Source organism: Acartia tonsa, chromosome 8 (assembly GCF_053477335.1).
Source record: "Acartia tonsa isolate MP-2025a chromosome 8, ASM5347733v1, whole genome shotgun sequence".
Taxonomy (NCBI): domain Eukaryota; kingdom Metazoa; phylum Arthropoda; class Copepoda; order Calanoida; family Acartiidae; genus Acartia; species Acartia tonsa.
In genome coordinates, this window is record NC_137267.1 from 26,108,265 (window position 1) to 26,396,622 (window position 288,358).

The 288,358-nt window shown below is 32.7% G+C and overlaps 8 protein-coding genes and 1 non-coding gene across 11 annotated transcripts; 2 read left to right on the plus strand and 7 right to left on the minus strand.

The window, feature by feature from the left end:
• Nucleotides 1–27,687: 27,687 nt before the first annotated feature.
• LOC145326388 (uncharacterized) lies at nucleotides 27,688–45,300 on the plus strand. Its single transcript, XM_080169722.1, has 2 exons — nucleotides 27,688–27,769; nucleotides 43,635–45,300. Exons 1-2 carry the CDS (start codon nucleotides 27,764–27,766, stop codon nucleotides 44,538–44,540), a joined length of 912 nt encoding a protein of 303 aa, XP_080025848.1. The 5' UTR covers nucleotides 27,688–27,763; the 3' UTR covers nucleotides 44,541–45,300.
• A 9,460-nt stretch (nucleotides 45,301–54,760) lies between these two features.
• Nucleotides 54,761–68,614, minus strand: LOC145326389 (uncharacterized). The gene is made up of 23 exons (XM_080169723.1): nucleotides 68,420–68,614; nucleotides 67,981–68,106; nucleotides 67,379–67,485; nucleotides 66,282–66,390; nucleotides 65,581–65,757; nucleotides 65,189–65,277; nucleotides 64,600–64,798; nucleotides 64,189–64,252; nucleotides 63,626–63,697; nucleotides 63,003–63,242; nucleotides 62,346–62,497; nucleotides 61,386–61,462; nucleotides 60,816–60,948; nucleotides 60,237–60,315; nucleotides 59,768–59,876; nucleotides 59,143–59,178; nucleotides 58,680–58,755; nucleotides 58,180–58,271; nucleotides 57,591–57,695; nucleotides 57,029–57,239; nucleotides 55,981–56,120; nucleotides 55,563–55,654; nucleotides 54,761–54,943 (listed from the first exon to the last, which is right to left on the minus strand). Exons 1-23 carry the CDS (start codon nucleotides 68,530–68,532, stop codon nucleotides 54,833–54,835), a joined length of 2,709 nt encoding a protein of 902 aa, XP_080025849.1. The 5' UTR covers nucleotides 68,533–68,614; the 3' UTR covers nucleotides 54,761–54,832.
• Nucleotides 68,615–69,041: 427 nt separating this feature from the next.
• Nucleotides 69,042–79,682, minus strand: LOC145326539 (telomerase protein component 1-like). Its single transcript, XM_080169910.1, has 16 exons — nucleotides 79,556–79,682; nucleotides 78,608–78,663; nucleotides 75,615–75,690; nucleotides 75,067–75,135; nucleotides 74,417–74,487; nucleotides 74,095–74,177; nucleotides 73,810–73,911; nucleotides 73,561–73,661; nucleotides 73,224–73,259; nucleotides 73,057–73,148; nucleotides 72,708–72,800; nucleotides 71,516–71,552; nucleotides 71,194–71,298; nucleotides 70,429–70,572; nucleotides 69,543–69,668; nucleotides 69,042–69,132 (listed from the first exon to the last, which is right to left on the minus strand). The coding sequence occupies exons 6-16, from the start codon at nucleotides 74,173–74,175 to the stop codon at nucleotides 69,042–69,044; spliced, it is 1,008 nt and encodes a 335-aa protein (XP_080026036.1). The 5' UTR covers nucleotides 74,176–74,177; nucleotides 74,417–74,487; nucleotides 75,067–75,135; nucleotides 75,615–75,690; nucleotides 78,608–78,663; nucleotides 79,556–79,682.
• Nucleotides 79,683–79,930: 248 nt separating this feature from the next.
• Nucleotides 79,931–155,043, minus strand: LOC145326390 (telomerase protein component 1-like). Of its 2 annotated transcripts, none has more exons than XM_080169725.1 (34): nucleotides 154,911–155,043; nucleotides 153,130–153,553; nucleotides 152,580–152,676; nucleotides 152,099–152,152; nucleotides 151,694–151,831; nucleotides 150,690–150,811; nucleotides 149,901–149,987; nucleotides 142,671–142,740; nucleotides 141,142–141,254; nucleotides 140,828–140,952; nucleotides 140,184–140,259; nucleotides 139,632–139,714; nucleotides 139,186–139,246; nucleotides 138,716–138,794; nucleotides 138,163–138,285; nucleotides 137,582–137,628; nucleotides 136,732–136,861; nucleotides 136,211–136,293; nucleotides 135,471–135,578; nucleotides 119,822–119,855; nucleotides 119,321–119,397; nucleotides 118,853–118,900; nucleotides 118,063–118,148; nucleotides 96,874–96,986; nucleotides 86,536–86,607; nucleotides 86,002–86,104; nucleotides 85,559–85,624; nucleotides 85,168–85,264; nucleotides 84,648–84,710; nucleotides 81,894–81,973; nucleotides 81,530–81,603; nucleotides 81,089–81,201; nucleotides 80,652–80,712; nucleotides 79,931–80,112 (listed from the first exon to the last, which is right to left on the minus strand). In XM_080169725.1, exons 1-34 carry the CDS (start codon nucleotides 154,984–154,986, stop codon nucleotides 79,966–79,968), a joined length of 3,330 nt encoding a protein of 1,109 aa, XP_080025851.1. In that variant the 5' UTR covers nucleotides 154,987–155,043; the 3' UTR covers nucleotides 79,931–79,965. The 2 variants fall into 2 exon arrangements, with proteins under 2 accessions (XP_080025851.1, XP_080025850.1); XM_080169724.1 differs by having other exon boundaries at nucleotides 152,580–152,679.
• Nucleotides 93,927–93,998, minus strand: TRNAT-UGU (transfer RNA threonine (anticodon UGU)). Its single transcript has one exon. It is a non-coding gene; the product is annotated as a tRNA-Thr (tRNA).
• A 5,685-nt stretch (nucleotides 155,044–160,728) lies between the features above and the next one.
• On the plus strand, nucleotides 160,729–193,144 carry LOC145326395 (major vault protein-like). Its single transcript, XM_080169732.1, has 28 exons — nucleotides 160,729–160,856; nucleotides 162,302–162,389; nucleotides 162,659–162,706; nucleotides 163,034–163,107; nucleotides 163,634–163,705; nucleotides 164,119–164,211; nucleotides 165,471–165,541; nucleotides 179,199–179,298; nucleotides 179,952–180,062; nucleotides 180,531–180,579; nucleotides 181,233–181,369; nucleotides 181,776–181,859; nucleotides 185,209–185,248; nucleotides 186,282–186,332; nucleotides 186,619–186,687; nucleotides 187,044–187,154; nucleotides 187,419–187,498; nucleotides 187,748–187,834; nucleotides 187,943–188,018; nucleotides 188,572–188,660; nucleotides 188,897–189,007; nucleotides 189,319–189,579; nucleotides 189,915–190,038; nucleotides 190,471–190,587; nucleotides 190,857–190,940; nucleotides 191,571–191,678; nucleotides 192,216–192,314; nucleotides 192,633–193,144. Coding segments are annotated over exons 1-28 (2,556 nt in total). The 5' UTR covers nucleotides 160,729–160,854; the 3' UTR covers nucleotides 192,753–193,144.
• A 2,242-nt stretch (nucleotides 193,145–195,386) lies between these two features.
• Nucleotides 195,387–255,739, minus strand: LOC145326396 (WSCD family member CG9164-like). The gene is made up of 14 exons (XM_080169733.1): nucleotides 255,675–255,739; nucleotides 216,247–216,294; nucleotides 210,742–210,807; nucleotides 209,569–209,666; nucleotides 209,023–209,091; nucleotides 208,182–208,274; nucleotides 207,524–207,639; nucleotides 206,621–206,673; nucleotides 206,143–206,252; nucleotides 204,388–204,462; nucleotides 203,289–203,361; nucleotides 196,779–196,817; nucleotides 196,320–196,428; nucleotides 195,387–195,932 (listed from the first exon to the last, which is right to left on the minus strand). The coding sequence occupies exons 1-14, from the start codon at nucleotides 255,713–255,715 to the stop codon at nucleotides 195,894–195,896; spliced, it is 1,029 nt and encodes a 342-aa protein (XP_080025859.1). The 5' UTR covers nucleotides 255,716–255,739; the 3' UTR covers nucleotides 195,387–195,893.
• Nucleotides 255,740–257,430: 1,691 nt separating this feature from the next.
• LOC145326391 (uncharacterized) lies at nucleotides 257,431–259,283 on the minus strand. The gene is made up of 3 exons (XM_080169727.1): nucleotides 258,916–259,283; nucleotides 258,615–258,682; nucleotides 257,431–258,224 (listed from the first exon to the last, which is right to left on the minus strand). Exons 1-3 carry the CDS (start codon nucleotides 258,930–258,932, stop codon nucleotides 257,977–257,979), a joined length of 333 nt encoding a protein of 110 aa, XP_080025853.1. The 5' UTR covers nucleotides 258,933–259,283; the 3' UTR covers nucleotides 257,431–257,976.
• Nucleotides 259,284–262,662: 3,379 nt separating this feature from the next.
• LOC145326392 (uncharacterized) lies at nucleotides 262,663–266,243 on the minus strand. 2 transcript variants are annotated; one of them, XM_080169729.1, is made up of 3 exons: nucleotides 264,785–266,243; nucleotides 264,103–264,429; nucleotides 262,663–263,850 (listed from the first exon to the last, which is right to left on the minus strand). In XM_080169729.1, the coding sequence occupies exons 1-2, from the start codon at nucleotides 264,937–264,939 to the stop codon at nucleotides 264,123–264,125; spliced, it is 462 nt and encodes a 153-aa protein (XP_080025855.1). In that variant the 5' UTR covers nucleotides 264,940–266,243; the 3' UTR covers nucleotides 262,663–263,850; nucleotides 264,103–264,122. The 2 variants fall into 2 exon arrangements, with proteins under 2 accessions (XP_080025855.1, XP_080025854.1); XM_080169728.1 differs by having other exon boundaries at nucleotides 262,663–264,429.
• Nucleotides 266,244–288,358: the final 22,115 nt, after the last annotated feature.

Sequence of the window (288,358 nt, forward strand, 5' to 3'; positions counted from 1 at the left end):
AAAGAAAATGAATATGTATACCAAAATCTCAAAATTAAGAACCCGGCCCTTATCCACTGTTTCATATAATTGTAGTGTATAAACATTAAAATGTCACGACTACCAGGGATTTAGGAATAGCACAAAAAATGATACATTTATTCTCCCCCTGCAAGTAATATGTAAATATTTCTATCTGGTAGCTAGTATTATTGGGAGATGAAAATTGTAAATAAATTAAATCTAAGATATGGTACTTTATATTTTTTACAATATTCCCTGGATCCCTGCACTATTATAGCGACTCAGACACGAGAAATATTTAGGTTTCCGTTGACGATGGTAAAATATGGGAAATCTGTGATGTGCATTCATTTAAACATAAAAACAGTTGTAAAAATATAACACCTCGGAAAGTTAGAACTCAAAGAAAAAATTTGTGCAATTAAAGTAGAAATTATTTTTTTTATAGAAAAAAAACTTGCCCTAGACACAAAATTTTATTATTGTTTCAATAAATCTATAAATATAGATGTATAACCAGATAACTGCATGGATCCCCCTGTTAGAGACCTTTTCGTCTGCTAGCAAAATGCTTTCTGCTCATTTGTAACGACTTGGCTGTGTTAATTTTCCCGACGCTAATGGTTGATTTTCAAAGACCCAATTGAAAGTCGGCGCAGGGTCATTGGAGTTGAGACATATAGTTATTTAACCCTTACCCCCTCTATTGTTTTACTCTATCGTGTTTCACTGGTTTATATAAACATCCATATTTCAATGAAAATTAAATTGTGACTAACCTCAAATTTTGAAAAAGTTTGAAGATTAGAAATTTACAGTTAACATTTGTATCTCTTTGTTACAATTTAGATTTCAATTATTATTTAGAACAAATAAAAAAGAAAAAAATGGTATCTCCTTCAGGGGCGTGCAAGCTTTTTTTTAAGGGGGGGTAATTCGGTTTTGGGGAGGTAAAATGGCGCGCGAAGCGCGCAGCAAATTTTTTTTACCCCCCCCAAAATTTTTACCCCGGGGGTAAAATTTGCTTGGGGGGGGGGGTAATTACCCCCCCTGAAATCTGTTGGCAGGGGTAAAATTTGTTTACCCCCCCCAAAATTTACCCCCGGGGTAAAATTTTTGGGGGGGGGGTAATTTAAATTTTATAAAAAATTTAGTATTAAAAAATAAAAATGCGCGCGAAGCGCGCAAAAATATTTTTTGTTAGAGATTTTCTATTTTGGGGGGGGTATTTTCCCCCCCAAAATTGTTTGGGGGGGTAAATACCCCCTCCTAAATGGTTGGGGGTGCCTACGGCACCGCCAGGGTAGGGGTAAATTCTAAATGGGGGGGGGGGGGGGATAATCGCCCCATTACCCCCCCCCCCTTGGACGTCTATGATCTCCTTTACTTTCGACTTTCTAACTTTCGACAATATGCAGCCAAAGCCTAAGTTTACAATCATCTTGCAGTTTGTAATCGCAGCCCACAAAATATAAAACAAGCCACAAGCATGTTACCCTTTTCATATTTTTAGCTGAGCAGGCTTTAAGTTCTGAGATCTAATAGTTCATTATTAAGTCTAACGGCTTACTGAATATTTTAAAACAGCAATTCTTTATTTATGAGTAATCAATCATTTTATATAATTATTTTGTCTTATAAGCCATATCATCGTATGTACAGAAGCAACTCTACACGTTATATTTGTCCTTCTTATGTGTTAAACTAATCTATAGACATATTTTTCTTATCTATTCATTTCACTATTTCGTCCTTTACTAAGGCTTAGCTACTATTAATCAAATGCAAACTTCCTCTTACATATGTGCCATATGTGAAGCTTCTCTTGCGAGTTCTTGGCAGACAAAACCTTGCTACTTTATACAATAGGACTATCGGCTGCGCCCATATAATCTTTATTTAGGGAAGGAGGAGACAGACAATATCAAGACTTGTTCGTATTAGCGAGATCTATCTAGAAAGGCAAAAAACCTAACCATTTATAAATAGGATAGCTGCACAAAAAATGAATATTCAAAAGATTCAAATATGATAAACAGAACCACTAAAAATGATCATATCGAACATAAAAAGATGTTCCCTAAATATTGCTTAGATTGCTCATGGAAGTTTTGAATAGATTTTTAATTTTGTTAGTAAGAGTTGTTGAGTTACACTCCATAGAAAAATTTTTCCCTCTAAGAACCAATTATAACTTTAATTTCTCTAAATAGAATAAGAATAGTTATGTAGACAAGTCATTTCAGGGGTCTTTAATACAAAATTAAATCATTCAAGCCCAAATATACTTTTTCTTTAATACTATACATATATGAACACTCTTATATTTGTTTTTTTTTATGTGTGTAACCCCTTTTTAATTTAAAGTTTTAAAAACCGTTTTTTATTCAAATCATAATTATTCTGATCTATTTTACACTAAAAAGTAAATTTCTTTCAGAGAGATCTTTTTATGTTAAGATTGTAAGCTTTTTTGTGACTATAATCTAAAGTATGCATGATCTCTATCGAACTTAAAAGGGGGCTCTCCTGAGGAGGGGGGGGGGGGGGGGTAAAGGGGTGTAAATGTTTTGAACCCAAATTATCAATATTGTTGACTTTTGATTGTTTTATTATGTAGGAGGTTGACAACGAGAAGAAAATCCAACCCCCATAACAATAAAATAATTTCCTTCTATTTGTCATTTTTACAACCACTGATACCAAAATCAATTTTGGTATTACAGGGGGGTTAAATAACTGTATGTCCCCTTCCCAAGGACCTTTTGACGACTATTAATTGGGTCTTTGAAAATCAACGAATAGCGTCGATACGAACAAGGTTCTTGGAAAAGGGGGGCAGATAGTTGTTTAGTTATACATCTTTACTATAAATTTATTACATGTAGTATAATTTTTGCTCTCTATGATATTGTAATCTATAGACCCCAGACAGCCACATTTAATAACATGATTTAATCAATGCTATTAAAGCATACTAAACTAATTCCCTTTGGGGCAATGCTTGGAAACTTATCTAAAATGATTCAATCAAGTTTAAAATATGCGAGGATAATTAGGTGTTCCATTACTTTCACAAACATATCATTAGTGCACTCAAAATTAAATAAAACGTCAATTTTTATCAAAATAAAGAATTATTATTCTTTTGATAATTTGCATTCATGAACAATTATCAATACGACTTTTTTTACAGATTAATTTGCAAATGTAAGTTTTGCAATTATGATCACAATCGAAAATATAATGTTGTTCCATGGAGTTTTCATGCGTAAATAATGTCACACCGAATATTTACTAATGATGGATGGATGGTTAAGACCCTGCTATTACATACTCCAGATTTTCGTTCAAACCACATAATAATGACATATTCTCAATGATAACTAAACATATTGGTTTTAATGTACGACTATAAAACGAAACAACCATGGCTAAATCCTTATACTAAAGTAACAGGATGTTTGTCTGTTTGTTTGTCTGTGTATCTGTGTGTCTGTACCGAAGGATCTCACTAACCGCTGAACCAATCGGGTTCTCCTTAACAGGGACTTATTGGCACAAATGTCCTCCTTCTTTAACCCATTAGTGACGAACCGGCTTTTAACGCCCGGTTCCAGAAAATGCCGAAAAAAACCGGTTTTCAGTTTCAGGATTGCATCATTCTCAGTATGAATCCCCCCTCTACTACCCTGGTTTTCATTTCCCCCTGGAGCAGGCAGTTTTGCTTACTTCCGTTTGCCGGTATAGCTCAACAAAATTTGAAAACCAAGAAAAACGAGGTGATTTTAAAATACCCCTCCTAACTTTTTTGTTTATGAAGTAAAGTTAGTGATTTTTTTCGTGAAATTTAAAGTTTATTGGCAACTACATTCATTTGTGAAATCGTTTTATTCAAATTATTATTTTTTATATGATTTTTTTATCGTTTAATTATGTTCTATATAACTCCGGTTCGGCGTGAGTAAAGATACCCGCAAGTTTTATTGCCCTGCTCGGCGCGAGTAAAGATACCCGTCCACATATAATATCAAAGTTTTAAAACTTCTAGGAAACGGGCTTTTTTAACTGAAAAGGGTGGCACCTATAGCCAAAACACTAAATGTGATATAAATCGTTTTGTATCTTACTTGAAGCTCTATCAATTACATGAGGTTATGTAGTTTTCAATTGCGGATCGTATCGTAGTATTAGCTACTCTAAAACTCACTTTGGACGTTCAAAAATTACATTTTTAATTTTTTGGGCCAAATAACCGGGTATTTAGGTCGAAAACGGGCTTTAATGCCGGGGGAAAGCACCAAAAAACGCCAAAAACGGTTATCAATGCCGAACGGTTTCTTTACTTGCGCCGAACCGGGTTTTCCTGCAACTTTCCTGTGCATGCCAAAAAATTGGAATTCCGTTTTTACCATTATAAAGCTTCCCTGAGATTTTCAGCTCGATCGGTCCATAAAAGTGGCGCTCGGCACTAATGGGTTAAATTAAGACAGTCAGTTTCCAAGAAGTACATAAAGAGTGTGTAAAAAAAATGCGGACATTTTTAAAATTGAAATTGCGCGTCTTGTGTTAATAGTAGAAAAATGTTACGCATATCGTTAGAACCATTAGGAAGTCTATTTTTTGGAAATATTAAAACGATTCATGTGCTACGTATAGTTTAGGAGTGATGTGGTAAAATGTCCCAACTGCCTTAAAACTTGACTTGCGAATAAATCATTAAAGATTAAAGTATATAAAAAAATATGTACCTTTTTAAAATTCAAATTGCGCGGCTTGTATTAATAGTAGAAAAATGTTACGCATATCGTTAGAACCGTTAGGAAGTCTTATTTTTGGAAATACAAAAACGATTACTGTGCTACTTATAGTTTAGGAGCTACGTAGTAGAATGTCCCAACTGACTTAAAACTTGACTTGCGAGTAAATCATTAAAGATAAAAAAAAGGGTGTGCAAAAATGCGGACATTTTTAAAATTCAAACTGCTCGGCTTGTGTGAATAGCAGAAAAATGCTATGTATATCGTTAGAACCGTCATAAGCTCTATTTTTTGGAAATTTAAGTACAATTTTTGTGATTTTTTTAGTTTAGGAGCTGTATTGATAAATGTGAGAAAAGTGGATTTTTTTTTAGTTTTAAGTCAGTTGGGATGTTTTACCAAATAGCTCATAAATTATACGTAGCACATGAATAATTCTTATATTTCCAAAAAATAGACTTCATAGCGGTTCTAACGATATGCATAACATTTTTCTACCATTAACACAGCCGAGCAATTAGAATTTTAAAAATGTACGTATTTATATTTGCATACCCTTTAATTTAATCTTTAATGATTTACTCGCAAGTCAAGTTTTACATCAGTTGGGACATTTTAACATGTAGCTCCGTAATTATAAGTAGCAGAGGAATCGTTCTTATATTTACAAAAAATAGACTTCCTAGCGGTTCTAACCATATGCGTAACATTTTTCTACTATTAACATAAGCCGCGCAATTTCAATTTTAAAATGTCCGCATTTTTTTTGCACACCCTTTATTAATTAAGCATCATATTAAGAAGACCATTTTTAAAAGACAAGGTCGGTCCGTACGTTCGTTCGTACGTCCGTCCGTAACTGTTAGCTCTTTTCGTTAATTTACAAAGGTTAGAATTGTCCCATCGATTTCAAACTGATTCCTTTAACAGTTAGGTATGACTTGACGAGTGTAGCAGAAAGTCCGAACGTCCATTTAAAACAAGCCGATTTTTTACTTTTTTGACAATAAATTTTTGCATGTTAAAATTATCATATTTGTCTGATTTTTTTAATACTGATTCCTATTACAAGATACAATGTTATAAATTCTTAAACAGTATCATGTACTTAATCAGTTTTGCAACAAATTTACTTGCAATTTTGTATAGACTTATGCATTAATATTCAGTTTTAACACTCTTCAAGTATTAATGTTCATTTGTCCTTCCATTTCAGAACTTCGCTTTTAAGGATATTGTAATCCTTGTTTTGTTAGTACCTTCTTTAACTAATCGACCTATTAAGCTTTTTATTTACATATATTAATCCCGAGCATTATTTTAGAATATAACATTTAAATTATTGAAACTTTTGAAAACGAACCCATACTACAGAACAGTAGTATAATTTAACTAAATGGAAGAATGTAAATGATTATAATTAAACTGAGGGGTCAACGAGTGGGTCAGTGGGTCTACTAGTTAAATGCTTTTTACTGCTACATAATTTATCTTTTAATGTATTTTTTTCTCTCTCATTTTTGTGTGGGAATTTTTAAATATGAAGTAGAGTTGAAATTAATTATACCTTACTATTTCTTACATACAAACTAAAGTTATAGATAAGCTCTGCAAAAGCATGAATAACAAAATGGCTTAACATTTTTCAATATTTATTTTAAGTAAAAAAAAGTAACAAACTTAAATTTGAATATATTAAGTATGCAGTAGCAAGGTTGTTAGTAGCCAAATTGCCTTCTCATCCATGGTGGCCATTTACATCAGTTTAGGAACCTGGCTGCTTTCTTCGGTTCTCATTTATGCTTATCAACCTAAAATAGTAATAGATTGTTTTTCCGGAGGGCTAAATTTCTAAAGGTGGTTCTAGGCTTGGGACGCAGCTAACAATTAATGTAATTAGGTTAGTTCACAAAACTCTATAGCACTCGCATAATAAAAGATATAAATTTTCTGTCAGCTTAAATAGGGATGGAATTTCCTTAATTATCTATTAGGTATACAATCAAGGGATAAAAAAATAAAATTTTACCTGCTTCAGCGAATTAGTTCAGTTTTACAATTATTTATAGCAAAAATAGCCAAAATCAATAAGATGAAGATTATATTTCAGGAAACCTACAAAGCATTGAAAAGTATTACTATATATATTAACCTTTTCAATACCTGTAAACTTCCTGCTTGAGGTTTGCTCGACTGTGCTAGTCGAGTTTTTCTTTGATGGGTTAAATTGATTTTGATTTATTTTCCTATTTATTTGTTTTTCAGGCCTTAGTTTAAATTTTATTATTGTGAAGTGAGCTGAAATAAAATACCCGCCATACATAAATGGCTAATACCACACCACCTACACACACACATGGTCTGTCAGTCAAGGATTAAATAAGAGAATAGTTACAGATGTATAAGAGAGTCCCAAAGAGTCCACAAAGCTAAAAATAATAATATACAGTACAAATATAATCACATTCATGACCAACCTATGGCATGAAAGTGAGATATAAATTCAGTACACTAGTCTAACAAAGTCAAGTCAGTGAGTCTGTGGTGGTGATGATGGTGGTGGTGATGATGGACCAAAGAAGGTGGATTCGTCTATATGAGGGTTATTTCATCCCAGGTGCTGGGATCCAATCTCGAAGCAACAAATTCCTCAATCGGGGTCATCGTCGTGAGTCTGTCAGTCAGTCATTGGCCTAGATTGCCAAAAACTCTTCCCATTGTCCACTTATGGATTGAATGGTCAGAGTGATCTGTCAAACAAGCTATCAAGTAACCACGGCCAGCCAGGGGAGCGGGGGGGGGGGTGGGTTGAAAACTAGAATACCGAGCTTCCCAGGGAGTAAAGGTGGGCAAATTATGCTAAGGAACCGGGCCAGTGGAAGAAACAAGAAACTAGTTTGTACTGGCGGTCAAATCAAGCAGAGCAAGATAAGATTTCAATAAAATCCGCGAAAATATGATATTAGGAAAATTGTAAATTGAGTACAGTTGAGTTTTTTTTTTTATATAAAGTATATTATTTGTTTTTGACATCGAAACTTCTCTACAAGTCATACATGTATGCTATTTGTCCTTTCTTAAGAAAATACCTTACACAAAAGCATCATATTGCAAAAAAGCTTGATGCAAAACTGATTGAGAAGTAGAGAATTTGGAGATTTAGCAATAAATTATCTCTTCCAATCTATTTTTTATTTGTAATATAACAGCAAGAGATTTTGCAGATACGAGTGAAAATTATTTTGTACGAACAGACAACTTACGATGTTATTTCAAACCAACAAAAGATGATGCTGAAGGCAAAACTTTTCTTCATTTTGCATATGTTCGTTTGTTTTTCCTTTGTTAGTGAACAATGATGACACTGTTACTGCTTTAGCTAGATACCAACAAATAATTGTACAATACTTTGAAATAGCGAAAATAACTTTCTTAAAAATCTAAATATACTTTTAGATCAATTATGGTCTAACAGGAATAACAACATCCATAAAAGCAAAGCTCTAAAATCAGAACTTAATTAACTCAACATTAATTTTTAAGTGAAAACAAAATTGTTCATAAAATTGTTGCAAAATTGGAAAATACAGAATACAGTCAAAGAACATACTTACATTTTTAGAATCAAATTAATTCCAAAATCAGATTAATAAAATAACTGACTGACCCCAATTAAGAAAAAATCTTCGGTGTACGTCTGTCTTAACCTCTTTTCAAGGAAGCTTTGTGTTTATCAAGATCAAAATTAATTTCCTTATTCACAATTCCAATTCAGCGAAAATGTCGTCTTTGTTTGACTTTCCTTTCCTAAAGAGACGCGGCATGGAATGTTGTTTTTGTTTGGGGTCTTTGCACGTTACTTTTGAATGATATGTGAGTGGATAAAGATTTCGGAGAATTAAGTCCGGCCTATCATTGGTCTCATAGTACGTGAATAACCCTAGTATGCCAGGTGCTTTAACCATAAAACTTCAGGTAGATTTTTCTTCATTTTAAATTGAATGGCGTATAGGACGGATTTATTAAGTTTAAAGGCTTTAGCCAGCTACACGTGAAACTTTATTATGATTCAATTATTATGTTTTAGTAATTTTTATGTGCCTTTATTTTTGCATTTAACAATGATCTATTAACCCAAATAATTTTCCTTTAAAGCCAAAGTACCCAAAGATTCTTAACCGTAGAAAAAAAAGATTTAAAAAGCAAATAATATTACATGGTTATAAAAACTGGAATTTTGTATTAATTGATTTTGTAATTTCAGGACTTTGAAATAGTTTGTGTCAATAAATCTATATTCAAACCTGCTGTTGAAACTTGATGGTTCCTGGTGTTGGGGGTTTTGTCCGTAAGACTAAGATCTCTAGAACTTCCCGCGAATTCGGAAGTCACACTTAACCAAAGTGTCATGGTTAAGACAATTTCAAAGTATCTGAAGAATAGGCGTTAGCATTCTTCAAGAGATCAATAGCATCCAGTGATTATTGATGCAAATAACTGTGACAATTTTTCTGTGAAATAAGTACCTAGTGAAATAATATGCCACTAACTAAAAAGCAGAAAATTGAGCGAGCTATCGCTATTGGCAGTGAAAGGCTAGAAGTGTTTGATGAACAGTTAAAAGTGTTTTATGAAAATCTAAAAGCCTGCCAAAGTTTTAGTTCATGTGGAAATGTGAATTTAAAATCAATTCGTGACATTTTTAGTGAGGTCAAGGACCAATCTGACCTAATAAAAAGTCTAAAATCTGCCGTGGAGACTAGTGAGATGCGCAAGTTTAAGCGTGATTTTGATGAAGCTAGTGAACAGAAAAATGTTGCCGACTAAGTTCATGCATTGTTGGAGCAGTGTACTAAAATTCTGCACTGGCTTGACAATGATTCGGACGACGCGAGGTTGAGCACTGTTGCCAAGAACCTCGACATCATTGAGAAAGTGAGGATGGACATGGGAGTGCTCAAGATTTCCATGGAGTTGCGCCAAGAAGTACGTGATATGTACCGAAGGCTTAGAGAGATGGAACGTCGTTCATCTAACTTGGATGAGAGTGGGACACCTGCCATACTCTCCAGGAGTATGTCCGCCGTGGATATTCGGAGTCCCAACCCGCAGTATGGGCGCTGGGACAATAGCCTGTTGCCGTCATTTGATGGTACTGACACGGATTACTCCAACTTTAAACAGGTCTTTAAAGATCTGTGCGCTGGTTACGGATTTACTGACCAGAGGCTAAGTCTGATGCTGTGTATGGAGAAAGTGATAACCAATACGGAGCTGCGCAAGCAAGTATCAGCGATTAGAGATCACAAGGAACAATGGTTGTTTTTGGATCAGATGTTTTTGTCAAACACCCGCCGGTTTATGAAAATTTTGACTAAGTTGAATAAAATGAAACCTGTGGACAAACCTGTGGACGTAGTCAGTGCAATTGCTACCTTCAAAAGCACCATGCTAGAGGTAGAGGACATCGTTGGTTCCGCAGCTAAGGATTATTCCCACCTAACTCTGATTCATATTTTTAAAGACAAATGTCCAGATGCCCTGAGAGAGAAAATTATGATGGAGTTAGGCAGCATGAACCTGCCAGACACCAAGAAGATTGTAGAACTTCTGGAGAGGACAAGGGGAGCAATGTTGGCTGGTGATATGTCCTATGACACTGGCGCCGGCAAGAGGAATCGTGACAGAGCTGCCGCCACGCAAGTATCTGGCTGCAGTGACAATAAAAATGGACGGGCTGGAAAGGACAAAACTTCCAAGTGGAACAGTACATGTCCTGTTGAAAGCTGCAAGGAGAAACATCCGATTTTCCGTTGTCTCACGTTTAAGAAGATGGATGTTGTTGACCGTAAAAAAGTTGTCCAGCAGAAGAAGTTGTGTGAACTCTGTCTGTGTGATGGCCATGCTGCTGACAAGTGTACTAAATCGGATAAGCTTGGTGTCTGTGGCACCAATAATTGCGACAGATATCATAGCCGGTTGCTCCATGAGGCTAGTGCTGGTGTGAATACAGTCTACAAGTCAAGTTCTGCACCTAGCCCCTGTACCTTCCTGCTTCAGTTAGTTCCTGTTGTAGCACCTGGCGGCGGCGCCTGCCACGCCACCGTCATGTTTGACTCTGGTGCAAATCTACCACTTGTGTCTGAGAAGTTATCCAACAAGTTGAAGCTGAAATCTACCGGCAGATATACAACCATTTCTGTGGCTGACGGCAGTGAAACATCCTGCCGCAATGTTGTGTTTTATCTGAAGGACAGGGATGGTAATTTGAGGGAGTTTGAGGCAGCTGTTATGCCTACCCTCGGCGGGGCCAACGAGATGCGCTCGGTCCACCCTGAAACAGCCGCCGAAATATTTAAGATGCCGCCAGAGAGATTTACATATGTTAGTGGAGGCTTGGATATCATCATTGGAAATACCCATCCTGACGTGTTTCTGTCAACCTAACAGAAAGTGGGCCAGTCCATGTTGTGGCGAACTATTTTTGGTAGTGGTTTTATCTGTACAAGTGCTGACGGTGGAGCTGGTGACCAGAAATTGGCATATAAAGCTGTCAGTGTTAGTGGAGGCACTTTGCCTGATTTTTTGACTTCAGAATCATTTGGAGTACAGCCGCAGGCACTTTGTCCAGGATGTACTGCGTGCCAAGAGTGCAAGGCTATGGCCGACGGCACTACCTGGGATCAGCGTGAGAGGCAGAGAATAATTGAGGCAGGTTTAACACTAGACTTGCAATCCAACAAGTGGACAGGTCAATATGCTTACATTGAAGATCCTCACACCTTGCCCTATAATGAGAGTTTGGCCCGTAAAATTGCTGAAAAGGATAGGCCAGAATGGTCAAGGAAGGTACCTATGATATGTATGTGCAGGTATTCAATGACGCCATCGCCAGAGGCGTTTTCCAAAGAGCAACACCTGAAGAATTGAAGTATGAAGGGCCCAAGTCTTGTTCGTCAATAGTGGTTGCTTTCAAGGAGGATTCGAGTTCCACACCCATGAGATTATGTGCTAATAGTTCTCTGACGTTCAAGGGTACCAGTTTTAATCACATAATGCTGGGAGGTCCGCCACCAATGCAGAAGATTTTTTATCATCTGTTGCTTTTCCGCGGTTATAAGGTTGGTTTAACCGCGGACATTTCCAAGTTTTATAACTCCATCCTGGCCACAGAGTTCAACAGCCAGATGAAGAGAGTCCTATTTTCCCCAACGCCAGACGGTCCACTTGAAATTTACCTGACTAAAGTGGTGAATTTTGGCGAACTGGCCGCCGGGAATCTGGCAGTTACAGCCCTGAAGTTGACGTCCCGCCTGTTCGGCGGAAAGAGTGAAGCAGAGATCAAGGAGATCCAAAGTTCTTGGGTTGATCTGGAGGCCAGCCACTGATGTTTTATCCATCGCCACGAGAGTTAATCAAGATGGTAAAGTCAAGGGAAAGAAGGTGAAAGAGGATGCTGATTTGTACAACCTCCAGGATGCCTTGGACGAAAATCTGACAAAAAAGATGGTCCACAGGTTCGCCGCCCAGACCTTCGATTTGTTAGGGCTTTGCAGCCCTATTCTGTTGAGAATTAAACTTGTCCTGCGGAAAACATGCTTGCTGAATTTGGGCTGGCAAGATTTCATTCCAAAAAGTCTACGGGATGAACTTGTAAAGTCGCTGGAGGACAGAGCTGAGGTTGCTAAATTGGAGCTTGACCGTTGTGTGATCCCGGAGGAACCAACTGGCCTTCCATCCTTGATGATGTTTTCGGATGGGTCATCAGAGGCCTATGCGTGTATGGGATACTTGAGGTGGCCTACTAGGCAAGGGTATGAAACGTTCCTGCTAGCCACAAAGTCAAGAGTTGCGCCGGTCAAGACTGAATCAATTCCACGCCTTGAGTTGATGGGTTGCCAGATGTCCATCAGGTTGTCAAAGTCCATCATAGATGCCCTGCCTTTTGATGTTGTCAGAGTGATGTACTTTACAGATTCATCGTGCGTATTATCGCAAATTGTTTCCAACAGTGCCATGTTGAACACATTTAATTCTCATCGCATTGGTGAAATCCAATCTGCAACCAACAAGGATGACTGGAGGTGGGTTCCTGGGACTCACAATGTAGCAGATTTGGGCACCAGAAGCACCTGCAAGGTAACAGATTTGGGTCCAGGTTCCAGGTACAGATTGGGTCCAGAATGGTTGCGCCAGGACAAGAGTGCATGGCCGGTGAAAACTGCCGAGCAAGTCAAGCAGGATTTACCACCGGAGGAGTTGAATACCAAGATGGTTAAGTTGTGTTCAATGAAAGTTACTGGAGAAGCCGCTGAAGATGTCTTTAGATTCAAGCACAGGAGATCATTCAGACAGGCCAAGCGTATTATGGCAGCTGTCCTGCAAGTGTCGAACGCCTGGTTGAAGAAGCTAAAGAGCAGACAAGAAGGCCAGACTACAGCAGCTGGTATTCATGTAGCAGCCGCAGATTCTGTGTACAAGCCTTCATTGTGCAATTTTATGGCAGCGGCGGAACTTTTCATTGTGTCATGTAGCCAACAGGAAGAGTGGATAAATGACGCTAAAGGCAATTATTCATCATTAAATCCATTGGCGCATGAAGTATCTTTGACCTGGCCTGTCGTTGGTCCCGGAGGTAAATATGTGACTAGGGAGATGCGTGTCCTAAAAATGGTTGGTCGTGGCGAGCCCGTCATTGACGCCATTACTGGTGGCCGTAAAATGCTATTTGAAGACATGCCAGGTTTGGTGATTCTGGAGCCTGGTAATTGGTTAGCTTCTGTCATTATGAGAGAGGCGCATGTTGAGCTTCATTCTGGTGTCCGTGGAACTTTAGCTGAGAGCTGCCGATGGTGCTGGATTGTGAAGGCAAGGAGGTTGTCCATCATGGAGGTTAAGAAGTGTTGGCCCTGCAGTGTTGAGAGGGCCAAGGAATGTCGTGCTACCATGAAGGATGTCTTACCTGACAAGTTGGTTCCGAGCAGGCCATTTGAAGCTGTGCAAGTTGACCTTATGGGTCCGCTGGTTACAAGGAGAGCTACCGCCAAAACGAGGAGTCAGACAGCATCGAAGAAGGTATGGGTGTTCGTGGTAGTCTGCAGGTTCTCGGGGGCGCTGAAGCTGGATGCCTTGGAGAAGTATGATACCAGCAGTATTCTGTTGTCCCTGCGCAAGTTGGAGGCTGTTCATTGTCTGCCGAAGGTTATAGTAAGCAACATGGGCACACAATTATCCGCTGCTCGCAAGGTTTTAGAGCAGAAGTTGGGCAGCCAGGTAGAGTTCTCGTGGTCCCAGATTCCAGCCCGTGCCCACCATTTTATTGGGCAAGCTGAGAAAATGGTGGGATTAACCATGAGATTGCTGTCCAAGAAGTTGGTGAATAGTACTGTTAATTTTAATGAGCTACTTGTTCTGTTGGCAGAGGTTAGCAAGATAATGAATAGCAGGCTGTTGACGATAGAAGCTGCAAATGATGCGGAAAATTGGCGGTTGATTACCCCTGGCCAGCTGCTGGGGAATGTAGACCGCCAGCCGTTGTGCAATGTGGCGATGAAACCAGAGGACCAAATTTCCTCCAAGTTGAAGTTGTTAGAAGATTTGTCTGCCCAGTTTTGGACTTCCTACCGCCAGGAGATTTTGCCGAAGTTATTGAGGTTGTCCAAGTGGAAAGATGAAATGGCGGAGCCGCTAGCTGACGGAGATGTAGTGCTGGTTACGAGTACAAATCCGCTGATGAGATGTCTGTGGATGGGACGTGTGACAAGGATTGAAGATGGGAGAAAGACCGCAAGAGTCTTGTTCAGGCTGACAGATAAATCTCCCCTGGAAGAACATGCTGTATCAGTCAGGCAGTTATTAAAAATTATGATTAATAATTGATTCTTATTTTATGAAAATTGAGAACATTTTTTTAGTAAAAAAGCCACATTTTCATATGCCTATTTTTATGCCTAAAATAAGAATCAAGCGAAATGCGATTAATTTTTATTCTATTTCATATGCTCAAATTTATTTTTATTGAGTCTAATTTCTTTTCAAAAGTACAATTCATTATAAAACTTACCTGAAAAGTTTACCAAAAAAGAATAAATGTGTCGAGGTTGCGTGATTCGATATTTATTCTAAGAGAAAATCAAGTATTTTTTTTGCAGATTTTTCTTTAAAATTACATATGAATTTCAATCAAGTAAAACATTTTATTCAGATCAAGGAATGATTAAAAAATTCATATTTAAATTCTCAATGTTTTTTTATTGCAAAGATTAAAATTGATATTCTATCATAATTTCGATGAAAATTCTAAAAAAAATATTATTATTTTGCTATTATCTAAGTATTGAAAAGTTTTATTGTTGATTAAGATAATTACAGTTCTTATTCATTAAGTTTGAAAAACTTTCTGCCCGAGGATTTTGAAATTTTTTTTTCTTACTACTCTTTTTGATGCTTAACAAATTTAGTTTTAAGTACCTATAAATCTTAATTTTCTTGTCTAAGATTTATTTCGTTATTTGTTCTTACCATTATTTGTTTACATTTCAACCAGATTTTCGTAGGTACTTATTGATTATTAATAATGATTTATTACCTATTGATTATGAAATGATTATTAACCAGTATAAGTTGTTATATTTATAACATCATGATTAATAGGATTGTCCATTTTAGGATGTTGTGTATGTGATCTTGTGAGTGTCATGTGCCTGGAATATTGTATGGTACGAACCAATCCCCATCCTTCTATCCTAAAATGTGAGGTATTATGAGTCCTAGTGAGGAGTATAATATTGTGTATGCATTTCACGGGGTTTCATTAAGTTAGGAGCAAAAATTGTCATGTTTTTCGGGATGTGGCCATTCTCATGTGATTATGGTGAGTTGAGTTTAGTGAGAAATGTTGCTAGTGCTCAGCGCAAAAAATCTTGAATCTCGTTAAGGAAGTTAATTTGACTTTCAAACGGGGGGTGTGTCTTAACCTCTTTTCAAGGAAGCTTTGTGTTTATCAAGATCGAAATTAATTTCCTTATTCACAATTCCAATTCAGCGAAAATGTCGTCTTTGTTTGACTTTCCTTTCCTAAAGAGACGCGGCATGGAATGTTGTTTTTGTTTGGGGTCTCTGCACGTTACTTTTGAATGATATGTGAGTGGATAAAGATTTCGGAGAATTAAGTCGTGCCTATCATTGGTCTTATAGTACGTGAATAACCCTAGTATGCCAGGTGCTTTAACCATAAGAACTTCAGGTAGATTTTTCTTCATTTTATTTAAATTGAATGGCGTATAGGACGGATTTATTAAGTTTAAAGGCTTTAGCCAGCTACACGTGAAACTTTATTATGATTCAATTATTATGTTTTAGTAATTTTTATGTGCCTTTATTTTTGCATTTAACAATGATCTATTAACCCAAATAATTTTCCTTTAAAGCCAAAGTACCCAAAGATTCTTAACCGTAGAAAAAAAATATTTAAAAAGCAAATAATATTACGTGGTTATAAAAACTGGAATTTTGTATTAATTGATTTTGTAATTTCAGGACTTTGAAATAGTTTGTGTCAATAAATCTATACTCAAACCTGCTGTTGAAACTTGATGGTTCCTGGTGTTGGGGGTTTTGTCCGTAAGACTAAGATCTCTAGAACTTCCCGCGAATTCGGAAGTCACACTTAACCAAAGTGTCATGGTTAAGACAACGTCTGCAACTTGTATGTTAGAATCATACCATAGATTTATCGACAATAATTCTAATTCATAAAAAAGAAAATAATAAAAGATGGCTTTAAAAAATTTAATTACAGACCATATTTAATATGATTTTTCGATTTAATTAGCTTTTTCATGTAGAAAATATCATTCTTGTTTAGTATCTTATAACCCACACGGCCGTTTGGGTAGAAATGATTCACTTGACCTCCGTAATTGCAACATGGTGGGTAATTACATCCTCAAATGTATGCATAAACTCAAAATTTAAACATTGCATTACCAAAGGTATAATAGCATCAAGTAACTTAAGATCGGAAAGGGAAAATTATGATGAGAGGCGTGCAGAAGGGTATAAACTCCCCTGGTAAATTTATGGGTGTGAAAACGCCACCACACAGACAATTAGAGAATCAAATTAAAAAAATACCAAACCCCTTTAAATTTAAAGGGAGTGTGAACGTAAAATTTGTCATCTGATTATAAAATTTTAACATTTTCTTAGCACATTTCACTACACTGATCAACCAAAAACGTCTTATTAACAAAAATATCCAGAAATAATGCCTTGATTTTATGGTATTTTGGGAGGGAAAAAGGAAAAAACAAGGAAAATCTGAACGTTTTTGTTTCTTAAAATGTTTGTAGGGATATTTAACTTGTCATAAATAGTTTAAACAATTTACTTACTGTTAAGGAATTATTTTATGATATAAAATTGCCAATTAGTTTTTTTTATAACGTATTTTGAATTCGTATTATTGACAAAAAAATACCTCACTGTCTACAAAGGGTTGAATCTCAAAGGTTAATTAAAACAATTTCCTATTTTATTGTGTTGGACAATAAATAACCCACTTTGGAGTATTAGTTTACACTTTTAACAGACTGTTTATAAAGAAATATTGCACCTTTATTATTTACAAATTTGTAATTAAAGGTGGGCGAGAGATGGGCTATCTAAAGCTACTTTGATACTAATAAAAAAAACCTGTTTCTAGCTTTGTTATTGTAATTGGTTATCAATAAAAGATATTGCTTATTTTATCAATTTCTAAGTAACTATACATTGCACACTGGTCTGGAGTGGTCAACAATTCAATTTTTCCTACCCATCAATTTAGACAAAAGTTGACCTGCCAGCCTTCAAAGACATCCTGGGCCACCTTTATTTTAAATATCAACCCATGTTGATAATATGTTTTTTGAAATAATTTGGGGCCAAAGCTGCAGAACTCTAAAATCTAAGAACGTATTATTGACATTGTTAAATTGGCTATACTTGCTTAAATCTGATAAAATCAAATATCCGCATGTTGGAAATTGTCCAACTAAAATAAGTCCTATATAAGTTCAAAAATTATTTATAACACAAAAAATGGTACAAAATGCAAAAATGTGGGTTTTTTTCTCAGTTTTTAAGATAAGGGTAAGTTTGGCAAAATTTTCTTATTGAGTATTCTCTGAGTGTCGCGCATGTTTATTAAAGAGAATTTGTTGGTATTGTAATTAGCTTCATATTTCACAATATATATGGCATCCGATTTTGTTCGTTTTTTGCATTATTAAAGAAAATAAAATGTATGCCGTATTTTAACAATATTTTTTAAAAAACTTAATATGAACGTATCTTGCATCTGATTGGTTGAAAGGAAAACTTACGAAGCCCTCATTGGTCAATGGCAAATACTTACGAGCCTCTGATTGGTTATTAGGAAACACTTTTGGGGTCTCTGATTGGTCAATTATTTTCTAGATATTAAACGATTTTTTTCACAAAATATTTACGAGGTAGCTTTCATAATATGTAAATATTTTGTTAAAACTTGCAATTTGGGAAATTTTAAAGTATTAAAATAAATTCATTTTGATAAGTGTGTTAAATTTTTTGAAAGATAGCTTACTAAAAATACAACATAATATTCGGTCTTTGTGTGTGTGTGTGTGTGTCTACGCGTCAGTTTACGCTATGTCGTTCGTTCGTAACGGGGAGACAAGAACACACACACACACACATTTAAACATACAAACAAACGCTTCCTTATTAAAATATGCCATCATTTTATTTAGTAAGATGAAATAACAATGATTTAAAATGATTTTTAAATGGATTAAGTCAAAAAAATTCAGATAAAATAATCAAGATATTAACAAATTAAAAACGCCCAAATATTAAAATTCAGCTGGTGAAAAAACAGTTAGACGTACAAAAATTTTCACTTAACATGAAATTTTGCCAATACAATTGTCTTTAAAAAAGTATTTCATAGTCGTCTTGATTGGACAGCTCCTTCCCCCCCTAAATGTCCAATAAAACTTCGGAAACGGCAAAAATCAGACTTTAAAGGTCATTTTAAAGGTCTTTGACCTTCGAGGTCATGTATTTTTTTTCTCATAAATGGACTCCCTGACCCCTAAAACCCCCAATTTGCCGTATTGGGCATAAAAATCGGCCAAAAGACGGCTGAAAACAAATTGTTGACCCAAAACTGCGTTTTCGGACCAGTGTGCATTGGTTTAAAGCAAGGATTATGTTAAAAGTCAGCTTAACCTTTAGGAAAAATAGAAAACTATGTCAAAAAGTTTAGTTTTAGCTATAGAAGAAAAAAAAAGACAATTAACTGCACATTTATATAGTCCGGAAATTTTTTCCCCAATCTTGGACATAGTAAAAATCGTCGGAAAAAACCGTTTTTTAAGGAAACGAGAGACAGTTTTGCACTATATTTGAGATTATATGAATGAGATGATGTTAAGGTTTGATAATCTGATGAGAAATTTTCTCGTTCACAGTCCCTTTAAGTAAGCGAGAAAAAAAAATTGTGCACTTTGCACATAAATTTATCAGCCAAAATTATAAATTTTAGTATGGAGATTTTGTAGGGGGATGGACACCTAGAGGAGTGTATACACCCGTATGACAATAAAATAATGCCCCCTTCGATTTTAGTTTAATAGGAGTTTAAAAATCGTGTACACCCTGGCAAAACCCTCTGCACGCACCTGTTTGATATTTTGCATGCCTGTTAGATCAAATAATCGAAGACGAAGAAAGTCCCTCAAAATATCAGCATGTTACGTCATAAAAACGAGGGATTATTCATCTATTTTTTAGGGGGTTTCTTTCCCACTCCTCCTCTCCTTATCCCTTATTTTTATGACGTCATTGAAGGACTTTCTTCGTCTTCAAATAATCACATACTTCTCTGATATTATTTTGTTTGGCGTTGTTCATATTGGGGCGGAAATGATAGCACATCTACAAAACATATTTTGGTATTAAAACTACGTGTCACAGGTGGATTTGTACCTATGGTGATTGGTAATTTGTTGTGATAATGGCAGAAGAATTCACTTTGGGATTAACTTTTCTTCCATTTCTTAGAACACATGCTTATGGCAGAGAAAAGGGAAAGAAAAACTTGCTTCAAATTCACTTTTAAAGATTCTTCTTGGTGAAACTACTAATTAAATTTTAACGGAGAAATCAACAACCTCCACTTATGATATAAATTTGCAAGATTTCCATTCACATGTTTCACCTCCTCAGGGTCGACACCGCTTGGCAAAACCCATGCCACTGAACCCATTATTTCAACCCTTCTTTTTTAATTGACGCTAATACCTAAATTTGATGATAATTATTTTGGAGTAATCGTCAACTTACATTTGATTACTTTGATTAATTGATATACATCCAAAATCATGTTTATCAATATTACTTCTTTTATAAATTACATTATTGGTTTAACGGTTACTATCGCTGACCAAGATTGATTATGTAAAATACCTTTTTTCATAAAACTTTGGGTACCAGCAAAAAGTGCCAAATGTTGAATAATTGCCTGTCCTTATCCGTGGTTTATCTATTGTTAGCCAACTATGGCTTTTTGTTGCAAAATCCTCATTCGCAAAAATGTGAGGCATGTACCCAAATTAATAGGCGTACAAGCTCTTCTTTAACCAACTAAAATAAGATATTTCCTCCTTTAAAACAATAACTGAAACTGTAAACATGATGCCGAGAGATTTTTTTATTTAGAAATAAAACAAGACCGAACACTATCGTTATTTGATGCATGGTTGTATATTGAATTTTATATTATTTAACATACAATACATACCATACACTATATTTAAAGAGAAGAGGAGATACGTATTGATTTCCCTAGGAAATTGAAGAATAAAAAATATAAATAAATATTTAAATGTAAAATCTAGTAAAAAGTACGAAAAAGTATTTATATTCTGTCACCAATAAAGATGAAATATTGAAAAATTGAACAACAAAAAAAAGGATTGTTATATAACATATATATACTCTGATAGCTTGTACTCTAAGGGCACTCTAATAGTATATACTTTATTAACGATATACTACATTTCTTAGGGAAGGATTAAGTCAGTCATTGATCTTTTCTGTATCTCTATTGTCCAAAGAAGCGAATAAAATAATAAAAAAAATTTTAAGTGTCATATTCAAAACCCACTCCAAATATAGTTCCAAAAATATACATAAAATCTATTATCTTCATAGGAAGGGCTCAGAAGACGCCTTCAAAAAAAACGCCACAATGAGTTATGGGACACTATTAAACAAGAATGATAACATCCATTTAAACAAAGTTTTGAAACTGTAAGACAAAAGAACATTAACACTTGTATAGAGTCAGAACGGAATAAGCAAAATAAAAATGAATAAATACTTACAAAATTGTAAGTAAATTTGTTTAAAAACCACTTAATTACAGGGAATTATAGAGATGCTTAGCTTATTACATTGTACTTTGAACTCAATATTTCAAAAAAATAGATGAATAGGATAATCAAATCCCATAAAAATATTTAACATCTTTTAAATGGACGTCTGTACATTCTGGTATCGATTATAGAGATACTAAGCATTTCTTTGATATGAACAATTTCTAACTTTCAATTATGAAATCCTAAATAGCAGTTAAAATTGTTATTATTATTTATATACATAAGAGCCACAGATTTTGATAATTTGTTGTACAGATATAGAATACTAGATAGTATCAAAAATATTCTATTTTATGCCTCCTCTGAAGTCATATCGCATAAGAAATATGAAAAAAAAGTTTTAAGGAAAAAAGAGTGCTTTCGTTCAAAATGTCTATTGAGCACTGAAACCCCCTCCTTATGTTTTATTTTAATTAAAAATAGAAGATAGAAGATTTTTTTACTTTCATAACCCTTTCAGGAAACATAACCTATCGGAGCTACCCTGTACCAAATATAACCTACCTTTAAAATATATTAAGGGGGGTAGGTTTAAGTACTCAACATAGAACTTTGAGGGAAATTGCCAAGAAAAGCTTTGAGGGTTGCATAATTAAAACTTTGAATTTCAAATTTTAGAATGATTATTTTATATGTCATCTTCATGTGTTAGGATCAAGTTTCTTTACTTAAACACGACAAACTTCGTGGATCCTCTTATGACAACGATATGAAGGAAGTATTCTTTTGAACAATCTTTTATAAAATGTAAACAAACATTTATATGTATGACTTAGACAAAATTCAATGGGTGCATGTGTATATACATATACACACACATACAAATAAATTATATACACGGTGACTTCCCACAAAGTACCTTATTGATCATTGATAATGACCTCCACCTCATATTTATAAAATATATTAAAAATAAAGTGGGGTATTATTTTTTTATTGTTTGTTTACTATTTTAGGTTATATTAGGTTAATTGGACAAATGAATCTCGCAGGGTTAGGGCACCGCAGGTATAGGCCCCGTATGGTTAAGAATAAGAAAAACGATTTTGTGAGAAAGCAAAACAAATAATAAGAAAATAACTGAAAACTCTTAGAATCTGTTTTTTTTCTGTATTGCAAAATTGTAAGTAAATTAAGTAATTGCAAATACTTTATTGGTTGTAATTGTAAAGTCTTGTTTTTGCACAATAATTATGACATCTACACTTTCATACATCACAAGAATTATTTTATCCATAGTAGGGGTGTCGACATACCAAAAATGTAAACTACAATTGTTAAATTTTTTCTTTAGAATTGGAGGTTATGTTTCCACTCCTATCAACAAAACATTGATAAAGTCAAACCTAAGAGTAAACATATTTACAGCCAGGTGGGCAGCCACGGCCGATTTTCCTTTTTCACCATCCTGGCAGCCAAAAAAACATCTAAAATATCTTTAAATAAACAAAACATGTTTTGAGTTGATAGTTTTGTTTTATACAACTACTTCTTGGTGAACTATGGTTATTAATTTCATATAATTTAAGTTACAGGTAAATTACTGATAGACCAACCGTTACACAATAAGAAAAATTATTGAGTAGCCTTGTTATTAATATAAAAAACGGAGTAGCACAAACAATAAAAAGACAATGACATGAAATTTGTAAACGAATGTAAAAACCTAATCTTCTTTGCGAGTTGTACCTTTTACATCGTAACACGATTAACTATACTTGTTAGTGAGAAACTAAAAATATTAAATATTACTGCAAAAAAAAAACTATTTATAGGAAAAGTAAATTAAATAAACTTTCTTGATTGTTTGTTTATCATGTTAGGCAGGTCTAGGTTTGGTTATATTTGGTACTGTGTAGCCCCGCAGGTATAGGCACCTCAGGTTTTGCCTCCCCCCCCCCCCACACACACTTATTTTCAATTTATTTTCTAAAAAAAATGGGAGGGGGATGTTATTAGAGCACCAATTAGTCATCTTATCTTTAAATGATAGATACAATATTGGTATTATTTTCTCAACTTTTAAGTAAAATAGTTCATTGTTCTTGTAATCCGTTGTACTTTCCAAAACATTTAAATTCTTAATACCTTTTGAAAACAGATAAATATTATAAAAAATAAATATGTATGAATATACATTTCTTGCATAGTTTAATATTGAGCTGTCTCTGGTTATAAAATTGTTACTTAATACTTTTCATCACTTTAATTTACCTTCTGTGGATAATTTTATAAAGAAGATACATGGTTTTCCTTTATTCTAGTAAATCTTATATCATAGGACTAGGATGTCAGTCTCTGCATGTGTGTGTAGCAAAGGATCTTGCTAACCGCTGTTTGTAATGGTTCTTCTTTATAGTGTAGCTTCTCATAGGTCTTGGGAGAGTTCATAACTATTTTGGTGGATGGGACACCAAACCTCCGAAGAGAATTCACCACCATCCCAACCTCAAGTGCACTTAAAGTCGTATATAAATGTAACAGGATTTCTGTCCGTGTCTGTATGTGTGTATCAAAGGATCTCGCAAACCGAATACCGATGTGGTTTTTCTTTGCAGTGAAACATATCATAGGTCCAGACAAGGTTTTTAGCTATTTTTGCTAAATTACACCTACAAAAAATCAACCCCCCTCTAATTGTTTTTACCTTTTCTTTTTGAAACTTAAAAAAGTGGAAACTAATCTTGATATATTAACCAACTAAAAAAATTCATTAAAAATTCCAAAAGTTGACAGGGATTGTTGTAATAGTGTTAACTTCCTGGACATGCATATTCAAATTTTACAGGGATACGGTACAAGAAATAAGGTATAGCCAACAAGTAAATTTTATATAATATTTAAGGGGGGGGGGGGGGGGTAAAAAAGTCGGATTTACTACAAAGCGTTGCCTTACAAAATAACGAAAAAATAAGCTGAAATTACCAAATATTTTTAAAAGCGAAGCTTTTCTATAGTTAGGGTCGGTCAGTCCGTCCGTTATTGTTAGCTCTTTTCGTTAATTCAAATTGTTTAGACTTATGCATTAACATTCTGCTTATCAAGTTCGAAATAATTAGTTGTTGGTTATTAGAGCTGATATGGAACATTCAAATTTTATGAATGCCTTTTCCAAATAAAGGCTCCATCAATTATCAAAGCCAAGGCCAGCAATGACCGTTTTTTTTATTTCTGTGAAATGTCTTGGGTTAAGTACAGTTTCTACGTAATCTATAGTTTCTCCAAGCGTAACACTAATTGTTTAAATAATATTTATGGATTACTAGCATCTAGGGGCTCTGTATTCGAAAGTGTAGGGAAGGGCAGAGAAATAGTCTGAAACCACACTAAGACTCAAATCTTAATATGAATAGCCTAAAACAAAAGATGGCTATTGTTAAGCTGCCTCAAATTGAGAACTTGATCGGTTCAGTAGTTATCAAAATCTTAAGCTATACACAAAAATACTTACAAATTTATAAAATAGAACCTGTTAGGATAAAATTATTGTTTTAAGTTTTTACAACATATAACCTGTAATACTGTTAGCTCTTTATTACTGCGCTATTTACGGATAAAGATTTACTTGTTAATTTATGATTCATAATGTTAGAGCATCCTTTGAAGAGCTCTAATATGAATGATTCTTTGTAAGACATGAAATCATTATTATCTTGCCTTTGACATCTGATTTTTATTATCAACTTAATGAAATATGGATATAGTGTTTTGAATTAATTATCACCAGTGCCTTCACCCCTAGATGTGATAGTGAATACACCCTCCTCCCCCTCCCCCAGTTTATTTGAGAAAAGAATTGGGGTATTCTTGTGGGCTCCGCCTGAAGATGTGAAATGCCCCCCACACATTTATTTTTCTTTTGAAAAAAGACAAATAAAATAAGGCCAAATAGCCTAAATCCTTTCTACGAGAGTTGTTTAATGATATGTCCGGCCGTTTCCGTGATCTTTGTGAACATACAAAAACAGCTTTCCATCTTATACAAAAGGATAGGTATTCATACTTCTCTATGTTTACCTCTTAGGATTTTTAGCATAAAATAAATAAAAAATAAGGCTTCTCAAGCTTTTCTGAAAAGTAGGACCAAACGTAGTCGTTAAAAGATTTTTTCTTGGACAGGATGGCATCATATTCCAATTTATTAGAGTTAATTATCCAGGATTATTATATTCATTGTGCTAACATACTTATATGATAGTGTGTCATCAACAATATTAACAAATTTTACTTTCAAATAATCCTACTTCCACCCGTATTCAAAACCATGGACGTGCATGGCATTTTCAAAATTAGGTGCACGAAGCGCATAAAAAATATGTACAACCACTAAAGAAGGAAAACTTATGATGAATACTTATGGCAATAAAAAAGTGTTATTTAAGGAAATAAAAGAAAATTAAACTTGATAGTGATAGGGAGAGGATCGTATTTAGGGAGGTCAGTACCCTATTGCACGCCCCAGATATAAACTCAATCTTTTCCTTATGAATGTACTCTTAACTGCCTTGCTATGTTTTTAAAAGCAGGATTTTTTTTAAATATTAGATTATGGATGTTTACAAATTGTAAACTTTAGAACCCTGTTTTTTTCAACATCTAAAATACATTAAAAATAAAATACTATCTGAGTATACTAAAATCATCTCACTTATTATGCCTGTCTGTCATAATATTTGTCGGTTGGTCGAGTCGTTATAATATCTTTGTTTGTTTGTCGTTCATACTATACATGACATTTAAGTTAAAGCCCACTCAGCTTTTAGAGGTGGCTAAATCCGCTTTGAAATATTTTGCTGAACGATGAGTCCGTGGGTCTATCTGTAATGTTCTGGAAAAAATCCAATTGTTGTAGAGAAATTGTGTCCTGGCCTAAAAAAATTAATTAATATTCAAATGAAAAAAAAGGTGAAACTTTGAACTTATATGTTTAATCGTAACTAGCGATTGAAGACAATAATTTTGTATGTTAGTCCATTTGATGGTCCGTTAATTCATTTATTAATCAATACAAGATTCTCGCGGCGAAACAATATATGCTTTGAAACTCAAGTTTTCTTCTCCCTTATAGTTATAGTTATTATTTCAGCTTCGCCGCATACAAATATTGTCATCCATTTTTCCTTATGAAGTAGTTATTTTACATTTTTCTCTTTATATTTTATTATTTTGTAACAAACAAAAAAATATGCACATAACTTTAAATTAATATGTGCAGTAAATGTCAAACTATTTGTCTGGTATTTTTTTAGTATATATAGTTGCTCTATCACACGATATAGCATACTTCATCTAGACACAGCTTTTGAGTAGCTATGCGTTCCTGATTATACTTCATCGTTAGAATCTTTTTAGGGTTATAAATCGATAATAAATTAAATAAAAATAACAAATGAATAAAGATGGGCAAAAAAGTAAAAAAAAACTAAGCACGTAAGTGACAGAATTAGGAAATCTAAGCTTTGCAGAACAACTAACTTAAGAAAGAACATAAAGACAACCAAAAAATTTAATTAATATGCAAATGAAAATAAACGGCAATTATTTGTCTAGCTTTTTTGTGCAACCTTTGCCCTTTCAACTTTATTGACTCTTTTTATTAAAAGGGAAGCATCAATTCAACTTACTTTGTGTGTTCGTCTGTCTAAGTAGAAAAATATCCACTTGGCTGCTTAGAAAGATAATCGACCAAATTTTTATATGGTTTTATATTACGCTAGGTATTTAGCATATACTCTAAATCTCAGTTCATACTTTGGTGTGTCTGTAATTATATAGATTATGCAGAAGGAAAATATATCACTTTAATTAAGTAAGAAAATTTGTACAACGCCGTGCTCGGGGTTTTTCCAGGGGGGTGCGATGCGCAGCCGAAAATTTTGACAAACCCCAAAAACTAAATCAACGGGGGGTTTGATTTTGCCAGGGTGCTGGATACACCCCCTTCTGTACGCTTCTGAATATGTATTTAGGGGCTTAGCTACTTAAGGATGTTGTCATGCTGGTTATTTATTCAAATATTTAACAACATCTTCAATTTCTATTTCCTTAACTCCCACCCATAACCCACAAAAACCATAAAGACAAACGAACAGAAAAAAAAATTGCCAACAAATAAAAGCATATGTACACATCAATAGCTTCTAAGAAATAACAACAACCAAAAAAGCTAGAGAGAGAAAAGGAGAAGAGGGGTGGGGGATAAACGGTAAGCAATACATGAGAAGCGGCGACTGTGAGAGATAGAAACTTTTGCGTACATTCAACACATCATACGCATATGTGAGCGTCAAAAAGATGCGTCAAGATTCTAAAGGGATGGTTGCTCAAATAACACATATTCAATCCCCCTCTCTTTTTCTTTGCATAATAACAGGTGCTTAATTTTGGGGGGAAGTGGAACGTAAAAAAGGGCCGGGTCATCTCTGGAGAGTCATCGAAAGGGGCTTTTACGCGCGAAGATGCGGGGCCCGACTATATAAACGCGGGGGAGCGTTGTCATAACCATCAGTCGTGTTTAAACAGCAACACAGGATGAAGGTTAGATAATATTCAGCTCATTATTTTTAAACAAAAAAATTGGCAGACAAATACTCAAAATTAAATGGGCAATCTGTCTTGAATGTATGGTTGTGTGTTGAGTCTACAGTGATATATCAATAATATTTTACGAGGTTTTTATGCAGAGATGTGTTCTGCAGTTAAACAGAAAGCTTAAAGTGATAAATCATTAATTTTCAGTGAAACAAATATGTATCTAGTGATTTGGTATTATTTTTTATTGGTGAAATTACATTGTTTATCTCCAAACAGACTATAGTTCCATAAATGCAACATTTAATTCATTTAATAATTAACTGTTTACATTTTTTAAGCATAAGGTTTAGAATGTATTTTTTAAAATCTTAATGGTTTTTATAAATCATATTTTCTTTCTCATTTATGGTTGATTATTTGAAAAATGCAATTTAAATACCTTTTTAAATAAAATTTTTGGAGATTTTTAAAATTGTTCTCGTGGATTTTCCATATATTCAATCTTTAGACATTACAAGATACCATAACAATACATATTTGTTTCAGTGAAAATTAAAGATATATAAATTGATTTTCTATTGCTATTTGAAATACATATGAAATATGAATTATTTTTTCTAAAGAAGTTGTATCAACTTTTTTTTTTATAGCTAGCCGGTTCTTTTAGTAAGTAGTAGATGTAAAATTTTTCATAGAATTCAGATATGCAATCGGTTTTTTTGTAGACCTCTTATTTTTTAAGTAATTTAAGTTTTTTAAAAAAATAATTAAGTCGGTTTTAAGGTACTAAAACGCAACAAAATAAAAGAAGAAAATGGCCAGTAAGAACAAAAATAGTAAGATCTTTAATTTGACACCTTACTTTTAAAATTCTGTTGAGTAATTATTGAAAAAATCTATTTTTTTAACCTCGGTATAATAAAAACTTTAGACCTAAATATTTTCTCAAACAGACATAAAAAACATGGGTTCATATATACCTTCAGAATCAGAAAAATATTACGAATCCATTGTAAGCAAAATTGAAAAAAATTAAAAAATTAAAAAATTAAAGAAATGGCCAATTATTTTTTTTGTTCAGACAACACTATTGTCTTCCCTTTTTTACCCCCTCTTTACCCCCTCTTTACCCCCTTCCCATTTTTATACTCAATTGAAGAATTAAGACGTTGCCTGTACAATTTAATATGATATTTTCATATAATTCCTTTTATTGTAGTTTATATACTATATTGTAAACTTTTTTTTTCAATTTTGCTTACAATGGATTCGTAATATTTTTCTGATTCTGAAGGTATATATGAACCCATATTTTTTTATTTGTGAAATAATAAAATTAAGTTCAAAGTTTTTATTCTCGTGGGTTAAAAAAAATCGATTTTTTCAATAATTACCTGACAGAATTGAAAAAGTAAGGTGTCAAATTAAAGATCTTACTATTTTTGTTCATAATGACCATTTTCTTTCTTTTTTTTGTTGCATTTTAGTACCTTAAAATCGACTTAATTTTTTTTTTTTAAACTTAAATTACTTAAAAAATAAGAGGTCTACAAAAAAAACCGATTGCATATCTGAATTCTATGAAAAATTTTACATCTACTACTTACTAAAAGAACCGGCTAGCTATAAAAAAAAATAGTTGATACACCTTCAAATTTGAAAACATTTATAGGGCATTAGATTAGTTAAGGATGATTTAAGTGTTAATATGATTTCTAAAAGTTTAGATTTGCTTAATGGTCATATTGTTAGGACAACTTTAGTAAAGATTAAAATAGCTACTAGATTTTAAATTATTATCAACCCCTAAATATATAACTTAAAATGTTAACAAAACAAGCTCTTAAACAAATCGTATAAGGTGTATAAACTTTAATAAATCCAACCTATTTTTCACCCCTTGGAAAACTTTTTTTAAACCTATTCTACTTACTTGAAGATGATTATAGCCCCTCCACAGATTATGACGTTAAACGATAAAATAATCAATGAGAGGCCAGCATAAATTTACCATTGGTCAATTACAGTGTATACTGTCCTCTCATTGGCTATTCTATCGTGTGACGTCATAATCTGTGGAGGGACTTTAATCATCTTCCGTTTTATTCTTAATGTTGGCTTATGGTCCGTTTGGCATTTGGAGGGAAAATGCCAATCCTAGGTTTTCTTGAAGGGAATGACAGAAATGTTTGAGTAAGTAGATGTTAAGTACAGATAAGAACGTCAAATTTGGGTTTTCTTTGTCAAGTCTTTTTTTAACATCTATATTGAGGAAATGTGTTTTGCAAGTCAAGCTGAAAAATACTTCCGAGATGTTTTCATGGTCAAGAACCCATTTTTTACTCCCATACATTACTTTTAGTATATGAATAAAATGGTACACCATTTTAACTCATTATCTTAGAATTTTGCACCTAATTCTTGGTTTAAATTAAGCCAAAATTCCAACAACTAGATATGCAAAAAATAGTGTAAAATTTGCCTAAATGATCAATTTTCTTAAAATATTGCAATATCCAACAAATTGTATATAAAAAATGGGTCCCCATTACCTGCTAAAAAGTGAGCAAATGCATAGCAAATTGAGTTCAATTTTAGGAGTTTAGGTGTTGATTTATCTCACCATTTTGTTTAGTATGCACTTACCTGCAGGGTTAGGGGTCTTAAAATCACAGAAGTATTATTTAAGACGGCGACTTAAAAAGTCTTTAGTAATATTTCATTGGTGATCCAGTAATTGTAATTATTTATTACAAAACCCATTGGATTAATTACATAAATGATGGGGCATTAGAGTTTAAATTACACTGTTATACAAAATTTTATAACCACGTTATCTTATTTGTTGAGTCCATTACTTTCAGTGTATATATTGAATTGTGATTGGTTAGTTTCAAACTAGTATTATGCATACTTTTTAAATTCATATCTTTATTCCTAAGAAAAGGCAATTTTGTTTACCATCATTGGGGATGCACAAAAAATTATCATTCATTGTCCATTAAGATCCCTGAAGATGAACAGAAAAAATTCCATAGGAACGCTTTGATATTTATAATCCAAACTTTGGGGTAAGGATAGCATAAAAGTTTTGATTCTTAAATCCCTGGTTTTAGCAGACATTAGTTCCTTTCAATCAAAACTAATTTTTCTAACTGTACACAACTACAAAAGTGCATACTTTCGAACACATACAAATGTAATGGAAATAAAAAGAATCACAGATTTTTTGTATTAATCCTCCAAAATTCAATAAAAAATCTTCGAAAATTGTAAATTAAATTTCAAAAGTAATCCTTTTATTTTATTCTCTAGTTTAATTATTTTGGATTCTACATACGTCCTAAATTCTGTATTATAAAGATAATTATTTTTTAGGATAAATGTATCCATCTATGTACAGACTAACTACACTTATTAGAGCCCAGGATAAAAACTAGCAATCGTGTTTGTGTAATTACATGCCTTTTTAAAGATTATAGGCTACATACAGCAAGGCCGTTCTTATTCACTTACAACTTTAACTGTTATGTAACTATTAGGGCTTTTTGTTTTTATTTCAATTAGGTCATGTTGCTATAACTATAACTATAGCAAACGTTTATTTCATTTGAGACATAAAAGTATAACATACATAAGATTTTAAGGTCGATTCATTCAATTTATTGATGTCTTTAAATTGTAAAGAAATACCCAAAAATAGAATTGAATTTGGCATGTTGACTGACAGTTAAATAAATTAGGTTTGAATAAGGCCTATACTTTTCGCTTTGACACAAAATCAATAGGAGTATCTAATACATCTCCCCCCCCCCCCCTCCCCCAGTTATATTTTCTTATAGAGTAATATGTTTCTTTAGCCCTCTAAGCTGATGGTTAGGCGCCTCAAAATTGTTATAATGTAGAGGGATTAAAGATTAGACATGGTAGAAAACAAATTAAATGGGTAATTCTAAATCAATTAGGTGTCAATTCATGATGGCAGTGCTTCCGTTAGACTAGATACACACACACACACACACACACACACACACACACAGACACAAACACTCACACACAATTGAGCTTATAAGAGATCAAAGATGACACACACACTAACATACATAAACAATTCAATTTGGCATGTGGGAGAATTGAGAACGGTTGGTCTTTATATCAACAAAGTTTATGTCAAATTTGTCAAAAGTGGAACACCTGTAAATTAACAGATATGAAGCCCTTTTCTTCAGATACTTTCAAGTAAATTAAAACACATAAAAGATACTAAACTAAAATATTGTTTAAAATTTTATATGAACAATGAAGAAACACCCTATTTGAAAATACAGAAATCCCTCCTATTATAAAAGGATGAACGGGTTTTTGAGCTTCTTGACCTTTTTCCCAAAATTATCTGAGATTTACAAAAGTAACTGCATAGCAAACAGATCTTAAAAGATTTAAAAGTATATCAATATAGTTTCGTGTTTGAATATTCTAATCAAAATATTATAATTTTGAATATTTTATAATGTTTTACAGTGTGTACTAGATTAAATGACACTGGTTGTGGGGTTACCCTGTGTGGCCACCCTCTGTGACTGCAGTTCTATTCTTGTATTGTATCTTATTAACACTATCACAATGTCCATACAATACCTAAATTTTATTTTTTTCTAAATTTTAATCTATATTTTAATTAGGTTAGGGAAAATTAAAATATTTGTGTACAATCCCTTTCATGGCAACGCCTCTTAAGGGGCATTTCGTCGTTTTTTCACAGTAGCTTTTCCCCTATTTCTAGCCCCTGCGTGCGGCTCTAACCCTGCTGGGCAATCACCTAACCCAACTTAACCTAACCTAAAATAATCTATAAAAACTAATGTGAAAATCGACGAATCGCCCCTTAAGAAGCGTTGCCACGAAAGAGACTATACCCAAATATTTTTTTGCTTAAATTTTGTTTGTTACTTGGATATCAAATAATTCAAGTTTTTATGGAACAATATTTTTTTAAAAATCTGTTTTGGTTTAACACTTGGCAGTGTTGTGCATAAGGTGTGAATGCATATTAGTACACAATAGCATGCATATGCATATAGCTAGAGCCAGGGAGGAGTATTCATTTCAAATAATTACAGCCGGACATGAACAAATTGTAGAGTTGTTCTTTTTACTATTTCAAAATTTGCATCGATCTAAATATTGATGTTATGCATAATTCTCCTGTTAGATTTTAATAGCTAGAAGTTTTGTTGAAGAATTAAAGGTTGTAGATTTATTTAAGTATTCCCTCTTTTTGTAAATACGATCGAAACTTTTATACATTTTATATATGATACCTTTTCTTCTTCAGCATCTAGGTCTCAATATCTGAAAATGCATACAGGAAAAAAAATGTATAGACAAGCTTCTTTACGCCTTTTTTTATTGTGCACCAATTTGGACCCAAGACATCATATAATTAAAGTTGATCAAATTTAATTTTTATTACTAAAAAATAAATCAAAAACTCTATAACAAAAAATTTCAAATAGATAATTTTACTTTTTTTAATGTTGTGAATTTTTATCATTAATTAAGTTTTGAGACAACTGTGTGTTTGTGTTATATCATCTTCTTGGCTTGATAAGTGTAAAGGATGAGATTTACTTAGTTGCATTATGCCTTAACAAGTCATTGTGCAACTTTTTGCATTTCTATCTATCTATGCCTTTTTATTATAATATCATATGTTGATATTTTGATAGGTTTATCTTTGATCATATAATATCATTGGATTCTTTATAATGTGTTTAATATTATTTATATTATATTCTTTAAAAGAGATCTACGAAAGACTTCTCATATTAATATCAATAATAAAAAATCAGCAATGACTCCTCTAGAAAAAAAATAGTTTAGCTGAATTTTCAATCAATAGCAGATGGGTAGGAGGAGAATTTTTGCACAGCCAATTTTAGCTCGTGTGCTGTTAATCTTCTTAAAATCATGTTTGGACTAATAACAGAGGTAGTTTAGAGTGTTAATAGCCGTATTTAGTTATAATTTACCACCAAAAAGATGAATTTTTAATATCTATATAAACCTAAGTCTAGAGTATTTTAAGTCTATTAAAACTTGGGCATTTTGCTTTTGGAAATATCTATATGATTATTCTAACATTTGATCTATTGTACCAAACTGTAAATCTTTATAGGATCATGCTTGGACAAAAAACACGGCATGATTTTTAAGTCATTAAGATATTAAGATTAAGTGTATCTATAAGTCATTACCAATATCTGATAAATGTGGATAAATTTTAGATTAATTAAAAATATAGATAGGCTTTATTTCTATGTACAAATGCGCATTTTTATTCATTGCCACGCTTTGTAAAAAGCACCTAAATCCATATAAATTGATGTAAAGGTTATTTGTATGTATTGCCCATACGCTATTATCCATTTAGCCATTATCGTTTCACGCCTCTATGGTAATCTATGCTTTTATGTTTGTATGTGTGTATATTTGTGTGTGTTGGTACTATATTGGTACATGCTTAAATTAAGAATATGTTTAAAGTGGCTATAAAAATAGACAGCCTTTTAGCAGTATAGCTTCTTGTATTAAAATTAGCTAAAAAAAACTTTTGAGTTTTATAGAATGTTGCGACAAAGTTTTATCAATCCCTTTGTAATACATTTAGGTGGATTAGAATTGATAAGATAACCAGCATTGTACCCTCCCTCCCTGTTTTTTTTATGTGAGGACAAAAAATTGTAGGAAATAAAGAATAAAAGATTTGTATGAAAATTGCGGAGGCGTGTTTGTATGTGTGTGTGATTGTGTTTAAGCGGATGATTGACATTTCCCCTGGTGGCAAAATATTGACACATAATTGTTGCAAATACTTGCCTTTCCTTCCCTGTTAGTCGTAGTGTGTGGTACTCATTTCAGGGATAGGACAATTAACTAAAAACTTTTTTTTCTTTTAACAATTTGTTTCATTGTTTTCAGAACCCTAAATCAACTATACAATAATATTCTAATGGCGACTTCATGATTACAAAATGACTTTTATTTTCTTGTTACGATCACCTATCCCATTGTCCTTTGAATTGTGTGATTATATGCAAAGGGATGTGACTAACTAGCCATCCTTTCAATATATTTCATCGTGTTTATGTGTTTCATGTTTCATTTCAAACTTTTAAACGTTTTTGAAGTACTTGCTTAACATTTACTTTTATTTTAATAAGCTTTTAGGCTTACGGTATATCTATCTACTAAGATATGGGTAGACGAGCCATACCTAATATTTTAGTGTGATTTTAGCATATGTAAAAAAGAAATACGTACTTGTATTATTTTGTTTTTAAAAATTATCATTTAATTAAATTTCAAAAGTTTATATTACACGAAAAACTGATTAAATTTACAATTGTTATATTGATTATCACTCTAAAAAGCTTTTAAAAATAATTTTAAATAAGTACCTAGGCTTTTATGAAATTTTCAATCTTTTTCATTATTTATAAATTTAGAATATAAAGAGCAAATACGTCTTATAAAAACATAAATATTTCTTTTGTAAATAAACTTTTATAGTATTTGATGATATTTTAAACAATAAGCTAAAATCACACATTAAATTCTTCTTCCTTGGATTGTTTAAATATTTAAATTATACCTTTTGAAAAATTTTTAATTCTTATAGAATTTATTTTGAATTCAATCATAACATACATAATAAATGATTTAAGATAAAATCTAAAAAAACGTAGTTAGGCCTCAACAAAAATTCATAAACAAGGATGATAAGCAAAATTAGAAATATGTGGGTGTACAGTTTTAGCATATCATCTAATATATTTTGTTATAAAACTGTAGTCGTAAAAAAAACATACTATCTTAGTGATATGTTTTTTTTGTTTGAAGAAAATTATTATATAGTATCATTTAGTAGCCTGTATAAAAACAATTTGCAAATTTGTAATAATGTATGGTGGCCAAAAATTTGCAATAATCTTTGCAGAAAATTACATTGTTTTCACAATGTTGCATGGCATAGATTCATTATTTGATTAATTTAGAACATAAAGGATTTATTATAAGTCAAACCTTTTTATTTTTTATAAAACAGTTATTTGCTTCCACTTTAATATGATTTTAATAAACTTTTTGTTTATTTTTGCTGTTTTATAAGTAGCACTTAATATGTGGGCCTTTTTGAAAATAGTGGGGGCCACAATAATTTTAAGTGCATAAATGTTTGTAATCTAAAATAAATTTGAATTGAGCTGGCTGGGCAAGCAACCACTCTTGTAACAATGGATTTAAAGTACATGGGTAATGTGACAATGGTCCTCAGATTGGTCAATGCGCTCCTTCGTTGGTTAGGGGAGGGAAATAGTAAAGTCATAAGGGAATGGTGGGGTATCGTTAGATTAGCCAGTCAGGAGAAACATTTTATTATCAGGTTATACTAGAACCTCTCATAATATCCACGTATTCTATATCCATTGTTGCAACAAGTAACCACACACCATTACCATAATTTTAGGAAAAACAATTCCATTACTTTTTGGGGGTTTGGATAAATTGAAGAGAGATTGATGCTTTCAAAAATTGCATCATGAATTGAAGTAGCAAAAATCATACTACTTTTATACTCAAAATTTAAATTTGATCATATTTTAGTAGGAAATGTTTATGTTTATGTTGTCATACCGAGTCACCAACACATAAACGTGTTTAGTTTATTGATTGTTTTAAAACGTTTATAAAATTGCCTTATTTCATTCTATCAATTAAAAATCAGCTATTTGAAGTAAACTTATTAGTGCATTAATATAAAAAATGTTATCTTGTTAACGCTGCGCCACTTGCGGACATAAATTTTCTAGTTTTAAAAGTAGCACCAAATCACGTAGTTGAATGTATCAATTTAAAATTCGGAAAATGCAGAATTTTGGGAAGTTTTTGATTGGATCTGAGATGGGTTGTCAGATTTTATTACTGATATGTATGTTCTGAAATACACACACACCATTCATAGAGGTGTGCATTCAGTTCCGCACATTTATTTATGTAAAAATCACAATTGCAAATTATCACAACTGTCTGAGAGGGAGTGGACAGTGTGCTGTTTGTTACACTAGTACCCATAGTTTTATAATAGCATTTTCTTATTTGTTGGCTTAACAACATTGGGGACTCTTATTGCTTTTTGATTGGTTAATTCATCAAGTTGAGTGTCCAAACGTTTTTCCTTCTCATTTGATTAAGTCTCATAACTTAACAACAACTCTTGTTTAAAATCTATTTTGCATACTTAAAAAAATTAATATGTTTGCGAATGTGAATCACTTTGCAAATGTGAATCACTTTGCAAATCTGATAAAAGACGGAAATAAATACATACCAATCTTGTAGCAGCTTATTCTCCAACTTTTTTAGGTAAAACATCGAATATATAGGCAAAACTTTTAACTAAAATTTGTATAATATAGTGTTTTGTTAAACATATCATGATTTTATGAAAATTGTCAATAGAAACATAATCGAAATGAGTAGTCTTTTTAAAATTTTAATTTTTAGGATGTTTGTTTTTACTTTATAATAAAACTTAAATATTGCTAATAATCTTTGAAATAAAGAAATTTCCCGTAAGATAATTTTTTCACCATTCCACTGCTAAAACATAATTAATACTAACATTCTGACAGGATAAAAATAAACTATTAACTTTTGTTTGTATCAAGTTAATCAATGATAATTGATGATCCTTTCAATTTCAAAAGTAATTCTAAATTATTGCTAATGTGTTAATCATCAGATTGTTGATCATTGTAACTTTGACCGCATAGATGTTGATTTTTACGATGTCTTTATTTACATCGTTGAAAGTACTAATACCAAAATCCCAATTTCTATATAAATATTTTTATAAGTAAGCCTTGTTGCCTAGAAAAGTAATTATTTATTTATACAATTTTTACCGTTATGTATGTATTTATTTTCCCCCCCAAAATAATGCCACACCTACGGAGATTAAACCATTATCACAAACCAATTTACTCAAACAACAGAAATTATAGGTCAATTTTTTCAGTAGCGAAGCTATTCTATACATGACCCTGTCTGTATGTTTGGTTGTATGTCCGTCTACATATAAATTGTCACTCATTTGTTTTCTTTAAGTTACACAATCTGCCAATTCTTTCTATTCTTCATGGTTGTTATAGCTTTTCAAAAATGTCGCTGTTATTTGACGTAATCGTCTCTGTTGTTTTAATATTCTAAAGAAGCTTTGAAGTTATTAAATTCATACATTTTTTGTGAAGATTGCCTTAACATGACCTAGCCCAAATATTACTCAAATACTATGGTAAACCACTAATTGAAAAATTATGCATATTCCATATAAATATTCAGTGATTGGAAAATTATTTTCATTGTTTTTCCAACGCCTACTTTTGGCAACAAACTTCTGTGTTAACATATTTTTCAATCTTTAGCAGTAAAGCTACTCAATAATTGACTGTGTATTATATCAAGCATATCTTCTGTCTGACTTTTCTTTGTTATCTAAATTTAGTTTAATATTTAAGTATGGTTAAATTCAAGTTCTTAAAGTGATATCTCCTTTTGTTTAACTTACTATTTTACAAGCTTCGCTATTACTAGATGACATCGTTCTTGGTTTTATGTAAAGTTGATCCTAATATTGATTGAATTAATCGTGATTTATCTTGGCCAATAAAACAATTTAATTTGAACCTAAAATTAACCTTTGAAAATGTTTACTTTGTTCTCATTTCCTTGCTATCTATCTAGCCATCCATTATTTTATATCTCGCCATCTATCTAAAGCTAAAATGCATCCAGTTAAATAATTAATTCATTAGCTTATTGTTCTCTTCCGTTTTTTTAGATTTAGATAACTTTTGTTAAGAAAAAAGTTTATGTTTTTTTTTAATGTTGAATTATTAAAAAAAAACATTAATAATATTTAATCTTTAATGTTTAATAATTCCGTTTAGTTAAAGGTTATTGCTACAATCAATTACTAAAACCCAATAACCGTTGTTGAACAAATTAAATCAATTCTTGAAATAACATATAATTACCTAAACTTATAAGTCATGATGATAACATAATACCATGACGAAAATAAATAATGTGTTTTATACAGCGCAAGCTCAAGTTTAAATCCAGAACGGATATACCCCCGTTGGGGACATTTATCAGCCGTAATACCTCTGTATTTATAAGATAAATAAATAATTTAATGAGTTATTCTCAAATAAAAATATCTTACTTCTTAAAATTGTAATTAACTGTCATTTGTATAATAAATAGCAAAAATTATAATTACAGTGCTAAAAAAATATTTTCTGACCTTTTATGTTGAGTAAAAAGTTACGTTCCTTGATATTCTAGAGCCATTAGTAATTTTATTACCGTTAATTATAATCTTAATTACATTCTATTTTTATAATTATATACTTTTAAGCTTTTAAAGTTTATTATATTCATATATTGTGAGTCTATATTTTAGTATTGCACAATAATGGCAGCATCCATAAAAGCAAATCTTTACAAATCGGACAAAATTCCTAATAATATTATTTAAAAACTTCATGAAAAAAATAAAAAATACATTTAAAAAATGACGTAATGATAACATTATAGAGTTGCTACTCTTTACATATTATGTCTTATTGTTTCAAGAATCACCTTGTAGTGTATAAAGTTAATAGAATGATTTTAAAGTAATGAGAGCTATCCGTTACGGGTGTAAGTGCGTGTAAGTGCGGACAAAAACAAAATGTAGAACAGCATATATAGATATATATTTATGTAGAATATAAAATGATAATTCCTAGATGAGCCATGTCGGTAATCTTTTAATTTTACCGCTGAGCTGACCTTTCTTTTTAGTCGAGTCTTGGGTCCGCATTTATCAAAGAGAACGCCGAATCTCAAAAATTGAATACCTTTTTTGCGGGCACTATCTTTCTATCTTGCAATGCTTGCAATTATATTCTGTGTGGTCGTTCTTATAACAAAATAATGTTGGGCATCAAAAATAATCAACATTCTCTGATAGATAGATAGCTAGATATCTAGTTGGATAGCAAGAAAGATATATAAACTAATAGTGGCAGGATGACACCTTGAAATTAGTATGGGATGGATAGGATAGTTTAATTGTTGCATGAGAAAATCAAATCATTCATTTTTCTCAGAGTTTAACATCTCTCATTATTTGTGTTCAAATAATTTAACGAAAAATTTAAATTTTCCCTGTAAAAGCAGAAAAAAATATTTCGATCGATATACCCCAAAATAGGCTCTCAAACATATAACATAGTGAATACAATACTTTAATTTAAAATGTTTTTTGTTTTTGTTTTATTGTAAAAATATCATTTGCAATACTCTATAACGGCATGATGATATATGATAACATCTTTATATGTTTGTGCTTCTAGTGCATTTAGTTTCTTTATATCATAAATAATATACTTCTTCTATGCTTTTTATATATAAGGGTGTACTTTTTGTTTACTTTTCATTACGCAAAATATCTATTTAAATAAAAAAGACATTGGAAAAATCCATAAATTTTCAAAACTCATTTTGGTAGATTTTTTGTTTTTGGTGAATTTTTTGACGTGATATGCTTAAGTGTCTCATGTGACATGTGGGCTGTTCTGTTGTTTTAATATTTGATGTGTCCCTAGCTGTTTTGTATCTCTTGCAAGTGTCAAGATTAGTGTTTTTGCAAAATCATCAAATGAATTGTTTTTCTTTTGTAGCAAAATTTTGGACAGAGTATTATTTTTTGCTTAAGACAATATGTTTATGTTCATTTTGTCTGATTTTGTTATGATTTTATTTCCATTTTTTAATTAATAAAATTTTGTTGGTTTGTAAGTACATCATGTCAAGATTAAGAAGTGTATAGACAAAAGATTCAAGCTCGTGTGAAGATTCAATGCTTTTTTGTCAACCAAAACACACACACACATCTATACACTATACACATAGAAAAACACACGAACACACAGATCCCGTAATTTGATATGTGTGTATTTGTGTGATTTCAAGTGTCTTTTACTTTTATTTGTTTAACAGTGACAAATCTACACTGTACAAATTGCCATCCCTTAATTTTGTGTGTGTTTTAATATATAGCAAAGAGTTTTAAAAGGATAGTTATTTCGGAGCATTTTTTTTTAAATATCCCAAACTAGAATTTTCAAGTAAACGGTTTAGCATTCATAGTTTCCTGATTATAGGTTTAAAAGCAGTATTAGACAAGGATGAAACAATTTATTAGTAGCAAAGTTCATATAACCAGCTAACTGGATTAGTTAGAACAACCAAGCAAAGAAAAAAATTTATGTAAACTTTTGAACTCATTGCTCATGGGAATCTTCATATATATAGATTAATAAATCGAATTTCATCTTATGACAGACTGACAGACATTGAGCTTTAGAGTAGGTGCACTGCTAAGAATGATTGTATACACTTCTGGTGAGCGTGTGTGTCCTCTTGACCTCTGGATGCAAACATCAGAAATGATTAGTCCAAACTTTTTGCCCTCAAATGAATAGAATAGAAGATAGGCTACGCTTATTATTAGCGCAGCTACGCTATGACTTTTCTGTGTACCTACACAACATCATTACATTAGAGTTATTTAAGTCATAGCAGATAGACTCTACAGTATCCACGCAGTCAAAACTTATTGTTTTTGTATTTCCTCTCCCAGAATTTTATAACATTGTTAACTTATATTTACTGCACTGTTAATTTACTTAATGTTCTCAACATTGCAATTGCTTTAATTATTAAATTATTCAAGGTAATCTATCAATATTATCAATCAAAACTAAGAAGAAAGACATACATCCATTTTTATTGATAAAATCTATGAAATATAGAGACCACCTAGAACCTTTATAATAAAACTACTACATCCAGCTACCTATGGCAATATTTTAAACATAATAATTGGTTTGAAATTGATATATTTATCTTTTCCATTGTACAATCACGTGAAGATGAGACACAAGGAAAAGATTTTGCATTCAATTAGGAGTACAAAAAATTTGACATGGCTGACCTGAGTTCGGTTCTTAAAGTAATAAAACATAGGAATTTGGCTATAGGTTCTTAGAATTACTGAAATTTTTTTTTAAACCTTCTTTGATTTAAATGACGTTTGTAAGATATATAATGGTCATTAACGTATTTTGAAATATATTTTGAAGATTTTAAATATCATATTTAGGAAAACTTATTTTCATGTTCTCCGATTTTATTTTTTAAAAACCCAACTCTGAAGATATGTAGCTGGGCAGCATATATGAGCCAACACTGTTAAAAAACATATTAAAAACTATTTAATCATAGATCAGCTAATCTTATTTCTACAAATATTGCATTTTAAGCATTTTTTTCTGCAGTAAACAAGTTACTTCAATTATCATTATTGCTCACATAAAATTATTTTTTTTGCGACAAAACTTGAATATTTTTTATTACAGTGTTTTACAAGACCTAACTGATTCTTTGGCGCTCCTGCCAGACTTTTAACAGTCCTTGTCCATTTCTGTCTACAGGATATTTAAACCATTAGACACATTAGTTTCAAGTTATTTTTAGGATAATTTAAGCATTTTATCAACTACAAGAGACTGTGTAACATTACATGTAAACCAGTATTTTGATACATGTATTTTAGTTAGATGATGGGGCAATTCAAATGGTTAAATATTATAAAAATATTAAATAAAGAAGGAAACAAAGAAAGAAGGAGAAAAAATAGATAACTATTACTCTAAATTATCTCTATTTTAAAACTGTTATGCAAAAATAGTTTAAACAACCATTAGGCCTAAGTGCAAACGTTTAGCTGTAACCCTTCAGATTTTTAAATATTGCAACTTGGTTTGGGGCCATTTATTTGGGATTCACTTTGCATTAAAAAAAATCATATAGTTACAAATTTTGTTTATAATCTTATTTTTTGTTAGATTGGAATAACAATTAAAAGGCCATATAATGAAAAGATAATTTTAACATAAATCTATTGTTCTACTTTTAATTAGGCAGTTAATCACATAGAACTCATTGAACTACGGCAGTAGACATTATATCTTGTTTAATTTACTCTATTAATTATAATTTATTGAGATACTAATTATTTGAACAAACAAGTTATATAAGATTTTAATTAGTTTAGATTTTATTATTACTCTTTTATAATTTATTGAGAAAAAATTGCATAATATTTGATACAGGGTGTTTGAAGTATATATTGTAAATCAAGGAGAAAAAAAAAACAAGAAGGCTAATTGAAATTGGAATAGTTTCTTTTTAAACATATTTTTTTTTAAATGGGTCTTTTGCTTGTTTTAGCAGCTCAGATTGTTTCTAAGTGTTCTTAATATATAAGTTGATTACAATATTTCTACATTTATCTCCCCGATCTTTGATTATAATATCCCTTGTTTACCTAACAAAGCACACGAGATATGAATTCATCTAATGCAATCTGATTTCTTACATGATTACTCATGCATATGTTGAAAAAATGCAAAAAAAATCATGAATTATTTTGCATCTCTTAAGCTAATTCTTAAATTCTCAAGTGAATTTAATAATTTAGAGAGAATAATGACTTTTACAATTTTCTCATAATTGATTTTAATTAATTGTCACTGCATAAAAACCTCAAATATTGATATTCATGTTTTTTATACACGGTGTTCTGCAAAGCTTAGCTTTTCTTACTTTCCTTCTGTATAAAAAAAAATGCTTACCTTCAACCATATTTAAATCTTATTTTATACTGAAAAATAATGTTCTTGTTCTTTTTCAGGGCTTAATACTCCTCGCAGCTTTCGCCGCCGTCGCCAGTGCAGACTTTGTTGGACACAGTGGAAGCCACAGACAAGGCAGACAAGATGATGGCGGTGCCATCCAGGGTGGTATTGACTTCTCAGCTTGTGTCCAGGACGCCGAGACCGGCCTGTGCTGTGTAGAGAAGGAGGAGAGCATCAAGACCCTGGAGAAGGACCCCATCCTTGAGTGCACACACAAGAACACCGAACAGTGCCACTATACCTATGTCACCAAGTTTGTGCCCACCCAGGAAGAGGTCTGCGACGAGAACTTTGAGAAGAACTGTCAGATTACCTTCAAGCAACAGGCCTTCAACGAGACCGTCGAGAAGTGCTACAAGCCTGTGCAGAAGGAATGCAACGGTCAGGGCGAGGAAGTTTGCCAGACCATCTACGAGTCTTCCTGTACCACCAAGTATGTTGAGAAGCAGCCCGGTAAGTTCGTTGCTGACACCAGCTGTGAGAAGCTCCCTGTTGAGATTTGCGGCGCCGGCTGTGTCTTTGCCGAGGGTGATGAGGAGTGCCACGATAAGGTGATCACCAGTGTTGTTGATGTCCCCGAGGAGGTGTGTGACCTGAACCCCCAGAAGATCTGCAAGTTCATCACCAAGCTTGTCCCACGCCTGTCCCCCGAGCACCAGTGCACCATTGTGCCCAAGGAGACCTGTCACCTCAAGTTCACCACCCCCAAGCAGGTCGACCGTCCCCTTGCCACCAAGTGGTGTCTGGACGCCACTGCCGCCGCCCCTGGAGAGAGCTACGACGAGGAGAATGCCCTGGGTGCCCCTCTTGGATCAGAGTCCCGCAAGAGGTCCGTCGCCGTGAGAGCCCCCTACTCCTTCCAGCTGGCCCCTGAAAGATTCGCCCCCTTCTCCAGATATTAAGTCAAGCCAAACCTTTCCTTACCTACCCTTCCTACTCCTCTCCCTATGCCCAAACCATCACTTCCTTATGCCCAAAATCGACACACTCCTTTATCCTCTGCTCCAAACCATCGCCTTTTCCTGCCTCACCCTTACCCTTTCCTACACCCCTTTCCTACGCCTCCTTCCTACTCCATACCTTGACAAGACTTACCTTCCCTTCCTTCCTGCTGACAACAAATACCAAAAATTTGATGGCATTATTTCTCACGAGAGGGCATTACTGTGTCATACAATATTTATTTATTTTTTCTTGTTATAACTTACAACCACATTTCAAATCTAAACCCAAACCTCCCTTAAATTTCTTCTAGAGTTATCTAGTGGAACTTTTTTAAAAACCACTTCCCCACACAACTCAAGCAGAGCCATCTGTGGAGAAAATTTTGTACGAATCTAGTCCAATATTAATAATTGAAAGCTTTGCTTACCTCACCCCTCAGACACCACTCTGTACCACACCACCCCTGAGAGAGGAGAAGATGATTGAAAGCTTGAGCTGTTAGGCGAGTACCCAACCCCCAAAAATGACTCTTGAATGATAAAAATAAAATTTTGGTTCGAATGCTTTAAACTGGGGATGCCGAGCTCAAGTTGAAATCATTCTTCTTTACAAGTCAAAATTTACTGTATTTATTTATTGCTATTTATTTATTTATTCTTATCATGTTGAATTGTTAATGTATTTGATTATGAAATACACTAATAATTTTTATTAAAATAATGTTGTTTTTATTTTTATTTTTTAATTTAGAAAAAAAATCCACAGATTATGCCTGGTTTCAGTCAGGGATTTAAAGGTAATAGACAATGGCCGATAAATTGATGTAAATTTCCAATGATTATACACAAAATTATCCCTTCTTTAGATTAGAATTAATTATTGTAACCTTTAAACACTCAATTTAATGAACCAACCAATCAAAATTCACTAAATTTTCCAAAGTTGTTAAAGCAACGAATAAGAAAGCGTTATTAAAAAACTTTGGGGACTAGTGTAATAAACCATTGTCCCCTCTCTATCTGGGTTTCAGTCGTATTTAAGATCTTAATAAATTAACACTCCTCCAATTAGTTTAAGATGTATTAATAAAAACAAGATTGCAAATTTTAAAATATTGTTGGTCCACAATTTATATACTTTTACCATTTCGGCCATACTAATCTTATTTTTGAGCTAGAAGGATATTTTTACAGAGAAGGTTTGTCTTGTTAATTATATAAAAAAAAACGTAAGACATTTATCTTTGGTGGTATTTCAAACAGCGGCAAAATTTTGCTAAATTTTAAAATGGCTGGCATGTAGAGTATAGGATTACAATATGACGTTAGAATTATGATGTCTTTAAGCCAATAATTGAGGAGCCGTATAAAGCCTGCTGGAAACTTGTAGGACCAAAACCTGCAAGTCCATACCTGGGTGTAAATTATCCAAAAATTAAAGTTTCTTGTTTGTGAAAATTGTAATTATTTTACCTAGTAAGTTTTTACACAAAAAATGAGACAGAAAAATCTAAGGACTTTTAAAAAGTAAATCGATTTAAAATAATAACACAATGTGCATAAAAAAACAGGATTTTCATTTATTTACCATAAAAACTTCCCAGATATTCAACATAAACCATTGAAATTGTATGTTCAAAAATGTCACATGCTATAAGAGGGAAAATATTCGATCCATAATGCTGTCCGTCCTTTCGTTTTTCCAAATAAAGCATAAGGTAACCGCTGGACGCATTTTACAATGCTTTTCAGGAAATATTTGTCATGATCAAATAAAGATATTATACTGTGAAATAGTATTATAGACAGCTTTCCGCGAAAATTAAAATGAAAAATTATTAGATTAAAACCAGTTTACTTTGTTAGACCAAGAGGGACCAAAGTCTCGGGCTAACAACACTGGTATTAAGTTTCTGACTTTTATTTTCATGCTTGTTTGAAAGTGTCTGAAATACGATGCTATACATGATTTTTCAGTATTTATAAGAACCGGTACTAATTCTTTGGATATTAATCGATTTCCAAGCCATACTGGAAAATATATTTTTAATAATGATATTTAGTTTTAATTGATCATTTTAAATTAGGATTTTTTCAATGTGGTTTATGTGGTTGGATTTTCCCTACCGTTTCTTAGAGGCTAGGAGCGAATACATCAGTGGTTTGAGGCAATAAATAAAGATAGAAGAAGCGACTCAAAGTAAATACAAATGACATCAACAGGTTCCATAACCAATCTTACAACAATATTTATTTACATTTACTCAAGAATAAAGGTTGGTATAGTAGCTCTATTAGAAATCATGTTAAGAAATCATTAACTGTTTATAATCTAATAAGCTAAGTAAGACCTTAACAAATATGACAACATCATGGGTTTGAAATTTTCCTTTGGGTCGGGGTGTGGAGGGTTGTTTGAAATTGTAAGATTTAGGTTGTCATACCAATCCCATGTAGCACTAAAGTTTATTAGTCAAGCCACATTTAGTAAAATCTTGGATGTTTTGGCTCAAAGAAGTAGATGCTATTCCCCCCAAGTTTTACAAGAATTTTCGGGTAAAGTCCCTTTCGCAACATCGCACCTTATGGGGCGATTCTTCGTATTACTATTTTCACAGTAGCTTTTCTCCTATTTCTAGCCCCTGCGGGGGGCTCTAACCCTGCGGGGCCAATTACCTAACCCCGTGGGTCAATCACCTAACCCAATATAACCTAACCTAACCTAAAATTTTAAAATACGACGAATCGCCCCTTATGGGGCGATGTTACGAAAGAGACTATTTCCGATTTTTCATATCTTTAATATGTACCTTAAAAAGTTGATACATTTTCACTAATAGGATCTTTTTTTTCATTTCTCATGAGCAATCATCTCATACACTTTTAGGTATAATTAATAGTTATTTATCGCATTATATTATAGATAGCTTACCGTGGTTTAAAAAACATTTTATCACCCCTGAGGGCCGAAGGCAAGGGCTAACAAAACTGTTCTTAATTTTATGATTTTTATTTTAATATTGTTGAAAATTGTCTGCCATACGTTACTATACATGATTCAGTATGGCTGATAACCGGTTCTAATCCAGCGGTTTTTGAGATGGAAAATACATTACAGGTTTTGACAGCTCATATTAATATTTTTTCATACTAACCCTAACCCTGAACACCACACCTATCCATTGATTAAAGTGCATGTTTGAATAAATTTCAAGGATCTTCAGGGACTAGAACATAATGATAAACAAAATTGCCCCTTTTCTGTGTATTATAATTATTTGTTAAAAAGTTTAAACACTGTAATAACGGTACCCAAACTTTTAAGCCAGCAAATGAGAGTGCGTATTACTAAACTATTAGCGCTATAATAATTTACAGGTAATTTTTGCATACCCCCTTTCCTAGTGTATACCAATTTTTGACAGCGCAGATACTCTACGTACAAACTCCTTTATGAGTCCATACCTTTCATATTGTACAATTAAAATTATCCACTGAAAGAACTTAAAATCAAATTGTTAACTTGGACTTCAATGTTTCCTGACTTGTTATAGTTATACCTTAAGATTCTTGTAACATGATAAATTCAAATTGCTGCGCTACTTTTCAACACAACCATTGTTGTTATAATTTCAAAATATTCTCTCATCACATTGATCAATTCAAATATTCAGTAATAAATGGAATGGAAAATTTACTAAAAACGGAAAATCTTGAGAAATGTTACCGTTAGCTACTTTTTAAACTAATCAGCCGTTAAAACCGGAAATAAGTCTTCAGCTTTAGCCAAAAATGCACCAAATGCGATTTACTCTAATGTTTTGAATCAAATACTTGAAAGCAGCATTTTTTGTGCAGTAGGTTTTAAAAATCCTATGACCACAATCTACAAATGAAATAGCCTAAAACCATCCCGGAAAATATGTGAAGTTTCCCTAAAATGGAGAACACAATCGTTTATCATTTAAGATACTACTTTATATTATACTAGCGGCTACGCCCCCTAGAAGCCTCTAGTGGCACTTATATGTTTTTTTTTATATTAAATATGTCTATGTTGCGTTTGACGTTTATGTTTTGTTGAACTCTCTTTGTGGAATCGAGAAATTTTGATTTTTTGTGATTCTCTTGGGAGGGTGGTGGTACCCTCCCCCAAGATAGTTATAAACCTTACCGGGACCTATGAAAATCTACCTTGTTATGGAGAACCCGATCGGTTCAGCGGTTAGCGAGATCCTTCGGTACAAACAAACACACAAACAGACATCATATTACTTAAATATAAGAATGATAACATTGATTTTTACTTTACCATTACCTATGGTCTGTATAATATAGTTAAATTCAAATATACATTAAATCCAAATAACACCAAGAATATTCAAATCTTGAAAGCAAATGAAAAATTCAAATATTAGGAATCTAATTATTCTAAATTTTCAGTATTTAACCCTATTCCGGTGGGGGGTTTTCTCGTTGTAGGGGAGTTATATAGCCCCCCCCCCCTCCCTCTGCTATATTAGACACTAAAAGATATATCAACAATAACTAAAATGCAAAGTTGGTCAAAATTATGAATCATAAGAAAAATTGAAGTAATTTTTGGATTAAAAAAAATATTCCTCAAAAGTTGTTTACTCGTGACTGTAATGTATAACTTTATAACTGTAACTTTCCCGATTATATATAGATATAATATAAACCTTAGGAGGGAAAGGTCTTATTAGCCCCACCCCCACTCAAAATTATCAAAATAGGGTTTAAATTAATCTTTTTAATTGAAATTAACCAGAATGACAAAATCGTATATATTTTTACTTTTATTGAAGACAATAAAAGTCGTCTTACAATGACTCCAAATTTTAAAATTTAACAATAAAACTTTTTCTATAGGATAGATACTTGATCGAATAGAAAGTTGCATACTTACAAAGCATTCCCGATATAAAGCTTTCATAAAAATCAAGGGATAAAATTGAACAAGGAAAGGTTCCGTGATTTTTAAATGTAAAAATTTTAAAAGCTATAAAGCAGATGAAAAACAAAAAATTGTATAATTTTTAGTGTTCTAAAATATACATGAATATGATGACAGAGAATATTGACATAGACGTCCACGGGGAGGGAGAGAGGTTAAGGGATATTTATACCCCTCAAAATTTTAAAATTACATTAGATTGACCCCCTAAAAACTTTGAAACAACTCCTTTCCCCCATCTAATAAATCTTGACGTCCTTGAAGATACTTTTTATAGTTTGCAAGATAGTATTAAAAATGCGCGCGATTCGCGCAAAAAATTTTTTTTGTTAGAGATTTTCTATTTTGGGGGGGGTAAATTTTAAATGGGGGGGGGGTAAAAAGAAAAAAAATTACTACTTAAGAACAGGTTAGGTTAGGTTAAATTGGGTAATAGGTTCCCCGCAGAATTGGGCACAGGGAAAAAACTACCCTATCCTTATTTTCAATTTATTTTAAAAATAGTGGATGGTCGAGGTTTAGTGCTCGTCAGGCATTTTGAGGGAAAGCACCGGACAACCTTGCACCGGGTCCAAGATGGTCAATAGCAATCCCGATATCCCTGGTTGTGTATGGGAAATAAATTTACACAATCCCGATATTCCTGATCGTGTATGGGAAATAAATTTACACAATCCCGATATTCCTGATTGTGTATGGGAAATAAATTTACACAATCCCGATATTCCTGATTGTGTATGGGAAATAAATTTACACAATCCCGATATTCCTGATTGTGTATGGGAAATAAATTTACAACTCTCCCGTTACTTATATCTTTCATAATTCTTCTTCTTAGTAGCTAAGCTACTTAACACTTTCGAATGTCTGTATGTCTGTTTATTATACGCTTGCTTTGTAGATACAGTATGGGGGATAGGTTTTGTTGTTCTAGCTTAAAGAAAGGGTCATCATTTCAATATTCTATTGACTAATATGCAACTACTCTATAACATATTTTGTCTATCCATCCTTTTTAAAGATTTTGTCGGCTGCAGTTTGAGATAGTTGGGCGTATTTGCTATGAAAATAGATATGTACTCTATAACTGATATGTTATGTTTGTGAACTTTTTATCTAAAGTAACTATATGTTGTTTATTATTTTCTCGGCTGATATTCAAGATAGATTTTTTCAAAGCATGTTATGGCGGCAATGAGTTTCATACTAGGAAATTTAGTTTTCTCGAATATTTTAAAATAAAGTCCTTCGAAATGTTTTGTAAAAAATCCATTGAACGATTCACATCTACTTAGTTAGCCTGTTTTTAATACTTAATGTTAAAATTTTAATTTATAAGTTTTGGTACTACTTCTGGATATTGGGTTCCTTGTTACACTTTGATGTTTGTTTCATGAGACAGTAAACAGTACAAACAATGGAGGGATTGCCAACCGACAAGCTTTTAGTATAGTAGTTTCGGTGCCAGAAACCCTGTAGGCCGAAAATGTTTTAAGAGTACAACTAACTAATAGATTCTACTTTTAGATTTTAGATTTCCTTTTTACATTTCAGAACATTAATAGATCTTTCTAGAAATGTTTGTAATAATATTAAAAAACTCAGGTTCAATAAATCTAGATAAAAAAAACAGGAATTTTTATCATAAAGGCATAAAAAATGTAATAAAGTGTTCTTTAAAAATTAAACTTCTTAATAGAATTACGGACATGATACCATATTTTTAATGATTTCAATGGGATGATGTTTAAAAAATTTATGAAGTATCTTATAAATCAATTTTCCACAAGATTATAAAGATTCAATTGTAGGCAATACTTTGATAATTATTTAAATGATTTTGCATCTGAAAATCCCTTTATTCTTCCTACCATTGTTGATCAAATGTACAAAATATTCATATGTAGGATAAATATATTTTATTTTATTTTATAAACGTTTTGATAATCAAATTTATTATTGATATCAAAGCTACTCTATTCAATTAAAGATATTTGTCTGTATGTCTATCCATCATATATCAGGGAAAAACTTATTTACTCGGTTGCTGTTCATTCTGATTTTATGTAATGTTCATGATGGGATCACCTAATGTTTTACGCTACTTATGGAAATGATTGTCTTGTCAAGTCACAGTTGATAGAAAAGCCATAACTTAAATTGCATTTTAAATATGAAATCCTAGCTTTTTCCCTAAAAAAGCCTAGTAGAGCACAGAAACCCCTTTCTTTATTTAATACAACGAAATTTTCATAAATGCAGTTTATTGTAATTTATTGTGATAAAATTGAAACCACAGATACTAAGTGAGTAGTTCCATAAAATCAAAGGATCCAGATATTATCCACAATTTGACCAACAAAGCATTATTGGATCAAGTCAGTCGTTCTTTTCATGGCAAAGCATTTCTACAATTGAGTAGAACAGACCATTGTAACAATTAAAATATTTGCTTTGAAATTAAAATAATAAAAGAAAAGAAAATAGTTATCAAAATTAGTTAGTACATTTACAATTTTCATAGACATAAGACATCCCAACGTACCTGTCTATAGTGCCCTAGCAAAATGGGGATAGATGTCACTTTTTTTTGGTCTACCTATTCTATTGGCGCCAGGAAATACCCTATACCCCATCTCTTTTCTAGGGGGTTTCTTTCCCCTTTCCCTCTAATATGACGTCAATAGAATAGGTAGGCCAAAAGCGGTAATATCTTTCCCTATTTTCCTAGGGCACTAAACACAGCTACCATCCCAACTTTTAATGATTTCTGATTGAAAACAATCAAAAAGAATTTAACATAATCGTCCATGCAATATACAATTTTTCCTTTTTGAAACTAGATATTATGACAGAGTTGGAAGTTGAATTTTAAATGTATGTCTGGCTGCTACTTTCTGTAAGATAGGTACCATTAACTTCAAAGATTCTTTATAAAAGTAACAAAGTTGTGCAGATACTCATCAGTAATGATTAAGTTACTCTCATTCACATACATGTAAATCATAAGGACATATTCCCCCCATTTTTGGGTGGGAGGTGGGAGGGGGGAATTATGCCTTTACCAAATACCCATCTCTTTGCAAGAATCCAACCTACGAAAGTTACTAAATGTATGTTTATTAGAATGTTCAATAAGATATTGAGAACAACCATTTATTTAACAAAGCCTTAGGTTGATGTACGGAAAAAATTAGAGCGAGACATTTTTATTGCAATTTCTACAAAGATTTAAATAATTTTTAAAAATAGCTGTTGAAGGATTAAGAACTGATATTTACAAACAAAACGTCAATTGTCAGGTCCTTAATTTTTTAATAAGAAATTTTTACTTGAAAATTTTTACAACTTTCCTTAACTTAACTTTTGTCTTTTACTTTAAAATTGAATTGGCAAGTTCGGATTGAATTTACTGAGTAAAATTGCATTTAAAAGTTAGGGAGAAAGGTGAGAGAAATTCTTCAACTTTTGTGTCAACAACAAACAGAAAGAATATGGATAAATATTATGAATAGTAAACAGGCAAAGTCAAAAATGAAAGTTTTCTTCAGGGCTCGGCAGCCACGCTTAAGCCTAAAATTTAAACTAGCATGTGTCAAAAAAAAGATTCCGAAAAAAATGGATTAGATTGTCGGTTTAGGAACAGGTTTAGACATCCAACTTAATTTTAAAGTCATAATATTACGATTTTACTGAGGCTTACACGTGGCTGCCGAGACCTGGTTTCATTTATGACTGATTGTTGTACCTGCAACCATTAGGACTTCTATTTATAATCATATGTTTCGACCATTCTAAATAAAATAAAAAAGGTCATATTATTATGTCGACATGTCGTCTATCTAGTAACATTTCATTCGATGGCTTTAAATTGGTTGAGGAAATGCGGATGTTTTCTTCTTGAAAAAAATATTAAATTAGCATTCCTAAGATCTAAATGGACATACATACACAACACACACAATGTATATTTTGTTTTTATGATTTATCAATGATCACGAGACTTTGAAATAATCAACGTTTAAAGATAAGACCTTATAGTGAACAAAAGGAATTTCAAGAAAATGGAAAACCAAATAAAAAATGTAAAAAGTCAGTCATTTTTTAGTAGCGAAAATACTCTATAATTTGAAATGTCCGTATGTCTTAGTTTGGGGGAAACGTAATTTTCTTGGCTCCTATAAAAAATAAAAGGCTTAAATTTTTTGACAACAATTAACTATAAAACATCAATGGCAGTAGGGCCGCTTTTTAGCAGATTTTAGGCTTTTTTTCACATTTTTCTCCATATCTTCAATGTTTATGGTCCGATTTCCAAAAATTTTTCTGTTATAGATATCAAAATTAAATTTCCTGTTGTTTAAAGAAAACAACTATGGCGGTCAGACTACCTTTAAGCAGGTTTTAGGTTATTTTTGTATTTTTCACATTTCTCTCCATACCTTTGGTGTTTATGGTCCGATTTCCAAAATTTTTCAGTTATAGATATCAAGATTAAATTTCCTGTCGTTTCAAGAAAATATCAATGGCGGTCAGGCTGCCTTTTTGCAGGTTTTTGGCTATTTTTATATTTTTAACATTTTTCCTCATATCTTTGGTGTTTATGGTCCGATTATTAAATTTTTTGTATTTAATAATATCAAAATTAAATTTCCCGTTGTTTTGAGCATCCAGCATGTAACTTACTTTGACCGTCAGTCTGTTAGTCATAGTACTGAAATATAAATATTAAGAAATTAAAAACAAATGTTGAAAAGGTTTCGTGATTTTTTTTTCATAATGTACAATACATGCTTTTGACAACTAATTTTTAAATTCTTATACATATTTTTTGTGCTTCGCTACTTATGAATGTTGTCATCCTTGTTTCTTGTCTGTTTTGAAACTGAATTTATACAAATTCATCCCTTTCAAAGGAATACATTTCAAATAGTTTTACTTTATTTGCACATTCTCCTTTTTCAACTACTTTTAAGTAACCCATCCACTCTACACTTCAAAGTGTTCATTAGTCAGGCATTGGTGGTGCTTTCCCTCAAAGTGCCTTCAAAGCATAGAAAGGAAAAAAGGACCCTCTTATTTTTAAAATAATCTAAACTTAACACAAATAAATTAACTGTCCATCTGTATTAACAGCCGAGTAAATCCTGTGAAACACAAATTGAGTTATAGAGTAGCTTCACTGCTATAAAAGCAACCATGAAATCAAATGTGTATTTAAAGAAAACAAGATTAACACAATTTTACACGAAAAAAAATATTTATTACAAATTTAAACAATTTTAAGTTGAAACAAATTTCCCCTATTGTCTAGGGCTACCAGACAGTCTTGCAAAACCTCAACACAAACAAATTCAAATCCATGACCGCTGAATTCTCCAACCTAAAAAAAGTAAAATTTATCTGATATTCAAAGATTATTTTAGTTTGTTTATCTGTAATGCTTTCTATGTTTTCTCTTTCATTGTTCTATCATCTGAAATACTCAAATATCTTAAAGAATCAGACAAAGTACATTCTCAATGATAAAAAAAATTACCCCTTTTGTAGAATAAACATATTTGTTGAGAACTTTGAACACTACTAGTTTAAAACCAACCAATCAAAATAAAATAAAATATCCATAGTTTTAGAGCTAACGAATAAGATAATGTTGTTATATGTACAATTTAAGGTAATTTATCCTCCCTGTAAATACTAAAGTAACCCAACGAATAAGAAAACATTATTATTATAAAATCTTTGGGGACTAGTGAAATAAACAGCCCAATGTCCCCTCATTGCAACATATTACTAAAAAACGACTCAGGCTAATTCTAAGCTTTTAAGAGTTATATTCAACTTTCTTGACATTAAAAGGATAACACATCAACTGCTCAAGGGTAACAGCCCCGGGAAAAAAACAGTACACCCCACTGTATTTTATGTTTTTCACTCTATAATTTAAATTGAAGACTGAAGGGGGAAGGGGGGGGGGGGCAAATTTTTTCTGTTAGAAATACCTTATTCTTTCTTCCATCTAATATTGTTAGTTTCTTGGTATCACCATATTCAATGCACAAACCATCTTTTGTCAAACAATGATCATAGCCTTCTAAAATAGTTGTTTTCATTATTTTTGAGTTTATGAAACAATAATTTTTTTGCATGTCTGTCTTTCTTAATGTCTGCTTACAAAAACAGACCGCTAGACCGATATGCTTCTCCTTCACAGAGAAGGTTTACAACTATTTTAGGGGAGAGTACTTCACTTTCCCAAAAGAAGTCACCCATGGAGAAAATACTTCACAAGTTCACACCCTACAATACTTTTTAAAACTAAAAATGTAAAAATGAGGATTGACCCCACTTTCTTCCCTCCAGCGCCTTAGAGGCATCTAAGGACATACCCGCTAATGTTATAAAAAGACTAATACTTACTTTGTGATGAATTTTTTCCATTTTCAATATTCCGAGGACTATTTTTGTCCATCTCATTGGGTTGGCCATCTTTAGAAAACAGTGCTTCGATTCCATCCATCTCTTTGTACTGATTGTTAAATATTTTGTAATACAAACACTCCTGGTCATATAGGTATAAATAGGATATTTGATAGAAACTTACAAGTAGCTAGTTATAACTTATCATTAAAAAAAATTAAATAATGAAGGGGGAGTTTATTTTTTTTTCCTCTGGTTAACCACTGCAAATATTTTCTTTCTAACCCGGCGGGGCTACCAAATAATTTAACATGAAATAATAAACCCAGTAATAAACAGTAAATAAGGGGGTTATTTTAGATTTATCTTTAAAAATAGGGGGGGGGGGGGGGTTATCAGTAATCAAACAGAAACTTTGTGTGATACCTTCGGATATTTTCTAAAAGCCTATTTTATTTGTTGGTCTGTCAGTAATGCTTAAATCAAACAATCCTTGCAAGATTAGAAAATTAAGGGTTTAAATAAGTAAAGGTAGTTTATGTGTATAATCCCTCATTCACCTCATTTACCCTTTTAAAGGTAAATGAAAAGAAAGAGCAATTGATGATCAGTGATCTACACTCCTTAAATCACGTGGTATCATACACAAAATTTTGGAAGGTTATAGGAGGAAATTTCTTATGGCTCTCACGATACCTATTTACAAAAACTTATTGGGAATAGTCCCTTTCGAAACATCGCCCCATTAGGGGCGATTCGTCGTATTTTTAAAATGGCTTTTTATAGGTTATTTTAGGTTAGGTTAGGTTTTATATGGTTACGTGATTGCCCCACAGGGTTAGGTAATTGGCCCCGCAGGGTTAGAGCCCCCCTCAGGGGCTAGAAATAGGAGAAAAGCTACTGTGAAAACACGAAGAATCGCCCCATAAGGTGCGATGTTACTAAAGGGACTATAACCAACTTATTTTTGTTAACACCCTTCATGTATTACCAAATCATTGCATTTTTTATAAAGCAGTATTTTATTCAATTATCTATATTTATACTTTCCTTTAGATCAATTAGGAACTCCAAATCTTTAGAATGGGTGACAGCCTTCACTTTCAAAATGGTGGTGTTTTCATTATCCTGTGACCAACTGATTATTTTCAGAACATTCTCCTCAGACTTCAAATTGATGGTTTGTTGTAATTTGTATGTGAATTGTTCCAATATGTAAATTTTTGTTGTTGAGATTATGACAATTTTTGTTTCCTCTCCTGAAAACAGATTACAAAATAATGTTTACTAACTTTACTCAATAGGTCATAGCTTTTTTGGGCAGTTTTCTGATCCTCTACAAAGAAAGTTTAAAGGGGAAACATAATGTGGTGATTTGTACTAAAGACTTTTTAGAATACAAAAAATGTTTGGTATTGGTCAAAAAAAATTTCTTCTCACTTCTTTTGGAAAAGAGTTTAATAAAAAATATAGATCAAATATGCATGTTCAATAGGAAAAGAGGCAAATTATCGTTATAAAAGCTGAGAAAATGAGTATAAAAGAGGCTAAAAAGTAGTCAATAAGCGGCCAACTGCTCAATTTTCTAAACATATAGCAAAAAACTTTACCTTTACAAAGAAAACATCCAATATAATCATCTTCAACAGGCAAACATTCAATTTTTACATCAAAATTTAAATTGTTTTCACTGACATTGTATTGCAGTATTTTTCCTAAACAAAAAGGAATAGTTTTTTTACTTTAACCTTTTTATCGAGGGTTGTGTGTGATGATTAAATTATGCTAGGGGGGATTAATAATTAAAAATGTTAAGAAGGAAAAAGTATCAGAAATCTATCCAAAATCAGTATTATGAATGCATTGGGATAATAATTTATATTTCAGCTGCTTTTTTACATAGAACATAGAATATGTTTTAAAATATATAATGTAATAGCAGTGGATAACAAAAATAATAATAGTTATTTATCGCGTCGTATTATATTCAGCGGATATTGAAATAAAAAATATATGATTAAAACCAGTTTTATTAACCCTGAGAGGCCGAAGGCCCGTGCTAACAAAACTGGTATTGATTATATTTTAATATGCCCTAAAATTGTCTGTGATACGATGCTATACATGCTTTTCAGTATGGTTGAGAACCGGTTCCAATCCAGCGGATATTGATCGGTTTCTAAGCCAAAAGTATTTTACCTGACCCTGTGAGAACCATCAAATATTCTTTCTCCATGCTTTTATCTAGATAACTAAACATGTCTACTCCAGGTTCTAATAATTCTGGGTCTCTGAGAATCAAACTTTGTTTATTGCTTACCAGGGACGGAAGAGACAATTATAGTAAGATCAATTTATAACCCTTCATATCTCAAAAATCAAATTATATTAGCCTTATGAGGAAAGATCAATTATCGATCATTTTCTTATCGCTAAAAAAGAATAGAAACTCGAGTTATTTTGTTAATTTAGTTTAGTATAGATTATGATTACTACAACTAGGAGTTTGTAGGGGGTGAACACCTTGGTGGATTTTGCTAAGGGGCTAGACACACCACCCTTCTACACACTTCTGATTGGCAACCTTTCTTAGTGGAACTAAACATTTAATTGAAGTAATTAAATAAATCAAAAATATAAAAATCGCGCAACCTATAATTTTGCCTCTAAAGTTTCTTTAAGCAAAAAATAACAAATTCCTTGGTACTAAGTTGTTGTTAACAACTTTGATAGTTCCATCCTTGGCCCCTGATAGTCTTCCAGGTCCAACTTTTCCTGAAAGTCATAGTTCTTACTTATAAAAAGGAAAATACGGGGGAGTAAAATCACCCTACCAAGAGAAATTGCCCCTAAGAAAAAAATACACCCCCTAAAGTTTTCTATTAAAACTAAAATTGGAGTTTCGACTTCCTCCTTCCTCCCCCCCCTTCCCTTCCCCTTGTATTCCATTTACTTGGCCTAGTTAATTATAATTATATTTTAGATATGTGAAACAAGTTAGGTGACAATATGTGTATTGTGTATTACATAAAAAGTTGAGCTTTGAAAAGAATTAAAGATATTATTTACAAGATGAAAAATGTGATCCGAACTTAAGGTTTTAAACCCCCATCTCCCACCTCTCTCCACTTCTTGGTTTATACTAAGAGAACTAAGACTAGCCTGTATTTAGTAAAGCTGTTGCAGTGCTTGTGTGTCCTAAACAAAATACAATTAAAATTTTAATGAAAAATGTCTATTTTTTTCCTTTAACATTTAATTTGTGTGTCTTGTTCTATATTTACAAGTTTGAATGAAGATAATCTTAATACGTACTTTATCTACAACTTGTTACTGCACCCCTAGCAACTAGGGGCTTTTTTCCAAGAGAAAGAGATCGGAAGAAAATAGATAAAAAAAAAGCATACAATTACTTAAATCTAAAAATAAAACAGCCTAAAACCAACCCAGAACACAGTAATAGTGTCTGACTGATTATGACGTAACAAAAAAAAATTAGCCAATGAGAGGCCACTATAAATTTTACCATTGGTCAATAACGGCCTCTCATTGGCTTTTTTCTTTTTGTTACGTCATAATCAGTCAGACACTATTACTGTGTTCACCAACCCAGAACTAATGTGAAGATTCCCTAAAGTGCAGATCGATATTTTAAGCTACAGTAAAAAAAATCTTACTACTTTTTATAATAGGATAAATGAAATCACCCCTTCTGTCCTTTTCTATTTCACTGCAAAATTTTGGTTCATAAACTTATTTGAATTACATCTATCCAAATTTGTATTACCTAGATAGTTATCCACAACTCCCGCCATTTTAGGATTAAACAGCTGAACATATTCAGCTCCCCCAATGAACAGCTGATCACCGTATAGCCATGCATTACAATTATTTCTCCTGCATGTACATAGTGTTCATTTCAGGAATAAGGTATAACCAACAAGGGAAAATCTAAAATAATATTTGGGTGGCAGATAAAATGGTCGTCTTTACTACGATTTGTTGCCCCACCTAAATCACTAAACCGAATAATTTCTCAACTTAATTCAGTTGTTGGTTACAGCTGATGTGATAAGCATTTTTTGCTTTTACAAAGCAGTCTTCTCTAGTCTGATTTTCTATAATGTAACTGTATTGCCGTTTACTGTTCCTTCTTGACAAAGTTTATTGTAATTGCTGCGCTAATCATGGATAATATTATCAGTGTTATTTCTATTTTATTAATAATTTTATTAATTGTCTTGAATGAGCATCTCCCTGTAAACATTTAACATTTCTCCTTTGATTGACCAAGTACAAATAGTTCCACAGCTCTGCACTAATGCTATTAGATCACTAAATAAAAATAATTTTCGTTAATTTAGACATGTTAGAATTGTATTATCGATTTCAAACTTGTATAATTGTTCTATAAAAAAATATTTTTGGAATACAGATTTATAGGTCAACAAATTACAATATTATAAGCGAAGCATCATTTAAGTCTTAAAAATGTAAGTATGTCCTTTAAACAGTATCCTGTGTTAAACAGTTTTGCAACAATTTTGTCAAAACTTACACATTTATATTTTGCTTATTCAATGCTGACACTCTACAAGGATTTATGTTCGTTTGTCCTACCGTTTCAGAGCTTCGCTTTCATGGCTGTTATCATCCCTGTTTTCTCAAAGAATTCGAACCAAGCCAAATTTATGTATCTTCAACCCCCACCATTTTCTGACTAAACCCCAACATGGACGAACCTATACCAAAAATCTCTTAAATTGTAGGATCTATCTGTACATAAATACAAAATTGTAGCTACTTTAGTACTAAAAATGTAATGATTTGTTCACCTTTCATAATCAGCATGCGCATATTTAATACCATTGCCATTGATGTTGAAAGTTTTCCAGTCCAACTTCCAGCAACGTTGGGTGGATGTTGTGTCTCTAGTTTCTCCACGGACAATATTTCCATTTTCATATACTAAAAGTAAAACATTAATCCTATTTCCAGTATGGGTTCGAAACCGATTTATATCCGCTGGATTAGAACCGATTCTCTGCCATAAAAAAAAATAAAATATAGCATTGTATTTTTTAGGGTTTTTCTGAAGACCAAATTATCTTATCTGAGTTTGATCAAAAACTTTGGGTACTTTTATTGAATTTTGATTGGCTGGTTCCAAAGAAAATAATGTCCAAACTTTTTAACTATAACTACAGAAGAGGTATTTGTTTATTATGATTGGGGATTTATAAAAATTATTGTCCATTGTCTCATCCAGTAAGATCCCTGACTATATATCAAAGTGATTATGGCTGAAAGAATGTCTACATTCTATTTTTGTAAATGATATGTATGTTGCCAATATGCCATGATAATAAAAATTGCCGGGGCTGACAGTAGTAAATATTTGTTACCTATAAATATAGCACAATTATGACTAATATTTTTAGGAATCATTCTTATAACTCTTGTATCTTGGGTGTCAAAAACTCTAAAGTAATGAGATGTATGTTATTACTCGGGCTTCACTGCGTCATACCAGAAACGCTGTAAATATTAGTGACTGCTACTGTATCTTGCGCATGATATCAATAGTAAGAGTAGGGGAACCCCTTGGCGCGTTGACAGGTCCAATTCCCCATAACGCAGATTTGTTAAGTACAGATAACAATTTGGCTCAAGTATAAAGTCTCTCTTAAAAGGCCAGTTACCACCCCCACCCTGGGCCCCATTCCATAATTTAAAAATAAACTGAAAATAATGGTGTTGGGGTAATATTTTCTCCTATGGCTAACCCTGCCGAGTCTAAACCTTTGCGGCTACCCAGTACTATATATAACCTAACCTACCCTAACATAATGTAGAAAACACCATAAACTAGTGCAACTATTTTTATCCTTGGCTGCTCGATCTGTCGTTGCAGTGTCATGTAACATGTTAGTAATATTATCTTACTGTTGATTAGACTATATAAGATGGAAAGAATTTTAATGTTAGAAAATTTGAAATCTGCATCAAATTTTAAGGATTTTGTACAAAATTCGTTTTTTTTTATAATTCTTTGTTTAATAGCGCAAATGCAGTTTTAGGTAATTAACTCTGACATCTGTGATTGGAGAGCTTTAGTGTCATACATAATCCAATCAATCAGAGCGCAGGTGGTTTTCAATCCACCAATCACAGAAGTCAAAATTAATTAACTTAAATTGTATTTGCGCTTTTAAATAAAGAATTATACAAAAGACGAATTTTATAAAAAAAAAAATCCTTAAAATTTGATGCGGATTTCAAATCTACCTCTAACATTAAAATTATTTCCATCTTATATAATCTACTGTTGATATACCAAATAGAAAAATTACATCTCAATATTCCTTGGAATTTTTTTGACAGATTCTCTGAGGGCGTCAAACTGGTACAACTCTCCATTATCTGCCAGTAAAAGATACATTTGGTTGTCAGGTATTTCAGTTACGCTCACCAGATGGTCTATCTCCTTGTTTAACTTCTGTATTGGATGTATTGCCTACAAATAATAATAAGGACGTAAATATTGGTTACAAATATATCAAAAGTTAACATATTAATATAGCTCAATGTGTTTAATTTTCTTTTTTTTTATATTATTTTTGAATAACATTAATAGCTGATTCAATCAAATGAATCAACGGACAAAAAATATAATGGAAAAAAAAATGATTTTTGGCATTGATAATCTTTACAATCTTTTCTTTATAAACCGATAAGGAAATAAAAGTCCGTATATAAGACTGACATACAAAATTCGTTATAGAGTAGACTTGCTACTAAAAAATTAAGCGAGAAAAAAATAATGTGTATCTAACTTGAATATGAAAAATAGACTTTTAATATTTGCCTGTTTTTTTTCCTTTAGAAGACAATTGAGAAATAAAACTTTTTAAAAATATATATTGGCCTGTAAAAAGATGTTAGGTAATTTGATAAAGTAGCTTGGGGTTGAGAAGGATCAACAGTTTTACTAAGTACTAAAAAGTACTAAAAAAGATTACCTCTGGAAGAATTAATTTAGAATCAACATCAATGTTCTCCACATTTTCAAGATTAAAGAACCAAATAGAATTATGAGTTGCAACAAGAACAAGCCTATGTCCATGGCCAGCCAACACACTTGTATAAATTATAATCTCATCATCTAGATCCATATCAGCTAGGTGTTGAATCTTTCCATTATATGCTACTCTCAACACGGTAAGCTTGGTTAAGTAGCTTATCAAAATTAGCTCTTGAACCTAAAATTATATATACTTAATTTCCTATGTAAATATTTAGCTTTTTATGATGTTCATCAATTCTCCATTTTAAAACTTGTCTTGTAATTACAAAAAAATGTTTTTAAGCCCAACCTATACATAGAAATACGATACAGCCGCCAACTTCGAAGGGTAAATAAAATCCTGTTCAAACAATAACATAGCATCTATGTATTAGCATTTGCACCACGTTATCGTTGACTTTGGGTACTTTGCATTGATTGAATTTTGTTTCTTGGATTTGTTTATCCCCTTTGGAATGTATATTAATGTATCCGTCCTCTGTTTTGAATGAATGAAAATTCCTCAATAAACACCGAACTCATTATAATCGACGACAAAGCTGCGTTTTTCCAACCTACCTGATATCCGGTGTGACTCCAGTCCAGCCTGGTAAGTGAGCAGCTGAAATGCTGAATCATTGACACAGGTTCCTTTAACCACAGAATAGTAAATAATAAGAAAATTACGAAGTTCTTTATTTTTTCCGACCAATAAATGTATAGATGTATGATTTAGACAACTACCTGGTCAAGTGAAAGACCCTTTTCGTCTGCTAGCAAATTATTTTCTGTTCTTTTATAGGGACACTGTTGTGTTTATATTTCCGACTCTATTAGCTGATTTTAAAGAACTAATATAATATCGAAACAGGGTCCAGGGTGGGCAAAGTTACATATTGCGCATGCTCCCTCTATTAAAACTTTACTTGTCTTATATTAATGGCTTACCCTTTCTTTGGTGAGAGAAAAATTGCATAGAAAAATAAATATCCTTTCTAAATCGCTTTCTTTTACTCATTTTAAAATTAACAAAATAAGTGGCGGGGAATTCCCATAGTTTAAAATAAGATCTTAAAAAAAAACATAGAATTGATGTATTTAATTTATCCATAATACACATTTTATTATTCATTATTATATGCCTTGTAAGCTTGCCATCCATTAACGTCCTGTCGGCCTTCCAGTTGGTTGTAGACATGAACAGTACCTGTTCAGAGCAGATACTATTTATGTTTAAATTTAAATATAAAATTTTTATAAAACAAATTTTGTAATACTACATCTGTTTGGTTCACCAAAAACAAATTTGACTGTCTATCTGTACATAAAATGTATAGAGATACACTATTTTCTCAGCTGCTTTTAGATATAGACATCTTGATTTTTCCGATTTTTTTAATGATTTCTATTACCAAAGATGATATAAAATATAGCTTTCTAAGCCTGAACATAGATAATGCTAAGAGCTAATTGAATGAATAAATATAATTTATTTGAACTGTTAATTCTGCTGAATATTTTATTAATATATGTTAAAAACTAAAGGTATCTTTCCTGAATCAAATCCCACAAAAACCATCTGACCACTAATACCAACATCGCAATCATCTACATGGTCCCCTGACAGTGTCAGGATGTAGGACACAAATTGAGTGCCGTAAAGTTTTTGACAACAATCTGGATCGTACATGTCTGATAATTTTTGTGATACAGCCACGTTGGATGGATTTACTGGGTCAGCCAGCCTTTTTCCTACATGAGTAAATTTTTGTGTAAAAAACATCAGTTCAATATAAATCAGTAACTTTTAATCTTAGATACAGTTTCAACCTTTGCATTTTGTAGGGGGGGGAGGGAGGGGGGGGGGAGTGATAGAGATACGTTACCCTGAGCAGAATCAATATAAAGTTTCCCTGAAAATGGCAGACCAATTAGTCAGGCGGTATTCGAAAGAGACCTTCATACAAACATCCAGCTACTTTAAAAATTGAAATATTTCTTTCTTGACTTTTAATAAGAGGATATTAATTTTATTAAATATTAGATCTTATAGAATTTCATTAAAGAAATTAACTTTTTAATATTTTTATGAGCAATTTTACAGGTAAAACATTGTAGTTTCAAAAATGCTTTATTTTTTACCTGAAAGATAGTCCAACTTTTTAACAATGCCATTTTCTAGCCCAACATCCAGCATTTCATTTTCTTCATCAAAATCAAGGCAAGTGATTCTAGAGAGAAGTTTAATATAAGAAGAATAAATTAACATAGATAAAATTTCATCTTAGTTCTTCTTTACCTTAAATTATTTGTTTAACTGGGATGGTGACATAAACCCATTTGATTTTAATACCTTTGTGTTAGATTCCAAAGTATGCATGATAACACGTTACCAGGAATCTTTATCAGTGATAGCACAATTGAGATTAAAAACTAAATACTTTTACTATTCATAGCATTTATCTTGTGTAACAGTATATTAGTTGTTTCAATTTTTACAAAACGTCTGATTGATGGCCAAAGAAAGTTATTACCTGGACCCAAAATTAACAGATGAAAGGTTAGCACTTCTCTTACTATCATACACATTAACATCCCCTCTCAGGCACCCAAATGCCAGGAGGTCAGCATTGGCTGACAGCGCCAACATCTGGATACTTTGGGTGCTGTGAATGATGGCTTTCTGGTGCTTCGAGTCAAGATCAAAGATTCTACAAAAGTTTAGGGAAAATTAAATAATTAGATTGTTTACCCTTATATAAGATTAACATGATGTCTATGTGTCTGTCTGTAGATTACGAGCTTAGTAATCGCTGGACCGACATGGTTCTCCTTTAGAGTGAAATTTCTGAGGACCAGAGAATTTTTTTAACTAGGCTCTAAATCTCAGCATTCGCACATGGAAAACTGTTAAATTTATGTTGGATCATGGAGAGAGAAATAATAAAGTTTAAAATGAGCATAGTATGGCAAGTTAGCAGGACGCTTCGGGAAGCAAGTATTTCTGGTGCTAGGTATAACTGTCAATGGCATTTCTAAGGTCAAAAAGAGGCAAACGTAAATGTGATTCAATATTGTTAAGCATTTTTAAAGAATACACATGGATTTACCTAGATTTTAAATGGCTCCTGTGGCCGCCAGAATTAATGGATAAAGAAAAAGAAGTTGCAAATTTGTGTCATTTGAAATTTCAGAAATAAAATTTACTTTATCTTTAACACAATCATCATCCTACCTGACAGTTTTATCCCATGATCCGATGATAACATAATTTTTGCTGGGGTGTAACAAAGCTGTGTTTATAGGAACTTGGTCTCGTGATATACTGCTTAGATTCAGTAAACCTATAAATAATCAACATTGCATGGTCTCAATGTTAAAAATTATCACAATGACACCATAAATTTGTTTTGTAGTTTAAAGTACAGCTAAGATGCTCTAGATGCTTTAAGTGAGACAAACAGCCATATTGTCGCCCTAATACTTCATTTATAGACAAACAAAATAGAACGACTTCAAATTACATCCTAAAAATCACAAACAGTGATAGGTAGAGAGGTCGTAGGAAAAAATTATAAGATACAATTAAAAATTTTATGAAAGGATTAAAAAATACATTAAAGGGAATAGTAGCTTTCGCAATATTCCGAGAGCAATCTTATGCGCTTATTAAGTCTAACTGTTCTTGATGTTGACCAAACTCATAACATAATTAAACGCATATTTAAAAACAGTTTGATCTAATAAGCGTATTTGACTTGGAATTGTACTCAAAACTTTACAGAATTTTGTGAAAGCTACTATTTCCTTATTAAAAATATTTCATTTTAAAAGAATTGGAGTAAACAAAGAATTGTTCACTTTGATCTTTACTAAAAGGATTAGTTTAAAAATATTATTGTTTTGTTTTTCTCAATAATTTTATCTTCTTTATCCGATTGATGATTAAACAGTGTTTGAACACACGTACAATATTATTCAAAAGGTGAATTCAAGTGATGTTTGATTTTTGTATTAATACGTTAAAATCTCTACAGTTTTATTACTAGATCAATCAGATTTAGCTTCTTAGGGAAGCTTTATAATTGTCTTTAGATAAAAGTTTTACATTAAAAAAATGTCATGTCTAAAAGAATTAAGATAGAATGTTCTTAAAAACAAAACCCAAAAATATATTCAAACAAAATATGGATAAAAAATTTCAAATTAAATTATATTTGCAATAAATTGTATTCTAATCGATAAATTAGCAACTGTGCTACATAGACATAATAACAAAAATAATATAAACTAATTCTTTATTGAGACCGTCAATACAGAAAATGTTATTACCATTGTTCCAAGTGTGGATAAAGCCATCCCATCCAACAGAGACAATATTGTGATTAGAAGCACAGACAGCTGTTCCCTTGCTGTAGTGGGCTTGGATACATTTCAACCTATAATATAATAAAATTGATAGCCACATATTGTCATATTAAAAGAGATAGTTTTTATTATGGTTTATAACACAGATGGTTTAATATTTGCTTTAGTTTAGATTAGTAAATATACAAGAAATTTAGAGTCCTAATAATATGGTGAGGTTTATTATTAAAAAGGATTTGGTAATTTAACTCACTTATCCCTGTCACAAATTATTCAACAATGTCTTATTCTCTTCGTTGACAAGGGTAGTTTCATATCAGAAAAAAAATATTCTATGGTTTTCAACAAATTATGCCTTTTAAAACCAGTTTTCTAAAGTGCAAATAGCTTCCAAACATTTTACTGCACTGTTTCAGTACAAATATTAATAGAATCAGAATTGAAAGGTTTATAAAAAAATGTGAAAAAATTAATAAATTTATGAAAGGGGTAAGTGGGTTGAATTAGCCATTACTTTTTATTTATGAAATAAAACACAAAGTATAATAATGATAAAAATAAATTACCTAATTTTAGTTTGCAGGTTCCATGATGAGAGTTTACCATCTGCAGAAATGGAAAGTAAGGTTGAACTTCCAGCTACAGCCAGGCCGGTTATCTCACTGTTCTGTCCAATAAAGGATATTCCTTCCCTAAATATAATTACATAAGGAAGTGTGTCTTTACTACCAAATAAAGTAGGAATGGAAAGATTACATTCTTTTCTAACTTCTTCTAAGAAGGTGGTTCCATTATCACTAAAAGAAATGAGGGCCCTAACCCTAACCCACTCCATCTTTGGGTGAAGCATCTCGCTGTAAGTAATAGAAAGATCTGGGGTCGCAAGTTGCAGCCATCCATTTAAAATGAAAAATTTTTTAACGTTTTTTTCAACAACCCACTGCTACTAAGCTACTATCAAATTTGAGGCTTTCAGCGTTTGTTTTTAGTAAAGTAATAACTAACCTAAAAGTTTCAGTGTTGAAGACAGAAATGAGACCATCATTGAAGCCAACAAAAAGAATATCCTTCTGGATAAGCATAGCAGTAGGATATTTGTCATCCTTCTTGGTAATCATTGTTCCTTGGTCGCCAGTTTCCGGTCGGTTTACCCATTGCACGAGTTTGCCAGTGTCTGTGCAGATAAAGAACAATGTTGTATTTAGTTTTCATCTTTTCAAAACATATAGGGGACCTGTATTTGTTTTCTACTGAATGACTCTCACCAGAAAGTCCTACGGGTGCTTTCCTTCGAAGTGATTTGTCAACAAAATGCAAATATAAAACGGGGTAGTTAATTATTATCATAGGTTAGGTTATGATAGACCGGCAGGGATAGGTTGCCTTAAGTCTATGTTCTGCAGGGGTTAGGCATAAAGAAAACTTTTTTATGTATTTAAGGGAAATCACATTTTTTTATAGGGGGTTAAAATTGTATTATAAGTTGCGAGTATTTTCTACAGGCTAATTGTTACGTTAGCTCAGCAACCTCCAATCTCTTATTGTCGTAATTATCCGGAAAGTTCAGGATTAATAACTTTCAACGCTATTTCCATGTCATACAATAACATTTTCATAGCTAGGTTATCTATAAAAACATTATTATTCTTTTGTTAAAATTGTTCATTCCTGAAAAATCTGCTATTGTTTCCAGATATGTTTTAACAAGTATATTATCCCCTGTAAAATTTAACCATTTAAAAATGTAATTAAGAATTATTTAAGAAATAACAAGAACTATTATGTTTATGACAAGCGAAGATCTAAAACCACTGGGATAATTAAAAGATAAGGATGTGTAGTTTCTTTGTTGTTATTGACAATTGACAGACAGATATAAACTTAAAGACAAACTTTATTTCTACTAATAATTAAATAATTATTGGTTTGAAAATTAAAAGTTTGATTAACCAATATCATTGGGCCATATCCTATAAAAAAAATTAGGTATTAGGGTTTCATAAGCTAAGGAATATGTAAGATAAGGAAAATCCTAACTTCTAGTCTATTGGCTTCTAGTCTATTGGCTAAGCTAGGATTTGGCCAATTATGGGATTGCTCTAGTTTCTTATTATTTTAAATGGTTATTCCTGGTAGGTTGACTATCAACTGATTTATAAGTGCAGGTTGTCTACAAATATCAGAGCCATACTCTCTCAAGAAAGCACTCCAGGCCTGAACTTCTGGTTTCAACAAGAATATATTCTTCTGGTACCTACATTATATATAAAAGTAAAAATGACAACATTTATACATATACATATTTTTGTATGTATAATGAAAAATTCTATTATCATACAAGAATGCTCAATGCTGAACTATCAAAATGTTTTAAAAGGACATATAATTTGGAGATGATTAGATTTCAAGATTATTTTTATCTTAATTTGATAATTCTAACATGTCTAAATTTATAATCAGTTTTAGTTGAGCATATGCAAGGAAAATACTCTTTGCTAATCCTGCTCAGATTTCAACAAGGTATGTAATATCTCTCATTGAACAATTCCATCCAGTAATCCAACACTAATTCAAAATACCTGTAGGGTTGGGCCGGATACCGGATATCCGGCTGATTTCAAATGCCGGATATCCGGTAACCGGCCGGATATCCGGCCAACGCCGGATATCCGGCAAATATCCGGTTATCCGGCCAAATTACCGGATATCCGGCCGGATAACCGGCCAAATTACCAAGTATTAAAGTAGTAAAAAAAATTTATTCATAAATCTTGTATAAATTTACATAAAGTTAAACTTATTCAGAAAAAATGTTCTTCTAGCTTCAATAATAAGAAAATTATAGCCATTTAAGATTTTAAAAAGCAGAGATTTTTGGTGTAAAGTATAAAAAATTATAGAGCCGGATATCCGGCCGGATAGTTTCAATATCCGGTATCCGGCCGGATATTGAAAATGGCCGGATATCCGGCCGGATATCCGGCCACACCGGATATCCGGCCCAACCCTAATACCTGGTATTTAGAAACTGTCCAGCAAGGGTGTCCAACAAGAATCCAAGAAGCCCTGTTTCACAGGCTGCCCGACAATATTTAATGGTACAAACTAACTCCTCCAAGCGTTTAGCATCTTCCATACAGCCAAGCAGGTATACCAAGCTAAATTCAAAGATTATTTTTTAAGAGAAATGTGAATTTGGTAAAGATCTTGTAATCAAGGTATAAAAGGTTACAAAATCAATTTAAATGTAGAGGGCAGGTTTTCTATCTAATAAATTATTCTTATTCTAGACTACAGAAAACTGCTTCACCTTTACGAACAAATTGGTGCCATTGTGCTATTGTAATACCTATTCCCTGAGGCTATATGTAAATTTTAAGCCTTTTTTAATGTGTTTATGTATTTCATTCTTCCCCGCAATTTAACACTCACAAATTTTGTTTAATTTAATGTTGTTATGACTAGAAAAACGTGTTTGATGACTATATCTATAATAGATCATACCATTTAAACATTCTAAATATTATATTTTTTAATTTAAAATAGTTTTTTTTGCATGTCAACAAAGTTAAATCTTACAGCTGTTTCGATTACATTATTATTTACAGATGTTCTAATTGGTACCTTTAGATGGTTTTAGGCTTTTCTTTTTTTAACTTTAGATCGTGGTTTTTAGCTATTGTATCCTAGAATTTAGATCTTGGAATGGTTTTAAGCTGCTTCATCCCTCCCCTTCAAAAATATTAGAGGTACAGCTGCATATTAAAAAAAACTTTTACCTTTTTAAAATTCTTGGTTCACAGTTTGAGAATAAATCATAGGTTTCTTTTAGAACTGTAAATACACTATTCAATACTCTTCTAGTTTCATCAAAAGTTTTTGTCCTAAAAAAACTAGTTTTAAGATATGAGAAATCAAAGTAATAATTTCAGCCTTGTTATAATATCGTTAAAAAAAAATTTGCTCCCTATATCTTTTTTTCTAATTTCTCTTTAATATCTTCAAAATCCTGTGAAAAGGATATTTCAAAACAGTACTAAAAATAAAAAAAAACTTTAGAAAATTTTAAAATTTATTTTTTTATAAAATATTATTAAATACCTGAAATACATTTCTTGAATGATTTCTTCACCATAACCTAAATAAAATTTAAATGTGTTACGTTACAAATGATATGAGTTTCTTTTTTAATTGCAAGGATGATAAAAAACTAAATAATAGCTCCTATTATATAAATTATTTAATTAATTAAAGTTCGTAGGGTTTTTTAATTGGTCCATCAGATTATCCATACCTGTGCTGATCTGATTGAGTTCTGCAGCATGGCATAGCTCCAAAGAAGGTTTTAGGTTATAGAATTTTAAAAGGTATATTGCTATTTTTCTCCCCCCTACCTCCTATCTACTATAGAGCCCTAAATGCAAAACTGTTTTTATGTATGTATAATGTATGTATTGTGTAAATCTAGAAGAATAAAGTGAGTTTATAATTGTCCTTAAATCCATATTAATCCCTAAATTGGTAAACTTGCCAGAACTTTATAATATGTTTAAACGAAACAACAAAGATATCAAAGTATCCAATTAGCATACATTTTTAGCACCAAAGTTATTCTACAGATTTTATTTTCAGTCTGTAAGTTTACACCTGTTTAAAACAAATCTTTTCTTTTTGTATGCTTAGGCTTTTAATTCCATTTTCTGTTCCTTTTATTTATTTTCCTATATCTAGCAATTTTTACTTGCTTTATAATTTTATTTTATGCAATAAAAATTAGCTGTAATGTTTTTACGTCGTATAAGTTTGGTTCAAAGTATGGCAATAATTACTTAACTTTACACAGCATAGACGAGTATAGAATTAATTATATTCAACTAAAAACATTTCTTATTTTATAAAAAAAAACTGTTTTTTATTTAACCATCACATATAATCTTTCTTATGAAAAATGACAGAGAATCTTATTTTGAAAAATTGTCTTTTTAGAGGTATTTTTATTTTTTATATTCTTTCTCTAGTGGCTGTGCCCATAGCATATTGAATCTATAGAGAGGGGCTGGTTTTTACAAATAGATAGTATAAAACATCCTAGAGTCTATGCGGATCTTCCCTAAAATGGAGAACTCAATTGGTCTAGTACTTAGTAGTATTTGAAATCTCAAAATGCGGATAAAAAACCTTGCTACTTTATATTACACAAGATTGCTTTTTGCACACATGGCAAAGAGTTTCCAACATTACTAGATTTAAGTTTTCTTCATGGCTTTTGAGTCATGATGTAAACAAGATTTACCTTGAGTTATAAAGTAAATTCCATCTGCCACATGTACCAGTCCTTCCAGTTTGGTAATTAAACTGACCAACTCCAAAGTAGAATATCTCGTATCTAAGAAAAATAATGTAGCTTTATTATAGCATTACATAAATAACGCCTTGTATTTATGTATTTCTTGGCTTCTTTTTATATCTCAGTGATTCTCTTCATTTTTTCCTCCTTCCCCTATCTCTCTTTATCTTTCTATCTCATTCTCCGTCTGAAGCTTAAGACCTCAATAACTGAACCCTTAGGGAAAAGCCCCTAAAGGCTAGGGGTGAAACCGCTAGTATATTACTAAACCAATGAAATTGTTTATGTTGCCCACCTGAAATTTTGAAAAACTGGTTGATTTTCATAGTCTTTTTGGTTTCTTGGTCATTTGAAAACATCAAATAGGACATAAGAACAGAGAGCTCACTAAAAAAATACCTTTAAATATTTGTTTTAATATTATGAAATATAAAAAAATCAAATTTTGCATTGGAACCTTACCTTAATTGAAGTCCGTATCTGGCCGCTCTCAGAATGCTGAAATATCAAAAATATTGTAAATCGATTATTGTTCCATTATTTAAAAATTTAATGCTGATTCGTTTGAAATGTTAAAATGATATTGGTTTTTGGCTGTATTAAGGAATAAATCCATTATCTCTTCATACCCTCCCTCCCCCCTTACTCTAACTATTTATGTCGCTCACGTGACATAGCAGTAGTAGGTCCAATTTTTAACGTCGGTGCAGGCCAAGATTAGAAACTCTAACCTTCCGACAACAAGCGGTTGCGCTACATCTTAAGCCACAGTCGTCGCGGTTTTTTTTCTACCCCTTACCTGAGAAACTGAAGAACAGCTTGGCGTCCATGACTGTCTTCTGCCCGACTCAGTTGCTTTGATACAATTTCTTTCACAGTGCTTCCAAATTCTTTCATATCCTAAATTTATTTGTGTTAAATAGAAATTTAATTAAGCCCTTCGGGGCTAATAAAACTGGTGATAATCAATATAATTTTCATGTTAATATCTGCAGAAAGTCAACTGTAAAACGATTAAACTATTTTATGATAAATAACTATTTCAAACCTTATTTAGTGTCTGATGAGTAGCCTCTCTTGAAAGTAAATTAACGAGCATCTTCAGAAATCTTGGACTTCCTCCCTCCCTTTGGGTTATAGTCTCTAGAATCTAGAAAAAAATATAAATAACATTGTAAATAAATCACTAAATATGGATGTAAAATACCTACAGAATAACTGTGGTGTTTAAGGGTAGAATGGGAATAATAAAAAGCTACGCTTCCAATATTTCATAGTTACAGGAATCTTCATGCCAAGTTTGAATTCGATATGACAGTTCTAACAATGTTACCTGATTATCCCAAGGACCTTGGCTCATTTGTTTACCCAATCTCTTCAGCTCCTGTTCCAGCAATTGTCGTCTTTGCTTCATATCTTATTAGGAATTAAAGTAAAATTTTTAATCTTCTTTTAATAACAACAATATTTTCATATACAAATAAAGTTAACTTTTTTCTTCTTAAAATCTTCCTTAAAAATTAATCATGAGTCTTTAGTGGAAGCTGAAAAAATCCTATTATTAAAACCTTTCATAGCAGACTAAAAAATAAGTTTTTAAAGCATGAACAACAGACATATAACAATTTTCAGATGAAAGAAAGAAAAAAAATTACCTAAAGGCCCAATCTTAATAAACTGGCATTCTTTGATTCTTTTGAAAAATACTCGAGATTTTTCTGATTCTCTGAAGAATAAAGTAAAAAAATTAGTACAATTTAATTTAATTACCACTAGTATATAAAACATTATTTGAATCAATTGAAACTTATTTACTTTCTGTCTTTAAACTACTATCAATCATTTAGGTTACTTGTTTCTAATATCCAAGACCAATGGTACATTACATTACAGAGATGGATTCTTTAAAAAAAAATTAGGGACGCTGCATCGCTGCCTCACCAAACCTGTTTTTGTGAAAAATCTTCAAAATCACATAAAAATCTGCAAAAATTTAATTAAATCATAGAAGGATTTTTAACCTAAGATTTTATTTAATTTCTGTAGATTTGTTTTGTGATTTTGGAGGATTTTTCACTAAAACAATTTTGATGAGGCAGCGATGCAGCGACTCTATTGTTTATAAAGAATCCAATTCAGATGTGTAACATTAAACAGAGTGGGGAAATACCTTTGCCTTTTCAGCATTTAAAGGGTAGGGGCGGTCAGGGTTCTGTGTTATCTAGACACTTAGAGAGAACCACTGAAATACATCCTTCTACTTTGCATCATCAACAACTTCATTTAATTTAAATACATATAATACCTTGAAATTACAACTACTCCCTTGGGAATATCAGATTCAAGCCAAGTCAATTCACTCAACAGATCCGACCTACAAAATAATATATTTGTGATACATTTATTGACATATTAAATACTTTGCCAAGTGGCCTTAAAACCTTTCCTGAGACTTTATGTAAACTTTCTTGGAAATTATGCAATGATCATTTTAGCCATTTTCGATATCTTGATACATGAAGAGTAAGACATACAACTTACTTTATTTGGAATTCAAATGATTAAATGTTAGCTCTCTCCTAGAAAGTACCTTTATCAGCAATTTTAACCCCCTCTATACTTATTTTTCTTTAGTTTTTTTATTATTTTAGGTCATATTGTGTTCTTTTAGTTACTAGGAAAATCCCCCATCGGAAAAAAAAGGAGAGGGGTAACGGTGCTCAATATGCCCTTTTTGTGAAAGCACCTAAATATTCAAAGAAATATTTGAATCTAGAACAGTTGTAGTTAGTAACTTTATTGTTTGCTTACTTCACTGCTAATGGATAAATATTTCCTTGTTACAAACAATACCTATTTGTAATAATGAGAAGGTTTGTTTTGTTTGATTGAATAGCTCGGTACAAATCTGACTTCAACTCTTCATTTCCTGAAATTATAATATTATTCATGAGTAGAACGGCCATTGTTGTTAGAAGTAGCGAAGCTACTCTATAATTCACTTAGTCTGTCTGTCCGTCAGTCAGTGATGATCCCTTTTGCCTGATCGCTTCTAGTCTATAAATTGTTTTATATGACTGTCGTTCATGCTTTAAAAAAACCCTATTTTATTTTAAAGGTTTTGTGATTATTTTGATTTTTTTCTGACATTCTCTCCTTTCTTTTTTACAACTTCTCTCTAAATTAGAAAATTTTTAGTTTCAATAATCTAAAAATTTGAGAAATTTAAGTTCATGCTTTAAAAAAAACCTATTTTATTATAAAGGTTTTGTGATTATTTTGATTTTTTTCTGACATTCTCTCCTTTCTTTTTTACAACTTCTCTGTAAATTAGAAATTTTTTTGTTTCAATGATCTAAAAATTTGAGAAATTTAAGTTCCAATAGAAAAATTGGGAAAACTTCAAAGATATTAACATTCCCAAGAAAAGTCATAAAACAGGCTAATAAAGAGGGGATTTGTGTAATATGATTATAGAAAAAATATAAACCAATACCACAAGAGGGAGTGCATACATTTCCCGATAATGAACAACATATAATTGTTAAATTTTACACAGAGAATGTTTATTACACTAGTCCCCAAAGTTTTATTATAACGTTTTCTTATTTGCTGGCTTAATAACTTTGGGGACTTTTGTGAATTCTGATAGGTTGGTACAACAAGATGAGTGTTCAAACGTTTAAACCACTAATTTTAATCTACATAAGGGTTATTTGGTGAGTCATCATTTGGGATGTACATCAATTTATCGGCCATTGTCTTATCCCTTTAGATCCCTGTTAATATTCACAAAAAGACAGAAAAGCAAATCACTAATTAAGGATGTTTGCAGTTTAATGATAAAATTGAAGTAAAAAGGAAGAGACAGTTTAATACATTGTAAAGTGATGCTTTTTTGATGATAGGACTTTGTAATACATGTGGGATAATGACTGCACACTACACAAGAGAGAGCGTAGAGTATGTTTGTATTTTAATCATAGAATAATCAAGATTATAATATTTAGGATATTTCAACATAAAAATAATATAAGGGGATGGGAATATAACGAAAAGTATCCCAAGACTTAAAGTTTGAAATGAAAAGCGGTCTGAATTTATTCAGCGGTTATTGAGATTTTGACAGACTAACAAAAAATAACTCACAACTTCATATAATAGAATCATAACAAAATAAAACATAATAATAATAATAAATCGCATTTATGTACATTTATTCTGCTACCAATTCTAAGGATGAAGTGTAATTTTTTTGAGTAATTCTTTAAAGCTGGGCGTTGGGTTGTAGTCAAATGCTCTTAGTAAGTCAAAGTGTTCTTTATTATTTATTTAAAAAAACTGTATGTTTTTGTTTAATTTTATGTATATTTCTACTATTATTTAGTAAAAGTACATTATATATGTTCTATTTATTATTGTCTGTGGCGTGTATCGGAAACTTGGAATATCCAAACATCTAATTCTTAATTATCTCAGAGTATTCTTATATTGTGTATCTACATTTCCACACAAAAAATAAAGAGCGCAATTTTTTATTAATACTTTTTAATCTCTTTTTTACAGAATGATAGACTGACAGACGGACCTCGTCACTGATATACTGAATACTTTTCGGAAATGGGTATCGTTAAAGAAAATATAAGTACTTTATTAAACTACTAGCGCTACGCCCCTAGAGGCCTCTTAGGACACTTGAGGAGGGGAGGTTTGAATTTGATACCACAATTTCTTATCTCAGATTTTGAAAGAAAAAGTAAAAAATATCTTTCTTTTTTTTGGGGGGGGGGTATTTTTTGGCGGGGGGATTTTTTCTAGGAGCGATTTCTCTTGGGAGGGTGGTGGTACCCTGCCTCAAAATAGTCATAAACCTTCCTGGGACCTAGAAGAAGCTACACTGTTAAGGAGAGCCCGATCGGATCTGCGGTTAGCGAGATTCTTCGGTACACGCAACGGTCAAACAGACAGACAGACAAAAAATCTAACATCAAGGCTCTTATGATAATTCAAATTTTGTCAATTATGATTTTAGCAATTCTATTATAGTGTTATTTTCTTTGTGGAAGATTTAGTACACCTTTTTATATTCTCCCCCTCTCCCCCAAGAGTGGGATAAAGAAGGGGTTTATATAGGATTATATAAATATAGTATTAGTAGACAGTCTCGTACAACACAACCAGAAGTAATATTATTAAGTAGCTGTTCCTTTTTATATACTTTGTATCTTTTTATTACAAAAACCTTTCCATTACATTGTAAAGAAGGTACGTGATCTGTTTGTATCAATTATCTCGTTAACTACTGGACCAAATAGGTATTTCTATGGAGGGGATTGTAATTCATTTGTGGAGGTCAACCCTCCCTTTAACATAAATTTAATTTCTAAAATGGAAAAGACAATGTGAAGGAAATTAATACAAAGGCAAATCTCTGAGACTCTACAGGAAAATTTGTTTGTTTTCTATGAAAACTGGCATAAAGTGTTTAGAAGACTTGTATATATTCTGTTATAGATACTGAAGAGGGTATATAAATAGTATCCACACATATTTGGATAGGTTATTGGAAAAATTTTGGAAGAGTCTCAATGTAAATGGAAAAATAAAATTATCTTAAATGAAAACAAAGACGGTTCAATTGGAATATTAATTAATAATATATTTAAAGCTCACCTCAATAATATAGAAAATCTTCAACAACAAAAAATCAGCCATCTATCTTCAACAGTTGCTGTGATATTCCTTATTCTCCATAACGTTTTTTACATTCGTACAGAATTACAAACGTACAGACATTTATAAGTACAAAGGAGCTTTGCTATAAATCTAAAAACAAGCTAGTTCACCTGAAACAGTTTTGTTTTGTCTGCCCAGAGAGAAGAATAAATACTGCAGAAATTCTCTAAACAATATTATCTGGTAGTTTACATAAAATAGCTAAAAATCTTATTTAGCAAATTATTACACGTAACGCAGCTAGAATTGCTCAATCGTCCAATTTAAAATTTAGAAGTACATAAATGAGTTATTTACGCAAACAAAATTTAGGGGTATAGTCCCTTTCATAACATCGCACCTTATGGGGCGATTCTTCGCATTTTTCACAGTAGCTTTTCTTCTATTTCTAGCCCCTGTGGGGGGCTGTAATCCTGCGGGGCCAATTACCTAACCCTGTGGGACAATCACCTAACCCAATATAACCTAACCTAACCTAAAATAACCTATAAAAAGCCATTTTAAAAATACGACGAATCGCCCATTATGGGTCGATGATATGAAAGGGACTATTCCCAAATTTAGCATAAATGGATATTTAAATCCCAAGGTATTAAATAATCGAGCGATAGCGATATCATTTAATGCAAAAAAATGGTTCTCACACTCGAAAAATTTTCCCATGCTTTAAAAATATGAATTAAATGATAATCATATGTATCATTTAAATCACAATGTTTGAAAAAAGCTTAATAAAAGAATATTTAATTAAACCAAATATCGCGTTTTTTTGCAACGGAATGATTTTTGGCTATTTTGATTCTTCATAAATTGTGTTAAATGTATGGACAACTAATACATTATTTATTGTGAGACACAAAACTTCTTTTATTTACAAATATTTATTTGCCAATTTTATCTATTTACATTTATTTTTGCTATCATTTCATACATGGTATTTGAACATATATTTTTTGGAAGAAACTTTTTTTATCAAGTAACGCTGTATTTATTAAAAAAATGTAGGATTATTAACCTAACAAACCATAAAGAAATTTATAAAAACTTAGACAATTTACCTTATTTTGATTTTTTGTCCGTCTTGGCTGAAGAAACTGATTACTTTCACATCTTTTGATGAATTCCTAAGAAGTGTATAGTGTTAAATGCTTGCATTAAGTCATAATTTGATAAGCTGATTTCAGACGCGGACAAAGTCACTCAAAAAATCAGCATGTGACTTCATAAAAATGAGGGATTATCTATCTTCCTTTTCAACTTCTCCTCTCGTCTTCCTTAGTTTTATGACGTTACAGGCTGATTTTTTGAGTGACTTTGTCCCCCACCCTTATTTAAATCCATGACTTGTATTATAGAAATTTAATGTGTGTAAATTATTTATATTTTTGTGTTCATTAAATACCAATAGCGGATATGAATACTATTTCAGGACAGGTGAATGTGGTACCTTTCAAAGTTTAGACTCTTTTTATGAACCCCAAAAAAAAGTGTAACTATGCCTGTAACTATTGGCAAGGTATTGTAGGATTGCTGTACATCCAGATCCACTTGGAGCCGCCAGCTGAATAATTCCTCCCTTCTCACGCCCAGATTCAAACATCTTATCTGCTGTCACCTTGAATTGTAGAAAAGTTTTGCTGTGATTCATCATTAAAAAATGTAGAGGAAAAATATATGATTAGAAAAAAATTTATTTCGGCACATAGCATAATAACATTCAGACAACTATATTTAAAGAATTTTTAGTTAAACTTTAGCATAAACAGTTCAAATATGTAAATGGAAATGAGATTTTAAAGTCATATAAGTTTTTTTCAAATTTTTTTCATTGATTTTCTAAAAAATCTGTATAAATTTGCATTGTAAAGTACAATTTTTGATATTTCTGATTTTATTTCCATAGAATACAATTTTGGTGTATAAGATGTTTTACGACAAACCCCAAACTGTCCCAGTTTTGAGCAAGACGATTCCAGTTACGTCATATACGATTCGGGAAAGAAAAAGGGAAGGGGGGAAGAAAATCTCTTCAAAAGAGATGGGAGAAAAGAGAAGAGATTTTCTTCCCCCCTTCTCTTTTTATATGACGTCACAGGAATCGTCTTGCTCAAAACTGGGACAGTTTGGGGTTTGTCTGTTTTATCCACTGTTTACCTTTATTTTATTGATGTAAGTAGGTCTTGGAATAAAGTTTCTTGAAACTGACTCACATTCACTTCAAAATAAATCATTGTTTATAATCTATTCTACTAAGTAAATATATTTCCAAAAAATGAGTTTACGACGTTTCTAACGGTATGCATATCATTTTTTTTACTATAAACACAAGCCGCGTAATTTGAATTTTAAAATGAACACATTTATTAACACCCTTTGAATAGTTCATGATCCATAAATCTGTAAAAATAAGGCACTTTTTTAAAACCAGTTTTTAATAGCATAATTTTTTGAAAACATAATTTTTTTTTGCTGATACAAAACTCTTTACTTCAATGAAGAAAATGAGATATTGATTTTTAACTTCTGTCAATTACAAGTGGGTTAAATAAGGCAATACTTTTGTCCTGTTAAATAAAAACACCCTATATTACCTAAGTTGATTTAGAAGCATAGCTTCCAAATTGCTTGAAGAGGTAATAGTTTCAACTCCATATTTATTTTCTATTCCATTCCAAATATTTTCAATAATTCTTTCTCCCAATTCCTAAATAAATGCTTTACACTTCATATTCGTGTTCTAGTAAATAATATACTACACTAAAATTTTACAACAAGGATGACAAAATACATAAAAGTGGGGCACAACAAATCAGAAAGTTGGGCAAACGAAAATTAACAGCTATAAATTGATGTGGACTTAATGCCGGAGGCTTAATACAAACATACATTCGTATTGAAACTTAAATATGGAGATGCTATGCTTGCTTATAATATTATTACATCAAATCAAGCGTTCTATCTGGTATTATATTAAGTAATGTAAAAATTACAAGCTAAAGGATATTGGAGAAATACAGTTAAAACTTTTTTACCTGTAGACCGCCAGCATAATGATCTCCAGAAACTGGATGCTTGTTAAAGTCTGCAGGATAATCAACAAACACCTCTGAAAGTTGAGTGGTTCATTTTTTAGCACAGCTATGCTTAATTAAAACTCACTTAGCTGAACGTTTAGGCTTTTTGGCTATTTACTAACTAACCCTACCCCATCTCATTTATTATTTATTTGTTGTTTCAAAATTAATGTAAAGATTTTTCAAATAATTGTAGTCTACAGAAAGAAGAAATTTGTTTATCATCATTGGGGATGTATATAAATCTAACGGTCATTGTTTTATCCCTTAAAATTTCTGCATAACATAAATACAAAGAAACTTGTTTCAAAATTGTGTTTACCTAATCCACTATGAATTAGTGTATTTTTCAGTTCTTCCAATTTTTCTTTTGAATACATGTCTTCATCCACATAATCAGTTCTAAACACAAGGAAAAGTTGACTCAATGACCTTTAAGATTTCTGTATGATTTGAACAAGTAAAATAATGCACATACATGTGCAGAGCAGCAATATAAGCTTGCAACATTTTTATTAAAAAAAAGTTAATATACAGAATAACAGTATTTATGACGGTTTGATTTAAAAAAAGAACAATTGTATTGGCATTAAGTTAGTTAAGTACTAGATTGATATTAGGTGAAATATGTTTTTATATTGTTTATTCCATCAGCTAGGAAATAAGTATTCCACTCCAATTGCAAGACATATAATATACATTTACACTTAAACTATATAACTGCTAAAATGAAAGTTATAATGCAGAAAGGATAGACAGACAGACATGAAAACGTTTAGAGTAGCTTATATCAATCTATATAATTGTTATTTATTTATTTAATATATAAAATTTGAACTTTTACTAATACTTATCAATTTATTATATGTAACCTTTTAATAATTATTTGTAATTTGATTACCATAGGTTACAATATTTCACATGATTTTATCTTTATCAGGGAGTAAGGGGACATTAAACTGTAAATTACATTGGTATTATTTTATATATTTTAAATGGTTGGTTTCAAACTAGTAATGTCTAAACGTTTTACTAATAATTTTAATCTACCGAAGGGGTAATTTTGTTTATTTTGTTGTTTCTATCATATTCTTAAAATTTTCTTGTATTAACAGTAAAAAAAAGAATAATATATACTAGATTATGTAAACAGTAAACATGACTCTGGGGACTTCAAGATGAATGATCTAGATATTAACAAAGATACTTTCATTTTTTGTACAACACCAAAAAAATTTTTGTTTAAATTTCTTTTTTTTACTAGCGTCTGCACCCCTTACATTTAGGAGCTTTGTAGTCCAGGGGGTAGTGAAGGGGAGAAAATAGAGTAAAACCATCCTAAGACTTAAATCTATAACTAAACATCCTAGAACCACCCGGAACTAATATAAAGCTTCCTGAAAATGAAGAACCTATCTAAAATTAAATAAATAGAAGACAATAAAATCGATATTTCTATATTTATCAAAGGCTTTGCTAACATCGAGGTGTATCTAATTCAAACAAATTAGAACAATAAAAGAGGATTTTGTATAAAACAGTTAGGCAAAAAGATAATATTACAATTTGTTTTGATAAAGTTAGTTATAAATTCTGGTGTATAGAATATTGTTTTAAATCTGAATATCTTAAAAAGAAAATGACATAATATTATAATTTTATTTAAGACATCTTGAGTTTATTGAGTCTAATTAAGGTCTAAATATTGAGGACAATTAAAAGAACAGTTTCTAAAACAACGTTGACAAACAAATATTTACAACGACAAACTGAGTAATAGAGTTGGGATCTTTGGTGATTAGAAAATTTCTGACTTGTGTCTTAAATTCAGATTAGAGAATCTGTTTTTTAACTTTTAGAGTAGCTTTGTTATGAATAAATAGTGAAAATGTAAAGGCCTATAGTACCTATATGTTTGTTTATTTGATTACAATGTTTATGTGTACTATGAAATTCCTGTTTACTTGTTTGACTTGTACACTTTGTCTTTTAGAATCGCAGATTCACTAAAACTATGGTACTTAGTCTTACCTAAAAAGACTAAAACACCCATAATACCTAATGCTGTATCATTTATTTTTATGCTGAGGGTAGAGAACTTTAGTTTTGTTTAATTTATGACATAAAATTAATGTATTCAAAAGGTTAGTTGTTATACTTGAAAATATTTTAAGCAGTTTTTAAGCAACACTGAAAACATATTGATAAATTATCTGACAATCTCATGAATACAGAGAAGATTAACTACCCATAATATAGATAGATAGACAGATAGATAGATAGATAGATAGATAGATAGATAGATAGATAGATAGATAGATAGATAGATAGATAGATAGATAGATAGATAGATAGATAGATAGATAGATAGATAGATAGATAGATAGATAGATAGATAGATAGATAGATAGATAGATAGATAGATAGATAGATAGATAGATAGATAGATAGATAGATAGATAGATAGATAGATAGATAGATAGATAGATAGATAGATAGATAGATAGATAGATAGATAGATAGATAGATAGATAGATAGATAGATAGATAGATAGATAGATAGATAGATAGATAGATAGATAGATAGATAGATAGATAGATAGATAGATAGATAGATAGATAGATAGATAGATAGATAGATAGATAGATAGATAGATAGATAGATAGATAGATAGATAGATAGATAGATAGATAGATAGATAGATAGATAGATAGATAGATAGATAGATAGATAGATAGATAGATAGATAGATAGATAGATAGATAGATAGATAGATAGATAGATAGATAGATAGATAGATAGATAGATAGATAGATAGATAGATAGATAGATAGATAGATAGATAGATAGATAGATAGATAGATAGATAGATAGATAGATAGATAGATAGATAGATAGATAGATAGATAGATAGATAGATAGATAGATAGATAGATAGATAGATAGATAGATAGATAGATAGATAGATAGATAGATAGATAGATAGATAGATAGATAGATAGATAGATAGATAGATAGATAGATAGATAGATAGATAGATAGATAGATAGATAGATAGATAGATAGATAAATTACCTGATATTGTCTGGAATAGATGAAATCATCTCATTGGATCGGATATAGAAAAAGGAACTAGATCTAAAATTATAATTTATATTTTTAACATAAAATTACGCATGCTAATATCAATATCAAAGTTTAGTATATACCAATCATGATAAATTAAATTACCCATTCTGAAAACAAAAATTTTTGATTAAAATGTTTGAACTCTACATGTGTGTAACCAATCAATTGTAATTGAATAGTGAATACCTTTAAAAGTTTTGAGCCAAAATATATCCAACGTGGCTATAACCATTTGGTACCATTGGAATTTATCACTGACTATTTCTTAACTTTTCGAAGCAGTTTATAAAGCCTATAAAATACGACGGCATACATTACAAATAATCAAAGATAGGCAAGTATTCATTTATATTGAATATATAGATATACTAGCCATCAATGGTCATTTGTATTGTATGACGTCATTTTTTATAGGCACTATAAACACAAGACTTGAATAGGAGCACTGATAAAATATTATACTTACTCGTCAATATCCATTTTTTCCAAAGCTCCAATTTTAATTTCTAGATGTGTCATGGATATTTCTTCGTGTAGTACTTCTTCTAATAGCTTACCACAAACTAAAAATAAACAAGCATGGCAACATCCATAGGTTGTAAAGCACAAATAAGTGACAGACAGTAGGTCATTTGGTCATATATACATAGGGTTTAAGAAGCTTCACTGTAAAGGAGAACCAAATAGGTTTAGCGGTTAGCGAGATCCTTCGCAACAGACAAAACGCTTACTACTTTATATAATAGGATTGCAGATACATATCCATTGGGTTGGAATTGCCATTAAGATACAGTTAACAGAGCCGACTAACACAGTCTTTTTAATGAGTAGCTACGACACAAGAAAAGTTGACTTACATAATTCTTTGGTGCCGGATTTTTGTTGTTTTGTAGGAATCCATCCATACCTTTCTCCAATCAGCCCTAAAAAAACAAAAAATCAGCAAAGGTAAATAGAAAACTATTTTAAACTTTTTTGATTCAAGTCAGCATGTTGTACCTTCTTAAAACACTCCACAAGATCTTACTGGAAACACATACAAACATCCTTTTACTCTAGTATACATAAGATTACCTATAGGGAAGTCAGTCTGTTGGACCTGCTTCAGACACTCAAACTAGACTATACAATATATTACTGGACACACATTCATACACCCAGATACTTTATAGTATATATAAGATTACCTATAAAGAAGTCAGCCTGTTGGACCTGTTAGACACTTAACAACTAGACTTTACAAGATCTTACTGGACACACATTCATACATCCAGATACTTATTAGTACATATAAGATTACCTATAAAGAAGTCAGCCTGTTGGACCTGCTTCAGACACTCAACAACTTGATTTTGTTGCTGATGATCATCTATTATACCCCAGCGGAGATCAATCAGTCCCACCTAGCAAATAAAGAAGATCAGAGTTCGGCAGGCTCGACTAAGGCTCAAATTTAAACCCATTTGTATGCTTTTTTGGTAAGTTGAATTGCCATATTTGGGTTAGGTTTATATTTCCAGCTGATTATAAAATTTTGTAACCATGGCTAGACAGTTGTCTTTACTCTTTAAGCCCACTAAAAACAACTGGATGATTTTGATTAAACTTTTTGTTCTTAACAGACGCAAGTAAATCTCCTTAGGTCGAATATTCTGCCTTTTGTAGCTAGTATTAATATTAGGAGAAATAAAGGTTTTCAGAATAGTTTGTACGTCCCTGATAACATCAATGAGACCCTGAACCGCTAGTTGAACTACTGACTGTTTAATAACGTCTCCAATTTATTTAATGTTTTATAAATCTTAGGTTTTCTGACTGAATAATTAATATTAACCTTTACAAACAAAGAGTTGCATCTCTGTTGAAGACTGGGCAGAACAAAATTGTGTAGCATAGCTCTTTCCCCCTGAAAAGAAATTACTATTAATCACATAATAAAAGTTTGAAGAAAAAAAAATTGCAAATTTCAACAAAAAAAAAGGGTTTTTAATAAATATGTAGTTGCCTTTTGAAAGTATCGAAATCTGACATAGGGCTAAACAACAAGATGTAAGTTGTTATTTTTATTTTATTTTTATGATTCCTAGTAAGTGTAGGCTTCATGCTTTGAGCTTAGCATATCTAAAATGACATCTTAAAAGGTAAGTACGTCATTATCATCCTTTATCATACATTTCAGTATTGAAAATAAAATTTCTAACAGAAAAATTAATTTTACTTCACAATAAAATTACTCATTTTACGAAACATTTTTTTTAATTCAGTGGAGCTTTTATGGATGTTATAATACATGTTTCATTTATATTTAAGGAAAAGTTTTGTTGAATATAAAATAAATTGTCACTGCATCTATTTGCCAAAAACAAAATTAGAAAAAAGATTGAAAGAAGAAAAGAAAGTGTCCCTACTTTACCGTGAAAAAAAATCAATTAACTTTATACAATGAAGAATCCCAAAAGAAAAACAAAAAAATCAGCGTGTTTTTATATAATAAGGGTAGTTCTGTCCGTCCGTAACGGTTAGCTCTTTTCGTTAATTGAGACATGTTAGAACTGTCCTATCGAATTCAAACATTGCATGATGATTCCTAATTAAAAAACGATCTAGGATGCGTAGCAACTCTATAAACGTTATCAGAAAGTCCGTACGTCCATTTAACATATTTAGTATGATATATTTATCCAATTCTTCTCGTTTTTTGGTCTCTAGGACAACAAAGTACAATATTATAAGCGAGGCATCTATATAAAATAAAAGTATGTTCTTTTACTGTTATTTTCACAATTTCTGATTTTAAAGCTTCGCTTTTGGTCATTTTTAAACGGCGGTGGTGGTTTGTTTATTACCCCTCCCCCATGAACAGTCAACACATTTCTCTATAAACTTTCATCTGTCTGACAGAAAAATATTTTTTTTTCTGTTTTAGTTGAGAGTATGATAGAAAAGAAGTGACCAATATTGGGGAAATAACAGGGTTCGGAAGCCGCGCTATCAGCCGCGCGGCTGCGGCTGCGGCTGAATCCTAATTTGCGGCTGCGGCTGCGGCTGCTTAAAGTTATGGAAGTGGCTGAGGCTGAGAGTGGCTGAGGCTTAGTGCGGCTGAGAGTGGCTGCGGCTGAATGCGGCTGAGGCTTAATAAGAATTGGGGTGGCTGAGGCTTACAGTGGCTGAATTGGAATTTTGTGGCTGAGGCTTCGAGCGGCTGAGGCTTAAAGTGGCTGAGGGTGGCTGAGGCTTACAGTGGCTGAAGGATTTGTGGCTGAGGCTGCGGCTTACTGAAAGCCGCGCGGCTCATAGCGGCTGCGGCTTACAGTGGCTGATTGAAAAATTAAGCCGCGCGGCTGAGTGAGGCTGAGGCTGAGAGTGGCTGATAACATAATTAAGCCTCGCGGCTGATTCTGAGGCTGCAGCTTACTGAAAGCCGTGCGGCTGAGGCTGTGGCTGAATTAAATTCAGCCGCGCAGCTGAATGCGGCTGCGGCTGAATACAATATTAAGCCTTGCGGCTGATCTTATGGCTGATTATAAAATAAGCTTTGCAGCTGAGGCTTCGGCTAAATTGGATTTTTTAAATGCATTCTAGGACATTTTTTGGAGAGTTGAGGGTGGTTAGGGGTTGTGAGAATAAGAGTGGAGGGAAGAGGGGGGAGGACAGCAGGATTTTTTCAAATGTTTGACTCAGAATTAGTACCCAAATTTTATACTGGTACCCAAAGTTTTATACTGGTACCCAAAGTTTATTCTGGTACCCAAAGTTTTATTCTAGTACCCAAAGTTTTATACTGGTACCCAAAATTATATACTAGTACTCAAATTTTATTCTGGTACCCAAAGTTTTATTCTAGTACCCAAAGTTTTATACTGGTACTCAAAGTTTTATACTGGTACCCAAAGTTTTAGTCTGGTACCCAAAGTTTTATAATGGTACCCAAAGTTTTAGACTAGAACCCAAAGTTTTATACTGGTACCCAAATTTTACTGGTAACCAAAGTTTTATACTGGTACACAAAGTTTTATACTGGTACCCAAAGTTTTATACTGGTACCCAAAATTTTATACTGGTACCCAAAGTTTTATTCTGGTACCCAAAGTTTTATACTGGTACCCAAAGTTTTATACTGGTACCCAAAATTTTATACTGGTACCCAAAGTTTTATACTGGTACCCAAAGTTTTATACTAGTACCCAAAATTATATACTAGTACTCAAAGTTTTATACTGGTACCCAAAGTTTTTATACAGGTACCCAAAGTTTTAGACTAGTACTCAAATTTTATTCTGGTACCCAAAGTTTTATACTTGTACCAAAAGTTTTATACTAGAACCCAAAGTTTTATACTGGTACCAAAAGTTTTATACTGGTACCCAAAGTTTTAAACTGGTACCCAAAGTTTTATACTGGTACTAAAAATTTATACTGGTACCCAAAGTTTTTTACTGGTACCCAAAGTTTTATACTAGAACCCAAAGTTTTATACTGGTACCCAAAGTTTTATACTTGTACCCAAAGTTTTAAACTGGTACCAAAAGTTTTATACTGGTACTAAAATTTATACTGGTACCCAAAGTTTTTTACTGGTACCCAAAGTTTTATACAGGTACCCAAATTTTATACTGGTACCCAAAGTTTTATACTGGTACCCAAAGTTTTATACAGTTACCCAAATTTTATACTGGTACCCAAATTTTATACTGGTACCCAAAGTTTTATACTGGTACCCAAAGTTTTATACTGGTACCCAAAATTTTATACTAATACCTAAAATTTTGTTTTAATATTGGTACCCAAAGTTTTATACTGGTACCTTAAGTTTTATACGAGTACCCAAAGTTTTATACTGGTACCCAAATTTTATATTGGTACCCAAAGTTTTATACTGGTACCCAAAGTTTTATACTGGTACCCAAAATTTTATACTAATAGCCAAAAATTATTCTGGTACCCAAAGTTTTATACTGGTACCCAAAGTTTCATACTGGTACCCAAAGTTTTATACTAATAGACAAAAATTTATTCTGATACCCAAAGTTTTATACTGGTACCCAAAGTTTTATACAAGTTTTTTAGCAGTAGGAATTTATTTCAACATCTTTAGTTATGATGCAGTACAAAGCCTATCAACTCCCAGACGACGAGCCGATGCGCTACATGTTGAGCCACGGTCGAGGGTTTCTATGACATTAACTCAAGGTCCAACAACCCTGGATAACTAAGGGGAATTATATCTTTCCTTTGCGCCTGTTCATGTTGCACACCTAGCACCTAGGAACCATTTAATGTCTTCAGTTATAACGCAGTGTCTGCGCGAGATTCGAACCTATTACATCCCTGATGACAAGCAGATGCGCTACTTGTTGAACCTTGGGGAACCAATTCTTTCCTTTTCTGTATTAGTTTAAGTGACATCTATCCAGCAACCAACTTTTTTTTATTGAACTACCTGCCTGAAAGTTTTATGGTAATGAGTTACGCCTGTTTATGAGCCAAGGAAATCCTCCTACTCCAACTTTACATGTTGCACACCTGCCATAGCAGCAGTAGGAACCATTTAATGTCTTCAGTTATAACGCAGTGTCTGGCCGAGATTCGAACCTATTACCTCCCTGATGACAAGCAGATGTTGAACCTTGGATAATTAAGGGGAACCAATTCTTTCCAATTTAAGTGACATCTATCCAGCAACCAACTACCTGCCAGAAAGTCCTATGGTATTGAGTTACGCCTGTTTACGAGCCAAGGAAATCCTCATACTCTAACTTTACATGTTGCATACCTGGCATAGCTGCAGTAGGAACCATTTAACGTCTTCAGTTTTCACGCAGTGTCTGGCCAAGATTCGAACCTATTACCTCCATGATGACAAGCAGATGCGCTACATGTTGAGCCATGATACGCAGGTTAAATTTGTCTTAAAAATAATCGTCTTTAAAATGCTTATCATATGTACACTTGCAATAAATGTATTTGTCATAAAAACTTACCTCTTATGAAAAATGTTTTTTTTACAAAAGTGCTTTTTATTACAATTATTCATGGGTATAATTTTTATGACTAACTTTTTATGTCACATAATTTTAATGACAATGTAATTATGAAGTTATTACAAGAAATACTAAACAATAGGTACTGGAAAAAGAAGAACTGAATTAAAATAATTTTTTTGGGGGTAGGGTGATTTTTATTGGGTGGGGAGGGCCGGGGCGAGTAAATCCCATTTTTAATTTTGGGGTGATGTTTAATTTTTTTTCTAAGGCAATTTTTTTCTCGTAGTGTGATGGTACCCTCCCCCAAAATAGTTGTAAACCTTCCCAGTACCTATAAGAAACTACCCTGAATAGGAGCACCATATCGGTTTAGTAGTTAGCGAGATCCTGTAGTACAAACATATAGACAGACAAACAAACAGACATCATAATACTTAATGATCTATAAATAAGACAAATTTTCATTTTGAAATATTGGAGCTCTGATAGCTTTTTGGTACGGTAACAGCTTTGAACCATCTATCATCCGGGTTCGAATCCCAGAAGAAAAAAAAATTTGGGGGGATGAAGGGTGACTTTTATTATTTTTTTATGGGAAAATAGGGGGGAGTTAGGTTGAGCACCCACCAGTTTTAATTTTAGTTTTTTAAAAAATTCAAAAAACTTGGAAAAGGCAATTTAAAAAGTTTTCATTAGTTCAGTAGTTATCGAATTCTTAATCTACAGACAAAATAACTCTCCATACTTTATACAAGGTTTTAGAAATAATCATATGTAATTCTTGGTGGAATTGAACAGAAAACCTTTCTTACACATTATGGTGCACTAACTCTTAGAACATAGGTGTAAAGCAATTTTATATTAAAAGAAGGTGTATCAACTTTTTTTTTTATAGCTAGCCGGTTCTTTTAGTAAGTAGTAGATGTAAAATTTTTCATAGAATTCAGATATGCAATCGGTTTTTTTGTAGACCTCTTATTTTTTAAGTAATTTAAGTTTTTTAAAAAAATAATTAAGTCGGTTTTAAGGTACTAAAACGCAACAAAATAAAAGAAGAAAATGGCCAGTAAGAACAAAAATAGTAAGATCTTTAATTTGACACCTTACTTTTAAAATTCTGTTGAGTAATTATTGAAAAAATCTATTTTTTTAACCTCGGTTTAATAAAAACTTTAGACCTAAATATTTTCTCAAACAGACATAAAAACATGGGTTCATATATACCTTTAGAATCAGAAAAATATTACGAATCCATTGTAAGCAAAATTGAAAAAAAGTAAAAAAATTAAAAATTAAAAAAATGGCCAATTGTATTTTTTGTTCTGGCAACACTATCGTCTTCCCTTTTTTACCCCCTCTTTACCCCCTCTATACCCCCTTCCCATTTTTATACTCAATTGAAGAGTTAAGACGTTGCCTGTACAATATAATATGATATTTTCATATAATTCCTTTTATTGTAGTTTATATACTATATTGTAAACTTTTTTTTTCAATTTTGCTTACAATGGATTCGTAATATTTTTCTGATTCTAAAGGTATATATGAACCCATATTTTTTTACTTGTGAAATGATAAAATTGAGTTCAAAGTTTTTATTCTCGTGGGTTTAAAATAATCGATTTTTTCAATAATTACCTGACAGAATTGAAAAAGTAAGGTGTCAAATTAAAGATCTTACTATTTTTATTCATAATGGCCATTTTCTTTCTTTTTTTGTTGCATTTTAGTACCTTAAAATCGACTTAATTTTTTTTTTTTTAAACTTAAATTACTTAAAAAATAAGAGGTCTACAAAAAAACCGATTGCATATCTGAATTCTATGAAAAATTTTACATCTACTACTTACTAAAAGGACCGGCTAGCTATAAAAAAAGAAGTTGATACAACTTCTTTAGTTAATAACATTACAAATAAAGTAAGTTTACCTAGAACAAATCTCCTCTAATCTTTTTTTACACATTATATCCACCCTCCTTTTAAAATTTTTTTTCAACTTGAGAGGAAAATAACTAAATATAAATGAGAGGAAACAAAAATTATTGTCCATTGTCCTAATGTCCATAGCAGAATAAAAACTTTAATCACATTCAATTCTTGGTGGAATTGAACCAAGAACCTTTCCAACACACGACTGCCACACTAACCCCTAGACCAAAGGTGACAGAAATTTTGAAGAAAAATTTAGGTCTAAATATTACAATTTAATAAATTATTGGGTGCTAAATTTCATAGGTATAACTCTTATGTACATACTTTTAAAACCTGTTTTAATATGTAATGAGTTAATGGTTAAAGGATACTAGTGGCTGCGCCCCTAAAACCTCTAGGAATACTTAAGGGAAGCAAAAATAATTTATTTTGAGGGTCATCTTTTTTTGGGAGGGAAAAGATACATTTCCCCAAAAAATTATAAACTTTCCCTAAATCAATAAGAAGCTTCACATTACCACTTTATATAATAGAATATGTGGATATATTAAAAAAAAAGAAAATTTGTTAATAAAATTATGGACCTTATTTATTGGCCAGTTCATTTATAATCCCCATAAGAGGGGAGAGATGGATTAAAGGGGGTGTATGGGGGTTAATTGTTATTTTAGCCAGCTGAGATTATTTCTTTATCAGAGTACATGAAAATATGGACAACATCAAAGTAATAATATATCAATTCATGTATTGCTTATAAATTCAGAAATTGTATAACATAATGATAAAGATAATTGCAGTTTCGAAAATAAAATCAATTTTAGTAAGCATCTCTGTAAAATAAACAAAATCGGATGATATATGATAATCATTTAACTATTTCAATCTATCGAGTACATAAAGATTATGTAGATTTTTTTGCATATTATACAGGACAATTTATTGCATTTTACAGACCTTTTTTTAACCAACTTTAAAAAGTAAAATACATTGCTGTTGTTTTTTTGTTAGAAAACATATTAGGATAATTTGTGTTCAAAATAAACACACACACACACCCTCCCCCCTCTCCAAATCTTAATTTAATTATTTTCATTAATTTAAAAATACTATGAAAAATGAAATATGTATAAATCTTTTTTTTTGCATAACTTTTTCAGTGTCTCTCATCAACCACAAAGTATTAAATACATTTAAAATTGAAGAAATATCTAAGTAGGAGAAGCTTAATTATATAGAACAAGTATTGCGTACCTAAACGGAAAAATAATAGAGAAGCTACTATATAACTTGAGTATCACAAAAATTGATTGCCCCCTGTGAGGTTTGAACTCACGGTCCCTAGTTTACAAGACGAGTGCTCTACCATTGAGCTAAATAGGCCACTTGTACAAGAAAAAAAATTTAAGATAATACAAATTCATAGTGAATATTAAGTAAATTCTGAAAAATTTGTATCTTTTAAAAACAATAAAATTAGGCAAACGTCAGTAGGGCAGTTACCCTATAAATAGTATTTAATAATATTCATAAGTATCAACGTTCAAAAACGTATTGCTCCTGGTGAAATTCGAACTTATAACCCCGGTATAACAGTGTAGAAGAACCGTGCGCTAACTGATTGCGCCACTGGAGCTCTTACATTACAGGTTCAAACTTTTTGTAGTTGTTCGAGATGGTAGTTTCTATGTTGTAATTTTAAAAAAAAACTTCAGATAAAATTTTTATAAAAGAATATAAAAAAATTTAAAAGTATAACACTTAAAAAAATTATTTTTGGGCGATGGAAATGTCTGACCCCCACCCCAAAATTAGCTCAAAACCATCCAATGTCAATATATATATAACTAGCGGCTACGCCCCTAGAGGCCTCTAGGGGGCACTTGAGGAAGAGAGAGAGTCAAATTTAATAACCCAATTTCTTATTTTAAATTTTTAAAGAAAAGTAAAAAAAAAATTTTTTTTGGGGGGGGGGATTTTTTTTTTTTTAGGGGGGGGCCTCCCCCCTCATTTTTAATTTTAGTTTAAAAAATTTTTTCTTTTTTTGAGGGGGGGGGATTTTTAATTTTTTGGGGGGGTTGGGGGTGTCCCACCCCCCAAAAAATAGTTATAAACCTTCCCAGGACCTATGAGAAGCTACCCTGTTAAGGAGAACCCGATCGGTTCAGCGGTTAGAGAGATCCTTCGGTACAGACACACAGATACATAGACACACAGACATCCTGTTACTTTAGTAAAAGGATTCCTGAGAAGGACAACATTGTCAGTTCAGTGGTTGCTGAGATCTTAAGCTTCAGACAGACAAAATTAAATGAAAATTAAGCCGCGCGGCTGAATTGACGGCTGAGGCTTGTACTAATTTAGCACCTGCGGCTGCGGCTTACAATATCTCAGCCGCGCGGCTGTGTCAAAGCTGCGGCTGAATTTAAAAAATTAAGCTGCGGCTGAGGCTGCGGCTTACAAATATCAAGCCGCGCGGCTGCGGCTGCGGCATAATCATAACTTTGCAGCTGCGGCTGAGGCTTTCTTGAAGCCGCGCGGCTGAGTGCGGCTGCGGCTTCAAATTATTAACAGCCGCGCGGCTGAGTGTGGCTGAGGCTTCCCCAACTATAAGCCGCGCGGCTGATTGCGGCTGAGGCTTAGAGGGGCGTTGGCTGAATGAGGCTTAGTGCGGCTGAGGCTTAATGTGGCTGAATTGGAGTTTTGTGGCTGAGGCTTACAGTGGCTGAGGCTTACAGTGGCTGAATGCGGCTGAGGCTTACAGTGGCTTATGTTTTCTTTAAGCCGCGCGGCTGCGACTAAGGCTGAGGCTTATTGGGTGGCTGAGGAAGCCGCGCGGCTGATTTTGAGGCTTCTCGTAAGCCGCGCGGCTGATGGTGGCTGAGGCTGAGGCTGCGGCTGCGGCTTCCGAACCCTGGGAAATAATTCTGATAATGGTTTTAGATCTTTCAGTTGATTCTATCAAAAGAAGACTCCTATACGCATTTTTACGCAAACATATGTCCCAAAGCAGTAGAAGGTTTGTTTGTAATGTTCAAAGAAGCTTTGTATTTGACCTTGGTATGTTTTATGCTATTTTTCGTTGATATGGTCCACCAAATAAGAGGAATGGTTCACCATAAATAGATAAATTATATAGAGTATTTATATAATCTGGAATAACTATTAGAGCGTGCAAATCAAGTACAATAGCGTAATAGTCCTATTTCACGGTAATTTTCTCTAGCCCTAATCACACTGTTATTTTTTCTCCAGGCTTTACTCGAAAGCCTAGTTCTGAAGGTTATAATGATAACAAAGTTAGGCTGTGCATTACGCCGTTTAGAGCTTTTAAATTTAGATCATTCGATAGGACAATGGATTTATTATTTTGGATGTTACACCAGATTTGGATGTTTTTTGATAAAGTGAAATTCGCAGCGGGCTAAAATAACGATACCCTCTATGTATCTCCTTTACACCATCCACTCCACTCCTACTGGATGAACGATCTGACCAATAAACGAGTTCCATATTATCAACTTAAATTGACAGCAATATCAACGTATATATTCTATATCTATTGATAAGATCTAGGCTTCTTTTAAACGCATTGACAACGGAATATCTTTTTAGTTTTCAATATCTTTTGTATAATATCGGGACGCGAATTTTGTGGATGAAAGAATATTTCTTAGTGTTTGTTGCTAATATTGAATTAGTTTTTGTCACACGTCTCTGCTTTTTACCCCACAGCTACTTTTCTAAAATTGTGACTAATCGCTCTGATATTCAATATTTCAAAATGCAACTTAATAGAATAGTTCTGACAAGTGAAATTTGGTGACAAACATCTAAAAGATAAAAAAAAATTAAGTGTGGACTTTCAGAAGTTTTGGTAAAAAGTATAAAGCTGATTTTTTTGGTAATTTCTTATTATTACAGGAATTACAAGCGATGATTGAAAATTTTAGGAAAAATAAGATGGCAAACAATCATAAAAGCTAAGCTTAGCAAATCACACTTGATTATAAAGATACTTTACTACAGTAGTAATTACAACTAAACCAAATAAATAAAAGTAAAATATTAACATGTTTAAAATGAACATATGGACTCCCTGGTGAAAAATATAGTTTTAAATTGAATCTATGTAAATGTTTCAGTAATGAACAAACAAAGCTTCAAAGCGATAGGACAATTCTTAAATTAGCGATCAGAGCTATTTGTCATTTTAAAGTATTGCTTTAAAAATGCTTTAAAATGAGGGAAGCTTTACCTGCATGTCTTTGAACGTTGAGGAAACGAAAACTTTGATGCATCTCCATTTTGGAAACTGGATCTCTTTGATCAAATCAGTTCTGGCCATAAACACTCCTTGTCGCCCACAATCTGAATAATGGAACACAGTAATAGTGTCTGACTGATTATGACGTAACAAAAAAAATTTGCCAATGAGAGGCCACTATAAATTTTACCATTGGTCAATAACGGCCTCTCATTGGCTAATTTTTTTGTTACGTCATAATCAGTCAGACACTAGTACTGTGTTCTGAATAATGGGACGGGCTAAAAAATTTGTTTTAATCTTATTATTGTACATTTCTATATTCGTAAAAAAAACTGGATATTGTACGATGCTACACATTATATTTAAGTAAGGCTGAGAACCGGTTCTAATTCACTTACTGGATATCAATTATTTTCGAAGCGATACTGAAAATTTTTTAACCCCAAACTTCTAATAAATCACACTTCTAACTTGCTGAGTGTGTTCTATAAGCTTGCAATCCTACACTATTTATGTATGTATGTAACGCTAGTTTTATTCTAACTGATTGAAGATTTAGATGAAGTTGGTACATTTTGGTTTTTATTTATATTAAACTCAGTCACACCAGCGACAGAGGGGTAACCTGTCGTGTCGGGGAGTTTACAGGTGCCCAAACCGCATCAAATATAAAGACGTTCAAAGTAGTTCCCACTACTGCTTTGACAAAAATAGGCGCAAACAAAGATAAACAAGATCGTTTAATCAAAGGTTTGATGTTAGTTCTTTGGGCCGGGGTCTACGATTAAAATCTAGCTTCAGACCTAACCCCTGATATTCATAAGGTTTACAGTCAGACAATTTCCATCTAATCATTAAAATCCTGTACCTTATCTTTTAAGGTTTGAAAAAAAGCAAACTTGTTAATAAAAATAAATAAGCTTAAAGGAAGAAAAAAGTAAGGCAAATAAATTTAAAGTCAGAAAAATTTACTTTGAAAGTTATGTTATTTGTACTTTTTATTTAAACGAGCGGCTTCGCCCCTAGCCTCTAGGGGCTTTGCCCCATGAGGTGATCCAAAAAAATTTTGGCGAAATTCGTAAAAGGGCCAAGGAAATCTTCAGCAAAAAAATGTTTATTTTTGTTTTTGGGGGAGTTGGGGATAAAAAACCCGCCAAGAAAATAGCCTAAAACCACCACAGGACCAGTAGGTATATTCCCTGAAGAGCAGAATCCGATCGGTTCAGTGGTTACCAAGATCTTAAGGGACGGACAGACAGACGGACAGACAGACGGACGGACAGACAGACGGACGGACAGACATTATTCTACTTTGTATTATAGATTGCTATATCTGGTTATACGAATAAGACTTTGCACATTTTGTCTGTGAATGAATTTGCCAATCCATATACATATATGCATATTACACTAGATACATATATCTTTTCACACAATACAGACAAAAAAAGGATTTATGGATAGGAAAGCAATCATGTATAAGATTTACTTTTTAAAGAGATTATGTTTTGGCCTTCCATAGGTATTAAATGCTTGTGTGTAATCTATCGTACAAAGTTAATTTATGTCGGTCTGTCTGTCCGTCAGGACGAAGCCTAAAATAATAACCGCTGGACTGATTTGACTCTGCCTTTAAGTATACTTACTGTTCATACGACACTATTGAGTTATTTTCATGGGTTACACCTTTACTGAAAAAAATCATTTTTGCCCCACAAATTTCTTAAAAAACATTACTATACACAGAAGAGAGGGGGCTAAAATGGGGAAGCAAGCCATAGGTTACGTCATAAAATAATAATTACACCCAGCTCAGATAAGATACCATCCTGTCAACCATTGGACGTAAAAGATCATTTATAAGCCTAATTATCTTCTAGGCATTGAAAAACCATAAACAAATTTATTAATTAATGAACTTTTCTTTGTCAAAATAAGTTTCTCATAGAACATAATTATCCTTGCTTTCATTACCATCAAACCCTTTATCCCTGAGAAAGCATAAAAGTTAAAAGATGCATCAATATCAGAATACATAGATAGATTCAGAGATACAGGGATAGGATATTAGTTCATAAATTAATCTTCCCTTTATATTCTCATGAGTATGTATAAATTCGTGGGAAGAATAGTTGTTTTTCGCATCTTATTAAAGGCAGATTTCCCGGTCTTACAAAATTGGTATTAATTTTATGATTTTCATTCAAATATTCATGGAAAATTGTCTGAAATACTATGCTATACATGCTTTTTCAGTATGGCTAAGAACCGACTCTAAACCAGCGGATATTATTCGGGTTTGAATCCATACTGGAAAATAAAGTATTCCTGGAAAGAAAGGATTGTTATTTAATTTAAGGGTCAGAATACCCTTCCTCCCTGGCATAGATATTATACATGGATAGATTGATAGTGCATTCACCCTAAACACACATACTAAATGGGAGCAAAACTACTCTTTACGCCTTATCATATGTTTATATCGGTCTGTCTGTCCCAAAGAAAGGGGACAAATGTTCCAACATATGGCCGAACTATGCCTATCACGCCATATTACCTTCTAATATGACGTTAATCGGGCCCTAGTAGTTTTTAAATCTGACAAGTAGTGACAAAACCTTGTCTAATCTGAGTTTTGACAGGTTTTCCTCAGGTTTTAATCTGCCCGCCCCTCATCAATCAACTCTGACATTTGATTACATTTCGTCAGATTGTAATCTGACGAAACCTGTGTTTTTGCGCAAAAAGGTACTAAAATTCAGATTACTCAGGATTTGCCGCCAAATTTTTAATCTGTCAGGGGGGATTTCAGATTATAATCTGACGAATCTGACTCAATGTGAGCAAAGTTCAGGTGATTAAGATCGTAATCTGTGATTAAATTGACCCTCAAAATTTGCCCAGTTAATCCCTTATCTGACATTTGATGACAAACAGTCATACTCTAACCTGACATTTGATGACAAACAGTCATACTCTAATCTGACAATTGATGACAAACAGTCATACTCTACTCTGACAATTGATGACAAACAGTCATACTCCAATCTGACTTTTGATGACAAATGGTCATACTCCTAACTGACTTTTAGTGACAAACAGTCATACTCTAATCTGATATATGATGACAAACAGTCATACTCTAATCTGACATTTGCAGACAAACAGTCATACTCTAATCTGACATTTGCAGACAAACAGTCATACTCTAATCTGACATTTGATGGCAAACAGTCATACTCTTATCTGACATTTGATGACAAACAGTCATACTCTAATCTGACTTTTATTGACAAAAAGTCATACTCTAATCTGACATTTGATGACAAACAGTCATACTGTAATCTGACATTTGATGACAAACAGTCATACTGTAATCTGACATTTGATGACAAAGAGTCATACTCTAATCTGATATTTGATGACAAACAGTCATACTCTAATCTGACATTTGATGACAAACAGTCACACTCTAATCTGACATTTGATGACAAACAATTTATATTCTAATCTGGCATTTGATGACAAATGGTCATACTCCTAACTGACTTTTAGTGACAAACAGTCATACTCTAATCTGACATATGATGACAAACAGTCATACTTTAATCTGACATTTGCAGACAAACAGTCATACTCTAATCTGACATTTGCAGACAAACAGTCATACTCTAATCTGACATTTGATGACAAACAGTCATACTCTAATCTGACATTTGATGACAAACAGTCACACTCTAATCTGACATTTGATGACAAATTGTCATACTCCTATCTGACTTTTAATGACAAACAGTCATACTCTAATCTGACATTTGATGACAAACAGTCATACTCTAATCTGACATTTCATGACAAACAGTCATACTCTAATCTGACATTTGATGACAAACAGTCATACTCTAATCTGACATTTGATGACAAACAGTCATACTCTAATCTGACATTTGAAGACAAACAGTCATACTCTAATCTGACATTTGATGACAAACAGTCATACTCTAATCTGACATTTGATGACAAACAGTCATACTCTAAACTGACTTTAACTATCATAAAAGATTTTTTTATGGGACAATCTTTTAATTAAGTTATTCTATTGAAAATTGTCAAAATTATCTCTTTATTGGTTTCTCATTTCTTTGTTTGTGTGTTGACTGCATCAAAAATGTTTTAATGTAGTTTTATGATTTTCAAAACCACTTCAACATCAGACAAAAAAAATTATCAACAACCCGACATTGAAGTGATTCTAAAATTTTGTGGTTAATTAATTTTTGGCAATAGAAAAACTAATTAGAAATAATTACATATCATCAAATAATATCTAAAGGTATAGTTGCATGAAGTGCATTTAAAAAGTATGATGGCTAGCATAAGTAACAAAAATACCATCTAACATGTATAATTTTGTATTAAAATGAATAACAATCAATTAGGCACCACCCAAATACTGTTTTTGTGAAAGCAGGACAGCCATTTATGTTGCATATTAGACTATAAAAGTTTTTTTAATTTTTAATCAATATAATAGATTTGAAATCTGCATAAAATTTTAAGGATTTTTTATAAAATTAGTTTTTTATATAATTCTTTATTTAAAGGCGCAAATACAAATTAAGTTAAATAATTTTGAGATCTGTGATTGGTAGATTGAAAACTATCTGCGCTCTGATTGGAGAAGCTTAAGTGATGTACATCATTCAACCAATTAGAGCGTAGGTAGTTTCCAATCCAGCTATCCTATTGGTCGAAATTTATTAACTTAAATCGTATTTGCGCCTTTAAATAAAGAATTATATAAAAAACGAATTTTATAAAAAATCCTTAAAATTTTATGCAGATTTCAAATCTATTATATTGATTAAAAATCTTTCCAACTTTTATAGTCTATTGCATATATCCAAAAAATATGATTTTCAAGTCTTGATATTTTTAAAACTACATGGTAGAAAATTGAAATTATTTCAAATATATGTCCTATAAATGACTATTAAACAAAAAAAATAAGCAGTTCATAAAATTCAAGTTTAAATGCAATTAGTGCAACTACACCTTTGATGCAAAAAAATAAGGAAAAATTAAATACTATTAATTAGACATCTATGAATATTAGCTAACATTAACTAAACAATTTATTAAACTAAATAATAATAATATATCTGAAATTAGAAAACTAACCAACAAAGAAAATACACCATTTTTTTGTTTGTTTTTGTAAATGTAGAAAAGATTAAGATTTACATAGTGCTATATTTTGAAGTAGTTTCTATATCTTTTTAATGCTAATCCATATTTATTTATGAAAATTTTTAAAACTTTTAAATTTTTAAATTTTTAAAACTTTCAGTCTGTATGTAAATTTTTTATGTCCCTATGACTGTCTTATGTCTGCCTATATAAGTATGTCTTTATATCTGCCTGTCCATCATATCTGACCCTCTGGCTGTCTTATGTCCGCCTATGTATGTCTGCTTTTCTGTCAGTCTGTACATCTGTCTAAATATATGAATGTCACTCTGTCTGTCCTTCTCTCAATGGTCTGGTTGTCTATCAATCTGTCTTTCCCCTTTCTGTAAATCTGTTAGCTCATCTGGCTGCCAGTCTGTATCTCTGCCTGTTTGTCTGTCAATATGTCTATGTATATGTTTTTCTGTCCATATGTCTGTTTGTCTGTATATCTTTCTGTCCATCTATAACTGTCCTTCTGTCTTGTTTTTTCTGTATTTATAACTTTTACAAATTGAAATTTTTTTTATACCTTCAGTCTGTATGTTCACTTTTTCTGTCCCTTCTGTCTCTTTATTTGTCAGTTTGTTCATATGTCAGTCTGTCTGACCATATGTATGACATTCTGTCTGTCTGTCTTACCAGCTATCTGACCATATGGATGTCAGTCAGTCTGTTTGTCTTACCAGCAATCTGACCACATGCATGTGAGTCAGTCTGTTTATCTTACCATCTGTCAGACCATATATGTAAGTCTGTCTACTTCTTCATATGTCTGACTGTCTGTCTTAAAACCTGTCTGTCTATCCTTTTGTATGGCTGTATGTCTATTTGTGGATCTATCTGTCCATTTGATTATCTGTCTGTCTGTTGAAAGTTCTCTGTCTATCTTTGTGTCTGTCTGTCTGTATTTCTGTAAGTCAGTCTGTCTGTCTGTTTGTCTATAATTATATATGTCTGTCTGTTTGTCTTTCCATCTGTCTATTTTTCATGGTGTCCATCTTTATTGGATTTGTATTCTTGATTCTGTATGAACTAAATTTTAGTTTCACTAGGAACCAGGATCAGACAATAGATGATAAAGGAAGGAATAGGTTGTGCTAAAATCTGTAAAGGTGAGAGTTTTAAGGCTTAAAAATAGTTGTAGAAAACCGATAATATTTATGAAATATATGTATTTCTTATTGGAAAGAACTAAAGACAATTTTCTTTTAAGTTAACATAAATTTTTATCATTCTTCTACTGTTTCTTACTTAAAACTACTCACAACCTTTACAGATTTTTAGCGCAACCTACTCTTCCCTTCATTTAAACACCTCAATTACAACTGAACAATAAGCCCCTTTTATAGGTTAGTATTCTAACAAATAGGTTTTGATACTGTTGGTATTTTAAACCCAATCAATATTTGTAAAGAATATCCAAAGATTTTCAGCCAACAAAGTAAACATAATGTGGACAGAGAAAAAAAACTTAATATTTGGGGAGAGAGAGGATATTTGACTGTAAATTATATTTTTACACTAGGGTAGCGAAGGATCTCAAAAACGGATATGGTTACACTTTGCAGTGAATAGTTTTAGGTCTAGGGAAGAATCTTAAATATTTGGGAGAAGAGTATCTCCTAACTTTAAATAAAAAAAGCCCCACCCCCCCCCCAAAAAAAAAAGAAGAATATTTTAAAGTCTTCTAGGGGCGTAGTTACTAGTTCTAATATTAAAGTAAAAGGATCTCCAATTATGTATCTTTCAGTCTGTTCGTTAAAGTTTAGATTCTCAGAGGTCCTGGAAGTGTTTATAACTAATTTGGGGGAAGGTACCAACACTATACCAAGAGAAATGCCCATCTAAAAAAATAACTCCTCCCCCCCCTCAATTTTTTAAAAAACTATAGCTAAAAATGGTAGGGTTGACTTTCCGCTGGCCTCTAGTAGCGTAGCTGCTAGTATATTGTTATGGCAGAAAGACAGAATAATTTAACTAGTATTGATCCAATACTGTATCCTTTGATTTTAGGAATTTAAATGTATTTTTCAGGGATAAGACAATGGCCGAAAAATTGATGCTCATAAGTCCCAAATGATGATACACAAAATTACCCCTTCTGTAGATTATAATTAGTGGTTAAAACATTAGGACACTCGAACAATAAACCAACCAATTACTAATTAATAAAAGTCCCCAAAGTTGTTGTGCCAATGAATGAGAAAACATTATTAAAAACCTTTGGGGACTAGTTCAATAAACAGTTAAATGTCCCCTCCTACCCTTGTATGCATCTCTTAAAGTTTTAACAGGAATTCAAGGGATAGGTCAATGACAATACATTTGTTCATTTCCCCAATGATTATAAACAAGATATACTACCGTAAAATGAATTTATTTGTTAAAAAGTTTTAAATGTACCAGTTTAGAAAAAAAACATCCAAATTTAAGTGTTTGAGCAAGCGGTAGAATACTTTGGGTACCAGCATAATTTAAAGTCCAATGTCCCCTCCCTCCTTATTACAATAATACCAAAATTTTGTAGTACGCTTTCTTATTCATTCCCTCAACACTTTGAGTACTTTTATTAACTTATGATTAGTCAAATAATATACTAGCAGTTTCCAAACATTTCAACCCTACTTTAGAATAAAATTATTGGTTGAAAAATTTAGACTCTGCTAATTAAGAAAGAAAAAAATTCTTATTTTTGTTGTGTGTGTTTTATAAAACCTATCATTTATGTATGAACATACATACCCCAATTCTATAGAAGCTTCGTTTTTAACGAGAAAACAAGGATGGTAACATACAAAAAGCGAAGCTTCAAAGTGACAGGACAAACGAACATTACCACTTGTAGAGATCTAGAATAAAATTGAATGTAGATCCATAGGATTATACTATGGACGGCTGAACCAACCCCAATTATACAAAAGCTTCGTTTTAAAACAAGGATGACAACATCCGTAAAAGCAAAGCATTGAAACGGTAGGACAAACGGACACTATCACTTGTATAGTGTCAGAACTGAATAATCAGAATATAAATGTATAAGAGTCTAAGAAAAATTGTAAGTAAATTTGTTGAAAAACTGATGTTACAGAATAATATTTATGGAATACTTACATTTTTTGGACTTGATTATAGAGTTGCTTTGCCTTTAATATTGTACTTTGTTGTCCCAGAAATCAGTATACTAAAAATCAGATAAATCGGATAATTAGATCACATAAAAATTTGTTGTTAAAAAAGTAAAAAAAAATCAACATGTTTAAAATGGACGTATGGACATTCTGGTAATGATTATAGAGTTGCTACGCTTTCTAAATCGTACATAACTACTACAGGAATCACCATGCAAAGTTTAAAATCGATAGGACAATTCTAACATGTCTAAATTAATGAAAAAAGCTATCAGTTACGGACGGACGGACGGACCGATCATAGTTATAGAAAAGCTTCGCTTTTAAAAACAGTAATAATAGCCAGGGATCTAAAGGGATAAGACAATGGTAGATAAATTGATGTATATCACCAATGATGATACACAAAATTACCCCTTCTGTAGATTAGAATTACAATTAGATTACAATAAAAATCAATAAAAGTCCCCAAAGCTGTTAAGTTAAGGAATAAAAAAACGTTATTGTAAACTTTTTGGACTAGCACAATGTCCCCTCCCTCACTAAATAGTAGAGTATTTTTGCATTGATAAAAATTTTATAAGGAAAGCTTTTCTATAATTCAGGTCCGTGCGTCCGAACTTCCATAACGGATAGCTCTTTAGGTTAGTTTAGTCATGATATAATTGTCCTACCGATTTAAACTTTTTTCCTTACGATTTAAATGATTAATGTCGTCGACTATATAGCTCTTAAAATGTTACTCTTGGCTGACATATTATCCACAATCTATTTGCCAGGGATATTAGAGTTTCAATTTAAATTCCCTTTCCACAAACTAATTATGTTTATCCAGGGATCATAGGGGATAAGACAATGGACGGTATATTATGATATTAGAGGGAAATTTTAGACTGTCAATTACACAAATACTTAAAGTTTTAAAATCACGTTTATCTATTCGTTGGATTAAAACTTTAGGTACTTTTATTTGATTTTGATTGGTTAGTTCTTTAAAAGCTTCAAATGTTTCAACTTAAAGTTAATCTTCAGAAATGGTAATTTTGTTTATCACTTAGTTGTGTTCGTCTTATCCCTTAAGATCCATGATAAAGTTACCCCTTCTGTGGATTAAAATTATTGATAGAAAATGTTTTTCTTGTTAAATGCGTACTTTGCTCTTAGTTTGATTTGTTTTAATAGAAAATCTAAGTTGGGTAGGGATAGATTAATGAGAAGAAAAAAATAATATTTGCAGTAAATTGTTTGATATCAATAATACAAAGTAGCTTGATTTCTGTCTGTCCGTCCGTCCGTCTGAAGCTTAAGATCTCGGTAACCACAGAACCGATCGGATTCTACTCTTTAGGGTATATACCTATTGGTCCTGTGGTGGTTTTAAGTTATTTTCTAGGGGGGGCGGGACACCCCAACCCCCCCCCCCAAAAAATGAAAGTCCCTAGAGGCTAGGGGCGAAGCCGCTAGTTTATATATATTTGAGGTATATGCATATTAAGAAACAAACTTATTTTCTTCTCTTTTAATTACTTTAAACTTTAAAATATACCAGCGGTTGCAAACCTAACATTTAGGAGCTAGGGAAGGGAAGAAAATAGTATAAAACCATCGCAGGACTAATATAAAGTTTTCCAAAAATAGAGACCTCGATGGGTTAAGTAGCTTTAGAAGTCTTAAGCTACAGATATAACAAGGATGACAACATCCATAAAAGCAAAGCTCTGAAATGGAAGAACAAACGAACATTAACATTTGTAGATTGTCAGAACTAAATTAGCAGAATAATGCATCAGTACAAACAATATTGTAAGTAAATTTGTTGCAAAACTGCACAAATAGATGATACTGTTTAAGGACATACTTACATTTTTGGGACTTGTTTATAGAGATGCTTTGCTTATAACATTATACCGTGTTGAAATAGGAATCAGTTTTCAAAAAATAAGAATAATCGAATAATTTTAACATACAAAAATTTGTTATCAAAAAAGTTAAAAATCGACATGTTTCAAATGGACGTAGGGACATTCTGGTATTGATTATAGAGTTGCTACGCTTTCTAAATTGTACCTAACTAATACATGAATCATCATACAAAGTTTGGAATCGATAGGACAATTCTAACCTGTTTAAATTAACGAAAAGAGCTAACTTTCTGTGACGGACGTACCAACCCTAATTATAGAAAAGCTTCGCTTTTAAAAACATTACTTCTTTATATAATAGGTTACGTCCCCAGAAGGGGGAGGGTGTAGTCCCAAATAGGAATTATGAGAAGCTACACTTTAAAGAAAAATCATATCAGTGAAGTGGTTTAGGAGATCCTTCGTTACACAAAGACAGACACATAGACATCTTGTTACCTTTACATGACATAATCAAACTTGTTAATAATAACATTCTCATTGAAAGTTTAACTTTTAGTTTTTAGAATGTTTGTCTCTGCAGAAATAATTATAATAAATGCATATTGTCAAATGGTCACAAATAATGTGAAAACCTAACCTAATATTAAAACAGCGAAAACAGTAAAAGTGTCTAACTATGACGTCAGAAAAAATTAACAATTAACCAATGAGAGGCCGCTTTATATTTTACCATTGTGATTACTGGCTTCTCATTGGTTAATTGTTAATTTTTTCTGACGTCATAGTTCCGACACTTTTACTGTTTGGTATAAGATCCAAGTAGTAATATATCCATTATGCTACGATAAATTGTTGCAGCAGAACCCTGCCTTTTTCTCCTCACATTGTTACTCCCATTTTTCTAAAACAGCTAATTATACCAAAACATGTTATTAAAACTTAACTTAATTTAACTTAGATTATGGTTATGAATATGGGAACTGACACATTTATTGCAGATAATCTAAACTAACCTTTATACTTTATTTTTTTGGGAGGGTTATAAATCAGGGATACGATTTTAAACAATTTTGCATTAAATGAATATGGTTATTTTAATTTGCCTAAAAATTTATCAGAGTAAAATGTTACAGTTGAACGGGTCTACCTTCAAACTAGAAAAGGTTTGATTTAAATTTTAAGATTTGTGACTTTATCTAATTCACTTATTTATCTAATAGTTTATGCTTAAGGTAGGGGAAAGACAATGGCACATAAAATATTTTCCAGTATGGTTTCATAACCGATTAATATCCAGTGGATTAGAACCGGTTCTCAACCATACTTAAAAATCATGTATCATAGCGTATTATATCCAGTTTTCTATGAAAATAAAAATGTATAATCATAATATTAAAACCAGTTTTGTTAGCCGGCGTCTTTGGCATCTCAGAGCTAGTTTTAATCATTTAATGCGTTCAAATGCATTGTAGAACCAGTTTTATATTTATTTCTTATAATACCAGGTTCTTAACAAGTCCCCCCCCCTCCCCCCAACCCCACTTCTCCATGGTTACGAATTTAATCTGGTAATACTCGTCCCATTTCCTCATAACTATACCCTTCTATATTACTAAATGTTTGGGTTGGTATCATATTATAATATAAAAATCACCGCAAATATAAGTATTAGATAAATAAAATTTCAACAAAGTAATACAATTCTAACCTTAGGATTCTTTCAAAAATTGCACTTTGATTTCTTTTTAGTTTGTTTGTTTATTATTATTTTTGATCTTTGGTGAAATGGTGATTATGATTTAGCATTAAAAACCACGACATTTTTATATTCAAAACTTATTCATTATATTGATCATACAATGTCTAGATTATTATTGCTAAAATATCTTTCATGTAACTGCAAAATAAATCAATTAACAACTTTGTTTTAACATATCTGTTAAAATTAACTTTTACTTTAAACAAAACACATATCACAAGCTTCAAAGTTCACGCTTTACAGGTCAAGCCAATACTAGCCGCTAGCGTCATATACCTCCCTTTTTACATTCCGAATCCCTACCCCCATTTAAGATGAAAGGCAATACATACATCAGAGAGAAATTCAATTATTATCAGGGATCTAAAGGGATAAGACATTAATGTGATTTAGATAACTTAAAATCAAATATTTTTTATCTACTCTTTAATTTCAGGGATCTCAAGGGCTAAGACAATCGCCGATAAATTGATGTTCATCCCCAATGAAGATACACAAAATAACCCCGTCTTTAGATTACGATTAGAGGTTGAAACGTTTGGACACTCAACTAAATGAACCAACCAATCAAAATTTAATAAAAATCCCCAAGTAAGTTAAGTCAAAGAATAAGAAAACGTTATTATTATAAGACTTTGGGGGCCAGTGTAATAAACAGCCCAATGTCCACTCCCTCCCTGAAATATTTGAAATATCTACCCATCCCTCTGGCCGTTTATCGAGTCTTGATTTTAAAAGACTAAAAATGTTAAAAAAGATTTTATCCCCAATTAGAATAAAATTAGCATAATATTTGAATTGTAATCCTAGATATTTAATTACATCCGAGAAAGGTCACAAGGCAAATAAAATAAAGAGTAACTGCACTGTTGATCAACAATTTTTTGGCTGGAAAAACATAGTTTGAAATTTATAGGACAATTCTAACATGCTTAAATTAATAATGAAGAGCTATTAATTACTGACCCGACGGTTTGAAAGTCATACTGGAATAGATATTTATCGCATCATATTATAGACAGACATATTTGCCTGTAATTGTAAATTATTTCAATTTGATGCTATACATGACTTTCTCAGTATGGCTTAGAACCGGTTCTTATCCAGCGGATATAAATCGGTTAAGAAGTCATACTGGAATAGTTATGTAGTGCATCGTATTATAGACAGCTGTCCTCGGATATTAAAATAGAAAATTATAAGATTAAAACTAGTTTTGTGGGCCCTAAAGGGCCTTAGGCCTGTGCTAAAAAACTGACATTATTCTTTATGATTTTTACTTAAGTAATCTTGGGAAAATGTAATAAATGGCTACACATGACTTTTTCAGTATGGCTTAGAACTGGTTCTTATCCAGCGGATATAAATTGGTTTGGAAGCCATATCGTATAGTTATTTATCGCATCGTATTATAGACAGTTGTCCGCGGATATTAAAATGGAAAATTATAAGATTAAAACCAGTTTTGTGGGTCCCGAAGGGCCGAAGACCTGTGCCAAAAAAACTTACATTATTCTTTATGATTTTGATTTTACTAATCATGGGAAAATGTCTGTAATACGCTGCTATACATGACATTTTCAGTTCTTATCCAGCGGATATAAATCAGTTTGAAAGCCATACTGGAATAGTTATTTAGCGCATCGAATTATAGACAACTATCCGCGGATATTAAAATGGAAAATTAAAACCAGTTTTGTGGGCCTAAGGGGGCCTAAGGGGGCCTAAGGCTCATGCTATAAAAACAGAACATTAATTTTATGATTTTTAGTTCAATAATCATGAAAAATTGTCTTTAATATGATACTATATATGATTTTTAAGTATGGCTTAGAACCAGTTCCAATCCATCGGATATTAATCGGTTTGGAAACCATACTGGAATAGTTATTTATAGCATCGTATTATAGTTAAAAAGGGATCGTATTTTAGACAGCTTTCATTTAACCCTTAACGGTTGGGGGGGGGGACGTTGAACGCCCCCCTCCCCTCCAGTTTTTTCTATCTCATTTTCTGTGTGTGAAAGATAAAGAGCCCAAACTGCGTGACTTTTTAAGTATGGGTATGGCTCATAACTGAGATTTTGAAGTTTTTTAATATCTCCATCCTGGCGGGAGCTGAAATTTGTATTTTTATATTTCTAATATAAAATTTACATAAAGATAAACATTTTCTGTAAAAAAATGTTCTCCTAGCTTCAAAAATAAGAATGTACAGTCGTTTGAAATTTTTAAGTAAAAAAGGACCTAAAACAAAGGTTCTTAAATAAAAAAGTGAAGGTAGCGAAAATTGACTTTGACTTATTTAAGGTCGGATATTCATTATCAATCAGCGGACTTGCACAAAATTTTTTAGCCCTCTAGCTCTAATAGGAACTTAGATAATAACTTTTAAGATTTCTCCTGAAAGCGAGTGTTCCTCATTTTCAGGCCATAAAATATTTTCTCTAATAAAATTTTTGGAATGCTAATTCTTAGGACAACAAAGTACAATGTTGTAAGAAATGCATTTCTATAACCAAGTTTTAAAATGGGACTTGTATACATATTAGGGTGGGTTGATTTTGGATATTTTTTTCTGAGGCCAAAGCGGAGATCTGCAAATAATTTGTATAAATATAATACACCTCTGGATGATTTAAAATTTATTTTAAGTCTTAAAACCGCTGACGACCAGACATTCAATTGTATAGCTATTTGTAAATGGGAGTCAACAATTTATTGAATCAGAACTATGGCTTCATGGTGCTCCCAGTAAAGGCATTGAGGAGTGGAACTTTTGACCGTTTCAAAAAATCTCGTTCCTAGCCTGAGAAAATCTAAAAAACCTCTACAAATTGGACAATTCTCAATAAACCTTAAGAATTTGTGGTTTTTTAGTGATTTCTAAGGCTAGGAACAAGATATTTTGAAATGGACAAATGTTCCTGATTCAGCTCCTCAAGGCCTTTCCAGGGAGCACCATGAAGCCATAGTTCTGATTCAAAAAATTTTTGAATGTCGTCTTTGCATATTAATAAGAAATGAAATTTATTTTTATTGGTCGCATTCTAAAACTCAATTTTTTAAAATTCTTTTTCGGTCAGAAATTTTTTAAGGTTAATTTTATCTGTTGCATATCCCCTCATTGTCTAATTCCGATATGAACCCACCCTAATACATATATATTCTGATTATTCCATTCTGACACTGTTAATGTTCATTTGTCCTATTGTTATCAGATGGACAGACAGATGGACAGACAGACAGACAGACGGACAGATAGATGGACATACAGATGGACAGACAGATGGACAGACAGATGGACAGACAACCAGACTGACAGACAGACAGATGGACAGAGAGACGGACAAAGAGACAGACAGACAGACAGACAGACAGATGGACAGGCAGATGGACAGACAGAGGAACAGACAGACGGACAGACAGACGGACAGACAGATGGACAGACAGACGGACAGACAGACAGACAGACAGACAGACAGACGGACAGACAGACGGACAATGCTGACCATGACTATCAGACAGGCGGATAAACAATGTATAGACTAGATGTACATATTGTCATATGAATTATCACTGAAATTTCAGCTTTCTAGCAGCCGAGAAAATCACATTTACTCACTGATCAACTGGTGGATAAAATGTATTATAGAGTAGCTTCTCTATAAATTAATCAATGAGTACCTTCATTGCTATAAATGAAAGACAATAGCTAAATTAAAGACACATAGCTAAAAATCTTGATCAAACAAACTGACAAAATACCCTTTTAAGTAGCGAGGCTTCTGTATGATTTGTTCGTTTGCCTGTCCGTTATTAACCCATTAGTGACGAACCGGGTATTAAAACCTGGTTCCACCCGGTTCCAGAAAATGTTAAAAAAACGGTTTCCAGTCTTCAAATTGCATCATTCTCAGTATGAATCCCCCCTCTACTACCCTGGTTTTCATTTCCCCCTGGAGCAGGCAGTTTTGCTTACTTCCGTTTGCTGGTATAGCTCAACAAAATTTGAAAACTACAAAAATTTTGGTGAATTCAAAATACCCCTTCTAACTTTTTTGTTTTTATAGTAAAATCGCTGATTTTTTTCGTGAAATCTGATGTTTATTGACAAGTACATCTATTTGTGAATTCGTTTTATTCAAATTACTAATTTTTATATGATTTTTTTATCGTTTTTTTACGCCTTATTATGACCCGGTTTGGCATGGCCATAAATGCCCAACAGTTTTAAAACCCTGCTCGGTTTTGGTTTTATTACCCAGTTTTAACTTTTCAACCATTAAATATTTTTTTATGATTTATTATTCTTGAGCCACCCTAATCAGTATACCCTAGTAATCTCTATATGTGTCCTCCAATATTTTTATGCTGGTTTTCTGATATGTATTACCCAATTTTTATATGTTCTTTTTTTGTAGTGTGTGTGTTTTAAAACTTCAAGAAACGGGTTTTTTTTAACTGAAAACGGCGGCACCTATAGCTGAAACACTAAATTGCTTCGTATATTACTTGTAGCTCTATAGATTACATGAGGTTGTGTAGTTTTCAATTACGGATTGTATCAAAGTTCTAAAAAGTGTTCATCTCACTTTGGGCGTTCAAAAATTACATTTTTCATTTTTTTGTTGAAAAAAACGGGTGTTTACTTCAAAACCAGGTTTTAATGCCCAGGGAAACTGCCCAAAACGGGTCAAAATGCCTGTTGTGCATTTATGGCCATGCCGAACCGGGTTTTTTTGCAACTTTCCTGTGCACGCCACTAGAGCAAAACAAAAAAATACGTTTTCCGTTTTTACCATTATAAAGCTTCCCTGAGATTTTCAGCTCGATCGGCCCATAAAAGTGGCGCTCGGCACTAATGGGTTAAGTCATATGTAACAGTCACTATGGGTACAATGTGATTTTTCGGGCTATTATTAAAGATAGACCTGTGCCCCTCTAGTCTAAACATTTCATTTCCATCTGTCTGTAACTCATGCTTTAAAAGTTAAAATTATTTTAAAGGTTTCTTTGATTTTGAAAAATAAGTTATAAAGTGTATGTTTAGTAGTTTAGATGTCATAAAAAAAAAAAAGAAATAGAATATGTAATAGTTATTTGATGCATCATATTATAAACAACTTTCTGATGATAAAAAAATGTACATGGTGTTTCAAGAGAAACATCTTTTTAAAAATATTAATTATGCATTGAAAATAAAACAATTATATGAAATGCCTTATATATTTGGAAAACCTGTTCTGGGACATTTATGTATCAAATATTTAAAAATGATTTTTTCAACAATTTATTTTGTATGCATGATTAAGATTTTTAAAAAATGTTTCTCTTGAAACACCCTGTACATTTTTTTATCAGCAGAAAGTTGTTTATAATATGATGCATCAAATAACTATTACATATTCTATTTCTTTTTTTTGTTATGACATCTAAACTACTAAACATACACTTTATAACTTATTTTTCAATATCAAAGAAACCTTTAAAATAATGTCTCTTGTATTATTACATATTACAAAAAATAAAAACTAGCAAATGCAATACACTTTGTGCTTTAGATGCTGCGGGTTCTAGCTAGACTAATGGATATGGAATATACATGAATATTATGCCAGGGAATAAATTGTTATCAATGTAGGCTATTCATTACTGGTCAGTTCATTTATCAAGTAAAGAAGGGATTGGATAAAGGAGGTGGATGGATGGTATCATTGTTTTAGTCAGCTGGGCTGGGAGTTTCACTTTAATTGAGAATATAAAAATCTTGTTTTATTCAAGAAATTATAAATCCATTGCTAGACTAAAAACCATCTGGAAATTTTATTTTTGTTTAAAATGTGGCATCTGAGGAACAATGCCTCCAACTTAGGTAATTTCCCCAACTCTGACTCTATGTCACTAATGGCATATATGAATTCTGATAACAATGTGTCAGATTAGGTAATTTCCTCAACTCTGACTCTATGTCACTAAATGTCATATATGAATTCTGGTAACAATGTGTCAGATTAGGTAATTTCCCTATCTCTGACTCTATGTCACTAAATGTCATATATGAATTCTGGTTACAATTTGTCAGATTAGGTCATTTTCTCAAATCTGACTCTATGTCACTAAATGTCATATATGATTTTTGGTAACAATGTGTCAGATTAGATAATTTGCACAATTCTGACTCTATGACACTAAATGTCATATATGACATTTGGTAAAAATGTGTCAGATATGGTAATTGCCCTAACTCTGACTCTATGTCAATACATGTCATATATGACTTTTGGTAACAATGTGTCAGATTAGGTAGTTTTCTCAACTCTGACTCTATGTCACTAAATGTCATATATGAATTCTGGAAAAAATGTGTCAGATTGGTAACAATTTGTCAGATTAGATAATTTCCTCAACTCTGACTCTATGTCACTAAATGTCATATATGACGTTTGGTGATATTATGTCAGATTAGGTAATTTCCCCAACTCTGACTCTTTGTCACTAAATGTCAAATATGACTTTTGGTAACAATGTGTCAGATTAGGTAATTTCCTCAACTCTGACTCTATGTCACTAAATGTCATATATGACTTTTGTTTAAAATGTGTCATATTAGGTAATTTCCCCAACTCTGACTCTATGTCACTAAATTTCATATATGAATTCTGGTAACAATGTGTCAGATTAGGCAATTTCCTCAACTCTGACTCTATGTCACTATATGTCATATATGGATTCTGATAACACCCTGTACAATTACAAGATTAAAACCAGTTTGCTACAACAATGTGTCTTATTAGGTAATTTCCTCAACTCTGACTCCATGTCACTAAATGTCATATATATTACTTTTGTTAACAATGTGTCAGATTAGGCAATTTCCTCAACTCTGACTCTATGTCACTAAATGTCATATATGAATTCTGGTAACAATGTGTCAGATTAGGTAATTTCCCCAACTCTGACTATATGTCACTAAATGTCATATATGAATTCTGGTTACAATTTGTCAGATTAGGTCATTTTCTCAAATCTGACTCTATGTTACTAAATGTTATATATGATTTTTGGTAACAATGTGTCAGATTAGATAATTTGCACAATTCTGACTCTATGACACTAAATGTCATATATGACATTTGGTAAAAATGTGTCAGATATGGTAATTGCCCTAACTCTGACTCTATGTCAATACATGTCATATATGACTTTTGGCAACAATGTGTCAGATTAGGTAATTTTCTCAACTCTGACTCTATTTCACTAAATGTCATATATGACTTTTGGTAACAATGTGTCAGATATGGTGATTGCCCTAACTCTGACTCTATGTCACTAAGTGTCATATATGAATTCTGGTAACAATGTGTCAGATTAGGTAATTTCCTCAACTCTGACTCTATCTCACTAAATGTCATATATGACTTTTGGTAACAATATGTCAGATATGGTAATTGCCCCAACTCTGACTCTATGTCACTAAATGTCATATATGAATTCTGAAAACAATGTGTCAGATATTGTAATTGCCCCAACTCTAACTCTTTGTCACTAAATATCATATATGACCTTTGGTGATGTTGTGTCAGATTGGGTAATTTCCTCAACTCTGACTCTATGTCACTAAATGTCATATATGACTTTTAGTAACAATGTGTCAGATTAGGTAATTTCCTCAACTCTGACTCTATGTCACTAAATGTCATATATGACTTTTAGTAACATTGTGTCATATTAGGTAATTGCCCCAACTCTGACTCTTTGTCACTAAATGTCATATATGACTATTGGTAACAATGTGTCAGATTAGGTAATTTCCCCAACTCTGACTCTATCTCACTAAATGTCATATATGACTTTTGGTAACAATGTGTCAGATATGGTAATTTCCCCAACTCTGACTCTATCTCACTAAATGTCATATATGACTTTTGGTAACAATGTGTCAGATATGGTAATTGCCCCAACTCTGACTCTTTGTCACTAAATGTCATATATGACTTTTGGTAACAATGTGTCAGATATGGTGATTGCCCCAACTCTGACTCTATGTCACTAAATGTCATATATGAATTCTGGTAACAATGTGTCAGATTAGGTAATTTCCTCAACTCTGACTCTATGTCACTAAATGTCATATATGACTTTTAGTAACATTGTGTCAGATTAGGTAATTTCCCCAACTCTGACTCTATGTCACTAAATGCTATATATGACTTTTAGTGATATTGTGTCAGATTAGGTAATTTCCCCAACTCTGACTCTATGTCACTAAATGTCATATATGACTTTTAGTGATATTGTGTCAGATTAGGTAATTTTCTCAACTCTGACTCTATTTCACTAAATGTCATATATGAATTTTGGCAATAATGTGTCAGATTAGGCAATTTCCCCAACTCTGACTCTATGTCACTAAATATCATATATGACTTTTGGTGATATTGTGTCAGATTTGTTTGCATTGCCAAAAATGAGAAAATAACCTGACATACTGTCACTAAATTTCAGATTGAAATCTGAACTTTGGTCAAATTTTGTCATATCTGAACTTTGGTAACAAAGAGTCATATTGAGACAGATTTAAATCTGAAATCTAGTGACTGTGGATTTCTAATCTGACCGAAAAGGGGTAAAAACTACTAGGGGGGATGTGTGTTACACCAACAAACGGAAGTAATAAATAAAAGAATTTTTAAAAATAAAAAGAAGATTTAGATAATAAAACGTTTAATTCATTTATTTAATGCTCCCCAACAATTAGTCAGGGCTATCCTTGCGATAGGAACGAATCAGTATAAAATACATAAATTAGGAAACTTTTATAGCTATAAACTTTGGTATAGGTTAAAGACGAAGAAATAGGTTCTATAAATATTTGAATACTAAGGTCTTATAATATAGCAAGAATGACAACATTTATAGGTGTAAAAGAACAATAAAATTAACAGGTCATGTAAAGGGAAATTACAAAGAGAAAAAACTTTTTTATTTTTTTATTTTGCTTTTAAACAATACTTCGATCAAGATTATCCAATAAAGTGATGGATAAAATTGGCTTTAAACCATCACAGGAACATTAGGTATATTCCCCGAGGAGTAAAACCCAATCGGTTCAGCGGTTACCGAGATCTTAAGCTTCAGACAGACGTACAGACAGACAGACTGACTTTGTATTATAGATAATATTGATTTACCTAAATCGAATGTTTTATCAATCGAGTCGATGGCATCCAACTGTCTTGAATTTCCATTCTGTATCACGAATTTCAGTATCGTGTCACTAAAATAAAAATAACAATATCCATTATTAAAATGTCAATGCTACTTGAATCGAAAGTAGACCCTAAGGTTAGGTTAGGCAAAGGGTTAGAGTAGCCCTACTGAAAGCAAAGGAAGCATTTGGCAAATTGGCAATTTAGGGGTTAATATCTTTGGGTATTTTTGTCTAAACAAAATGTTCTTTAAAGAGACAGAAACAATTGTTCTTCTTAAATTACCTTTCATCTAATGATTGTTTTAGGCTATGTTTATATGTAAGGTTAGGATAGAAGGGTGCAAAACATTAAACCAGTATTCATTATTAAAGTTAAAACAGACAAAATGGATCATGGCTTAGCATTCTTCATACCCCTATGCCTTATTGTCTTCACTAATATGTACATTTTTATTTGATACAAAACATATTTACTACAATGTACTACCATGTTCATAAGTAGCGCAGCAATAACAATTTCTAGAAAATAGTAATGTAGATCATCATAGTTAATTATTTGTCAAATTGTCAAAATGACTTCGTCAATTTTGCTAAATTATAGTAAAGTTATGCATAATCACTATTTTATATCAGCTGCACTTATATTATGTAAATTCATAAAACTATTTCCAGTATCGCTTCGAAACTGGAAAGCTGTCTATGATACGATGCAATAAATAACTATTCTAGTATCCTAGTTATAGAGTAGCTACACTACTAAACATATATACCTAAATCCATAAAGAAAAACATTCTGTGGGCTGGAATATTTCTCTGGTCTAATTATTTATAACATTGTTAATATTAAACATTTTTGGTTAATACATTTATTTACTTTTTTCCACTAACATTTTATGCATCATGTATTTGCTGAAGATCTCCAAAATGGCAAGCCAAAAAAATATAATTTTTCATTAAAGGTATTTGTTTAAAAGTAACATGATGTTTGTTTGTCTTTTTTACCGATCTCGCTAACTGATGGACTGATTTGGCTTTCTTTTACATTGAAGCTTATAGGCCAGAGGGGAAGGTTTATAACTCTTTGCGGAACGATAACTTATCCTTACAATAAAAATCATCCCTAGAAAAAAATTGCCTTACTACTCAACTTTTTAAAAACAAACATTAAAATATGATTACAGTTAAATATATTTATTATTATTTTAATAAGAAGCCATTTTTAAAAATATGAACAATGCCTGTTGTTGGTGTCTGCCATTTTAAATCCAGTTTGTGCCACCCCGACACTGGTAAACAACATTCCAGGATTTAACAACTAAATAAACAACAAATGTGACAACGTTATAAATATACATATACTCTCCTCTTATTGGTTATTTCATCGTATGAGGTCATTTTTGTAGTGCCATTTTGCGCTGTCTCTAATAAATTTATTATCAAAATCATCATATCCTATTGTATAAAGAAGAAAGGTTTCTTTTTGTCTGAAGCTAAAGTTCGCGGAACCGAATGGTTTTAGGCTATTTTCCTAACCTCCCCATAGAGACTAGGGCGCGAATAGATAGTTATTTTAATCAGATGTAATCAGGTATGCTCTTTAATTAACGAGTTCGGAGAGACCGTAAAGCAGAAGGAGTTAAAGACATTTTAAATCAAAGAGTTGCCTCGCTACCAAATAAGAATTTTAAAATTTGAATTCGAAGATGGTTTCATATTACTTTACAATTAAATTGATTTACCTCTCTATAAACAGCCAACATATGCAAAAACTCACTGGTTCAATAAAAAAAGTATTTAAAGAAAAATAGATAATGATGATCATAACTAGATACAAGAAGTAATAAACAATTTTACAGTTTGAAATAAACCGAATTGTCTTTAGACCTAACAAAGTCAGTGGTTGAGGGGCTGGCCTTTCAATGTGGCTGGTTGGAAGGGGTTTGCCCCCACAAAATCAATTTAAATAAGAAATTTTAAATTGAAAAGACCATTGCCAATGACCTACAAAATACGCAACTTCTTTACACAAGAGAACTAAATCTGTGCAGTTGTTAGACAGACATACATCCTACTGCTTTAATAATAGGAAAGAGTAAACGACAATATAATGATAAAAAGTATACAGTTGGAGTCTTTTGTGATTTACAAAAAGCTTTTGATTGCTGTTCTCATAGAATCTTGCTGGACAAACTTTCTAAGCTTGGAATCAATGGTACAGAATTGACATGGTTTAAAAATTACTTAGCAAATAGACAACAATTTGTTTACATCAACAATGCAAAGTCTGATATAAAATTTATTAACAAAGGTGTACCACAAGGTTCTATTTTAGGACCCTTACTATTTTTAATTTATATCAATGACTTAGCTAAATGTACTACTCTATTTACATTACTTTTTGCTGATGATACCAGTTTTTTAATTTCGGGTAAAAACCTTCATGATATTATTGATATTCTTAATATTGAATTAAGAAAAATAACTTATTGGTTTAGAACTAATGAGTTAAGCCTACATCCATCAAAAACTAAATTTATGATATTTACAAAAGATGAATCAACAATTGACTTTGATAGCATTAGTATTAATCTTGATCACAATAATGATAACCAAAATGATCCAAATTTGGTACACAAACTTTCATATGTCAACTCAAGAAGTGAAACTCCTGCAATTAAATTTCTAGGTGTTTATTTAGATCCTAAATTAAACTTTAAATATCATATTGATATGATAAATAAAAAGATTTCACGCTCACTATTTGCTATAAATGCTGCAAAACATATTATTGGTGGAAAAGCATTGCAAACTCTATACAATTCACTTGTCCATAGTCATCTTACATATTGTGCCCCAATTTGGGGAAGTGCAGCAGTATCAACTCTTGATAAAATTGTAAAACAGCAAAAAAAAGCACTGAGAATAATCACCAACTCAAAATATAATGCACATACTACAATTTTATTTAAAAATTTAGATATTCTTCCTGTAACTCAACAAATTGTCTATTCTAAATTACAATTTATGTTTGATTACGTTAATCATAGGCTTCCATGTTCTTTTGATAACTTATGGATTAGAAATAGCACAAGAACAACAAGAGATCTTAGAAATAATCAACAGTACAATGTTCCATTTGTTAGACTTGAGACATTTAAAAAATTCCCTTACTCTGATCTACCAAAGTTATGGAATGAAATCATTATTCCTAATACTAATCCTAATCCTGAAAATGATAATAATAATGACGAGGTTATTTATACTTTTAGCACAGTTATGTCAAGAAAACAATTTTGTATGAAACTCAAAGATTTTTTGTTGGAAAAACTTCATTTTATTTGTAATAGAGAAAACTGTTCTGAGTGCATAAACAGATCTTGAAAATTGATTTCATAAAAAACCTAGTGATTTTTTTAAGTAGGGGGGGGGGGGGTTGTCTTTTGGCGGGGAGGGGAGTGTTGTTTTTTTTGTTTTTTTGGCGGGGAGGGGAGGGTTGATTATAGGGCAAAGCTCAAAGTGGCATTCTATAAAAAAATATTATTTTGAATTGAGAATTTTCTGTTTTTTTAAAAATAATACAATGACAAAGGCTTGAAGTATTGCTTTTTTTCCTTTTTATGTTTTTTTTTCTTTCTCCTTTCTTTTTATAAAAACTTTACTTATTAATCTTCGATGATATTTTAAAACTTGAAATATGGTATTAAAATTATATACAACAATGATCTATCTTATTATTTTTCCTTTTTATTCTCTTTAGTTTCATATTAATTTTGTTTTATTTTTCTCTAAATTCCTTCATATATTTTTTTTTTCATTTTTCTTATTATTTACTGATTTCTCTAACATAATATAAATGTTTATTTGTGTTTTTTTTTTACTTTTTTTACCATCCTTACAACTCAATTTAACTAAATTAAAGTTTCAATTTTCCCTTTCACATTTAATTTGTTTTATATTCTTTTTTTTCTTTTCGTCTTCTTTAAAAAGGGGCTTCAGGAATCAAATACACTATCCCCATTTTGGTCAAGATAGTACTCCTGTAGCTCCTGGTGCATATCCTGAAAATTTTACTTTTTTTCCACCAATTTATATTTAGTTAATAATTAATCTCTTAGTATATATTATTTTATTTTGTATGAGACTAAACATCATAATGTAAACTCTAAATTGTCGATAGATAGCAGCAATATAGAGTATTGTATGTGCTATCTCCTAAGCTAGGGGGTACCTGGCAGCACCAAAAAATAAATAAACATTATATTTTCCAATAGAAGTAATTTCGGGTATAGTCCTTTCCATGACATCGCTCCATATGGGGCGATGATTTTCTATAGCTCCTTCAAGGAGCTATAGCATAGCCTCTTATCATATGGAGCGATGTGATAGCCCCTTTTAAGGAGCGTTCATATCGCCTCTTATGATAAGAGGCTATGCTATAGCTCCTTCATGGCCTCTTAATAGCTCCTTTGAAGGGGCGTTAATATCGCCTCTTATGATAAGAGGCTATACTATAGCCCCATGATGGCTCCTTCATAGCCTCTCCATCGCCCCTCCATAGTCCCTTACCTTAATTTATATAACAACCCACTTGATGGCCCCTACATCGCTCCTCCATCGCCCCTTCTCCAAATTTATATTACATTGTACTTTGATGGCCCCTACATCGCTCCTACATCGCCCCTTCATCGCTCCTACATCGCTCCTTCATTGCTCCTTCTCCAAATTTATATTAAATTGTACTGTGATGGCCCCTACATCGCTCCTTCTCCAAATTTATATTAAATTGTACTGTGATGGCCCCTACATCGCTCCTACATCGCTCCTTCATCGCTCCTACATCGCCCCTTCATCGCTCCTTCTCCAAATTTATATTACATTGCAACTTGATGGCCCCTACATCGCTGCTACATCGCTCCTTCATCGCTCCTACATCGCCCCTCCATCGCTCCTTCTCCAAATTTATATTAAATTATACTGTGATGGCCCCTACATCGCTCCTACATCGCTCCTTCATCGCTCCTACATCGCCCCTTCATCGCTCCTTCTCCAAATTTATATTACATTGTACTTTGATGGCCCCTACATCGCCCCTCCATTGCCCCTCCATCGCTCCTACATCGCCCCTCCATTGCTCCTTCATCGCTCCTTCTCCAAATTTATATTACATTGTACTTTGATGGCTCCTACATCGCCCCTCCATCGCTCCTACATCGCCCCTCCATCGCTCCTACATCGCTCCTTCTCCAAATTTATATTAAATTGTACTGTGATGGCCCCTACATCGCTCCTACATCACTCCTACATCGCTCCTACATCGCTCCTTCATCGCTCCTACATCGCCCCTTCATCGCTCCTTCTCCAAATTTATATTACATTGTACTTTGATGGCCCCTACATCGCCCCTCCATTGCTCCTACATCGCTCCTTCATCGCTCCTTCTCCAAATTTATATTAAATTGTACTGTGATGGCCCCTACATCGCTCCTACATCGCTCCTTCATTGCTCCTACATCGCCCCTTCATCGCTCCTTCTCCAAATTTATATTATATTGCAACTTGATGGCCCCTACATCGCTCCTACATAGCTCCTCCATCGCTCCTCCATCGCTCCTTCATCGCTCCTACATCGCCCCTTCATCGCTCCTTCTCCAAATTTATATTACATTGCAACTTGATGGCCCCTACATCGCTCCTCCATCGCCCCTTAATAGCCCCTTACCTTAATTTATATAACAAAGCTCCTATATGGCCTCTCTATCGCCCCTTAATAGCCACTTAATTTAATTATATAACATTGCCCCTACATAGCCTCTCCATCGCCCCTTAATAGCCCCTTACCTAAATTTATATAACAAAGCTCCTATATAGCCTCTCCATCGCCCCTTAATAGCCCCTTACCTTAATTATGTAACATAGCCCCTACATAGCCTCTCAATCGCCCCTTAATAGCCTCTTACCTTAATTTATATAACATAGCCCCTATATAGCCTCTCCATCGCCCCTTAATAGCCCCTTACCCTAATCTATATAACATAGCCCCTACAAAGCCTCTCCATCGCCCCTTAATAGCCCCTTACCTTAATCTATATAACAAAGCTCCTACATAGCCTCTCCATCGCCCCATAATAGCCTCTTACCTTAATTATGTAACATAGCCCCTACATAGCCTCTCCATCGCCCCTTAATATCCCCTTACCTTAATTATATAACATAGCTCCTACATAGCCTCCCCATCGCCCCTTAATAGCCCCTTACCCGATTTTATATAACATAGCCCCTACATAGCCTCTCCATCGCCCCTTAATAGCCCCTTACCTTAATTTATATAACATAGCCCCTACATAGCCTCTCCATCGCCCCTTAATAGTCCTTTACCTTAATTTATATAAAATAGCCCCTATATAGCCTCTCCATCGCCCCTTAATAGCCAATTTATATAACATAGCCGCTACATAGCCTCTCCATCGCCCCTTAATAGCTCCTTACCTTAATTTATATAACATAGCCTCTCCATCGCCCCTTAATAGCCCTCCATCGCCACTTAAAAGCCCCTTACCTTAATTTATATAACATAGCCTCTACATAGCCTCTCCATCGCCCCTTAATAGCCCCTTATATCCTCCTTCAAAACAGTTATACACCTTCCCAGGATCTATTGGAAGCTACCCTATAAAGGAGAACCATATTGGTTCTGCAGTTAGCGATCTTCTTTGATACATACAGACAATGATCCTGTTACTTTTTATAAGGATTAAAAATAAAATGGCCTAAAGCCATCTCATTACCCATAGGAAGCTTCACTGTAAAGGAGAACCATGTCGGTTTAGTGGTTAGCAAGGTACAGACAGACATACATACAGACAAAGATCCTGTTACTTTATTATAAGGATTAAAATAAAATAGTTATTAACCTCCCCAGGACCTATGAGAAGCTACCCTATTAAGGAGAACGATCTCAGGACCTATAGGAATCTTCACTGTAAAGGAGAACCATATTGGTTCAGCGGTTAGCAAGATCCTTCGGTACAGACAGACATTCATACATACAGACAAAGATTCTGTTAATTTATTTTAAGAAATACAGATAAAATTGTTATAAACCTTTCCAGGCCTAAAACCATCTCAGGACCTAATTTCTGCCGTTGACAACTCGAGTTAAGTTACTATATTATTTTTACAATGTTTAACTTATCTGTTATTATTGGCTGACGAAAAGTTTGGGCAAAAAAAAAATTTATTCTTCAATGAAATATCTCTCCAGTATAATTTTGCCAAGTGCTAATTTATTAAGAATAAAGTTTGCCACAAATTTACCAAAAAATCTCATTGTCATTTCGCCAGGGAGGATTAGGATAGTTCCCAAAGTGTTATAAGTTGGCTTATCCAAGAGTGCTGTCTAGTCTCCAAAGTTTTATAATACCGTTTTCTTATTCGTTAGATTAACAACCTTGGGGACTTTTTATTGTTTTGTGATTGTTTAGTTCATTAAGTTGAGTGTCTAAATGTTTCAACCACTAATTCTAAACTAAAGAAGGGGTAATTTTGTGAATCATCAATGGGAATAATTAATATATAAACATACATATATATACAGTGTTTTTTTTTTATGAGAGCATTTTTGAAAGCAATTTTACCCTACTTATAGTTATCAGAATTTAATGATTAATGGCTTATTCTCTTCGTTTTTTATAACCATTAACAGAAAAGCAAAAAAATATTTCAGTTTTTATTTAAAAAGTACAGTAAATTCAAAATTTCAAAACATGGGTGTCAACATCTAAAATAGTTATTTCTCGCATCGTATTATAAACGGCTTTCCGCGGATATAGAAAGTACAATTATGAGATTAAAACTAGTTTTTTTAGCCCCGAGGTGCAGAAGGCACCGGCTAATAAAACTGGGTTTAATCTTATGATTGTACATATCTATATTCGTAGAAAGCTGGATATAATACGATGCTAGACATAGTTTTTTCGTATGGATGAGAACCGGTTCCTATCCACCGGATTCAAATGAATACGAGAAATGGTTTTAGCGCATTTTTCTTATGCTCAAATCTTCTACCCTTTCCAAGAATGGAGGGAGTACATTGGGGGGCCAGTATTCCCTCCCTGGTTGAGATATGGCCTTCAAATTTCAAAATGTTCTAGTACATGTCACAAGTAGTATCTATATAAATTTTTAGCTCAATATCTCAACTTTGAAGCGTTTTGCAGCCATTCTTGCAAAGGTAGATTATAAGAAAAATGCACTAAAACCATTTTTAGATGTTGACACCTAAGTTTTAAATTTTTTAATTTACTGTACTTTTTGAATAAAAACTGAAATATTTTTTGCTTTTCTATTAAAGGTTATAAAAAAGAAGAGAATAAGCCATTAATCATTAAATTCTAATAACTATAAGTAAGGTAAAATTGCTTTCAAAAAAGTTCTCATAAAAAAACACACTGTATATATGTATATATATCATTTTATCGACAATCGTCTTATCCCTGTAGATCTCTGATTATCAGAGCATTTTTGAAATATTTGCTGCTTATTTTTTGGCTGCCTTTGGCAAAATAATTTTTTTTCATAAAAAATGTATACAAAATTATCGTATTAATTTGGTAAATATATCATTGCACTTGAATTATTTTTAAGTCACTAACGGCTAATCCCATAGATGACCCTAGGAGTACTTTAATGAATAGATGTGGTGGAGAGGGGGGGGGAGGGGGAAGGTTAAGAATTTAAGGGAAGTGATACCTTCCGGGGGCTGAAAGTGTTAGTCCCCTCCCCAAAATGAAAACTTTTCCTGCGAGTAAAATAAGCTTCAATGTAAAGGAGAAGCATATCGGTTCAGTTGATACTGATAAACATCCTGTTACTTTAATGTAAATATTAGTTTAAGGATAGTCTGTATAATCTCAGGGATAAAGGAAACATTAGGCAATTTTTACAATAGTCTCCAAAGTTTTATAATGAAGTTTTCTTATTCGTTGGCTCAAAACTTTGGGGACTTTTGTCATATTTTGGTTGTAGTGTTGCAATTTTGTGTATCGTTATTAGGGATGGATAAAAATTTATCGGCCATTGTCTTATTCCTTTAGATCCTTGGTATAATCAACTGAATAACAGTTCCAACAACAAAAATTAAGATATTGCTTCACTTTTTATGGACAAATATCCTGTTATTTTATTATAAGGAAAAAAAATAAACTATCTTAAAATCATCTCAGTACTCAGCGGTTAGCAAGATCCTACGGTATAGACAGACAGACATACATCATATCGGTTTAGCAGCAAACAAGATCCTTTGCTACAGACAAAAAAAAACTTTGTATATCGACTAGCGGCTACGCCCCCAGCATCTATTGGCTCTGTATTCAAAGGGGAATGAATAAAAGCCTAAAGCCTTCCCAGGACTTAAAATAGAATAGCATAAAACCATCCCTCGACTTAAAATAAAATAGCCTAAAGCCATTACAAGACAAATATTAAGCTTACCTGAAATAGAAAGCCCAATCTGTTTAGTAGTTATTGAGATCTTAAGTTTCAGAACAGAAAGCCTTACTAACGTGGACAAACACAGGATATTTCGGACAAATGTCGGAGTGGACATTATATAAGTAAAACGCAGAAGTGTCTATAATATCTTAAAAATTAGGTTTCAACAACATTTGTTTAGTTATTTCTACACAGGTTAGGTTAGGTTAAGATATAAATATACAAATAAGCCCCCTGCAGGGGTTAGGCATATAAAAAAACATATTTGACAGTTGTAAACAATGTGAGAAAAAAATATGTTTTAGTTTAATGAAATGTTCTATCTGTTTCAAACCTTTGCCTTTCGATAGAACTTACCTACTTTGGAAAACTGTTAGACTGATTTTAAAATTTCAGTCTGTGAGAAAAGATATTCAAGATTTTTTTTTGTTTTGAAAGATTTTTATCTTATAAATAAAATAAAAGACACTCCTGCGTTTTACATAAGCAATGTCCACTCCGACGATTGTCCCATTCCTAGGTTTGTCCACTCCAACGTTTGTTTATGTTTTACTACTTTATATAATAGGATAATATGTATTCTTCTTTTATATTTCTCTTTTCTTATTCACTTGCAGCTGCGCTCTTTTTAATGTAAGGAGGCAGAAAAATAGCCTAAACCAATTAGGGGCTTAAATCTGAAAATGAAAAAGCAAAAAACCATCCCATGACCTATGTGAAGCTTCCCTTAAATGGAGAATTTAGTCAGTTTATGAAATTTTTAAGCTTCAGACCAAAAAAAATACTTTTTTTGTTAAAAGAGAGACTTTTCTACAATTAGGGCTAGTCCTTTCGTCATTGCTCTTCTCATTAAGTTAAGCATGTGGTTTTCTCTGCTATTGTTAAAGATAGACTGTTGAGATTTTTAGTGAATATTCCCATGACATATGTATATCCAGTCTATAAATTATTTTGTCTGTCTCTCAATTATGCTTCAAAAGACTTAGGTTTCGTGATAATCTTTGAGTAATAGCATATTCTCTTAAAGTCTGCTCTATAACTTACTTTGTCTGTTTGTCCATTATATGATCCTTATTCAATATTCTATTTAACTAAAAAATTTCATTCTCTTAGTTTATTTTTTTTCTTTATTTCATTATGTTATTATATTATTTATATTTATTTTATTAATTCATTATATTTTCATTATAATTTTCCTTTTTAAATGCGAAACTTTTCTATAGTAAGGATTGGTTTGTCCGTACGTCCAAACGGTTAGACGACATTTTCTTTAATTTAGACATGTTATAAATATCCTATCGATTTCAAACTTTGCAGAATGATTTCTATAACAGTTGGGTACAATACTATATTCATTACTAGAAAGTATGTACGTCCATTTTTTTGTATAATATCATTGTCCCATTCATCTGGGTTTTGGAGTAATGTTTCTTAGGACAACAAGGTTTAGTATTATAATCAAATACTAAAAATAAAATTATGCCCTTTTACTATATTCTATACTAGCAGATTCGCCCCTAGCCTCAGGGGCTTTGCCCCAAGAGGTGATAAAATTTTTTTTTGGCGAAATTCGTAATAGGACCAAGAAAATCTTCAGCAAAAAAAAAATGGGGGGGGATTTTTTTGTTTTTGGGGGGGTTGGGGGTATCCCACCCCCCAAGAAAATAGCCTAAAACCACCACAGGACCAGTAGGTATATTCCCTGAATAGTAGAATATAATCGGTCCAGTGGTTACCGAGATCTTAAGGGACTGACAGACGGCAGACAGACGGACAGACAGACAGACGGATGGACAGACATCATTCTACTTTGTATTATAGATTTACGCTAATTTTAACAAAATTTATGTTTGACCTCCTGATTTTAGAGCTTTGCTTTTGTGAATGTTGTTATCCTTGTTATCTTGCTTTTTTTTCCTTTTTCATAACCTATTATATAAAGTAGTAATCTTTTTTTTGTCTGTAGAAAAGCTAACCGCTGAACCTATATGGTTCTCCTTTACAGTGAAGCTTCTTTTAAGTTCATAGAGGGTTTATAATTATTTCGAGGGAGGGTATCTCCACCCTCCCAGAAAATTCACCCCAAGAAAAATATTACCCCATCCCCTCAAAAAATCTTTTTAACTTTTTAAAAGCAAAGCTTTTCTATATTAAGGATCAGTCCGTACGTCCGTAACGGTTAGCTATTTTCGTTAATTTAGGCATGTGATTCCTGTAGTAGAAAGGTACGATTTAGAAAGTCTATAATCATTATCAGAATATCCATACGTCCATTTTAAGCATACTAATTATTAACTTACAACAAATTTTTATGTATCAAAATTATCCGATTAATCTGATTTCTGGGATACTGATTCCTAGGACAACAAAATAGAATGTTATAAGCGAATCATATCTATAATCAAGTCCAAAAAATGTGAGTACGTCCTTAAGCATTTTCCTGCATGTAAGCAATTTCTCAATAAATTTACTTACAATTTTGTTTCGAATTTTAAATTTATGTTCTGACTATTCAGTTCTGACACTCTACATTATTAATGTTCATTAAAGGACGCCTGCAAGAAATAACACGCTTTAACTGCTAAAAGACTGCCACAAGAAGACCCAATACCCCAAATTATAAGCCTTCAGCTTCAATAACAAAAAAGTTCTAGGCATTTCAAAATAGCATTTTATGTACAATGGAATTTTTGAAAGATTTCCAATGCTCATAAAAGAAAAAACAATATTAAATTACGTTGCCTAGACATAAAATTATAACCTTATCTTTGTCAGAAACTTAGATTGCCTGTAACTGATTACATTTTTACAATAAAAACACCACATTTCATAGTCAAAATCTATGAAAAAAAATCGATTTAAATTGCATTTTTAAACGAAAATCATAGCGGAAACAAAGGGGTAAACTAATACAAGCTTAGCTGTGATTGGTTGTTAAGCTGATTCAGCCTTCTGATTGGCTACAGTACATTCGGTACAACGCAAGTAAAACTTATTTTTTTTTAATGATTTTGACTATAAAAATAGGTATTTTTATTGTAAAAATATAATTAGTTACTGGAAACCTAAATTTATGACAAAAATAAGCTTATAATTTTGTTTCTAGGCCACGTAGTTTAATTTTAAAGTTTTCAACATGAGCATTGCAATTCTTTCAAAATTTCCATTGTACATAAAATGTCATTTTAAAATGCCTAGAACTTTTTTGTTATAGAAGCTGAAGGCTTCAAATTTGGGGTATTTGGTCTACTTGTGGCAGTCTTTCAGCAGTTAAAGCGTGGTATTTCTTGCAGGCTTCCTTTAAACTTTTTTCTACCGTTTCAGAGCTTTGCTTTTATAAATGTTGTCATCCTTGTCATCCTTTTAAAACTTAAATTTAAAACTGTAGAGGGTCACATTCCTTCCTTACCTTAATGCCCTACCTTCTATAATGAAGGGGCAATACAATTACAGAGGCTGTACAGGAGCCATAAAGGGCCTATGTTATATAAATTAAGGTAAGGGGCGATGAAGAGGCTATGAAGGGGCTATGTTATATAAATTAAGGTAAGAGGCTATTAAGGGGCGATGGAGAGGCTATGTAGGGGCTATGTTATATAATTAAGGTAAGGGGCTATTAAGGGGCGATGGAGATGCTTTGTAGGGCCTATGTTATATAAATTAAGGTAAGAGGCTATTAAGGGGCGATGGAGAGGCTATGTAGGGGCTATGTTATATAAATTAGGGTAAGGGGCTATTTAGGGGCGATGGAGAGGCTATGTAGGGGCTATGTTATATATATTAAGGTAAGGATTATATAAATTAAGGTAAGAGGCTATTAAGGGGCGATGGAGAGGCTATGTAGGGGCTATGCTATATAAATTAAGGTAAGGGGCTATTAAGGGGCGATGGAGAGGCTATGTAGGGCTATGTTATATAAATTAAGGTAAGGGGCTATTAAGGGGCGATGGAGAGGCTATGTAGAGGCTATGTTATATAAATTAAGGTAAGGGGCTATTAAGGGGCGATGGAGAGGCTATGTAGGGGCTATGTTATATAAATTAAGGTAAGGAGCTATTAAGGGGCGATGGAGAGGCTATGTAGGGGCTATGTTATATAAATTAGGGTAAGGGGCTATTCAGGGGCGATGGAGAGGCTATGTAGGGGCTATGTTATATATATTAAGGTAAGGATTATATAAATTAAGGTAAGAGGCTATTAAGGGGCGATGGAGAGGCTATGTAGGGGCTATGCTATATAAATTAAGGTAAGGGGCTATTAAGGGGCGATGGAGAGGCTATGTAGGGCTATGTTATATAAATTAAGGTAAGGGGCTATTAAGGGGCGATGGAGAGGCTATGTAGAGGCTATGTTATATAAATTAAGGTAAGGGGCTATTAAGGGGCGATGGAGAGGCTATGTAGGGGCTATGTTATATAAATTAGGGTAAGGGGCTATTTAGGGGCGATGGAGAGGCTATGTAGGGGCTATGTTATATATATTAAGGTAAGGATTATATAAATTAAGGTAAGAGGCTATTAAGGGGCGATGGAGAGGCTATGTAGGGGCTATGCTATATAAATTAAGGTAAGGGGCTATTAAGGGGCGATGGAGAGGCTATGTAGGGCTATGTTATATAAATTAAGGTAAGGGGCTATTAAGGGGCGATGGAGAGGCTATGTAGGGGCTATGTTATATAAATTAAGGTAAGGAGCTATTAAGGGGCGATGGAGAGGCTATGTAGGGGCTATGTTATATAAATTAGGGTAAGGGGCTATTTAGGGGCGATGGAGAGGCTATGTAGGGGCTATGTTATATATATTAAGGTAAGGATTATATAAATTAAGGTAAGAGGCTATTAAGGGGCGATGGAGAGGCTATGTAGGGGCTATGCTATATAAATTAAGGTAAGGGGCTATTAAGGGGCGATGGAGAGGCTATGTAGGGCTATGTTATATAAATTAAGGTAAGGGGCTATTAAGGGGCGATGGAGAGGCTATGTAGAGGCTATGTTATATAAATTAAGGTAAGGGGCTATTAAGGGGCGATGGAGAGGCTATGTAGGGGCTATGTTATATAAATTAAGGTAAGGAGCTATTAAGGGGCGATGGAGAGGCTATGTAGGGGCTATGTTATATAAATTAAGGTAAGGGGCGATGGAGAGGCTATGTAGGGGCTATGTTATATAAATTAAGGTAATGGGCTTTTAAGGGGCGATGGAGAGGCTATGTAGGAGCTATGTTATATAAATTAAGGTAAGGGACTATTAAGGGGCAATGGAGAGGCTATGTAGGAGCTTTGTTATATAAATAAAGGTAAGGGGCTATTAGGGGCGATGGAGAGGCTATGTAGGGGCTTTGTTATATAAATTAAGATAAGGGGCTATTAAGGGGCGATGGAGAGGCTATGTAGGGGCTATGTTATAAAAATTAAGGTAAGGAGCTATTAAGGGGCGATGGAGAGGCTATGTAGGGGCTTTTTTTATATAAATTAAGGTAAGGGGCTATTAAGGGGCGATGGGGCGATGGAGGAGCGATGGAGGAGAGATGTAGGGGCCATCAAAGTACAATGTAATATAAATTTGTGGAAGGAGCGATGAAGGGGCGATGTAGGAGCGATGGAGGAGCGATGTAGCAGCGATGTAGGGGCCATCAAGTTGCAATGTTATATAAATTTGGAGAAGGAGCGATGAAGGGGCGATGGAGGAGCGATGTAGGAGCGATGTAGGGGCCATCAAGTTGCAATGTAATATAAATTTGGAGAAGGAGCGATGAAGGGGCGATGTAGGAGCGATGAAGGAGCGATGTAGGAGCGATGTAGGGGCCATCACAGTACAATGTAATGTAAATTTGAAGAAGGAGCGATGAAGGGGCGATGTAGGAGCGATGGAGGGGCGATGTAGGGGCCATCAAAGTACAATGTAATATAAATTTGAAGAAGGAGCGATGAAGGGGTGATGTAGGAGCGATGGAGGGGCGATGTAGGGGCCATCAAAGTACAATGTAATATAAATTTGGAGAAGGAGCGATGGAGGAGCGATGAAGGGGCAATGTAGGAGCGATGTAGGGGCCATCAAGGGACTAAGATATATATAATAGTGAAGGGGCCATGAAGAGGCGATATTTAATTAAATAGCCCCTTGGGATAAGAGGACATATCATCTCCTCTTTAGAAGGAGCGATTATGGAGCGATAAAGGATCATTTAATCGCCTCTTAGGGCAAGGGGCTATCAAATCGCTCCTTTCAAGGAGTCATAACATCGCCTCTTGTTATAAGGGGCTATTAAATCGCTCCTTTCAAGGAGCCAATACATCGCCCCTTGTCATAAGAGGCGATCAATTAAAATCATCGCCCCATATGGAGCGATGTCATGGAAAGGACTATACCCGTAATTTCTCTGCTGTATAGAGTAGAACATGATTAATCATTATACTTCAACTTTCATAGCTAGAGGGATTGCAAATTGATGGATGAATTTAACTCCTCTAAATTTAAGTATCGCAACCAAATTTTTACTTGTTTAATTTATTTTTGGAAAGAAAAGGTTGAAGATTAAAGAAACTGCCATTAATTCATATATCCCTTTTTCTCTATCTATCTATTCTTTTTCTCTTTATTTATCCACTAGGGGCTTTTCAGGGGAAGAAAAGTCGACATCCCAACTTTTTATTGTAGTTTCTTGTTTTAAATTTTTTTTTAAAGGGGGGGGGGTTCATTTCAGCGATTTCTCTCGGGGGGTTTATGGTATCCTCCCCAAAAATAGTTATAAACCTTCCCAATACCTAACAAAAGCAACTAAAGGAGAAACATATCGTTTAAGCGGTTACAGAGATATTTTGGTACACTCACAGAAATAGACACATATCCTGTTACCTTTATACGAGGATATCCTTTCTCTTTTACTCTTAACACATGATAAATTGTAAATGTAAATGTTTGGAACAAAATACTTGGTGAACAAAACAAAATACATTTAGAAAACAATGTTTTTACTCAGGTGCTGCATATAGAGGATTTTGCCAAAGGGGTGCTCGAAGTGCACTGAATTTTGAAGAGTGTCCGTTTATCATTGGTAGGGTTATAAGGATGGAATTAATTTGTATTTGTTAATTTTTAGTTTTGGGTTTTGTATGCACATATTTCTTTGGCGGTTGGAGGTGGAGGTGTTGACTCCACTTTACACCCCACCAAGCACGCCACAGTTTGTACTACAATAGAAAGGTTTAGACAAATGTAAAGTCATCCCATTCTCAATGCTAAGATGGGTACCTATTATCTGTAGATCTGTCTAAGGATGAGTAAGGCAAATATTTCATTAGATTCCTTGTAAAGCTAAACTTTTTACAGAAATTTACCTAGTACACTTTAATATTTTCCCTTTTCAAAGAAGAAAAAAAATAAGAACAAAATTTCATCATGATAAAAGCGTTATTTGATTAATAAAGGCATTCTCCATCGATGGCTAGTTTTAGTGACGTGAATCAAGCAATACAGACTAAAAACGTCCAACAGTTTGCTTTCAGAACTAATAGAGTTATTTCTTTAAGGAAATATTTAAAACAACATTGTTTCTTTTACTAAAAAATAAAATGTCTTCTCAATGAAAATGTAAAGAAATTTTTGTTGTTTATATTTTAATGTCAGCTTGATCTAAGCAAAGCATTTGATAAAAAATGAGAATGAGAATAACCATAAAAGTAAAGCCCATAAATCAGATAGACAAACGTAAATTAACAAACAGAATGACTGCACTTTAATAGTAAAGAAACAGAATATTATTTCCCAATCTTTAAAAAATGATACTGTAAATCTGAAATATAGCTTAAATACATTTGATCATAAAAAATGCATAAATTTTTATCTGGGGAAATTTTTCAACGTTTTGGAAGATTTTTATTTAAATAAAGTACTTTATTTTCCTGTCCGTATCAAAGTTGAAGTTGTTGTTATGATGGAATATGATAATATTATCATAACACTTCTTTTCTCTCAGACAATCTTTCAGAATATCTTTAACTGGTTCAGCCCTTAAAAAATTAGATAGATTTAAAAAGTAGTTTGATGCTTGTGTGTACGTCCATCCGATGCCTGTTCGTTAAAATAATACTCTGTCCGTCTAAAACTTGGATTTAAACATTGGATATCAGCTTTTAAAAGAATCTCCTTTACTACAATAGTTGAACTAGTTGCGTGCAGAATGGAGGTGTACTATCCACCCTCTTTGCAATATTAAGGGAGTTGAATACACCCCCCCCCCCCCCTAGGTATCCACACCTATGGCAAGATCCTACACCCCGAGATACGCATTACCAAAAAAAGCCAAGAGTATGAGTAAGCTAAGTAGTAAAAAAGTCACCCCCTCTTTCGCGTGACAATCTATTTATCAAAAAAGGCTTGTTTTACTTTTGAGTTGATGTTGATTATGAATGGAAGTAGTCACCTAGAGTGGTGTATCCACCCCACTTACAAGAAAATAACACCCCTGTTTTTGACTGAGCTAAACCCTTCTTTATCTCACACCCCCCTTCAATGATGATTTAATGGGGATGACACTGTGCACGACACTATGTTAAACTCAAACAAGCATAGTTTTGTTACTGCGTTTTAAATATCTTTTATTCAACCATCGTTGTTTTTCTGTAAAAAGTATTTGATTTACCTAGAATTATTAGTTGGGAGGGATCCTAATGTGTCTGGAACATGTTTCATATTATCAAGCAAGTCTGGGGAAAGTGACGAAACCTAAAATATAATATTTATCATTCAGGTATGGTTTCCAAACCGATTAATATTAAATAGTTCTCAACTATACTGAAAAAATACGAATTGCATCTTTTTACAAGCAATTTTCCACGAATATCCTGGGCCTTCGGAAAGTTGTCTATAATACGATGCGATAAGTTAATTACTTTTCAACGCTCTTTCTTGTATATAATTAAAATTAAAATAAGAACGATATCATGCCATGGGATGGAAAAAATGAGCTAAATACTAGTACCTATATGTATTAAAGAATAAATTATTATAATGATTCGCGCACTTAAAAAGTTTAGGCCAGATATCTAAAAACCCTTTTTAAAATGTATAAGTGAAAGTGGACATTTAGCTTAGATTTACTTCGCCCCTGTGCCAATCTAATGATTTTCTGTAGGGCAAGGCGTAGTCCTGCAGGATGTATACCTTCTGAGTGATTCCAGCAAACATGACCAGATCAACCTGTTCGCATCTGGAGGCTGTCATCAGGGAGTAAAGAAGACAAACATCTCTGGCATTGCTGCCTGTCTTTGTCAAACCTTTAGCTGTTGTCAGCCTAAAAGAAAATTAAGCTAAAAACCGGTTATCAATGTTAAATGTAACATGTTAAGTAGCTGATGGGCCCTCTACCATCTATATTCGAATGGATAGAAAAAACAGAATTAAATAGGTTTAAACCATCACAACACTCAAATATAAAAATAAATAGCCAAAAACAATTCCAGTACCTATGTGAAGTATCCATAAGATGGAGAACTCAATTAGTTCAGTAGTTGTCGAAATATTAAGCTACAGACAAATACATTCTATTATTAGATATTAGATTTTAAAGCTCCTATATTTGCACGAAGAAGATTTTAGATTAACTTGTTTTAAAAAAAGTTTATGCTTGAAACTTTGCCAAATCTTTAGGCTAACATCGTATAAGCTACGCAATCCAATCACCTTATGACATAGTTAACAAATAATTTGAAACATAATTAACACATAATAGGATAATAGTTATTTCTCGGATCGTATTATAAACGGCTTTCCGCGGATATAGAATGTACAATTATGAGATTAAAACTAGTTTTTTTAGCCCCGAAGTGACGAAGTCACCGGCTAAAAAAACTAGTTTTAATCTTATGATTGTACATTTCTATATTCGTAGAAAGCTGGATATAATACGATGCTAGACATAGTTTTTTCGTATGGATGAGAACCGGTTCCTATCCACCGGATTCGAATGAATACGAGAAATATTATTATTAATTAGATTGGTAAAAATGTTAACCTGTCCATTCCGTCATTTCCATAACAGCAAAATATCAGAGTATTTCCCTGAACCAAAAAAAATCTATAAAAATTGTAAAAAAAATGAATCTAAAAAGCAATATTAAGGTGTCCACTGATAGCTACTTTTGATCAGTAAAACATTAAAACAAGAAGAAAAAAAAATGATTAACATTTAGAGAAAAAAAGGTGAATTTTAATTTTTCTCTAATCTTTTTCTTTATAACATAGTGAGGTATTTTTTTGAATTAATCATATTTTGAATTTGTAAAAGTTGTAAAAGTGTATACACACCACTTTTATTTTGATAATTAGGAAAAAAATATTTTGCAAACTAATGCTATTTTCTTTTTATAGAAGACCTTTAAAAAAGTAAATTCGTACTTATTTTTATTTATTATTTTATAAATTTTAAATTCAATCAATCATGGAAAAAAATCATATTAGTTTTAAAACGATATTTTTAGCATAGCGCTCCTCTAAGGGTCTATTTCACTATTTGCATGGTTTGTTTCTATGTTTTGCTTGGAAGGGAGAAAAAAAGAATATCCCCCTAGAAAACTACAAAAATGAATAACAAACCTGAAGTGGGGGGACATTTGTCCTTGCTGAGATGTTGACAGCTTTGTCCAGGCTCCTCTCCAACACACGCAGATCGTTCTTGTTAACTTTCTTCAGCTTGGCCAAGGTCTCCGCCTCTTTAGCCTAAAGGATAACAATTCCATCAATGTTAAAAAAGATAGCAATCGAGAATCTGATGGTTTCTTCCCAAAAACATGACATCATAAACTGATCATTAAAAAAATAGCTATGCATTGGTTATATAAGATCTTTGAGAATAATAAGAATATAGTAATTTTTGGATATAGAAAACGTGGATATTGTGTCAGGGAAATTTTTTCGTCAATTTTAGTTGCAAATATAGTCCTTAGATATTGGTCATTACGTTTTTCTATGGACAGGGTATGGGGTAAAGTCATAAGGGGGGGGGGGGTGGGGGGGAGAGGTAAGTTTTATCAGGCAGTTGGAAAAACATTTTATTTTATCATGGTCTTTAATAATCTCTCACAATATCCACGTATTATATATCCATTGTAAACGGTCCTTGTTGTCTGATGAAAATCCAAATTAATACCTTTTGCCATTTTTCCTTTTCTTTTTCCTCATCTTTCTTTGGCGGGGGCTTCTTTCCACCTTTGTTCATGATTTGTAACCTAAATATAATCATGCATTTTTATAGGTTTTCTTTACTTTCAAATTAATTTTTAAGGCTTTTCAAATCAGTAGCATTAATATTAAAAAGAATTGATCTACAGATACTATTTTGTGTTTCATTTGAGAATTTAGTTATCTATCGCATCGTATCAAAAACAGCTTTCCGCGGATATTAAAATGAAAAATTATGAGATTAAAATCTGGTATTAATTTTATGATTTTTAATTTAATATTTGTGTGAAAATATCTGTAATACAATGCAATACATGGTTTTTCGGTATGGTTGAGAACCGGTTTTAATCCAGCAGATATTAATCGGTTTCGAAGCTATATTGGAAAATATATTACCACACAGAAATGTTAAAAAACTAATAAAATCTGACAACATACCTTTTACTCAATTCTTCAATGATGGCAAATGCAGTAAAATACTGAAAAGGGAACATACCACCTAAACAAACAAAACTGTTGGTAAAAATGAGTTTATTTTGAAGTTAGAATGTTTTTCCACCTTTTTTATTTGAATAAAAATACACTATTCTAAGACATGAAGATATATTTCAATTTTAGCCGTTTAAATCTCTTGACAATTGCAGACATTTGTAAACACCGCGTCTTTCAGTCCTTGGATACTTGAATTATATTGTGTAAAACCTTATACAGTAGTCATTTTTTACTAGAAATAGTTTATTAATATATTTTTTTCTTTATGCAATGTAATTATCATTTATCAATGTTGATATGAAATGTATATTTTGTTTTGTCCCAAAAATATTTGAATTTGATTTGGAAAATATACCCCTGTTAGCAAAGCAAAATTGAATAAACTTTTTTACCTCTTTGAACCATCTTCTCATTTTGAATAAAATCCGCCACCTTTTTTACACAAGCACTTGATACGCCAGCTAGGAGTATGTTCCTGAAAAAAATTTACTAAAAATGTAAATGTAATTATTTTTTTTATATCATTCGTAGTAGTTTAGAATAGGCAAAAGTCTCATCTACTCATTTAAAAGCAAATTACAACGGTTTATAGATCATAGAAATCAACCTTCTTTACCTTAATCGACTGACATAGTAGCAGAAAATATAATGGTTGTATAAAATCTCAAAACCAATAACGGGAATGTCTGGGTCAACAAACGTGCGTAGCTCATTTTGATATACAGTTAGGAAAGGAAGACTAGACATCTTTTAGTTGACAGGTTGTGTGTAACTTTAACTTGAATACTCCGGATATGTTGACTTAAAGAAAGACACAGATCCCCTTGGTTACCCTAGGCTATTGAAACGTAACAGTGTTATGAACAACAGCCTTCCCAATTCAAGGTACGTAACTTACAAACAAGGTAATCTTAATTCCGTAGGATTAATCTAACTTTTCTAACCTAATATTTCTTACAGCAGCCATGTAGGGTAGCTTCTTTTTGTCAATCAATTCTTCCCAAACTTCCGGCTTATTTCCTAAATATTTTAATTTGATTTAACCAAAAAACTATGTTTAAATTTGGCAACTTTCACTGGTCTCATTAATCATCCTCCTCATTGTTTGTATTGGTTCATATTATTACAATTCAACCATCTTTCTGCAGGTTTAACACGTAATGTAAAAATCATATGATGTATGGAATGATATTATTTTAATTTAAAGCTACCAAAAAGATATATTTCAATATTTAGCTAATCTAAATGCATAATAGATGTGTCAACTAAAAAATCCTATTTACCTCATACGGGAGAGGGCTATTAGGTTAAGTAACACCTATCAGACAATCAACTCTTTGATTGAATGACATTTGTCTGCAAGTCCCAAATATGCATGGTAATGAGTTGAACCTGTTTCGGGCCAAGGCATCCCCACTTCTCTAACTATTGATATTGCACACCTGATACAGCAGCAGTAGGGACCATTTTTAAAAAATTTAGTTATGACGCGGTGGTTAGTGGAGAAACAAACGTATTACCTTCCCAAAGATGAGCGGATGCGCCACGTATTGAGTCACGGTCGCGGTAGTAAAAAAATCTTACTTACCTTTTGCACTTAGCATGGTTTCCCAAGTTTCAGGGGTGGCAAGTTTCATTCGTTTTCCCGCCTTTTCTGGATCAAACAGGCCCTCCAACCTGCGTTGACGAAATTCTTCGCTATTCATTGGATATCTAAAAACAATGACGTGTAAAAATCGATATTTTATTACTTGGGTTTTGCACTAGATTGTCATGTACTCTGACAAAGTGATGCTCGTAGCAGGTTAAAATAACGATTGAAAATTATTCCCTTTTTATAAGCACTGTAAAAAGCTTCTATAAAAGGGTGTGCCAATTCTTCAAATTCTAATTATTACTTACTTTTTGCCGAGGATCTTGCAGACCATATCAGCGGGCCTGCCAATGTGCAGGGTTCGAACCAAACGCTTCAGGGAGAATGCTTGGCCACGGATGTCATCTATCTCATCATTTAACTGCAAAAGATATAGATTAAAAAGACCATATAATATTAACCATACTATAAAAAAAATTATACGGAAATAAATGCACAGATTCGAGCCATGGAGTACTATATTATGTTTAGGATAAATTTTAATTCGCAAATGCAAAGTTTATAACATATTTTTGATTTCTAAAATTGGAGACTATTAAATTTTAAGAAAAGGGACAAGTAATGCTAATGAATTTACTAATATGCAATTTTATGAGTAGCTTTGCTACAAATAACACATTTTATGAGCACAATAGCATAATGCTTAAATAATTTATTTCACCACATCACTCACACACACACACACACACACACACACACACACACACACACACACACACACACTTACACAAAGCCTTACATGGAAGACCAATTTCCGCTTTTACAATTTTCTTTCATACAGTTTCTTGTATAAGAACCTGGGATAAAGGATAGAAATTTTGTATAAAGGGCTTTTATAATTTTGTTTATTTCAAATAATGATTTATAAATAGCTGATGAGAAACATTGACTTTTTTGAATTATAGAATCGGGCAATACAATAAAGTTTTCTGGAGGATTTGCCTATAGCTTTTTTTTGTATCTGACTTTAAAAAGACTTTTAAACATCCTGGAAACTATATGAAGTTTCTCTAACATAGAATTACTCACTTGTACGTTTGTCCTGTCATGATATTTTATAAGCTTAGCTACCTATGGATGTTGTCATTCTTGCATTTTAAAGACAATTCAATTAAGAACCATAATAGTCGTTTGGCAAAGCACTCTTAAAACTAAACTGAAATAACCATGTTCATATGTGTACATGTGTGTGTTTGTGAGTAAAAAGGAAAAAGAGTTCGGAAATATTAAAAATATTTCATACTGAATGGAACAACCAGAAAGTAATTTATCAATTTCCGATCCATTAGATTAAGAGGACATTTATCGAGGGAGGAAAAAGCAAGTGAGAAAATATTATTTTTTTTTCTATAATTTTAGTACTGATAAAAAATTTATTAGCGTAGCTACTCTCTAAAAGTAAATACTAAATACGTAGGCTTTTTCGTCCGTTCCACTTCTTACAAAAAAATGGAACCATGTCTCTTTTGAATTATACAGCTCTCCTTCCCTAGTTTTGTTAGCCCAAGCCTTATTCCCCTTGAATCTAACGAAATAGGTTTTAATCTTATAATTTTTATTTCATTATCCGTGGAAAGCTGTCTATAATAAGATGCGATAAATAACTATCCTGTATTATAAGCATTTTTTACATATTACCACTTTAAACACTTTTTAAAAGTTCTTGTTCTATTTCTTCCTAAAATGTAATTTCTATAAATTTTATAACCATGAACGTAATATTCCTTGTTTTTACTATCAGTGACAATGATTGAATATCGATATCATGAATTTTTACCTTAGGTTTTGTATTATATTTAGCCAGCTGGTATTCGTCAAATTCGGAAAACTTTTTCTCTAACGCCACCCTAAACAGAAATAAGTTTATTTCATAGATAAGTGATAGTCTTTAAAGGCAATCTAAAATAATAGGGCTTCTTTACTAGGAAGCGTTGCCTCCACAATCACAAAAAAACAGTTTTTGATTACAACTGCCATTAGCCGTTCATATGTTTATCTGTTGATTATTGTTTTAAAAAATAGTCTTGCTTCTTTTAGATTTCTTTTACTGCTTTGTCGTTATATATAATCAATTAACATAAAGGCATTTATCACAAAAAAAATAACTTTAAAAAATATAATATCATGTTCCAGATTTTCTTATACATTACAATTGTACGTACATAATGAATGCATTTAAGCAAATTAATTACAATTTCATAAGTTTATATACACAAAGCTTAAACAGCAAGGGACAAGGGTTTGAAACAAAGATTGTTACGTCTAATATTAGTAAAGAAACTAATTTATTTACAGTTGTAAATAGAAACCTTCATAAATCCTGTATTTGGTTGCATTTGTTGCATGGTATAATTCAAAGTATTTACACAGAAACCAGTAATTGATTATTTTTAAATTTGCTGTATATTAAAAAAGGAAAATAGAGGCCTAACTAAAAATTTCATTAAAAGTTTTTTTTATTGTTTAGTCAAAATTGAAGTTTTCCTATAAAAAGATGCGATCCGTACGTCAGTCCATCCGTTACGGATAGCTCTTATTATTAATTTAGGTATATCAGAATTGTCCTATCGATTTCAAGCTCGATTTCTGTAGTAATTAGGTACAATCTGAAAAACATAGCAACTCTAACCATTACCATATTGTCTATATGTCTATTTAAAACGTGTTGATTTTTAACTTTTCCTATAAATGAAAGTATTTCCTTGAACAGTATCCTGTATTCAACAGTTTTGCAACAAATTTACTTATATTTATGTTTAGACTTATACATTCATTAATATACTGCTTATTCAGTTCTGACACTTTACGAGTGTTAATGTTCGTTTGACCAACCGTCTGATTTAAAAGCTTCTCTTCTATACTTATTTCATCAAAACTTTGTTGTATTCACAATAAATAATTTTCTTAGTAAGAATATATATCTCCTTCTCCATGATTATAATATGTATTTCAATCCTTAAGCCAATTACACAATTAATTTAACTAAATGCAAACTATATCTAGGGCAAGAGCTAATATAATAAAATACTAGTTGCTTCACCCCTGGCCTCCAGGGACTTTCATTCTGAAGAAAAACAAAAGAATCTTAGTGACTTGACATACATCTATTTTGCTGATAATAAATTAAATAATTAAATTGTACGTCCGTCCGTCCGTAACGGATAGCTTTTTTCGTTAATTTAGGCATGTTAGAATTGTCCTATCGATTGCAAACTTTGCATGGTGATTCCTGTAGAAGTTAGGTACGAGTTAGAAAGCGTAGCAACTCTATAACCATTACCAGAATGTCCGTACGTCCATTTTAAACATGTTGATTTTTTTACATTTTTAACAAGAAATTTGTATGTGACCTAATTATCCGATTGGTCTGATTTTTGGTATACTGATTCCTTGGACAACAAAGTACAATATTATAAGCGTAGCAACTCTATAATCAAGTCCTAAAAATGTAAGTATGTCCTTAATCATTATCCTGGGCAATGGGATAAGGCAATGGACTGAATTGACATACAACCCTTATGCTGATAATAAACAAAATTACCAAAAATTTGGTAAAATAAAACCATAGTTTGGAACTAACTAATCAAAATTCATAATAAAATAAGAGGCTTCTATCCAGCAAGATTTCATTCTGACTTGTACATATATTATCTACAAGAAGGTGGGTGGTTTAATATGCTCAGCTTAACCTTAAACTTTTATTTAGCTACTAATAACTAATTAAATTTGTATATTGTTTCATTTCATGAATTAAGAATGTAAATATTTCCAGTTGTGTAAAAACATTTTGTATTTGAATTATTGTGTGTGAGAAAGGGCAATGGTCCATATATAACAATACATAGGCAACCTATATTATTCTTAGCAATTTTGAACTTTCTGCTCTGTGCCCTAATAAACGCTTTAGGTTAGGTTAAATTGAGATGAGGTAAATTAGCGCGGTGCTTTAGGACTTGAAGGAAAAAAAGCGAAGTAAGTTATTTCCTATTGTCATTTTGACACCTTCTTTCTCTACACTTATTGGAACCTTCTATTATTTTTTGGGGAGAATTGCAAGGTAAATTGGTAAGTTTCCAATAAAAGTTTGTGGGCAACGCTTATAAAAATCAACCAAATATATATAAGCCAAAGATTCGCTGTCTCAAATACAGTTAATATTTTCAATAGCAAAACCAATATGTTTACTCATTATCAGTCGCGAAACTTTATATATTTATTCTATATTAAGTCTGTAACTTTAATATTTATTCATGGATTGTGATTTTATTGGTTTAAAATGAAATAATCTACCCAAATAAAAAAGACAAATGTGATATTTATTCAAAATGCGATAACTATGGACCTAGTAGTCCTTGGTCATAAAATAATATTAAATATCAATTATTATATTTTTTGTGATTTCATCAAGATGTTTTTTACGGTTTTGCATGAAATTTACCAAAGAGAGATTTATGTGTTTATTCGAATGCACTTCTACGCAGGGATTCATGGATAGGACAGTGGAGGATAAATTAATATAATACCAAAACCTAGCAAGATATTCTGTATTTGATAGCTGGTAGACTTGTGGAGAAAAAAATGTGCCAGCTTTATACATAACCCCCTGACTACTTAAAAATTAGGATAAATGTTAGGTTTTTCAGGTTGGAAGGGAACATTAGATAATAAATTAATTGGTACGCCAAGTTTCATAACAACGTTATTAAAACTTTGGGTACTTTTATAGGATTTTGATTCAAAACAAAATAGTAATGTTCAAACTGTTCAACCGATAATTTGAATGTACACACAGTGGCGTGCGAACCGAAGAGGGCATTTGGGGCAATCCCCCCCCCCCTAGCGACCAAAACGCCCCCCCCTAGCCACCGCCCCCCCTGCCCCCCTTAAGTGTTAAAAAATGCCCCATTTTGCCCCCCCCCCCTGGTCAAAAAAATGCCCCTTTTTGCCCCCTACCCTACAAAAAGCAAAATTATCCCAGTTTCCAAAAAAAAAAGATTAAGAAATACTCAAAAAAAAATTTTTGGCGCTTCGCGCCAAACAGACAGATACTATTCATTTAACCTTACCAAATTTTTAAATTAGTGTAGAAATTAGGTTATAATCTTTTTTCACTAAACATAACAAACCAGGTAATAGGAAGTATTTTATTTTGTATAATATAAACTTTTTACCAAAGAAATTTTGTACATCCCCAATGATGATAAACAAAATTACCCCTTATATAGATTACAATTAGTGGATGAAATTTATGGAAACTCGACTTAATTAACCAACCAATCAAAATTCCATTAAAGTCCCCAAAGTTGTTGGACCAACAAATAAAAAAATTTTATATGAAATATTGGGGACTAGTGTAATAAATAGCCCAAAAACCCCTCCCTCCCTGCATATTTGAAGAAAAAAATTTGCGCTTCGCGCCCTTCCAAATGGTTTCTGCTTTGTATAACATATAACATTGTATATTTTGTTTTTATTTTTATAAATAACATGTGTAAACAACAAATATTTAATCAAAAAGTTATTTTATATAAAAAAGAAACAGCGTTGATATTTATCTAAGCCTTTTTCTCAACACTGTATGTCTGTCTAAATGAATAACTATATATGAAGTCATATTATTTTCAGGATAAGTTTATCATTTTTTTTGTGTACATACCCTTACAAAAAGACATGTTTTTGTATGGCAATTTTCATTAAAAACCCTTAAAATTAACTACACTCTATATTCCTAACTTGATAAAATACGCCACTCTTGTTGTCTTTAATTGATTTTAGTTCAAAGGGGGAGTAAATATTTTTAGGTGCGCTTCACGCACCGCCCTTATAAATCATTGGAAACACCACTTAATCAAAAATTAACAGAGTTTTAAAGTGCCATTTAAAGAGGGTAGGATATGTTGATATAACTTTTTAGCTTCTCTATAATTCACTATGGCTGTCAGTACTTAATGCTAAGGGGGGAAATGTGATTTTTTCAACTGCAATTAAAGATAGAAGGCTAAAACTTAATGTTAACAATCCCATCATTATGGAGTATATTTAACTATTAAAAATTCATGGAGGTCGGACTGCTTTTCAGAATGTTTTTGGCTATTTTTGTATCTTTTAAATTTCGGGTATAGTCCCTTTAGTGACATAAAAAAAATTACTTGTCCTTTCATCTACAGAAATAAAAATCTCTTAGAAATATCGAAAACTTTGGGGTATAGTCTCTTTTGTGCCAACGCCTCTTAAGGTGCATTTCGTTGTATTTTCACAGTAGCTTTTCACCTACTTATAGCTCCTGCGGGGCCAATTGCCTAACCCTGCGGGGAAATCACCTGACCTAACTTAACCTAGAATAACCTATTAAAAGCTACTATGAAAATACGTCGAAATGCCCCTTAAGAGGCGTTGGTACAAAAGAGAATATACCCCAAAGTTTTTGATATTTCTAAGAGATTTTTATATCTGTAGATGAAAGGACAAGTAATTTTTTTTATTTTTACATAGTTCTTTATATCTTTGGTTTTTATAGTATGATAAATTTTTTTGTGGATTATAAGATTAGAAAAAAAAAAATTCTCGCTGTTTCGAGCATCCAGTATGTAATTTACTTTGACTGTCATCACACAACATACAGGAAAAAGGATTTGTGACTTTTTCTATCTAAAATATATATTTATTTCAACAGATGCTCTTTAAATCTACTTGTCTGTATTCTTATTAATGATTTTTTGTGCTTTGCTACTTTAAGATGTTGTCATCCTTGTTGTCATACAATAAAGAAATATTTAAAATCAGTTTTACATATTAGGTTAATTTTTGAGAAAATTATTTCCAAAATGAGTGTTTTTATCTCCCCCCCCCTCAAATTTTTTTAATAGGGTTATTCATCCTTCCTGCTGAGATTTTATAACATCCCCTTCCACCCATAAAAAATGTTTTGTGGTGGGGGTGGAGGGGGGGGGGGGGGAAGGTTAAATTATCTTCTGTACTTTTTTTTTGAAGATGCTTTCTAGCTCCCATCCCTTCGGTCATTGCAGGGTGGGGAAAAGGGATGGGGGAGAAGAGATGGGGGATATAAATGGGAAATAGGGATGGGGAAGAAGGGATAAGGACTAGAAGGCCCATAATTAAATAATCCCACCCCTTAAAACGCCCTTATTTAAAATTAGTATATATAATCAAAATGCCCCCCTCTAAAGCAAAGTGCCCCCCCGGGGCACTTTGATTTTGGGGGGGGCAAAATTTTACAAATCTTCAAAATGCCCCCCCCCCCCTAGACAAAGTGCTTCGCACGCCACTGTGTACACAAGGGGTAATCTTTTATAATAATTGGAGGTTTACGACAATTTATTGTACATTTTATAATTCCTTAAGATCTCCGTTTTTTTCTTGAAAGGGATAATTAGTCTCGCAATTTATTATCAGAGGTAGGACAGGGACAATGGACATGGAACTCAATAAATCGATAAATAATTAGTTTGCTTCTAAACTAATTGATAATTAAATACAAGAACCGCTAAAAATGGTACTTACTGCTGCCATATCAGGCACGCGACACTTATAGTAACAGTAGGGGGAATGCTTTGACCCAACAGGCGCAACTCATACACAGTTAGAACTTCCATTCTTTGGTATGAGAATATCACATCCCCTTGCAAGCAGAGGATGATCACTTAAAGTCATAGGAGAATGTCAAAGAATTCGTTACATAAATGTTATTATATTCTTTCTTATCTGTAGAACAATTCTATAAAATAGCTGATCTTTCTATATAGGAAAAATCAAGAAACATTTTGCAATAAACCAATAATCTTTTATTTTTGCTGATTTGCAATTTGGAATCAAATTTCAATTTTTCATTTATTTTAAACAGTGTTTTTAGTAGCGAAACTACTCTATAATTCACAATGTCCGTCGGTCCGTCCGTCTGTCCGTCCGTGATTAATGAATTGGGGGAAACGGAATTTCTCGGCTCCTATAAAAGATAGAGAGCTGAAATTTTTTGACAACATTTCCAATATTAAGGAGCACAATTAACTATTTAACATCAATAGCGGTCGGACTGCTTTTTAGCAGGTTTTAGGCTATTTTATATATTTCTCCATATCTTTGGTGTTTATGGTCCGATTTTCAAAATTTTTTTTTAGTGAAAGATATCAAAATTAAATTTCCCGTCGTTTGAAGAAAACAACGATGACGGTTAGACTGCCGTTTTGCAGGTTTTTTGCTATTTTTATATTTTTCACATTTTTCCCCATATCTATGGTGTTTATGGCCCAATTATCAAAATTTTTTGAGTTAAAGATATCAAAATTAAATTTCCTGTCGTTTGAAGAAAACAACAATGACGGCCAGACTGCCTTTTGCAGGTTTTTGGCTATTTTTATATTTTTCAGATTTTTTCTCATATCTTTGGTGTTTATGGTCCAATTTTCAAAAAGTTTTCAGTTAAAGATATTAAAATCAAATTTCTGGCGTTTTAGGAAAAAGAAACAATGGCGGCCAAACTGTCTTTCAGCAAGTTTTTGACTATTTTTATATGTTTGACATATTTCCCTATTTCTTTGGTATTTTTGGTTTATTTTTTTTTGCATTAACAGTTTCAAAAAAATTTTCCTATTGTTATGTGCATCTAGTATGTAATTTACTTTAACCGTCTTCATCATACAAAATAAAACAAGGTTTTGTGTTTATTTTCTCAAATAAATCTATTCTTGACTTTAATAAATACACTTTAAATCTACTTCTACGTATTCCCATCCACAATTTTTTGTGCTTCGCTACTTATGGATGTTGTCATCCTTGTTTTTTATATTTGTAAATTAAAATGAAGATTTGTACTTGTATTGATATACATGCCAGTTTTGTATTGACATTAATAATGTCAACTATGTGGGATAAGCTGAATTCCAGGTGCTCCCCTTTTTATTGTAGGGGAGGATATATTGGGTAAATTTAAGATATATTAACAGAAAACTAAAAAGCAAAGTTGTTCCCATATAAAGCTTAAATTGCATACCTTAGTGCATTTGGGATATTTCCAATTTTAAGATCAGTATTCAAACCAAGGGCGATGCTGGCAACTTGCATCCAATCTGAGGGCAATCTAAAGTTTAAAATTATATAAATAATAAATTTAAGTTTTAAGGACCTTAGCTTATACAAATTTGTTCATTACGGACATCATATTTGTTTTGAGTTTCATTAGACAGTTCCAATTTACAATTTAAAAAAATAACAATACTAAAATCACTAACGTCCCTAAGGTTTAAAAAAACTTTAGAAACATTTTCCGCGAAATTATAATTTATAGTGGTTGGCTGTCAGCCGGGTAAATGGATATATTTCGTTACATGGTTGCTGCGCTACCAAATACTTTTTTAACAAAATGTCCTATCTGACAATGGATATAGAATACGTGGATATAATGACAGAGGAATTTTTGTTATCAATGTAGGTTGCTAATATAGTCCTCATATATGGGTCAATCGTTTCCTCCATGGTCAGAGAAGGGAATGGGGTAAAATCATTAGGGGGGTATGGTAATATTAGCCAGCTAAGAGAATCATTTTATCAGGGTATTGCAGTGGCGTGCAGATGATTTTACAAGTGGGGTGCGCGAAGCAAACTCAAAAATTTTAACACCTCCCTTAATCCAAAATCAATGAGGGTGTGAGCTTTAGGTGGGTGTATGACAGACAACAAGATGGGTGTATTTAAGTGTCAGGAGAGTGGATACACCCCCATGTTGACCACCAAGCCATTGGGATAATCTGTCACAATATCCATGTATTCCATATCCATTTACCTGACTGAAGCATTGAAATATTTCTTCACAAAGACTTTAGTGTTGTTGTTGGTTGCAGCGTAGGCAAGCAGGAAGTTGGCAGCCAACCTCAGGTTCAACTGACGCCGAGTGTATAAACTTAACTAAAAGAAATACCCTGTTACATATATAAATCCATTTATAATCGATTAGACGTTGCACTAGATTTTCATGTACTCTAATAGAGTAATAAATCCAGCTGGCTAAAATAACGATACACCAAATACATCTTTCACCCCATCCTCTTCACTCCTACTGGACTATGGATAAACCGCTTACCAATTACAAACTACCAATATAACCACATGTGACGTATTCTATATTTATTTTCATATGAAAAGGTACAAACGACGTATATCATTTAGTATAGGCATAAAAAAACTGAAAACTTTATGAAATACTTAAAAAATATGTCAAAAACATTACAGAGTAGTTACAAAAACAAACTAATAGAGTTGAAATATATAAATAGTGGTAGCAATTTTCTTTAAAAATAAGTGGAAATAAAACACAAATGGTATAGGTAATTATTTGGCATTTAGCTCGCTATCTAAATTTACATTTTATAATTTAAACAAAGGTTCAATTGTATTGTAATAATTTAGGTTAAACATTGTCAAACCATTTCAAACAAATTTAGTGTAATTCTAAATTTCCTCGACGTCAAGCATCATTTAATTATTTGTGTTTCAATTTAATACAAATTAGAACGATGTCTGTTAGTCTTTCTTTATGAAGCGTAGGATCTTGTTAACCGTTGAACCGACTGGGCTTTATTCTTCAGAGAAGATACCTACTGATCCTGTGGTAACCCCCACCGCACCATGTGGCGAAGGAAAATAAGTTTGTATGTAAAGTAAAATCTCGATAACAAATAGCTTGATTGGTCAAATGTTCTAAAGCTTTACTAGACCCTAGCCTAGTCTAGCATGTAGTGAAATGAAATTTCCTCTAAGGAATAAAATTATCAAAAGAAAACAACCAACCTTCAAAACAAACTCTGGGTCAAATAGTGTGACATCATGGAGCATTGAGTCAATAGCTTTCCTCAGGTCAGAATTTTTGTCTAACAACTGTTGGCTTATGCTTCCGCTTAGCATGCTCATCATAGTTACCAAGGCTTCCTTAAAAAAATACATAATTTATTGTTTTATCAACATTATCATTATATCCTATTGAATACGTATCAATAAATTAAAATCAATTTCATAACAAAAATCAACATTACATCCAATTGTATGATAATAGTAAAAGGAAAATAGATAAAATTTGATATAGTCAAAATTTTGTATAATTGAAGGGAAAAAAAGTTAAAAAGTTAATAAAGATGTGTAAGTTGTATAGTAGCTTCGCTAGACTAATTTTATATTAGTTTTATTTTATGTTTTTACCTTTTTGCATTCATTTTCAGTTCTTCTTGATTCCATTAAACTTTCAGAAACTTCCTAAAGAATTATGGGTCAATAAAAATATGTATATATATTCCTCATGTTTACGATTATGGGAAAATCAACACTTTTATTGTATGTTTGTGTCTGTCGTATACTGTCGTGTCTAACTCCTAAGCCACTATCAGGTCAATGAAAACGGAGGAAACAGTGACGTCTTCTTTTCTATTAATAAAAAACTATGGTATTATGTAAAGTTAATCAAACAGAAGATTAACCATTTAATTTTACGACCTTCGTTAAAAAGTTCTGATAATGTATTGCGTCTGTATTTAAGCCCAAAAAAATCCTTTGATCCAGCTTTTTATGTCACGTGCTGGACATAGCAGCAGCAGATATTAATCTCATCTTAATTACTATGTTAACAAAGCCAAGGAAGAAACTGATTAATTTTGCATTTAGATGCATCCTAACTAAATCTAACCTCTGCCGCTTTGTTGACATTGTGTTTGTCAATGTTATTAGATGTGTTGAATTTGTATTGTGGAAATGTTTGCTCTTGTTGCAATTTCTCCTCTGGACTACTAAATAAAATAGAATATAATGGTCTGTGGTGAAAGGGAAATAATAAATATTATATCTCACGGATTAATTATAAAATTTTGGTGAATTTTTAAAAATTAACAAATATCTAAATCTAAAACTTCTATTTTTGCTTTAAAATGATTAAGTAGAAAACATCTACATACAAAATACCCAAAACCGAAGTTTTTATATTACCATTATTGGTCAATTGATATGCATTCTGGGATGCCATTGGTAATTTAGTCTATGCATTGGCCTATCATTGGTCATTTGCTTTGTATGGCGTAATTTTTTTATAGGCACTATAAACAGCTTAACCAAAATCTGAGAAATATATGATCTCATGTTTTTTATATAATCAAACATACACACAACTTATATCTTGAAATACATAGGAAAATAAAAAAAATATTTTATTTGAACAAAGACCATTATATTTTTGTATTCACCTTGTTTGCCCAGCACCATTATTAATATTTGTCCTAACATTCAGACCAACATTCAAAACATTCTCCACACCACCTCCTGACATTTCTCTTCTCTCCATGCCACCAATCCATTTTGTTATTAGCCCTTCTGAGTTCTGTTGTTCTAAATTGTGTAAGTTTCCAGTTGTTAAGTTCGACCAGGTTTTTATTTTATTTTCTGTTAGGCTTTTGCAAAAATCTTTGTTGGTTAAAGAAAGATTGCTCAAATTACTTCCAATTTGTGAAGTGTTGTTGTTTGTAATGTTAAAGTTGTTTGTGCCCTGATAACGACTTCTTGTCAATGATGAGAAATCTATTTGTTTGTTGGGGGATTTTTGTGGCTCTAAAGATTTGGTAAATTTGTTTTCCAAAGGGTTTGTTTTCTCAGGGTGTTTGTCTTGGTATCCTACAAAATAAAAAGGAATTTTGATGATAAATATATTTCAATAGTATATGTTCACTTCCACATATTATCAACAGCGTATAGTGTTTCATGATCACAAAAATTCATAATATCAAATAAATAATTTGCTTCGACCCTAGCCTGTATGGAAAAGCAAAGTAAAAATATCAAAGAAGTTGTATCAACTTTTTTTTTTATAGCTAGCCGGTCCTTTTAGTAAGTAGTAGATGTAAAATTTTTCATAGAATTCAGATATGCAATCGGTTATTTTGTAGACCTCTTATTTTTTAAGTAATTTAAGTTTAAAAAAAAAAAAATTTAGTCGATTTTAAGGTACTAAAATGCAACAAAAAAAGAAAGAAAATGGCCATTATGAACAAAAATAGTAAGATCTTTAATTTGACACCTTACTTTTTCAATTCTGTCAGGTAATTATTGAAAAAATCGATTTTTTTAAACCCACGAGAATAAAAACTTTGAACTCAATTTTATCATTTCACAAGTAAAAAAATATGGGTTCATATATACCTTTAGAATCAGAAAAATATTACGAATCCATTGTAAGCAAAATTGAAAAAAAAAGTTTACAATATAGTATATAAACTACAATAAAAGGAATTATATGAAAATATCATATTATATTGTACAGGCAACGTCTTAACTCTTTAATTGAGTATAAAAATGGGAAGGGGGTATAGAGGGGGTAAAGAGGGGGTAAAAAAGGGAAGACGATAGTGTTGCCAGAACAAAAAATACAATTGGCCATTTTTTAATTTTTTTATTTTTTTACTTTTTTTCAATTTTGCTTACAATGGATTCGTAATATTTTTCTGATTCTAAAGGTATATATGAACCCATGTTTTTTATGTCTGTTTGAGAAAATATTTAGGTCTAAAGTTTTTATTAAACCGAGGTTAAAAAAATAAATTTTTTCAATAATTACTCAACAGAATTTTAAAAGTAAGGTGTCAAATTAAAGATCTTACTATTTTTGTTCTTACTGGCCATTTTCTTCTTTTATTTTGTTGCGTTTTAGTACCTTAAAACCGACTTAATTATTTTTTTAAAAAACTTAAACTCAAAAAATAAGAGGTCTACAAAAAAACCGATTGCATATCTGAATTCTATGAAAAATTTTACATCTACTACTTACTAAAAGAACCGGCTAGCTATAAAAAAAAAAGTTGATACACCTTCTTTTCCAATAAGAATGCTGAAATAAAACGTCTCCTCTCCCTATCAAAATAAAAAAAAATAGTTTTGTGTTGGTCCAATCAAAATATAGGTTAGTTGGTTGACGAACGGGTGTTAGAACTTTAGAAGCAAAGTTACTTGCGTTTTATATTAAAGAAAAACTTACCAGCAACCAGGGGCTTTTTGAAGTCCATCCTCTCAAAAAGAGAAGGTCTCTTCCCTAAAACACTGTTTTCAGGCATTTTAGGAAATTATCATATCTGAAACAAGGATGACAACACTATTAGGTGTTAGTACTTATAAGCAGAATATTTGTTTCAAAATGGTTCAAGGGCATACTTAAATTTTTATTGCTTGATTATAGAGATGCTTTAACGTACATGTTTTTTTAGAAAGATAATAGAGTTGCTATGCTTTCTAAAACGTATCTAATTTTTAAAGGAATCATAATGCACACTTTGAAATCGATAGCACAATTCTAACATACCCAATAATTACAGAAGCTTCGCTTTTAAAAAAAAGTAAATACTTTTTATAACCAAATTTAGTAAAATTAATAGATATTGTCACTAAAATTTAGTGACAATATCTATAGGGGAGAAATCGTACTTAAGATTATATTAATTCATATAAACTCATAACAAAACCTCATAAAAAAGCAAAAAGATAAAAAAAGATCTTCTTTAATATGTACTTGCGGTTGCAACAAACAAACAAAACCTTACTCCAGCCTTAATATAATATTCTTAACTAACGTTCACGTATTCAGTACAATGTTTAAATCCTATAACAAACTAATACATATTTTTAACAACAAATATTAAAGGAAAGATAACAGTCATATAAAACAAACATTATAGAAAGCACTAAATTGACGTACATTCACAATTACGATAAAAATAATTACCCCTTCTGTTGATCAGAAATATTGTTAGAAAATGGAGCCAAAAAATGAGTGGTGTTTTAAAAAATATATATAATTTAAAGTCCGATGTCCCATCCCTCCCTAGATTTTACTACATTCTTAAATATAAAAGTGTAAACAATGAAATATAGTGCAGCTTTACTCCTGTATAACTTTTCAAAATCACTACACCATTTGATCACAAGCTCCTTTCCTATTACTAGTATTTTCAGAACTTCAACTTACTGCCATACGTAAAAATACGGTAGAGTTACTATGAGTAATTTTACTTTACCAGCTTGGCTTATCAACATTAGTGTTTTTCTTTTACAGTCAAACACTAAAAATAGCGTTTTTTTTAATTTTTTCTTCAGTATGGCTTCGAAACCGATTGATATTCGCTGGATTAGAACCGGTTCTAAGCCATACTGAAAAACTATCATCATAATAAACACAATTTTCCACAAATATAAATATTTATTAAAATAAAAATCATAGAATTAATGCCAGTTTTGTTAGACCGGGTCTAAACTGGTTTTAATCTTATAATTTTCCATTTCAATATCCGCGGAAAGCTGTATATAATACGATATGATTAATAAATATTACTGTTTTAATTTATCTCTTTTTGTTGTTTTGCGAAAAAATCCATAAGGCCCCAAAGCCGGCATGTGTGTGTGTATGTGTGTGTTTTGGTAGGCATGGTGAAATGATTGCACAAAATACAACACAAACACCTGTCCTTCCTTACTACAATGAATATATTATATATTTATGTGTGTATGTGTGTGTGTGTGGGCGTTTGGAAAAGCCAGACGTTTTATACAGTCTTATTTTTGTAGTGATTTTAAATGGTTTTAGTATTGCAACATTTAATATATTGTGAAATAATGCGATTTAATGAAGCAATTGAATATTTGTATGTTCGTCTGTCTGTTACTTAAGATCCATAAAACGTTTAGAATTATGTTGTTTGTGTGTCTTTTGATGTTTAATAATCTTGTGTTAAAGAACATTTTGCTGGATATATTGAAGCTTTTTGGGGAAGCTTTAATTTAGTTCATTCTTAATTCAGATAATCCTTTTTCAAAGAGAGTTTGATTAAGGAAAATTATTTTTTCTCCTATTGACCTAATCCTGTATTAAAAATAATGATTCAATTACGAAATAAAAACATTGATGGGGTCCAAATTTCGACATTTTACAATATTTGTCAGAAATATAGGGATGTTAATTTAATTTTCATCCAGATAAAGAAGTGGGAGGTAGGTATCTCCCCTCTTAAAACAAATTAAGAAAGTTTACAGCAAAAAGTCAAAACAAAGTTTCAAACTAATAAATTTAACTGTCTTCTAATAAAATATATAAATTAGAAATCAAATTAATGTCACAACATTGATTTCATTTATTTGTTAATAGCGATTCTACTATATAATTTATTTTATTGGTCACTCAGTGTGTAACGATGTGGGGATTTTCTCGGCCGCTATTCAAGATATACGGCAGTGAAGATTCCCTATATAAAATATATATATCCAATAGATAATATACTTGGTCAATGGTTAGTTGGTCTGTCCGTAATACTGCAAAAATATAAAATTTAGATCTGCTCTATAAACCACTTTGTTCGTTTGTCTATTCTTGGTTTTTTTGTGCTTTGCTTCTTGTGGATGTTGTCATCCTTGTTTTGTAACATGTTAATGTTAAGCTGTCATTTTAAGTATTATGTGTTACTCAAAATATTATATTTATGTTTCTAAGCTTGATATTTCTGGTTTAAAGCAGCAAAGTTTAGTATTGTTATTATATTTGTTTAAAGCAATGGCTATAGAAAAATAGTTTTCCCAAAACATAATGACAGCTTTTTTTAGTAGCTAAGCTTCTCTATAAATCACAAGATCAGTCGTTCATTTGGCAAATTGGTAATTGAACGGTCTGAGATATCAATATTGTTTTATTGAGAAGGAAGACAGGATAATTTACATAAAGCAAGCTAAAGTCATATGTAATGCACAACCCTAGGGAATAGAACCGGTCACTTTAGTAAAGAAGGGGGTTGACCCTCTGCATTTAATAAAATTTCTTCGCGGGAAGTTTGGGTTGTTTTCTTTGTGTGTGGGAAGACGTCAAAGGGATTGTACAAAGTTCAAGGAAAAAAGCATAAAACCCTTTAATAGACCAAATAACCAGGGAGTAAGGGAGGGGACAATGGATCGAATATTCAATTTTTAGGAGTCTCAGACTTTGGGGAATGGCTTAAAGGGAATGTGCAAGAATTTAGCAGTTTCTGACTGAGTTTGGGGACTTGCGCATAGAATGCCGCTACTCGTTATGTATGTTTTGAATATTGCAGACGGGGAGAAGGGATAAGGCAAGTGGGGGGAAGGGAAATAAACACTCGTTGTGTTAGTTTTGAATGTAGCAGACGGGGAGAAGGGAAGTGGGGGCAAGGGGCAAGGGAAATAAACAGAATAAAAAGGGGCAGTCATATTCTTGCTAGCAGCTGGCCGGGTCCAATAATCTTTTAATATAAAAATCACACCAAAAAACCTCAATATATTTCATCAAAAACAAGTTGTGATTTCACTTTACATGACGCTATGGAAATCTATTATTCAATTAACAATCCCTTTATAATTTCCTACAAATTTATTGGATTAAACTGGATTTCATGCCCTTTCTTTGATAACTCTTATATTGAATTAATTGCCCATTGTCCCCTCCCTTACTCCCTGCCAAATAACAGATTGACGGATAGACATCGTTCTACTTTGTATTATTTATAAGATATATCTGCCCTTCTTTAGACAATTGTGTATTTTTTATAGAACATTTTTAAAAATGTCATCAGTAGTTTAAAACACATCACCTACAATTCATCTAAAAGCCGACACGATAATCTTACTTATTACATATTTCTTTATCCCTTTAACTTCGATTTGGTCGATATTTCCTACTAGAGTTGGCTCAATATAACTATATCGCTATTGGCTAGTTTTCTATAAGTACATATCTATTTATCTATTTCTCAATAAATCAATTTTCCTCCCCCGCCATTACTATCTAAAAGAAAGAAGTAAATATTTATTAATTTAAATGATTTTAAAAATATTTTTTCAATTATATTTTTCACATTACCATCACCAAAGGGTTAATATGATTAAAATTTTAGTTTTAATATTTTAACACAAAGGAAGTGTCGCCACAATCGAATTCTTTTAAAAAACAGTTTTCTTAGATTTACTCTATTATGAACGTATATTTTTTATTTATGAAAAAAGGATTAAATACTTCAATGTAATTCAAATATCTACATGAAGTGAAAAACTTAATTCATTCCATAAACAAATAGAATAAAGGTCTTATCGCTTTGGTCAATGAGAGTTTAATGAGGATTATTGGAGCACTATGAGTTTTAAACACTTTACCATTGGAAGACTCGAGCTCATTTATAGACGTTTATTTCCTATATAGATCTGTCATGGATCTTGATGCAATAAAGCAGGCCGTTTTGTAAATGTTAAAAATTGGAAGATTTCATTAAATAAAAGTAATCGCAAATATACTTAGTAAATAATGTTAAAATTATTGCAACGTTACAACAATGAATCATTAAGAAGGGAGGGGGACATTAGACTGTATAGCTTACAGGTGGTACCTAAAGTTTTACTTTTACAATAACACTCTCTTATTTGTTTGCCAAAAATTATGGGTTATTTTAATGAATATTGATTAGCTGGTTAAAACTAACCGTGTTTTAACTTTTAAATTAATTTGTATCTACAGACGAGACAATTTTTCTCATTCTCATTAGGGATGTACATAAATATATCATCTATTGTCTTATACCTTAAGATGAGTCATAGATATTAAAACGTCATTTGATTCATAATTAATACCTACACTTCAGTTAAAAATCGAAATGGTACCAATTTTATTTATAAAGTTATAATTTTGGTCAGTAGGTTGGTTTTATATGTATCTGCGTACAATAAATATTTAATTTTGTATAAATACTCTTTGAATTTCTTATCTTTTGTACTTTCATGTCATCGTTGAATAACAAACAAAACAAGGATGACAACATCCATAAAAGCGAAGCACTGAAACGGTAGGACAAACGGAGATTAATACTTGTATAGTGTCTGAACTGAATATTCAGAATATAAAAGTATAAGATTCGAAGCAAAAATGTAAATAAATTTGTTGAAAAACTGCTTGATACAGGATAATGTTTATGGACATACTTACATCTTTAGGGCTTGATTATAGAGTTGCTTCACTTAAAATATTGTTCTTTGTTGTCCCAAGAATCAATATACCAAATATCAGATCAAACGGATAATTAGATCATATAAAAATTTGTTGTTAAAAAAGTAGAAAAATCAACATGTTTAAAATGGACGTACGGACATTCTGGTAATGATTATAGAGTTGCTACGCTTTCTAAATTGTACCTAACTATTACAGGAATTACCATGCAAAATTTTATATCGATAGGACAATTCTAATATGCCTAAATTAACGAAAAAAACTATTTAAAAAAGTAAAAAAATCAACATGTTTAAAATGGACGTACGGACATTTTGGTAATGATTATAGAGTTGCTACGCTTTCTAAATCGTACCTAACTACTACAGAAATCACCATGCAAAGTTTGAAATCGATAGGACAATTCTAACATGCTTAAATTAACGAATAAAAGCTAACTATCTCGGACGGACGGACGGACGGACGGACGTACGGACGGACGGACGGACCGACCCTAATTATAGAAAAGCTTCGCTTTTAAAAAAGGTCATTGAGTGTCCCTTCAAGCGAAAGAGGAAACGTAAAATTTTCGTAAGAAATGAAAATTGACAATATTTAATTTTTTTAGTTTTGTAAATGTTGTTGGTAGAAAGGGGTGTAAATTAGTTCATTGCTCATTGTTCTCTCCCCCCCCCCCCTACACAGGACATGTTTACTAAATTTCAACATGCACTTTTTTACTTTTATTCATCATACCAACGGTTTCCTTAGAGCATTAGTCATAGATATGTAACAATTTAGTATCAGCTACTAACTAGTATTAAAATATACTGTAACAGTGCAAGAACAAATAGTATTCGAAACCACCTAAGCCTTATCTTCACTCATATAAATATAAATGTTTTTAGTTTTCAGATTGTTATAGAGAAAGAAGGTTGTAGCCAATACATAAATCATGTAAGTAATTCATTTGTTTGGTTTATTTTTTTAATAAGCGAAGCTCTTCTATATAAAAGTCTTTGTTTAACTGTCTTTCTGTAATTTTAGGGTGTTTTTAAAAGTTTGCTGCTATTGAACGTAATCGGCAATGTTATCACTGATAAATATAAAATTTAACAAGGACAATTATGTTCATAAGTTCGGCAGCAATAAAGCATAATAAATATTTTTTTAAAATAACAGTAAAGTTTAATATAGTAAAAATTTAAAATCTGTTTCATATTATGCAGTTGTACATTTTAAATTTATGTAAAAGAGATGCATTATTGCCAAGCTGTATAAACAAGTTTCAGCAATTTAAATGTCTAACTTTTTAAGCAATTAATTTTAATTTTTATCTCACTTAACATGACGTCGGGTAGACTAACGGATATAGCCTAGTTATACATAGAGTAGCTTCGCTATCTACACTATTTAAATGTCACAAAACTTTGTATTTGCTGTAATAACTAATTTTGTTTAACAGACTCCCCTTTATTTCATAGGAATTAAATTTTTTTTGTTTATTCAAACAATTTGACGTTGAAATATTCAACTTTTAGCCATATTATCATTCAAAATGATTTACTGTGCTTAGCCTTATGTTAGCCTATAGAAGAGGAAATTCACCAAGATATTTTGGTGTATCTTTAAACAAAATCTGTATAGTTATAAGTTCAAACACCATTCAGACAACCAACCCTTTTATAGTACGACCTTTATTTGAAGGTCTTAACTGTGCATGGTTATGACATGCCGCTTTTTAGGCCAAGACATGTCCCCTACTCTGACTATTTATGTATCGCAGCCGATTTTCGAACCGACAACATTCTGACAACTAGCGGATGCGCTTGTAATGCTGTATTTTGTTTCTTATCATTATAACATTGCATTGGTATAATATATATTTTTGTATGTTTAGTTATACCTATGTATAGTTTTATTTTTGAATAATATCAACCATATGGGTCATACAATGCTAGGACAATAAATACTTTATTAATAGTAAAAAAAGATTAATTATGTTGATATTGATTTTGTTGATTGATTTTTTATTTTACAAATGAAATATTTATATTTGAACATATTTATAGTAAATCATTTTTTTTTCAATACATAAAGTATACACTTTGTAAATGAGTCAAAGGACTTTTGCCTGCTATATTAAATAGTAGCCAAGAAATTTACATTCCTACTTTTAACACTATTTCGGTAAGGAAGGACGGGGCTGGGCATAAAACGCTGTAACTAACCCCCCCCCCCCCGCGAGTCTTTAGTCTTTGATTATACGATTTTTTTCTGGAATTCTTATCAGTACATGATCATGAGTCGCACCTGTTTATATGCAAAGGAATTCCCTAATTATTACAATAGTTAATGGTTTAGATACTAATATGAAATGATTTTTAACATGTTTTGTTTAGGTCAAAGAGACACGAATCTGAAGCGTCAGTGTTCCGCATCCCTCCCTACTACTACATCCATGTTCTGGATCAGACTACAAATGTTACTAGGGATGTTATTTTATATTTATATTCTCTATGGTTATTTGTATACTTGTTTATTTTATTCAAAAAGAGAACACCAATGATAATTGATAATTTTTAGTGTATGTAAACTATTTAATTGCATAACCTCTGCATGTTAATGAGTTGGGCCAGCTGTTAGTTATTCAGCACATTTCTTTCATTTTCATTTATCTGATATTGCAGCAGTTTGAGTTTGATGAAACCATTAATTACAACTATTTAATATAAGGATATAGATAATAACATTAAATCAGAATTGAAATTGGTCCCAACACCTTTGTAAGAAAGGACAATGAACAGGTATTTTTTTACACTTTTTGAGACATGTTTTTTACTAAAAGATTGGAACTGTTTCATTCTTTAGCTATAATTATGTTAAAAATTAATTTGAGCATATTGAAAAAGGAAATTTATTGTAATTGGTTCATAAACCAAAAAGCTTTTATCATATTAATTACTAATTACATTAAGTTACAGCCGTGCTTGCCTTTTTTTTTATCAATCTACAGCCTTAGATACAATTTAATTTCCAAAATTTATAACATCAGCCCTTAGTATAAAAAATGTCTTAAGCACAGAATAAAACCGTTTATTCATATTCATTAAATAATACTTTTTTTATTTCAGGTGCTGCTTGGTCCAGAGAAAATGGTGGTTGTTCCCCCTAGACACTATTGTGTAATCACTAATCCCGTCATTAGGTAAAAAAAAAATATTTTAATAAAAGTCAGCCCCTCGTTGCTAACAAAACTTTATAAATGAGTTTGAAATAAAATGTTATTGAGCATAGCTACTCTTTGCTCTTTGTGTATGGTAATCCCTAAGTGCATCTATCTGTAAAAAAAAACACTTTTTATATGCATGTGAATGTAATTTATAAACTAACTTTATAAAACTTTGATTTAGCAACAAGCATGCTTTAGTACAGGCTGTATTATATTTTTACTTAATTAATTTGTAATCCTATTATGTAAAGTAGTAAGATTTTTTTGTCTGTAGCGAAGGATCTCGCTATCCGCTAAACATATATGGGTCTCCTTTACAAAGAAGCCTCAAATAGGCACCGGGATAGGTTTAGGCTATTTAATTTTTATAGTTGAGGATGGTTTAAGTTTTTTTCTTCCACCTTCTTACCCCTTTAAAGACAAAGTCCCCTGGATATTAGGGGCGCAGCCGCTAGTTTTTAAAAATGTAATGATACACAGTTTACTGTTCTTTTTCTTTCAGAGATGAGTGTGGTGTAGTACAGTATGATAATTTGGGACAGGTTAAACTAGCCCATGCTGAAGATGAGATTAGGTAGGATAAATTTATAGACTATCATTTAGGGAGAACTTGATAAGTTGAAATTGTACCCATTGTACGTTAAAAAAGTCGCTCAAAATATCAGCGTGTGACGTCATAAAAACGAGGAATTATCCATCTCTTTTAAGGGGTTTTCTTTCCCACGTCTCCTCTCATCTCCCTCATTTTTATGACGTCAAATGCTAATTTTTGAGCGATTTTCTTCACGTACAATTTTGTAAAAAGTTTTATTAAAGAAGCAATAAATATTGATATAATATGGTAACTGTTATTTGTACAATGGAAACTTTATTCAATTCAGGTTACCTTTTATTCTTGTGTCTTTTAAATAGCTTTTTTTATTCTTTATTCGTACTTTCAAAACATTAATTGTATATCTAAATATATAATCTTTATTCAATTGTAAGGTTGCAGCAGGATCCATTTCCGTTGTATCCTGGAGAATTTATCAAGAATAAGGTTTCACTTCTCAAGGTTGTGCCTGCCCTCACAGCTTTAAGGTAAACTATACTTCTTATGGAGCTTTAGAGTTTTTTTTTATGTGGTAAAATGATTTAGTTAAATTAGATGGTGTATACCTGTTATTGATTAAATTTAAGGAAATAATGCATGGGCATTTTCAACTTTCATGGGAAAATTGTGCTTAATAATTAAATAAATATATATATACAGTGTGTTTTTTTTATGAGAACTTTTTTGAAAGCAATTTTACCCCACTTATAGTTATCAGATTTTAATGATTAACGGCTTATTTTCTTCGTTTTGTATAACCATTTATAAAACATACAAAAAAATATTTCAGATTTTATTAAAAAAGTAAAGTAAAATAAAAATTCAAAACTTAGGTGTCAACATCTATAAAAGGTTTTAGCGCATTTTTCTTAAGCTCAAATCTTCTACCCTTTGAGAAAAAAAAATTGGATTTTCAGTAGTCCACTTTTGGGGGCCAGTACTCCCTCCCTGCTTGAGATATGGCCTTCAAACTTTGATATGTTCTAGTACATGTATCTGTATTAATTTTCAACTCTGTATCTCAACTTTGAAGCGTTTTGCAGCCATTCTTGCAAAGTGTAGAAGATTTGAGCATGAGCAAAATGCGCTAAAATCATTTTTAGATGTTGACGCCCAGGTTTTGAATTTTTGATTTTACTGTACATTTTTAATAAAAACTGAAATATTTTTTTGATGTTCTATAAATGGTTATAAAAAACGAAGAACTATAAGTGGGGTAAAATTGCTTTCAAAAAAGATCTCATAAAAAAAACACACTGTATATTTATATATGTCCCTTTAATCAAGTATAGCTGTGTTGAGAATAATTCTAGGTATATTGGCAAATTGCTTCTACTATAAGTTTTATTCTTGTTTGATTTCTTTTGTTAGAATCAATCTAAATAAAAGACGTAGGATCTCTATTGATTTTTCCTCTTTCAAAATATAGATAAAGGTTTTCATTAAATATTTGTTATATTACACATTTCTATCGAGTGAAATAGATTTTTGTATACTCTAACTCTTTTTGACAATATTATTAAAAATTATTTATCAATTTATCATTTTTGTATTATAAAACTTTAATTTAACCATCATTATTTAAAGACATTATTATTTAACCTTATTTAAGGATTATGAAAGACTTAGGAAACCCTAACCCCTAGGCTTGCCTCATAACTTTATAGTATTTGGCCCAGTGCAGTGTGTCACAGTTATAAGATTATTATCCTTTTTATAGATTTGCTTTTATTTTGTAATTGTCTAGGCTTCTAGTAAACCGTGATTTTACTGAGGATGGTGTGGAGAAAAAGGCCGGCGATGAAATGCTTTTCGAAGGTAAGTCTAGTGACTTTAGCATAATGTTTAACGCGACCGTTAGTTTTTGGGTATATGACTGTTTGAAACCCCATTGTAACAAAGATAATGAAACCACTGTTATTATGTCAAATACCTGTCATGACAGAAGCAAATCATCGCTATACACATTTTATAGAATTTTTGTCAAATTAAATAGTTTGGACCTTCCCCCCCCCCCCCCCCCGTTTAAAAAAAAAGATAATGGGGGGGGGGGGTAATTGTTTGTATGTTTATTTCTTTATGTAAGGATAGGTTAGGTTTTATTGGGTATGGATAAGCACCGCTCGCAGGTATAGGGCATAGGCAACATTCATTGCTTAACAGGCACTTTGTATAAAAGGACCTAGATTTAATAGCAGCAATCTGTTATTTTTTTTAAAAATTTGTATAGCAGTTAATTCTACAGATATGACAAAATAATCTTAAAAAGTACACCAAAGTTAAACTAAATATAAAACTAATTGTATTTTCTCAATGAAATATCTGAAGAACAATACATTTCATTTTCATTTTTTCTAATGATCATCAAAAAAATAAAAATCAATTCATAATTATATAACAATACAATTGAACAAATCTACAAATTTATTATTTAATTATTAGTCTCGGCAGTAGCAGCTCAGACTACGGTCGAACAGATTTTTTAGAAAACTTTGCCGCAGACACGAGCCACTTTGTCCATTTTCTGCTGCAAATGTCTCTCCCTTGATGTTAAAATCAGCCGCAAATTAACCACATCCTTCAGACCGCTATAATAATAAATTATAATCAGATTTAATGGATTTATTATTACTTGGATCTTACACCAGCTTATCAAGAACTCTAATAAAGTGAAACTTGTAACTGGCTAAAATAACGGTCTACCCATCCACCCCTTTTACTAAACCCCCTCTCCTGGTTCTATATGAATGACCAGACTAATAAGTGATGTCCATGTTAGCAATATGAATTGGCGACAATTTTTCCCCTGTCATGATATCCAAGATATGCAGATTTTTAATTTCAAAAAAGGGTCGCTATAGAGTTACCTAGATAGTTTTTTTATGAATTTTTTAACTGCTATTTATAACAAATAACTCTCTTTTTTAATGTTTTGCAAATAAAATCCAGGGATAAGATATGGGAAACGTAGGAAAATATTATTTCAGGCCTATTTCAAGCCTAGGCCTATTTCTAGCCTAATAAACCAGTTTTGGGATGGCGCAGTGGTTCGTATAAAGCGCTAATGAAAAAGCTGTGTGTGTGTGTGTGTAGATAAAGTATAGAATTAAATTCAGGTAGCTAGTTTAAAAGAAAAAAACATAACTTTTTATAAACCTATGTATTAATGGCTTTTGTTAAAATGAAGTTTTTTCTCTCCCAAATTTTTTTTATCTTTTACTTTGGTAATTTGAACTGTCAGAAAGCTATCGTTGGGTATCCCTCAGACAGATTTTAGTTTGTATTATTTGCATTTTTATTAATGAGTAAAAATTTTATTTGAAAATTTCATTGCTAATTAAAATTCAAAATAAATAAATTAATATGCACTTGGGTAACATTCTATCAAGTTCTTTGGATACTATTATAGTGATAGATTTGTACTGTGTTGTATTGTACATATATTAGCGATAAGCGTTGTATCAATTCCGTATAAAATTTTTAAAATTCAAAATCAACATCTAATTTATAAACTACCATATGAAAATTCGTAGCTACCTTCTTTCCAAAAAATAATCCCGTTATTTTTGTTTTTTCTATATGGCCCTTTTTTAATGTTTAACTCTAAGCAGATTTAATAATTAAGCTAATGTGATCTAACACCATTTATATTTATTTTTTAGTAGCAGACGAAATCATTATTTTTTCTAGAATTGTCTGCTTCTAAAATTTCCGCCAATTGGTGATTGGTTGTTAAAAACAGGCCGATTCTTATTGGTTTAGAGCGATAGCTACTTGGGAGCGTCCGCCAGTTTGATAGGAATTTGTAATAGTTGCAATATCCCTTTAGAATCTAGGCCGGGACCTAATTAATGGCCAGGTTTCCTATCCCTTATCCCTGATAAAATCTGTTTAATAAATTTTAAGAAATCCTTTCATACGTAAAAGTATTTTCCCTTCAATAAAAAAAGAAATGAACAGTTTAATAGAACATTCACTTTTTTTAACTAAATTACATAATTGTTCACATTATATAATTTTATTTTATTAACACAATATTTAGGTAAGAACATAAACATAAGGTTAGTACTGAGGAGTAGAGTACAGGACAACCTGCTAATTCGGCTAAATTTAGTTTGGTTTCCTTTTTTCAACATTTTTTTTAAAGACTTCCTGGCATACTACTCACAGAGTAGCTTCACTACAAAACTTTCAAATAATAAGAAAACAAGGATGAAAACATTCATAAAAATTAGATGAGCTGAATATTAATGAGTATTAACAAAATTGTATATATTGTTGTTACTAAATTGAATAAATACAAGATTCTGTTTAAGGACATAATTATATTTTTTAAGACTTAATATTATAGAAATGCTTTGCTCAATATTGGACCTCGTTGTCATAGGAATCATTGTTTCCAAAAAAAGTCGAATAGGACAATCTTATCATAAAGAAGTTATAAAAAAAAACAATAAGTTTTTAAATATACGTACGGACTTTCTGTCACGATTATAGAGTAACTACGCTTACTGAATGGTATATAATTGTTATAGAAATCATTTCCAAAGATTGAAATTGATAGGGAAATTCTGACATGCCCAATGTAGAAAAGCTTCGTTTTTAAAACTTATTTTATCTTAAGTAAAAACAAGTTTTTACCTGAATGAATTTATTATGAAAGAAAGTATTTTCCTCCATCCTCCTTTTATGTTCTACATAATAGTTATTATTATACACTATGTTCTTACAAAATAAAAAGTTCTGTGAAACGTTTATAATATTTTTTTTAATGAGGTGAGGAAAGGCTTAGGAAAAGGGGGTAGCTTCTTATCTCACAGACCCTGCGATCTCAAAAATTATAGGTGATATTGTGGTATGCGGCAGCTCTGGACCATGCAGAAACCAAGACATTATAGTGATGCTACGCACCTAGCTAAATCCTGTTATTCTACAATTATAAAGCCACCTGAAAATATGTCAGATAACGGTACTGGTTTCATCTCTCAGTTGTCCTGCAAATGGAGGGAGGGGTGTTACCCCTCCCTCTCCCATCTTAAGCACCGGAACCTTCCCCTTCAACCACCAAGTTATCAGCACCACCTCAACCCTGAGGATAAAGGATCTAAACCTGCCCTCACCTGATAGAATCACCCCCACACAGACTGTTGTTGTCACAAGTAATCATCAAACCTTCCCTCTTTAGTACCCAGACCTACGACTCAACCCCTCTATGCTTATCTACCTATTGTGCTGCTCCATGGGCTATCCTGCCTGCCCCAGACAGGGATAGCCATCTACCTAACCATTGCAATTATCTATGTTTTACTGTATGATTTATCTTTAACTATCTTTATTCCTAATCCATATGTATTTATATTATGGTTAACTGTATTCTTAATTCCCCCCACCCTTTCCAGGGATGGGGAATCATGATTGCCCAAACTGACTATTGTATATGTATTATAATGCTTTTATGTTATGATCATTTATTCCTATCCATGTAGTTATTGTTTGTTGTATATATCTTTAGTATCCTTTAACCCTTCAATAAAGTGACAACTGAAATAGATGTTGATTCTTGTCTAGTGAATGCTAGAGAAGCGTAGCTTCTCTATAGTAAGGTGTCCACGTCTGTTCACATTGCCGTAGTCTTTATTCGAACTCTGGTGTCTGCCATTTACCCTAGGCGGATACCACAACTTTGGTGACAGCTGTGTGAGATTACGGCGAACCACAAGTGTAGAGCAGACGCGCATCTGAGGCTAAGGTACTCCCAGCAGTGAATCTGGCAAAACTGACGCAAGCAACCTGAATTACCCACCCTGGACAGCAAAGTTTAACTCTGCATCCGGCAGTTGTGGAAGCGAGACAGCGAAATTTGACGAATAACCGCGAGCAGCGCTGATATCTAACGGAGAATTGAGCGCCAAAAGGGCTGAAACAGGCCTGCGGACCGGCTGAAACAAGCCAAATAAGTGTAAACGGCTGAAAATAGGCCAATTTTACTGCAAGAGATAGCAGGATCCGAACCAGTGGCGCTAGCAGGACGGGACATTCCCTGCCGCCATCAGCTGGATTTGGATAAGCGGCGCTAGCAGGACGGGACATTCCCTGCCGCCGATAGGCTGAAACACGCCACATAGCTGCAAGCGGCGCTAGCAGGACGGGACATTCCCTGCCGCCGATAGGCTGAAACACGCCACATAGCTGCAAGCTGCGAGCCAACATACGAGTGTAGTGCACCAGAACAGAGAAAAACTACGTCAACTCCAAGTATCCTGAGAGGCTACAACGCAGCCACCCATCTAGAAACAATAGATTTATGAGCAAAGCTTGGCAAACAAATTGTTGTGTTGTGATAAATCTAAAAATAGAACAGGCTTGGATTTATTGTGTATTGTGATAACAGCTAAAAATAGAATAGGGTTAGTAAACAAATCTGTTATGCAATTGTGATAAGGACAAAAATAGAAGCTAGATGTAATATAATAAAGACCCTGATATACAATCAAATCACCTCAAGCCTATAGCACAACAACAATACACCCCTTATTCCAAGGGAAAGGGAGGAGCCCCTCTCCATTGAAGGCAAATACAATCAGGGTGATATAATAGATAAGCCTAGGATTAAGAAGAAAAGGCATTATTACACCAGCACACAGTTACCCCCCTCCCTCACAGGGGGAACGGACGGAGTTACCCCCGTCCCCTCACGCGCTCCCCCCCTACCCACACTAGACTAAGTCCGTCTGTAGTGTGGGGCTAGCGACCGGGAACACAAAGCGCCATTCACGGGTAGCGCAACAGAGTGCGGAAAATATCATAAGTTCAGCGGACAAAGCGGACCAACGAGAGAGCGAGTTGAGGGACAAGTGCGCGTTTTATCTGTGTGCGCGGATTGACGGTGCGTAAGCGCGCTGCACAGAAAGGAGATTTCACGCACACACACACACACACACACACCCACACAGGAGAGGGGCCACTCTATAGCATACATCAGAGATATCTTTTAGGAGAAAAACTTGCAAGCTCCTCCCTCCCTGTCTACAGTGTGATAAGGAAAACTAAACCAGTTTCTTAAACCCGCTCAGACCCTCAACATCTCCTAGCCCTGCCAACCCTACTTCAAAGCTGAGTGGTTAGTGAAACAAATATATGTATATATAAATACCCAAGTGATAAATAATGTTGTTTTTTTGTATCATGGGTACAAGCAAGTGAATACTAACCTCACCAAACAACACTGGAAACTGATATGGTAACTGAACGAAAGTACGCCCACCCTGTGGACATAGCCTGACTTGCTGCCCCACACTGGGCAGTGGTGGTGTGTACCTGGACCATCGACCCTCATAGTTGTGAACTATATACAGAGGAAGCGTGATTTTTTTTGGAGCAAGGAGGAAAAGCTAGCTAGCTCCGGGGATATTCCTATACACGTATATATATATATATGGGCGTGTAGCCATGTATATATATAGATAGCCTACCTATCCATATATCTACTAGCGGATACGCTCCTAGAGACATCTGTGGATGCCTAACATATTCCCTGTTACCTTTAAGCTAAGATCCGCTGGTTACCACAGAAATCAAGAGCTATACCGGAAAGGAGAACAACTCAGGCTCAACAGTTAAACAAGACGCTGGCACCAACAGACTAACCCCCTGCTACTTATCATGGGGGCGCGCCAGCCACAGAAACTCTTGAGCCAGGAGGACCGAGCCTACGGCTACGTGGACTACCACCCTAATTACACAGCTATAGTATTTATACTAGGGGTGAGCCGGCTCGAACCTCCTTGCGGCGCGGCTACTCTACTCTGCTTCGATATCTACAAGATACTACTTCTGTTATTACTTTGGCCTACTGTGTTGAGTACAGTGAACATCAAACACATGCCAGGTCACAGACCCCTGGTCCCTAAGATGCCCTTGTCTGGAAGGGTGACTGAATGTCCGCTGCACAGCTCCTGTTCAGTTGGTGCTCAACGCACGAGAAATAGCAATACTGGACTGGGGATCGCTGAACCTGTAGGTGTCCTCCTGGGGGTGTTGAACGATGCAACTGAGCCTAATGAGAAGGTGACAAGCTTCAGAGACTTAGTGGCCAGCCCCAAGATGGACACTACCACCAGAACTGAGACTCCAACGGGGCCCAGCCCTAGGGCCAGTACCACCTGTTTCTGGGGTGGAAAGGTCCTCCCTGGCGCTGGCCTCACCAAGCTGGAGGATGGGGAGCTGTCCCAGGGGAATAGGCTCTTCACCCAGATGCCCGACGCGTACCTGGGGGTGGGGGAGCCGCCACCCAAGCCTCCCTGGGAGCCCCCAGGCATGGAACGACTGGGGACCGGCCTAAGGATGGGGACTGGTGACCTGCTGCAGTGGAAGACTTTACCCAGCACGGAGGGAGCAGGGTCGACCAGCAGCAGTGAGGCTGTTCCCCCACACTCCAAGACCAGATGCCGCTACTCTGTTGAACCACTGCACATGTCCCAGCCAAGTTCCCCCATGCTGCTGAAGATGGAGGCCCACCAGGATGCAGAGCTCCAACCAGGGAAGTCAATAAGAAGGCCACCCCTTGCCAAAACCAGAACCACCGCAGGGGCTCCCCACCAGCAGCTGACGGAGCCTGGCAGGGACGCAATACCAGCTGGCAACTCTGGCCCAACTCAGGTGGCTACCAACAGTCTGCTGACAGTCCGGAATACAGTTCAGGCTACCATCAGTATGGCATCTTCTGGGCCTTGCTGGTCCACCTGTGGGTACCTGTCCACACACTGGCCACAGGTACCCCCCAGAGATCATAGCCCCCTTTCCGACTGGCACCATCAACGGCCTTTGCTACCAACCACCTGGCATACCCAGAGGCAGGATCCCTCATGTGGAGAAGCACCTGCAGAAGCTAAGGCCGAGGCTGGCCTCGCCACCCAGGGGAGGAGAGCCGCTGTTGGATGGAAGGAACCTGTGTGTATGGGGAGGAGGCTGAATGTAACCAAGGAGCCACCACAAGCAGCCCAGCACCGCCTGACCCCTAGTAGGGGAGACCCTGTTTGTCAGCTGGTGCCCCAACTGGAGGAGGAGAGACCTGGCAGGTTGATACACCCTGGGGAAGCCGGCCTGATGGGACCCAGCTGGACGAAGGGGCGCTGCCGCTTCAACGGCCACACAGCCGCCAAGTGTAGAACCGGTGGGGACCGGGCAATGAAGAAACACCAGGCCGCCCAACAACCTGCATGCAACCAGTCTGCCACCCAGGTCCACCTGGAGGGAGATGCCCAGCCGTCACCCCAACTAGCTGCCGCCGCTGGGGCCGCGGCTACCCAGGAGTCTGTGTCTCAGAGTGGGACCATGGTGGCCAGGATCAACGTGCTGGGAGGAGCGGCTGAACCCAACCGGGTTGGCCTGGACCTCAGCCGCAACCACAGGGGACCGGTGTCCGTAACCCCTGTCACCCCCAGCAAGAGCCGAGGGGCGCTACCCAGCGCCACCGGGACGGTGTACGAGGAGGCCCTGGTGGCCGCCGAGTGGGAGAGACAAGAGGCGCTAGCCAGCGAGTCTGAGTCGATGTATGGGACGCCAACCGGCGTCGCCACCTGGAAGGAACGAGAGGTGCTTCCCTGCACCACCAAGCTGATGTCTGGGGCGACAACCGTCGCCGCCACCTGTGAAGACTGGGGGGTGCTATCCAGCGCCCCACGCTGGTGCCTGGGGCGACAACCGTCGCCGCCACCGAGAGACCTGGACCCCTGTGAAGACTGGGGGGTGCTATCCAGCGCCCCCACACTGGTGCCTGGGGCGACAACCGTCGCCGCCACCGAGATACCTGGACCCCGGAATGAGCCCGCAGCCCCAGAGGAAGGGGTGACACCCGTCACCCCCAGCCAGCCAGAGCCCCCAGCCAGCAGGGAGAGTCCAGCTGTCCCTCACCCTCAACTGCATCCAGCTGTCTACCTCCCTCAACCAAGCCAGGGTAATTGTATTGCACTGGTGTACCAGGAAGTTTGGGCTGGGCCAAACTTGCCTGCGCCCCCTGCATCTGCCCCAGGAGCCAGGGTATCAGCCATTACCAGCCAAACTGAAGAAGCTTTGACCGCTGCCTGGGGAGTAACACAACTAGCTGCGCCAAGTGCCGAGCCTAACCATAGAAGTAGAGGATCCCCAACAATTATGTCTACCCAAGATGGAGACAATGTGCCTGGACCCCTCCAGGCTAGGGGAGGAAATCCGGAGCCTTGTGCCTCCAGTCCACCAGCAGCAGTGTCCGTGGATGGGCCTGTCTCCCAGCCAACTAGAGCGGAGCCACCCTTGCAGATCCAAGACAGCCTCCGGCATAAAGGGTGGACTGTTACCTTTCCCTACCCCGCAGGTCGGACTGCCATGCACCACCCTGCCAATGTCCAGAATGAGCCTGAAGGAGGCAACGCTCCTACAGTATGGCAACCACCACCTGCCCACGTTGACAGAGACCCTGGAAGCCGAATGAACCTGACCAGCCCCGAGGGCGAAGAAACTGCGCCTGCATCCAGTAGCCAGCCTGCCAGCAGCAAGGTGACCAACACGATGGAGACCACCAGCCCAGTGGAGAAACCTGAAGAGGTGTATACCAGGCGGCTGTTGGTCCAAGCCCCCTCATGTGCTGTGCCACCCCTGGAGGTTGCCAGGGTGGCCTCAGAGGTACACATCCAACGGCCAGAATATCCAACAGGACCAGCTACTCCAGCAGATATAGCCGATTCCGTTAGACCTGGGGAGGGCTGGAGTCCACCACCGTCCAGCAACTGGTATCCTGGCGGACCCATTCCACAAGGACAACAAACTGAAGGCCGCAACCACTGTCGGAAGTCTGGCGGTGCAGACAACCCCTCCAGCCTTCCGAGGGGAGAGTTGTGGTATGCGGCAGCTCTGGACCATGCAGAAACCAAGACATTATAGTGATGCTACGCACCTAGCTAAATCCTGTTATTCTACAATTATAAAGCCACCTGAAAATATGTCAGATAACGGTACTGGTTTCATCTCTCAGTTGTCCTGCAAATGGAGGGAGGGGTGTTACCCCTCCCTCTCCCATCTTAAGCACCGGAACCTTCCCCTTCAACCACCAAGTTATCAGCACCACCTCAACCCTGAGGATAAAGGATCTAAACCTGCCCTCACCTGATAGAATCACCCCCACACAGACTGTTGTTGTCACAAGTAATCATCAAACCTTCCCTCTTTAGTACCCAGACCTACGACTCAACCCCTCTATGCTTATCTACCTATTGTGCTGCTCCATGGGCTATCCTGCCTGCCCCAGACAGGGATAGCCATCTACCTAACCATTGCAATTATCTATGTTTTACTGTATGATTTATCTTTAACTATCTTTATTCCTAATCCATATGTATTTATATTATGGTTAACTGTATTCTTAATTCCCCCCACCCTTTCCAGGGATGGGGAATCATGATTGCCCAAACTGACTATTGTATATGTATTATAATGCTTTTATGTTATGATCATTTATTCCTATCCATGTAGTTATTGTTTGTTGTATATATCTTTAGTATCCTTTAACCCTTCAATAAAGTGACAACTGAAATAGATGTTGATTCTTGTCTAGTGAATGCTAGAGAAGCGTAGCTTCTCTATAGTAAGGTGTCCACGTCTGTTCACATTGCCGTAGTCTTTATTCGAACTCTGGTGTCTGCCATTTACCCTAGGCGGATACCACAATATCAATACAGACTTAAAACAAATTTACTCATATTTAAGATTTAAGGAAATAAAATAATAAGATCTATATAGATTTTTTGTAATAAAAGTAAATAAAAAATTATTATTTAAATATCTTGTAAAAAAAAGTAGATATGCTTTGAATTTTAATAAATCATTATTATAACTTGAAAAGATTGAAGCAGGGTGTAATTTTTACTATATTATCCTTGCCTTTAACTTTCTTTGTTCAGAATAGCAACGTGAAAATGATATTCTTTTTATCAGAAGAATATTGTAAAAAAATAATAGAAAAATTTTACAACAATTCATCCATTTTATAGAATAAAAAACCTTTTGCAGAAACTTTTGAATTTAGTGAATATATTAACTTTCTTATTGGACGAGGCTGCAGAAAAATAATTTTAAAGACATATATATGATAATAGTTTCATATAACAAAAAGTTGATAGCATAAAAAGTGATTGAGGATATTTGTTTTACTTTGTTTAGAATTTTTAAAAATGTGTTCACTTAAAATTAAAATATGTGAAAGTAGGCTTTTACTTCAGCTAAAACTTTCATTTTCCATTTTCTCTCCTCATCTTAAACATTTAAAGGATAGATTGCCCCGTTTTGGGGTAAATGTCTTTAAACCAATTCGTATAAATGACAACTAATAAGGAATATCTTAAATGAAGACTTTTTTATTAAAGCAATATAGTCGACATTTATTATAGAATTTTTTTTTAATTCTATAATACAAAGTAGAACGATGTCAGTCTGTCCGTCTGTCTGTCCGTCTGAAGCTTAAGATCCAAGTAACCGCAGAACCGATTGGGCTCTACTTTTCAGGGATTGTACCTACTGGTCCTGTGATGGTTTTAAGCTATTTTCCTGGGGGGTGAGACACCCCCAACCCCCCAAAAAACTAAAAAAAGCACCACCACCCCCCATTTTTTTTTTGTTTTTTTTTTGTAAGAGATATCCTTGGTTTTTTTTTGCAGGAGATTTCCTTGGTCCTTTTTTTACGAATTTCACTTTAACTTTTTTTATCTAGAGGCTAGGGGCGAAGCCGCTAGTTTAGTATATTGGATAACCTCCCGAAAAACTTTGAAACCTCTCATTTTACCTACTTCAAAATAAAAAGCTTGGACGTCCCTGTCGATGTTAGCCAGATTTTTAACAGAAATTTGATACTGACTTAATTTTATCATACATCTTAATTTGTTGAAAAGTGGGACAATTTTGATATACATCATGATTATATTCATTCTTTAGCTTGATACTTTTATCAAGTGTTACTCCAAAACCACCAAAACACTCACAGATGCTATTAAAAGAAAACGAAAAAATAATATATTTAAATATCCTTATAATAAAGTAAAAGAGTTTCTTTGTGTGTGTCTGTCTGTATCGAAGGGTTTCACTAACAGCTGAACCGATAGCTTCTCATTGGTCCTGGGATTGTTCAAAATTAATTTTGGCGGGAGGGAACCACCACTCTTCCAAGAAAAATTGACCCTAGAAAAAAATTACAGTAAACAAAAAAACAAACTAAAATCAAAATGGCGGCGGGAATTTGTCAACTCCCGCCACCATTTTTATTTTTTTTTTATTTTGAAAACAAAATAAAATATGGAGGAGTCGAATTCAACCCCCACCACCTCAAATACCCCTAGAGGCCTGTAGGGGCGAAGCCACTAGTATATTATATCGTAGAATGCATAAATATTTTTGCATTATTAACTCTCGCTCATATGAAACTTAAAATTGCTATTTTATTTTTAAATTTGTTGCAATGTTCGAGAAGCGGGGCGTAGATTATTGTTGGCGGAAATTAAATGCATTAACTTTGTGCCCACAGTGGTTTACTTCAAGGAGTCTAAAGGGATAAGACATTGGCAGATAAATTTATGTACATTCTCAATGATGATACACAAAATTATTTCTTCTGTAGATTAAAATAAGTGGTTGAAACGTTTGAACACTCAAAAGAATAAACCAACCATCAAAAGACCCCAAAGATGTTAAGCCAACCAATGAGAAATTGTTATTGCAAAACATTGGGGACTAGCATGATGATAGCCTAATGTTCCATTCCTCCCTGAGTTTACTTGCTCTCACAACTAAAGGATAGTAGAATTTACAACAAATTGTTTTCTGCTAAAATAGCATACTTAAATAAAAGTTTTACCTTTTATCAAACAGTGATTTACTTGATTGAAATGTTTTTTATATCATAATTAAATCTTGGAAGATTTACTAATTCTTTTTTTAAATGAAACAAGGATTCATGCATGACCTTAGTGTACCGAAGCTAAACTAAGGTCATATGATTAAAATGAACGGGATAAATAGAATTTTAAAATTATTATACAGAATAAAAGGAGGGAAAAATGCGCGCTACATATTGATTGACAGACAAAGTCAATTATTTGTATTTGAATTCTAATATTTTTTATGGTTTATGTGGACACCGTTTACCAGCTTATACATAGTCATAGAAGATTAAAACGTAAAGAGATTTTGATTAAGAAAAAAACATTTTGACATGACAATACCAATGAACTTTTATATAACTCCTTATTATTTTTAATTATTGAAATAAAAACTTTGCGGATGAGGGAGGCTCTAACCCTAATCGGTCCAAACTTTACGGGGCTGTTCTAACAGTGGACATAGAATATACGTGGGTATTTCGACAGATGAAGAATTGTCTTTGATTTAGGTTGCTAACGTGAACTTTCCTTTTGTTAGTTAGTTCATCCAGTTGGAGGGAAGGGGATGGCGTATATGGGGTGGGAGGAGGATCGTATATTACATGATAAACTGGTGTAAGATCAAAGTAATAATAAATCCATTGTTCTATCCCTACTTTAAAACTGTGAATAGAAAAAGTCGCCCAAAAAATCAGCATGTGACCTCATAAAAATGAGGGATTATTCATCTCTTTTTTAGGGGGTTTCTTTCCCACTCCTCTTCTTCTCATCCCTCATTTTTATGATGTCAGAATTTTTTTTAGCGACTTTCTCCTTTCACTTAAAAGTTCGTTGGTAATTCAAATGCATTATACAAGAACTAGAAATTGTATTTGTATTTCTAAATGAGCCTTGATTTTTAATTATAAAGTTATATTTTTTTAAACGGAATTCCTTTATTCTTGATATTCATATATTAAATCTGGAGGCTACATCTTATATTAAAATAAGAATGTTGGTAGAATAACATGCTTCTTACATGAAAATATTCTTAGTCTTTTCAGAAAACTACTTCTTATTCACTCTTTTCAAAAGTGCAGATTCTCTAACATTAGAGCTTGTACGTACTCTATTGGCCACTCAACAATAATGTTAATGTACCTCTAAAGAAAATTGCTCCGTCTGAATTTTATGGCAGTTACAAAGTCTAATAAACTAAACTTTGTCTAATCAGCCGAGATAATAGATTCAACAGATTCTATGCAGTCTAGACTCTATAGTCTACACGCAGTTTTTATTTTGTATAGGATTTTATTTCTGTATTACAATTTACTATTCATTTGGACTGCAATATTATGAGCATTATCTTAATAATAAAATAATTTCGTTAATCATATGTAAAAAATGTCTTCAAATGCTTTGTTTAGTTCAAATTATACTTAAATAAATAAAAAATTGCACAATAAAAATATCCTTAATAAGTGTTTTTTTTTTTATAATGAAATCACAAAATGTAGCAGTTGAAATTTTTTTTTAAAGTTTGTATGGGTTTTTCCATTTTTTATAAATTTTAGATACTATTTTTTTCTTTGCAGGGCCTGGAACTTATATCCCCAGGAAGGAGGTTGAGATTTTGGGAGAGGTGAAGGCGGCAATTATCAAGCCTAACTGTGCTCTTACCCTTAGGGCTCTTAGGTAATTTATTTCTATATCTTTTACTTTATATCGTTTAAGATTAAACTTGTAAACTGAAATATTTATATATTGCATCGTATTATAGACATAATTTCGTTATTTAATTATGTTATTAAGTTTATTAAACGCTAAATTTTTAGATTATTTTCAAGGTGGGGATATTGCTCCTAATGATATATTTGATTTTGAAATTTCTACCGTCTGTCACCTTTATAATACATATTTATTAAGTTCAATGTTTTCAAAGGTGGTTGTGGTTTCAATATATTTCCTGTCTCCCTCCATTATAATATTTTTTGAAAATATACCTCATTGTTTGGCTGTTTTTGACATCTTATTGGGCACACAAATATTCCTGATTGATTAACTAACATAGTTTCTCAGTGCAGTTTTCCAGTTGTCATGGAGCAAGTTCAAGCATATTACGAATTAACCCACTAAGATATGAGAGCTCATTATTACATTAACTGCAGGTGTCCTAAATTCACCCCCGTAATAAATGACGTTCCCAAAAAAAGGATCTATGGTTACTCAATAATCTCCCTTTCTATAAAAAAACAAGGGGGAAGTTGCGTGAAAATATTGCAACAAACACACCTATACTACTTCAATATGCATGATAACAAATGATATTCAAACATTTTATTCTACAGGGAAACCGTGGATAGAGACGGCAAGGCTCGCGTAGCAGGCGAGGAGTGGATGGTGAGACGGAGCGGAGCTTATCTACCTGGAGTTTATGAAGAAATTGTATCTGTTGTTGGGTAAGCTTTTAGTATCACGCCTAAAAAAGAAAAGGGGTATGAGGAAAATTACTTGTGCGACGTCATAAAAATACGTCTATTATCCATCTCTTTTATAGGGGTTTACGACATGATACATGACACTTTCCGCGTTATCCAAGAAAAGCGTAGCTGCAAATTTCCTTACATGTGCCTATTCGAGCACAGAACTTCCTTTCCCCCTATTTTGAAAATAAAGCCCCGGGGGGGGGGGGGGGGGTAAGTTCACGTGTTGATTTTAAACTTAGTATAGGTAAGGTTAAGTTATGTTGTGTACAGGGTAGCCTTGCAGGATTTAGGGCACTTTAGCTATAGGCCCCACAGGGTTAAGCTAGAGAAAACAAACTAACAAAAACGTTAGAAGAAATTAGTCAGAATGTTTCTGGAAGCTAGGGAGGGTTGATAAGTCCAAAAGGAAATAATAACTAAATAACATTTTTTATGTTTTAGAGCGATTGTGTTGACCGATAAGCAAGCTGTTAATGTTTGTGCTCAACAGGTTAATTTTATTAACATGCAAAACGTGTTCTTTAAAGAAAACTCTAAAAAAGAGATAGGTTATTATGTATTTCCTGGCGTCAATAGAATAGGTAGGCCAAACGCAGTGACATCTATCCCCATTTTGCTAAAGAACTATAGACAGTTACAAAATAATTGATATTTTTAATATAGAAAACTATATAACGTATCAACGACTATTTTTACTATAAATATTTCTGCAAAAATGTAAAAATATATTTTTCACACTTTAAAAGTACAGTTTTTTCCTTTATTTTTCGTCTAAAAAATAAAAGTACAAGAATGTTTTTTTTAATTGTCTGACCGTATAAAATCTTACATATAAATGTTTTTAAAGCTTTAAGATTATGTGTATGAGGCTCGTTCATGCCTTATGCATAGTTTCCAGGGAGGTAGGGGACTACAGTCCCCTTTTTATAAAATAACGAACGTTTTCTTATTCGTTGGCCTAATAGCTTTGGGGACTGTTATTAAATCATGATTGGTTGATTCATTAAGTTGAGTGTCCAAACGTTTTAACCATTAATTGTAATCTACAGAATGGGTAGTTTGTGTATCATCAGTGGGGATGTACATCAATTTATCAGCAATTGTCTTATCCCTTTAGATCCCTGATAGTTTCATTAATTGTAGACATTTACTGATTCTCTTGGGAAGTTGAGAAAATCCGGAGAAGAGTATCTGATCACTATTGATCAAATGGAGACCTTTATTCCTGATGTTTATGAGAAGGTTGTTGGTATCATCAATATCACCACTCTCACTAATAGGTAATATTGTTAATAGCAAAGCAAAACGTCAGTATGTCCCTTTGAACGAGATGGACATGTGGACATGTTTGAAAATAATTGTCTATTTTCAGCTATCCAACATTGCATCGTGCGCAGATATTCTACAATCTAATCATACTATTCCTCTTGAATGTAGCATTTTTAAAAATTTCGACAGTAAAAAATTTATAAACTAAAAGGAAAGTGGCCACTCTATAATTTCCAAAATTATGTTAGATATAATTGCATTTTGAATTTGAGAGCTTTGTTTATATATATTATCCAACCATTTGTATAGCTTTTCTTGGTTGACCGTTGGTCAGTCTTTAGGAAATATCCTTATTTATATACCTTATTTAGAACTTTTGCAGTTTTTGAGGTCTAAAAGGGAAACATCTTTATTTAGGCAATATTGCGTGGTGGTTAATCCCGTGGATGCGGCAGGGAAGCCTCAACTTGGTGCCAGGAAACTGATCAAAGGAGAAAAAAGGTAAACATAAAAACTATTACATTTTTTTGTGCTATGTCAGTCTGTATTATTTGTTTTCATTTATCACAATAAGACTTTGAAGGGATATAATTTTTGTAAAACAATCATAGTCCAGATTTAAACAATTCACCGAAGAAATGAATTGAAATCCAATTTTCTACAGTATCTGAAGAAGTGGATAGTTTTTTTTCAGTAAAAAGGAAAGGACAAGGATGATAACATCCATAATTTGCATTTATTTAATTAAATGGATTCAATAATAAATGTATAAAAGTATAGATGTATAACCCAGACACCTACCTGGTTCCAGTGGTGGGAAATTCTTCGTCTGCTAGAAAATTGCTTTCCACTCTTTTGTAGCGACTTAGTTTTATAATTATTTCCGACGCTATTGGCTAATATTTAAGATCCAAATGAAAGTTGACAAACTGTCCCCACCCCGTGAACATACAGTTATTTAACCCCTGTCCTCTCTTTTTTTTTACTTTAATGAATCAATGAAGATTTTAGATTCTCAATTACTTAATAGTATAGTTATTGTTTTTTACTAAAAATAATAAATTAATGAATTTATTAATACTTGTATCTTACACCAGATAATATATCATGTACTCTGATAAAGTGAAACTTGTAGCTGGTTGAAATAACAATCCCCTCTATACACACCGTTACCCAGTCCCCTTTCCTCCTACTGATTGAACGAACTGACCAAAAAAAATATGTCCATCTGTTAGCAACCTAAATTAACGACAATTTTTCCACTTACATCTATTGTTATTTCCACCGCCTATATACCTTATTGTAAATGTTACAAAACAATGAACGTACACACCAAACAAAAATGTGTGATGTAGAGCAGCTACGCTACTAAAAATTGGGATAAAAAAGTTTTTTAGTTTTTGTTGCCACATCTAAAACAAACCAAAAGCACATTTGCTTCCACTAATTCTTTCAAACTTTCTTCAACATCAAAGATGGAAAAAATGTTTACATAAAAAAGTAAATTTTATTTACAGCTAAAATTACAATTTCTTTACTTTTGGCTTAAATCAAACAGGAGGGTCAAAGTTACTTTATATTTTTATTTATTTGATGAAAAACTGGTGTGATTTTTTTTAACTTTTAAAAAAAATTCAAGATCTTATAAAATTGATAAGCTTTACTGAAAATTAGAAGCTACTCGGTCCAGTGGTTACCTAAATATTTTATCCATTAAATTTTTAAACAAGGAAAGAATAAATATGAAAAAAGGATTGAGAATAAATGAATGAAGGCGTCAACAATTTTACTGTAGAATATTATAAATTAAGAGAATAAATAAGCTCACCTGCACTAGAAGGTGTTTTTCCAAAATAAATTTTTTAAAGTTGGCTATCTGTTGGACAAATTTTCTAGTGACATCATTTGAGCACCGATAGTAGGAAAGTTTAGTTGAAAAGTTTTAGTAAATCTAGATTTGGTTGAATACATTATGTTTCTCACACATACACATAATACACACACACACAAATACACGCACAAAACACAAACACACACACCTTCAAATACTTTCCCAAGGTACTTTCAATAGTTTAGTTTAATTCGTCCTAAAATTGATTTGGTAACTGAACAAAGTGTCTCAAAAATCAGTCATGTGACGTCATAAAAATGAGGGAGATGAGGGGAGAAGTGGGAAAGAAAACCCCTAAAAAAGAGATGGATAATCCCTCATTTTTATGACGTCACATGGCTGATTTTTAAGACACTTTTTCCAGTTAGTTGATTTGAATCAAAAAACTAAAAACATGCAGTCAACGTAAGTTAGATCATTTTGATATGGTGATTTTTTAATGCATATCTTTCTCATTATTTTTGATGGATGGGGACGGAAAAGAGTAGCTTTTCTATTAGAAGAACTGCAGAATAAAATTATAACATCATAATATGTATATTATTGCAGAAAACATTTATGCAAAATAATTTATATTCCTACAGTGTTTTTTTTATGAGAACTTTTTTGAAAGCAATTTTACCCCACTTATAGTTATCAGAATTTAATGATTAATGGCTTATTTTCTTCGTTTTTTAAGGGAAATTATGAAACAACCAAAAAAAAATACAGTTTTTGTTGAAAAGTACAGTAAAATTGAAAATTAAAAACTTAGGTGTCAACATCTAAAAATGGTTTTAGCGCATTTTTCTTATGTTCAAATATTCTACCTTTTTCAAGAATGGCTGCAAAACGCTTCAAAGTTGAGATATAGAGCTATAAATTTATACAGATACTATTGGGGACATGTACTAGAATAGGTCAAAGTTTGAAGGCCATATCTCAATCAGGGAGAAAGTACTGGCCCCCCAAAGTCGACTACTTAAAATCCAATTTTGAGCATAAGAAAAATGCGCTAAAACCATTTTTAGATGTTGTCACCTAAGTTTTTAATTTTCAACTTTACTGTACTTTTTCAACAAAAACTGTAATTTTTTTTGGTTGTTTCATAATTTCCCTTAAAAAACGAAGAAAATAAGCCATTAATCATTAAATTCTGATAACTATAAGTGGGGTAAAATTGCTTTCAAAAAAGTTTTCATAAAAAAAAACACACACTGTATAATATTCTTTTGTTTTGCGGATTTTTAGATATGCAACAAATTCAGTAGAAAAATTGCAAAAGTTTGTATAAAAGAATGTAAAATATTAATTCATTCATATGTACATACATGCATAATGTAGTATTTCTTTTTTGCCATATAAAGGGTGTGCAAAAAAATGCGGAGATTTTTAAAATTCAAATTGCGCGGCTTGGGTTAAAAGTTAAAAAAAAAGCAATACTACAATAATAATAATGTCCGCATTTTTTTGCACATCATTTTTATTAAGCAACAAGGATGACAAAATTATAAACAAAGTAGAACCACACTTGCCAAAACATTTATGCATTCAATTATTTAATAAAGAAATCTTTTTATGAGACTTTTTATGTTATATATTAACATGCCTAATATAAATGTAAAAAACTTGCTTTAAAAGCAGGAAGGGGGAGGTATGTTGTGCTAAAATTCCGTAAAAGTGTGAGTTTTAAGGTTTAAAAACAGTAGTAGAACGATTATATTCACTCAATATTTTTCACTAATATTTTGGTCTCCTAGTTCTTTTCAATAAGGAATACACATATTTAGTGAATATAATCGTTCTACTACTGTTTATAAGCCTTAAAACTCACACCTTTACGGAATTTTAGCACAACCTACCTCTCCCTTAGTAATCTAAACTGAAATTTTGCATAATATCTTTAATGATGTACATACATTTTATTTCGATTTGTTACTAAGAATTAAATGAATAATTGATTTGTTATTTTATTTTCAGTTTCTTTCTACAGCCCGGAGAAATATTAGAAGACGGAGTTCAGGGAAATAACATTTTATAAATTAATATATCAAGGAGCAAAACTGTTCTAAATTATGTTATCAGCACTAAATATACTCTTTGATATGTTGTTAAATTAGCAAAGTTTTTCCTACTTATGTGTTTGTTGGTTATTAATTAATGTGTTAGTTAATTATCAAGTAATGTGCTTACAAAGTGGATTTAAATACCGGATAAAATAATACTAATTCATTTTCAGGGTTTTCAAAAACTGTTTAGTATAATGAATCAAACTGCAAGTGAAATAAAAAACCATCCCCCCTCCCCCTATTCTTTGTTATTGACTTAACAAGATATCATGAATCTTTAAGAGAACCTATCGGTATGAAACTCTCCGGACCCTAATTAAGCACACAAAAAAAAAAACATATTTTGGTTCTTTAAAAGTTCACCAATTCAGTCGAAGTGGAATTACCAAAATTTCACAGCAATGTTATACAAAACTATTTAATTTAAATTTTTTAAAGAATTCATTCATTGAGATTAATTATAATGCACAAAAATTAAAATTATATAATTTGTTAACAAGAATGAAGTAATATAAAAAAATACTGCTAAAAGAAGCAAAACTTTGAAGCTCTTTATAGTACCTAAAAAAAATGACGTCATACAATACAAATGACCAATGATAGGTCAATATATAGACTAAATTACCAAAAGTAGGCCAATTTACATTTTAATGGACCAAAAGTAGGCAAGTTTTACGTAATTTTTATAGGCATTATAAAAAGCTTCAAAGTTTTAGTGTGGAAATCCTATTATATAAAGTAGTAAGCTATTTTTGTCTGTAGCGAAGGATCTCAAGTAGTAAGCTATTTTTGTCTGTAGCGAAGGATCTCGCTAACCGCTGATCCAATATGATTCTCCTTTACATGGAAGGTTTTTAACTATTTTGGGAGAGGGTATCTCCCACATTAATTGCCCCTAGATACTTCTAGGGGGTGTAGCCGCTAGTATTCAATATTGCATAAAATTTTTGCATTAAAATTGATATAAAAACGTTATTTTGAAAACAGGATGTATTTATTTTGGGTGATAATGAGGGAATTGTTCTAAGATCACAGGTGATATTTAAAATTGATGTTCTGTTGGTTTATCGGTCAGTCGGCAATGAACGCGTTTTGTGACTGTCAAACAAATGTACAAAAACATCTTTACAATCTCATAACAATATTTTCAAAAAGGATTTGTGTTTAAATGAAATTCTTTTAATACTTCTTTTCAAATTCAATTTAATCTTTCTGAAAAATAAATTATACTAACAATTGAATTATAGATTTTATAAGTGTTTGAGATAAACGTTTTTATAAACTTTTGTAAAAATTCCATTAATCTTTTTTTGTGATTTAGGAAGCTTTTACTGATGAATCAGTTACTCCGTCAAAGCAAAGGCAACCAGGAGATAAATGGATGTTGCAGGTAATGTCATAAAACAATGCTATATCGATTTTATATCAATCATATTTACTTTTATTTAGTGTCTTTGGCAATTTTCCTAAAATGTTCAATTTCGAAAATTGAAATCTTCCACCCTTATTTTTTAAATAAATTGAAAATAAGTGGGTGAGGGGGGATAATATTTTTTGTTTGTTTGTTCTGTTTTGTTTGTTTGGGTCAGGTATAGGGGATGGGCATTTGGAGTGAAAGCACCTTGTCTTTTGTCGTCATAAGGCATTCAAATATTCAAATGTTTTTTGACACCATGATTTTTATAAGACCAAGTCAAAAACATAAAATAAATGAGGATTCTTAAGATTCATAACTGACTACCCTAGGGACCCCTGGAATATATTCCACCAGTTGAAGTGGAGGTACTGACTCAACGCCAGGCCATCCCCCTTCATGAGAATGAGGGTATTTATGTGAGAAACATTAAAACTGGACAGGTAGGTTTAATTTTTATATTCTCCTAACTTTTCCTCGAAATAATCTAAATCTATTAACAAACAAAAATATTTTGTTTATCGTAACTTGCGAACAGGGTGGATATTAGTTGAATGTCCTATCTCTGTTTCATATTTTTTGTCTTTAGAAATTGTAATTGATTATTCTATATTAAAAATGCCAGTGATTGGTCTCTTTCTGTATGCCAGCTGTGATTGGTTGAATTTAGAGCTTTATAGAAACCTTATTGGTCCAATTACTTTTAGGTGCGCGCTGTGATTGGTCAGACGTACATGCTTGGGGAAGACGAAGAACTTTGGGAGAAGTCTGTGCCTGCCATTGTCAAGTAAGGTTTGATAAAGATTGTTTGGCTATCCTTGTTTTAATCCAGAGTTTGTTTTAATATTCTGTTTTTTGGTTCAGGATAGAATTTTATATAATATCTGATCAATGATCTCATATTGCTATTGATATATAATCAGACAAAGTTGATTACAGAGTAGATGCACATTTGTCGGGGAAATTCTTTAAAAATACCTTAAAATTAAGAAAAAATGTAAAATAAAAACCCAAATTAACAGTGTTTTTTTTATAGGTCCCTACTGTCTACTGATAGAGATGCAGCTGCTGATCGAGGGGATTGGATTAATAAATCTAAAATTAACAAACAAACTGGACAAAGGTAATCAATAATGTTTTTCGAAAATTTCCCAAAATTAATTTCTGTAAAAAAATGTTTAATTGATAACAAAATAATTTGTAGCAAAATGAGGATAAAACGCATGTTTAGTTCTGGAGAGGATGATGGTGAGTGGGACCCAACAAGAGTTGTGACAATCCATGTTCCACATAATGCTGCTGTACAGGTACATATATAGATAGATAGATAAATATATGGCGAGTGGGACCCAACAAGAGTTGTGACAATCCATGTTCCACATAATGCTGCTGTACAGGTACATATATAGATAGATAAATAAATAGATGGTGAGTGGGACCCAACAAGAGTTGTGACAATCCATGTTCCTCATAATGCTGCTGTACAGGTACATATATAGATAGATAGAGGGTTGGATCCTAAAAGAACTCTCATTGTTACAGGTACGTAGATAGATACTTAGGTACATAGAAAAATAAATATATGGTGAGTGGGACCCAGCAAGAGTTGTCACCATCCATGTTCCACATAATGCTGCTGTACAGGTACATATATAGATAGATAGATAAAAAGATGGTGAGTGGGACCCAACAAGAGTTGTCAACATCCATGTTCCACATAATGCTGTTGTACAAGTACATACAAAGATAATAGGATGGATAAATAGACACTATGCATAAGAAAGTCACAATAAAATTAATAATATAAAACTTTTTAGGATATGTTTAATATTTAGCCAATATAAACTATTCTTCAATAAGGTGTATGATTACAAGAGCAAGAAGTCCAGAGTTGTGTTTGGACCTGATCTAGTCATGCTGGGACCAGATGAACAATTTACTCAACTAAGGTATGAAAACATAGTTAGATGCTTAGAAAGAGATTATTAATTTGACAGATTGATAAATAAAATATATATGGATAGATAGCTCTAGCTAAATATTGTTAGGCCAGAGCTGTTTTGGAGCTGATCTAGCTTTACTCAACTTATATATAAATAGATTAATAGACTGTATATAAGGATAGATAAACAGCTAGCTGTGTCTGTACCTGCAAGCTACACATAAATACATATAAATATTTTAGCTTATCAGCTGGGAAGCCAAAGAAAGCCAACAAGATCCGAACAGTTGCCCTGCTTCTTGGTCCGGATTTTACCTCGGATTTGATCATCGTAGAGACTGCGGATCACGCCAGGTATGTTAGAAAATGCAAGGTTGGTAACATATAGTGAGGTTGGGAACTGTGACAATGGTAACCAATGGTTATGGCGGGTACATTTATTGCATTTTCCAATACTTTCTACTAATAATTTTAAATTTCAGAAAGGATAGTTTTGGTTATCATCATTTGGGACATAAAAAAATTTGTCGTCCATTGTCTATCCATTAAGATAATATCTAAATAAGCAAAGCGCAACAAATCAGACAAAAATGTCACTATTTATCTTATTTGTGCTGAGAAAATATTGAAATCTATAAAAAAAAAATAAACATTTTATCTTTTAGATTGCAACTGGACATCTCTTATAATTGGCATTTCCTGACCTCCGAAGACCAGAAGGAGGCCGCCAAGATATTTTCCGTGGCCGACTTCACCGGAGACTTGTGCAAGGCTCTGGCCTCCAAGATCAGAGGCACAGTGTCCTCCGTGTCTTTTGATAATTTCCACAAGAATTCTGCCTCCATCATCCATGGGTCAGTTTTTGGGGATGAACCGTTCATGTTGTTCCCCCAGAATAACCTAAAAGTTACTTCTGTTGATATTAAGTAAGTGCTTTACCTGTTAAAAATGTTGAACTGACATATGCTATATGCAAATTATACACTCTATGTTGGCTAATTAATGTTCGTCTGATCCCGGCCTTCTTTTTCTTTTTCTTGACTCTCCCCAGAAAAAACGAACTCACTAATCTATGTTACATGTCACACACATGTCATATAATTATTTTCCCCTAAAACCGTTCTCCACTAACCAACTATTTTGTGTTAATATTAAACAACATCTTCTTAAAAATTAATGCCATTTTGCTAATATAGCTGCTAGAAATAAACGTCCTTATTTATTATTGAATGTAACATTAACACAATCTATCTATGAACAGGTCAGTAGAGCCAGTCGACCAAAGGACCCGTGACAGCCTCCAGAAATCAGTGACCCTTGCCATCGAGATCACCACTCAGTCCCAGGAGGCTGCGGCCAAGAGAGAGGCTGAAAGAATTGAACAAGTAAGGTGTTTGTTTCTTGGTGGTTTTCCTGAGAGTGCCTAGTCGAGCACATAACCAAAACCCATGCTTATTTTTTTTTAAATAATAAATAAATGAGGCAGTTTTTCGTTTGTTTGTTTAACACTTTGGGTCAGGTTAGGTAAATTGGTGAGAGGGGATTGTTCATTGCTCAATAAGCACTCTACCTTTTAGTAGCAAAGCTACTTCATAACTTCAGCAATATTACAATATGTGATTACTATATGAGATATAATTCTGATTTAAAAAAAAAGATTTTTTGTTAAATAATATTGAAATTGACTGTTTTAAGATTTTAATCAAATGTAGCCAACAATCAAATTGACATACTGATATTAGCGTTTTGGGATGTTATCTCAATAGTAATAATATCATTCTTAGTTCCTTTAACTGTTGCCATCTTGTTTTATTTAGGAAGCTAAGGGCCGCTTGGAAAGACAGAGAATCACGGACGAAGCTTTGGCTGAGAAGGAGAGAAAACAGCTGATTTTCCTACAGGCCGAGAGTGCTGCGGTTGAATCTACTGGACAGGTACACAAATATTTACAATTAGCCCTTCCCACAATTCCCAATTACATATTAATTTTTCAATTGTAAATTGGCACCTTTCGCCAAATGCTTTCATTTTATCCTGCTTAATACTAGGACTGGACCAAAGATTTTAGAAACAAGATTTAATAGAAATATAAAAAGAGGCGCCATTTTATCATTTAATATTGAATATTTTGATGATTCAGGAATAGATGTTTTCTTGTACAAGATTAAATTAATTTTGAGCATTTCCAAAACTTTTAATTTAGGCTAAAGCTGAGGCTGCATCTCGTGCCGAAGCCGCCAAGATTGAGGCAGAGGCCGCTGTTGAAGGTGCTAAACTTAAGGCCCAGGTAAAAAAAGTTTTAAATGCGAATCATATCTATAAGCATTCGCTTCCCTCACTGATCCACTTGTTCAAACAGAAATTTAGTACCTCACTATTAGAGTATTTAATCTAATAGAAGGGAGAGGAAAACGAAAGATAATACATCATTTCGCTCCCCCTTCGCCCCCCCCCCAAAAAAAAAACATAGAAAATAAATATAGATGTATGACCGTTTCAGTATTTGTTGAAAAGCTCAGCTACTTCGAAATTAGGTTTGTTGGTGGGTGTATTGAGTTGATTCTTCTGCACTATAGAATATGGGATCAATAAAATTACAAATTAAAGATTTTTAATTATATTACATTAACAAATTGTGCCTGAAGATTTAACTGACAAATAGATTTTACTAAGCAGCTTAGCATGTCATACTATACAAATGACTAATGATAGGCTTATATACATTTTAGCATTGGTCAATTAAAATGTATACTGGCCTGTCATTGGTCATTTTTATATGCACTATAAGATGGTTCGGATTTTACATCTTCCTTTTTCACCAACCAGTTTCTAATACTTAAATAAATAAAGTTTAGTTTTTGTGGCTATTTGCTTATGGATGCGTCATTCTTGTTATCAACAACAGTATCTATTTTAGGCCATGAAAATCGAGACAGATGCCGAGTTAGAGCGTATGAAGTTTGCCAGAGAGGCTGACCTCCATTATACAATGGAGCAAAATAGAATGGAGGTTGAGAAGAACAAGGTAACGTTTAATTAGTTTAAATTCCCTTTTGACAACGCCACTTTCGCCGTATTTTCACAGTAGCTTTTAATAGGTTATTTTAGGTTAGGTTATGTTAGGTGATTGCCCCGCAGGGTTAGGCAATTTGCCCCGAAAGGTTAAAACCTCCGCAGGGGCTAGAAAAAAAAGGGGAAAATGTACTGTGAAAATACGATAAAACGCCATTTAAGAGGGGTTGACACGAAAGAGACTATACCCAATTAGTGTTATTGTATCTACGTTTCCGTGGGAAACTTATTTGAAACAATTCCTGATTTTTTCCTAACATGCGAAAATCTTGAACAAAATTAGAATCAGATTCCTATTGAAAAATCGATTTTAAATTAATAGATCTGAAAATTAGAAGCTTAGAATTTTTTACCCTCCAAAAAAAATTGGGATACAGTTTTTAATACATTTCCAAAATACATATGCGCGTAGGGGGGAGGTAGACACCTTTTATCCCCCCTCTTAGGCGTCCTTGTCCCTTATCAATTTTCTAAAATTGTGAATTACTAGGATATGGCAGCAATCGAGACAGAAAAGTTTAAGGCAATGGTGGAAGCCTTGGGCTCAGAAACTCTTCAAGCCATTGCTAGTGGACCTCAGAATCAACAGGTAAAATATGAATGTTAATTGCCAAGAAAGCGCAGCTAAAATATTTTTTGAAAATGCCAATAAACAAGAATTAAGCTAATGCATGGAAGCAAACTTATAATTCGTAAATGAAAAATTCGTTTGTTGCATGATTTTGATTTAAAAGATTAAAAAGAGGTTTATTCTCATCCTACAAAGCTTACAAAAAAAATGGGGAATGATTATTTTTTCATCCATAGTGCTTTTACTTTTCTTTTTTGACTTACAATGGTGATATCCAAGCGTTTTTAGCCATTTTTGCGTCCGGGGGTTATAGCAATTAATTTTTTTTCTCTTCAGGTACGCTTGCTGCAATCCCTTGGTCTGAAGTCCACCCTGATCACAGACGGCCGAACTCCCATCAACCTGCTTAACACAGCTGCGGGACTGCTCGGAAATTTTGACGCACAATCCTCATAATTTTAAAATTATTACATGAAAAATCCTCAAAATTAGAGAAACAAATTTTGAGCAAAATAATTATAGAAAGAATTGTTGCATATCTGTTCATTATTAAAAGAATTAGACGTCCAATTTGATAGTTATCTTTTAGATTAAAACTAAATTTGAATGTTACAGGGTAAATTTACATAAAGTAAGAAATCGAGACTTTTAAAAATTTTCAAATAAATGCATATTGTTACAAATAAATTAACGAAATATGAAATAAAAAAAAAAGTTTGTTTGGTTTTGCATATTAAGTATTTTATAGAAAAAGAACGATAAAAATGTGATAAAAAAGAATAATTTTGTTAAATCTGATCTCTTTGAATTGTTGTGTTTTATGAGTGAAATAAATTGTTTTGTTTCAATATTTTGTTGTTCTATATTTTACAGTATAGTTGACTAGTTACCTGTTTGTTTGCTACTTAAGATCACCATATCAACTGTACGAATACTTTCATTATTTAATACGGTAGACTCCACTAAATGGTTAAAAACATAAGACAACCACTATGCGAAGTAGCAAACAAAAGTGAGTTATAAAGCAGATGTTTAGTGAAAATATATAGAAATTAGAAAAACACGAAACCTTACCAAAATAATTATTAAAGGTCTTTGAAGCATGACCCACGGAACAATTAATTATATGCTGGATGCTCATTTGGCAGGGAATCTTCGCAAAATATATATTTCTAATAACAGCTTAAAAATCACATTTCCCCCATCAGCGTTACAGACGAAGTGAATTTTCGGGTAGCTACGGTACTGATAGTAGAAGGAAGACGATATTTATCATAAAAGCATATACTGCTTATTGGTTTGCAAAAGTTTGGAGGCAATCATCTGAATTAGTCCTATTTTATCCATTGAAATAATTTAAACCAAATGAAAGTAGCTGCCATTTGAAAAAACAATCTACCTAAAATTAAAGACTAAATATCCCTGGCTGAGGGATTGACGGACACACCAAAGTTATAGAGTAGCTGAATTTATAAAATAGTAATTTGATATTGATATTTATATTTTACATAGTCTATAAATGTATTACAGTGAAAGCAAAAAATTACAAAGCTTTATAACGAATATAACAGAATATATATGTAAACTTCAGACAAAAATATTTTGCTATGGGATTAAAAATTAAAAATGCAACCAATCAAAACGCAATTATTCCAGTTTGAAACTGCTGAAAATTTGTATATTTTCTTTTGGTATTATTGTAACTAAAGTATGCAGGGGAGAATTAAAAAAGGAAGTTGGCTATACAACTATTCCAATTCGCAATTTAAAAGATTATTACCACTGGATTTTAAGTATTAGTACAACGTTAAGATTGGTTTGATAATTTTATACATATATTTATAGCCTTTGAAGTTTTGTCTGAATTAATTTGGTACACCCTGTAAAAAAACTATTTTATATGTAGTACAATGTCTATTTCATATAAGAATCTAAATTTTATGGTACAAATAAATTATATTTATTCCCTTATAAATTAGACATAATACACATTTGTAAAGAAAAGATAACAGAAAGATAGAAATTTTATCACAATTTTATTAAACATTTATCATTTAAAATATTTACTTGACATATATCACAATTTTGGATTAATAACAAAACTAAAAATCTTTGGTTTATTTAAATGGAGACAAACAAACTGGAATTCTTAAACTTGAAAAAAAAACATTTTGCCTTTTATCTTAATTTTCTGTTTTGATTTTTTGACTTACTGATTGGTTAAAGGTAAAAAGGTTTTATCAACTGAGAAAAGCCATCTAAGGGTTATTTTGATTTTAAAAATTGATTTTTCTAAATTAGAAAAATATCTTTTTAGAACACCGACAAACCAAAATAAAGGCGTTTAAAGCAACAGATAAGTTATATGCCAAATAATTTACCTAAAAGTGGCAGAACCCTGACACCTTAAACAGCAATCAATTTTAGCTTTAAGCAAATTTTAATAAAACTTTTTTATCTATCTTAGTCTTTTTGTACTGAAAGCAAGTGCTTTGAGAATTTGAAATTGCTTTTTACAAATGCCATTAACAATGCTTGAAAGAAAGCCAGCTATGATTCGAATATTTTTAAAACATATTTACATAACTTTGTTTTAAATATCGCATTTACAAAAAAAATTATTGAATTTTTTTATTTAAAAAACAATAAAAAAATTAATAATAGTAAATTGAGAAATATTTTCAATCTACATAATAGATTAATATCGTTGTTAAAATAAATAATATACTTTTTTGATATAATAAATATTGAGAGTTTTTCAATTGATTATCTACAAAGACCTATACTTAATTAGAATTGAAATCAAGATTATTTTGCGTCTTTGTGATAAATTAACCAAAAGAATACAAATATACATTGTATACAAATGCCTTTTTTATACATAATAATAAACAAGAATTAATCGTAAGAATAATTTTTAAGTTGAAATACCAAATGTGTGTGTACATTTGCTAGCTCTAGTTTCCCCTACAGTAACCATGGCCTTTGGTTAAATGATAACAACACACCTTTTTTTCTAAGTTGTGTAATAAAAAAAGATTGTACACTTTTAAAATAAACTGAATACTTTTCTCCTTAAAATTTATATGAAAAAAAAACACATTGTCAGGAACTATAAGAAGTTTTAGCGTAAAGAAGAGCCATTTCGTTAATATAGTTTTAAAAGCTTAGTTTTATGATAACTATTAAATAACTTACACTTTTACAATTAGAATGACCTATATATCTTCCAAATCATTTAAATGTAAATTTGATTGATCAACTGCTTTGCTAAAGTTAAAATGCTACTAATTATTAAATTAGTTATAATTGTATCTTAAAATTCTTACACAAAAGATGTCTGTCTGTATATACCAATTGCTAAACGCTGAACCGATATGGTTCTCCTTTACAACGTAGCTTCTCATATTCCTGGAAAGGTTTAAAACTATAGAAATAGACATTGAATAACCCCCACCCCCAAATATTTTTTCCCTTTTCTTTTTAAAACAAAAATTTTAATAGTGGCGTCTAGGATCGTGGCCGCTATTATTGAATAAATCAGTAAATGGTAAGTGTTAAAACCTAGGTAAACACAATATGCTTAAATTACTTGTTCTACCCATGTTTGCTCTTTCTGCCAGACTTGGCCGACATTTCCTGGGGGATACACAGTAATTTTATAGTCAAGTATGAGGATGTACAATGATTAAGAAAGTTCCACTTTAACTCAAAGTTTTCAAAAATAGTTATGCTATTATCTTTTTTATAAGCAATTACGCTTACAAAATGAATAAATGTGCAATTGCATGTTTTAAAAGCTTGACAAATTGTTGTTGAACTATTTACCTTCCTCCCTCCCCCCCCCCCCCCCGTTTGATAAATTTTGCCAGGGGCTAACCTACCCAAGCTAACATAATCCCAAGACTTACTTAAACTAACCTATCCTTATTATATAAAAACTAGTAAATTGAGTGCAACTCTTGCCATTTCACTGTATTACAGCCTAAATTACTTTTCTACTTGGTCAATAAAATTACTATGTTCCTGGATATGTTTTAAAACATTGAAAACTTTTGTTTGTTTGTTTGTTAGATATGTTGTTAATACACTGTCAAACAGATTGTTCGTCTTACTAACTGATTTGGAACGCCTAAAATAATATTGATTATTATGAAAACTTTATGCCTTTTAAAATAAAACAAGGACAATTGCTTCAAATTGCATGGACTGTTAGAAAATAAATGGTTTACAGATTTCTGTGTAAGCCCCATCATTCTTTAATATTACAAAAAAAAGAAGCTGAATGTTTTGTATCTGTATATCGAGAAAGATCTCATAAACGGCTGCAGTGTCGATCTAGGGCCAATTTGAGACAGTTGGTTCTTTTGTACCTTTAAAGGTATTATTACAAAAACTAGATTAAAATTGGGAGAGTTTAATTCCCCCCCCCCCCCCTCCTCACATTCCTCTTTTTTCTCATGGGGCTAATAGTTTCCTTACCTGTATATCCCCTCTTTATTCTGTAATGTACAAAATATATCCTAAAATATTATTTATTCACATTTTTGGTAATTTTACTTTAAGATATCAATAACTAATGAACTGATTTCTTATCCATTTTAAGGTAGACTCACATAGGTCCTGGCATGGTTTTAGGCTGTTTTATCTTAAGATTTAAGTATTGGTTGGGTTTTTGGTTCCCTGAATTAAGTAAAGAGGTCAAAACTGACATACTTTTTTTACGTCTTAATTTATGTCAACATTATTAGCAACATTACAAAATACTTAAATGACCATATAACAATATTCTAATAATGATTATACTCAAATCATTTATTGGTTAGTTCGTTCAGCCAGTCAGAGGGGAGGGGATTAGGGAATGGAAGTGAGTGGAGGAATTGTATTTAAGCCAGCCACAAGATTCACTTTATTAGAGTACATGATAAACTGGATTAAAATTAATGTTGATATAATTTCAGCAAAATAACTTAACATGAATAAATGTTACAAACGTCAGAATATGTTGTAAAATAAAATTATAAATCACAGAATATTTGAAATTGCATTAGACTTGAAATGTTTGAAGTCAGTTTGCTAAAATTAAACAAAATATCATCAAAATAAAATTTAAAAAAGAACATTCTGACACAGATTTTGGACAGTTTTCAACGCTTAAAAAATTAAAGGAAGGGGTCTTAAATTAAATTATAATTTTAATCAATTTAAAAACAAATAAACTAAGAATTTTATTAAATGTTAAACAGTATTCATTTTATATTTACTGTCTATCCAATCACTCGAGCAAGGTTAGACTTTAATTTTGTGAAGCCATGCATTCGTGAAAAGTACTATGTTTCAAAATAGTTATTTTAAAGAAAAATAACTATGTTGGGATCTAATTAATATATTAATACTAATACTATATTATTTAATACATATGTAAGTGATATTCACGAAAAAAGAATCATAACATTGTATAAATAACAAAGTTACAAGAATATTATTATTTTTAGAAATATAATATATCTTCCTTTTAAATCATAATATACTTTAGCAATTCATTTAATAACAGAAATAATATTCTTTAATAATAAAACTTCTTCTAATTAAAACGAATTTAATGGTCTCAGTAAGTCATAACGTCATATGGGAGGGGGGTTTGGGGGGTGGGAAGGAAAATCAGTTTAAAAATTTAAATGGAGAAAGTTGCTTAATTTTTTTATTTAGATAAATGAAATTTCCAAAAAATATTATTTTGCATATAGAGCAATTAAGCTTTTTTTAAGAGTTTAATATAAAAACATATTGTAAGTATAATACTAATAATATTTTTACTTATGTAGTAGCTTCGCTACTAACAATCTAGAAAGTATGTTTATGACACCTCCAAAATAATAACCAGATTATATTTATTTTGGCTAAGGTTTCTATTTAATATACAATTTGATACACTTACTTTGGGATTTCCAGCGATACACACGTTAGACCATAAATCCCCCCCCCCCCCCCTTATTATTCCATTTAATTGTTTAAAATAAGTGGGGAGGGGAGGGCTGAAATATGGTTTACGGAAATCTTTTACAAGATTTCTCTATTCTTTATGACTGAAATTAGCAGGATGCCCCAACCCTGTGGGGTTACCGTCTACCCAACTTAGTCTAACTCCTAAATTTTGCTTTTAATAATACTTTCCTAATTAACTTAATTATAAACATGTTTTCTTTGGTTAAAACTATTTGGTCGTTTTATGTTATAATTCTTTTTTTATACTGGTAGAACTTATACTAAAATACATATTAAAAATACATTTTTAAAGCGTTATTCAAATATACTTAAGCATAGGTAGAAACAGACAGATTTTTAGCAATTTTTCCATTAAAGAATTGTCTGGTAGTTTTGGAACTACAAAATTATTAAAATAAGAAAAACTAAACTATAAGTTGAGCCAAAAGATACTACAATTGTACAAAGAGTTTAAATATTTTTTCTTCAAGAATATCTAACCTTTAACATTTGTTGATCTAAGCTTAATTATATTCCCTTAATCAAGGCAAGATCTTGCTGGACACACACACACACACACACAAACACACACACATAATCTTGCACACAAAAAAAACATTCTAATACTTTAGCATTGTTAGAGGATAATTTTTTGCGTTATCAAATACGATATCTTTATTAATAAACTTACAAACCTATATCCTACTACTTTAGTATACACTAGCAGATGTGCCCCTAGCATCTATGGACTCTATATTTAAAGTTATATGGCCTAAAACAATACCATGACTTTTAAAAAATAGCCAAAACCATCCCAAAGCCCAAAAGAAGCTTCTTAGTAAAGGAGGACCATATCGGTTCAGCGATTAGCGAGATCCTTCGCTACAGACAAAAAAGCTTATTACTTTATATCATAGGATTAAGTTATTTATATTCCCTTATTGAATAATAAATTAGATTCGCTGAGATGAGACGCAAATTAATCATCTCTTTATTATAAACATGGTCACACAAACAGATATAGAAATAGTTAATTATCGCATCGTATTATTCACAGCTTTCCGCGGATATTAAAATGAAAAATCATAAGATAAAAACCAGTCTTTTTTATGACTTTTATTCTAAATTTAGGGGAAATTGTCTATGATACGATTATATACATAATTATTCAGTAAGGCTGAAAACCGGTTCAAATTCAGCGGATATTAATCGGTTTTTAAGCCTTACTGGAAATAAATATAATGTAATTACATTTATAAAATTTTCACGGAAAGGGATGTTTACAACCCTTTAAGTTGATAAATTTGGGTCAAGATTACCTATCCTCTCTCCCTCTTTCGGACAAATTCCTGTGCACACAATGTATTACCAAATATGTGATCAATATACTTTATGTTTGTTTGTTAAAACTGTGTATATAGTGGGATTATTAATGCCAACTTAGACCACCTGATTGACAGACTTTTGTCCCATAGTTCTTCATTTGAAACTCATAGAGTTGCGCCTATATAGGTCATACTGTCAAGGACATCCAAGCTTTTTTTATTTGGGGGGAGGGGAATACCCCTTTATCCCCCCATTGCATTGGTCGGCCCTGCATACTATAATACTTTCTTGTTGAATAAATAAAGTATTCTTTATATGTGTTGTCAAACACTTTACTGTAGTCAAAAGCAAATAAATTTTAAAAATGCAACAATTTTAAACATAGACCATTTTGGGGGAAAACTATGTAATATATTGCTGTACTTCTATTGACTTAGTAATAGTCTGTAAAGGTTATATAAATAATGTTTCTAGTATACATGTATAAAGATGTTTTGGCTCGCTTCTCCACTCTAATATTTGATTACAATCTTATGTATATACTAAAGAAAATGGATCTAAATATTATTATAAAAAAAAACACGGCATGAAATAGGAGAGAAAACCTCTCATTTATATTTATAATAATCGAAGCTACTCTATAATTCGAAATGTACGTTAACACCTCCATATGCCCTCTATAAGAAAATGTTTAGGGAAAACGTGGTTTTCTCGGGAGCTATATAAACAGCTGAAATTTTGTGTGAAAAATAAGATTTCGTGATGAGCATCCATTATATTAATCATTTGGTCCGTCAGTCTGTCGATAATGCTCTGACATGGCCATTTGTTTGATTACCCTTCTCACAAAATATAAATATTATTAAAGAGAAAAGGGAAGAAAATGATTAATATTAAACTATATAACCTAATAAACATAAAAAGAAAATTAGCTTTCGATATCCAGAAAAATACAAGGAAAAAACACCCATAATAGCAAATCTAAAACAAATCAAAGAAAAAATAAATATCAAGAATTTTTTAACATTTTTAACAGACCTTATTGTCATTGTAATCAAGAATTTAAAATTTTATCAAAATGTAATTAGGATATTGGGAAAAATGTTACCTCATTATTCTTAATAAATTAATCTTAATTTAATTATTAAAAATTGTGTTTAGTCAGAGCTATCCGTTATCAGACGAAAACAGACGATGACACCCTAGATGTGAAAATGCTTGCTTCAGCAAAGGAATATGATATAGGAAAATATGGAATAAATAATATCATTATATGTTATTGAATATTTATGTCTGTATATATACAGAAAGGCAACACATAAAAAGATAAACGAGAATAGATGCACGACAACATTAAAAAGACAAAAAACACTTGTAAAACCAGTTTTATGGTGGCGGTTTCCCTCATACTGCACTAAGATTAAGTTAAGGTTAGGTTAATAAGAAATTAGAAGAACCCCGTTGGGATAATACACCTTAGGAACAGGGCCCCGCAAGAAATAGAAATAAGTTCAACCTATAAATAGGTGGTATTAGTAGTCAAGAAGTTAAGTCTTTTAGGTCTATACGTTTTAAATACATGGTTCTTGTAATATTAACCTCTATTCTCTAACCTGATGCTATTTCATATTTCTAAATGTTTATGTAAGTTATGGTAGGTATAATCAGTATGTTTTCTAAGATCTCAAAACGGCAATACTGTTGGTTTTGTAAGCTAATTGTTTGGGCTTGAGCTAAAATAAATTTTGGTTGAAATTAATATTAAATGTTCTACTCAGGGATCTTAAGGGATAAGACAGTGGACGATCAATTGATTTACTTTCCAAATGAAAATAAACAAAATTACCTTTTCTATCGATTAAGATTATAAGGATAAAAAGGCTGACACTTATAGTTTGATTTAATAAGAAATGTACCAACCAAATGTTTTCAATCGAACGAATAAGAGAATGATGTATAAACCTACTGACAACCGTTACGCAGAAATTGTAGAAAAGCTTGGGTACTAAAACAATACATTATAAGCTTGCTGAATATATTAGCCCTTATCGTTTCATACATAGATTAATCTTAAGCATATACAAACACAAACACACACACAAACATAGAATATATATAGTAATCAATACAAATAGAAAATAACATGTTCGCTAACCGCTGGTCCTATATGGTTCTCCTTTACATTGAAGCTTCTTTAATGTATGAAAAATAGTTACAACACCATCAAAGTGCTGTTTACAGTTTCATAGAAGCTAAGAACTAGTCCAGTAAAAGCATTATACCATATTACCTTGGCGAGGGGAAGGTGGGGAGAGGTTTAGAATATCAAAGAATATTTGCGGTAATTTGCGAACCACGTGTGTTAAAATATCTGCTGACCGCATAGTTATACTTATGAATGTAAATTACTATGACAAAACCCACAAATTTCCCTAAAACTAAATTTGAACCACGAACGGGTCCGTCTGTAAGTCATTAACGGACAGCTATTATCATTCACCCGCGACCGTGGCTCAACACGTAGCGCATCCGCTCGTCGTCGGGAAGGTTATAGGTTCGAATCTCGGTCCGACACTGCGTCATAATTAAAGACGTTACAAATGGTTCCTACTGCTACTATGTCAGGTGCGCGAAATAAATAGTTAGAGTAGGGGGAATGCCTTGGCCCAAAACAGGCACAACTCACTACCATGCACAGTTAGGACTTCTCAGACAAAGGTCGTGCAATCAAAGGGTTGGTTGTCTGATGGGCAAATGGACGCTTTATACCGCAATCATAGGGCTTAAGGCTGACAACCCTATCAGACATCCATAAAAAAGCCACATTGTTACAGAAACACTTACAAATTGTCAGCGGCCTATGCTCCCCCTGTTGAGTGAAAATAGCTTGTTACTGTTTTTTTATTATCATTCATCTAGTATAGTTAGAATTGTCAAATTAATTTCAAACTTGATGATTCTTGAAATAATAATACATAATTCAAACTAAGTAACAACTTATCGCGTCTATTTTAAACATAAACGTAGATTTTTACACAAACTTTACATGATATACTTGATATTGTTAGTGGTAATTCCTAGCGCGATCAGGCAATATATCATAAGTGAAGCATCTCTATAACCAATATTTTTCTAACGGATTTGCATTCTGCAAGTGATGACACTTTATGAGTTTGTTTTATTATTAGTTTGTCCATTTTGTTTTGCTTTATTTTCGTGTATATTTTCATCCTTGTTAGGAGAAGGGGGTGGGCTTTTTGACCCAAAAGTCAAAAGAAGGGATTATACACAAAATTTATTATATGAATTGAGGTTTTTATGAATACCAGAGGCAGGAACAATGTCGCAGTAATAAATTTTCATAGCTCATAGCATTGTCTTCTTAATATACATATTTAGTTTTTTTTTTTATACATTTTAAATACAAATGGCTTCTCGCCACGCCACCAGGTTTACTGTCCCAAGAGTTGGCAGGGGGTTTAACCCCCCTCCTAATTTATTTTTTTATAGTTATAAAACTTACCCTTCGAAATAAAACTTTTGTGTCCTCTTATTAAATTTCTTAATAGTCAAGAAAAAATAATTAATTTCAGAAGAACAAAAAAATACTTCTATTTTCTTATTGAATTTATAAAACTATGCGCAAATAAGAATTAAAGCATAAAAAAATGTGAATAAATTTCCTGAGGTGTGAATGGAACTTCCAAAAACTCCAAAATTTTACTTAGTTCTTCTCGTGTTCGGGATACCAAATCTAGATAGATAGATAAATAGATAGATAGATAGATAGAAAGACAGCGGATAAATCTAAAGATTAAGGCCAAATCTGACTTGGAGACACTAAATCTAAAATCAAAATTAAATTTGTTTGAATTAGTTTTCAAGTTGAATAAAATATGAGAGATTAATAGAGTGACAATTAACATACTAACTGGATATTTCCAAGTTAAATATAACAAGAGAGATTAATAGAGTGATAAATAAACATCCTAACTGGATATTTCCAAGTTAAATATAACAAGAGAGATTAATAGAGTGATAAATAAACATCCTAACTGGATATTTCCAAGTTAAATATAACAAGAGAGATTAATAGAGTGATAAATAAACATCCTAACTGGATATTTCCAAGTTAAATATAACAAGAGAGATTAATAGAGTGACAAATAAACATCCTAACTGGATATTTCTTAGTTAAATGCAACAAGAGATATTAATAGAGTAACAAATAAACATCCTAACTGGATATTTTCAAGATAAATATAACAAGAGTTATAAATAAACATCCTAACTGGATATTCCCTAGTAAATATAACAAGAGAGATTAATAGAGTGACAAATAAACATCCTAACTGGATATTTCCAAGTTAAATATAACAAGAGAGATTAATAGAGTGATAAATAAACATCCTAACTGGATATTTCCAAGTTAAATATAACAAGAGAGATTAATAGAGTAACAAATAAACGTCCTAAATGGATATTTCCTAGTTGAATATAACAAGATAGATTCATAGAGTGATAAATAAACATCCTAACTGGATATTTCCAAGTTAAATATAACAAGAGAGATTAATAGAGTAGCAAATAAACATCCTAACTGGATATCCATGTTAAATATAACAAGAGAGATTAATAGAGTGACAAATAATTAACTTAGATGGATAAAGGCTAACAAAACAGGGATAAATCCTAAGAATTTCATTTGCTTAAATCGATGCAATTCATAATTTTGCAGCATGGTATATAACCGGTTCTAATCCAGTGGAAATAAAGTTACCTGAATAAAAAACAATGAGCAAAGGTTTAGAAAAGTTTGTTGACCAGTCTAAATTCATCTCCTCCCATTCTTTTCCTAGAAAAAAAATTTTCTTTAACTATTGAAATATAAGAAAGGGAATAGTAGCTTACGCATTAATCCGTATAATTGTGAGCAAGCTTCCAGTCAAATGTCATTATTAAGTCTAATTGTTCCTAATGTTGACCAAACGCATAGTATAATTAAACGTATATTTAAAAAAAAAAAACAGTTTGACCTTATAAGCGCATTTGACTGTAATCTTACTCACAACTTTAGGATTATTTTATAAGCTACTATTCCCTTTTGTTTTTGGGTTCTAATTATCAAATATTGTATCTCTTTGATAAACAGCTTAAAACCTGCCTAAAACCATTGATGTATTCTAAAATGTCTCAATCTTCAAAAATGTTCATTTGTAATTTTGAAAATGAGAATAGGACAATAAAAGTTATAAACAAAAACCTCCCTTCCCCACCCCCCATCTCTAAATGTTCTTCTCCTTTCCTCCATGCAACCAAATTACTATGAAACACGTATGTATTGTGTATTATTTCACTTTTTCTTGTGAAGTCTTAAGTAAGAGATGTTCCAGATTATATTTTTATTAATATATATTTTTTCATATTAGAAGATTAAAGACGAAACCAGGAAAAAATATCAAAATCTAAATATTCAAATAGGCTGTAAGATCATTATAAATACCACTGTACCTCCCGCACGAACGAAAAATCCACCGGGTTGATTTGTTCAATACCTTAAAAGACTAGAACAGAAACCCGTCCCGAATTGTCTTATCCATATATATCTTTATTTTAGATAGTCCACTATTGTGGAAGGGCTTATTAGCGGCTCATTATCTTAACAGAGATTCTATCAAATAAACATTTTGAGAAGGAAAACATACAAACTAATATCAAATTCGTGCTAAATAAATAATTATTTTTCATCAAAGCTCAGAGAAAACTTTTTGGGGTAGGATCAAAGCGCAACTACTCTACATAAATGCTAACGAAAATGTTTAAGCTGTAGGTTGGTCTGTCTCTGTTGGACGAACGAAAGAAAATTATGAAAAAGTAAGATTTATGAAAGTTGAATATAAACCAGGACAATTACTTCCTACAGTAGAGAAGCTAATGATACACCGAGAGATTAACAGAAAGAGTGTACAGAGTTTTTGACAAATTAGAGAGAGAACCCATTAGTTTATAGTTTATATTTTTCTGAAGTAAACATTAAATATTCATAGAAGAAAAAATTCTTGCAAAAACAAATTTTTCTTCTCAATTTTTGTTGTGAGCAAAATTTTGTGGAAATTATTATATGCTGACAATTTTGGTACAGTTTCTTATGAATTAGGATAAAAATCAACAAATTTTTTGATAAAAAGCATACACATTTTCTTATTTTTTTGTTATAATTTTAAAACTTTATCCCGCCCGTATGCAAATGAGAAAATAGATCTTATAAGCTAAACGTAAAAGTAGGTTTTTTTGTGAAGTCTCCCCTGGCCAATGAAATCTATTATGCAATTCGATATGTATATTCATCTACTAGCGTCTTCGCCTCTGGAGGCCTCTAGCAGCACAATTTAGGTGGGGGGGGGGGGGGTGATAAGATGCGAAGTTGAGGTACCCTACCCCAATTTTTTGTTAACTTTCCCTGGACCTATGAGAATATCAACTATAAAGGCAAACTATATTAATCCATCGGTTAGTGAGATCCTTTGGTACAAACCTTTACTATCTACAAAATTTTTCCACATTTTTCCATTGTCTTGGCGGAACTTACTGATACTAGCGTGGCCAATATGACCACCGGAACGTCGGTTAAATTCAGCCACCACACTAAAATAAGAATATTTATATACGTAAATTTGATATCTATTAAAAGTTCTAACCTATAGCTGCTTTTTTTTATTAAAAAAAAACATGAACCCAGTGAATGAAAATTCCAATGACCCCCCGAAAACCCTAATTTGTGCTATTTGAAAATACAGAACTAATTATTTCAAGGAGCGATTTCTCTTGAGATGGTGAAGGTACCCTACGCTAAAAATAGTTATAAGCCTTCCCAAAACCTATAAGAATCCACATTGTAAAGGAGAACCATATCGGTTCAGAGGTTAACAATCCTTCGGGCACTCAAACAAACAGACACACAACACACAAAGACACACAAACATCCTGTTACTTTTAAATAAGGATAACTCTACCTGGAAAACGGATCCCTAACTAACAGGATAGCTTTATCATACCCCTCTTTGGCCTACAACAAAATTGAAATTAATCCAATATAGAGAAAGATTAAATTAAACTCATAATATATAAAAGGGATTAGTTATTTAACCATTTCTTTATATTCTTACTTTGAATTTTGTTTATGTAGAACAGATTTCAAAGTATAACAGAGCATAAATTTGCAGTGTAACTGATAGGCGGAGGGGCAAACGAAAGAACGTAAAGACTATCCCTATTTAATGTGTAGCTGCGCTAATAATTATTACAGCTTTACAAAGGGTTAGATAAAATATGAATAAATTTAATTGGGACCATTTATTAGAAAAATAAACGTCATCTCATTTAATTAATAAGATTCATAAAACTAATTTAGTTTCAGGAAAAGGATGAAATCATTTATACAAAACAAAAATCCTTAAATTGGCACTTTTCCACAAAGTACCTTTTTAAGCACTAATACACCTCCCCTTAATTTTGACAATAAAACTATTTTTTTCAATAAATTGAAAATTAAAACATTGATCTGTATGGTTGTTTTCAATAAGCTAGGCTTTATTATGACCAAAATTAAGGAACCAGCAGCAGCGTGGCAAAGGGGAGGTGAAGGTCTGTACGCCCCTTGTAAGCTTCTTATATAATCACGGATACGAAGTGACGTACATACATACCATAATTATAAGAGAGCTTTCCTTACGAAAATCTTTTTATATCTTATTTGGTAACTAGTTGCTTCGCGCCTTGCATTTAGAGAAGGGCGGTGGATGTTAGAAAGATGTTTGCCTGTATGCATGTATTTTAACTTAATCGGACAACCATTTTCCGAGATATTAAGCTTCAGACAAAAAACTTACTAATTTTTATCATAGGATAAAGTTTACCTTATTTTTATACTCATGAGTTTTGACAACAAGGACGGAACCATTGGCGATATTTTCGGCGGGGAAACCGTTTTTCAACAGCGCAAAATCACGGTAGATACTGCCGGTAAGTATACCTTCAAATATGTAATTTTTAGTCATACTATTTTTTAAATTCTTGATTTGGTTAACAGTTACAGTGTATAAACTTTTCAACTATTCTACATATACAGGGTAATGTTGTTTATGGAATTTGAGAGTATTTTAATTTATCTCAAATTGCCTTATCCCCAAGAATCCCTGTAAAAACTAAAATATTAGTAGATAAATAAATGGTTGTATAGAGATATTGAATGTCAATTTTTTCATTGAAAAGTGTCTGAAAGCCAATTCTAGACGAATTCCTTCATTCAAAAATACAAGAATAAATATATACATGAAAGTACTGCTAGGCAACAATATTCTATCATATAAAGGGAATAGTAGCTTCCGCAATATTGTGAGTAAGATTCCAGTCAAATGTGCTTATTAAGTTTAACTGTTCCTAATGTTGACAGAAAGCATAGTATAGTTAAACGAAGGTATCTGAGCCAGGTGTTACCAGAACCTATCCATCAATCTATCTGCATAACTATCTATCTATCCATCTATCTATTTATTTATCTATACATCTATTGACCTGTTGCCTGTTGAAGAAGGTATCTGAGCCAGGTATTACCAGAACCTGGAAAGGATGCCAGTGCCACCACAGGACCAGGTTCTGGTCGCATTCCTGTAACAAATAGATTTCTTTGTAGTAATCTGAAGGCAATATCTTACTCACAAATATATTTTTATTTTATTTTTGGGGGGTATTGGGTGTATTAATCTACAGACAAATAACTAAAAAATCATTGAAGAAATACTATTAGATACAATAACTTCTGCAGTAAGCCAGAGTAAGGTACTAACGGCAAACGGACGATAAAATATATTAACTATGTAGAACTGAAAAGTCTATGAAATTAATTCCTTTCATTGTTTTTGCAGATTTGCCCTATTTCTTACTTGATTATCTACCATGTATTGTACATGTACTAATTTTGGCACTCTTTGTATTTTTGCAAATCTCTGTAATATCTATCAATCGTACTGGGACAAAGTGTCTCAAAAATCTTCTTTATGACGTCACATGATTTTCGAGACACTTTGTCCAACTTCCCTACAGATCCATTAATTGTTTGAAGATATTGTCTAAAAGGGTTGGGACGACCTAAAATTACCCCCCCCCCCCCTCAAAAAAGGTTGGGCCGGTAGTAGTACGCTTCTTCAAGACCAGTTTATGTAAATTAATTGCTTGTTTGTTGATTGTATTTCTTAACCCAACCTAATTTTGGTGGCTCAACCGTTAGGTGGACGAACAAACAGACAGGATTCTATTCTGTCAATCCATATATCTTTTAATATATACCAATCTATCTATTAATGTCAATCTATCTCCTATATATCTATAATTCGCCAATCTTGTAAGTTTATTTTACCTAATTGTTTACACCAACTAATTTTGGCACTTTTTCTTCTTTTCTTACTCTCACTGTGCATCATAACACCTAAATTTTTTTTTTAAACAAAATCAATTTTGTCGCTTAATTGAGTCAACAAGGATGATAACTTCCATAAGTATCGAAGCACAAAAAATCATGTATGGGAATATGGAAGGAGATTTAAAGAGAATTTGTTGACAATAATAATAATTTATTTGAGAAAAAAAATCACGGAAACTTTTATTCGTATTTGCTTAGTTTTCAATAATTATGATTTTAGCATGTCTGACAGGTCGACGGACAAAGTAAATTACATACTGGATGCATATTAATACAGCGAGTCATCACAAAAAAATCAGCCGTCTATCTTAAATTGCAGATGAGAAAATTAACTTTCCACCATAGAGTTATGGACTGACTGACTGATGGACTGGCGGACGTACAGACGAAGTGAATTAAAGAATAGCTTTGCTAATAAAAAAGAGGTAGAAAGAGATGGAACGAAACAGTTGAGTGTGTTTAAAATCAACAGAACGATTTTACCTGTAAAAGATGAAAGTCCAATTTTGGTTCCAGTCGCTGTTTTTTGAACTATCGGTTCTACAAATCCATTTTTAGAAGCTAAGTTACCAGCATCAAGACTAAAAATTAATATTTAATTATGTTCATAATAAAAGCAGAAAAAAGGACGGTTATGTTCAGTAGTAATTCAGCAATATCATTAACCTGCTCCTAATTCAGGATGGCTACCTAACCTGATATAAATCTGAAATCTGAAAAATAAGGTTGAACAAATCTCTTGGGGCAAAGCCCCTAGAGGCTACGGGCGAAGCCGCTAGTATTTATATAAAATATAAATATTATGTATGCTAAAGAAAATGTATCACTATAATCCTTATTTGTATATTCTTCATTAGTTATCTTTTATTTATATTTCATCTAAGCCTTATATAAATAAATATATACAAATAGTTTGCATATAAAAATAACTATTCCTTAACTTAAGTGTAACCGTCTGCTAAAGTTGAAACGTGTATAGTATATACATCCAAGAAAATAGGTTAAAAAAGAAACCTAGATTTCTTTAGGTAGGGGAAATTGGATTTTAAATTAAACTGGTATCCAAATTTTTATAATCGCATTATCTTATTCGTCAGCTCAAATACTTTCACTAAATTTTGATGGGCTCGGTTAAGACTTGTTCCTATGTCTTATCCCAAATATTCAAAAGATTTTGGTACTTTAATTACAGGAATGGTAAGTGTATGTTTTTCATTATTATTTTTCAAAGTTCATTAAATGCGATGTTAAAGTCAAAGTGCCAATAAATAGTAAAAAGTAAAGATGACTACATCCAAGATCACAAATTGAAAACCATTTACTAAAATAACAAAATATTTTTTGCTTAGAAATGGTATTATTATAGTGATTTTATATTATAATGATTTTATACGTTTGAAGTATTTGAACCAAAAGTAATTAACTACAAAACATCTCTGACTATAATTCCCCTGCTATTTTGATTATTTCTGTCGTGCCTAGGTAAATCTGTACCTGACCCTTGATAGCTGTCTTTACTTTGTCATAATTTTTTTTTAAAATTTGATCAATATTTGTGGTAAGCATTTTATAATGCTGGCGCTTTTTAAGATTATAATAGAGGCGTTTTCTAAGATAGGCCTTTAGGATAGGCGTTTTCTGAGACGACAGGCTTACCTGGTAACAGTAAGAAGACAAGAGATCATCAGGTACAGTAGTGTAGCTACTCCAAGTAGAAATAACCTGAATAAAAAATAACAAATAGAAAAATTGTATTTTACTATAAAAAAATACTATAAGTCCAGAGAGAGAGGGGACAATGGGCTTTTTTTTATACTAGTCCCCAAAGTTTGATAGTAACAACTTTGGGGACTTTAAATTAAGTTTGATTGGTTGCTTTATTAAGTTTAGATCCCTGCCAAAAGTCAGTTATATTAAGAATTATTTCAATAATACTTCTATAAAATTATGGAAAAGTTTAAAGTGTAAAGGTTTTTATCCATTACTTAAAATATAATATACTTTTAATGTATGTATATATAAAGATGGTAGAGTGGTTGTAATTTGATGAGTGCGTACTAAAAGTTGACACTAATGGTATCTTGAATACATTATCACACAAAATATGGAGAGATTATATTTTATACTTTCACAACATACATATTTAAAGGTATGTATTTTCTACAAGATTTTAAAATGTACATTTCAAACGTAAATTAAGGCAAAATAGGCAAGTTTAAGTCGTCATATTTTTTTTTCCAACCTTTCGCGACTCAAAGATTTATGGTTTAAAATCTGAAACAGTAAAACTATGGAATTATTATTAGAAATTTCTATCACAAACAATGATACAATACATTTTTTATTTGGAGCGGGTTAGATAGGAGGGATTTTATAGTTTTGGGGGTTAAACACCTCTTAACCCCCACATTCTGTGATTTCAGTTTTCAATAAAACACACAATTGTTTAATGTACTTTTGTTAAAATAAAAAACACTAGCGGCTGCGCCCCTAGCATTTAAGGGTTCTATATTCGAGGAGAAATGGAAGAGTAGTAGAATAGCTAAAACCATACCCTGACTAAATTATAAAAAATAAAATTGAATAAAACCATCTCAGGACCTATAAGAAGCCTCACTGTAGAAATTCTTTTCAAATATTATGCATGTGGCTAGCTTGGTAAAGGATACTAGGGATAAGATAAGTAAAATTAAATGTTTTTCTTCGTTTCTTTTTTTTCTATCTATCTATCTATCTATCTATCTATCTATCTATCTATCTATCTATCTATCTATCTATCTATCTATCTATCTATCTATCTATCTATATATATATATATCTATCTATATATCTATCTATCTATCTATCTGTCTATTTATCTATCTATCTATCTAGCTAGCTAGCTGTGTGTCTATCTGTCTATCCATTTATCTATCTATCTATCTACCTAACTTACTTTCTATCTATCTATCTCTCTCTCTCTTTGGTCAAATTATTAATCAAATATTTCTTCCTTCTAAAACTGTGAACATATCCTTTAATATTCGTGTAAACCACTGGTGTTTAGTATTCTTTTGTTGTAACCTTACAACACACGTCCAAAGTAGTTTCAAGAGTGGCTTGGCAGTATATATTCACAGCAGAATTTTGTAACAGGTCTGATTTGTTAATATCTAAACTTTTCTACAACTTTGTATCTGTCTGTCTGCCACTATGTTACTCTATATTTCTCCTTTTATATTTTTACCTTTTCCCTATAAATGTTTTACACAGAGGGGGTTACCCACCCCCCTAGCAGAATTAACGGGTGTGGATACACACCCTTAGTGTTCACACCTTCACCTCTCTACATCCCCCTTAACAAGGGTGTTCAACCCCCCTGATACACCACTCTAATACAGCCAAGGGGGGTGTCAGGGTAAAATAATAACACTCCTTAAACTTAAGGGGAGTGTTTAAAAAACTCCTCTGCGCGCCACTGGTTTTACATGTTCTCTGTTGCTTTAATTTTTATACATGACTTTTAACTATTTTTTATTTATTTACATTCGCAACAATACAACGAGATCCTCTCTGTTATAAGTTAATATGATGATCCTAGAACCCAGCCTTACTTTTACACAACTCTTTTGCATTTATTTAACATTTTTATATTTTGTTCAAGATTGTAGCATAGTTTTTTTTTGGTAACCCTGTTTACTTATTAAGGATTTTTCTCTGGTTGTCCTGTATGTATTTTTATTTCCAGATACAAGAATTATACTATTTTAAGTAGAACAGACAGACATACAGATAAAGCAACCCTTTTAATTCTTAAGGACCTAATAATAAAAGAAATTACATATCAATTAATAAAAAAACAATATGAAGAAAAAAACAATATTGGAAATAATTGGGAGTGGATTAATTCGTTTTTCTTTTTTCCATTGAAAGGGACGCAAAAAAACCTACTTATTATTGAAGAAAAGTTTCTATTTATTACTTTGGTGTTCTAAATTGTCTTAATTTGAAGCTTAATATTCTAAATTTGTGATAGTTTGTGAAAGTTGTAATAGCATAAATCCTCGATCCTACTAGTGGGCAGCAGAGCCCCCCTCCCCCCTAAGCTCCCCCATCCCCCCATTATTTTCAACTTATTGACAACATCTGACGGTAGGACAAACTTGTGTGTTAGAACTATACAAGCAGAATATAATTGTACATAGTCAAAAAAGAGTATAAATTTGTTGCCAAATTGACTCATATACAGTACACCCGCGACCGTGGCTCAACACGTAGCGCATCCGCTCGTCGTCGGGAAGGTGATAGGTTCGAATCTCGGCCCGACACCGCGTCATAACTAAAGACGTTAAAAATGGTTCCCACTGCTACTATGTCAGATGCGCGACGTAAATAGTTAGAGTGGGGGGAATGCCTTGGCCCAAAACAGGCGTAACTCGCTACCATGCACAGTTAGGACTTCTCAGACAAAGGTCGTGCATCTCAGAGAGTTGGTTGTCTGATGGGTGAATGGACGCTTTACACCGCAATCATAAGTATTGTATGTATGTTTCAAGGTGCGTGGAGAGAGGTCTAGTTACCTAGTACCCGAAGCGACACCTAGCCCCCTAAAGTCTTAACTCTTTACACACGGTACTGTTTAAGGACATATCTGCATTATTTAGGACTTGATTATAGTTATCATTACTTGTTGTCCTAAAAAATTATCATTGTTGTCAAACAAGTTTTAAATGGACACGCAAGGACTTTCTTGTAACAATTAAAGAGTGGCTAAGCTATTTCAATTGTACCCAACTATAACATAATTCAAAATATGAAATTGATAGGACAATTCTAACCAACAACAATAAGAGCTATCCGTTACGCACGGAAAATTAACTTTAAAAAAAAAATCTTGCCCTAAACTCCTTACTCAACCTAACCCATCCCATTATAAGCATCAATTCTTTGTGGTCCACTATTTGTTAGAGTGAAAATTGCTTTGTAATTATTGTTACTTTGTAGACAGTAGTTACATCTAGGCTAGACTTGTTTAATTATACCTCATTATTCATAATACAAAGTTTATGCAAAGTAGGATATTTATGTACATATAGTTATATGTAATATCTATAATACAAAGTAGCTTGATGTCTGTCTGTCCGTCCGTCTGAAGCTTAAGATCTCTGTAAACACTGAGCTGATTGGATTCTACTCTTCAGGGTATATAACTATCGGTCCTGTGGTGGGTTTAAGCTATTTTCTTGGAGGGTGGGACACCCCGAACCCCCTCAAAAATGAAAATTCCCCTCCCCTATTTCTTTTGGTTTTGCAGAAGATTTCCTTGGTCCTTTTTTTGCAAGGATTTCCTTGGTCCTTTTTTTTATGCAGAAGATTTCCTTGGTCCTTTTACGAATTTCGCCTATTTTTTTTTATCACCTCTTGGGGCACAGCCCCTAGAGGCTAGGGGCGAAGCCGCTAGTATAATTGTAAAGAATGTGTTGGATTCAAGTAGGGAGAATGCCCTGATCAATAAATAGACACAAATATTTAATTAGGTACGACTTTCTGACAAAGATCGTGTAATACAAGCTTGGTTGTCTGTAAGGTGTTACTTGACCAAATAATCATAGGTTTTAAAGCAACACGTTTAATGTAGATGTAGAATATACGTGGATGATTTAACAAGAGAAAAATTGTCGTAAGTTTAGGTTGCAATTTCCTCCCTCATTAACTTGTCGGGGAGTTTATTCAGTAGGAGGAAAGATGATGAAGTAAAGTAGGGGGAGATCGTTATATTAGCCCGCTACAAAATTAACTTTATAATAGAACATAAAAAGCTGGTGTAAGATCCGAGTAATGATACATTATTGTAGGATCTGAGACTTAGTTATGCAATTCTGCTGAATGCTTTTAAACATACTTATTAATTTAATAGGTAAAAGTTAACATAAGTAATAAAAACGTTAAACCAATCGAAAAGTTTACCTTAACATCTATCATATAAAATTAATTGTTTAAAAAATATTATTTGGTAATTTTCTTCCAAAAATGTTTTAAAGTATGAATTAATGAAAAAACAAGAATAATGTTGTCGAATAGTAGAATCAAAGATCTGAGAAAATATGGTATTTAAAGAAGCTGGATGTCTGCCTGTGTGTGAGTATGACTATTTGTTTGTACCGAAAGATCTGGACCTGCATGATTACCCTTTACAGAGAAACTTTTTATATGTCCCGAAAAAAAATTGTCAAACTATTTGAAGAATTTTCTTAAGAGGAATTGTCACTAGTAGCCTCCCCCCTGAAGAGGTGTAGCCACTAGTTAAGTATATGACAATTTATGAAATGAGCGTCTACACATGATGAAGAAGATACACAGACACGAATATCTTAAATATTAGATTGGGTACTAGATATAATTGCGTATGAAACATCTGCTTATTTCACACAGTGTAGTTTATTCTTGTTACAATATATCTTTTACATTTACCAGTAAAAAAGAAAATATATCGGTTTTTAGTTTTCTTTTACTTTTTCTAAATATCTATTTTCTTTTTTTTTACTACGTCTTTATTATGCTAGGGCACCTCTAATCTAGAAATAGAATTTAATAGATAACAACTAGCAAGAACAATATAAGCTTCCGTAAAATAGAGAAAGAAATTAGCAGGTGGGTAGAAGAAAGGAGCAAATCTTTTCTAAGGTAATATTTCTCTTAGAATGGGATGGGGAATACTGATACCATCAGCCTAAAAGAATCTTTACTTCAAATGGGATATATATCTGTCCAATAATTACGTATATCTTATGGCATAAAAATAGTATAGTATTGATTAAAAAGAATTTAAATGTAATATTTAAAAAGCTTTTGAAAAAAAGTTGCGTTGTTATTCTTAAAATTTCTTGAAATTCTAATTTGGTATTCTTTTGTGTTGGTTTTTCTTTCATGTTAAATTTATATCTTTAGATTTTTGTAAACAAATTTTTAATATTTCAAGTAAAGCAAGTACAGTGTAATGTATTTTTTCTAATTCATGAATACAGTAGAAAGAAAAAGTTTTTTTTCTAGCCCATCTAGGGTTATAATTGAGCTGGGTAATCATTAATATTCACTAAGCTTCAAAAAGCTACTTCAAAAATACGACGAAAACTACTATTTCGTTTTCTTTCCATGATCCAAAATTTTCTATAATGTTGTTACCTTGCTTTCCAGTTGAGAAGAATCCATGCTGATCTCATGAACGAGGGCCTAAAATAAAAAGAGGAATGTCACATGTTAGCAGAATCTGTATAGAAACGTAGCTAGTTTACAATTTGAACATTAACAAAAACACACACAGAGACGCCGTATGCAAAAAAAAGTTTACAATGGCTGAATTATGAATAAATAGTTTCAGATTTTTAACACAATTGTCCTTGTTCAAAATTAGTAGGGTCTGAGTTAAGACAATTAAAAATTGATATACAAAAAAAAATTCTCCTTAGATTGAAATTATTGGTTAAAATTACAAGATGCGACCCAATCAGAATTTAATAAAATAATTAAAAAGTTAAAGTTTTTAAGCCAAAATATGGGAATTTGTTAATAAAACTTTGAAGAACTTTGCAATTATTATGTAAGTACACGTTATTATAATTGATATTGAATTTACTTGAACTAGAGTAACTTTATAGGTTGAATTAATTTTTCTTAATTATACTTATAGCAGGCATTTCATTTTAAGGCCTATAATGATACATTTACTTTGGTATAATTCACAATTAACAATAACAATAGAATATAACTAAGAATCTAATGCACAGTGTTTAGTTTGTGCAACTGTTAAATACTTTGTTTTAGTCAAAGATGCATTAATTATACAATTATACTCTAGATTATGTTTAATGATTGATATATTACTTCTTGGATTTTGTACCACTCTGATAACGTTATGCTCGCAGTCGGCTAAAATAACGATACTTCCTTTACCCCATACCCCTCCCCTTCTAATGGATGAAAATGAGGTAAGCTAAATTGACGACAAATAGATAAATAAATATAGTTTTATAGATTAAGTTAACGTTTATTCATTTATAGATCTTTGAAACAGTAGCATACCATAACATAGTTGATTTTAATAAATCAAATTCTATTTTAAAAATCTAAAAATTCTTCATTCGCTAAGAGTGTAAATGGTGTAAAAATATAAGTAAGCTGTTCTTTTTAAATTAACACTAAACACAACTTTTTGCTACTTGTAATTTATTTTCTCGCCGTAATTACCGTTATTTTTCGCAATTATAAAAAAAAAATGTTGCTAAAATTTAATTTTCAATTTTTTGCTTTAAAGATCAATGTTATTAAATTTTATCTTCTGGTGGGCTTTACAATAAATATTTTAACTTAGTAACCTTCGTCCCTTTCGTGACAACGCCACTCAAGGGGCATTTAGTCGTATTTTCACAGTAGCTTTTGATATGTTATTTTAGGTAAAGTTGGGTTAGATTGCCTCGCAGAGTTAGGTAATGAGCCACGCAGGTTTAGAGCCCGCCGCAGGGGCCAGAAATAGGGGAAATGATACTGTGAAAATACCACGAAACGCCCCTTAAGAGGCGTTGCAACAAAAGGGACAATAGTCTTACCTTCTAATTCCTATTTCGTTTACTCTTTTTCAAATGACAGAAAAAAAGGTTTCATATATAAAATTAGCATTTTATATTAAAACGCAGAATAAAATTAATTCTAGAATTACACATTACAAATTAAAATTCGTTTATAACATGCAAAATAAATCAACAGAATCCTTATAAATACATATAATTTAGATAATTCTAGTAGGACTTCGCATATGTAACATTATGTCAGCTTTTTGTCAGGAATTTATTTTATTTGCATATACTTGCAATTGATTTTTATGTTTAATTAGTTTTAATATTCTTTTATAAAAATAAAAGGATGTCTGTGTGTCTATGGGGAAGGAACTCGCTGACAACTCAACCGATTTGGTTCTCCTTCAAAGTAAGGCTTATAAAATCCACAGATGGCATTTAACTATTTGGGGGAAGTTCATTTTACATTACAAACTAGAAATAAAAGTGGAGAGAGGTGCCGAAGACACGGACTAACAAAACTGGTATTAATTTTTTTTTAAATATTCGTAGTTAGTTGTCTGTAATGCGATGCTACAAGTAATTTTTTGGTATGAGAATCGGTTCTAATCCAGACGATATTAATCGGTTTTAATGCCATACTGAAAATCGTTTTTATAAAGTGTTGTATTATTCCAAACTATACAGTATACATATAAGCTAGAGTTTAAGAATGTCCTAACATGACAAACAATCACATAAATTAAATAATAAGTCAAGAAATATTGGCTACTCTATAATTAATACAAAACAATAGAGTTTCCTTAGATTGTCTTTTGTCGGTGAAGAGGAGAATCACTTTTATGTTTTTTTTAGAAGCAAGGCTATTTACATATTAGTTTTTTTGCTTACAATTATGTTTGCTAGAATAAATCTTCCTATTTCCTTCACGGATTACTGCTCTAATTAAACTGAATTAATTTTTTATAAAAAAAATGTTGTTTTTTATTTGAAAATTAATTCACGTATAAATCATACAACTATGTATAAATAGAAAATCAAGTTTATTTTATTTTTACCATATTGTTGTCTCATATCACACTTTATTTTTCTATATGACACTTTGAGGGTATTTAATGAAGTGATTTATGGGTATAGTCTCTTAAACTACGAGTTGACCACAGTCATAATACCCGCCCCCCCCCCCTTAATTTCAAATATTAAAAGAACATGTTTCAAGTAATTTTATATCCCAGTAGCAATAATCCTGCAGAACTTATCTAATCTTTAGCAAACTTAACCTAACCTAAACAAGGCAGCAAAGCTAGCCCTTGGTTAACTTTCGGTTAATGTGAAATTACCGGAATAATTAATGTCGCGAGTAGAAGAAATAGTATATATCTTTGATTAATAGATTCATATCAAGTTTTGCTTTACTCGGGGATATTGAAAGGAATTATAAAAATAATATCAGTTTTGAATTGATCTTTGTCCTTTCGTTTACAGAATGCATAGAAAAGTATATATACTGATAATCTAGGCAAAGAAAAAAAATAAGATCTGTTGAAAAAGAAATTAAAATTGATGCAAATTATGAGTTGACAGAATGTTACTAGTTTGTGCAGGACGGGTATTCCTAAATTTACTGTTTAAGAGATCTTGCATCATACATACACACAATATCCATTGTATTATAACATTGTATGAGTAGAATAGACTTCAGAATACAAGCTTGCCATTATGAGAGAACAACATTGTATTTCCCATAATTTTATTTACAACCACATAAATAGTATTACAGAAACATGTAAGCATACTATTCTAGACATTTTACATTTATATATAATCCCATTTCCAAATGTAGTACATATTTTTTGTCTTCCTTTCGGTTCATATGTCAAGTAAGATATCGTAGATGGCTTTAATGATTATCAGCTAAGAATTTGATAAGGTCAGGTTTTTAGCTATTTTTTGTAGGGAAAATTATTTGCCTGTTTTATGTTTCTTTCTTATATTAAAAACAAAATAATGTGACAGGGGTATCATTTACCCTTCATAAAAGGTTGAAATGGGGAATGAGGCAGATTCAAATTTTCGAAGGATTTTAAGGTTGATTTTGAATTATCATTCTCTTGTTTTGTATTTAGTCAGGTTTCTGTACTAAAACCCGGACTTTATTCTTGAATCCCCTGTTATTTACATGGTGATATATGAAATCGTTATCCAGTATGGCTTCGAAACAGGTTAATATCCCCGGGATTAGAACCGATACTCAGCCATAATGAAAAATCATGTATAGCATCGTATTACAGACATTTTTCCTTGTCCCATGTTAAAATACACACAAATCTTTTTTTTTATCAAATCTTAACCTTAATCCAAAAGACAAGTGTATAGCATAATAATCATACCCCCCCCCCCTTCGATTTTAAATGTGCTAGAAACTAGAAAGATAGTATACATTTGGGGCAATATATGTAATAATATAAAATCCGAGAGCCGGCTCATTGGAGAATTTTAAAGAGCCATTGTTGAATCTTATATGTAAAAGATTTTAGCTAAGATAAGCACCAAGTCATAAATACCTTGATCTAGAGATAAACATTGGAATCTAATATGTAGTGGCTCTCAATATTTTTTTTAGAGCCAGTTTAAGAGTTTTCACATATGAAAACCAAAAATGTCTTGTTTAAATCACACAACCTTTCCAAAGATTTTGATAAAATTGATTAAAAGGATGAAATTATTCAAAATTAGCACAGCACGATAAGTAATAATAATATTTTTTTTCTTTTTCAGTATTCAGAATGAAATATGAAATAATTTTCATTTTAGTATTTTTTTTATAAAACTACAATTAAGGTCGTCCGTTCGTAACGGTTAGCTCTTTTTGTTAATTTAAAAATTGAGGTGATAGGTTCGAATGTAAGACTGACACTAGATCATAACTAAAGTTATTAAAAATCCTCTCTACTTTGGATTTGTCATGTGATCGTCATAAACAGTTAGAGAAGGAATAATGCCTTGGCCTTTAAAAAGGCGCAACTCGTTAACAATTACAGTTAGAACTTTTCAGAAAAAAAATTCGTGCAATCAAAGGGTTAATTGTTTGTTGGACAGTATTTTACGTAAATGATAACGAAATTTTCAATAACAGAGTAGCTTCATTATGAATTTAATAATTTTATGTAATTTGATAATTTATTCATCACCACATAAATGTTAGATTAAAATGCATATTCAAATCTCCCCTACTGCTAAGTATTTCTGTTTCTTTAATCATATAAAATGATGTGCTATCTCGTCCGCACAGCTAAATTCCCATGAAAAAGGCTTTATTTATCGGTTCAGCGGTTAGCAAGATCCTTCACTAAAGACAAAAAAAGCTTACTACTTTATAGAATAGGATGGAGGGGAGGGGGGGAGAAGGAACAATGGGCTGTTTATTACACTAGTCCCCAAAGTTTTATAATAATGTTTTCTTATTTGTTGGCTTAACAACTTGGGTGACTTTGGTGAATTTGATTGGTTGGTTAATTCAGTTGAGTGTTCAACTACTAATTTTCATCTACAGAAGTGGTAATTTTGTGCATTATCATTTGTTTTTTTTATGCATATCTTACAAAGGTTGGAAGAGTTTTCAAGTTCACTTAGTAATAAAAGTGAACTTGTAAAAGTAAAAGTAAATAACACATTAGGACAGAAATATGTAATCAAAAATTGTTATTAGATGTTTAGTTTATGTGCTTGATATGATTTTTTTTAAACATAATGAAAAAAATTACTTTTTTTGCAAACAATCTAGTAAATCTTCCTGAATCCCCTCTACCTAACCCTTCCCATCAGTTTCTTTTCTAAGATTTAAAGATTTCAATACAAAAAGAGTACTTGAAATACTTGAAGCATATTTTTCCCTATCCCTTGTCAACCCCCCACTTAAAACTTCTTGAGTTGTCTTGGGGCAATATACAAATATGTAGGAGGAGCAAAGCTTACTATTGATTTTTTGTTTTCATTACTATAAACAAAATAAAAATTTGAAATTTAAATTTTTAAGGAAAGGTAGTTATGCGGAAAGTGTCATGTATGACGTCATAAAAATACATCTAAAGAGGAAGGATTAGAGGAGAAGTGGAAAAGGAAACCCCTAAAAAGGGTGAATTTTTATGACGTCACACATGCCAATTTCCGAATATCCAATAAAGTACATTTACACCTAAAATAAGTATTTAACTGTCAGTCAGACAAAAAATTTAAATGACTGTTTAAAAATTTGTTGTTTCCAAGGAGAACCCTGCAAATATCTATCTGTTTATCTCTTTCTCTCTATCTATCTAGCAAAGTAACTGACATACTTGTTTACATGAAAAAATAACGTCTGTTTTTAACATCTAAATAATTAGCGGATTCTTTAATTCGTAGAGTTTGTGTTTTTTACATTACCTAATATAAAATAAAAGTCATATTTTAACAGGGATCTAAAGGGATAAGACAATAGCCGATAAATTGATGTACATACCCAATAACGAAACACAAAATTACCCCTTCTGTAGATTATAATTTGTGGTTGTAACATTTGGGCCTTTAACTTTTTTTAAAATTTATTAAAATCTCCTAAATTTTTAAGCCAACGAAAAAGAAAGCGTTATCATAAAACTTTGGAGACTAGTGTAATATACAGCCTAATGCCCCCTCCCTCCCTGTAAAATAGTTGTCATATTTTACTTATAATAATGTAAATAAATAACAATAGGTTAATTTTACCTAAAATTCTACAATCAAAATATTCAGGAAGAGAGGGGACATTGGACAATTAAAATGACATCCTTTCAGGTTGATAATATAGTTTTCAGATATTAGTCAATATGTTCCTCTATTGTTGGGAGGGGATGTGGGGTATCACTATATTACCCATCTGGAATAAACAGATTATTAGAGTTTGCGAAAATCTCAGACAATAAATTATTATTTCCAGCATTTCAACTTTTAAAACATCTATTTTCTGAAGGGTTTCTAAGGGATAAGACAATATAAGATAAATGTTTATGCGTCTTCAATGATGATTATCAATTTTATTTATAAATTTATTGGTTAAAAGGTTGGGACATTTTAAAATTTAAGAAGTCAGTATACTTATCAATTTAAATATAAGTACCCAAAGTTTTGACTCTCTACATGTATTCATGTTCTATGGTCCTTCGTTTTTAGAGCTTTATTTTTATGGATGTTATCATCCTTGTTTTCTTTAACAGTAAAAGATAAATTCACATTTAATGCTCACTGATATAGAATTTTCGCTTGAAAAATTCGGGGTATGGCTCACTCAAGATGTGCATGGGTTTTATAAGTTTTCAACAAAAATTTCAGCTTTCTACCTTAAATAGTAGTCAAGAAATACACGTTTCCCATTAGTTATAAAGATGGACGCACGGACAGTCGCACCAAGTTATTTATAGAGTAGCTTTGCTGCTAAAAAAGATAACATAAGAAGCAATTTAAAGATAATGATAAATAAGATATGGTTATAATATAACCAGGGATCTAAAGGGATAAGACAATTTCCGATATATTGATGTACAAACCCAAAGATGATACACAAAATAACCTCTTCTGTAGATTACAATTAGTGGTTGAAACGTTTAGTTACTCAACTTTATGGACAAACTAATCAAAAGTCAAGAAAATTCCCCAAAGTTGTTAAGCCAACAATTAGTAAACTTTATTTTAAAATTTGGGAACTATTGTCCTCTCTCTCTTAGGTTAACACTAAAAATTTAAGCTTTCTACGAAATTGATTTTTCTCCTTAGCCGTACAGATGGACGGACGGACAGACACACAAAGTTATTTATAGAGTAGCTTTGCTACTAAAAAGAATAAAACATAAAATGACATTTAAAGATTTTTTAATAACAAATTGTTATAATATAACCAGAGATTAGACAATGGCCGATAAATTGATAAACATCCCAAATTATACACAAATTACCTTATCTGTAGATTAGTGAGTGAGACGTTTGAACACACAACTCAATAAACCAAGCAATCAAAATTACCTATAGGCCATAAAATTATTAAATCAACGAATAAGAAAACTTTGGGGACTATTGTCCCCTCTCTCTCTGAAGTTATTTCCTATATAAGATTATAATATATTTGTGCGAGGGATGTAATGAAAATAGCTTAAATCCACCCAGTAAGATATGTATAAAGCTGCCCTTAAAAGAACAACTAATTGAGTTCACCAATTTTCATGATTTTTAACTCTAGACAGAAAAAAACTGCAGAACAGAAAAAAATTAATTTTATCATAAAACAAGCAAAAATAATGCTATCTGGGTAATTTTTAATATGCTAGAGTTTTTTTCATGCTTAACAACTTTGCTTTTATGATTTGATTTGAAAAAATCAGTTTAAAACCGGTTTAATAGATGACGCTTTCTTAACTATTCATTGTTAAATTGTCAGGGAAGCTTAGTATTGTTATATGGACAGGTTTTAGGCTATTTCTTTTTATTTGATTCTATCTATCTATATTCCTATCTGTTTATCTATCTATCTATTTATCTGTCTATCTATCTATCTATCTGTCTATCTATCTATCAATCCATCTATATCTATCTATCTATCTATATATCTATATACCTATCCATATATCCATCTTTCAATCTAATTATCTATCCATCCATCAATCTATCTATCTGTCTCTTTATCTATCTCTATCTATCTATCTACCCATCTTTTTGTCTATCTATCTAAGGAAGTGATAATCTGTGTCTGTCTCTACCAAAAAAATTACCCCACCCCCTCACAATTTTTCGTTTAAAAGATAGCTTCTCCAAAATATCTGAAAATAGAAATTACGCGAAGATGACGCAAATGACGTTTTTTTTAAAATGAAATTTTTTTTATAATAATAGCTAATAAAACAATTTTCAAGCATAACTTTTATCTTACTAAAAATTTCCAGTATGGCTTCAGAACCGATTAAGATCCCCTGGATTGGAACCAGTTCTCAACAATACTGAAAAATCATGTATAGTATTATAGACAATTTTCACGAATTTTATAATAGAAATCATAAAATTAATACCTACCAGTTTTGTTAGCCCGGGGCTTAGAGAAGCTATCTATAATACTAATAGAAAATTACCATTATCCTTATCCATTTATATAAAGTAGTATAGTTTTTTGTTTTTATTTACTTCTGGCTGTACGTTGTTACATATTTAATAGTTATATAAGCTAGTAATTAACAATAAATTAGTAATGGCAATTTACAATTTAAATTTGTTGAACTGTAGAAACATATTGAAAGAGCTTTGAAGGGGTGTATCCATAAATTTCTGGTTCATGTACAATGAAAATAGGGGAGGGGTAAACAGGTTTGAAAAGATCCATAATATCTGAGATCCAGAACTCTGTCACCCGTTTAAAAATTGAAATGAAAATGGGGGTAATCAACTTCCCCCCCCCCCAAAAAAAAAAAACATCATTTTACTCTTTCTTTTAGAATTTAACTCCCTTCCCCCACCTCAAATGCCCTAATAAAGCCTCTAGGGGCGTAGCCGCTAGTATTAAGATAAAAAACTGAGAAAAGCAGTTATTAAGCATAAATATTTCAAATTGCAGAGCTACTCTTTAGCTTTTTTATCATTCTAAATATATTTCTTTATAGCTGGTCTATATATCTGTCTATATTTAGTAAAAGATCCCTGAAACCGCTGGACTAATTTGTTAATTAATATTCATGCAAGCTTTTTATTGCTCCCTTGGAAATTGTTGGTCCATAAGTATTTCTAACAGATTTAATAATAGTCAATCTATCTATCAATATATTTTAAGGGATAGGAATGAGTTTGAAAAATAGCCTAAAACCTTCTCTGGACCTATGTAAAGCTTCCTTAAAACAAAGAACTTAATCAGTTCAATAAAGTTGATTCCTGGGACAACAAAGTATAAGCAAATCAACTCTATAATCAAGTCCTAAAAATGTCAGTATGTCCATAAACATTATCCTGTATCAAGTAGTTTATCAACAAATTTACTTACAATTTTGCTCCGATTCTTATACATTTATATTCTGATTATTCAGTTCTGACACTATACAAGTGTTAATATCCGTTTGTCCTACCGTTTCAGTGCTTCGCTTTTATGGATGTTGTCATCCTTGTTTACATATTTTTACATTTTTGTAAACATAGTTTAACATTTGGTGGGGGGTATTTTAAACTGACTTTACCAACATTAAAATTTTTAAATTTTTGACAATCTTTTATAAAATGTAATTATCCCTTTAATCTGATTTATGGAGCAATGATTCCTAGGACCAAAAGGTACAATATTTTAAGCAAAGAATATGTATAAATTGTTTTTGTAAAAATGTAAGGATGCCTGTAAAGAGAATCCTATATCTTTACAATTTTACAGTAAGTTTATATACCTCTTAAGTTAATATTCTGCTTATAACTTCCCTTCCCTCTCCTAAGGACCAGGGACAAGCAACAAGTATCTTAAAAATGTATTAGTTAAAAATAGAAAGAAGGAGAAAAATAGATAGATAGATACTATAGATACGTTTAGGTTTAAAGGTTAATAATTTAGGTGTAATTTAGGAGAAAGAGAGTGAGAGAGATAGAACTCTATATTTGTCAATGTTCGTCAAAAAGGACATAATTGTCTCGTACGGACGGGCGGACGGACTTAAGTTAAATGTAAAAAAACTTCGTTTTTGTGTGCTTTGCTACTTATGAATGTTGGAAGCCTATAGGATAACCGCGGAGTAACAGTCCGGTTATGTCATTGGTTGAAATATTGTACAGATTTTAGGGCTTAACTATTGCATTTATTTTGCATAAAAAGCCAAAAGACGATAAATTGATTTACATCCCCATTGATGATACACAAAAATTACAAAGATTACAATTAGTGGTTGAAACGTTTGGACACAAAACTTAATAAGCCAACCAATCAAAATTCACTTTAATCCACAAAGTTGTTGAGCAAACCAATAAGGAAACGTTATTATAAAACTTTGGGAACTCTTGTAATAAACAGCCCATTGTCCCCTCTCTCTCTCTCTGTGTAGATTAACGCATATCTTAGGATAAAGCTTTTCTTGGGTGAATTGTTTCGTATAAAGGGAAGCCTATGACAAAACATAATATAAGTTAGCTGAAAATATTTGAATTTCTTATAAAGTTATGTTTCTAAAAATTATATCTTGAAAACTAAAGACGTTAAATTTGGTTCCTACTGCTTCTATATCAGGTGTGCAACATAAATAGGCGCCACTAATTACCATGCACAGTTAGAACTCTTTAGACAAAGGTCATGCAATCAAAGGGTTGGTTTTCTGTCTGATGGGTGTTGGTAACCATAGATATATTATGCAGGTATCTAAAGGGATAGTACAATGATCGATAAATTGATGTACATCCCCAATGACGTTACACAAACTTACCCCTTCTGTAGCGTAAAATTAGTAGTTGAAACGTTTAAACACTCAAATGAATGATCCAACTAATAAAACTTTAATGTAGTTCCCAAAGTTGTTGAGCCAACAAATACATTATATAACTTTGGGGACTAGTATAATAAACAGCCCATAAATTTTAAATATTTTTAAATAAAGGGGTAAATTTTTATCATCATTGGGGATATACATCAATTTGCCATTGTCTTATCCCTTTTGGTCCCTAGGAAAATTGTCTTTTTATTCCACATTAAAACGATATTAATTATCGCATCCTATATAGACAACTTTCCGCGGATATTAAAATAAAAAATTAAATTATTTTAACATGTTTTGTTAGTCTTAAGGGGGAGACTGTCTGGGCTAACACAACTGTTGAAAATTTGACGATTTTAATTTTGGTACACAAGGAAATTTACTATAATGCGATGGTATACATGGATTTTTAGTATGGCTAAGAACTGATTCTAATCCAGTTTTTCCATAACCAGCACTCTAGCTTCATTTTAACAAAATTTTAAAACTAATTTAAGTAATCCCCTATTACTAGCGAACGGATTGGGTTAGAGTGGATCTAAACACGGCAAAATTAGCGCATTATCATGCCAGACACCTGTGCAAAATTTGACGTCAGTAGCTCAAAGTTAAGGGGGCTGGACCAAACGATGTATGTTCCATCGATATAAGTTTTTGCGAAGTTGGATTTCGGCCTCTCAACTCATCAATACAAGTTTTGGCAAAAGTTTGTCAGTTGGACTAGGATAGAGCTACAGTCGAGGTTAAGGTGTCTAAATGACCGTCTCAATGAGCCTCATCAGCTTGCAAAAGATGAAGATCCTAGGACAATATTTAGGGGGGAAAACAAACGATTTGTGTCCATCGATACAAGTTTTGGCGTGAACCCAGCAGGGTGCCACTGAAAAATCTCATTTTCTTTCTCATTTGGGTTAGGATAGAGCTACAGAAGATTTAAACACGGCAAAATGACCGTCTTAGTGAGTAGAATTTACACAAAAAAATTTAGGTTGATAGCTCAACGTTTAGGGGGCTGGACCACAAGATGTAAGTCCATCGATACAAGATTTGGCGTAGCTTTTTCAGCAAATGAAGGAAGGGAAGGAGTTGGAAGGAGGGAAGGAGTTGAAATCTTGACCCCAAATTTTGTACACGTGTGTATCTCAGCAAGACGGACATTTTGCCACCTTGAAGTTCAAAATCGGTTGAGAAATAAAAAAGTTTTTCTAGGAAAAACTGATTTTTAAAGAAAAATTGATAAAAAATTCGCCAAAACTTGCATCAGAAAATCAAACATCGTTTGGTCTACCCCCCTAAAAATTGTCCTAAGTCCCCCAAATTTTTTGTGTGAGTCCGTGGGGTCGAGACGGTCATTTAGACACCTTAACATCGATTATAGCTCAATCCGTTCGCTAGTTATCGAAGAAACATGGATTTTGTCAATTTGGAATTTAATGTTTTCAAACATTTATAAGTGAAATTTCAAGTATAGTGTATTTTCTAGGGGAACTATGATGTGCATCTATCTCCGAATGTCCACGGTGACCCTTTATTAATTCGGTAGAGGTTTTAGTGTAATATGACAACACAAAAGTGTCTACTAAGGTACTCTACGATGTAAATCTGAATTTCAGGGGGTAGTTAGAGACCCTTTAGCGTAGTATAGAAGGCTTAAAAGTAGACAACGGTTGAAGATATCTTAGTAACGGTTAAAGATCTTTGGTTCAAGCTTACAGAGGACTTCATTGGTGTTACCCTGGCCCACCTGGGTACTAGATAACCTGGGTATTAGTGTCCTGGCTTAAGGAAGAGTGTCTTTAGGCTGGATTACGGTAGTCTAAGGGCCCTTAAGTAGGGAAAGGTGCCTATAACTAGTTGACGGTTAAGGGTAGAGTAGACTAACCTTCTCCCGCTTGACAAGGGTTACTCTAGGCTTACTCAAGCTGTTTATGCAGGGAGTAAGGGAGGGGACAATGGGCAATTAATTCAATATAAGAGTTATCAAAGAAAGGGCATGAAATCCAGTTTAACCCATTAGTGCCAAACCGGGCATTAAAACCTGGTTCCGAAAAATGGAAAAAAAACCGGTTTCCGGCTTCATAATTGCATCATTCTCAGTAGGAATCCCCCCTCTACTACCCTGGCTTTCATTTCCCCCTGGAGCAGGCAGTTTAGCTTACTTCCGTTTTCCGGTATAGCTCAACAAAATTTTAAAATCATGAAAATTCAAAATACCCCTTCTAACTTTTTTGTTTTTATAGTAAAGTCGCTGATTTTTTTCGTGAAATCTAATGTTTATTGACAAGTACATCTATTTGTGAATTCGATTTATTCAAATTATTATTTTTCATATGATTTTTTTATCGTTTTTTTACGCCCTATTATGACCCAGTTCGGCTTGGCCATAAATACCCGACAGTTTTAAAACCCGGCTCGGTTTCGGTTTTTATTACCCGGTTTTAACTTTTCAACCAATAAAAATAACAGTTTACGTCATTAGTAAGGGTTTGAGCCACCCTAATAATTCCCTAGTAATCTCGATAGGTGTCACCCAATAGTCTTATTCTCGTTTTCTGATATGTAACACCCAAATTTTATATGTTCTTTTTTTGTAGTGTGTGTCTTTTAAAACTTCGAGCAACGGGTTTTTTTACCCGAAAACGGCGGCACCTATAGCCGAAACACTAAATTTGAAATAAATCGCTTGGTATTATACTTGTAGCTCTATAGATTACATGAGGTTGTGTAGTTTTCAATTTCGGATCGTATCAAAGTTCTAAAAAGTGTTCATCTCACTTTTGGCGTTTCAAAATTACATTTTTCGATTTTTGGTCGAAATAACCGGGTTTTTACAGCAAAACCAGGTTTTAACGCCGGCGGAAACTGCCCAAAACGGGTAATAATGCCTGGTTGGTATTTATGGCCGAGCCGAATCGTTTTTTTTTGCAACTTTCCTGTGCACGCCACTAGAGCAAAACAAAAAAATACGAATTCCGTTTTGACCATTATAAAGCTTCCCTGAAACTTTCAGCTCGATCGGCCCATAAAAGTGGCGCTCGGTACTAATGGGTTAATACAATAAATTTGTAGGAAATTATAAAGGGATTGTTAATTGAATAATAGATTTCCATAGCGTCATGTAAAGTAAAATCACAACTTGTTTTTGATAAAATATATTGAGGTTTTATGGTGTGATTTTTATATTACAAGATTATTGGACCCGGCCAGCTGCTAGCAAGAATATGACTGCCCCTTTTTATTCTGTTTATTTCCCTTGCCCCTTGCTCCCACCTCCCTTCTCCCTTCTCCCCGTCTGCTACATTCCAAACTAACACAACGAGTAGTTATTTCCCTTGCCCCCACTTCCCTTATCCCTTCTCCCCGTCTGCAATATTAAAAACATACATAACAAGTAGCGGCATTTCATGCGCAAGTACCCAAACTCAGTCAGAAACTGCTAAATTCTTGCACATTCCCTTTAAGCCAGTACCCAAAGTCTGAGACTCCTAAAAATTGAATATTCGATCCATTGTCCCCTCCCTTACTCCCTGTGTTTATGACAATAATTACTCATAATCAAATTTTCAAACACAATTAAACCGGTTTTAAACTGATTTTTTCAAAACAAAAAATTAAAGCAAAGTTGTTAAGCATAAAAAATCTCTATCATATTAAAAAAATAGCCAGATAGCTTGAATATTTCTTGTTTTATGATAAAATTAAGTTTTTTTATTTTTTAGTTAAAACATATTCAATAACTTTAAGTATCTTAAGGGTTTTTTTTCTGTCTACAGTTAAAAATCATAGAAATTGGTGATCTCAATTGTTTTATTCTTTTCAGATAAGCTTTATACTTATCTTACTGGGCGGATTTAAGCTATTTTCCTGACCTCTCACGCCCTCCCCTAGAGGACAAAGTAATTATTTAATTCCTATGTTTGTGACAACTTTTATTACACAGAAACTCCCAATTTTTAACAACAACAAAATCCCTGCCCCTCTTGGAGAGCCTCGAACCCACAACATACAGATAAGGTAACCAACATTCTATAAATGAGCTATATTGGAGACCAATTATCAGTTGTAAAAATATACAACTTATTTCTTATAGTATCCTTTAAAATTTCACACTCTTCCATGTCTGTCATCGTAGCTCAGGGGTAGAAATGAGGTTCCATTCCGATAGTTTTCAGTTTGCAACTACCCAAACACCAAATTTAATTTTCACTGTCTGAGATAATAAGCAATAAAAAAAATTTAAAAATATTTTTAATCATTTACATTATACAGTCACTTAAAATATCAAAATATTTTTTTAATTTGTTTTTGGTGAGACTTGAAACAAAATATTTTCTCACCAAACCTCCAAATCTCTAAAGGGGTATGTGTGTTTTGTAGATTTATTGTTTTAGTCTTACTGTAAATGCCAAAGTATATAAGATTGAAAAAAATATTGTTTCAGTGGTGGGTCTTAAACCACCCTTCTTGATATCTGAAACCTGACGCCTTAACCAAAGGAGCTATTTCAGCATGAGACTTTTGTATATATGTTTTACAGTCTTATTTTAAATGCCAATGTATACAAGATTAAAAAAATATTGTTTTAGTGGTGGGTCTTGAACAACCCTCCTTGACATCTGAAACCTGATGCCTTAACTAGAATAACTGTTTCAGCATGAAACAAGTGTATGTGTTCAACAGTCTTATTTTAGATGCCTAAGTATACAGGGTGGGCCACATAAATCCGGACTTTTTTAAAACAAACATAGCGCCAAAACTACTTGACCAATCAGGACGTTTGAACCCACTATAAAAAGCTTAGGTAATGACCTTTTTTCCCATGAAAATCTTTGGACGATGGAGGACGTGTACGCAGAGCGGCCGCGCATATGTTCAACAAGGCAGATTAAAATTGCGCAGATAGTTTACCATGGATTTATGATTTGGGCCTACTAAATCTGACCTCAACCCATCTGTAGTTGAGATGGACTAATAAAACTTGCTGGAGATACTATCAGATACCTAGTGAAAACACTAGAAAAGACTAGAGCTCTCTATCCCAGCTGACTTGGCTGAAGTACTCCGACAAAGTGGATAGTGGTAAATTTTAAGATGTCAAAAACGTCAAAAATCTTGAAAATTTCTCGATTCTTGACTTCAGGGGCCAATATGTAACCTTGAAACTCGTTTTAGACTATGTATTGCGCTAATAACCCAATCTTAATCTTCATGCCATTTTTAAAAAGGTATAAAACGTTGTTATAGCTTAACTGTGGCCCAAATGAGAGCTACTGCGTCAAAGGGTAGCTTTAAAGATGGGTTAATTTAGATCCTGTGGTTACTCCCGTCCTTATGAAGATGTGGCCTCCCAGCAGCCCCAATCTTAATCCAATGGACTTTTGGGCCTGGAGCGCCATTAAAGCATGAACAAGTAGACGTGCCCATACCAAAAAGACATCTCTCATTGCTCCTATCATGGAGAACTTCGCCTGCTTGAACAGGGACATGGTGACCAGGGTCGACGGGCGGATCAAGGGGCAGGTAGAGGCGGTGATTTAGACTGGCGGCGATTTTATTAAATAATCTAATAGTCATATACCTAGGTGGCTTCCCAGTTTTTAAAATTCAATAAAATCTTTAAAATTGACGATTTTATGTTTATTTGTTTAAAAATAAGAAAAAGTCCGGATTTATGTGGTGCACCCTGTATAAGATTGAAAAACATATTGGTTCATTGGTGGGTCTTGAACCACCCTCCTTGACATCTGAAAGCTGATGCGTTAACTAAAAGAGCTCTTTCAGCATGAGACATCACTGTGGGCTAGAATTGAATCAAGACAAAAGTAAGTGCCGAGCCCTGGAACCTATGTATGGTGAAAAAAGACATAAAACTATGATGATTCCAGGTAAAACCAAAATATTTCAGCGGGGGCTTTTTGAGAAAATTAGATTTGAAAATTTCAAGTTCAATTTTCACTCCCTAGGAGATGCCGCATAATCATGACAAGAAACGCAAATATTATTTATTTTAAATTTTGAACAACTTTCCTTTTATAAAGTTCTTCATAAAACCACTCCTGAAGGGAGTTAATAAATGGCCATTTGTATCACTTGCTTTGCAAAGGTCACGAAAATTCAGCCTAAAATAAATCATACATAGAGAGGGCTATATAGAGAGGGTTATAGCCCTCTACCTTTTATACAGAGAAAATACAGGGGGGGGGGGTATGCGATCAATGCCACCTCCCCGCCCATCCTCCAACTTGGGTTAATATTACAGATTGAGGGTAGTAATAGTTTATTAGTTTAATTGCTTAGAAGAAAGACCATTTAATAGTTACATAATTTTTAAGTTTTAACCTGAATCCTTATAATAAAGTAACAAGATGTGTATCTGTTTGTCTGTATTGAAGGATCTCGCTAACCGCTGAACCGATAGGGTTCTCCTTTACAGGGTAGCTTCTCATAGGCCCTGGGAAGGTTTATAACTATTTTGGGGGAGGGTACCACAACTCTACCAAGAGAAATCGCCCCCTCAAGTGCCTCAGAGGCCTCTAAGGGCGTAGCCGCCAGTTTTATATAATAAGATGCCAGTAATTTGGCCGGTTATCCGGCCGGATATCCGGCAATTTGGCCGGATATCCGGTAGTTTGCCGGATATCCGGCGTTTGCCGGATATCCGGCCGGATACCGGATATCCGGCATTTGAAATCGGCCGGATATTCGGTATCCGGTATCCGGCCAAAAAACTATCCGGCCCAACCCTACTTGATATCTGAAACCTGACGCCTTAACCAAAAGGTAACTAGCCAATAGGGAGATAGTTATATCTAATCTTATATAGGAAATAACTGCAGAGAGAAAGGGGACAATGGGCTGTTTATTTTATTAGACCCAAAAGTTTTATTTCTCTATCTCTTACTTTCTAGGTATGTCTGTCCGTAACGGTTAGATATGACCTTTAATTTAGGAATTTTCCTAACGTTTTTACCTTTGAATGATGATTCCTGCAACAACTGGGAACAATTTAGAAAGCGCAGCTACTTTTTTTATCGTTTCTTAGTTTAAAAGTTTAATTATACCCTAATCTTTAGGAACATGATTACTAAGATAATTTGGCATAATATATTTGTTTATTTACCAACCTTTGCTTTTATGGATGTTGTTATCCTTGTTTTGTCAGTTAATGTATTATAAAAAAAACATTTTGTCCGATTCTTTGGAATAGGAGTGTGGTAGGCGGCATACGGACAAGCCTTTTCCAGAGTATGCGATGCTCCGTGTTTACCAAATAACACCCAGACGCTAATCCACAGCTTATCACAATTCTAGCCAGCCCATTTATGGCCATTGTTTGCGCATCAGAGACGGCGGTCAACTTATACACCGCTGATAATGGGAGGGGCGCTGCCCCTCCCCACTTCATGCCCCCAGCAACCTACCCTTTTCCGGGAGACGTCTACCTTACCCCCTACGGGAGCCTACCACTCTACTGTTCACCCCGTCTCCCCCACACCCTTCTCTACCTAACCCATTTGTAATCTGTTTTGTATATAAGCTATTAACTTTGTTGTATGTGTATTCAGTTCAAATATATCTCTTAAACAGTAACTACTTGTAGTTCTTTATTGATAGAATCCTTAAAGGCTAGGGGCTCTTTTGAATCGAACTCGCGTTGTAGGGTTGATACTTGAAACGCTTCACCCTACCACAGGAGTACAATATCCATAAAAACTTGATTGGTTTGCAGTTATTTTTGGTTTTAAACAAAAGTAGAAAGAAAGAAAGAGAAAGATAGATAGATAGATAGATAGATAGAGAGAGACAGACAGACAGAGAGAGAGAGAGAGAGTAAATGGAAAAGATAGAGAAAATGATAAAGAATTAGATAAAGAAAGACAGAGAAAGGGAAAAAAGGAGAGAAAGAGAAAAAAGTAAATGGGAAAGATAGAGAGAAAGAGAGTAGAAGTAGCGCAGCATGAAAGAATCATGGATGGGAATACGGACAAGGAGGTTTAAAGAGCATTTGTTTAAATCAAGAATAGAAATTCAAATAAATTTGAGAATAAGTCATTTTATAATATTTATCCTTTTGTAGAATGGTCGACAGACGACTGGACAAAGTAAATTACCTACTAGATGCTCATAGGTTTTAGAGAATCTTCTGAAAAAAAAATGTTTCTAACTTTAATAGCTGCTGATAAAATCACTAGCACCACGGACTTACTGACTGACGGACAGACAAAGGGAATTATAATGAAACTTCGCTACTAAAAAAAAAACATTTTTTTCATTTTCCTTTCAAAGACATCATTGCCAGCTTAATGATGAAGATAATTTATTAAAAAGCAAAGATTTTCTAAAAAAGGATGTCTGTCTGGCAATTGGAGTAAAATCAGACCAATCGGATGATTATATAACATAAAAAAATGGGTAATATCCTCTTAGAAATTTTTTTTTCAATTTTGAAAATTTGAGTCCCCCCCTCCCCCCCAACAAAAACGAACTATGAACTCTGGCCGCAGCGCTCGGCCCCCTTGCCTGCCTAGCCGCAGCGCTCAGCTCCCTAGCCTAAAACCTAACCTAACCTAAAACCTAACCTAACCTAAAACAGTTGTTCGTTGTTGTCGGGGGGGTTACTCAAATTTTAAATTTTAAAAATATGGAGAGGTGAGTAAATTTAAAATTCAATGTTGATTTCTCATTGTCATTGCTTGAGCATGAATTGTGTTATTTTTTATAAGTTTTTGACAAAAACTGAAGGATTTGTATTGAAAAAAGGGAAGGGATTGGTTTTTTAACACTCTTTATTTATTATAGAATAGCTTCAATCTTAAAAAAAAAATTTGTTATTAAATAATGTTTCTAATTTTGAACGGCCATACAAAGTCAGTTCTAAAGAGCTTTGCTACTAAAATATTTTTTAATAAATAAAGTAAAAAAATATATCAACTAAGGGCTGTAAATTAATTTATGTAAGTAAGATATTAGATCTTGAAAACGGCTATTCTGGCGGCTACAAAAATTAGGGAAGCTTCACCTTGGTCTGTATTAAGGTTAAGGAGATTTATAACAATTCTCCTCCCCACCTCAGAAATACAAATTTAGGGGTTGTTTTGGTGACTTCTGATGGTTAGTGTGGCTGTCAGAATATCCATAAAAGTGAAGCTATAAATTTAGTTGGTATGACAAACGAACATTAAAGCCTAGTTCACAAAAGACATAGGTCGACCCCTGGAAAAGTTTGAAGCTTTTATAAAGGCATTTGTTAGTTGTACTTGTTTAGGTTGACCTACAGAATAAATTGGTCGACCTCCAAAAGTTGTTTCTGAACTGGGCATAACATAGACTGTTTATTTGTGATGAAAAACTATTTAAATACAGGATTCTGTTTAAGGACATGCTTACATTTTACGATAAAATTGTGTAGATGCTTCGCTTATAAAATTGTACGTATTGCTCTTGGAATCAATATTCAAAAAATCAAATGAATAGAAAAAAGATATCATACAAAAAAAATGTTGTACTTTAAAGGAAGGACAGACGAACATAAACACTTGTAGAGTGTCAGAACTGTATCAGTGTATAAGCAGAATCTAAATGTAAAAGCATAAACAAAATTGGAAGAAAAATTGCTTAAATACAGGATAATGTTTAAGGACATATTCATATTTTTAGGACTTAATAATAACATTGTATTTTGTTGTCATAGAGATCAGTATTCTAAAAATCAGATGAATAGGATAATTAACTCACATGAAAAATTATTGTCAAAAAACAACATATTATAAATGTACGTACAGACATTCTGATTATAGGAATCATCAGGCAAAGTTTGAAAACAATAGGTCAATTATATCCTGTCCAAATTAATGAAAAGAGCTAACCGTTACGGATGGGAGTACGGACGGACGGACCGACCCTATTTATTGAATAGCTTCGCTTTTAAAAGTGAAATATCTGAATGTTTTAAATGGAAGTACGGATTTCATGTAACGATTATAGAGTTGCTACGTACCTTACTAATACTATTATAGAAATCATCATGCAATGTTTGAAATCGATAAGGCAATTATAACATGTCTAAATAAACGAAAAGAGCCAACTGTTAGGACGTACAGACGGACGGACTGACCCTAATTATAGAAAAACTTCGTTTTAAAAAATCTTTTAGGATGGTGGTATTTAAAGTCTAAGGCTTAATTTAGGCCTGTTTTAATTCCTGTAACAAGGTACAATTTTATTAAAAGGTATCTTTATTATCATGCCTTAAAATGTAAGTATGTCCTCAAACAGTATTTAGTATCTAAGCAATCTAACAACAAATTAACATACAATTGTGCTTTGTGGATGTTTTATTCATTGTTTGTTAAAAAAACTGTTGAAATACAGGATAAGGTTTAACGACATACAATCGGACAATTATTTCACATAAAAATTGGTTGTTAAAAAATTTAAAATCAGCTTGTTTAAAATGGGCGTACGGACATTCTGGTAACGATTATAAAGAATTTACCCTTTATGATTTGTACCTATCTCCTACAGGAATCCCCATGAATTGTTTGAAATTGATAGGACATTTCTAACATGCCTAAATTAACGAAAATAGCTATCCGTTCCAGACGGAGTACGGACAGACGGATGGACCGACCATAATTATAGAAAAGCTTTTATCTACCCATTGTACTTATGATACTTATGTACTTATTGTACCCATGATATGTACTTACTCTAATCATAGAGTAGTTGCGCTTTTATCCTTTAAGTAGACATATTCGTCTTCTTCTTCGTAGTGGGGTGGGGGGGATATTAAAATATCTACACTTATATTTATCCTTTCTCGAAAAAAATCTTAAATTCCCCACTGCCTGTAAAAGTTGTTATGTTTACAATGGGAGATGAAATATCTTCAAATGTTATAAAATGTTTAACGGAAAAGTTTGTTAAAAATGTATGCCCCTGAGACAAGGACAAACATATTTATAGAAATTGAATAATTATGAAACACCAAAGATATAGGGAAAATATAAAAATAGCCTAAAACCCGATAAAAAGCAGCCCAACAACCACAAATGTTTTATAGTTGATTGTTAATAGGAGCTGAAAAAATCAAATTTCTCTGTAGTGTCTCAAAAATCAGACATGTGACATCATAAAAATGAGGGAGATGAGAAGAGAAGTGGGAAAGAAAACCCCCAAAAAGAGATGGATAATCACTCATTTTTATGATTTCTCAAGGCTGATTTTTAAAAACATTTAGTCCAGCTAAATTTCCCCTATTTGGTGTCTAACGGACAGACAGGCATTGTGAATTCTAGAGTAGCTTCACTACTAAAAATATCTACAAATATGTGATAATGTTTATCCATCCCTCTAGCCCCCCCCCCCTTCCCCTTCTTTTCTCCTTTTATCTATCTAACTAACTAACTATCTATCTATTTACCTATCTACCTATATATATTTATCTAAATATCTATCTATCCAATCTTTTATAGTCCAGGACAGGTTTTATTCTATGTTAGAGGGACGAGGGAAAGAGTATACCTTACTTATACAGTAATCCCCAAGTAATGCTATTAGGTTTTAAGATTAAAGGACGATTATACCATTATAACATTTCATTTTAGATATGCCGCAAAAAAGTAGAAAAGAAGGGGAATGGGGGGAAAGATGGGGTGTGTTTTGCTTTCTTTCGGAAATAGCCTAAAACCTGTACAAGATTCTAAGTAACAGCCACTAAGAAAGGGATAATCTGTATCTGTCGGTCTGTACCAAAAAGAATTACCAATCCCTCTCCCAATTTTCTTTTTAAAATTGAAACGAAAATGGGGGTAATCAACTCCCCCCACCCCCTAAAAAAAAGAAAACATCATTATTTTTTAACATCTTTAAAAACTAAAATGAAAATGAGGGTCCAATTTAATAAAAGTGCCCTAAGAAACCTCTAAGGGCGTAACCGCTAGTATAAAGATAAAAATCTGAGTAAAGACGTTATTGAGAATAACTATTTCAAAGCAGGGCTACTCTTTAGATTATTACCATTCTAAATGTAATTCTTATAGCTGGTCTATATATCTGTCCATATATAATACAAGATCCACGAAAACAGCTGGACTAATTGATTAATTAATTTTCATGCAAACTTTGTGTTGATCCCTTAGAAATTATTTGTCCTAAAGTATTTCTATTGGATTTATTAATACTCAATCAATCAATATATTAGAAGGGATAGTAATGGATTTGAAAAGTTGTCTAAAAACTTCCCTGGATCTATGTAAAGCTTCCTTAGGATAAAGAACTCAATCAGTTCAATGAAATCTTAAGCTTCAGACAAATAAACTATATATAATAAGATAAAAAATTGATTATACACTATATTGATTTGTTCTTGTTAACTGTTCAATATTTTATTGCACATATTCTATTACCTTCCGCATAATGTGTTCTATAGATCTTTTGCATTTATGTTTATTTCACACAAACTACCCTGTTGAGCAATGATAAATCTACCAACCCGCACATATATTTTTTTAATAAATTGAAAAAAAGTGCGGGGCCCGGGGGGATAATTAAGTTTTTTTTTTAATTAAGGTTAGGTCCTATTGAGTTCTGGATAGCCCGCCAGCAGGGTTATAGCACTTATCCCAAGCCTATTAATTTTCAAAATAGGAGGGGGGGGGGGGGGTATTGTATTTCTCAAATGGCATAAACCTTGCATAAGCTGTGATCTATGTAAATCAATTTTTGAATTTATCTAATTTTCTTTTCTTTAGGTATGAAATAAATATTTTTGTTCTTGTTAAAAATTAAAGTTTTACTTTCAATGACTTTTCCGTATTTTAAACATTTTTACAGTTAGATGGATAGATATTATAGAGCCAATACTTACAATTATTGAAATAACAACCACTAGGTTTAATCTACAGAAGGGGTAATTTTGTTTGTCAAGACAATACGCCTATAAAAGTAAACTAGGTGTGTAATATGTAACTTTTAAAGCCGAAGATATTGCTTCCCAAGAATAATTATTAATATCATCGTATTATAGACAGCTTTCCGCAGATATTAATATGAAAAATCATCAAAGATTAAGTTTTGTTACCTCTGAGAGGAGCCAAAAGCCCCGGCTAAAAAACGAGGTATTAAATTGATTATTCTTATTTAAATATTCGTGGGAAATTGACTGTAAATTATTCTGGTTTTATAAACACAACATATTACTTATTGGATTAAAAGCTTTTACTACTTTTATTGAATTTTTTGCTTAGTTTTAACTTAAAGTGTTAGTTATTTTAACCTACAATTCTTATCTACAGATGCGTTAATTTTGTTTATTATCATTGGTTTATCCATTTATCTCTTATTTGATGGCTCAACAACTTTGGGGACTTTTATTGAATTGTTTTTTTATTAAACTGAGTGCCCAAACGTTTCAACAAATAATTGGTATCTACAGAATGGGTAATTTAGTGTATCATCATTTGGAAATTGGAATGAACATTAGTTTATCGCCATTGTCTTATCTCTGATATGTATACTTTTTTATCGTCAACAGTTCATAAATCAAATCTTTAATGTGTTGTTAGCCAGTGATCCGAAGGGTTAAGAAAATTGCCGGTGAATTGTTGTATATCCTAAAAGATGATAATAAAATTACCCCTTCCATAGATTACAATTAGAAGTTGAACTTTTGGACAATCAACTTAAGGACCCAACCAATCATAATTTAATAAAAGTCTTCAAAGTTGTTGAGCCAACTTATTAGAAAACGTTATTAATAAGACTTTAGGGACTAGTGTAAAAAAAGCCAAATTTCCTCTCCCTCCCTGGTTGTTAGCGATAGGACAATGGACGATAAATTAATCTTCGCCCAATATTTCATATACATGCAATAAAAAGCAAAAAGCAAAAAAAAGACAAATTGTAATTCAGGTTTGGTGATTACATGTGTGAAAGAAATTTTAAAATTAGTTAAGAAACAATAAAGTTAAAAAAATTGGGGGAAGGGGGGGGGAAATACTTCCCGTCCCCCTCCCTCTTTCTCCGGGGGTTGGTGATTTCATGTGTGAAAGATTTTTTTTAATTGGTTAAGAAACAAAAAATGAAAAAAATTTAGGGGGGGTGAGGTAGCCCCCCTCTTCCCCCCTCAACCTCACTCGATACCTCACCACCCTGGGTTTAGTGAAAGAATTTTTGAAATCCGTTCATAAACAAAGAAGTTAGGTTTTGCTAACTGGTTTTACTTCAGTTGAATTTTCATTTAATATTAATATAAGTAAGAGATTGGGTGAATTTTTGCATTCAATAAAAGCTAAATTTTACTAATTTTATGATTATTTATAAACAATACTTTCTTATCTTTAACATCTTTATTACCGTTACATATCAAATTTGTAAAGTGGCTCCTAAACACCAAAAATCTTTGAAAAAAATCGCCTTTGAAGGCATAATTTGGCTCCCAAAATTCTGGGATTATATATGTAAATTTGCTTATAATCTTTACTATAATACATATGAGATTCGATATTGGGAGCCAGAAAAAAATAGGAGCCGACTCGCGAATTTTGTATGTATGTATATTATGTAGTATAATAATAATGTCAAATGCAAGTAAGAAGACTTATATCAAATGTAATGTTATGTACAGGAAAGGAGAATAGTTTTAACAAAAAAATCTTAAAATATCAAGTACAAATATTTTCGAAAGTTAGCCTGTCTTTGTGTTTGTACTGCTAGAATTCACTTTCCTCTGAACCCAAATGACTCTCCTTAAAAGTAAAGGTTTTTGACTATTTTAGGGAAGGGTATTTTCACCTACCTAAAAGAATCGCATTCCTAAAAAAATGGGTAGTAATGATTTGCAGTGTTGATGATTTGATTATTTTGACACATGTGCGAAACAAAGACACAGTTACTCTAATATATGCAGACAGGCATCAAACTACTTTGTTACTTGGGATGCTTTTCCCCGATCCTACTGTATATACATGGCATAATAATGGATGTTTGCTTTCAAAGCTTTGGTCATTATTAACATTGATATACAGAATACAAATTATTATATACACAGATATACATTCATACATTTTTTAGATGTGGTGCATATTCATAATCTATAATCGCCCATTTCGATTTAAGGAAGGACTAAGGAATCTTGTAGTAAAGTAAAGTATTGTTATAAAATAGTCAATCAAAGGCACATTTTTCACCGTATAAACGAAAAAAATGTTAAAGTCTCAAAATCACTTAGGCGATTTTCCTATAATTGAAATGTATACAGCCAATTAGGGAGGGAGTTATTGGTCTATCTCATATTGAGCCGTTTTTTTTTCAGCATTGACAAACAAATTTATTAATGATTACAAAAAAAATCCCTGTGATAATTTTGTAACACAATTAAATACTAGGTGCGAATAAGAAATAGTAGTTGATAAATCTGATATCCAATAATTACAGTTAAGATGTAAATAAATACTCTTGGACCCCTTGGGTGTTAATAAGAATATAAATAAACCCATGGGACTGTATACACTGCATGATAGACTCGAAATAAAGTATTACCAAACTTTACCAATAAACTGTAAAGAAATATGATAAATATACAAGCAAAATAACAAGTTAATGTTGAGATTCAATTCCTTCTCGTTCCTTCTTAAGCATAAAATGAATTTGAAAATTTTTAACATAAACTTTAATATCCTTATCAGGATGTTGATTTTATATGTCGTCTTTATGACAGGTGAAGATTTTATGAATATATTTCTTAAATTATGTATATAAAGAAATATTGTACGGTAATATCAAATTAAATTAAAAATAATTTATTTTTTTTGTTTTTTTTTTGTACCAGAATCATCCCTGCAATGAAAGAAGAAAAAAATTTGTTTTGTTTTACATAGCAGACTAAATGTATTATGATAACATACAACGTCTCTTTGTGAGTTCATATTTATAATATTGATTTTTATAAATGAATTAATGAAAAAATATTTGTTTGAAATTTGACTAAATGTCATATTGTATAATTTACTTAACAGGATGTATGTATATCTGTCTCTAGCAAAGGAACTCGTTATCCGCTGAACAGATGTGGTCCTTGTTTTTTTTTTGTAAAACTTAAATTAAAAAATAGAGGGGATTAAATTCTAGTGCCCATAATGATTGCTGGGGGCGTAGCGTTTTTAGCATGACAAGCATCGTTTTAGAATTAAAAAGAAAATAAATGTTTCAGTAAATAACAACCCAACAAATGATGTCTATAGCAATTTGATCAGCTGATTGGTTTTAATACTAGATGTTTTTTTAAGTAGCGCAGCTACTCTAAATCTAGGAAATAAATCTAATTTTGCTTAGAATTTACTTTTAGGTGTTTTAAACGTTGTAAATTGAAGATTTTATTTTGATAATTAACATTTTACAACAATACCCTCTATAAACTGTGAGGAAGTTTGATAAAATTACGTTTATTTTGCAAGCTTTTTTGAAAATACTTCATTATTTTTATAATTCTGACAAAATAGAATTTCTGTTTAAGTAAATAACATGGCCACAAAAAGGTTTAAGCAGTTATTGAAATATTTTATTACCATTCTTGCTAATTAAATAGTCGTTAACTATGTTTAATTTGCATTATTTTAAAAGACAAGAAAAATATCCTACTTAAATGCTACTTTTATGAAGTTATCTTAAACCTTTTCCAAAAGTTTGTTTTATAAAAATATTTTATTTTCCATTGATTTTATTGATTATATAGGTTAAAAATATCAAAAGTATTTTTTAAAGGCTATAGATTAATTTTGATTAATTCCGATTTTTAATTTTTTTAATTTTTTTCAAATCTGAAAGAATATGCCTGTCTTTTTAAAGAATAGATTATATAAAAAAACTAAATTAAACATATTCAGGCTATCAGAAAGTTAGAAATATTTTTTTTTACTATTAAATCGCTAATTTTTAAAATCATTAGATTTTAAGCTTATTTTGCATGGAAATACACTTTTTCAGTCATTTCTTCTCAACAATGTATCTTAAATGATTATTACTGAAAACTTTTATGAAAATGTTATTAACCAAAACTCCAAATAAAGGAAATAATTGCCGTTTGCGAAAATGTGTGCAAAAAGTTGCCAATATCTCGTTAGAAGGGACTTAATGGATTTTAATTTTTACTGCTTACGACTTAGTGGACTATAAACTATTAGAAAAGTATCACTTCAAGGTGGAATTTTAAGGGTCAACTTTTTTTCTTTTAAAATTCGCAGTGTATAAATTACCTTAAATTGTTTTCTATATGTATTTATTTTACATTAAAAAATAGAAAGTCTGTTTGTCTATAATGATGTCTGAGTGTCTCTTTGAATAAAAATAATTATTTTCTTCATTTTTATCCTGGTTTAATTTTAATAATTATATGAGAATAAAACCATTAAAAGTGAAATGACCACTAAAAGTTGTTATTAATCAAATACGCCTGAATAAACCGTATAAAGCTTTGTTCAAACATTTAAACTCCCCCCCCCCCCCTCCTCATTATCCACGACCAACTATGGCTTTGGATGAAATTAAAACGCACCGCGAGGTTGTATTCAAATAAGCTCCCTTGATGTTACTAATCCCACCAAAATGGCCGACATTTCCCCCATACAGAGACAGTTCTCAGCGATTTAATCTTTTTGAGTCTAGGGCAATGTCTTCGAAGGGGCTTGGAAGAGCGGAAATAGCCTAAGCCTATATCCTTAAACGGAGAACTTAACCAGTTCACTAGTAATTGAAATCTTAATTTGCAGACAAAAACAAAAACTTGATTAAATTGGAAGAAAATTTATCAAACCAAAATATTCCCCTTACAATGCAGCCATCATCCATAATAATAAAACTAAATTAGTTGAAAACCATAACTCAAATGTACATTATTCAGAGGGATATTTTGACCTTACTAGTGAATTACAGGGATTGAGGGATCCCAACTTAAGATAATAAATATAATTTATTTAAATATCTTGATATAGTTCTTTTTCAACATCAAGTGTTGTCTTCATAGTTTTGTGTTTTGACAGTCACAGGGAAAATAACAGCATACATATAGTTTATTAGGATATATTGTGTATAAACTTAACAATATATTCATTTCAGAGAATATTTGAAATAAAATTTATACAATGATTCTCTAGAGGTCCAGTAATCTTTAAATGACTTCTGTGACTGCAATTTACTATTTTGTGGCTTCAAATTTTTAACTTATTCTTATCTTACATAGCAAACTAATACTTCATGGAAACCTACTGCTGTTTAACTGCTGACTGTTGCTGCTGCTGAAAATTCTAATATAAATTTTACATAAAAAAAATTATGAAGATTGTTCTTCTAGCCTCAAAATAAGAAAATTAAATTTTTAAGTAAAACAAAAGTTTTGTAATCCAAGGATAAAGGAAGTAAAATATGAATTTGTCTGACTTATACAAATTAAGGTCAAGAAAGGTGACCAACTGTTATTTGTTATATATAAGTTTGAATAGTTTCCCTTTATTTTCATATTTATGTGATGTGACCGTAAGTGGAATGGTAAATCTGCACCCCTACTTTTTAGAAAAGAGCTGAAAAACATCCTAAAACCAAGTTTTTAAATTATATGTGAATCTTCTCTTAAATAATAAGGTAAACTAATTAAATGGTTAGCAAGATCTTAACAGACAGACAAAACAACCTTACTTCCTTATAGAATAGGGTAGTAGATCTCCTGCTTGTACTAAATAAAAGATATTAAAGAGGGAGGAAGAATTGTATTCCATTCCAGAAATGAGGGATTTTTAAAAACACTAACTAATCCTACTCCGCCTAATATACTAATGAGATCACGGATCAGAGTGATTTGGCATAATCAACACACTGATTACAATAACTTGCATTATCTTTCTATCTATCCATCAACGTTTATTTGAAAATTTAAAAGAAGGGAGATTTTTTTTCTTAAACCTCACCCTTGCGGGGGGCCCTAGCCCCGCATGGCTTAATCTATAACAATTTAAAAGCATTATTTTATTTGGATCAGAACAGAAAGACGAATTAAAAAAAATTAAATAAATATTTAGCAAAATATAATGATAATAAGACAAAGTGCAAAAGGACTACATCAAAGGAATGAAAAAGAAAATATGGTATTATGACGACAAAAACGCGATCCGCAAAACTCGAAGATACTTTTGTTAACGCAATGAAAAAGTTATTGAGGTTATTTTAACTTTTCTCTTCTCATCCTTCTAATTTTGTTTATATGTAGTAGCGAAGCCTATTTATGACTCATCTTGTTCGTCTTGGTATTGTGAGTTTAACAGGAATCTAAAGGGCCGACAATGGCCGATAAATTGTTGTACATCCCTAATGATGACATACAAAGTTACCCCTTACAATTAGTGGTTGAAACGTTTGAACAATCAACTTAATCAACCAACCAATCAAAATTCATTAAAAGTTTATTCATTTTTATGGATGTTGTCATCCTTGTTTTACCTATTTTTATTTAGACTGATATATAATTGTGAGCAAGTTTACTTCGTTACCAACAGATTATTTCACATTCCCTTCTGTAATGTTAATCAATCTGGTGGGGAAGCATATTCTCAAAAAAATTTCCCAAAAATACAGGGATATTAAGGGATAAGACAATGGAGATTAATTTATGTACATCACAAATAATGTTTTAAAAGAATGGGCAGTGCTAATTTAATAAAAGTTTTAACTGTCACCTAACGCCCCGTTACTCAGTATGTCAATCCATATTTCCTTCTGCTTCCATTTCTATGTTTTTAAGAAATATTTTAGGAAATATCAATAAACAAGATAAAACCAATTCAAAAATATGTTTACATTTTAGAAGAACATAGTCGTTAAATTAATAATTCTTCTGTCGTGTTTCGGACGCTCGCGGTTTTTTTGTAAACAAGGAACTAATAGGACAACTAGCCTTATACTAAAGTAACAGGATGTCTGTTTGTGTGTCTGTGTGTTTGTAAAAAAAAATTTACTTTTTCTTTTAAAATATGAAAAAAAGGTATTGGGTTATAATATTTGACTCTCCCCTCCTTAAGTGCCCCTAGAGGCCTCTAGGGGCGTAGCCTCTAGTCAATGTTATATTAACAAGAAAACTATACTAAACTAAGTTTTAAGAAAATATATCCTGCACCTACCTTATTTTTATAACATAGATAATAGATAGATAAATAGCTTAACTTCCAGCGTTTTCCCCCAATGTGCCTTTTGAGCAAGGGCCCCCTCCCTTATTTTTAAAATAAATAGGAAATAAGGAATGGGGAAGTTTTCGTTTGTTTGTTTATCACTTTAGGTCGGGTTAGGTTAAGTTTTATAGATTAACGTTAGGGTATTGGGCCACCCTGCCGGGGTTATACATATAAAAAAATACTATTCTTCCCCTATTTTCAATATATTAAAAAAAAGGGGGGAGGGGGTTAAGTGCTTCACAGGCACTTTGAGGGAAAGCAAACTCCCTTTTCATTAAAAAAGAATGAAATAACTATGTGTATTCCCTCTGACTGTTTATGAAAATAGAAAACAATTTTAGAGTAATCAATCAAATTTTGTCATTGATGATTTATTTTAAAGTCCTCAAAGGTTTTAGCGATAGTACAATAGATCACAAGAATTCTTTCATTAAAATCTTATTTAACTGGTAATTATTCGTGAGGGATGAATAGCTGAATTCAAGTTTATTGTTATTTTCTTCTTGACAATATTTAAACCTCTGAGTTTAAGTTTGACAGATGATTAATCTAATTTGTATCAATTATATAAAATCCCTTCACAAGAATTGCATCCACCAAACAAACAACAAGTAAGCCAGCCAGCCATACAAAAACTTTCCATAATTTCATTTTCATTATTGCCTCAATAAAAGTAGGGAGTTTTACACTTTTAACAAGGATGGCAACATCCATAAAAGCGAAGCACTGAAACAGTAGGACAAACGGACATTAACACTTGTATAGTGTCAGAACTGAATAATCATAATATAAATGTATAAGAGTCAAAGCAAAATTACTTAAATTTGTTGAAAAACTGCTTGATTCAGGATAATGTTTATGGACATACTTAAACTTTTTGAACTTGATTATAGAGTTGCTTCACTTATTACACTATACTTTGTTGTCCCAGGAATAAATAAACCAAAAATCAGATCAATCAGATGATTAGATCACATAAAAACTTATTGTTAAAAAAGTAAAAAAAATCAACATGTTTAAAATGAACGTACGGACATTTTGGGGACGATTATAGAATTACTACGCTTCCTAAATCGTACCTAACTATTAAAGGAATCACCTTGCAAAATTTGAAATCGATAGGACAATTCTAACATGCCTAAATTAACGAAAAAAGCTATCCGTTACGGACGTACGGATGGACCGACCCTAATTATAGAAAAGCTTCGCTTTTAAAAAGCGAATCTTTTTTATCATCAGGATAAATACCTACGAACTTAACGGACAGCTCTTATAATTAATTGAGACATTTTTAAATTGGCTTTTCAATTTCATCTTTGCAAGATGATTCCTGTTACAGTACAATTTAAAAAGCGTAGCAACTCCTTAGCAGACAGTCCATTTAAAAATTCTAATAATCAACTTTTTTACTACAATTTTTTATTTTATATGATTTACTGATTCATCTGACTTTTAAATCGATGATTCCTTTAACAAAAAGGCACAATAGCATAAGTGAAGTATATCTTAGCTCAGCAAGGTACTCAGTGTGAAAGCACATATTAAATATTTAATGTCTGTACCTTTTAATGTTTTCTAAAATATTAAAATTCAATACTTTTAAATTTTATAAACATTTTAATATTCATTGAATTTTTATCTTTTAAAGCGAAGCTTTCCTATAGTTAGGTTAGCTCTTATTGTTAACTTAAGCATGTTAGAATTGTACAATCTATTTCTAAATTTGCATGATGATTCCTATAACAGTTAGGTACTATGTAGGAAACATAGAAAGTCTATACTCGTTACCAGAAAGTCATTAAGTCCATTTAGAACAAGATAATTCTTAACTTTTTTGAGAATTTTTTTTGTATTTTATGTTTAACCTATTCATATGGTTTTGGTTTATTGATTCCAAGGACAACAAGTTACAATATTATACGCAAGGCATCTCAATAATCAACTCCTTAAAATGTAATTTGTCCTTGTCATATTGTCTAATCTTAGAGCATGTTGTCATCCTTGTTTTACCTTAGTTGAACTTTTTTACCAGAATGTCTGAATTTCAATATACTATTTTGACAAATATTTAAACAAAAAGAGCAACTTTGAGACTATATCCAACTTTCGTGTTGGTTCTAAAAGTAAATAACTTGCATCAAAATCTTTTAATTTACTATTCTTTTTTCTCCCATGTGTATACAAAAAAAAGTTTACTTTTGCGAATTTTGTATCTTTGAATCATTCAAAATAAACATTCTCAAACATTTATATTCCTAACATTTCATAAGATAACATCTGTGTTTACTTTGTATATGCTACCTTTTTAAAAGCGAAGCTTTCCTACAATTAAGGTTTGTCAGAGTCCTTCCGTAACGGTTTGCTCTTATTTTATCAAGTCTTTAAATTTATGTCCATATCAAGCAAAGTATTCGCTCTGAAATTTTGTTCAAACTAATGGTTTATATGAAATGAATTGTGTCTCTATGTTTGTCAATGTTCGTTTGTTAGGCCATCGCTTTTATTAATGTTATAATCCTTATTTTTTTGAAAGAAAAGCTTTTTTCCGTTTGTAAGTCTGACCAAGGATTAAAGGTTTATTTTACCTTTTGATGTATCATAATCAGATAAATTTAACAAAAGGTAAAAAGTTGAAACTCACTTTTAAATAAAATATTTAAAACAAAATAAACTTGTTCAGCCAAAAAAAGTCTAATTAAGATTAATTAAAATCACTATAATCAATAACAATATTGTCGAGAATTCGCTGATCAAAAACAAAGTTTTTTAAAGGTATTGTAATAAATACTACTAGCGGCTTCGCCCCTAGCCTCTAGGGGCTTTGCCCCAAGAGGTTTGATCAACCTAATTTTTCGTATTTTAGATTTAAAAAGAAAAAGTAAAAAAAAAATTTTTTTTTGTGGGGTATTTTTCATTTTTTGGGGAGGTTAGGGGGTGTCCCACCCCCCAAGAAAATAGCTGAAAACTATCACAGGACCAGTAGGTATATTCCCTGAAGAGTAGAGCCCAATCGGTTCAGTGGTTACTGAGATCTTAAGCTTCAGACGGACAGACAGACGGACAGACGGACAGACAGACGGACAGACGGACAGACATCGTTGTACTTTGTATTATAGATATTTGAATTAATAGATAGTTACATACCTCATTAGATCAATATTTGCTTTTGATTCTTAGTGCCGCTATGATGGAGTGACAAACGGACATACAATTAAACATATAGCTACGCTACTAAAATATCTAATGGTAAAATCAATAAAATTATAAAAATCTCTTTTACACGTGACGTTATGGCTAGAGAGAAAGGTTAAAAATAATATCAAATCTATTTATGAAAGTTGAAAAATTAATTTATTTAACATTTAAAATGTATAAATACATACATGTTAATGATGCACTGTAAATGATATATCAAGTGCCCTGTGTGGCAAGTGGGCAAATAGGATATGATTATGTACAGGCATATCTTACTGTGATTTACTCAAATTTAGATTTTTGAGTCAATATGGGTCAATTTTAACTTTTGTAAACAAGAAAGAATTTTTAAAATTTAAAAATCTGTCGAAGAACCATATTTTAGAACTAGCGCATCCATTACAGAATAAATAATTTTTTACATCTTTTAATTTTTTTTCAAGCCTAGCAGTATTTCACTTTAAACATGTTCCAGTTAGATTTTTTTGTATTTGGGAAAAAAGACATTTTGTCAATTTAGAATTTTCCAAATTGGCTGATTATGAAAATAAATAGAAAATACATGAAATAAATTGATGTTTAGTTCGTAGATTAAATTTAATTGAAAGTTTTCAGACTAAAGTAGAGAACACTTTAAGTAATTATCTTTTATTTCATCTAGATATAGCTCACATTATCCTCTTTATCTCTCTCTCTCTTTCTCTCTCTCTCTCTCTCTCTCTCTCTCTCTCTCTCTCTCTCTCTCTCTCTCTCTCTCTCTCTCTCTCTCTCTCTCTCTCTCTCTCTCTCTCTCTCTCTCTCTCTCTCTCTCTCTCTCTCTCTCTCTATCTATATCTCTCTATCTATCTCTATCTCTCGCTCTTTTTCTCTTACTATCTTCTCTATCTATCATTTAGCTCTCTTGTCCTTCTCTTTTTTTTTATCGTTTTTACTGAAAATCTAAAAAAAAACTTCAAAGAAACTTGAAGAAAAATATACCAAAAACAGAATTCTAGGGTAAAATAAAGCTAAATTATTTTTTAAAGATATGAAAAATATACCAAAAAAGGAATTTTAAGGTAAAGTAAAGCTGATTTTTTTCCAAACTATGAATATAAATTTTTTAAGGTAAAATAAAACTGGATTGTTTATTTTCCGGTTGCATGAGTTTTATATACAATAATAATAATGTACTCTAAAAAATGTAATATTTATATATAGCTCAGTAGTTTTACTTTATTTTTGGATTTTTTTCTGGATTTTTATAAAGCAAAACATATATAAAGACATAGGCCCACATAAAAATCAAACAATGAAATTCTGTATATATAAAAAAATTAATTTTTACATTTTTTTCATGATTATTTTATTTTGATTTCTAATATAAATACCTAGATATATACAAATATTGAATTTATTTCAAGAACTAAAGGATAGGTAAATCTGAAGAAAATAATTTCTTTACATCTTAGATTAGGTTAATATACAACAAAATTTAAAAATCACCTACAAACCCTTTTTGGGGACAAACCGTATTCCACGTCAACCCCTACAGGTGATAAACCCTTGGATTTGTTTGGCCAAGATTGTAAGATGTTATCACCAAATTTTGAAGACTTTTTAGAAATAATTAATTTTTAAATATCCTTTAGCTTTTTATTTAAATGACGTCCACCTATAGGGTTTACTCCTAAAAGGGTTTGTTCTTTCTACCTAATATTACACAATGTTTAAATACATTTTTGCTTCATTCATACGTTGATGCAATAACAGAATAAAAGTTTGACTACTTTTCTCTTTTATCCGTGACTGATATTAGGATCAAATTTGAATTACCTCTCAAAAACACAAGTAATGAAACATTTTAAATTTGATATAACAAGAATGATTAATGACTTTTGTAGTAAAGCTTTAACGCAAACCATAGCTCTTAACTGTTACAAATCAGAATGTAAAGTGAAGCTTTTTTCATTATGGCTTCGAAAACGCAGTATTAGAACCGGTTCTGAGCCATACTTAAAAAGCATGCTTCGTATAGTACAATTGAGTATTTTCACGAATAATTTTGCCAACTACAACTAGAATTAATCTTATATTTTTATTTTATTATCTGCGGAAATTTTTTCTATGAAGTTTTTGCTATCTTCTGTTTTCTTTAGGAACTAGTTCGCAACTACAACAAGCAAACAATAATTTAAACTAATTTTAAGAATAGGGGGGGGGGGGGGCGTTGAATTAACTTCAGACAAGGACAAAAATACTCTTATGACTTAAACAGAGTATTTAACGTTGACAGATAAAAAAATGGTAATATTAAATGGGGAAGATGGGGGTATTTTTATTTTATCCAGCTGCGAGTATTACTTTATCAGAGTACATAAAAATCAGGTATAACATCCAAGTAGTAATATATCGACTAAACAAGATACATCCGTTTAAGCAAAGGTTTACATCATGATGGTAGGACAAACGAATATTGACATTTGTAGAGTCTCACAACCTAAGTATTGACTAGTAGACTTTTAGAGTTTTAGAATAAATATTCAAAACTCTTGTACTCTTCAAAATGTAAATATCAAATAAAATTGAAAGTTTATCACAAAAATTTTGAATTGAAAAAAATTAGTTTCATGATCTGGTTACAAAGTTTTATATAGTAGTGCATTTTTGCACATTCACTTCCGCATATTAGAGTGTATCATAATCGCAAAAAAAGACACAATGGCAATTAAATGTGTGTTTAGAAAGGAGAGCGAATAATTGCAGCTTGTTATGTAAATAAATACAAAGATCAACATTAAATATTTAACATTTATTTTTAAAATAGACTTTTGTATGTATTATTTACTGAATTGTGTTTTTTTCCTTTACAGGACGATTAAAATTGAAAAATACTTTTTGTGGACGTGATATTTAACCCATTTATGGTTTGTACTGTCTTTATAAAATAATAGGGACTAGCCTTTCAAAAAAAGAGATTATAAATGGGTATCGGTAGGTGCGCATTAGTTGAGCATTAGCACCTAATTCATTTAATGGTTTTAGAACTTAGACAGGTGACAAAATAAATGTATAATTATATGTATGTAGTATATAATCCTGACAAATGTCTGGCCCAAGTTCATCTGCCAGCAAATTGCTTTCTGTTCTTTTGTAAGGACTTGGCTGTAATTATATTTCCAACGCTATTTAGCTAATTTATAAGACCCAATATAAAATCGGGATAGGGTCCCCAACCTGTGGACAGAGTGAAAATGTAGCCCATACCTAATTTTGTGGCGTCTACATTTGAAATTATTCATAGTTAACAAACAAAACAATCAATTTGAATTTTTTTTCTGTGTACATTAATTCTTAAAATTCCTGGCGTGTCATTTTGACTTTCAACTGGCAAATACCATTGCATTTTTCACATAGAAAATAAATTAAATGGCACACAATAAACTCTTTTAGTATGTTATCTACAAAGCGATATAAATATGTCCCTAAATATTTAAATCAATGGAAAAATGCTTTTCTGGGAATGTACCTTCTTTTCTTGTCATGGTTTTAAGCTATTTGAAAGATAGGATGACCCTCGACGGAAATTATTGAACCAACCATCCCCCCCCCCCCCCCCTACAGAATCCACATTTCAAAAAGTTCAAGGTGTAGGGTTTTTTTAATATTTTCAAAGCCATAAATATTAATATTCAGAAAAGAGTCCAAAATTTATTCAAACAGTTTCAAGATTTCTATTTCTAATACTTGGAAAGCGTTTACATAAATCTTATCTTAAAATTTCAAAATCAATAAATGTTTTTAAATGTAAATTTTTGTCCTTGGTTTTGTTCCCTTTACTATACTTTAAAGTGCACTTGTTACAAAGCACGCAAACTAAGCCATGGCAAAACCATGGTATTATCCCTCAATATTTCAAGTGGAACATTCTTCCCCCCCCCCCTCTACATAAACCTATATTTTTAACACAGCAAACCCATGGTATAATCCCCCAGAAATTCAAAGGGATACGACAATGGCCGATGAATTGATGTACATTCCCAATGTTAATACACAATATTACCCCTTTTTTAGATAACAATTAGTTGTTTGAACGTTTGGACACTCAACTAAATAAACAAACAAATAAAAAAACATTAGAAGTCCCCAAAGTTATTAAGCCAACAAATAAGAAAACGGTATTATAAACCTTTGAGGACTAGTGTAATAAACAGCCCATTGCCCCCTCTCTCTCTCTCTCTCTGTATGATCCATCTATCCTACGAGTAGACCACCAACCCCTCCCACTCCCCCCCCCCCCATCCACCTGTCAAAGACCAAACTCTCACTCAATCTAACTTAATACAATAAGCAACAGTCTGTTTGTGGTCCACTTTTTAATGGGGGGAAATTGCTGCAAAACTTTTTACAATAATTCGTTGCTTACTTTAAATAGTTATGCACTTTACCATAACTAAAATTATATCTTAATTATTATTTTTCATAGGTTTTGGGGATTTTTTTTACATAGCACCATGTTTACTATAAATAGTAAAAAAGAAACTTAATAACTATATTTGCTCTTCTGTATGTTTGTCTGGGAAACGTAATTTACACGCCTCCTGTTTGAGGTAGACAGCTGATTTTTTGTAAAGATTTCGTAATTCTAACTTTAATATATTTTTTTATTGACCACTGAACATCTTATATTTAACTCAGTTGATCCAATTGTCCATTAATGATTTTTTTGATTTGCTACTTATGGATGACATCCTTGTTTTTTGTTTAAAATAAGATTTCACAAATATTTTATAAATTTGAATATCTGTATATTATTTCTAAAATACAGTTTAATGTACATCATATTTGTTCACACGTTTTGATTTAGTGGTTTTTTTTTGACAAATTTCAATCATGTTACCACTATCTACAGCTTTTATATTATTTATGTACACAACAAGGACATTTTTTTCAAAAATAGCGTAGTAATTTAATACTTTCTTTCTATAGAATTACATTAAATGACATATAAAACTAATATGCTTACATTCTAATGGCATTATGACAACATACCAAGGTTGATATAATAACCAACATAATTTTTGGATAGTTCAGCTCTATAATACAGACGTATAGACAAAACATAAAATTTAAGAGTTGCCGCGCTACAATATAAATGAACCTACCTTCTACGCCGCTCCACACGTTTTACAATATACGGGTTCATTCATTTGATAATAACTTTCATTCTGCAAATTAGATTTTTAATATAAAGAAATATTTCATTTAATATCATAATTCTTAGTTAATCTTTAATAAAAAGTAGAATAATATCCGTTTATTCCCTAAAATCTAGTGAACCTTGTAGGTGATATACCTTACCAATTTCTCAAGTTAATTCCTCCACACACCCCAAACCCCTCCCACCCCCCCACCCCCATTCACTTAAAAACGGTTTTAGACAAAAAAAAAAAGTAGAGATTTTTAATCAAAAACACCCCCAAAAGACTGAGGTCAAAAGCTCTAGTTTAAATATCGATAAAAAAAAGGACAATTTTGATACTGCATTTTTTTAGTATTTTAATAATTTTCCTTAAAATAGAGAGATATATCAATATTAATTACTTGGGCTTGTAAAAAAAATATGTGAGTGCATTAGACCCCTTTTGTATTTTTGCCTTTTTGTCAAAATAATGATTCAACATATAATTAAATAGTTAAAAGACTTTAAATTAATTTTGAACTTGTAGAACCTGTCTATCCAAAATAATACAAAATCCTGACAGAAATAAAGATTCTCTAGAAAGGTGGTATCAATTTATCCATTGGTAAGTAATGTTATGCGAAAAGACAAATTAATAAACTTAAATAATATTTCTTTATTAAAAGGATTATATTTAACCCATTGCATTGTCTTAGTTTTTAATGCATTAATCTTTCTAATGATTTTTATAGAATCTAAAACTAATTGAAATATTTTCTAAATAGATTATATAAAATATTTTAAAATTCTTTTTAAACATTTAATTCCTGAGAAAATAATTTTTCTTAACACAAAATTTTAATGAGGTTAAAGATTTTAGTTTTTTAACTTAATTGAAATGAATAAAATAAAATGAATGATAATTATTCGAAAAATGGCATTTCATAACATAAATAACAGGTAAACTATTAAGTTCAATTTAATATAAAAAATTAAAGAAAATGAAAAATGTAATATTTTCACAAATTTTAAGGATAGTGATCCGTTTGACCTCCGTTACGATGATCAACTAAATTTACGGCCTTATGGAAATACAGAGGTGTTGTATATATATTCTCTTACAGAGGAGAGAGAGAGAGAGAGAAATACAGCTACGAGAATAAGATTGAGAGAATTGAAAAAAAAGAGAGAGAAAATGGGTGTAACTTTTATATATATTCAGATCACGGTAGAGAGAGATAGCCCAGGACGGAATTAATACCATAAAAAAACCTAGTTTTTACCACTTTTATGGTAAAATTTTACCAGCCTATACGATTTAAAAGGTGGTAAAATTTTACCGTAATCGTGGTAAAAACACTTTTAGTGGTACTCCGAGACGCTTTTTACCATCGATTTTTACCACAATTATCGGTAAAATTTTACCAGATTTCCGGTAAAATATTACCATTTTAGGACGCAAATTTATACCAGATTTTGACCAATTTTTACCACTTTTTTGGTAAAATTTACCAGAAATTTGCGGTAAATTTTACCAAAAAAGTGGTAAAACTGTTCAACACCTGGTAATATTTTTGCCCTAAACTGGTAAAATTTTACCAGAAATAGGGTAAATATGGTAAAAATTTACCAATAATTGTGGTAAAAACGGGTGGTAAAAATCACGAGAAAGTGGTAAAAAACGACCTTAATTATAGAAAAACCTCGCTTGTACACAAAACGCAAAAATAAAAAAAAAATTGTTTTCATTATTATCTTTATTGATTGAAACACTTAAACATATTTTTTTACATAATGATTTACATAGGTACGATAGCGCGATACTATATAGGTATATATTCACAGAAATTTTCTTAATTAGTCTATAATTCTAGACGTGGTTTAAATGACCAAATATTACATAGTTTTACAGATAATATAACTGCATGTTTAATCGGTTTAAGCTGAGAAATTAACACAAATATACATAGGTTTTAATTGCTGAGATCTGGATTCTAATTGTACTTTATACTAGAACATTTTTATACAAGAAAAATATATTACGAAGTTACTTTCCATTATTAAATTTTCAAAAATTTGCTATATAGGAATAGCGGTTTCAAATATAATATTATATGAATATTTTCATCGTCAGAACAAAACTGTCAAACTGTCATATAGATTAATGTACGTACAAATTAAAGGTGGTTAAACATATTTTTGACTCAAGATATCTTGATATATATCACTTTTTTATCACAAATAGTTTATATATGATCTGACTGGAAGGACTATTATACATCAGCTTACTTTTGTCCTTCTTTTCTTTGTTTTTGCCTCTTGTGAAAGAAGACGCGGCAGTCTGGGCACATATAGGTGCATTCGATGAGTCTCGTGTTCAATGGCAGCTCGCTTCGGGGACTGCGTCCATGGGCGCAGGTCTTGATTTTCCCCGGTGTTGCACTTCTTTTGCGCCTACTCAGTTTTGATGCTGGCGGGATTGTAGGAGGGGGTGGTTCAAACATCTCCTGCTCATCATCTGACACCCCATACACTGAAATTAAAATATTTTTTAAAATTACTTTTTTTTACAAAAAAATACTTCAATTTTACAATAGTTTTTTTTTCTAGCCTAACCTAACCTAGTGTATTAATAGAAAGAGTAATATTTCTAGTTTTAACCTAGCCTAGCCTAGCCTAGCCTAGCCTAGCCTAGCCTAGCCTAGCCTAGCCTAGCCTAGCCTAGCCTAGCCTAGCCTAGCCTAGCCTAGCCTATTCTAACCTAACCTAACCTAACCTAACCTAACCTAACCTAACCTAACCTAACCTAACCTAACCTAACCTAACCTAACCTAACCTAACCTAGTGTAATAATACAATGTAGTACAGAAATGTTTCACTATATGCTTTGGGCACAGTCGCTAGTATAAATATTGTACTATACCTGGGCTTTTTGGTCCTGGATTCTTTATGTTCTCATAAATTATATCAAAATCCGGTTGGTCTTTCATCCTGAAATTAAACAATCTATACTACAAAGTAAAACGATTTTTGTTTGTATGTAGCGAAGGATCTTGTTAACCGCTGAACCGATCGGGTTCTTCTCATAGGTACCGGCAAGGGAAGGGAGTGGCAAAAGAAACTTTAAGGATATACTTCATATTAGAGGGTTTAGCGTACAGAAAAATCATTTACAACACAGTCGCCAGGATAAAGTAGTAAAAACAATTTTTAAAAAATCTTACTTTGCTGGTGTTTCCATAACAGTGACTTCCTTAACCTCGTTCTCATCCGAATTTTCTGGAGAGCCAGCTGCAGCTGTTTTGTTCCTGAATTAAACAATATATATATAATAATTTATTTAAATTAAGTAGTTAACTTTTTGGTTCCACATTTACCCCTTCCACCTTACCCAGCTAGAGGCGTACTTGCTAGTACTCGCTTTTAATAAATAAAGGAACACGTTGAATTTGTCTTTACAGAAAAATCATTTACAACACTGTCGCCCGGATAAAGTATGAAAAAATAATATTAAAAGAAATATCTTACTTTGCTTCTCCTTCCATAACAGAGGCTTGTCCGACCTTCTGGTCATCCTTTTGTGCCGCCGGACATTTCTCGGATTGCTCCCTGAATTAAGCAATCATATTATTATTAAATAGTAAACTTTTTATGGTCCACATTTACCACTCCCACCTTACCCCTAGAGGCATACTTGCTATAGTTTTGTAATATATAAAGGTGAATTTGTCTGTACCGAAAAATCATTTACAACACAGTCGCCCGGATAAAGTATGAAAAAAGATTATTAAAAGAAACTAGTGGCTACGCCCCTAGAAACCTCTAGGGGCACTTAAGGTTGGAAGGGGAAAAATCAACATCTTCCCATTTTCAATTTCATTTTCAGAAGAGTAAAAATATTTTTTGGGGGAGGGGGTGAAGACACCCTGCACAAAAATAGTTTAAAACCTTTCCAGGACCTATAAGAAGCTTCACTTTAAAGGAGAACAATATCGGTTTAGCGGTTATCCTTCGGGACAGACAAAAAACGCTTACTACTTTATATAATAGGATATCTTACTTTGCTTCTCCTTCCATAACAGAGGCTTGTCCGACCTTCTGATCATCATTTTGTGCCGCCGGACATTTCTCGGATTGCTCCCTGAATTAAGCAATCATATTATTATTAAATAGTAAACTTTTTATGGTCCACATTTACCACTCCCACCTTACCCCTAGAGGCATACTTGCTATAGTTTTGTAATATATAAAGGTGAATTTGTCTGTACCGAAAAATCATTTACAACACAGTCGCCCGGATAAAGTATGAAAAAAGATTATTAAAAGAAACTAGTGGCTACGCCCCTAGAAACCTCTAGGGGCACTTAAGGTTGGAAGGGGAAAAATCTACATCTTCCCATTTTCAATTTCAGTTTCAGAAGAGTAAAAATATTTTTTGGGGGAGGGGGTGAAGACACCCTGCACAAAAATAGTTTAAAACCTTTCTAGGACCTATAAGAAGCTTCACTTTAAAGGAGAACAATATCGGTTTAGCGGTTATCCTTCGGGACAGACAAAAAACGCTTACTACTTTATATAACAGGATATCTTACTTTGCTTCTCCTTCCATAACAGAGGCTTGTCCGACCTTCTGATCATCATTTTGTGCCGCCGGACATTTCTCGGATTGCTCCCTGAATTAAGCAATCATATTATTATTAAATAGTAAACTTTTTATGGTCCACATTTACCACTCCCACCTTACCCCTAGAGGCATACTTGCTATAGTTTTGTAATATATAAAGGTGAATTTGTCTGTACCGAAAAATCATTTACAACACAGTCGCCCGGATAAAGTATGAAAAAAGATTATTAAAAGAAACTAGTGGCTACGCCCCTAGAAACCTCTAGGGGCACTTAAGGTTGGAAGGGGAAAAATCTACATCTTCCCATTTTCAATTTCAGTTTCAGAAGAGTAAAAATATTTTTTGGGGGAGGGGGTGAAGACACCCTGCACAAAAATAGTTTAAAACCTTTCTAGGACCTATAAGAAGCTTCACTTTAAAGGAGAACAATATCGGTTTAGCGGTTATCCTTCGGGACAGACAAAAAACGCTTACTACTTTATATAACAGGATATCTTACTTTGCTTCTCCTTCCATAACAGAGGCTTGTCCGACCTTCTGGTCATCATTTTGTGCCGCCGGACATTTCTCGGATTGCTCCCTGAATTAAGCAATCATATTATTATTAAATAGTAAACTTTTTATGGTCCACATTTACCACTCCCACCTTACCCCTAGAGGCATACTTGCTATAGTTTTGTAATATATAAAGGTGAATTTGTCTGTACCGAAAAATCATTTACAACACAGTCGCCCGGATAAAGTATGAAAAAAGATTATTAAAAGAAACTAGTGGCTACGCCCCTAGAAACCTCTAGGGGCACTTAAGGTTGGAAGGGGAAAAATCAACATCTTCCCATTTTCAATTTCAGTTTCAGAAGAGTAAAAATATTTTTTGGGGAAGGGGGTGAAGACACCCTGCACAAAAATAGTTTAAAACCTTTCCAGGACCTATAAGAAGCTTCACTTTAAAGGAGTACAATATCGGTTTAGCGGTTATCCTTCGGGACAAACAAAAAACGCTTACTACTTTATATAATAGGATATCTTACTTTGCTTCTCCTTCCATAACAGAGGCTTGTCCGACCTTCTGGTCATCCTTTTGTGCCGCCGGACATCTCTTGGATTGCTCCCTGAATTAAGCAATCATATTATAATTAAATAGTAAACTTTTTTTTTGGTCCACATTTACCCCTCCCACCTTACCCCTAGAGGCATACTTGCTAGTTTTGTAATATATAAAGGTGAATTTGTCTGTACCGAAAAATCATTTACAACACAGTCGCCCGGATTAAATACCAAAAAAAGAAGTGAAAAAAATTTCTTACTTTGTTTGTGTTTCCAAACAAGCGATCTCCTCTTCCAAAGAAGCAATTTTTTGCTTTGCTGCCCTAAGGTCTTGTTTTATTTTCTGCATTGTCTCCCATCCATCGTCGTCCCTGAAAAATAAAAAAAAATAATACTAAAGTAACAGGATGTCCGTGTTAATGTACCGAAGGATCTCGATAACCACTGAACAGATCGGGTTCTTCTCATAGGTACCGGCAAGGGAAGGGAGTGGCAAAAGAAACTTTAAGAGATATACTTCATATTAGAGGGTTTAGCGTAGCTGCTAATTTGAAATATCAGGGGTGTATATCCTATATGGGATCCCCTGTTCAGGTGGTGGGGGGAAAATAACTAGTAATGGCTGACTGTCTTCACTTTGTGGAGGTTTCTTGCGCCATTTTCTGTTTCTCGTTGCATTACAGAAGAGTTTTCTTATGGACCTCAGTTTATGCTGCAACTGGAAAAAGATTACATAATTAGTGAATTACTTATTTAAAATAATATAGGGGAGTTGTTATGGATCGTTATTTGGGCAAGCTACACGTGTCAATTGATTACAGTACATATGACTATACTGGTGTAAGAGCAAGCATGTTTATAGTGCGCTGACTGCAAGTGAAAAATAGAAATTAAAGTCGAGCATAGATTATACTTTAAGTACAGTAATGAAAAGTAAGGTCTCATCTTAAATATGTAGAAATAATTAGTTGTAAAAAGTCACCTGTACATTTTTCCTCTTATCTCCACTTCTTATACGCTTCAGTAGAGCTTTAGAGAGTGTACCAATCAAATTGTCTCCCATTGCAATAACGTCTAACAGGGGTGTATAGGTAACTCCTGAAATAAGAAGTATATGTTATAATCAGGGATGTATATTCTGCATGGGATCCCCTGCTCAGGGGGGGGGGGGGGGGGTGGAAATAAAAAATAAGTGGTTGGAGGAAAAAAAAATGTAAAAATTAAGAAAACTGAAAACATTTTTTCCATTTCCCCCCCCCCCCTCCTTGGTGAAAAAAAACTAAAGAAATGTGTGGTAGGAGGGATAAAATAAATGAAGTATAGAGTTCTTTAAATATTTTTCTATTTCCCCCCCTACTTTTTCAGAAAAATCTAGGGGGGAAAAAAAATAAAAAAATTTGTAGCAGGGGAAAAAAAATAAATCTTGTGCAGAATATACACCCCTGGTTATAATAATAAGGTTATTACTTGTTTACATATAACGAAAGAAGGAGAAAGTAAAAAAGGGGGGGGGGGGGGAGTGACACTTTTTGAAACCAAAATTAAATGTCAAAGGAACTCACAAAATAAAGAGTTAGAGTTACAAACAAGAAAATACCCTTATTTATTCTTTGATTGTCTATAAAATTAATTAAACTTACCTATCAAAATTGTGATCCAATTATACATACGTCATCCAGCGTTGGTCTGACATTTTTTTACTTTGAAAAAAATAACTATATACAATATACATAATATTTTGTTTGTTCCAGTCCTGACCTGGATAATACCTATATAAATTTCCTGCCTTCCCTGAAAAGCCGACGAACGCATATATAATCGAGCCCCACTGGTCGTGACTTTTGCAGAATTCTGCAGTTGCATGGAGTTTTATTATAACAACAATGTTGAACCCAGAAAATTTGTTAATTTGCTATAAAATAAATAATAATAAATAATAAAAAACAACATAACAAAAATATCAAAAAACAAAAACAAAAAATAAAACATATCAATTAAGATCTCCTAGAGAGCTATAGCCAGAAGCTTAAAAAACTGTACACGTGCATACGTAATCGTCGGCTTTAGGGGTAAATAATGTTTATTAATGTTTATATGCAGGAAATTATATATCTGCACGACCAGTGGGGCTCGATCACTGTCACCATGGGTACTTAATTATAAAATATATGGGCGCTGCAATCAAAGAGAGGTTAACGTAAATGTTCTGAAAGAACAAATTGATGTTATCCTCTTAGGAAATACCCCCCCCCCTAGAAAAACGGCCCCTGGCCTCTACCTAGCCGTATAACTTAACCTAGCCTAACCTAACCCAGCAATTTAGTTTGGGGGGGGGGGGGGATGGGGAGTTAAATAATACAAACAAAATTTTCTAAGAGGATAACGCCACAAATTACAATTAAAATTCGCTTTCAGCATGGATATCCGGAGGCTGGATGAAATCGCCGGCGGCGAGCTCGGCTTCTCCTAGCTTCTCCTTTCTCTTCCCTGAAAGGAAAGAACATTGAATTAAAAATGAGAAAACTAAAGCGTTTTTTAATGAAGAAACTCAAAGAATTCTGAAACATTTTTTGGTTAAAAACAATTTTTTCCCCTGCTACAAAAGACAACTAGCCATGAACAAGAGCATGTGATTTGAAGCAACTTCCATCATTGATCCACTTATTTCTTTTTTCCCCCTCCCCTCCCCCCCCCCCCGGAGCAGAATATACACCCCTGCAATAATTTCGTAGTTTTTACCTTGTTACTCTGGGTTTTATTTAGAAAAAAGGGCTGACGTTGGTGAGGAAAGGTGCACAGTCGGCTTCATGGTCAATGACACGTCTCTCGGTATCATCCAGGCGGGGTCTCTCGTTCTCGTAGAGATTCTCGGGCATAGGTTCAATCTTCTTTAAGTGTGTCTCTACCCAACCGTGATGGTATAAAAGTTTTACTATTTCAACAGCGTCATCAATGCCACATGATTCTTCTTGAACTCGAATATTTAGCTTGGAGAAGAGTCTCAACATCCTAACCATGAGGGCGTCCCATCTGTCATGCAGCTCGTGGTATTGGTATGGATCCATCCTAATTTGAGGAATGATTATTTTGTTTGTCTTGTTTATTTTTGGGAGGGGTGTGATTAATGTTTTTTAACTTTCCGGTATTTTATTTGTCCTTAAACAAGGGGGGGGGGGGGGAGAAGGCCTGGAGCTCCGGAACCTGGAGGCCTATCCAAAAAATATGAAAACTTGGGAAAATTCATCATATAAGAATGATTTTATCCCTAATAACCTATACTCTCAGTCCAAAGATAAAGCCTATACTCCCTGTTTACGCAAATGTGTCAAAACTTCCCCCCCCCCCCCCCCCTATTTATTTAAAACAAATTTTGTAGCAGGAGAAAAAAAATAAATCTTATACAGCTAATATACACCCATACCTGTTATTATGATGTACGCGTACCCAGGTGATTAACTTGAATAGCCTGTTATTCAGAACTATCTGAAAAGGTAGAATATTTAAGAAATAAAAAATTACAAAATAAAAATAGCTCGTATTCATTCGAATCCGGTGGATAGGAACAGGTGTTCTCATTCATACGCCAAAAAACTAGGTAACTAGCATATCGTATTATATGCATGGTTTTCTACGAATATAAAAATCTAAAAGCATAAGATTAAAAACAGTTATTTTTAGCCAGTGCCTCCGGCACCTCTGGGCCAAAAAAGTAGTTTCATTCTTATAATTGTACTCCTATATTTGCGACAATCCGTTTATACTACGGTGCAAGACATATATTTATTAATTTTACATTTAAAAAAGTCCTGTATATTACGTAAGCTAAAAAGAGTCCCAAAAATGGGAGAAAAAACGAATACGAAGAATATTTTAGAAAGAATTTTCAATAATTAATGATAAAATTTGAATTATAAAACAGAATGATACATATTAACGTCTTAATTCACTGTAATTTCACTAAAAATGATTACTAAAATACAAAAATGCACCGTAGTCATATAGTCCAGTTGAATTATTGCGCCGATGGAAAGTTACGGTTGCCAACATACAGATTGAATAGGTGGCAAAACACTTTGCAAGACAGTTATATTTTTAATCGTAAAATTGCAACGAATAATAACATTTCATGAATTATATAAGTTATGCAGTTTTAATTAATTAACCGGTAAAATATTAAAATGATATTATATACATAAGGTGTTTTTTAAAGTTTGGCAACTTTGTCCAGCACGTTGATTTTATCATCTGAAAACAGGGTTACGAAAGTTAAATAAATGTAAATTTTTTTTAATGTGAATGTAATATATTTTTGGCAATGACTTAAATGAAATATCATCGATAAAATATAAAAAAATATATTGCAATGGATATAAAAGAAATATTTTTCAATATAAAGTTGTATACCTGTACAGAGCATGTGCATGAATGCCGCTATACCGATTGAAAACTATTGTAAACAATGAGTGTTATAGTTCAAGTCTCTTAGAGAAAATACGTGTTATATCCAAGTATGATTGACAGGAGATGGTCCATGTCACAAGATTTATATGAATGTCAGTTAAGAACTCCTAGAGAGCTATATATTCAGAAGTTTAAAAAAGTACTTGTCTACCAGTCTTGGCTGTTAGTGTTGATATATGGACCCTGCAATCAAAGAGATGATAGTCAGATGTTTAAAAAAGTACGTGTCCACCTTCAGTCTTGGCTGTTAGTATATGGACCCTGCAATCAAAGAGTGGTTTGCGTAAAAGTAAGTGTTTAAATAATTTTAATATAAAAACATTAATAATATAGGACCTTGAGCGTACGGTTTTAGGCTGCCTTCGATTAACGGTTTAAGTTTTACTAGCGGCTATGCCCCTTAGAAGCCTCTAGGGGCACTTAAAGTAGGAAGAGAAAAGTCGAGGCCTCATCCTATTTTTAATTTGAGTTTCAGCTATAGATTAAAATAAATAAAAAGCTTCGTTGTAAAAGAGAACAATATTAATATATATAATAGGATAATTGTTTTAAGCCTTTTTTAAACCTTTTTGATTTGATCTAAGAAACACTTTTTATCCTATTCTTAATATTAAATAATCCGGGTTTAATATATATGAATGTAAGAAATATTAATAAATTATATTTAAATTGAATATTGTTTTTCAGGTTCAGCAACACTGATTCATCAGAAATAACTATTTGGGCGCTGCAATTAAAGATTGGCTCACATAGAAGTAAGTTTTAAATAATGTAATAAAAAAATCAATATAATTTAGGACCTTACGCATGGTTTTAAGCTACTTCGATAAACTGTTTGTTTTATAATTTTTTAAACCTTTTTGATATATGATATAAGAACGACTTTTTATCCTATTCTTAATATTTAAAGTATTCTACTATTAATATATATAAATAATAATAGAAATATTAACAAATTATATTTCAATTAATATTGTTTTTCAGACTTAACCAGGAATCAGATTCGTGAGAAAATATATGGGCGCTGCAATTAGTGAATGGTTTACATAGAAGTAAGTGTTAAAATAATTTTAATAAGAACATGGATATTTTAGGCCATGTTATTAAGACTATCCTTTAACGAAACCTTTTTAATTCAACCTTGCTACGAAGCCTTGTGTGATACCGGTAGAGTGTTTGATTTCTTAGGGAACCACACTAATTACATAATATTATCTTGAGTTAGACAGGTTTTATAAGCTGTAAACAGACTAATACAATTAGATATGTCATTATCTTTAAATTATTTATTATAATTTATATAATAGCACCTTTGAAATAAGCTCATATTATATCCAACCTATATTCGCCCTTTAAGGTTTATGATTGTTTTAAGCGTAACGAAGTTTTATACCCTTAATAGAAAGATATTATAAGATGTGTTTTATGTAAAATAATATTAAAAATATATATAAATTATATTTCAATTAATATTCTTTTTCAGGTTTAGCTTCGCACACAGCTGGGTGTATTCTCTGATTATAAGCTGACCGCAATTCGACCGTGGAACATTTCTTAAGCACCAACATGAAGCTGTTGCCATCAGAAATTCATCCGTTAAAAGTAAGTGTTTAATTATTTGTAATAAAAGATAGTTGGAATAATCCTACACGCAACTACGGCAACACCTCGGCCCCAAAAGGTAGTTTCCATGTATACAAGCATAACAAATATGAAGTTAATATACACAGACACACATCGAACTACCTTTATGAAACTGTATACTAAATTATATTAACAATTAAGCTATTATTAAATTTATTAGATAGATATTAAACTGGTTAGACAAAAGTTAATACATAAAAATAATGTACTAGATAGGTAGCTATTTAAAATTAGATTTTACTACTTTATATTATTGAAACAGTACATTCAGGATATTATTAAAATCTAAACAGCATTACATTCATCCTCGTGCATGTTTACTTCGTGAAGAACAGCTGCCAGTTCGGCAGCCTGGGCAGCGGCGGGCAGCAGAGGGGAAGGACGGCAGCGATTAAGATGTGTAGTAATCCATCCATGTTGATATAACCTCTTACAAACCTCCCTCTGGATCTCGACATTGTCAGTTCTGGCTCTAATCTCTAGACTCTCTCTTAGTACTAACATACGACTATTTAATTCATACCATAACTCCAAATTCCCGTTATAAGACATTCTTAGTTTCTCTCAGTCTGGTTATGTATTGATAACTGAATTAAACTTTCTCTAATAAGCAGGCACATACACAAGCTGTATCTACTTTCTCCATGAAATTTTCCCAAAACCGTTAACTTTCCTTTTTGTAAGGCCTTTTTGATTTGTTAATCCTTTAATTGCTTAATTTAAAAATGAATATTCTTTTTCAGGATTTTGGAGTTGAACCAGTTTTGAAGTACGTGGAGCTTTGCAGTTCCATGGAGAACAACTAGAGTTCCATCTCAACATGTAACAGTCACAGATTATACAAAAAATTTCATTATTTATTATAACGACAATGTTGAACCGAGAAAATATGTTAAAATATGTTAGTCAGTTAAAATTAACAAATAATTTACAGAACGATACTAATAAGTTTTATTATGACGATCAATGTTGAACAGAGAATATTCTGTTAGTCAGTTAAAATTAACTTAAATAAAGCGTATTGATTACAATCAGTGTTTATTATGACGACAATGTTGACACCTAACATTCCACAGCTAAAATTCTAAAAAATATTGACTTTAACATATAAAGCGTATTGATTACAATCCGCCCAATCGGTGTTTATTAATTAAGTTCTACTCGAGAGCTCCAAACATTCCACAAGCTAAAATTCTAAAAAATGTTATTTACAGAAACGATACTAGTAAGTTTTGTAGTTTCAGTATTGACCTGGATAATATCTATATGACCTGTTATGTTATAATATGAAATAAATTCTAAATAAAATCATTATCATCATTATATTTTATTTGCGATTTTTATCATTAAGTAGAAGGATGTTTGTTTGGAAAAATCTGGACTTAGCCTAAAAATTTACCTAAAAATATTGACAAGAATTTAATTAACAAGTAAGAATGGAAAAACCTACCTTAAATACTGGAGATCTTGAGGCAAGTATAAACTTGTGCACTTTTAATTTGGAGGTACTAGTTTCTATCAAACAATCAGTAAACTCTGGATCCTCAAAACAATTCTCCAGGTCACCAGAGAGACAGGATACTGCACTTTCAGGTCCAGGTTTTATAACTTCCAGCCAAATAGTCAGAGTACCTCCAGGTAGGAGACTTGCCTGATTGTTCTTCAGTACATTAATCTCCATAAAAGCAGCATTACAATTTACCTCTCCAGGTGGCACTGTTATCAATCGACATTTAGGCATCAGTAGTAGACTGTTGTTATCTTGGATGCCAATCTTTTGTAGTTTCAGTATTGACCTGGATAATATCTATATGACCTGTTATGTTATAATATGAAATAAATTCTAAATAAAATCATTATCATCATATTTTATTAATTTCATATTCCATATAACGAAAGCAAATAGTGCTGAGTAAAAGGATGCTTTGTTTGGAAAGTATTAGGTCTGAATATTTCCTCATTATATTTTATTTGCGATTTTTATCATTAAGTAGAAGGATGTTTGTTTGGAAAAATCTGGACTTAGCCAAAAAATTTACCTTGTCAATTTTTACCAAAAAGTTGGTCAAATTTTACAAAGTTTTTTTTTTTGGCAGAGTCCAAAAATCTGGACTTAGCCTAAAAATTTACCTTGTCAATTTTTACCAAAAAGTTGGTCAAATTTTACCAAGTTTTTTTTTTTGGCAAAGTCCAAAAATTTGGACTTAGCCTAAAAATTTACCTTGTCAATTTTTACCAAAAAGTTGGTCAAATTTTACCAAGTTTTTTTTTTTGGCAAAGTCCAAAAATTTGGACTTAGCCTAAAAATTTACCTTGTCAATTTTTACCAAAAAGTTGGTCAAATTTTACCAAGTTTTTTTTTTTGGCAAAGTCCAAAAATTTGGACTTAGCCTAAAAATTTACCTTGTCAATTTTTACCAAAAAGTTGGTCAAATTTTACCAAGTTTTTTTTTTTGGCAAAGTCCAAAAATTTGGACTTAGCCTAAAAATTTACCTTGTCAATTTTTACCAAAAAGTTGGTCAAATTTTACCAAGTTCATTTTTTTTGGCAAAGTCCAAAAATCTGGACTTAGCCTAAAAAAATACCTTGTCAAATTTTACCAACTTTTTGGTAAAAATTGACCAAATTGTGTTTTTTTGTCTAAGTCCGAAAATTCGGACTTAACCTGAAAAATAGAGTTGTAAAATTGACCACATTTTTGGTAAAACTTCCAAAAGTGGTAAAATTGAAAAAAAAAAAAAAAATTTAAATTTAGGCTTCATTGTATAAAAGTCATTATTTTAAAGTACTACAACTGATTATGAAGAGCTGTTTTTTATTTAAAACACAAAAAACGGGTTTTTTTGTTTCGTCAAATTTTACAAAAAAAATGGTAAAATTTGACTAATTTTTTGGCTAAAATTTTTGCTGGTAAAATTTACCACGAAACTGGTATATTATACCAGGTTGACCAGCTTTACCACTTTTCTGGTAAAACGATTTTTTTTTCTGGTATTTCGTAGAACCTGGGAGAGAAGGGGTGTGCTAATTGTGGAGTGGGGGAATGATGAGAAGGAAGGGGGGAAGTGGTTAACATCCCATTCACATCGACACAAACACACACACACACACACACACACACACACAAACACACACACACACACAGCCTCTCTGAAGAGTTAAGAGACTAAAGGGAGAAAAGGTTACACTTTATTTACAACATACCATACGAGAAAAGTTATGCGTTAGGGTTTCTGTCTATCCTGTTTGTCTGTCTATCCTGTTTGTCTGTCTATCCTGTCTGTCTGTCTGTCTGTATCTCGTGTGTTTGTCATTTGTTTACCAACGCTAAGTTTTTTAAAGGAAACAGTTTGGATTGGAAAAAGGCCTATGGAATGCGGAATATTACGTTTAAATGAAGCAAAAACCTTATAAAGAATCGAAATAAACATGCTAGTTTTAAGTTAGGTTATTTAGGAGATTGTAGTTCCCGGAAGTTTTGGGTTTTCCGCAGTCACTAAAAATATGGAAAAATATTGTGTAGTTGTTGAAATCCGTTGAAAACTAGTGACTCCACCCCTAGCCTCTAGAGGCAGGACAAAATATACACAGACCCTGCTTCTTTTATATAAGGTTATTTAAGTAAGTAAAAAATTTGGGACAAAATAGTTTTGCTTTAAATGCTTTTTACTAGATTCCTATCCTTTTTTTCATCGGAAGCTAGAGATCGAAAATTACTAGTTCGAATGAATTTACTTTTAAGGAAAGCTTTATAAATATCTTTAGGTGGTTTTATGCTATTATCCCTTGTTCTCTCCTAGAGGCTACAGTATGGGCAACAAGTCTATATCGTAAATTAGTTAGGCTTTGCTTGTTTGAAGCAACGAAGCTCTGAAATCCCTACGTGGATAGGGTTGAGTTTTTCAGGGAACATAAGGATTGGCTAGACAGTAGACATGCATCGTTCACCCAATCATAAAGCCACTAGAGGCTCTAAGCGCAGCTGCTATTTGATGTATTAGAAGTAGGTTAATAATTATATAATTACGCATGTTCTCTTGTCATTCATATAGATTAATTACACATTTATCAATGGGGGGAGGGGTTCAGGCAGGGATCTTTTATCTAAAGAAAATATTTATTGTGCAATTATCTGCCATTGATAATCATTATGCTGATTCTGATCAACAAAATAAAACGCACATTATTGGAAAGATTTTGATAGTTTTATAGACAACACTCATTTTGATTGCTCGACCTTTTTATGATGGTTTTGACTGTTTATTTTTATGTTGTTTATGAATATATAAATAGCAACATACCTTTATTATATTAGCTGTTGTAATAGATAAACATTTTAACATCATTAGTTTGACACGGTTTAAGTAAATTTATTTTATAATTCACATTTCTTGCCCTGAAAAGGAAAAACATTATTACTTGTTTTACGCTAACGATCATTAAATCTTTATATTAGATAACAAGGATGACATTAACGATAAAGCATAGCTCAATAAATCAGTCAAACTAACCAGAGGTAGAGGACAATAATATTGCGCTACTCCCCAAAGTTTTATAATAACGTTTTTTATTCATTGGCTTAACAAATATTTGTGTCGAGTGTCGAAACGTTTCACTTTCAACCACTTATTGTAATCTACGGGAGGGGTAATTTTGTGGAGATACGCAAAAATTTATCGGCCATTGTCATTTGTCTTGTCCCTTCAGATCCCTGCAAACTAAACGAATTAAACTTAATTAAAAGTAACAGGATGTCTGTCTGTCTGAATGGTGCGTCAGTGTGAAGTAAAGAATCTTGCTAACCGTTACACATCCTGTTAGTATATAATACTAACAGGATGTGTGTGTGTGTGTATCAAAGGATCTTTCACTGTTGAACCGCTTGATATGGTTCATCAATCCAAAAGAAATGGCCCCCAGAAAAAAACGACCACTGCCAAAAAACAATGTTTTGGCCTCTAGGGGCGTAACCGCCATTTGAAAGTATAGAATAAGAAAGAAAATTAATTTACTTAGAAGTTGGATGCTAATTTGTCATAAAATTGCTTAAATGCTTGCTTTATAGCAGCGTGCTTTATCGTCCTGAGAATTACCATTGTTGAGTAATAGTATATGCTTTCTTGATTCACATAATCGTTAAAGGAATCTTCCTACAAGGATTGAACTTCATATAACAAGTGTAACTGTCTGGACTTACAATCAGGGCAGTATCAAAATTGGAAAAAAAATCCACCCATTTTGCTTGCACAACATGTTGTCTCAAACACTCAAGTATTCACGCAACCTCCATCTAGTTGCGTAATAAGGGAAGTTGTTTGGTAGTTAGGATACCTGATGTAAGTCTGTATATGTATAATAAATTTTGCATATTTTTGCCCATTAACAACCAATTTTAAATTATTTGTACATGCTAAATTCTACATGAGAAAATTTAGCTTGTTTTTTTTTGCTCTTCTGTATATTCCAGAAATGAAGTAGAACAATTAGAGCCAGTAATGAGTTCTTCTTCTCTCGCCTACAAATTCTTATTCACACAACACAACAGATTATAGCTCAAAATAAATGATTATATCAAATTAAAAGAAATCATTAGAATTTTGTATAACCTTTTTTTTTGGGTTTAACCCATTCGTGACGAGCGCCACTTTTATGGATGTATCGAGCTGAAAATTTCAGGGAAGCTTTATTATGGTAAAAACGGAATTCCAATTTTTTTTGCTCTAGTGGCATCCACAGGAAAGTTGCAAATAGGCCCGGTTCGGCGCGAGTAAAGAAACCCGCCCGGCATAGGTACCCGTTTTTGGCAGTTTCCCTGGTTTTCCTTGGTATTATAACCCGGTTTTTTTTTAAATACCCGGTTTCTTGGCCCAAAAAATTAAAAATGTAATGTTTGCACGTCTAAAGTGAGTTGTAGAGTAGCTAATACTACGATACGATCCGTAATTGAAAACTACATAACCTCATGTAATTTATAGAGCTACAAGTAAGATACGAAACGATTTATATCATATTTAGTGTTTTGGCTATAGGAACCACCCTTTTCGGTTAAAAAAGCCCATTTGATATCTATAATCTATATGTTGACGGATATCTTTACTCGCGCCGACCCGGGCGATAAAACTGGCGGGTGTCTTTACTCGCGCCGAGGCGGACCTATATAGCACGTAAAAAAACGATAAAAAATCATATAAAAAATAATAAATTGATTGAAAACAATTTACAAATGGATGTAGTTGCCAATAAACTTTAAATTTCACGACAAAAATCAGCAACTTTTCTACATAAACAAAAAAGTTAGGAGGGGTAATTTTTTTGGTACCACTATAGCTTTAAGAACGATTCTATATAGAAGGAGCCTTCCTATAAGCAAAGCAGTTTTAAATAATTTGAAGACTTAATAAAAGTTTCACTGTAAAGAAGAACCATATCGGTTAGGCGATTAGCTAAGTCTTTTGCTACACAAACACATAAGAAGACATGTAAACATATACAAGGATTCACAAAAATTGTAACAGGAAGATTGTTAATTTTTTTGTCATCCAATACCTTGTTGAAGTCAAACTGTTTCAAATTCTTAAACCATAATTAAAAATGTTCTTTCAAATGTAAAAATTTGTAAATTTTTTTCTCCTAATTGCAAAAACACTCAGCAAAATGTGTTCACATTTACTCCTTTTAATTTCTCTGTTATTTGTATTTTAGTTCTTTTTTTCTTTCTAACTTTTTCTCAAAATCAAGTTTTTACTATATTCATAACATAATGATTTGATCATAAACTAGGACATGTTAGAATTATCCTACAGACTTTAAACCTTGCACAATGATTACAATAACTGTTATAATTTAATCTGGAAAGCTTAGTAACTCTAAAACAGTTGGCAGAGACCTCATAGTTTAATTGTTTGTTTTAGGATTAGATTAAAGCAGTCTATAAATGTGATTACGCCATGTTTTAAAGTTTTTTTTTGTTAAAAGTTTATTTGGTATTCAGATATCGCAATAATTTGAAGTATGAAATTCAATTAGTTCATGATATTAAAGTGTATGTTGTGTAAAAAGGCAACCTGTATTTAAGTGATTAACACATTTTGAGATATTTTAAATTATAACCCGACCACGGGTCAACAGAACCGTTTAAGAGATTTTTTATTTTTAAAAACAAAATACAATACCTATGTTGACATATTCAATTCTTGCAAATATATATCAAAACAAGGATGTCCAGCGAAGCTCTAAAAAGGTAGGACGAACTAACAAAGGTTAAACATCGAAATGTTTGATATGGAAGTAAAGACATACTGGTAACGATTAAGAGTTGCCAAGTTTTCTAAATCGTACCTAACCTAACTACTACTAGGAATGGCCATGCCAGGTTTGAATCTACTGACGGACCAACCATAAAAATAATAGAATATATTCGCTTTTAATATAGAATAGTATATCATTGGAATTTTAGATATGGAGTTAACCAAACTATTTTGTAGTATGGTTCATTTAGCTTTTCAACCCGTAAAAACGATAGATAAACACCAATCAAACACCAATATGTATACAAAATTGTAGATTAGATTGTTTTTCTTTAATACATTTTAAAAGCGAAGCGAAGTGTTAAAAAGCTTAAAATTAGATATTTTTAAATGAACGTATGAACTTTTTAATTAAGTAGCTACTCTTTCTAAATTTTGCCTGACTGTTACAGAAACAGCCATACAAATTGTATCCATATATAATATATCTATTACCCATGTAATATATAGGACCAAAGACCTATCCAACTTAAATTGAAAATATCGGGAAACCAAATCATAATATTGAATTTCATCACAATGAAAACACAACAAAATAAGAAAAGAAAATTTTTATTTTAATTCAAACATTAAAAGTTTAATGAAAGTAAACACAAATAGCTCTACAGTCCATAGACAGCTCTACTATTTTTTTATGCTTTTATGTACTTCTACTTACGATGCCTTATTATACATTATAAGGAATAATTTTTAACGTCTATAGTATGAACTCGTTTATAAGAGAATAGAACAAAACCCAGTAAGATTTTCTGATAAAAATTGTGCAATAAAATGTTGTTAAATTGTAATTTTCAAAAAGAATTTCGTAATCACCTATCAAACATGAATAAATCATCTTTATAAGATTCACCACTAGCCTCTAAGGACCTTGAGGTTAGGGGATGCTAAGTGACTAATAACGGCTCCGAAATTTGTCTAATTCCGCTGGCTAAAAACCTGTCTAAACCTTAATGGTTAACATTATCAAATAAAAGTAACTAAAAATTTATTCTATGAAACCACAAATAAACATATAATTAGATGTATTTTAAGTTACATAATTCTAAAAATTTTATAAAGCTTGTGGAATATGAAAATACCCATCTAAAGTGTTACATATCTGTCAATACAATATCTTACAATGTCTCCCAATATTCAAGGTGTTGCTGTAAAACATACAAATTTTAGATTGAGTTTGTTATGCAGTTGGGGAGTTGAATCCATTTTTATAGAAGCAGAAATATAATCTATGATTACGGTTTTCACCCTCTAAAAAACATAATCTACCATTACACTTTACAATCTCTTGTTTATGATATCATCAACGCTTTAATAGAAATCGATTCATCTCCCCAACTGTTATGTGTTTTTTCTAATTTTTTGCTTTCTACCTGTCTCAACCATGACACTTTGGTTGAGTATGACTTCCGAATTAGCGGGAAGTTCTCGAGATCTGTTGGCGAACATACAAACCCCCAATACCAGGAACCATCAAGTTTCAACAGCAGGTTTGATTATAGATTTATTGATGAAATTATTTCAAAGTCCTGAAATTACAAAATCAATTAGTTCATAATTCCAGTTATTTATAACCACGTAATCTTAATTGCTTTTTAAAAATCATTTTTCTCTACGGTTAAGAATCTTTGGAAACTTTGGCTTTAAAGGAAAATTATTTGGTTTAATAAATCATTGTTAAATGCAAAAATAAAGGCACATAAAAAAATACTAAAACATATATTAATCATTATTAAGTTTCATGTTTAGCTGGCTAAAGCCTTTTTAAAACTACATATAATCGTCCTATACACCATTCTTCTTAATAAAATTAACAAATTCTACCTGAAGTTCTTATGGTTTCAAATCCCTGGTATACTAGGGTCGTTCACGCACTATGAGACCAATGATAGGCCCAATTTTGTTCTCCGAAATCTTCACACACTCATATCTCATTCAAAAGTAAGGAACGTGCGCATCAAAATATATAAACAATCCATGCCGCGTCACATTATGAAAGGAAAGTCAAAAAAGACGACATTTGCACTTAGTTTTAGGATAATGATAAGGAATTAATTTCGAACTTGATAAACACAAAGCTTCCTCGAAAAGAGGTTAAGACACACCCCCCGTTTGAAAGTCAAATTAACTTCCTTAACGAGATTCAAGGTTTTTTTGCGCTGAGCACTAGCAACATTTCTCACTAAACTCAACTCACCATAATCACATGAGAATGGCCACATCCCAAAAACCGTGACAATTTTTGCTCCTAACTAAATGAAACCCCGTGAAATGCATACACAATATTATACTCCTCACTAGGACTCATAATACCTCACATTTAGGATAGAAGGATGGGGATTGGTTTGTACCATACAATATTCCATGCACATGACACTCACAAGATCACATACACAAATCCTAAAATGGATAATCCTATTAATCATGATGTTGTAAATATAACAACTTATAGTAAATAATAATCATTTCATAATCAATAGGTAATAAATCATTATTAATAAATCAATAAGTACCTACGAAATCAGGTTGAAATGTAAACAATAATGGTAAAATAAAACGAAATAAATCTTAGACAAGAAAATTAAGATTTATAGGTACTTAAAATTAAATTTGTTAAGCATCAAAAAGAGTAGTAAGAAAAAATATTTCAAAATCCTTGGGCAGAAAGTTTTTCAAACTTAATGAATAAGAACTGTACTATCTTAATCAACAATAAAACTTTTCAATACTTAAATAATAGCAAAATAATAATATCTTCGTTAGAATTTTCATCGGAATTATGAAAAAAAAATACCAATTTTTCTTTGTAAAAAAAATATGAGACTTTAAATATGAATTTTCAATCATTCCTTGATCTGAATAAAAATGTTTTACTTGATTGAAATTCATATATAATTTAAAAAAAATCTGCTTAAAAATACTTGATTTTTTTCTTTAGAATAAATATCGAATCACGCAACCTCGACACATTTATTCTTTTTCAGTAAACTTTTCAGGTAAGTTTTATAATGAATTGTACTTTTGAAAAGAAATTAAACTCAATAAAATTAAATTTGAGCATTTGAAATAAAATAAAAAATAATCGCATTTCATTTGATTCTTATTTTAGGCATAAAAATAGGCATATGAAAATGTGGCTTTTTTTCTAAAAAAAATCTCAATTTCCATAAAATAAGAATCAATTATTAATCATAATTTTTAACAACTGCCTGACTGATACTGCATGTTCTTCTAGGGGAGATTTATCTGACAGCCTGAACAAGACTCTTGCAGTCTTTCTCCCATCCTCAATCCTCCTCACTCGGCCCATCCTCAAACATCTCATCAGCGGGTTGGTACTCGTAACCAGAACTATATCTCCGTCGGCTAGTGGCTCCGCCATCTCATCCTTCCACTTGGACATCCGTAATATCTTCGGTAGGATCTCCTGGCGGTAGGCAGTCCAAAACTGGGCAGACAAATCTTCTAACAACTTCAACCTGGAGGAAATTTGGTCCTCCGGTTTCATCGCCACATTGCACAACGGCTGGCGGTCAACATTTCCCAGCAGCTGGCCAGGGGTAATCAGCCGCCAATTCTCCACGTCGTTCGCAGCTTCTATCGTCAATGGTCTGCTATTCATCAACTTGCTAACCTCTGCCAACAGCACCAGGAGCTCGTTGAAATTAACAGAGCTATTCACCAACTTCTTGGACAGCAATCTCTTGGTTAATCCCACCATTTTCTCAGCTTGCCCAATAAAATGGTGGGCTCGGGCCGGGATCTGAGACCAAGAAAACTCTACCTGGCTGCCCAACTTCTGCTCTAAAACCTTGCGAGCACCGGATAATTGTGTGCCCATGTCGCTTACTATGACCTTCGGCAGACAATGAACAGCCTCCAACTTGCGCAGGGACAACAGGATACTGCTGGTATCATACTTTTCCAAGGCATCTAACCATAACGCCCCTGAGAACCTGCAGACCACCACGAACACCCACACCTTCTTCGTTGCTGTCTGACTCCTCGTTTTGGCGGCAGCTCTCCTCGCAACCAGCGGACCCATCAGGTCGACTTGCACAGCTTCAAAAGGCCTGCTCGGGACCAACTTGTCAGGTAACACATCCTTCATGGTAGTACGACATTCCTTGGCCCTCTCAACACTGCAGGGCCAACACTTCTTCACTTCCATGATGGACAACCTCCTTGCCTTCACAATCCAGCACCAACGGCGGCTCTCAGCTAAAGTTCCACGGACACCAGAGTGAAGCTCAACATGCGCTTCTCTCATAAAAACAGCAGCTAACCAATTACCAGGCTCCAAAATTATTAAACCTGGCATGTCTTCAAATATCATTTTACGGCCACCAGTAATGGCGTCAATGACGGGCTCTCCACGACCAACCATTTTAAGAATTCTCATCTCCCTGGTCACATAATTTCCTCCGGGACCAACGACAGGCCAGGTCAATGATACTTCATGCACTAATGGATTCAATGACGCATAATTACCTTTAGCGTCATTTATCCACTCATCCTGTTGGCTACATGACACAATGAAAAGTTCCGCCGCCGCCATAAAATTGTACAAAGACGGCTTGTACACAGAATCTGCGGCTGCTACATGACTACCAGCGGCTGTAGTCTTACCTTCTTGTCTGCTCTTTAGCTTCTTCAACCAGGTGTTCGCTACTTGCAGGACAGCTGCCATAATACGTTTGGCCTGTCCAAATGATCTCCTGTGCTTAAACCTAAAGACATCTTCAGCGGCTTCTCCGGCAACTTTCATTGAACATAACTTAACCATTTTGGTATTCAACTCCTCTGGTGGTAAATCCTGCTTGACTTGTTCGGCAGTTTTCACCGGCCACGCACTTTCATCCTGGCGCAACCATTCTGGGCCCAATCTGTACCTGGAACCTGGTCCCAAATCTGATACCTTGCAGGTGCTTCTGGTGCCCAAATCTGCAACATTGTGTGTCCCCGGGACCCACCACCAGTCATCCTTGTTGGTTGCAGATTGAATTTCTCCAATGCGATGAGAATTAAATGTGTTCAACATAGCACTGTTGGAAACTATTTGTGATAAAACACAAGATGAATCAGTAAAGTACATCACTCTGATAACATCAAAGGGGAGGGCATCTCTGATGGACTTTGACAACCTTGTGGACATCTGGCAACCCATCAATTCAAGGCTTGGAATTGATTCACACTTGACCGGCGCAACTCTTGACTTGGTGGCTAGCAGAAACGTTTCAAATCCTTGTCTAGTTGGCCACCTCAAATATGCCATACATGCATAAGCCTCTGATGACCCATCCGAAAACATCATCAAGGATGGAAGGCCAGTTGGTTCCTCCGGAACCACACAACGGTCAAACTCCAATTTAGCGACCTCAGCTCTGTCCTCCAGCGACTTAACAAGTTCATCCCGTAGATTTTTTGGAATGAAATCTTGCCAGCCCAAATTCAGCAAACATGTTTTCCGCAGGACAAGTTTAATTCTCAACAGAATAGGGCTGCAAAGCCCGATCGGGTCGAAGGTCTGGGCGGCGAACCTGTGGACCATCTTCTTTGTCAGATTCTCGTCCAAGGCGTCCTGGAGGTTGTACAAATCAGCATCCTCTTTCACCTTCTTTCCCTTGACTTTACCATCTTGGTTGACTCTTGTGGCGATGGATAACACATCGGTGGCTGGCTTCCATATCAGCCCGAGAACCTTGGTTGGTTGGCAATCATCTCCAGAATAAATGACTTGTTTGAAGGAAAAACTACCTTTGCCGATAATTCTGTCGGCCTCTTTCATCATCTCCTTGGCTTCTGGCTTCGATCCTGCTCCCGAAATAACGTCATCTATGAAGCTGTGCTTCTCAAGCTTGACTGCAACTGGAATCTGAGGTAACTTGAAATCCTCATCAGGGTAGGTAGGTATTTGTGGCTCCTTCCATAATTCAGGTTTAGCAACAATTTCACTACCGTTTATCTGCCCCTCTCCATACATCTCCTTGACCTCTGCTTCACTCTTTCCGCCAAACAGGCGGGACGTCAACTTCAGGGCTGTAACTGCCAAATTTCCCGCAGCCAACTCGCCAAAATTCACAACCTTAGTCAGGTAAATTTCAAGTGGACCGTCTGGCGTCGGGGAAAATAAAACTCTCTTCATCTGGCTGTCGAACTCTGTGGCCAGGATGGAGTTATAAAACTTGGAAATATCCGCGGTTAATCCCACCTTGTAACCGCGGAAAAGCAACAAATGATAAAAAATCTTCTGCATTGGCGGCGGTCCTCCCAGCATTATGTTATTAAAACTGGTACCCTTGAACGTCAGAGAACTATTTGCACACAATCTCATGGGTGTGGAACTTGAATCCTCCTTGAAAGCAACCACTATTGATGAACAAGACTTAGGCCCTTCATACTGCAATTCTTCAGGCGTGGCTTTTTTAAACACGCCTCTGGATATGGCGTCGTTGAATACCTCCACATACATTCCATAGGTACCTTCCTTGACCATCTTGGCACGATCCTTTTCAGCAATTTTGCGGGCTAAACTCTCATTGTAGGGCAAAGTGTGAGGATCTTCAATGTAAGCATATTGACCTGTCCACTTGTTGGACTGCAAGTCTAGTGTTAAACCTGCCTCAATTATCCTCTGCCTCTCACGCTGGTCCCAGGTAGTGCCGTCGGCCATAGCCTTGCACTCTTGACAGGCCGTACATCCTGGACAAAGTGCCTGCGGCTGTACGCCAAACGATTCAGACGTCAGAAAGTCTGGCAAGGTGCCTCCACTGACACTGACAGCCTTATATGCCGACTTTTGATCTCCAGCTCCTCCGTCAGCACTTGTACAGATAAAACCACTACCAAAAATGGTTCGCCACAACATAGACTGGCCCACTTTCTGGTAGGTTGATGGAAACACGTCAGGATGTGTATTTCCAATGATGATATCTAAGCCTCCACTAATATATGTAAATCTTTCTGGCGGCATTTTAAATATCTCGGCGGCAGTTTCTGGGTGGACCGAGCGCATCTCGTTGGCCCCGCCGAGGGTAGGCATGACAGCTGCCTCAAACTCCCTCAAATTGCCGTCCCTATCCTTCAGATAAAACACAACATTGCGGCAGGAAGACTCACTGCCGTCAGCTACAGAAATAGTTGTATATCTGCCGGTAGATTTCAGCTTCAACTTGTTGGATAACTTCTCAGACACAAGTGGCAAATTTGCACCAGAGTCAAACATTACAGTGGCGTGGCAGGTGCCGCCGCCAGGTGCTACAACAGGAACTAACTGAAGTAAGAAGGTACAGGGGCTGGGTGCAGAACTTGACTTGTAGACTGTATTCACACCAGCACTAGCCTCATGGAGTAACCTAGAATGGTATCTGTCGCAATTATTGGTACCACAAACACCAAGCTTATCCGATTTATTACACTTGTCAGCAGTATGGCCGTCACACAGGCAGAGTTCACATAACTTCTTCTGCTGGACAACTTTCTTTCGGCCAACCACATCCATCTTCTTAAACGTGAGGCAACGGAAAATCGGGTGTTTCTCCTTGCAGCTCTCCACAGGACATGCACTGTTCCACTTGGAAGCCTTGTCCTTTCCAGCCTTTCCATTCTTATTGTCGCTGCGGCCAGATACTTGCGCGGCGGCAGCTCTGTCACGATTTCTCTTGCCGGCGCTAGTGTCATAGGACATATCACCAGCCAACATTGCTCCCCTGGTCCTCTCCAGCAGTTCTACAATCTTCTGGATGTTTGGTTGGTTCATGCTACCTAGCTCCATCATAATTTTCTCTCTCAAATTTTCAGGGCACTTGTCTTTAAAAATATGAATAAGAGTTAGGTGGTTGTAATCCTTAGCTGCAGAACCAACAATGGCTTCTACTTCCTGCATCATGCTCTTGAAGGTAGCAATTGCACTAACCACGTCCACAGGTTTATCCACAGGTTTCATCTTGTTCAGCTTAGTTAAAATCCTCATGAACCGGCGAGTGATAAAAACATCTGATCGAGAAACGACCATTGTTCATTATGATCTCTAATCGCTGACACTTGCTTGCGTAGTTCCGGGTTGGTTATCACCTTCTCCATACACAACATCAGACTTAACCTCTGGTCAGCAAATCCGTAACCAGAGCATAGATCCTTAAAGACCTGTTTAAAGTTTGGGTAATCCGTGTCAGTACCGTCGAAGGACGGCAGCAAACTGTTGTCCCAGCGCCCATACTGCGGGTTGGAACTCCGAATATCCACGGCAGACATACTTCTGGAGAGCATGGCAGGTGTCCCACTCTCATCCAGGTTAGATGAACGACGTTCCATCTCTCTAAGCCTTCGGTACATATCACGTACTTCTTGGCGCAACTCCACGGAAATTTTAAGCACTCCCATGTCCATCTTCACCTTCTCAATGACGTCGAGGTTCCTGGCGACAGTGCTTGACCTCGCGTCGTCTGAATCATTGTCAAGCCAGTACAGAATTTTTATACACTGCTCCAACGACGCATAAACTTTATCTGCAACAGTTTTCTGCTCACTAGCTTCATCCAAATCACGCTTGAACTCGCGCAGCTCACTAGTCTCCACGGCAGGTTTTAGACTTTTTATTAGGTCAGATTGGTCCTTGACCTCACTAAAAATGTCACGAATTGATTTTACATTCACATTTTCACATGAACTAAAACTTTGGCAGGCTTTTAGATTGTCATAAAACACTTTTAACTGTTCGTCAAACACCTCTAGCCTTTCACTGCCAATAGCGATAGCTCGCTCAATTTTCTGCTTTTTGGTTAGTGGCATATTGATTCACTAGGTACTTATTCCACAGAAAAAATTGTCACAGTTTATTGCATCAATAATTCACTGGATGCTATTGATCTCTTGATGAATGCTAACGCCTATTCATCAGATACTTTGAAATTGTCTCAACCATGACACTTTGGTTGAGTATGACTTCCGAATTAGCGGGAAGTTCTCGAGATCTGTTGGCGAACATACAAACCCCCAATACCAGGAACCATCAAGTTTCAACAGCAGGTTTGATTATAGATTTATTGATGAAATTATTTCAAAGTCCTGAAATTACAAAATCAATTAGTTCATAATTCCAGTTATTTATAACCACGTAATCTTAATTGCTTTTTAAAAATCATTTTTCTCTACGGTTAAGAATCTTTGGAAACTTTGGCTTTAAAGGAAAATTATTTGGTTTAATAAATCATTGTTAAATGCAAAAATAAAGGCACATAAAAAAATACTAAAACATATATTAATCATTATTAAGTTTCATGTTTAGCTGGCTAAAGCCTTTTTAAAACTACATATAATCGTCCTATACACCATTCTTCTTAATAAAATTAACAAATTCTACCTGAAGTTCTTATGGTTTCAAATCCCTGGTATACTAGGGTCGTTCACGCACTATGAGACCAATGATAGGCCCAATTTTGTTCTCCGAAATCTTCACACACTCATATCTCATTCAAAAGTAAGGAACGTGCGCATCAAAATATATAAACAATCCATGCCGCGTCACATTATGAAAGGAAAGTAAAAAAAGACGACATTTGCGCTTAGTTTTAGGATAATGATAAGGAATTAATTTCGAACTTGATAAACACAAAGCTTCCTCGAAAAGAGGTTAAGACACTACCTTATTTCCCCGCACGTCCGTCTGTTATACTGTGTTGCAGAATTGCTTAGAGAAACAAGGATGACAACATCCATAAAAGCGAAGCTCTGAAACGATAGGACACACGGACATTAACACTTGTATAGTGTCAGATTATAGAGTTGCTACGCTTTCTAAATCATACCTAACTACTACAGGAATCACCATGCAAATCGATAGGACAATTCTAACATGCCTAAATTAACTAAAAAAGCGGACCGACCCTAATTATATGATTTTTTGGCTGCTATAAAAGATAAAGGATTTTAATTTTTTCCCTATTTTCGTTATCAATTCCCAAAAATAACATTATTCTCTTTTAGTTTATTTTAATTTCCCGGACGGCAGCCTAATCACTACACTTAAACTATTTAGTATCCATCTTACCTGGCTAATACATATCTTAAAGCAATTTTGTACAAGGTGCAAATTTCTCTATTCACTGTATCTTTTTATTTAGCTTAGTTTATGGCTGTTTTGTTTGAAGTTTGAAAATATTTGTATTATTGAGCCACTTTATCCCTTCTGTTTATGACAAGGACTAGCCTCATAGTAGACACATAATACCAGGGAGGCAGGGATTAATGGACTGGAAATTACAACGATACCCAGAGTTTAATAATCACGTTTCTCGTATTCATTCGAAACTGGTAAATTAGAACCGGTTCTCATCCATACGACAAAACTATACATATCCAGTTTTATACGAATATAAAAATGTACAATCATAAGATTCATAAGCCCCGAGATGCTGAAGGCACTGGCTAAAATGACTGGTTTCAATCTTGAATATTTTATATCCACGGAAAGCTGTTTATAATACGATTCGAGATATAACTATTATCATTCGTTGGTTTAAAAATCTTTGGGTACTTTTGAAGCATTTTGATTGGTTGGGACAGACATTCCAAGTTTTGTCAGATTGATACAGTTTCAAAGGAGAATCTAGGAATTATGATGTGAAAATGGATTCATTATTAATTGGATCTTATAACAGATTATCATGTACTCTAATAAAGTGAAACTTGTAGATGGCTAGAATATCGATCCCCATTATCCACTTCTTTATTCCATGCTCTGGATAATCCAACTGACCAAGAAGTGATGTCCGTATTAGTTGCCTAATTTGACGACAATTTTTTCTCTGTTTTAATATCCACATATGTTCTCTATCTATTGCTGTAAATGTAAAAACATGGGCTAAATAGGGAAAGAGATTTATTAGATTTGATTTTTTTAATTAGAACAATAAACTCTTCTTACATGAAATCATTCGGGAAACTTTGGCCAATAGTTTTTAAAATTATCCCCCTTTTTTATACTCTTCTAAGATATTAAATGATTTTTAAAACATTACTTTTTAAAAACTATCCTTTAGGAGCACTCAAGTGAAGGGGGAGGGTAGGGATTCGACACTCAATTTTCAATTTTTAAAATGAAAAAAAATATTTTTTTTTGAGTTGTGTATTTTTTCTATGGGCGATTTCTCTTCGGAATGTTGAAGTGACCTTATCAAAAATAGTTATAAACCTTCCCTGGACCTTTATAGCTTCACTATAAAGGAGAACCATATCAGTCCAGCAGTTGGAGAGATCCAAAATTACAGACATGTATGATATCATGTTATTTATATATATGGATTAGTTAATTGTATAAGCAAATACAACTAAAATGATATTAATTGTTTGTTCTATAACCTAAAAGTTTTAAGATAAATATAGACACAATGATAAACATATTATACATTATACATATATTTGTATTTAATGTTTACAAGTAGAAATACGTGTATTTTGCTCTTTTAAAAGCCCTACAACACATTGCAAAGTAGGAAAAGCAAAGTTTTCCAAAGTTTCAGCTCAGGGCCTTAAATTATATATATACAGGGTGAGTCGACTAAATAATACAATTCTATTAAACCCAGGGATAAGAGATGGGAAACGTAGGAAAATATTATTTCAGGCCTATTTCAAGCCTAGGCCTAATAAACCAGTTTTGGGATGACGCAGTGGTTCGTCCTAAACGCCAATAAAAAAGCTGTGTGTGTGTGTGTGTAGATAAAGTATAGAATCAAATTCAGGTAGCTAGTTTAAAGTAAAAAACATAACTTTTTATAAACCTATATATTAATGGCTTTTGTTAAAATGAAGTTTTTTCTCTCCCAAAATTTTTTATCTTTTACTTTGGTAATTTGAACTGTCAGAAAGCTATTGTTGGGTTTCCCTCAGACAGATTTTAGTTTGTATTATTTGCATTTTTATTAATGAGTAAAAATTTTATTTGAAAATTTCATTGCTAATTAAAATTCAAAATAAATAAATAAATATGCACTTGGGTAACATTCTATCAAGTTCTTTGGATACTATAATGTAGTAATATATCTGTACTGTGTTGTATTGTACAAAAATTAGGGTTAAGGTGTTGTATCAATTCCGTACTAAATTTTTAAAATTCAAAATACAACATCTAATTTATAAACTACCAATTGAAAATTTGTAGCTACCTTCTTTCCAAAAAAATAATCCCGTTATTTTTGTTTTTTCTATATGGCCCTTTTTTAATGTTTAACTCTAAGCAGATTTAATAATTAAACTAATGTGATCTAACACCATTTATATTTATTTTTTCGTAGCAGACAAAATCATTATTTTTTCTAGAATTGTCTGCTTCTAAAATTTCCGCTATCTGTGATTTGGGCTTGTTTTGTATCAACCAATCACCAATTGGCGCCGGCAATTGGTGATTGGTTGATACAAAACAAGCCCAAATCACAGAACACTATTGGTTTAGAGCGGTAGCCAATATGAGCCGTCCACCAGTAAGGTCATTAAATTAGGCAAATGGTAAAAGTTGCATGATCCCTAACAGTTTTAACAGTTTGGCCTAACTTTAAATATAACAATTTTAATTAGAGCAATACCATTGCCTTAATGAGGCATGCAACAATTTAAAATGCTTTTAGTTTTTACAACAAAAATAGAGAGGTTTTGTCTCTAGACAGTGGGGTGTCTTATTCTTTTTTGAAAGGTATGGTTTTCTAGAGCTCAATTCTAAGCGGGGCTGAAAACCCTTTCTCCTCCCTCTTATCCAAAATCCTAAAACCTATGTATTCTAAACAACACTTTCTAAAAATTGTGAAATTTTTGGTCTGATTGATATTTGTTCACTGACGCTATCTTAATGGAAATACAGACAAATACAATTAACGCTACTTAGAATATATGATTGAAAAGTTTTTTTATGAATTCGTTTGTTTTGTAGAAAAGAAAACAAAATATTTAAGGAAAAACTTAGAAAAATGTAATTATGTAAAAAGGACATTTCTAGGTGCAAATTTCTTAATGTCTAGTCTTTGTGTAGAATCGTCATTAAGGCAATCTTTTTTTTTATTTTACTGTATTATTCTTATTCTTTTAAAATATATTGTTTTTTTTCATTATTTGGACGTGATTTTCCTTGTTAACCATTAACATATAAAAGTTTGTTTGCAATATCAGAGCAATTACAAAGTTTTATCAATAAATAATTCTTTTTATCTTCAAGAAAGGAAAACTGGGATTTTTCTGCAAACCACCAATGTACCACATAAACTCCCAACAAAGGCTTTTTTCATTTAGAGGGTTTCTCACTATAACTCCACATAATAGTTTAACAAGGATGACACATCAATAAGAAGCGAAGCTCGAAGATATCATGGATAGACAAAAGGTTAAAGTTAGTTATAAAGCAGAAGTTCAGTGGTCATATAAAAGAAAAATAAATATTGAGAATATGTGATTATTAAAGAATATAAAATCAGGAAGCCTTTTTTCTTTTTTGTAGCATGACCGACAGATTAACGGACAAAGTAAAGTAGTTTTTGTATGCTCTTTTATAAGGGGGTTCTCTACCAAAAATGTAGCAGCCTATAATAAATAACAGCCG

What these genes read in the sequence shown, in the direction of transcription:
- LOC145326389 (XM_080169723.1), bottom strand. Translation starts at nt 68,532, where the DNA reads ATGATTACCAAGAAGGATGACAAATATCCTACTGCTATGCTTATCCAG. An exon ending in AACCTGCAAACTAAAATTAG is followed by an intron (nt 67,486 to 67,980) that starts GTAATTTATTTT and finishes ATTATATTATAG; the next exon opens with GTTGAAATGTATCCAAGCCC. An exon ending in AAAGTTGGACTATCTTTCAG is followed by an intron (nt 64,799 to 65,188) that starts GTAAAAAATAAA and finishes TTACTCATGTAG; the next exon opens with GAAAAAGGCTGGCTGACCCA.
- LOC145326539 (XM_080169910.1), bottom strand. Translation starts at nt 74,175, where the DNA reads ATGAAGCAAAGACGACAATTGCTGGAACAGGAGCTGAAGAGATTGGGT. An exon ending in AATTTACTTTATAACTCAAG is followed by an intron (nt 71,553 to 72,707) that starts GTAAATCTTGTT and finishes AATTTTATTTAG; the next exon opens with GTTATGGTGAAGAAATCATT. An exon ending in GAACCAAGAATTTTAAAAAG is followed by an intron (nt 70,573 to 71,193) that starts GTAAAAGTTTTT and finishes CTTTGAATTTAG; the next exon opens with CTTGGTATACCTGCTTGGCT.
- LOC145326390 (XM_080169724.1), bottom strand. Translation starts at nt 154,986, where the DNA reads ATGCCTGAAAACAGTGTTTTAGGGAAGAGACCTTCTCTTTTTGAGAGG. An exon ending in AACCATGCTAAGTGCAAAAG is followed by an intron (nt 140,260 to 140,827) that starts GTAAGTAAGATT and finishes TAAAATATTTAG; the next exon opens with GAAATAAGCCGGAAGTTTGG. An exon ending in CTCCCAACTAATAATTCTAG is followed by an intron (nt 135,579 to 136,210) that starts GTAAATCAAATA and finishes TAATTTTTTAAG; the next exon opens with GGCTGAACCAGTTAAAGATA.
- LOC145326395 (XM_080169732.1), top strand. An exon ending in CTTACCCTTAGGGCTCTTAG is followed by an intron (nt 179,299 to 179,951) that starts GTAATTTATTTC and finishes TTTATTCTACAG; the next exon opens with GGAAACCGTGGATAGAGACG. An exon ending in GAACAATTTACTCAACTAAG is followed by an intron (nt 188,661 to 188,896) that starts GTATGAAAACAT and finishes TAAATATTTTAG; the next exon opens with CTTATCAGCTGGGAAGCCAA.
- LOC145326396 (XM_080169733.1), bottom strand. Translation starts at nt 255,715, where the DNA reads ATGAACCCGTATATTGTAAAACGTGTGGAGCGGCGTAGAAG. An exon ending in TGTCTTCTTACTGTTACCAG is followed by an intron (nt 209,667 to 210,741) that starts GTAAGCCTGTCG and finishes ATTAATTTTTAG; the next exon opens with TCTTGATGCTGGTAACTTAG. An exon ending in TGGACTTTCATCTTTTACAG is followed by an intron (nt 209,092 to 209,568) that starts GTAAAATCGTTC and finishes AAAAAAATTTAG; the next exon opens with GTGTTATGATGCACAGTGAG.
- LOC145326391 (XM_080169727.1), bottom strand. An exon ending in TCCAGGACCAAAAAGCCCAG is followed by an intron (nt 258,225 to 258,614) that starts GTATAGTACAAT and finishes TTTTAATTTCAG; the next exon opens with TGTATGGGGTGTCAGATGAT.
- LOC145326392 (XM_080169729.1), bottom strand. Translation starts at nt 264,939, where the DNA reads ATGAGAACACCTGTTCCTATCCACCGGATTCGAATGAATACGAGCTAT. An exon ending in CGCGTACATCATAATAACAG is followed by an intron (nt 264,430 to 264,784) that starts GTATGGGTGTAT and finishes TCCTCAAATTAG; the next exon opens with GATGGATCCATACCAATACC.